Source organism: Calidris pugnax, unplaced genomic scaffold, assembly GCF_001431845.1.
Source record: "Calidris pugnax isolate Ruff unplaced genomic scaffold, ASM143184v1 scaffold171, whole genome shotgun sequence".
Classification (NCBI taxonomy): domain Eukaryota; kingdom Metazoa; phylum Chordata; class Aves; order Charadriiformes; family Scolopacidae; genus Calidris; species Calidris pugnax.
Window position 1 is genome coordinate 10449327 of NW_015091064.1, and position 208051 is coordinate 10657377.

The 208051-nt window shown below is 40.3% G+C and overlaps 3 protein-coding genes across 4 annotated transcripts in view; 2 read left to right on the forward strand and 1 right to left on the reverse strand.

Annotated features, from left to right (window-relative positions):
• The window catches only part of LOC106896634 (growth/differentiation factor 7-like), a 4883-nt gene extending 2130 nt beyond the window's left edge, over positions 1–2753 (forward strand). Inside the window, exon 2 of the mRNA XM_014956752.1 lies at positions 1831–2753. Within this exon, the coding sequence (XP_014812238.1) occupies positions 1831–2753 (923 nt within the window). The remainder of the gene's footprint in view (positions 1–1830) is intronic.
• Positions 2754–2969: 216 nt separating this feature from the next.
• Positions 2970–3459, forward strand: LOC106896635 (growth/differentiation factor 6-A-like). The gene is made up of 2 exons (XM_014956753.1): positions 2970–2986; positions 3070–3459. The coding sequence occupies exons 1-2, from the start codon at positions 2970–2972 to the stop codon at positions 3413–3415; spliced, it is 363 nt and encodes a 120-aa protein (XP_014812239.1). The 3' UTR covers positions 3416–3459.
• Positions 3460–16163: 12704 nt separating this feature from the next.
• LDAH (lipid droplet associated hydrolase) lies at positions 16164–135924 on the reverse strand. Of its 2 annotated transcripts, none has more exons than XM_014956900.1 (7): positions 135811–135924; positions 121493–121651; positions 102297–102431; positions 86192–86361; positions 57744–57984; positions 32112–32194; positions 16164–16626 (listed from the first exon to the last, which is right to left on the reverse strand). In XM_014956900.1, exons 2-7 carry the CDS (start codon positions 121644–121646, stop codon positions 16612–16614), a joined length of 798 nt encoding a protein of 265 aa, XP_014812386.1. In that variant the 5' UTR covers positions 121647–121651; positions 135811–135924; the 3' UTR covers positions 16164–16611. The 2 variants fall into 2 exon arrangements, with proteins under 2 accessions (XP_014812386.1, XP_014812384.1); XM_014956898.1 differs by having other exon boundaries at positions 16164–19420.
• Positions 135925–208051: the final 72127 nt, after the last annotated feature.

Sequence of the window (208051 nt, forward strand, 5' to 3'; positions counted from 1 at the left end):
CTCATGATAATAATCAAATAAACACGTATACGCACGTAACGATATATATTTTTTTTAATATATACATCTATATACATATTGCACCCGGCCGGGGAAGTTCGCTCAGCTGGGAGGAAAAGAAAAAGAAAATCTCGATCGAATAAAATGGATAGAAAAAAACTGAGAAGAAAAAGTGTCCCCGGCTGCTCCGGGGTGGGAGAACGGCGGGGGAGTCCCCCCCAAACTCCATCCTCGAACCCCGTCGCCATTCCCAAACCCAGCAGGGACCCTATCCTGCCGGCAGCTTTTGCAGGGAGAGTTTTTTTGCTGAAAGCTGGTGGGGAAACGGCGAGGGGGAGCTTGGTGGGACGCGGAGGAGGGGGGAAAGATGCTCCCCCATGGAAGGGAGGACAATGCCCGGCTCGGGGGGAAACGGGGGGAAAACGGCACACGGGTCCTGGGTGGTTTCAGCGCACAACGAAACCAGATGAACTCTTCAAAGGGATCTCCTTATCTGCTCCTCATAGGAATTTTAGATCAACTTTTATAATAATAATAATACCAGTAATAGTAATTATAATAATGGTGGTGATGATGACGGGGAGAAAAATCTTTCCCACTCGGAGGTTGCAGGCTGCAGCCCAGCGGCGCTGCCCAAGGGAGGGGGCTGCATGTCGGTTTAGATCAGATTTTAGGAAGAATTACTTTCCTGAGAGGGTGGTCAGGCACTGGAACAGCCTGCCCAGGGAGGTGGTGGAGTCACCATCCCTGGAGGTATTTAAGAAACGTGTAGACATGGCTCTTCAGGGCATGCTCTAGTGCCCGAGATTGTTGGTTTGTGTCTGTTTGTGGGTGTGTGTGCGGTGGTTTTTATGTTTGGGTGTTTGTTTTTTTTTTTTTGTGGTTGGACTCGATGATCTCAAAGGTCCCTTCCAACCATGAATATTCTGTGTATTCTGTGATTCTGCCATTCTGCCAGCAGCGGGTCGGGGGGCTTGGGCACAGCAGCGATGATGTTTGTGGTGTGCCCAGCTCCCGTTTCTTGTTAGAGAGGGAGAAAAGAAAAAAAAAAAACAACAACCCTCCCAGAACTCATTCATCCCTTCTCCCCAACCCCACCTCCTTTGTGTCTGTGTTGTGATTTTGGTTTTTTTTTTGTTAAATTCACATTTAATCAGTGCCAGAGACTGCACAATTCTGTGTTTGGATCCGCCAAAAATAGTGACAAATTGAAGCTGGGCTCACTTTCAGCTCCTGGGAGTGCCTCCCCAAGGGACAGCGTCTGCGTCCCTGACCTGTGTGCCTGCCTGGGAGGGAAAATGAGATTTTTCACAGCATTTTACTTGGCATGGCTGGGGCTGGGGGCGGGGGGGATGTTGGGTGTGACACTTAAGGCAAAAGAAATCAGTGACAACCTGCTGATTGGGGATGGGACTGTGCGGGACAGGTTCAGGTGGGGCTTCAGTGCCAAAATAGGATAGGGATGCAGCTGGGGGCACTGAAACACCCGGGGGGAGGCAGAGGAGCCACCTTGGGATGCGGGGAAGAGCTCTGAGGAGAAGCCACTTTTTTGAATTGATTCCTCCCTCTCTCTCCACCTCTTCCTCCCCGTTTTCTTTCGGTTCCTCCAGCCAGGGTGACACTCTGGGGCACAGGGCACCCAGGCTGGGTCCCTGCTGGGATGCTCAGCGAGCCTTGGTGCAAAGTGATGATCTCTCCCGTTAGCTCTGTGTCCCTTGCGCCTCCATAATGAGTGTTTGCCTCCAGCTTGCTGTTTTGTTTTTTTTTTTTTCTTTTTTTCCTTTTTTTTTTAAATTTTGTTTTGTTCTGGTTTGGTTTTATCTCTTCCAGATGCCTCCCCGTCCGCTCCCGAGCAGCGATACCTCTTTGACATCTCCAGCCTGCCGGAGGCGGAGGAGGTGACGGGCGCGGAGCTGCGGGTCCTGCGCGCCCTCCCCGAAAACCGGAGCTTGGCCCTGTCCCCCGAAGGCACCTTCCACCACCTCCTCCTCTCCACATGCCCAAGCCGGGATGGCGAGGAACCCCGGCTGCTGGACTCCAGGGCTGCAGACATTTTGGACGTGGGCTCCTCCAGATGGGAGGTGTTTGATGTCTGGGAAGCCCTGCGGGATCGGAGGGAGAGGTCTCTCTCGGGAAAGCTGCTGTGCTTCCTGCTGAGGATCGTCTCGGATCAGTCGGGGCGGCTCCTGCCCCCCCGGCAGCTGGGCTTCAGCAAACCGCGGCCACAGCCCCACGAGAGAGCCCTGCTCGTAGCCTTCTCCCGCACCCAGAGGAAGGAGAACCTCTTCAAGGAGATCCGGGATAAGATCAAGGCCCTGGGCAGCCCCCCCTTCCTGGAGCCTCCCGATCCCGGCCAGGAGGCGTACCCCAAGCGGAGGAAGAGACGGACCACCATCGCCGCCCGCTCCGGGGGCAGAGGCCACGGGAAGAAGGCGAAGACCCGCTGCAGCAGGAAGCCCCTGCACGTGAACTTCAAGGAGCTGGGCTGGGACGACTGGATAATCGCCCCCCTGGATTACGAGGCGTATCACTGCGAGGGGGTCTGCGACTTCCCCCTGCGCTCCCACCTGGAGCCCACCAACCACGCCATCATCCAGACCCTGATGAACTCCATGGACCCGGAGTCCACCCCCCCCAGCTGCTGCGTGCCCTCCAAGCTCAGCCCCATCAGCATCCTCTACATTGACTCCGGGAACAATGTGGTTTACAAACAGTACGAGGACATGGTCGTGGAGACGTGTGGCTGCAGGTAGCAATTTCTGCAGCTCTCCCCCTCCCCACCCTGCCCTACCCCCCCAGCAGTCCTGCTCCCTTTTATATATATAAATATAAATATATATATATAAAATATATATATATATATACACACGTGCACATTTTGGTGTGTGCCTTTCCAAAAGCCAAGCTCAGAGCAGGTGTCCCCTGCCTTCCCGGGGACAGCCTGGCCATGAGCTCGGGAGGGATGGGGGATGTCCCCCCTCAGTCAGTGAGGCTGTAAATTGTGCCCCCCCCTGCCCCGGGCTCTCTCAAAGAAAGAGCAAGCCCCACCACCCCCGCTGGGTTTCCCAGGGCTCAGCTGGAGGTCGGGAAGAAGGCGAAGACCCGCTGCAGCAGGAAGCCCCTGCACGTGAACTTCAAGGAGCTGGGCTGGGACGACTGGATAATCGCCCCCCTGGATTACGAGGCGTATCACTGCGAGGGGGTCTGCGACTTCCCCCTGCGCTCCCACCTGGAGCCCACCAACCACGCCATCATCCAGACCCTGATGAACTCCATGGACCCGGAGTCCACCCCCCCCAGCTGCTGCGTGCCCTCCAAGCTCAGCCCCATCAGCATCCTCTACATTGACTCCGGGAACAATGTGGTTTACAAACAGTACGAGGACATGGTCGTGGAGACGTGTGGCTGCAGGTAGCAATTTCTGCAGCTCTCCCCCTCCCCACCCTGCCCTACCCCCCCAGCAGCCCTGCTCCCTTTTATATATATAAATATAAATATATATATATAAAATATATATATATATATACACACATGCACATTTTGGTGTGTGCCTTTCCAAAAGCCAAGCTCAGAGCAGGTGTCCCCTGCCTTCCCGGGGACAGCCTGGCCATGAGCTCGGGAGGGATGGGGGATGTCCCCCCTCAGTCAGTGAGGCTGTAAATTGTGCCCCCCCCTGCCCCGGGCTCTCTCAAAGAAAGAGCAAGCCCCACCACCCCCGCTGGGTTTCCCAGGGCTCAGCTGGAGGTGACGAGCTGCGGTGGGGAGTCTGGGGTCCCTTCTCAGAGCTGCCCTCATCTTTGTGCCTTGCCTTTCCCCCCGCCCTGGAGAGGGGGGGCACACAGTCCGGCAGAGCCCCTGGGGGATGCCCACTCGGTCTCCAAGCTCTGCCTGATCCACTTGGTTTGCCCAAGCTGAGCTGACACCTTCTTTCCCAAAGGTTTTGGAAAATGTCTGGCCAAAATTGTCTCGGTGGGGGGGTGGCGGGGGGGGTTACAAAGTGGTGCCTGCAGCATGGAGGGGTCGGGCCAGCATCACCCTCCAGCTGTGATGGTGGGGCAGAGGGGAGGTGGGAAGGCTCTTTTCTTCAAGTTCAAGGAGTTTCTCTGGCTGCCTTCAAATTGCTGCCCTAGGTTTGTGGGGGGAAAGATAAGGGATCCCTGGGGAATCGCACGGGGTGGAGAACCCGTGGCCACGGGAGGTTGAAATCATTTAGCCCAGGCCTGTTTGCAGTGCAGGGACTGGTGAGTCTGCTGCTGGGGACGGTCCCCGTAACTGGAGCCTAAACTGAGAGTCAGGGTCTGGAGCAGAGCTCGTGCTCTCGATGGAGCTGGGAACAACCCGGCAAGGTGTTAGCTGGGGATGCCTTGGCTCTGCGTGGTCTGGAGCACTGGCACGGGCACTGCCACCCTTTGTCCTGCAGGAGCTACCAGCTGGTAGGTCCCCTTCCTTTCTGGCACAGAACCCCATTTCCGAGGCACACTGGGCACCCGGTATCGGGCCGGAGTCACACAGCCATCCCCAGCATGTCTGGAGAGAATCAACCGTCTCCAGTTCCCCAGGGAAGAGCCATTTCGCTCGGGCTCTTCTTTTTCCAGATAATCTGTATAAAAGCACTAAGCTCCACCCGACCTTCCTTTGGCACCAATTTCCCAGAGATTTCCATCCCCGGAGCTCTTGCCTCTCCCCGCTCCGGTAAGGGAGCCCGGATCCGCCGGGAACAGACATGTCCCATGCGAATGGGAATGCCATCCTCGGAGAATGCAGCATAAAACAGGGGGCTTTGGACCCTGCTGAAAGGGCTACCAGATTTTAGTGGCTCAGGAGCTCAGTATCAATTGTGCCTTGTAATCAGAGAAGCCTTCCATCCATGCCAAGGCGTGTTTTGGATGCTGGGAAGCATCTCTGCTGCACCTCACTGGCATTTGGTACCGGGCTTCAGCTTCATGGCTGGGTTGGCTTGGACCAGAGATGCATTTGCACAGATTTTGTTTTGATGGTTTGTTTTCTACTGGTGATCAAGGTGTTGGCATGAAAACCTCAATGCTCGTTAGCGATGGTCGTTTGCTTTTGGGGGAGAGAAATCCCTGCTGGAAAACGTGGGTTTTTTTTTACAGAATCACACAGTGATATGGAGTTGGAAGGGACCTCTGCAGATCATCTAGTCCAACCCCCTTGCCAAAGCAGGTCCACCTCGAGCAGGTTGCACAGGAACATGTCCAGGCAGGTTTTTAATATCTCCAGAGATGGAGGCTCCACCACCTCTCTGGGCAGCCTGTTCCAGTGTTCCATCACCCTCAAAGTGAAGAAGTTCCTCCTCATCTTTAGGTGGAACTTCTTACGTTCAAGTTTGTGCCTGTTATCTCTTGTCCTGTCACTGGGCACCACTGAAAAATGACTGGCCCCATCCTCTTGACACCCACCCTTTAAGTATTTATAGGCGTTGATCGTATATAAAGCCTGTTGTGTAAAGCCAGTTGTCCTCCATCGCAGGGGTGTTCTGCTAGGGAGGGCTAAGCCCAGCTAGGGTGGAGAGGGGTCTACCAAAAGCTCTACCAAGATCCAAATGATTTCAAAAAGCCTTGTTGAGGGTCCAACAGCCCTCTCCCCCCAAGAAAATAGTACACCAGCAGGGAGTAAGCCGTGCACATCAATAATGGTGATATATCCACTGGGTTAAACCCCTCCAGCCTTGCTCCATCCTCACCCCTCTGAGGTCTGCTCTGCTTCCTCAGGCTGTGGCCGGTGGCATCTCAGGGGAGTGAGTGTGGTACCCTTGTGTAACCCCCTTGACACCGGTGGAGCAAATCTGGCTTTATACCCACGTATCTGAGAGGAAAATCCAGCTCCCCAGCTCAGCGTGAATGTAAATATATATTTAGGCATGAGGTACCTGTAGCCAGGGGGACAGTCAGAGATGGAGGTCAGTGGGGGAGAGGAAGAATCAGGTCCATGGTGGGGTGTTTTCTCACTGTCAGCATTTCGGGGGCACCGAGGGGCAACAAGTGGGTGAGGAGGGGTGGCCAGGAGGGCTCATGGCTTTCCTCGGCCCTTTTCCTTTAGCGCAGGTGGTTTGGGGAAGGAGGTTGGCACCAGCAGCACCAGAGCAGCTTGCTCTGGAGACACCATCTTGTTTATAAAGTTACCAAGCTTTCCAAGTACCTAATTTCTCAATCGCCGTTGGTTGCTTGATAGTTTTTCTCACTGCTGAGACAATTTTTTTTTCATGTTTTCGTTTCTTTTACCACCTCCCCTTCCTCCAGATATTTGCAGTGGAGGTTTGTGGGCAGTTCAAATCCAGGCAAGATAATATATAACTCCTGGCAGTCACCTGCTGCCTTGGTGGCTCTTGTGAGCCTTGGCTGAATGCGTGGCTTGAGACCTGCTCCTGTGGGACCATGTCTGAGGGGGTGCCAGTGCCAGCGACCCCCGGTTCTTGTGGCTGTCATTCAGCCACAGCAGACAGACAGACAGACAGATGGACCTCACATCAGGTCTGGGGGTGGCCGATGGAGAGCAGGGTGACAGGCTGGGTCTCGCGATGCTGTCCTCCAGCCCCACTGCTGGTGCTCTTGCCCTCAACCCCGTGGTGGCTTCTCTGGCCTAGGACAAAGGGTAATGGCTTTAAACTAAAAGAGGGAAGATTTAGACTAGATATAACGAAGAAATTTTTTACAATGAGAGTGGTGAAACACTGGCCCAGGTTGCCCAGAGAGGTGGTAGATGGCCCATCCCTGCAAACATTCAAGGTCAGGTTGGATGGGGCTCTGAGCAACCTGATCTAGTTGAAGATGCCCCTGCCCATTGCAGGCAGGTTGGACTAGATGACCTTTGAAGGTCCTTCTAACCCAAACTATTCTATGATTCTGTGTTTGGTGGGAGATCAAACTTCAGCCCCCCCAGGGTGAGGCCAGCAGCAGTGTGGCCCTTTGCGTTCACAGCCATGGTGACACCACCCTGCCAGCCACTTTTTTAAGAGAGCATCTGTCCCTTTTCTGGGCAGACAACCCCCAGAGGACAACAGGAGGGTGATGGATGGCATTGGACCCTCTTTCTGCTTGCCTAAGGAGACAGGGGAGTGCAGCTCCCTGCTTGGGGCTGCTCCAGGGGGATGTGTATGAGCAGGGCAAGGGTTCTCGGTGGACAACTGTGCTGCTGCCACCCTGGGCAAGTGTGTTGGCCACAGGACTTGGCAGTCACATTGCTCACTGCTCCTGGGGGAGTATTTCCAGAGCAAAAGCCACCAGTCCTCCCTTGTGAGGGTGGACTCTCCTCCCCATGTGCAGACAGCAAGTGCTGCCTCTCTGTCCCCATGCAGACTCAGAGATTGCACCCAAAGAGTGGGATTAGGTTTGGGATTGAGTCATTAGAGCTTTTGCAAACGGAGGTGCTTGAGCCTCTCCTGGGGTGGGAAAGCCTTTCCTGGGCAGGGAGGTTCCCATGGCCGAGATGCTGCAGCCCTGCCATGTTGGGGATGAACATGGGGATGCATCTGCAAAGAGCATGGGGGAGGAAACCAGCTGCAGGACGGTGGTTGCCCAGCCCAACCCAGTGCCCCAGCCCTAGGGCTACTCCTCCGCAGAGCATCACCCCCTAACGCCACAGAAATGGTCCAGGAAAAATGTATATTTCTGACCAGTCGTCTCTTGCCTGAGCTGATTTTGGGGCACATATAAGAATTATAAATAGGAGACTAGAGGCTGAACGTGGACAAACGTGAATTCAGTAGGCTCAGAGTGATTTTAATGGATAATTATAGGTTCTCAATCTGCAGTATTTATACAACCTTTCCAGTTAAAAAAAAAAAAAAAAAGTTTCCTTGCAGAGTATATTCTCCTGGAGGATTTGTTTGACCTTCAGCACCATTTTTATCTGCAGGATATAATTACAGTGAAGCTAGAAATACTAAGCATTTGAAAAGGACTCCATATCTCTGCTTAACTGGCTCCCTCCCCAGGACATGGGAACGTAATCGAGCAGGAGGAGGGGAACTCGCAGAGTGATCCCATTGGACTTGGGGTCAGGGGGGCTGAGATTTGGGGAAGCACAGGCGATCGGGGCAGGACTGGTGTGTGTGTGTCTTGCCTTGGGCTCTTTCAGCTCTGTAAAACTAAAGCCTGTGCTTAAGCCACTGCCTGGAGTGTGTCCTGAACCCCGCTGCCCGGTGGAGTCCCATGACAGGGACAGTCAGAAGCAACATGGCTTTGTGCCCAGTTTAACTGCCTGATGACCAGGGGTACTTCTGGCCTGGAAATAATTCCCAGGAAACACAGATTTTTTTCCTTTTTTTTTTTTTTTTTTTTTTTACTTAATTATCTTAAAATAAGGTGGTTGTCTAAAATCTCCCTTAAAATAAGGTGATTGTCTAACATCTCCCCCTTTTGTTTTTTTCTTTAACCTTCTTTCTTTAACCCAACTTTCTTTAACCTCTTTAACCTTCTTTAACCTTCAAGTCCAATGGTAGAAGGGAAATGAGTGTCCTGTGGTAGGGAGAGGGATTTTCCTATGGAATAGGGATTGCAGCTTGGCCCTGGCATCGCTGCGTTGATCCCAGTGCCCTCACTGCTGCTCAGCACTGGCCGATGTCCTCTCTGGCTGTTTGCTGGTGTGGCAGGGAGAGGGATTTTCCTATGGAATAGGGATTGCAGCTTGGCCCTGGCATCGCTGCGTTGATCCCAGTGCCCTCACTGCTGCTCAGCACTGGCCGATGTCCTCTCTGGCTGTTTGCTGGTGCTTTGTGTACCCCTGAGGAAGAGACTGGAAAGGCACCGTGTCCCATCAAAAGCAAACCCCAAGCCCAGAGCCTTCTGCTCGAGTCCGGGTGCCACTTCTGTGTCTGTTTATTTGCATCATATGGATTTTAGCTCAGGGCTTGGCTGCACAGCTCTCGCTAATGGAGAAAAGTGGGTCGGTCTGCAGTGATTTGTTGGGCACACTCCCATTGCAGAACAAGCAGCTCCTTTTACTGTTGGCAGTTTTAGGTCGTTGTCCCACAAACCCTTAAGTGTGTGTTTAGGGAGAGTCACCTGTGCTGGCCCCCAGGTACCAGCAGATACACATATCGCTGTTGGCAGCACGGCCCCTCGCAGGGAGGAGGTGAGAGGGGCTGGGACATCCCTTAGGAGGCCCTGGGGATGCAGGTCCCACAGGGCTACAGCTGGGCAAACGGAGCAGAGCACCCTGGGGCACTGGTGGGACCTGTGGCTTTGCTCTCCAGCCTTAGCAGGAGTTTTGCTGTGAGCTTTGGATTGATGTGCTTCTCTGCAATAGCAGCATCTAGTTATTCACATCAAAAAACCACATGACATAATGTTGATGTGACAGATATGTCATAAATGCCAATCCCCCAACCAGCTCATACTCACATCGGAGTAAACCTGGTGGGAAATGTCATGGTTTTCTGCCGAGCAAGTAGTGAGTCTTGAAGTACGAGTGCCTTCTCTTTCCTGTGTTGGGGCAGCACAGCCACGTGCCAGGGAGAAAAAAACTGCCTGGGGTGACAACAGTGAGAATTTGAGTATTGCAAAGGAATTGGTACCCAACCCGGGGCTGTGCCACTGGATTTGAAAGGCAGTCAGACTGAAGGACTATCACGTGGACCTTGGTTGGGCAGTTCCACCAAAGCACTTGCTGTCTCCCCTGTCCTGGGTGAAGCCAGAGTTGTGGTGTGCATTTTTCATTCTTCACGTCACCCTCTGGTCTTCGAGAGTGGCGTGGTTCTTCTTTTTTTCACCATCACCAGCAGATGGGATAGGCTAGGTGTGTCTCACTGGCATCAGAGAAGCTTCCCTGGCATTGGGGAACCCTTTATGGTTATGTGGGGTCCAAATGGGGATGCTGGGTGGCAGGAGCAGAGTGCAGTGGTGTGCTCACCCCACAAAAGCACATCGGGGAGAGGAGTTAAGAGAGCAACTGTCCCATGGATGGGGTGTTGCTGATGGTCAGGAGCCTGTGAACTTGCGTGGTGGGGGAAGAGTTTTTCTGCCCCTCCTGTCTAAATTAATGGCTGATAAAACTGTTCCACCTGGCTGGTCGTTGTGACACTCTGAATTTTGTCATAAGGTGGTTTATGTCTTCCGTGGCAAAACCAGCTGCATTTCAGGCTTGGACTATCACATGGACCTTGGTTGGGCAGTTCCAGCAAAGCACTTGCTGTCTCCCCTGTCCTGGGTGAAGCCAGAGTTGTGGTGTGCATTTTTCATTCTTCATGTCACCCTCTGGGGAGGTGAGTGGGCAGGAAAACCCCCATGGGCAAAAATGAGCTCTGGTCTTTGAGAGTGGTGTGGTTCTTCTGTTTTTTCACCATCACCAGCAGATGGGATAGGCTAGGTGTGTCTCACAGGCATCAGAGAAGCTTCCCTGGCATTGGGGATCCCCTTATGTTTATGTGGGGTCCAAATGGGGATGCTGGGTGGCAGGAGCAGAGTGCAGTGGTGTGCTCACCCCACAAAAGCACATCGGGGAGAGGAGTTAAGAGAGCAACTGTCCCATGGATGGGGTGTTGCTGATGGTCAGGAGCCTGTGAACTTGCGTGGTGGGGGAAGAGTTTTTCTGCCCCTCCTGTCTAAATTAATGGCTGATAAAACTGTTCCACCTGGCTGGTCGTTGTGACACTCTGAATTTTGTCATAAGGTGGTTTATGTCTTCCGTGGCAAAACCAGCTGCATTTCAGGCTTTTTATTCCTAGTACAGCGTGTTGTGAGGTACATGGAGGTGCAGAGATGTCTCTGAAAATCAGTTATGCCCTATCAGCAAGTGTTCTCGATCTTCCGTGGCAAAACCAGCTGCATTCAGGCTCTTTATTCCTAGTACAGCGTGTTGTGAGGTACATAGAGGTGCAGAGATGTCTCTGAAAATCAGTTATGCCCTATCAGCAAGTGTTCTCCACCTTCAAAAAACGACCAAAATTTGGATCTCCTGCTAACCCACTGACCAAGGACCCCATCCTCCATCTCAAAGGATGTGTTCAGCGTTACACCTCAAGGCATGTGTAGCCCACGCGGTCACTTTTTCCTTTTACTGGTATTCGAGCAGCCCCCCTGAATTTACCATGTTGGGGAGGAACCCAGTTTACCTGGTGGTGGGAAGGAGCACACCAGAAGGCTGGCTGATGCCCCGTGATACCTGTGAGCAGACTAGGGTAGGGAGTGTTGGGCAGCAGAGCATTTCCATGGATAACTTTTGACTGAGTGGACTAGGGTAAGGAGTGTTGGGCAGCAGAGCATTTCCATGGAGATAGGTATTGAAAAATCTTAAACCGAAGCTTGATCCATTCCCAGACATGTCTGAGAACAAAACCCAGCCATTTTTCAGTGGTTTTTCGGCAGGTTTTGCTCTTCCTTTTTCTGTCATCACCACTTACTAGTTCATTCGTACGTTTTGTGAGCTCATTTCTCTGCTTTGATACTTGTGCTCCTACTGTGGTTTTTCAGGCCGTGGTGTTTGGTGGGTGGGGGGAGAGCGAGGAAGGAAAGGCTGAGTCTCAGCATCAGGAGGCTGGGACACAGTCTGTGCCCTGGAGCAGGGGACAGTGAGGGGAGGGGTCTGGCAGGGTTGATGCCGGTGGGAGGAGAGGACCCCCTCACGATGGGTCACATGCTCAAGTGCTTTTCTGATGGCAGGTGGGAGTGTTTGGGTCTCCCTTCCCCTCCACTTTGCCACGGTGTCAACCTGTGACGGTGCCACCCAGGTCTCCACCATCAGGGGAATGAGACCTAGAGGTTGGGTCAAGCCTGGCTTCCCCAGGAGCTTTGACATTGGCTTTGATTCCGGTTTTGGGGGAGATGGAGACCTAGAGGCTGGGTCAAGCCTGGCCTCCCCAGGAGCTTTGGCGTTGGCTTTGATTCCGGTTTTGGGGGAGATGGTAGGGTTCCCATTCGTTCACAGTGGTTCATTCATTTCCTCCATCCTGCCTTGGCAAAGAGAGAGGACGGGAGCAGGAGGGCAAGACAAGGAGAGGCAAAGTGTACTGCTCCCTTGTTCCCAAGCTGGTCACCCAGGGATGTGCCCACCAGCCAGGCACTGCCGAGCACCAAGGGGCTGGCAGGAGCTCAGCCATCAGCAGCAGAGTGTGAAATAACAACCAGAGGCCAGGAAAAGGGATGGTGGCACACGGAGAGGCTGGGCTTTAGTCCTTAGAAGAGGTGCCAGAGGAGTCAAGTGGTTGCATAGGTGGTGATCAGCTGGGGATGGGGCATTTTGTAGGGGCAGCTCCTCCCCTCCTTGGCCAGGGAGGGGTGTGACAGCTCCGGTTACATTCATCCCCCCACTCGGAGTAATTAACCTTTTAAATAGCACCAAAAAAGAAGGGTCTGAGTTTCCGAGGTGCTGAACATCCAGCGCTCCCAGACACTTCAACAGAAGCCACATTTGTGCAGTGCCTTTGCAAATCCAGCTCTTACAAACCCAGGAGCATTTCAGGGGCTTTTGCCCACCTGGAGGCACCGTCTCCGTCTTGCGCTGGAGCAGCTGGTGGAGATGCCTCTCACGAGACCTGAACGTGTGTCTCTGCAGGAGAGACCTGCTCCACTCCTGGTGCTCCCCTTTTTGGATTGTGGCAGGAGCACTGTCAGCCCTGCTTGTTGCTCCAGGTTGCCAGGTCACTACGTATCCCATCACCGCGTGCTCTGTTTCTGAAGTCCAATCAACACTATCTGGAGCTCCTTTGACAAAACGAGCCTCTCTGCTGGTCAGTCGTGGTTTTATTTATATGTTCTTTTCTTTGATTAGAAAGGAAAGTATCAAGAAATGAAAAAGGACTTGTGTTTCCAATAGCCGTATCTCTAGTAGTTATAATTTTTGAAGCAATACTCGTATCCCTGTGTGTGCCTCTCAACTATCCATGTATTTGTTCAGCTTTTTCAGGTCTGAGTGTGTGAAATATCTCTAAAGAAGATAGCTCTGTAAGTGATGGTGTAAATGCATTGTTTGTATGTATTCTAAAGTTTAAATAGATTGTACATATGGGATTGTAAATGAACTGTAAACAGCAATCTATATTTTCTTGAATATATTATATAGCAGTATATATTTGTTAAATAAGTATTCTTGTATACTCTTCAATAACCTTTTTAATATTTTGTACAGATAAGTTTATTAAATATTTTATTGATAAATAGATCTCAGCAAGATCTTTTTCTTTTGAAGACTTGTGTCTGTGTCCCACAACCAGATGGCTCACTTCACAGCAACCTTCGTAAGTCACCTTCAATTCCTGGGCTACCTAAGCTGTTAGAACCAAAAATGCCATTTGTTTTACACTGCCCTCCTTGGCAACCTCAGGTGCTTTCCAAGAGAAAAACAACGACAGAACAGTAATGATGGTTTGACTTGTGCACAGGACTTTGCCCTTGCAGGTGCCTGGCTCCCTGTGGTCTCCACGGAGGGACCCCAAAGCAACGGTCTTCTGGAGGAGTGAGGGAAGAACCCGACTTGATTAGGTCTGGTGAAAACGTCCCCTTTGGAAATGAGGAAGAAATGAGAAATTTAAATATTTGAGATATGAAAAAATTCCTGGAAAAATGTAGCAGAGAGTTATTTATTTCCCAAATCAAGTCTGGTAGTTTCATTCCCATTAGGTACCACTGGTGTATGTGATACATCGCCTAGAACTCGAGAGATGAGGTTTGTGTTCCGTGGAGGCAGGTTTTAAGTCCGTGGTACTAACCCAGCACTTCAGAGTACTCGTGATTGACAACAGACACCAGTAAATCCTCGTATACGCTCAGAAAACCAAGCACTGTCACGGTCGGTTTATATTTGGGAGAAATGAGAGGCAGAGCAAGGACAGGTGAGATGCCCAAGGAATGAAGAAAAAGCAGAGCATCGCTAAAACAGGACACAGTCTGACTTGGGCACCTGGTGACTTAACCCTAAAGCAAGTTCCTAAGTCCCTTATGTAGGTAAAACATAGTTGGTGCCTGCCAGGCCCTCCAGAGGGAGATCTGGTGTCCCTACATTTAGATACCTAAGTTAGACCAGAAAAGTAATTTAGACATCTGTTTTGGGAGCATTTCTTTATGAATTGGGTGCAAGTCGGGTGAGCCAGGTCTATTTTGCTGGGAGTGCCAGTTTTCCTCTTAGCACCTCATCCAAAGTCTAATAAAATTAGTTTTAACGTAGACATTAAGTTCAGCAGGTTTTGGCCCAGGCTGTAGCATCTGCTTGAGGTTCAAGCTGAAGCCTCTCAGGTACCATCCCCCGGAGTTCTCTGTCATGCAGACCCTTTCAGGAGACAGCTGGGGAGATCGCTGGGACGCCTGGTCGCCGTGAGGCAAAACTGCAGTCCCCAAGTATTCTGGCATGAGAATTTCATCTTCTTTGCAGTAACTGGTACTAGGTGGGCATGTTTTCATTGCTATGAAAACTTAAATCCTCCTTGTCACAAAGTGCTAATTCCACAGGAATCCTGCTACCTTGGACTGTCCTATTTTGGTACAAATTGGTAGGAATACAAGGATAAAAGGGAACTCCTGCCTTGCAGGCAGTACTTTGGTACTGAAGCTCTGTGTTCATCCTGTCACCTCTGTTGTCCTAGTCCCCATCAATCGATCGCTTGGGTCTCCCCCAGCCTGTGTACAACCCTTTTGACTTTATTGAGGCTGTACTGGGGCTGCAATTGGACTTACACACTCCTTTTCACTCCAGATGCTTAAAATCCTTTTTGTGGGTGAAAATACAGGTTCCTTCCTAATAAAAACTGATCAGCTGTACCCCCTGCATGATAAGAGTGTATGATGCTAACACTTCCAAACATTTATATTCTGTAAATGGTATTCCTGTTCCCAGCAAGTTAGATTGAACAGCTGGATCCTTATCAAATTTTAAGGGTTCCTGTTAGGGAAAAGCAGTCGTGGAGTCCTGATGCTGGGAAAGCCAGTTTTTCCCAATTCCATGCCATCTCATCTTCGTACCCAACACTTTCCCTTAGTCTATGAAGCACAGTGTATTTTAGAGCGTGGGGGGGCCTTAAGGTGAGTTTGCTGAAGATGCTCATAAACTGGCAGAGCGGGGGCGATTCTTCCATTGTGCATTGCTCCAAAGGGGATGGCAAAAATAATCTCCTGTGTGTGTGTGTGTGTGTGTGACTGGCAAACACCGCAGGCAGGGACGGGGCGAGTCGGATGGTTTAAACAACGCTCTGCATTTTATCTGCTGCTGCAAATTGCTCTCCACAACACAGCTATCTTCCTGCCAGCAGGTTCCTGGGGCAAACCCAGGCTGTTTACTATCAGCTTAAGCCCTGTTTTCAAGTGCTTAACCTGACAGTAAGTGGACTAGTTTTTTCCTAAAACAGCCTTTAACCAAACCCCTGCCTGCGCAGGCGGGTTACCCCGTTTGGTAACTTTGGCACGAGGCTGCCCAGAGCAGCGATGCTTCTGGCAGCTGCTCCATCTGCAGCTCAGACTCAAACCCCATCAGCTGTTCCAGAAATACATGTGCTGCTTTAATAGCTCCTGGTTGTCACTCACAAAAGCTCTCTGGGTTCTTATTTTGCAAATCTGCCAGGAAAGAGAACGTTTGCCTGCAAGTGAAGAGCCTCAGGAAGCCACTGGAGTCGGGAGTCCGAGTGTGACCTGTGACACGGAGTAAAACAAGTCTCTCGGGTCTCGTAAGTTTATCCAAACCCAGCAATGGTTTGAGCAACTTTATTAATGATAACATTGAACATCTTGTTTAAAGGCTTTGCTGGCAATTAGCTAGCCCTAAGAAAGGGATGGGAAGTGGATGCGCGTATAAACCCCTTTTCTGTAAAATAAATACATAAATGACCTCAGCTGCAGAGAAGAGATTATCTGTCTCCTGTGAGTCAAGAAACTGGTGTTTAGCTTGGAGTCCAACTCCAAATTCTTCACCATAAACACTGGACAAGCACTCATCAACCTTCCTGAAGGGGTGAGCTTCCCCAATCCACACACTCTATAGCTCATTCCGAGCAGCAAACACGGAGCTGGGGGGAGCAAGGGGAAACAAACATTGATTATTTTGGAGTGATCTGGATAAAAACGCTTGAGTCAGGTGCCTGCCACCCACTGATTTCCTCTGCACTTCACAGATGTCTACATAGCATGTGAAATATGGGGTCTGGCAAGTATTTTTGTAAATTTTGTACGCATGAAGTAATGAAGAAGGTGAACAAAGTCTAAACAAGTTATCAAAATAAAGAATCCAGTTACATTTTACCATAAATGTCTTTATTTTTGTTATTGGAGTTGTGTACTTACTCATAAAAGGTATCGATCTAGCAAAACACTTGAACATGAGTCAAAGTCATTGAAACTAGCAGGAGCACTCGCCTGGGGAGGAGCAAGCACAAGTGTGAACGACAGAGATTAGGTGCTACTGCAAACGGTCAATTCATTTGCGATAGGTTTCCCAAAAACTCTAAAATAGTCTAAAACAGGCATGACCACACCGCGTTTTCAGGGTAAGTTGGCACATTTGGACCACGAGCACTTTTGAGGCTCTTTGCCTGGGGTCCCGGGGAACGCTACGGGCTTCGGAGGAGCCGGGTGCTCACCGTGGGGGATCTGCTCCTCTTGGGGAATCCAGCTGTGAAAACTACACCCGGGCTTTTGTGCAACGAAGAGAGTGGCAGATTTTCAGATCTCAGCCTTACGGTAACAGCTTCTAGGAGGAAGGTAGCAATTGAATCAATACGGTTTTGATAACCTCAGAGAAAATGCATTTAAGAAAATCGTAAGGCATTATTATCCTGCAGTGGATACGGTCATGGCTGACCAGCTCTAATCTCAGTTTAGGTCTTAACGAAGTCAGTAGGATTTAGTCTAACAGATTAACGTTTGTATAAAAGGCATACACAAGTCAAGTACAAGTATTGCTAAATTAATTCCTCATACAAAGTATACGAATAATGCACTGTAAACAACTGCTTCTCGGAGGCGCTTCAGTTCCCAGGCTTTAGTAGTTGCTTGTCATCTTTGGTTAACGCAAGGTTTTTCCTGTCCTCAGGAGATCCACTACAACAGCTGAACTTCTACAAACCCTCAATGACCCCATTCCATTTACTGCTGAAGAACAAAAGCTTTGTTCAACCAGATCGACGTGTGAACCAAAACAATCAAGTGAACTGTAGTTTTTTATGTTGCTAACATACAGACGTGCATATGTACATATATACGTGTACATATATATAGCTCAAGGTATGTGAACACACACCCCTTCACTCTGCCCCAGGGAGCACCCAGGCCAACAGATGCCTTCAGCATCTGCCATAAGGGCCACCCAACAGGAACTCTTGGCAACATCTGGGTGCTGATTAAACACACACAGACACATACAACGATGGGTTTCTAAAGTGAGCACGAGAAGTGTTTTGATCACGACTGAATATGGCCCTGTTGATAGAAGTCCCACAGCTCTCTGATAAACAGAATCAGTTGCACAGGGACGGTCCCTTCACTTTGAACATACCTCGTTCCTTCACGTGCTTCTGCAACCCTGGTCTCAACACTTCTGCCTCGAGCACCCGCCGGCTGTTTCGCCCCGCGGCAGTGTAATCTGAAAATCCACTGGCTAGTCCCAAAAGCTAAACCAGTTTCTGATGCAAAGAAGGTCACTTAAATCCACTGTCTGTTCTGCAGGTTTGAAAGCTAGTCCAAAATATCCAGAAACTGAATTCGATTACAAATTGCTCTAAATATTAGTGAAAAATTCAGGGGGCGTTTAGAGAGAAGTGGAAGGGGAGTATATAACTGTGCAAGAAAAGTAAGGAATTAATCGGTCTTTCTGCATCACAGAGAACATTCCCCAGTGCCATTCTCACTAGCACCACATTAAATCTGTTAATAAATTATGTAAGTCAGATACCCAGTGCATCATCTAAATTCATCTGTTTGCAAGGGCAGGACTTCCCTTGACTATAGTCTTTAGTGTTTTGTTTATTTATAAATGTCTCTATGAACTCCACAGGGAGACCATTTCACAGGTTCATGGCTAGAAAGCTTTTCCTGATTCCATCTGGCTCTGTTCCCCTCACTTACATTATTTTCATTTCCAGCTATTGCCTGTAACTTCTGCTGTTATCACAAGTGGTAGGATGTTTTTTTTCTGGTTTTTCTTTTTTGCTATCTGTAAAGGAGAGGAATGAACAAACGTGAGGAACAGTGTCAGCAACATGCTATAGCAAGGATCTGTTCCTCAATAGTAACGTCCCATGCCATTTCATGGGTGCAACCGTGGCAGAGTAATAGCCATTTTCTCACAGAGAACTTATCTAATTTGTGGCTTGGCAGAAAATTTCATTCTGCAGTCCTTAGAGCAAAGAACTGAAATTTAGGTATGCACTGAAACTGGTTTAATTCTTTAAAGTTGCTGAGCAAGCACTGTTCCCATAGGCTTCATTAGGAGATCTAGGCCACCTATAAGTAGTTATAGACAGATTCTGCAACCCATTTTAACCTTTTAATAGCAGCACTTTTGACCAACATTCTTTACCTTCTCTACAGTCAATCGAAAAATTAAACACTTGGCCAAGCTTCAGACAAGAGCTCCGTGTGTATTCCCTCCCTGAGCAGCCACAGTTGCCTTATGGTATTTTTAATACCCTGTGGAGTCCTAATTCTGAGACTTGGAGAAACTGCACACCTCATCCACACATCTCCCCTGTACTCATCCCGAGCTCAGCCTGACCTCTGATTGACTACCAACCCCATCTGGCCTGGAGGAGACAACCTTAGGGTTGTCCTGGGGCCTTGGGCTCTTCTGGCTTCATGCTCCAGGGTTACACGGACGGATGGGACACGAGGAGAGGGTCAGGCCTTTCACAGTGTACCAGGATCCATCCACAGGGGGATTTTTATCCCTACAGAGTAGCCTGGTATTTCTGTCTAAATCGGGCCAGCTGGGCTGCCTCAAACCCACCCCTGACCGCTCTCCAGCAGGTAAGGGAGCTGGTAGTATCTCAGGTACACTTGTGGCCAGTGAATCTAGTATCAGTGTTGCCTAGAGTGGGAGCAGACAATAAATATTCCACCCTCTGCCAACTCCTGCAGAGTCCTGAAGACACAGGATGAAGGTACATCACCATTCGATCAATAAAACTATAATTTGGACCAGCCAGTCTCTCTTTAACTTTCTCTAAAACATCTCAATAGAAAACAAGCCATAATCTATAATAAACAGGAAAAAAAAATAGGACAGACTCTCTCACAAAAAATTACACGTTCACAAAATAATTACATCATTTTCTTGTTAATCACTGAATTTGTGTTTATAATTTGGTCAGATCATCCTGTAACCAGTCTGTGATCATGGCAGCCATCTCCTTGCTGGCATCCAGCACAAAGGCGTGGCGGAGCCCTTTCTCACAAAGTCGAATGTCCCCATCTGGAAAATCCAGTTTGATCTCATCGTAGTAGTGCTGTGGACACCAGCTGTCTCCCCTTCCGTAGTAAAAAATCAGCTAGAAATCAAAGCACAGCAAACCATTAATTTGAGAAGTTATTGATGAGGCATCCAGTTTCTAAACACAGAACACTGAATTATTTGGAAATAAGCGATGCGTCATTACCCAACATATACTGTGAGGAACAGCATATTGGTAGTTCCTGGTTGTTTCCAAGTCTGCAATTCTGATGAAACCAGTTAAATGCTTTTTGACTCAAGTTTCCTCATCTGTAAAATTGTGGAGAACAATATGGGCTCAACTCTGAAAAGAGAGGTCTGCTGATGAACATCTGGCTGTCTTAAGAAATTCGTTATTGTGGATCCAAACATCTAGCTGTTCATGGAGTCCACCCCCATCCAGGCAAGCTGCTGTGTCTTCTCTAGCTATTGGCTGTCTTCTATGTTAGCTTTCTAGCTCATTAGTCAAATAGCAAAATTACCAGTTAACTTGATGCTATGTCCCAGCTGATGGGACGGACTAACTGTTACAGTTTTCCTCTGGATATAAACTAAGAGAAATTGGAGGTTCTTCTACATTTTTGAGTAGCTCAGTCTTACTGGCATCTGTTTGGTGTGATCTCAAAGCACCTGCCTGGTTGGGGCCTTACGTGGAGGAGCACCTGTTCTTCTTCACCTTGGTGTCAGATGTAAACTAGAGGTGATTGACTCAGAATAACATCAGAATACTGACAATTACGGGCATTCCCAGAAGCAACACATGTTTTGTGAAGTGCTGCCCGTGTAGAGCACAGGCACCTCCCAGAGACTGATGAGTATTTTCTTTTGGGTTGTAATGTGGAAATAAAATTCTACCCAAGTCCATTTTGTTTTGATGTTGCCCTAATAACCTTGCTCAATGACATACATGAAGCAGGTGCTACAGGGCCCACCTGAACAGAAAAGTCACAAATGCCAGGCTAATGTCATACTCAATGAAGTGTCTTTTCTCCAGTAGAAACACCAAATGCCACTCTTTCTGAAGTCAGCATTTTCTCCCATTTTCATCTCAACTTTGCATGCTACAGCAATGCTTTTCAATTTCCAAAAAAAGCAATTTAAGGGAGAGTGGTTGTCTGGGAGAAAGTAAAAATCTACAGATTTAGAACTATCCAGGAACAAGACTAATGACGAGGACTCTATAATAAAATGTTTGAATGCAGGTACCAGAAGGATGTTCATTGCTCAACATATCACACACACAGCTTGGCCCAGCTCCATTACTCTCATTTGTTTCATATTTCGTTTCTGTACTTTGGTGAATAACTGAGCAACGCTAACATAAATTAGGGGACAAGAAGTTTTCCTTTCATCACAAAAATCTTCAATTCCATCATTTTTGTAGCCATGTGGAATATAAATAAATGCACCCACTGGGGCAGAGGTGGGCTAAGAGCCCAGACTGCATTTCACAAAATGTTACAAGCTTTTGTCTAACTCGCTTTTCTCTTCTTGAAGCGTACCCAAATCCTGGACGTTACTGACTATTGCCTGTATCCAAAATACAGTATCTCAGTTGCAAAGACAACAACCCAAGTTATACCTCTATGAATACGTAAAACATAGAACACAAACCATTCCGCATTAACAAACATCTTTTGTCACTCAGTTATTGCTGGAAACAAGGTACGTCGTTCGCTTTAGCAGCAAATTTCTTTTGATCTCGCCTTCGATTCATAAATCACAGGATGTCACACTAGCAAAAATTCTTCAAAAAAGCCAATGTAAAATGGCCAGCTGCATTCCGCCTTTATGAAAGCCAAACATCTGACCGAATTATGTTTAACCCCGGCCTCCGTTACCAACAGATACAAAAATAAAGATTATGAAACTGAGAAAAAAAAAGAAATGGAGCCACACCAGTTTAATGGAGTAGTCCCTGAAATCATTAGATATTTTGGTAGACTGGTCATAGGCTGATCATCACATGATCATTCAGAAAAAGATGAAAAGTCATTTACACTTAACAAAGGTGGATAAAATACTTGGCTCAGTCTGCATGAACTGCAAAATGGGCTGTCCTCCAGGTAGGGTTGTAAACTTGAGAACTCACAGATTTGGAAATGCCTAAACAAAAGATTTATGTGCATTCTTAGCTTGCCCCTGGTATATATGTGTTACAGTTTAATCTTTCATTGCGTGATCCAAAGGATCCCTGACTCATTCAATCCACTGACAGGATGACGTTCGGCTGATGAGCTGCTATTTGATAGTACTTTGCGTTTTTAATTCTGTGTGTGGTCTGAGGATTTATTTATTACATATTTCAAGGTTTACAGACAGAATTTATTTTCTTATGTGCATTCCTCTGGCATATACCACTATGGGATTCGCATGATCACATTTATTCATTTAGTTTTGCAACACCTTAGTGGTCATTTTTATCTCCATTTTGCAGATGGGGAGCACAGAAATTAATGTCAAACTACATCCATTAATTTGTTAAGTATGTAGTGTAGTCTGAAACAACTAGCTAGAGCTGGTTTTGCAGTGTGTGTAGCATTACTCAGTATTGACTGGGCTCAAAGGATAGCACTCTGGATTTCATTTGCAGGTGCTCTGAGACGCTCGCGATCTGTCTGTAAAACAGATTTCAAGGTCTTAAATCATAGAATTGTAGAATCGTTTTGGTTGGAAGAGACCTTTAAGATCATTGATTCCAACCATTACTCTAGCACTGCCAAGTTACCATTAAACCATGTCCCTCAGCACCACATTTACACGTCTTTTAAATACCTCCAGGGATGGCGACTCCACCACTTCCCTGGGCAGCCTGTTCCAATGCCTGACAACCCTTTTGGTGGAGCAATTTTTCCCAATATCCAATCTAAACCTCCCCTGGCATAACTTGAGGCCATTTCTTCTTGTTCTATCACCTGTTAAATGAGATACTCAGAAAAGCGAGGTCAAACTGTGATCATGTATGAAAAATATTAATGACTTCAGCAACAGCCCATTCTTGGATGTGAAGTTTAGATGCCTTCACCATGAAGCTATCCAGTTTTACTTCATATAATCCCGTTTCTTTCAACAAGCATTTTGCTGCTTCTGTCACAAACGAGGCGGGAGCTCTGCACCCAGCGACCTCCTTCGTTACACAGATCTCTTGCTTAATGAAAGAGAAAAAAGGAAAAGGGATGTTATAATGAAAGAGCAGCTCTTCATGCATACCTAAAAGGCATCTGAATTAAGACTGGTGCTACCTAATTTTGAAATGCCTGGTAAAGCAATATCAACTGGTTTTAGCAGAGTGTGCCAGACTGCAAGAAGGTAATCCAAAAACCAGGTATTTTACATGTGGCACCTCCATGTATTGGCAACAGTGGTCGCACCTCTAGGTCTGCTGCCCTAGGGTCCTGTCCCTTAAGGTAATGGTGCAATTGAGAGAAGTAGCACTGTCAGCTTCTGGCCCGAGGAACATGGGACAGCTTCCTGCTGGGTGTCACACTGGGGATGTTCAGCCCTGGAGAAGGCTCCAGGGAGACCTCATTGTAGCCTTCATGCACTTAAAGGGAGGCCTACAGGAAAGATGGGGACAAACTTCTTAGCAGGGCCTGCAGCGATAGGAAAAGGGGCAATGGTTTTAAACTAAAAGAGGATAGGTTTAGACTAGATATAAGGAAGAAATTTTTTACAATGGGGGTGGTGAAACACTGGCCCAGGTTTCCCAGAGAGGTGGTAGATGCCCCATCCCTGGAAACATTCAAGGTCAGGTTGGATGGGGCTCTGAGCAACCCGATGTAGCTGGAGATGTCCCTGCTCATTGCAGGGGGTTTGGACTAAATAGCCTTTAAATGTCCCTTCCAAACCAAACTATTCTATGATTCTATATGCAATTAAAGTTTGGGTACATTATAGCCAACTAAGAACTGTTTTATAACACGAACACGTGGGGAACTTTATTTGATGCTGCAGTTATTTCATCTACTTATTTTGTGTGCAGATGTTGGTGTCTGCATTGTGTGTGCTGATGTGCACATGTCTGCAAATCTTTAAGTTTCCTAAGTACAAACTGCCAACAGAATTCAGAATTGTTTTCAAATATTTCTCTATTAATGGATCGTGCAATAAGATCTAAAAGCAGGATTCCAATTAAGGTGTAAATTTTCAGTGATCCAGATGGTGGTACAGGGCTTATGAAACCTGACAGATACCTGACTGCCATTTGTGGCGTTGAGGGTCTCCCTTTGAATGACAAAAATGACTGTGCTTTTTGCCTGTCACACACAGCCACAAAATACACAGATGGATGTGTATGGGATGCTACCTGTTTTCCAAATACATTACGATGGATTCTTTTTAGACATATTTAAACAGAAGTTTCCAGAATCCAAATGTTCTCACCTTCATTTTAACACCAGGAGCTTTGCTATTGCAGCACACAGGCAGGCATAATTAACGAACCATGTGTAACCAGAACCACATGGGATCTTCATTAATGGTAGGAAACCCTGGCGTGCACTATACCATTTGCACGGATCTGTAAAGCACATATTTTCCGGTGGACTCCGCATGGCTGTAAAGACATCCTGAGTCAGCACAACCACCTCACCAGCCACGGAAACCTGCTGCCAACCTAAGCATTCAAAAATGGTGAGTCAGGCCCCCAAAATAATGAGACTCGCTTAAAAATAAACAGATTCACAAAACAGTAAATAGAAGGTTCTTTCTATTTTTCTTCCGGGCTTAAGCTTTTCAATATTTGCATTTTGCAACTTTTCTGCCATGAGGCTGAGTGGATTGTATTTTATCCTTTTGCAATACTGAATGCTGAGACTTCCAGGTATTCCTGACTCAGAAGGGAAATGGCAGCTACCACTGGACATGACAAGGACTTTATATGATCCCTGATGCAATACCTTGCTTGTCTGGAGTGCCTAAACCACGTCCTCTTTCAGGATGTGACAATGAGGACAGAGTAACGGGGATGTGGGTTCTCTTTCCTGGCCATTTAAATACTGTGTTTGAAATCGTTAAGCAATTTCTAAGTTTCAAATAGTTTTAAAATACCAGCAATGTTGTTGTAGCTGTTCTACCACTAAATTGCTCAGAAGTATTTTCAGTCTTAGCTTCTGTAAAATCTTCCGTAAAATCCGAACGGGGCTCTGTCAGCCCAGTACCCTGTAATACGGTATGTGTACGCAGACACTGCACAATGATGGCAGCTGCTAAGTAAACATCAGAAGAATCTGAGATTTGTATCAACAGGATGTTTACATTTTAAAGAGTTTCTAAGAAAATAATAAAGATTTCCTGCAGTTGACTCCATTGGCACTTGTTTTAGTATGTACGACAGTTCACAGAAGTATAAATTACAGAGATTTCTTTTATGCCTCTTCTGTAGCTGTCGTAGGTCAACATTGAAAAAAATCCAAAAAATTAAAAATTATTAATTGAGTTTTTTCATTCTCTCTGGAATTTGGTACATGTTATAACAACTGGATCTTATGACATGGGCAGGCAGCACTGCAGCTGATGGCAAAGAGGGAAGGACTGATCTCTGGATATAAACTGGTGGCACTGGTAGAATGGTGAGCAAGGCTGTACCCGTGTCCTCACTTCAGTCCTTCTCCCCGATACATTCACTGTTACCAGCATTACTCCCACAGGCATCTGCTGGATGAGACAGCAGCTTCTCTCTGGGCAACATCTCTCAACAGTAACCAGCGAACAGTTTCATTTGCTTTTGGAGAAAAACTAGTTTAAAAGGCATTAGCCCGGAATTAATTTTAGTTTCAATCAAGGTTTATAGAAAATGACTTAGCTTCTCTGGAATTATGAAAGTGTCTCCACCTTATCCTGCCAAAAGAATAGTATAAACGACATGGGAACAGACTGGTTTGGTACGTGCTTTTTTTTTTTTTTTTTTTTTTTTGGACTCGCTTCAGTTGTACTTTGGCTTTACTAATCAGCTTCTGGGAAGAATTCAAAGAGCTGGCGTTGCCCTAGGAAGCCCGAAACGCGTCGGGATCTGGTTCTCCAAGACACCATCTCTCTCCCCTCGTGATCCTGCCATGGTTGAGATCAGCCAGTTTGATGGCAAAGTCTTCGGAACTTACTTCTCAGCTTGTTTTACCAGAACTGGGATTTCTCAACTTTCCAAGGGCAGTGCGAAGCCAAACTTTTTCTACCGGACCGTTTTGAGAAGAGACAGTTGACAATGTGGGGTAGGCAATGCTATTTTTGAATACTAACCTGTAGGGGTTGTAGTAAGGGTGTAATGGGTAGTTCAAGTATTTGTGGCGATTTCATTTAACATAAGGAACGTGGCCAGTTTGTTAAACCAACATAAATAATAAACAAAACTACCTTCCCTGCCTGGAAAGGGAGTGGAGAAACATTTTGGTCTTGGAGAAATTAAGATGCAAACCCTGAGACACAGCCAGACATAGCAGCTACTTTGCATGTGATTCACTCGGTGCCAGGTACGGTGTTCCACCAAACAGGCAGGTGCAGGCTCCCTGGCTTCACGCCTTTGTCAGTATTAACTGGAAATTTGGTAAACTGAGGAAGGGGAAAGAGCTTCTTTTTAACTCTGCTGCAGTTTGTTAGCCACACTACTGCCAGCTCTGCACCTACACCCAAGAGATCACGCGAGGCCACTTCCATTTCCACTTTCTCCCAGATAAGGAAGGGTCAAACCCAATGCAAAGTAAAAACGGGCTTTTAAAAAGGATGCACAGGATTTATCAACAAACCAGGGTGATTAACTTATTTATACTATCTATGTTACTTTTAAAGACTTGAAAGCATTCTGAGGGTATATATTTAGATGTGTCAGGAACATGAATATTTCAGAAGTCAAGTCTGTGTAAATACCAAAATAAAAACAAACAGACCTGAAACCACTATTTAAGCAATACTATTACTGGGCCAGATTCTTCCAACCATATTGCCTGCAAACAGCTTTTCCCTCTGAATATCTGCCTGAATATCTCTACAGAATACCCTCTGAGTATCTCTACATTCAGTGGGACTTCATCTAAGGTTACTGCAAACAGCATTTCCCTCTGAGTATCTGCCTGACGCTCTCTACATTCAGTGGGACTTCATCTAAGGTGAATCAGTCAGATCTCTCCTGGAACAGCAGCATCAGCATCTGGCTGTAAATGGCAATTCTGTTCACTCCATGCCATGAGCTCGGTGGCAGAGGGAGGGAAGGTAAGTGAGTAAGGGGGAGTAAAGGCTGGGCAGTAACTTCTTTCGTAAGAACACTTCAGAAGGCTGGGGAAACGCTGCTGTCTTTGCTCCTTGTGTGCAGCACACACCTTATACCCGTCTCCAAAATCCTGGAAATTCATGTCATCGCTTCTTTATTAGAATACCACACAGCACGAACAACGGCAACAGGAGCTCAGTTACAGAAAAAGTGAAATATCACAGATATTGTGGTACACGGAACTTTATGAATGCTCACTGGGATCCTTTTCCACCCAGGGGAGAAACTGCTGATCCCTATTTCGGCATTTTGGGTGCTTCAAAGAGTTCTGGTAGTTAAATGACACAGGCACCAAATTCCCCAAGCACATGTGTAACTTCCCCAACTGCAACTCTGCACCTCCAGGGAGCGCAGGCCAAAAAGGATGTGAGACCAGCCAAAAAAGAGGTGTTCTTGGCTCCAGAGACCACTTTGCACCTATTCAGAAAGAGTGTTTGGAAGGTTTTTCACAAATGTAGACAAGCAACTCACTCGGGCTGTGGGTAGGCAAAGTATTTGTAGTATTCTTTTAACTACTTCTCTTCAGATCATGCTCCTCTCACTGGGAATAATTACTAAACCCCTGTGGATGTTGAACAAAAACACTGGGCAACATCAAACCAGCTGCTTCAGGGGTCAAAATAGTTCTTGGTTGCTTTGTTTTAAAAATTTTCTCTAGCAAAGATATTTTTTCAAAAGAAAAACCTAGAGATTTTCTCTTTAAAGGAAATACTTCATTTTTGCAATTTTTATTCTGAATCTCTGCATATTACTGTTTAGTTGATACTGTTGGAGAATACATTTTCTCTGACATTACTGGTGTGATATAAACTTGTATTACTTTAAATTCTAAATACGCCATTGAAATAAGCAGGAAGTAGTAAACATATACTTCATTCATTTAATTTTTTGAAAATTAACATCTTCCCCACCTAACTATATATGGGTGGTTATAAGCCACCCACGATACAGACTTCCTCAATCTGAGTGAAAATTTGGAAATGTGTCCAAAGCCTTCCAGTTTATACTTTTCCCCATTTGATTAAAAATAATTCTTCTCAGACAAGATTTTTTGTCATCTTTGTATCTCTGCTTCAGATGTTTCCTGTTCTTTTCCTTACACAATCAATGTATCTGCTACACCAGACCACTGGCAAAACTAAGCTGAAAGAGCATATAAACTTTTTTTGGTTTAACGTGCTAACCAAAAGAATCATGATTTTCAGTTGCTGGAGATGACTTTTGGTCTTAAGAAATTATCAACCACGACAGAAAGTTCACTGCCAAACTGATTCAAGACTTCCTGAAGACTGTGGGAGCTCTTCTATTGATTTAGATGGGCCTTGGAGCAGATCCTACACTTGTAAATAGGACTACTGTGTATGACACATGGAGTAATGAACAAAGTATATCTCAATAAATATAAAAAGAGTGATTTTTTTTTTTAACAGAACTTCCTCTGTAAGCATCCTAGTTTACCATCTAATGCAGTATCTTCATGTTTACAACAGGTTTATAAGCTTACGTGACAAAAAAAGAATCAATAAGGCTAAGTCTCAAAATAAAGCAATGAATGTGGCATGATGCAGAATTAAAAAGTTAAGAGCTTCTATGTGGAAATATCATTGTCCATCACGGGCATGTTAGTGAATGCCCAGCATAACCATTTTCCCTTTCCATTTCTAATTTTTATTCTATTTGTTAAAGCTCTGCAATGCTCAATGCTGACCCATCTTTTTAAGAATAGGGAATTACACCCATTTCCTTTAGTGCAACAATTACAATAAACTTCCTCTAGCGCAGTAGTATCTGTGCCTCCAGTTTCTGTAAGGAAAGGGAGTTGGTGTTATTACAGTGAGTGAGAGAGCACAGCTCAGCTGGCTTACACACACTCAGCTAATGATAATTAACCATCAAAGCTGAGCACATCTTATAGAGGTATGCCCTACCTGATTTGTCTGGATTTTGTGATTTATCACAACTCCCTGTGTCATTGCAATAAGAAGCCTACACTCATGTACTGCTTGATCCAGACGAAAAGCTTTAGAGCCAATATTTTAAATACTTTATCGTTTATTACTTCATTAGAAGACAGGTCTCCATCCTGCCCACACAGTTCCACTGCTATTTAATGTGCACAACTTCTGTCTTTAGAACACTATAAGTGAAATATCTCACTTAATTATCCAAACAATATTCCAGCTCCCATTCTTTCAACATAAATCTGAGCAATTAGCATTGTTATGACTAAGAATCTGGGGGCTGGAGATAAAATTTCTCCTAGTTCCTAACTAGTAATAATTACAGTGAAACCTGGGTATGGAAAGATTGGAATAATTTAGTGTCTCTTCTTCTTTCTTCTTCAGATCACAGAATGCAAATAAGATCCAGAAATAACTTTTCTATTCCACAGCAGCTGGCAAAGCCAGGTGTTAAGATTGGCTTTTAGCATATGATCACAGCGACTACTAAACAGTATAAATTTTTTGAAGTGACAGCTTGCCAGTTCTATAGCAACTTGGACTATAGTTCCTGTTTTTATAAACTTCCAACCTTTATAAGTTAAGCCCATTTTTATTGTCAATATACTTCAAATTTAACACAATGCCAACTTAAAATTTTTTCCTTAATTCTTATATTCCCAGAAATTACTAGAAGATGAAAAAGAGAAGCACTAAATTCATTTTTAGACCTGCTTTTTCTTCAGTTTCCCAACTGCTTATGAGTTTGCTTCAGCTTTTTGTTTTCTTGAGTATGTTTGCCACTTTGAAAGTATGAGGACATAGAAGAATCAATAAAAGAAAGTCAACACAGGTTTAAAAAAGCTCCTGCCTGCCAAAGCCATGCTTAGATTGACAGAGTCAACAAAAGCACAGATGAAGCAGACTAGGACACCTGCAAACTCTTACTGTTGGCTATGGGCCTTCATTCAGTACAAAAAATAAGTATTTTGTAATATGAAGCATCTGAAGTCACTGGAGCTGCAGCTGATTGTCACCACTATCATTCTCATCCAACGAAGCTTTTATGCTTAACGTCAAGCACGTGTGCTTGTGATTAAAATTTCCAAAAGCACCTGAAGTCCTGCTCCTGCAAACTCTCCACTTCTGTACCCTGACTAACACGGTAACCTGTAATCTTACCCCCAGTTTCAGGGCACCAACAGGCCTCACCAGCCCTGCCTGGGACCCCAACCCACCCTCCCTGCCCATGGGCCCAGGGTCTCCATCTCTGTCCTTTGCCTTTAGTCTCTGTCTCTATGATCACACTGTAGGAGTATCTGTCTCCAGCCCCAGTCCCTGTGTCATAGCCTGACACTGGACCCACACTGTACATAGCTTGTGGCCTGGATGGGTTCCACCTCGCAGTTTGCCTTCTGTCACATCACAGAATCACAGAATGATATGGGGTTGGAAGGGACCTTGGGAGATCATCTAGCAGGGTCACCCAGAGCAGCTGGACAGGAACACATCTAGGTGGATTTTTAATATCTCCAGAGAAGGAGACTCCACAAGCTCTCTGGGCAGCCTGTTCCAGTGCTCTGTCACACACAAAGAAGTTTTTCCTCATGTTCAGATAGAATTTACCATGTTCCACTTTGGGCCTGTTGCCCCTTCTCCTGTCACCAGGCACCACTGAAAAGAGTCTGGGCCCATCCTCTTGACACTCACCCTTTAGATATTTATAAGAATTGATGAGACCCCCTCTCAGTCTTTTCTTCTCCAGGATAAACAGACCCAGGTCTCTCAGCCTTTCGTCATAAGGAAGGTGTCTTTGGTCATGTCTCCTGGATGGACTTTGGACCCATGGTATAGCCTTGTCTCTAGTCCTGTCTCTGGCCCTGTCTCTTTTTGCTCCTGACTGGATTCTCTGGAGGGATGCTGGACATGGTTCATTGCTTTGCCTTGTCTGGGACAGTTGATGGACCCTGTTACCTTGGGTGCTGTGGGACTGGACCCTGCATGCTGAGGACACTGCCTGTGCCAGGGTTCATCCTCAGCTTACAGCTCCCTTTCCCTCAGGCAGCAGGCAGACCCTTCAGCTCGGAGAGGTGATTCAGTCAGTAAAATCAACCATTTCCCTTTAATTCATTGGGCTTTGGATCAACCCATAGATAGTTTTGTTTAAGACAATGAGAAAATTTGCAGTCTGCAAGATCAGCCCTTCAGTTTCCTCACTGAGATTCCCTCCAAAGCACGAGAGAACTTTGAGTGCTCTGCAACAAAAACGTGAATAACCAGGCATGCCTGGTGCAGTGCATGCAAGAACAGTGTTCCTTGTTCACGTGTGCTATTTCAACTCTTCTAAAAAAACTAGTAGTGAAACATCTGAACATACCTTTCAAAGTGCAGAGAAGGCAAATGGGATAAGTAAAAAATAAAACCATTTTCAGCCAAAAAAAGAAAGACTGATTTATGAAGTGAACTTTGTACCATATCTATTTACAAGGCACAAAGTAATCTTACAGAGATCTAGGACATCTGTCCTAGAAAATTCCATTCTCCAAGGAAAATCTCTGCCAGTGCCAAGTGCTGGAATCATTCTTCCAGCAAAAAGACAGGGATGATACAAAAAAATGGAGGGAAGGAAAGGGACACAGTAGAATAATATGTTACGCTGATTATCTCCTCACACAGAGGCTACACCAATAGTAGTTTATTAAACGTGACAGTTTTCTGGCTCATAAGCCATCTGGACTTGCCTGACCATGGCCACACTATTAATTTCTCTCAGTCTCCAAAACAGGGTGACCACATCAAAACTCCAATTAGGAACAGTTCCTGGCCCGTGTCAACCCCTGAACCCTGCCTGGGAATTGACTGGGAGACTGCTATCGGTCCAGATCAAAACTGTACCAGGATCTCGTTCAACAATAAATACGTACAGTCACGAAAGTTCAGTGCAGGAGAAAGGTCCATGAAACTACTTTATTTACTTTATAGCAGTAGCTCCAGTTCTGAGGAATGCACTTTCGGTATCTTTCTCTTACACTGCAGTTGAATGGCTGAAACTGTGGAGCAATAATAATTTTGCTGACTCCTCCTTGCCATCGAAAAATCAAGTCTGCAGAATCCCACGATATTAACTGACACCCCACAACACAGACGGTACCTGTTCTGCTTCTCCTGTCCAGCAGCGAAGTCAGAGGGTCTGGTGAAACAGCCTGCACTCGTGTCCTAGCTGCCCATGTGCCTGTCTGATCACAACCCAGGTAACTACTGGTCTTACTGGGAACATCTCTGGCTTAGCCAGAACACACACCCCTTCTCTTCCACCAAGGACAACATACCAGATGGGACACTACATCTGGCAGTGGTGAATGCTACATCTACAGAAGTGTGGATCCACAGCACTTTAATGGTTGGTGACCCCTTTAATGGCTTTTCCAATGTCAATGGAATGACACTAACCCAAAATCAGAATCAAGCCTGTGGAAATTCTGGTTTTGCACACATATAACTGGATTCAACATGTGGCCTTCCCATGAAAACTCTGAGGATTAAATAATTACCTTCTTTAAATTTTCCTTTATGGTTGTACTGTCTCTCTCCACAACCTTCAACATTTCTTGGCTTGCCATATACAGGATGTTGGCTGCAGAAAAAGAAACATGCAATAATGTAAGTACACAGCACGTCTTTTAGAAAAAAACAATATGGGTCCCAGCCTGCAAAGAGGTAAGGCACCAAGAGCAGTCGTCATCTTGACAATCCCACTGAAAGGAATCCTGTTGACAGAAAGGGTAGAATTTACCTCACCTGAATCGTTAAAAAGGCATATAGACTAATATAGTCACCCCCCATTAATTACTTCCATAATTAACGGAAAGGGAAAGACACCTTTGGAGTGTAACTCTACCCCTCTATCTTAACGACTTCTCAATTAGTCCATGGTGATGACTTTCTCCATACTGACCAGCGAAGGAACTTTGACGACCAGCTTTCACTACATGTTTTTAGAAAGACAAAGGTAAGCATGATAATCACCCATGAAGTGTTTGCAGAAGCAAGCTTTTAAATCCAAAGCATACACTAAAAGGCATTATTAATCAATAATTATGGTATTTCTGACATTTCAATATGCAAGTCATTAAAATATTCAACATAACAAGTAATAAAAATAATGGCAAACACAAGTATTATTGAAAATTGTAGACACTGATGGTACTTACCTGGACAGGATGGGACAGCAAATGTCTAAGCCTTACCCTTCTGGAATGTAAAGTATTAAAAATGGCTCAGTACGATTTGCTGTGAGTTGGTCTGCAGGATACTGTCTCAGACATACAAACGATTGAGTCTAACGTTTGAACACTTAATTAAAAGTAGTCTAATTTTGTTCTGGCAGGTCCCATGGATGTTAGTGGGAACTAAGCACTTCTGAAAAGTGGGGTGGTTTGCCTGTTTATTTTGCCTGTTAAATTTAAACATTTTGACACAGAAGGATTCCACCATGTCCACCTAGCCTGGCTTCTGTTACAACAGAATCTACAGAAGCTCGGCAAGAAATTTCAGCGAACGGTCCAAAACATGGCTTTGCACAAGCCCATACCTGTTAAATTATGAATTTTGTTGCTAGAATAAACCTCATATATTCAACTGCAGAATCAAGTGTTGCTACATGACCATCGATGTTGCTTTATGTCTGCAGAGAGCGAGAGGTCCTCCAAATGGTGTTCAGTTTTAGTAGGGACTACGCATTTGTGACATCGGTGCTGTACTGAAGAAATGTGCAGATATCACTATCCAAAAAATTAGCACTTCTTTTATCCTTTTTTTTTTCTGCCCAGTCAGCTTACTGTGCTAAGAAGATGGCCAAGCCTCTACTGTCCTCATAATCTGAAGCCTCTGTGCTGGTTGGATTACGGAGACATTCATAACCTATACATGGGAATGAAGGGGAATATTCTTCTTTCTTACCAGTTTGCAAAACTAATGGAAGACCACAAAAGGCTAAAATACCTTAATGCATTTCAATTTCTGGGTCCTAGAATGACTGAAAGTATTCCAGAAAACTAAATCCTCTCCTGAAAACCAGGAGAAAATGGAAAGACTCTGACAACCTTTTAAATCTTAACCAATTAAGTTTTGAGCACAAATAGTTAATGACAGTGTTGGATCTGATACTGCTCCGAGACAGGAGTAATACATTCTCACAACGTGTGATAAGGGAGGAAATGGCAATCACATAGGTCTTTGGTGGTGACCAAAACATGGGATTGGCTGAATTCCAGCAGTTCTCTAAGGAAACAGAACGCCACCAGAGAGATGAGTGATGGCTCCAGAGATCAAATGTTAAAAGACAAAGCCAGTGCTCTCACGTGAAAAAAAAAAAAAAAAAATCCTAGAAAGTAGCATCTACTTCTGAGTCATCCGAAGAAGATACAATTCAGTTCTATGCCTGCAGAGCTCTGGCCTTTTCAATCAAATGCTGAATGCGGTTAATGCAAGCTCTTCCTTTCCTAGACAAGATAAAAGGATCGCAGATGTGACATCATATAGACAATCCAGAAAATTTGCTGGTCCCATCCTATTCTTCTGGGCAAAGGGACCTCTGTGTGGTTTTGTGTCTAGCAACCTGGTCATCTAATCCTGTGCTGCAGCTGGCAAATGTCTATCTATCTACAGCATTGTTAAGATCATGTCCTAACATTGGTCGTCTTTTCCTCAATTCAGCTCCAAACACTGACATATTATACACTTTTGTTTTTAGAAGGACACATTATCTTAGAATACACCTTCAAAAATTATCTATCTAGGACAACCTTAGATGAGAGGTATGAAAGACAATAAGGAATTCCACAGGTATTTAGCTGATTTCAGATTGACAAAAATGACTTCAATGCTCAAAACTCCTACCTATATATGAAGCTAGCTGTCTGTCAAACCACTGCTCCATGTCAGAAGGAAAGGCAGAACACGGAGCACAGCCCTTGCTACCCTCGGTGCTGGTCCTTCAGGTGATGGATGTGGCTTAGTATGGATTTACAAGATTTCACAAAGCACTAAGTATAAGAGCCTGGATTTGGCAGGGTATCTGTGGTAACAGCACTCGTAATATGAGGATTTTAGTATGCCAGGCCTTCTATTTTCCACTCCAGAACAAGGTTCTTGTTAGTAGCACACTTCGGATAGCCTATCTGCAGTCAGAACTTTTGCCAGTACCTTGCAGCATCGGCAGGGCATGAAAATACTGGTGGCCATCCGTGCAGAACCTAACACATATCAGTTCATCCAATGTTACTGGGATGCTGTAGGCAGCTCCCCACCTCCAGTTCAGTCATACAGCAAGAGCTGGAACAGTAAGTACTCCCCTGGTCCCCTGTATTAAAAATGGCTCAGTACGATTTGCTGTGAGTTGGTCTGCAGGATACTGTCTCAGACATACAAACGATTGAGTCTAACGTTTGAACACTTAATTAAAAGTAGTCTAATTTTGTCCTGGCAGGTCCCATGGATGTTAGTGGGAACTAAGCACTTCTGAAAAGTGGGGCGGTTTGCCTGGATGCCTATATATTCACAAATTTAAACATTTTGACATAGAAGGATTCCACCATGTCCACCTAGCCTGGCTTCTGTTACAACAGAATCTACAGAAGCTCGGCAAGACATTTCAGCGGACGATCCAAAACATGGCTCTGCACAAGCCCATACCTGTTAAATTATGAATTTTGGCTTCTGTTACAACAGAATCTACAGAAGCTCGGCAAGACATTTCAGCGGACGATCCAAAACATGGCTCTGCACAAGCCCATACCTGTTAAATTATGAATTTTGTTGCTAGAATAAACCTCATGTATTCAACTGCAGAATCAAGTGTTGCTACATGACCATCGATGTTGCTTTATGTCTGCAGAGAGCGAGAGGTCCTCCAAATGGTGTTCAGTTTTAGTAGGGACTACGCATTTGTGACATCGGTGCTGTACTGAAGAAATGTGCAGATATCACTATCCAAAAAATTAGCACTTCTTTTATCCTTTTTTTTTTCTGCCCAGTCAGCTTACTGTGCTAAGAAGATGGCCAAGCCTCTACTGTCCTCATAATCTGAAGCCTCTGTGCTGGTTGGATTACGGAGACATTCATAACCTATACATGGGAATGAAGGGGAATATTCTTCTTTCTTACCAGTTTGCAAAACTAATGGAAGACCACAAAAGGCTAAAATACCTTAATGCATTTCAATTTCTGGGTCCTAGAATGACTGAAAGTATTCCAGAAAACTAAATCCTCTCCTGAAAACCAGGAGAAAATGGAAAGACTCTGACAACCTTTTAAGTCTTAACCAATTAAGTTTTGAGCACAAATAGTTAATGACAGTGTTGGATCTGATACTGCTCCGAGACAGGAGTAATACATTCTCACAACGTGTGATAAGGGAGGAAATGGCAATCACATAGGTCTTTGGTGGTGACCAAAACATGGGATTGGCTGAATTCCAGCAGTTCTCTAAGGAAACAGAACGCCACCAGAGAGATGAGTGATGGCTACAGAGATCAAATGTTAAAAGACAAAGCCAGTGCTCTCACGTGAAAAAAAAAAAAAAATAATCCTAGAAAGTAGCATCTACTTCTGAGTCATCCGAAGAAGATACAATTCAGTTCTATGCCTGCAGAGCTCTGGCCTTTTCAATCAAATGCTGAATGCGGTTAATGCAAGCTCTTCCTTTCCTAGACAAGATAAAAGGATCGCAGATGTGACATCATATAGACAATCCAGAAAATTTGCTGGTCCCATCCTATTCTTCTGGGCAAAGGGACCTCTGTGTGGTTTTGTGTCTAGCAACCCGGTCATCTAATCCTGTGCTGCAGCTGGCAAATGTCTATCTATCTACAGCATTGTTAAGATCATGTCCTAACATTGGTCGTCTTTTCCTCAATTCAGCTCCAAACACTGACATATTATACACTTTTGTTTTTAGAAGGACACATTATCTTAGAATACACCTTCAAAAATTATCTATCTAGGACAACCTTAGATGAGAGGTATGAAAGACAATAAGGAATTCCACAGGTATTTAGCTGATTTCAGATTGACAAAAATGACTTCAATGCTCAAAACTCCTACCTATATATGAAGCTAGCTGTCTGTCAAACCACTGCTCCATGTCAGAAGGAAAGGCAGAACACGGAGCACAGCCCTTGCTACCCTCGGTGCTGGTCCTTCAGGTGATGGATGTGGCTTAGTATGGATTTACAAGATTTCACAAAGCACTAAGTATAAGAGCCTGGATTTGGCAGGGTATCTGTGGTAACAGCACTCGTAATATGAGGATTTTAGTATGCCAGGCCTTCTATTTTCCACTCCAGAACAAGGTTCTTGTTAGTAGCACACTTCGGATAGCCTATCTGCAGTCAGAACTTTTGCCAGTACCTTGCAGCATCGGCAGGGCATGAAAATACTGGTGGCCATCCGTGCAGAACCTAACACATATCAGTTCATCCAATGTTACTGGGATGCTGTAGGCAGCTCCCCACCTCCAGTTCAGTCATACAGCAAGAGCTGGAACAGTAAGTACTCCCCTGGTCCCCTCTTACTGCTTTCTCCGTCCTACCTCTCATTCTTGATGGGTCCTGCTTGTATTTCTGAGCTGCTTGTGTGGTTTTTTGCAGTAAAAAATAAGAAATGAAATGGAATTCGCACACTTAGTAAACTTAGATCAGGCATAAAGATCCTAAAAGCAAAACCGTAAGCCGGCAAAGGCAGTAAGAACAGTACTTTAAAAGGAACTGTCTCTGAAGGCTTGTGTGTAAGAAAGGGAACCAGGAAGGCAGGATTAAGCTAAACCGGATGAATGGCAAGGTTCAAGAGTCTATTTCAACCAAACAGAAATCCTTCAAATTTTGGAAACATGATCCCAGGGAAGCCAATAAACAGGAACTTAAACTTCAGCAGGCGTTAAGTAAGAGGAAATTGCAAAGTGCAAAAGTAGGTTTCCAAGAACAAACATTAAAAGATTTAAAAATAAACAATAAAATATTCCTTAAGTATATCAGAAACAAGAGGCCTACAACAGAATTTGTACAGGCTAAGGGAGTGGCTAAAGAAGATAATTACACTGTTTGGAAGCTAAATGATTTTCCTTTTATTTTTGCATGCAACTTTCTTGTTCAAAACATTCAGGAGGTTTCTGCTCTCTATAAACTTTTTCTGGCAATAACAATGATTTCTCTTTGAGTAGTGAGGTACTGAGAAGCAGCAACAGTGGAGAATACAGAACATATTAGGGCCAGAAGGTACATTTAAGAGTTTTGAAGAATCTTAAATACAGAATTGCTGAGCTGATTACAGTCCTGCTAGGTAAGAATCATCCTGTCCAGTGGTTTGGGGAGCAGAAAATACCACCTAATTGCTACTGATTTTACAGAGGAAAGTAGCGTTTTACTGATCTATAATTTCTTGAGCATTTCAATAAACACAACCAGATGACAAAAATTACTAGTCTCTTCTAAAAGCTGTTACATTTCATACAATTAACTTTGGTTGAAACCAAACAGCTGTAAAATGAAAGGTTGTAATGTGCTAAGAAATTGTCTGGAAGCAAATAAATAATATCAGGATTAGATTAGATTAGATTAGATTAGATAGTTTTCATCACAGCAAGGAACAAGGTCTAGATTTATCACAATACATTTGAGTAAACAGTGATTATCACTAAAATCTGTAAATTATCACTGAACACACCTGGTGATTTGACCATTTTTGGGGTGGGTTAAGTCACCTCTCAAGGTGACTCTCTTTTCAGTTGTAAGGCCTTTAGACCTGTAGCATCCCAAACTGAATTAAGTGCCTATGCTGAGGTGAGAAGAATCCTGGCCCAAGATTATAGCCCAGCTTCATATTAAAGTCATGGGTAACTTATTTCTTAATGGTCTTGTCAATGGATAAGTAGATTATTGTTAGAATTTGTAAAGGACACAACACTATCAGTTTGCGAGGACCAGGCTGTGAGAAATGTGAAAGAGATCTAAAGAGGAAAGAAGAAAAAAATCAACACACTAACAAATGAGATTTAACTGAAGACATGGTAAGCAACATACATGTGAAACAATCCAAAATATTCTTCTTTTAAATCAATACAAGGAACAGAATCAGAAACCCTGAGACCCCTAAGATGACTGTTGTTCATTGTGCACATTTACTCAAAACTCAAGTAAAATCATAATTATGTTTCTTATATAATAAGAGGAGGATGGTAAGAGAATTCTGCAATGTCATTCTATAAATCATGTAACACAACCCCCCTGAAGAACTGTGTATACTGACAGTTACAGCCTCTGTGGGACATTGTAAAACTGAGAATGGTGGTGAAAACAGTCAAAGAAGTACATTTAATGTTAATGATACTTCATCATGCACTATTTTTCCCCCTCTTACAGCATAATATACTAAAATGCAAAACAATAAAAGGAAGTACTTTTTTAATGTCATATGCAATTAACTATGAACCTTACTGCCACAGGAAACTGATAAGCATACGTATTTGCTGCATTCACATCTAAGCCTATTGCCCTGAGTTCTTCTAATTGTAAGTACAGTTAATGCAATTAATCTTAGGCTAAACCTACAAAGGCTTGATAACTTACATGTCCAACAATCTCTCCTTTCAGGTACTGTTCTCTAGGTCCACTGTCATTCTTGCTTTGTTTCCTCTGGATACATCCCGTGGCCCATCTCTCTCTTGAGTTTTACTGACACGTTATTTCAGTTTATGCTGGAGAGTGTCTCTCTCTTCAAGAGTTGAGCTGTAGCTCTCTCAGCCCATGTACCTCTTCATATGTACCAAAATCACATCTGTCACTCTATAACACGACACGTCAACCCACATCAGCTTGTGACCCACGATATTCCCAGGATTTTTCCTGCAGAACTGTTGCTTAACCTGTGATTTACCATCCTTATACTTAATTTACACACAGAACAACTTGGCTCTTAAAGAAAGACAGCATTCTTCTCTCCCAGACCCCCAGCCTCTTCTCTTAGCTTGTGAAAGCCATTTTGACCCTGTCCCTTTCCAGCATATTTGCTGCATGTTCTACCATGGCACTATCTATAAACTCAGTAAACACACACTGTATTCCATCAGTCATTTTCCTAACAAAACTACTTAAGAGTAAAGAAATAAAGATAAGACTGCTATGAACACCTGCTAGCTGCATCTTTCCAGTTTCAAAAACCATCCTGAATCCTGTTTTCCCAACAGTCATATATTTGCCTAATAGTTGTTTCAGGTATGTCATATTTCCCCAACTTTTTTTATAAAAATATAACAGGAGACACTGTAAAAATATTTATTAAGGTCAAAATGTCCTAAATCTGGTGTTTCCCTGTAATCCAAATTACCTTTTAAGATGTTCAGTGTCTATCAAAAGCTATATTGAAAGAGATACTGTGATAGAGCAGCTTCTCTCTGACTGCTGTGGAACGTCAAACTGGGGTTCTTCAGAAAAGCTATTTTTCTCAAAAGCTAAGTCACAAGTTCAGGGAGAAATCTCTCTGCTATTTCCTAATGCTATACTCACTAACCTTGGCATTTTTTGAATATTTAGTTCTTTCCTTTTCAAAAAAAAAAAGGTTTTTCGGTTTCCTTATTTCATGAATCCTGAGCCGCTTTTTCAAAGGAAATAACTCAGAAGAATTCACTCACTTTTTGTATGTAATTAGAAAGCCATCTCAGAAGGCTCCCAGGGACTGTTAGTATGAGCATTTCAGCAGCTCTGAAAATCAGGCTGTGAACTGGGCACAACCAGAAGCTGAGAGATGCAAAATGAATGGCCTCTGAAATCTTTCTTTAGGCTACACAGGAGAAGGTTGTCCTGTGGGATCACCTTGTCAGTTCTTGCTACCTGGTGTTACAGCCTCTGGGAAGACTTCCAACAAGTGCTAATGCTTGCTTTAGTGGAAAATCTCTAAAGATTCCCAGGATCATTACCAAGGGTCCTGGAAAAATATTTGTTGGTTTTGACTGTCATGATTTCAAGCACAATATAAAATGCAACCTATAGCTTACTTCCTAAGTGATGAAGCTGTCTCACCGAAATCTGCAGAATGAGTCTCTGCACAAAATAAGGCCCATGTAGGAGTCTGCAGGACCCTGGCTCAAGATTCAGAAGTGGGGAATTCCCAGAATGGAAATGTGGAATGTGGAAGTTGTACTGGACTTGTGACCTCGGTGTCCATGCTGAAGTTAGGGTGAACATGTAGCTTCAATCTGCATTCACCACTATACCTCACTCTTCATTGAAGAGAGAAATATCTGGGACTTTAGTAAAGACAAAATCAGATTGAAATCAGTATTCTGAAAAATCATTACATGTGAAAGATAAGACCGAATGTAGGATGAAAGGTCAGGAGGCCTGGAATTTTTCTGAACTACCACTGACGTCCTCTGAGACCCCGTGCAAATTATAAAATCTGTATGTGTCAGTTTCTTCCTTTTAAAAACATGCTTCAGGCTGCTATGACAATGAAGTGGTTTTTGTAGACTGTCTTAAAAATACTTGCAGGGAAAAGCATTGTGTAAACATAATGACTATTAATTAGTTCTTGAAAAGTACATTTAACAGTAATGAAATTTACAGTGCCAAATTGATCATGTCCCTCTAGAATTGCCCACTACTACCTTGAACGTTCATTTTACAGAGAGCAGATAACAAAATCTTCAAAGCTATCTGATGAAGAATACATGAAAAACAGAGTTAGGGAGTAGACCGTAAGTGCCCAAAGTCAAGATGTGTCACTGTGAGAAAAATGGATTTGTTGAATCTTTCTCTAAACTGGCTTAGTGAAGCCAACAGGAAAGGCTTGGAGGACAGAATACTGCGCACACATACTCTTCTGCACAACATCTGCTGCCTTTTTGTTTTTAACAGGAATGCTTAAAGTGATAATGTTAACTACCTGAAGGATCAGAACTCTCCTGTAGTTTGAACTAGGTATGTCTTCTATCAATCCCTAACTGCTATTTGCTTCAAAAGAAATAAGCTGAATTATCATAAAATGAAGGTGTATGTGGTGTTTGCATGAGCTTTATGAGCAGTCATGCAGTTGACACAGTTTTGTACTGAAAGCAAGCCAGTTCCACCTGCTTGCTGAAGGAGGAACCTGAGAACATTCAGCATCTGAAGAACACACAGAAAACTGCTATTATGAGATGTGTGCATGAAATGAACACCAAATACATTGGTTCCTTTGGTAACTTGGATATTTGGACCCAGAAATGAGATGGGAGTTCTCATGGACGTGAATGTGAGCACTTCAGAACTCTGCTCAGAGACCCACACAACAACCTGAGAGCACTTCACTTGGCGTGGACAGTTTCCAATATCAAGGCTGGAGCTGAATCCTAAATCCTGGCTTGCAGAGATTCGACTCCAGAGGCCATCTCTATCCACTGAGGATACATAAACTGCACTCCTCTACTGAAAAGACTTTGGAATAAAGGAATAAAATTTATTCTTTTCTCATCCTTTTCTTGCATGGTAGAAGCCCAGTACCTCCGTGCTCTCAATTCCCATCTAGGAAACAGGTTCCTAAAGATTTGGTCCTGAATCAGCCTAGGATTGCTAGGAAAGGTATGTAAAGAAGCTCTTTAGCTTTTCCTGCCAATGTATTTTTGCTTATTCAATTTGTTTATCTGGTTTAACAGTCTAAGGAAAAATTCAGTGTTTTTTTTTTCTTCATTTTCACAGTCTAATCCCACTCCTTCAAATCTGTACTGATGCATGTGCTGGGCTGATACCTTATGAGTCAGCCTGAGTCAGTGGGATAATCCAAAGCACAGAAGGTGAAGCATAGAACATGAATCTTTGCAGTATCATGGCCTCTGTAAATACTCCTTCACGTCGGTTTTTCACATACCAACTAAGAAAGGAAAAGCATTTCTCAGAAAAAAAGAAGATGTGGTTGCGAACCTATAGGAACTGGCCAACGTGCCTGGCGAGAGCTGTAGAAACCCAAAGCATTTTTATTACATTCTACTCCATCTCAAATTGCTGATACTGTAATTCATAACCAGCTCACCAGAGTTTAATAATAAAAAAAAAAAATATTGTTAATTATATAATTATCATAACCAATAAGGTCTTAGAGCTTAAAAGTGAAATCAAAGTTTTAACAGACAAATACTGTGTTTATCACGCTTTTAACACAAAAATACCTTCTTAAAATATCCTAACTTTTGATACACGGATCTTTTATACACACAGATTACCTTGGAAGTGGAAGCCCTTAATTTATTCCCAAATCAGGCTTATGAAATTAACTGCCAACTTAGCTTCTCCCCATGATCCTGCCAATGACCTTTTTCCTGCCCTGGTAGGATCATTCCCTCTCCATGGATTAAAGGTGATTAAGGATCAGTGTCAGTTTAGTCTCATACATTTGCTAAGCAGGGACGACAAACTGTGCCAAAATGTGTTTGATTTATTTGTGGGGGTTTTGTGGTAGAGGAACCCTGATTGGGCTCAAATCAAGGATCCAGCAAAGAAAAGAGTGCTTTATATCATTGGTAGCTCTTTAACCCAAGGTGTCACAGCAAGGACTTAATATCCTTCAGCTAAATTATTAGTTTTCACAAACAGTAATGACTGAAATCAATCAAGCTTTTCAGTGCTTAAGGTTATTTAACCACCAATTCAATTAGCCAGTTGTCAGATGAATACCTGTATCTATTGAGCTGAACGTCAAACACATTGATATATCCACAATGCAGTTAAGTAAATAACGTATGAAATAGAAGATTTCCCGATTTTGAAGAAACACATGCCTAGCAGTGTTATTATTACTTTCTAAGGATTTTAGAGCTATGTTCTAAACCAGTATGTTGTCAGTTGACTCAACGGGTATCAACAGATCTATACTGGAACTTGGAAAGCGATGCTAATTCAGGGAAAAAACATGATTCTAACTTGGGACAGACAAACTTTCTCTTTATACTTGATTGTTGTGATTGAATCTTGAGATTTCCTGTGGTTGGACTGAAAAACGTGTTTTTCCTCGAATCTTTAAACTTCTTGCTTCATGATGGAATATCCAAAGATCATTTGCTTGCTTATTTGCAAGAAAAAGATTAGATGAGGGCTTGATTAATCATAAAATCACACTAGAAATGGAGAGGCGACATTATGTTGTCTGTGCAAATACGAGATGAGCTGGAACTATGTCTGTATGGAAAGAAATCTTTAAAAGAATAACTTATGCATGATGCACATATCCACAAAATATAAAAGAAGGTTAAGTATTTCCAACTTAACCCTGATAAACTGAGAGATTTACATGCCCTTGATTAATTTAAAAATCAACTCTGTGTTGTGGTGCCATGACTAGATCTCGTTCTGTGTGATCCTGCTCCATAGTCAGTATCTTAATTATGTAAAAACAATTTGTATTCTTTGCTGGGCTAAGGAGACGAATTTACTGTGACAGAAAGAACAGACATTTACTGTGACAGAAAGAGATGCCATACTAATGAAACAACATTGACAATAACAAAGAAAAAAAAAACAAAACCTTTTCAACTTCACTGGCTAATGAATTTCAGGAAATAATCAGAATAGTTCCTTTTCCAACAAAAATGAGTGGTTGTGAAGATAGCCCCGATCTGGACACTTTAATGGATGCACACACACATTCTTTAATAGCTTGTTCATCAGACTAAAATAAACAGAATACTACAAAGGGTTACCCGAGCTCACTTCATTTCCCTACTGCTGTTGGCTTCAGATTATGTTGACTCTATCAACAAGATTGTGGCTGTAGGTGTAAATTTATTAAGTCCCACACATCAAAATATTGCTCTATTTTGTAAGTTAGTAGGAGCTATGCTCTGGAATGGGTACAGGGAGAAACACGAAGCCAAATTTTTACTTCAAGGTCCGGACAGCACAATTTCAACAGCATTAACCTTGGAAGAACATACTGTATGATTTTCCAGAGTGGACAAACTCAGAGGAAAAGGAGACCGCAGCCCTACCTTCATCACGCTTCCCAAATGCAAATCTGGTGCCACTTCTCTTACCATATTTTGACCAACTGACCCCCTGAGCAGATGAATACAGAGAGTGGAGAGACTTCTTATGCTGTCTCACTAAGGCCACTGCATACCAAGGTATTGACTTTTTTCATCAAGAAATGAATAAACTTTCTTTAGCTAGAACTGGAGGAGTTTGGAAGAGACCAGTGATCCTCTCGTGACTGTAGGACAGGCAGTGGGTATTCTCTGTACTTCTATAGGGTATTCTGAGACCCTGCAGCACTCTGAATTTTTATCACCCTCCTGGCCTCCCTTGATTCTGTTCCCCACCTACAGAGAACCTATGCTTTAGATCCTTTTTCTTTTTTTTTTAATGATTCTATTAGTACCATTTTTCCAGGTTGAATGTCATTTTTCAGTCAAATAACACTTTCCAGCTGATCCCTGTCCTCCCCTGTGTTTGAGGCATTTAATAAAAGACAGCTCATTAGGATTAAAAAACACAAATGTGAAGTGCAACCAGGCCCAGAAGAGATCTGTTTAGCTCTTCAAAAATATTTTCCAACTCAAGGAATATGAAGAGGTAGAACTACCAGAACCTGTAAAAGGAAATCCATTTTACACTTTGTATGATACAGCACACGGGATACAGCCTGTAACAGTAAGAACCTCCCAGGGCCATGAAATTAGCATATTTTTTTCGTTGAGGGTCACAATTTCTTGATATCCGTCATGGGTTTCAGCAGATTAAATGTGGATATCTAAAGCTTAATTTTTCTTCCTTCGCAGTCAGTGGAAAGAACACAATTCATCTCATCCTACAGTGGTCACCTAGATAGATTAGACGAGTGTTATCTGTATCTCTCCACTGACTACGACAGGATTTTAAGGGGATTAGTGGAGGAACAGACCTCTATGTTGTAGACGTTAGGAATTTCTGTCCTAGCGCAAATGATACCCTTTTGTGAACATATTCAGCCTCTCACCTTTAAATTCTTTGTATGAAGCTGCTGTATATTCTCTGCCAATTGCTTTCTCTAGTTTTTATACATATATTTAAAAGGCAATGCACTATGAGAATTTGCTGAACAGTCTATATATTGACGGGTTCCTTCCTCTACAGGCATCAAGCACACCACGTACTGAACTTTGGATGGCTTGGAAGTTTCTCAGAAAAAGTCTCCTGAATCCATCTGTCATGGGTCGGTGAACATAATATTCAAGAGGGCTCCCTGTCTTTAAAATCTGGATGTAAAAGACAAATTAATCCATCGTCCTCCTTTCTCTCTGACCTTCTTTCCTGAGCAAGTTATGTCCCTTCATACTGATACTCTAGTTCTGTTGTTTACTCACCTGTGTCTGTTAAGCAAATTAACTAATAGTTTTGGTTTATAAAGTCTTGCAACACTATTTTCCATACTTTTAAAATTTACATTACTTTAGCTGCATGTCATCTAGCTCATCTGCCATCTTCCCGCCAGTATTCCTTTGATCTCTCATTAATTTCTTTGTCTACCATAATTTTAGATCCTTCACGAGCACACTTCTGCTCACAACGATATAGAAGATTTCTTTAGCTTTCCCCTTAAACTCACCATCGAGCTTTCTTTACTAAATGTTTAGTAAACTTTAATCACCTTTTCATGGTTAAGGAAGGCAAAGCTCCTATGACATTGGTCTGACCGAAAGTGCCTCCATTTCTGTACACCCAGTGGCAAATATCCTTTGGAGGAAGTACAGTGGTTTTAGTATCATGTCTTATACCCTGTGAAAAACAAGTAACTTCATTACACTGTCATTAGCCTCTCGCTGTCTACGGTTTCCATACATCTTTCTTTTCCACGTTGACACTGCAGTTTCCCAGGACAGTTCTGACGCTCTGCCTTACAAAACTATCATTTAAACTGTCAAATTTTTCACAGAGCACATCTGCTGTTTCACCATTTGCCATTTAATTGCTATTATTGCTATTTCTTTAGACTCTTGTTTGTGTTGGCTAAGGGCCACAACAGAGACCCGGGGGACACATTTTGTCAGGTACGCGCAGGACTGCGCATAGAAAAGCCTGAAATGATGCTTTCTTCTGTCACACAAGGTTCTCCCACACATTCTCCACAAATTCTTAGTCGCCTTCTCCCAGGAAGTTCACTGACGCCTCCCTTAGTAAGTCTGCCTGGCAGCAGGATAATTTCACAATAATATGGTATTATGAAATGCTTGAGAAATATTTTTAAATATGCCAAACATTGGAAGGTTTTAATTCCCATTCCTGGCCTCTGTACAGGTAAACTGGACAATACACAAGTAAATTTATAATTTCAATTAATAATAACAATAATTGTTATGATATAATAATAATTATATTAAATATGAGCTATAATAATTATTACCAACATTAATATTAATATAAATTCAGTAAATTGATAATTGATCACTGATAATTCACTACAATCCCTGATAAAGAGTCCCTCCCCATCTCTCCTGTAGGTGCCGTTTCGGTACTGGAAAGCTGTTAGAAGGTCTCCCTGTTAGAAGGCCTTCTCCAGGCTGAACAGCCCCAACTCTCTCAAACCTGTCTTCATAGGAGAGGTGTACCAGCCCTGTGGTCATCTTTGTGGCCCTCTGCTGGACTCATTTCAGCAAGTCCATGTCCTTCTTGTGCTAAGGACTTCCGAGCTGGACGCAATACTCCAGGTGGGGTCTCCTTTGCTAAGGACTCCCGAGCTGGACGCAGTATTCCAGGTGGGGTCTCAGGAGAGTGGAACAGAGGGGCAGAATCACGTCCCTCAACCTGCTGGTCACACTTCTTTTGATGCAACCCAGGCTATGGTTGGCTTTCTGGGCTGCCAGTGCACATTGCTGACTCACGTTGAGCTTCTCATCCACCAACACACCCAAAACACGTGCAACAGAGCTCATCTGGACTTTGACATGCTGTAATACCACTCTTTCAAAAGTCCTCTAAACTCTGAAGCAAAATAGCTTAAAATGCAAAGTGATTAATCAATTCTAGGTTGGATTCCCATGCTAAATCGAAATGCCTTGCAAAAAGTAGATTGAACTTTTGAAAATAAGTTTTCCCCAGGGAATGTACTACTATCTGGTCATGTTTTCTTCCCAGGTAAGTCACCCATCTTATTGTAAGGTTATTCAGAGGAGAGTAACACTATTTGCCTTTCCAGTTTATTCTTTGCTCTTGAGGAAGCAATCTCTGTCATTCCTCAGAAAGAGTCAGAAAACAGTGGTAAGAACTATCTGGATGCAAAGACAAATTCATCCATCGTCCTCCTTTCTCTCTGACCTTCTTTCCTGAGCAAGTTATGTCCCTTCATACTGATACTCTAGTTCTGTTGTTTACTCACCTGTGTCTGTTAAGCAAATTAACTAATAGTTTTGGTTTATAAAGTCTTGCAACACTATTTTCCATACTTTTAAAATTTACATTACTTTAGCTGCATGTCATCTAGCTCATCTGCCATCTTCCCGCCAGTATTCCTTTGATCTCTCATTAATTTCTTTGTCTACCATAATTTTAGATCCTTCACGAGCACACTTTTGCTCACAACGATATAGAAGATTTCTTTAGCTTTCCCCTTAAACTCACCATCGAGCTTTCTTTACTAAATGTTTAGTAAACTTTAATCACCTTTTCATGGTTAAGGAAGGCAAAGCTCCTATGACATTGGTCTGACCGAAAGTGCCTCCATTTCTGTACACCCAGTGGCAAATATCCTTTGGAGGAAGTACAGTGGTTTTAGTATCATGTCTTATACCCTGTGAAAAACAAGTAACTTCATTACACTGTCATTAGCCTCTCGCTGTCTACGGTTTCCATACATCTTTCTTTTCCACGTTGACACTGCAGTTTCCCAGGACAGTTCTGACGCTCTGCCTTACAAAACTATCATTTAAACTGTCAAATTTTTCACAGAGCACATCTGCTGTTTCACCATTTGCCATTTAATTGCTATTATTGCTATTTCTTTAGACTCTTGTTTGTGTTGGCTAAGGGCCACAACAGAGACCCGGGGGACACATTTTGTCAGGTACATGCAGGACTGCACATAGAAAAGCCTGAAATGATGCTTTCTTCTGTCACACAAGGTTCTCCCACACATTCTCCACAAATTCTTAGTCGCCTTCTCCCAGGAAGTTCACTGACGCCTCCCTTAGTAAGTCTGCCTGGCAGCAGGATAATTTCACAATAATATGGTATTATGAAATGCTTGAGAAATATTTTTAAATATGCCAAACATTGGAAGGTTTTAATTCCCATTCCTGGCCTCTGTACAGGTAAACTGGACAATACACAAGTAAATTTATAATTTCAATTAATAATAACAATAATTGTTATGATATAATAATAATTATATTAAATATGAGCTATAATAATTATTACCAACATTAATATTAATATAAATTCAGTAAATTGATAATTGATCACTGATAATTCACTACAATCCCTGATAAAGAGTCCCTCCCCATCTCTCCTGTAGGTGCCGTTTCGGTACTGGAAAGCTGTTAGAAGGTCTCCCTGTTAGAAGGCCTTCTCCAGGCTGAACAGCCCCAACTCTCTCAAACCTGTCTTCATAGGAGAGGTGTACCAGCCCTGTGGTCATCTTTGTGGCCCTCTGCTGGACTCATTTCAGCAAGTCCATGTCCTTCTTGTGCTAAGGACTTCCGAGCTGGACGCAATACTCCAGGTGGGGTCTCAGGAGAGCAGAACAGAGAGGCAGAATCACCTCCCTCAACCTGCTGGTCACACTTCTTTTGATGCAACCCAGGCTATGGTTGGCTTTCTGGGCTGCCAGTGCACAGGCTGCCAGTGCACATTGCTGACTCATGTTGAGCTTCTCATCCACCAACACACCCAAAACATGTGCAACAGAGCTCATCTGGACTTTGACATGCTGTAATACCACTCTTTCAAAAGTCTTCTAAACTCTGAAGCAAAGTAGCTTAAATTGCAAAGTGATTAATCAATTCTAGGTTGGATTCCCATGCTAAATCGAAATGCCTTGCAAAAAGTAGATTGAACTTTTGAAAATAAGTTTTCCCCAGGGAATGTACTACTATCTGGTCATGTTTTCTTCCCAGGTAAGTCACCCATCTTATTGTAAGGTTATTCAGAGGAGAGTAACACTATTTGCCTTTCCAGTTTATTCTTTGCTCTTGAGGAAGCAATCTCTGTCATTCCTCAGAAAGAGTCAGAAAACAGTGGTAAGAACTAATAATACCAAACAGCAGTGTAATTTCCTATGGGGAAAACATATTTTCTACCGGCAATTATTGCCAACAGCAATCTTGGAAACACCATATAACTTATTGTTTAAAACATCAAACAGAAGGAACTGGTTAGTATCAAGGATGACTAATGCAGGAACATGTGCCTCCACACATGCACACACACATTAGCTAAAATGTTGATGTTTACAGGTTTACCAGATGTAAACATTGACTTTGGGTTCTGCTTAAGTTTACATATCAATTTAGAATGAAAACACGCCAGTTAATATATAACCACGATTGACATAAATAGGCAGAAAAGGCTGCAACTGTTATGGGGCTTTGAGCAACCTGCTCTAGTGGGAAGTGTCCCTGCCCATGGCAGGGGGGTTGGAACTGGATGATCTTTAAGGCCCCTCCCAACCCAAACCATTCTATGATTCTATGATTCTATGACTATTCTCCAGTCTGCTTGGTATTGAAGTTGCAGGAAGATCAGGACCATACAAGAAAAGCAGTCAGCTGTGCTTGAGAAAGCATGGCAGAGGCTGAAGGCAAAAATAAAAGGCTATTTGACAATTATATCCAGGTGCTTTACAAACAATAGATGCTTTGTTGATAAGCAAGAAAAAGACTCATTTACTTTGTGTGATGAAGCATGTGTAGGTGAAGTGGGGTGTGTGATGGAAACTGAAATGTCTATGGACTTAATCATGCCTTAAGTTACTTTGGAACAAGTCTCACCATCTTCAAATGGCAGAACTATATGTTAACTGGAGAAATTCACCTCTAATTTAAGCTCCCAACACCCTTGCAGACGTTTGTGGTGCTGACATTTCTGATAGGGCCCAGATTTTTGCTCATGGAAAGTGCACTCTTATCCTGCAAGAAGACCACAGAAAGGTCTAGTGTAGGTGGTGCTCAGTGGCAAGGATGGACAGTGTCTGCAGCAATTTAGCATCTCCACACCATGGTTCCTGCCTGAGCTCTACTGGGAATTAATATGCTGTTCTAGACAAGGTTTTATGCATGTCAGTAGCTCTATGTAGGTCAGTTTAAGTGCTTTTCTGAATTGGAACCTGATGCTGACTCTTTCTTGAGGAACCCTGATGAATTTCAGCAACTGGACCACCCATCCTTTGAACAAGGTGAACTTCCTCTCAGGTGGAGTGGCTTTGATTGGTATGAAAAGTGAACTTTACAGCACCCTTCCTTAAACACAAATCACTGTTTATAAAGCTCATTTTAAATACACTTGACCCTTGCACTATACACTTGACCACTGCACTAACCAGTAAGCAATCTCCTGCACCACTGGGTTTGCTCAGGTTAAGCCAGCATTTCCTCCCCAGAGCCATGAAGATTGTGTAGGCATTTTCTCCTTGTCAATACAGTCACATTAAATAATTAGGCAAGGGAGACAGTGAGCACTGGTGGACATTTTCAGAACAAGAAGCAGCAGCAAAGCAGATCAATATTGTTTTAGATAGCTGTAGGAATTACATTCAGAGCAGTGTCCCCTTTAAGCCCGTGGGATGACAGGTATTGCATTAGTTAGCAGCTTTGTAAATGTCGTTTTCCAAAAAAACCTTATTCCAAGACACAGATACTTATAGTTTACCCATTGGTATAGATTTAGCGTGTATTTGAGTGCTTTGCTGGCACTGCATGATGAAAGAGTTTGATGAATCAAGCTAAATTCCCCACCAGTAAACACAAGTTATGACAGAGACACGAGCTCTACTTCAGATACTCCTTGGGGGAGTTTACACAGACACCTCTGAGACAAAAAGCATGAGCCCATCGAAAGGGAATCCTTCCCCTGAACTCAGGGGGCTTTGTATTGTGCCCAGGGAAAATAAAGTGCCAATTTGCAGGTGACTATCTAGCACTGGCTAACACAAAGCAACTGTAGCTGCTAGCACTTAACTGGCATACGCTTATTTTCAACATCCTTTCTGCTTTGTTGATGTTACCCCTTCCTTTTTCATGCCATTTGCAACACATCATTAGACGCGCTGCGAGTTTGTGGGAGTAAATCGTATCCCTGGGGATGAAACTCCACCAGGGGTGAATAAACAATCTCCCTTTCCCCAACCAAATCCCAACTGTGCCTCACATTTCATGGAAACGATCAGCAGTCCCACTATCAAAACAATCACGCCTCATGAGTAATATTTATGATGGGAGTTTTTTCGTTGGGTTTTCCCCCCAAGAAGAAAAAGAGGAATAATTAACAGAAATAAACCCAAAGAGAAATTTCCACATTATTACTATTATTTTCACAAGGCTTTCACAGGAATGTAAAAGCTTTTGCAAGTAATAAAAGTCCTTGTTAAACATCTTTCTTTCTTTTGGAAATGGGGTAAATTAGGAAGCAGATTGACTTTAAAAAATAAATAGGACTATAAATACATAAAAGTCGTTGCCTTCCTCCAGTAATTTAATACGAGCATCCTACTCTGAAATAAGGAAAAGTTTAGTTCACTCAAGAAAGAATAAAGCAGATGTGAGGTTTTTCCGTCAGCTTAAGTGCTGCCTTGGTAAGGTGAGTTGTCCGACTACATTAAACAAACATTTTAGTCAGGCATCACACAGGAAAATAAACAGTAGCAGAGGAAACATGAAAATATTAAAGACTGTTATTCTTTGGCCCCTTTTCCTGCGAAGCAGGTGATAAAATATTACTGTGTTTCCACAGGTAAGGAAACACGCTCTTAAACACTTTGCAGAAATACATATTACGATCATCACTTAAAATGTCAGAAGTGGATAGGACTCAGCTGTGACAGCGCACAGGAGCCTGCTGAGAAACTCTGCAGAAGCAGAGGATTTAGCACGCCGGGTGCGACTGCTGGGTCCCTAAAGCAGCCCTCTGACCCCCGGCAGTATCTGGCAGCAGAAATCCAGGTACAGGTAAAAAACATCGTGTAAGAGACGGCTGTAGAGTTACCTGATTTCAGGGAAGATGACTTCTCTTAAATCCTAATTAGATGCTAGTGAGAGGGAGGGAGATTATCTGGTGTATCATTCCAACCTCTTTCTGCCCCACTGAGTACCAAAGAATGCATGTAGGAAGAAGAGAGGAGACCTGCTGAGCTTCAGCCTTTTTTGCTCACCTGTGATATCCTACACAACACTGTCCAGGTTTAACATTATTTAGTTTATGTAGATGTAAGTTACCTACCATGTCAGCAATTTCTTCTCTCTGTGAAATTTTGCCTGGCAATATATCATGTCTGAAATTCTATATATATTTAATTACAAAAGCAGAAAAATATCCTTGAAATGATTTCTGCATTAGAGCCAGAAGTTATCTAAAACTTAGATTCATGAGAAGAAACAAAGCAAACACTTTTTACTGCCAGGGCTTTGATTTCAGTCAGTCTGGAAAATCAACTTGAAAATGTACTGGTCTAGGTTTGAAGATCTGCACAGTTGTCCAGTGGTGAGGGGGGAGGAAAGCTTCTAGTCTTCTGCCCACTATGACAAATGTAGGTGTGAGATTGCAAGGTGCTCCCTGAAATCCTTCGTGGTATCAGTTTCTGTCTCTGTTTTAAAATGCAGTGCATGCACATCAGCCTGTCTGGCCAATGTGGTTTGTGGATGCTGCTCATGACTAACATATGTACATATATTTATAAGGTTAAATTAATGGTTAAGCAGGTTCAGTAGATCAACCGTTGCCCTGGGCTGTAGGTCTATGTACAGTTCTGCTGCTGATCAGCTATGTGATGCTGGGCAATAGCTTGTCTTGAACATCAGGCTCTTTTTTAAACATGCTAATATAGTGTTTGAAATAAAACCTAAATGAGAATATAATGTGCAACTCCCTCTTGGCTTCACATGACTCCATGGAGAGCTTTAGTTCCATTCAACTACCAACTATTTGCACAGCATGATGTCCACAGTGGTCAGAGGAAGATCACCCATAATGCCGTATCGAAAATCTCTCTGATTAAGAAGAGAGAATTGGAATAGAAACGGATCGCAAGACATAACAACTCCCAGGGCTGGGATAATTCAAACTCAGAATGAAATTTTCCAGTTGGTTCCTTGGAGATAAAATTTTAAAGTAACTTAGCCAATGTAAAAGCTTATGTTCCATTTTTATAGCAACAGGAAGCAAGAGAGAGAAGCAGCTACTGCTGGGAGAGAAGCCTCAATACCTCAGTGAGGACACTCGCTTCCTACACAGTCCTGTGGGTGCAGGAGTGGAGTGCCTGAAACAGCCCTAAAACTTTTTTTCTCTGTAAAATGAGAGAAATGTAAACAGTCCACATGAAATCTGAATGTCTCCACACTTGGAACAAGAGAAAATTTGAATCCAAACTCCAAAGTTTAATTTCAGTTCCTTGTCTTACAACATCTCTTGGACACTTAAACTGGAACTCTACTGTCTCCAGCCTGCATTTGTGTGACAGCCTAAACCCATCTGAAACCCTCATTTTAGGTTTCTGAGCCCCCTCCTTCCCAACCTGGATTGCACAAAGCAGATCTGTCCCCACTCCAGATCGCTGTGCTCCCCTGCTCCCTGAACAGGTTAAACAAACAGGGAGATTCCTCCGGGGAAGTCACAGGTTCAAGATCACAAAGGACGCACCGCGTTTGGGCCAGTTGGAGGTTTTTCTTGCTATTGTGCTTATCTGTATCTTCACTGTCATCCAGACGTTCACCCCTGACCCCTGAGCCCGCCTCTCGAAAAAGCCTCGCGGTGTTTACCCATTAAGTAATGTCTGTGCTTTTGTGGAAATTTTACAGAAACAAATGGAGGAAGTTTGCCAGTCAAATGGCTGGACAATAAATCCTGTCCCGCGTAGATAGAATGGTTTACTGTCACTGTAAGTCTGCTACTGGCATCTGTCACCAAAGAAATGTTTACAAATTTCACCGGGCTGCAGTGCCAAAGTATTCCAGCACTGCAGGGCTGTACATGATTTGTAGAACAACCACCACTGTGCTAGATAGGGGTATCCTTGTTCTGCCAGCCTGAATAAACACAGCGACAATGTTTCAGATAACTCAAGGTCACCCACGTCCAATTTTTCTGTCCATTCATCTCCTAGGTTCATGAATACAAGTACCCAAATGCCAGTTTGGTCATTGTAGTGCCCTAAGATATCTTTGCTAGAAGTTTAATCCGGGTAGGCATGTGCCTTCAGACCCCTTTGCTTATTTCCAGTAGGTCCTTTATTATGTACACACCGTGTCTCCCCATCCTTCCTTACAATCCATTTTCTTTACAGTCCCTGCTGTCTCTCCTCTTCCTGCACGATTTCCCCTTTGGGACAAGACATTATATTTTGTTACCTTTCTGCACAGCATCATCATGATGCCTTCTGCTGTGTGGCTGAGGCTTCCAGTACCATCAACCATAAAGTCAGGACAATGGAAAGACAAGTTTGGATAAGAAGCAGGAGCAAACATAATTTGAAATGGTGGGATAGAGAGGTAATATAATTCTTCCTTCACTGACTCTTTCAACTGAGGGCCTGATTCTGCTGCCACCTTTTCCCTCTCCATGTCAAGGGGAGCGGCACTCAGTCTTAGAGTTCCGCTATAATTAAGTTTTCAAATCTCATTTCCTTTCAGAGGAGAGAAAACATTGTTGTGACTAAGCTTTGGATGTGGTAACAAATCCCTGGCAGGTTGGTTTGTTTTAACGGACGTATTAGTTTTAAGGAAACTTTTACCATCTTTTCTGCCCTTAATCACAGCTTTTATTACAATTACAGTAATGCAACAGATCTACATGCCAAAGGCAATATGTGTATTTTTAATGAGTTGACATGCAACCTTCCCGGAGAGGAGAAACAACTTCATTCGCTGAAGGTTTCTGAACCATATCTAGCAGTTTATTAAGGGACAAGGAATCAATCAGGAAAACATTTACCACAAATTCAGAGGCTTCAGTAACTCACAGATGAGCAGTCCCATAAGACAGACTCGGTTGTTGTGCTAGATTTAGCAAATTTTTGCTGAATGGTTACATTTTCTATTGTCCGCAAACAATACGAGACAAGGTTAAGAGGCAATATCCGGAAAGCCCTAAGATTATTAATCCACACATGTGGTCCTGAGTCACTGGGCTGTAAAACCTCATCAGTTTCCAAAGATGAAACCTAAGGGGAATTCTGCTCAAGAGAGATGATATCACAAGCCCAAAGGAACCAGTTGCATCAATAAGGCCTATTTATGCAAGTTTTACAAGACATGGGCTCACAGGGGGTTTCATTCTGGTACAATGAATTCAGTCAATAAATTGAACATAGGCAGGGATCCCACCCTATGAGCACAAGAGCCTTCAGCCTGGTTTCTTGCCTGAATTTACCTTACAGCTTGGACACAGATCAGACCCTGGTGCACACAGAAAATTACAAGGGGCTGACACGCAGGCATCAACCGGGCTCATTCCTCTGGGGACTAAAGAGCTCAGAGAGTCAGGCTCCAACAGCAGCACACAAAATCCGTTCTGGTAAATTATTCCTGCCCCTGCTGTGGTCTGGGCCAAACAGCCCGCACAAACAATGGCTGGCCATGCTTTTTTGGAGGTTACTGCAGGCCAAGGACCATTTCCAATACAACCCTGGATGTGGATAACCTGTTTTGAGAGGTAAAAGTTTATCTGTGGGGACCAGAGAAAGGTTCCTGGCTTGTGGAGATGTGACCCCACAGACCTTCACATACCTTTCTCCGAGACTAAATTATCAAAGGAAGAAGCCTGAAAGCCCAGTGTATGTACGACTGCCCGCTTGCTTTTTCCCTTGCTCATCAGAAAACTGCCATAAATTAATAGGAATTGAAGCAACAGACCATATGACTCCTACCAGAAGTTTACATTATCAACCGATAATGTAAAGGCCCAGGGTGCTGCAGAGGAGCCACTGTCTTTATGCCAGGTTTGTCTAACAGAAACAGGGCTTTGGCAGTAAGAACCCTCACTGCCCACCTCGCTTCCCACTTCATCCCACACAGTCCCACTGCCAGCCTCCAGTACAGACCAACACATCCACAGAGATCCGCCAAAGGCACAGGGCCTCGCCGCAATCACCGCTACTCTGGCACATCTGTTCAGAAGATTAGTAGGTAAAATTTAACTGATAGAAGACAGAGCACAACTGGAAATGTAGGAATGTGTTTTTACTACTATTAATGCAATCAAAACTTCCTTCTTGCTATTATTACTGTGTTAGCACGTCAATTCTATTCCAAATTGTTTTCAACTGCTAACTTACCAAAATACCTGGAGTATAGCACAATCCATGTTCTGGTTTTCATTCTGAACTTAACATAATTTATCTGAAATTATTCCCTTTCTTAAAGCTGTTTCTCCTGCTAGAATGTGCAAAATATACATACAATATGCACTGGAGGAACATTAATCTTCTTTCTTCATATGCCCCAAAAAGTGCCGAAACTATTCTGTGCATAAAGTAACTCCTGTATATCTTTGTAGGCTGAAGGCCCTTTTCTGAATTTACCAATACTCTTATTCAGATGACAAAATCTATAGAGCTGGTTAAATCATAGCTTTAACAAACAGATGCAAAGAACCCTTTGTGAAAATGACTACTGATTTATTTTCACCATCCAATATGAATTAAATGCAAAAAGAAGATATGATTAACATAAACTAGATTGTAAAACCATGTTTTAATCAAGAGATACTGTTAGTAGTATAGGTCAGTTTTCTTAAGAAATATATATTCTTTCGGAAAATATTTTATTTGTTATTTTCCTCTTATGATTTTTTTTTTTTTTTAAATTGACTCATTGGAGGTTTTCCTGTACCCATGGTCTTAATTTGAGAAAAGATTAGACCTGTCCTTCAAAACTTAATCATGCCTTAGTATGAACCTTTTGCCTAGAAAACTCCATTACCACTTACTAAATGAGAACAATACAAGAGCTGGTGTAACAAAAGAAAAAAACCCAAAAGGGTGCTCACCAATGCAGTCCACGCTGAAGAGATTGACGGAGGTCGTTATGGAAGATTCATCGCAGGTCTTCATTCCTCGCAGAGCAAACCGCACCAGGGAGGCTTTGACTCCCTCCGGCAGGAAGGAGAGCAGGTAGACGGGCATGTACAGAACGTAACGAAGTTTGCACAGCAGAGGGGTCATGAGCTTGCCTTGGGGGGACTGAGCCATGCGCTCTATCGTCGGGAACAGCAGCACAGAGCGAAGAACCTGCCAGGACACGAGAAAACGACTGTCAGCAAAGTCCTACAGCACCACATCCCAGTCCAGGAGACTTATAGAATCATAGAATTGCCCAGGCCGGAAGGGACTTCCAAGGGTCATCTAGTCCGACCTCCCCGCAGTCAGCAGGGACACCCCCAACTAGACCAGGTTGCCCAGGGCTTCGTCGAGCCTCTCCTTGAATATCTCCAGGGAAGGGGCCTCAACCACCTCCCTGGGCAGCCTGTTCCAGTGCTCCACTACCCTCACAGTGAAGAACCCCCTCCTAATCTCCGATCTAAATCTGTTCCCCTCCAGCTTGAAGCCATTGCCCCTCGTCCTGTCGCTGCAGGCCTTTCTAAACAGGTTCTCCCCAGCCTTCATGTAGGCTCCTTTCAGGTACTGGAAGGCTGCTATTAGGTCTCCCCGGAGCCTCCTCTTCTCCAGGCTGAACAACCCCAGCTCCCTCAGCCTGTCCTCGTAGCAGAGGTGCTCCATCCCCCTGATCATCCTTGTGGCCCTCCTCTGGACCCTCTCCATCAGGTCCATGTCCTTCTTATATTGAGGGCTCCAGACCTGCACACAATACTCCAGGTGAGGTCTCACCAGAGCAGAGTAAAGTGGCAGAATCATCTCTCTGGACCTGCTGGACTTCATTTATAAATGAGTCTTCACCTGACATGAAGCCGGGTTTCCAGGTGCGTTGGCCCTCAGACACATTGGCAGGGCTTGCGGTGTGCCCAGGCTAAATTTTTAAACTGATTCTATTTTGGCTGGGGTAGAGTTAATTTTCTTCATAGAAGCTATTATGGGGCTATATTTTGGATTTTTGCTGAAAACAGTGTTAGTAACACAAGGATGTCTGAGTTACTGCTGGGCAGTGCTCACACAGAGTCAGTGTCTTCTTTGCTGCTCACACCACCCCATCCACGAGTAGGATGGGGTGGCACAAGAAGTCGGGAAGGGAAACAGCAGGAACAGCTGATCCCCACTGGCCAAACTGGTATTCCATACCATATGACATCACGCTCAGTATATAAAGCTGGGGAAGAAGGAGGAAGGGGGGGACGTTTGGAGTGATGGCATTTTGTCTTCCCAAGTAACCGTTATGTGTGATGGAGCCCCGCTTTCCGGGAGGTGGCTGAACACCCATCTGCTGATGGGAAGCAGTAAATGAATTCCTTGTTTGGCTTTCCTTGAGCGTGGCTTTTGCTCTACCCATCAAACTGTCTTTCTCTCAACCCATGAGTTTTCTCGCTTTTACTCTCTCTCCCATCCCACGGAGGGGAGTGAACGCGCTTTCCGGGAGGTGGCTGAACACCCATCTGCTGATGGGAAGCAGTAAATGAATTCCTTGTTTGGCTTTCCTTGAGCGTGGCTTTTGCTCTACCCATCAAACTGTCTTTCTCTCAACCCATGAGTTTTCTCGCTTTTACTCTCTCTCCCATCCCACGGAGGGGAGTGAACGAGCAGCTGCGTGGTGCTTAATTGCTGGCTGGGATTAAACCATAACAAAGACGAAGCAAACAAGAACGTGGTTATGAAATGCTCAGGTCCATGGGTTTTGAAACAAGGGAGCACAGCCCCTTGCTCCAGGAGGAGGTGACCCCACCAGAGGGCAGCAGGCAGGAACCCTTTGAATGTCAGCAAAGGTACACTGCTTTTTATTGTATCTGGGAAAATGTTTTCTCTAAGTAAACCAACCAACCAAAGTAAAAGATGTCAGCCACTCTGACAATATCTTCACGCTTTGACAAGACACGGGGTTTTCAATCTGCAGTTGAGTATCGGGAAACCTGGTCAGAAGAAGAGGCTAAGCACAAGGCTCCTTCACAAAGACATGTACAGTGGTGCATGATACTGCGTTTTATATACTGAATTACACACATTCTAGAGTTGGTAATTATTCTATTATTTATAATAGAATACACTGTAGCCTTAAAATAGAATTATATTAATTAAAAACCTCACCTACGTTAACCAAAAGGGAATTGATAAACCTACTCTCAATCACATTTCAATGTTAAGATCAAACAAATATTCTAAAAGGATACCTGCCACTTTTCCCTGGGAAGTAGAAACATGTTACAAGAATTCCTACAGGAAAACCCCTCAAGGACACATGGCTACAGCACACAACAGAAGCACCAAGCAAGCAAGGTAAGAGAGATTCTGGATATTACCTTTGCAGATAATTAGGTATAAATTGCTGTGCTTAGCTGGTGACTCAACATAAACAAAACAGATGTAGTTACGTATGTCCAGTTACTGCACGTATCATTCTATGTATTGCACAAATTAGATTAATATTTTTGTAAGAAATATTTTAAAATAATTATCTTTGCTGTCAAATGAGACTCAGCCGAGGCATTGCCACTGCATCTGTGTGCAGCACCGTGGTCTCAGCAGTTACTCAGAGTAACTGCTTACAGAGTTGGCCATTGGAACACAGCAGGTTTGCTTACAGAGTTGGCCATTGGAACACAGCAAAGAGAAGAAATCCAGGAAATATCAATAACTCCCCATCCTCTACTTTCTACAGTATTTTAAAAGCAGACGCTGAAAGTGCTATTTATATCTAATACAGAACTATTTTAAGAAATCTTTCTTCTTTCCAGCTGATACTACTTTGTTTTTAGACAAAGAAAAAGACATTCTCAGGGAATCAATCCTGGGCCTCTTTTTATTAAAGGCAACCAGCAGCTGAAGTATAGGAATGCAAGACTTGTACTAAATTATATGGTAGTTTTGTGATATTTCAGCTAGGAGCTGAACTCAAACTGTTGTGATCTAAAGCAGATTTGACCTGTGTTCCCAGGCACACATTAATCCTTTGACATTACAGTTTATAGATAGAGGATTAGTGGCTTGGAGTGCTGTACTAACCACTGGGGGAAGTTGCTAAACCTTGGAAGAAAAAGGACAAACCAAGAAAGCTGTTACAATGACCCGTGCATTCCTGCATTTTTTAACGGCACACAAATTTAAAAGATGGTGGTGAGATGGAAGATAATTTTCTTGAATTTCTTTTTTTTTTAATATTTTGCAGATAATAATAGAGAAATGTAAAACTTTCATTTTTCTATCACTTATCAACTATTTCTTAGTTTATTGCTAGATTCCTGAGCCAGAATTCTGAAATGTGCATTTGCCTGCAGAATTGCTTGAAGATGTAGTTCAATTTCTTTGTGATACCACTGTGGATACAACAGATTTAACATATTTTATTATAATGACACACACTTTCATAAAAAAGCGTGTCATATTCGTGTCTTGAAATAAGTGAAGTTGAAATATGCAGGTAAAATGAAGGAAATAAAGTGCTCTTTAATTTTTTTTTTTTTTTTAACCTTTCAATTGTCAGGATCTTATCTATGTGTAGTTCATACTAGCTGAAATCAAGTAGATGGCACAGAATTATATTCAAGTTACAACTTTCAGAACTATTATAAGACCAGTCATACTGAAGATGGAGGACTCTGCCTGTCCTAACCACCAGATATCATCACACCTATGAATGCCACGGTATAACCCATTAAGTAAAGTGCAAAGCTTAATGCCTTTATTTATGGAAAATTAATGATAGAAGTTTCTTGTGATAACAATCACTGAACATACAAAAAATATTACACATATCTATAGAGAGAAATCCAGATTCACCTGGTTTAAAATTGCCCCCAATTCAAAGTCCAGTGATTTTTATGGGCCAAGCACATGGCAAGAGCCGGGCAACTACAGACACCAGTCACAGGGACTTGAGCAGATCTATGGACTTCTGAAAGTTGGCCAGTGAATCTACCGAAGGCAAACACACCCTGTGCTCACAAGTCACTGAGAGCTGTGGGTCACACCACATACCCTTGGTGTGCTTTGGTCAACCCCACAAAACCAGTACATGTATTCTTACATTGTACTGGAATTGTCACTGTTGATTGTTGTGACAATAAACAGCATTTGTAAAGCTGTTGTTCAGTTTATTTAACAGTTATTTATTCAACATGCTATTAAATCGCAAGATTTCAACACTCAGGATGACGCATACATTAAAGTTCAATGTGCAAGGCAGAGCTGTTCTTTGGGTTAGTCACCAGGCAGCTGCTTCTACTTTTATCATTAATTTTTAACTCTTTAAATTACACAGGGCTCAAGACCTGAATAGTTCAAGGGACTATAATACAATGCAGCGTCTCAGAAGTTTTAGATCTTGTTAACAACACAAGGCTAACACTTTCTGTGAGCTCTTCATACAATTCAATGTGGGTGCTGAGGCAGCTCCTGGTCCCTACTGAAGTGGTACATCTGTCACTGAAAGAACGAACAGGGCATGGCCTGAGGACATGTTCAGAGAAACACTAACTGAACCCCCAGAATGTTCTGCTCTTTATTCCTGCAACACACACACAATAGTAGGAAGGTGGGGGGACTTTTGGAGTTTCACTTTTGTCACTGTTTACATACTTCAGTGTCTAGAGCTACCAGATCAACTTCAGGTATGTTTGACTGCACAGTAAATTTACAACACAGAGGGAAGAGAAACTACTTATTTCATAGGAGAAGTGAGCCCTCAAGGGAGAGAATACTAAATGTCCATTCCCTGAAAGCAGGGCACTGACCAAGGAGCTTTGTTTAGGCAGGATCCTTAAATGAGTACAATTCACTTCATGTGATTGCTCTCTACAACTACCTGAAAGGAGGTTGCAAAGAGGTGGGTGACCTTCTCTTCTCCCAAGTAAGAGGCGCTAAGACAAGAGCAAATGGCCTCAAGTTTCACCAGGGAAGGTTTATATCGGATACTAGGAAAAAATTTCTTCACCAAAAACGTTATCAAGTATTAGAATAGGTTCCCCAGGGAAGGGGTGGTCACCATCCCTGGAGGTATTTAAAAGACTTGTAGATGTGATGCTGAGGGACATGGTTTAGTAGTAACTTGGCAGTGCTAGGATAACAGTTAGATTTGATGATCTTAACGGTCTCTTCCAACCAAAACAATTCTATGATTCTGTCCCTGTTTCATATGAATGTTAAGAATACAACAAAGGCTTCCCCCAAACTACCTGCATAAAGAACATACATGTTCCTGTACAACTGGGCTTTCTATCTAAAACAAAATGACAAGGTAACAACTGAGCTCCTTCTGGTCTTCACTGGATAACGGTTATGTCAACATGTTTTTGGATTTGCAGAAACAGTTGCATGGTTTCTTTGTTTTGATTAAAATGAGAACAGAGTACAAAAAGACAAACAATTAAATTTACAACAAATTGTTGTTCATCCCTGCACAATTTAATAGTCTCAACCACACCAGCAAAGGACTTCTGTAAAATATTAAAATGGTTTCTTTATAAAAACGCTAAAAGTATGCAAATCAGATCAAGCCAAAAAAACCCCACAGTAGTCTTTATCACTAATGCATTTACTGAAGGAGTTGAATATATTTGCCAGGTGCAATTTGAAGTTTGAGCAGGGAATGCTACTTGTGAGAGGGGCTGGTAAAGGACAGCACTGAGGATATGACACCATGATGCAAACTGGATGCCGCTTACAACCAGTATTCAAAAGTGACATGATTTTCAGGGCTGTTAACTCCTCTGATGCCAACGAGAGAAGCTCAACACTTTTGAAATCAGGTGGGTTTGATCACAGAATCACAGAATCACAGAATCTTCTAGGTTGGAAGGGATCTTAAAGATCATCTTGTCCAACCGTCAACCTAACTGACAAAAATAGACACCCAGACAACAAACAAGGAGCATCATCACTAAACCATACCTCCCAGCACTTCATCAACCCGTCTTTTGAACACCTCCAGGGATGGTGCCTCAACCACCTCCCTGGGCAGCCCATTCCAATGCCTGATAACCCTTTCAGTGAAAAAATGTTTCCTAATATCCAGCCTGAACCTCCCCTGGCGCAACTTGAGGCCATTTCCTCTTGTCCTGTCGCCTGTGACTTGTTTTGCTAAGAGAAACAAAATGGGGAGAAAAGCAGGTGGGATGCAAAAAGGCAGATGCTGACTGCCAGAAAGGAGCAGGAGTCATTTTAAAGATTTGTTTCACAAGAGACCCCAAGTCGATGAATTCATTAATTACAGCCAGGCTTTCGCAGTCCTGTACCTGGGCTCTCAAGGGACAGCCCGTCCCTGCCCACAACACCTCGTGGGCATGTTCAGATCTCTCAACCGATGTCATAAAACAACAAGACTCCGGCCCACTGAAGAAAATATCCATCCCACACCGGCAGAAAGTGAAACTTCTCAGAAATAACCCTTTGGTTCACTTTGCTTTAATGGCAGAAGCAGCAGTCATTAGAGGCTCACATTGACTTCTGAGCAGGGAAGGTTTTGGAAAGTATTTGCTCCTGCTGAATAATCTGTTAGTAATCACCGGGGGTGCAGGAATAGTTAATACAATAGCGACCAAGAAAAAGTACACAAGACCCAGATTCTGCACTGGCTACACAACTCGGAGCCCATGAGGAACTCCATGAGGATCAAACCAGCGGGCAGAAGCAAGGGAGCAGTCTATTACGTTTTATGACCGAGCCGTCGCCCTGACGGATGCTCGGTGGAGAACCACCCAAGGGCAGTTGTGTGGCCACACGCCCACAGACCCACAGCCACGTGTCCCTGCTCTGCAGCAACAGCATCGTCAAGTCATGGGGCAGGAAAGAAAATGAGCAAGGAAATTTTATGTAAAATTCCTTCAAAACCCTACAAAATGCTAACGCTCTCTTTCTCCATCCAAAGTAACACTTCTTTTGATGTATTTTAGTTCATCCCGTATATTAGTTTTTTTTCCTCTGTTGTGCTGGCAGAGAAAAAGCTATTATCTGTCAGGTGAAACCTAGTAAATTTTTCAAAGATAACATAATGATGCACTTAATGGTAATCTACAGTCTACCCTTGACACGGAGTGCCACATCAATCACAATTTCTTCTACTCAGTATGCAGAAACCTGCAGGCAAAACAAGTAGGGTCAGGGAAGCACCCCCTGCTTTATTACCAGCTGTGCAGAGCAGATTTCCAAGAAAATCCAAAGGACAAACCAGACACCGTTGGCTTGGGCTTTCCTCACACCAGAGCGGGACTTGCCCATTCACCTGGCTCAGTCATGAATTACACAAATGTTTGTGCATATTAAATGGGCAACAGAATCAATATCTCAAACACAGTTAATAGAAAATCTTATCACTGAAAATTCTGAAGTGTTTTCTAAGAATTAAGTCCCACAGAGGAGTCTTACTATACTTATTTTATGGTCTAGGTATTGCCTTGGGCTCATGCCAAGTCCAACACACACACGTACACCTACCACCCAGGTACACACTTCTAATTCTTTGCTGAATAAATATAGCAAAACCTAGAGATGCCCATCCAGTACACTGGTTACATGAATATTAATGATGTCCTACACTAAAAGAGCAAATTCATAATTAAACACACTAAAGTAGGTTCATATGCACAGAGCTGAGCTATGGCCAGAACAGGAATACAACAAACAGATTTCTTTATGGTATCAGTACAGAAATAATCTAAGCTTTATCTTATCAGAAGCACTGATTATTGACTATTCTAGATGATTTTTTTCCTTTATATTGTATGCCTTCTGTAAATAGAAAGAGGTGAAACTAGTAGAAAATTTTTTATCAGCTGTGCTTGTGGCTTGCTGTTTGCATTGTAGCTTCCACACTGGTCAGCTAAACTGGGCTGATTTTAGCCAAAACCAGTCAGGATGTTCCAAGACAACATCTGGGCACAGGTTAGAAAATAGCACAGACTGGGAAGCGTTCTTAATAGAAGACATGTGTGAAGCAACCATGTTTGGGGGTACAGGGAAAGGAGGAGGCTTCAGTGTTGGAATATAAGCTATATTTTGCCACTTGCTGTCAAGAACCACAAGAGCCTGGGCTCTGATTTGTTTTATATAGAATAATAATTTAAATGCTAGTTTTAGTGTATCTACCTCACTCAATTAGAAATACCTCTAGCTGTTCAGAGGGATTTAATAATTGATTTTCTCGAAGTCAGATTCTAAACACATTTTATGTCATCCTTGGCAATTATACACGGATCCTCCCTTCTGCCATCAAGAGATCATTCATCAGATGCTCAGCAAGGAAAGAACAACCAATCACTAAATCCAGATACCTTTACCTATACATTGGTCAATGTTTGCAGATCTGGTCTTCAAATTACAGATAGACAGTAGAGGAAGAGAAGCCAGAGGTATTTCATAATGACTATCACTACCTCTCTTTTGTAGCTAGATTACAGTTTGCAATGTGTTTCAATACAGGCCAAACCAGCTTTATGAGATCCAACCTGGGTATCTGCTTCAAAATACTCAGGACAATTTTTCCAAGCAGAAGTACAGAAAAAACCAAACAAAAAAAACCAACCCCAAAATGGAAAGAAGCAATATAATAAATAGGTTCTGTTTACCTAAATTTGGTATTTTAATTATTCAGCTCACAGAACCAACTCAGAAGCTATTACTATCGTTAAATATGCCCAGGAAAAAAATAATCTAAAGCATGAATGAGTAGGAAAAAACCTGGCAAGTAATACAGCTGAAAAGACACATGGGAGATGGTGAACAGCAAATGATATGCAAGTTTGCAATATGATATGGTGCAGAAAGCAAGCGAGAGAGAAGCTCTGCACATTAACGTTACTTACAGTGAGGAAACCCATCACAAATACCAGAGGAATCTCTGTCTCCCTGGGAGACAATGCATGTTGCATTCTGTGCTGTACATCTTAAATGGGAATATTACAGCCAAAAGCTGGCTGTAAATACAGCATAAAATTAATGAAGAGCTTGAATGATAAAAGTCCTGAAGAAAGTTACGTGTAGAGAGAGGAATATGAATAGCCTGGCAAAGTGGGAGCAAAAAGCCAATGGAGTGGAGAATTTTAACTCCACAAACTTTTACGGGCAACAAATGCAAAGGATGTGAAATAATCATAGAATCATAGAATGGTTAGAGTTGGAATATTTTGGGTGGGCCAAGTGACACAAGTAGATGCGACAGACAAGTAGATGTAGTGCTTAGCAATATGGTTTAGTGATGGTTTTTGTCAGTGTTACATTGATGGTTGGACTAGAAGATCTAAAAGGTCCCTTCCAACCTAGGCAATTCTATGATTCTGTGATTGTATGACAGTACTTAAGCTTTTCTGTCCTATAAGACGTATTATGCTGAACTAAAATAGGCATGAGTTCTCTCCATGGTGACATATGTCATTCACCTTCACAAGAGTGCTGATGGAGACCCTTACCCCTTTACTGTATACTTTGTCACTCCACACATTCAGCAAGAAAAGCAGGCTTTTCTTAAACTGCATCTGTGCAAATATGACTCATGAGATGTATAAGAAACAGTAAGTACAGAGAATATGAAGGTAACATTTTAAGTCCCTCTCCTTAAGCACACCCAGACTTTTAATTTTTACAACATGTGTACAGCAGGTGAGGCTGCCTCCTTAAAGTGCTCTGCTGACATGGTTGTCTTCTCAACCTCCTCACTCTTGTTCCTTGGCCAGATTGTCACTCAAAGGTCAAACTAGAGCACAGTCAGCAAGAGCTGAGGCAGGGGAGAAGGGGTAGCCAAGCTCCAATCAATGTCTCCTCTAGAGATCTGCAAAGCAAAGCAACTAGAAATTCATAACATACTTTTAACAAAACAATATTGCCTTAATATTGTGTTGCATCACTTCTTAAGCTCAGGTTGGCTGTGTGACAAGGGCTGTTTCCTGTTCGAGTGCTGTTTTCCGTTTATCTTTGTCTGATGTCAAGGATGTCTCTGCCTCTTGGCATCTGATATATTCTCCTTTGTTCATACTTAACTTCATGTTTTTATAGTTAAAATCACTGATAGCATAGTCTAATAGATCGGGATATTCAATTCAATTCAATTCAATTCAATCCACTCCGATCCAGTCCAATCCAATCCCTATTCTGGATTTGAACAAAACAGGTAAAATGAGAATTATTAAAATGTGTGAGAGATATTGCTCTTGTTTCTCTGTGACCTCAGGTACAACCCGTGCAGACCCCCTCTGACTCCATAAAGCTGCAAGACCATTACTGACCTTTAGGGAGCTGGTCAACTTAGACACGTCTCCATCGCTTTGAATAACAAAAGGGAGAAGTTTGGAGACTACAACAAGCTGGATTCGGGCTAACACAAATTCAAACAACCATACATCCGATGTTTTTTGCTATTTCTAAATTGGACATACAAAAGTATCACTTATATCAGCTCTTCAGGAAACAGTACACATACATATATATTTCCTTATATGTTCCACAGAAGGTTACTCTAAGAAACAACATATATATAAATCTTCCTGAAAAGCTCAGAAATACATTGTTTCTGAACATTTCAACAGCACTAACCAAAGACACAGGACACAAAGATGCTCATCTTGTGAAGTTGCACATAATCTTCACAACTTCACAGAATTCTACTGTGGTATTAACTTGCGAAATATAAGGTCACATTAAGATTTTATTTTTTTTAAAAGGGAAAACTAAATAGTTGTATGGACAATGCTGTCCTCGGTGACACTAGACAAAAGTCACTCTTTGTAAATGGCACATAAATATATGTGAGCCAAGCACAGTTAATGAAATTCAAGGGGAAACTTCCTTTTTGTGTGTACTGGTTCGTAACTTCCTAACCATGGGTTTTCTTGTACCTTCCTTTTGAACCAGTCCAATGTAATACAATGGATCACAACAAGCTGAATTTTTATCTTTCCCCACTCCACAGGCTCATTCACAACACCAAATCCTTTCCTTACTTTTCATGACTTAATCAGAGAAATATTATTAAAAATAACTTAAGGAGCATGTCCTGCTTTCATACTCTGCCCCTGGTATACCCTTTGCCTGAGGTACGTCACCACTTCTGGGACAAGTTAGTCAAAGGCATTCTTTTAGCTGTAGAACATACAGGAGCTACAAATAGCCATGCTATTCCTTACTAATGAAACACAGAAGCAAAATAATCATACCCAAACACCTCGCAGGCAGCTAACCTGTGCTGTACTTGTACAGACTGTCCTGGAGAAAGAAGACAGGAATAGTTTAAGACACAAGTAGATGTTAACTTTTAGCTGATGCTATTCAATGACAGGAAAACAGAAAAACTCAAACTTCTCAGATGATGGAAAATGCCAGGACTCCCTTGTGTACACCAACAGAACTATGACTGATTTTTGTCAGCAGCCAAGAGTCTCCTTAGCTCAGCTGTGTATCTAGCATGGCTTTGCTACTACTCTATGTGGTAAAAAGAGAATAATTTAGCTAGCAGAAAAAGAAATTAATAGGATGCCTTGAAAATAATAGTTAATGTACCTCTTCCATACCATGAATGAACACTTGGGTTTATTTTTTTACTATTTTCTTTCAGATTCTACCTGATGATATATATAGCAAGCAATATTCTCATCTGTTTAAAATGCTCTGCAGTGATCACAAGGTTTTTCCATGTCCTGCCACCCTCTTTATTTAACATACATTATGCAATTTTATTTGAAGTACATTTTTAACGCCACAAGCCTCCAGTGCTTCCTGGCTGTTCCACTTGGATGGAAACAAAATTTAAGGACCAGCATTTTTTAAAATGTATTTGTATTTTAAACTGTAGCTTTTAGTGTAACGAGCTGTAACATGTAATCGAATGAGTGTAACGATTTTAGTAATACAGAGCCAGGTACAATGATTACGTCCTTAGGTATGTAGTCCTGAGTCTCATTTGCACCAAGGTGAGGTGAGACTAAATTTACGTCTACTTTCAGGCCAGTTTCCACTGACTTAGCATAAATTTGATTCTGAGCATTACATGTTGGAATCCTGCATCCAAACTCATTGGGCCAACCATATGAAGTCCTTTTAAAAATGTGCATCACAATTAGGCTTCTACAGTACTAACTTCACGCAAAATTATTAGGAGTATAGTAAACCTTGCTCTGCAGAGTTTAAGTACAGAAGAACTAAAATGGGGTGAAAATAACTCAGTAATTATCTTCCAGTAGCAAGAATGTGAGAGCCATGGAAATCTAACTTCAGCTGCTAAGACTAAGACACTACCTTTGCCAACAGTGGTCAAGAGCAGAGTAACCAAAAAGGTAGAGCCCTGATCATAGATTCATAGAACAGTTTGGGTTGGAAGGGACCTCTAAAGGTCATCTAGTCCAACCCCCTTGCAATAAGCAGGGACATCTTCAACTAGATCAGGTTGCTCAGAGCCCCATCCAACCTGACCTTGAATGTTTCCAGGGATGGGGCACCGACCACCTCCCTGGGCACAGAGTGCCATCACTTTTCAAATATCATGGATTGCAGCTTGGTAACTACATCAGCCAAATCCCTCAGGACTTCATCAAGCCCCACAGACTTCTGCATGTTTAAGTTCCTCAGGTGGTCACAAAACTGATCTCTTACAGGTGAAGGAATTCTGCTCCCTCAGTCCCTGTCTTACAGTCCATCCACTCAAGAGGTGTGGGGAGAGAGACTGTCAGTGAAGACTGAGGTAAAAAAAGTTGTTGAAGACCTCAGCCTTCTCCTCATCCATCGTCACCAGTTTACCAGTCTTGCTCATCAGGCAGGGCACACTGTCTTTGACCTTCCTTTTTGGGCTGACATACCTGTAGAAGCCCTTCTTATTCTTTGCATTCCTTGCCAGCTTCAGCTCCAGCTGCACCTTGGCCTTCCTACCTGTCAGTGAAGACTGAGGTAAAAAAAGTTGTTGAAGACCTCAGCCTTCTCCTCATCCATCGTCACCAGTTTACCAGTCTTGCTCATCAGGCAGGGCACACTGTCTTTGACCTTCCTTTTTGGGCTGACATACCTGTAGAAGCCCTTCTTATTCTTTGCATTCCTTGCCAGCTTCAGCTCCAGCTGCACCTTGGCCTTCCTACCCCATCCCTACACAATCAGCAGCATCCCCATACTGCTCCTACTGCCTCTGCATCCCTTTCTTGCCCTTTAGTTTGACCAGCAGGTCTTGACTCAGCCATGCCAGTCTCTCGCCCTCTGTTCCTCATTTCTTCCACCTGGGGACCGAGAGCTCTTGTGCTCTAAGGAAAGGATCCTCAAAGATCTGCCAGCTCTGTTCTGCCTCCTTGTCCCTGAGGGCAGTTTCCCAGGGGTTCGCCCTCTGTTCCTCATTTCTTCCACCTGGGGACCGAGAGCTCTTGTGCTCTAAGGAAAGGATCCTCAAAGATCTGCCAGCTCTGTTCTGCCTCCTTGTCCCTGAGGGCAGTTTCCCAGGGGTTCTTATTGACTAACTCCTTGAAGAGCTGGAAGTTTGCTTTCCTAAAACTCATGGTTCTGACTTTACTCATTGCCTGACAGTGAACTCCACCAGTGCATAATCACTGCAGCCGGTTCTGACTTTACTCATTGCCTGACAGCGAACTCCACCAGTGCATGATCACTGCAGCCCAGGCTGCCTCTAATTTTCATGTCACTGATTAGCTCACTTGCGTTGGTGACCATCAGGGCCATCCCCTCTGGTAGGGCTGTCTATTACCTGGCTTAAGAAGTTATCCTCAGTGCACTCCAGGAGACTCCTGGATTGTGTATAGAGACTGCAGCGTGTCTGATACCCTACTGAATGCTTCTGGTCCTCTGTGGTTCCACCTACTGTATGGCTGGGTGCGTGATTTTGCTCCCGTAGAAACTAGTGGCAAAAATTCTGTCAATGTAATGGGCCCTAATTCTTCACCATGAATACATCCTGATAAAAGGATTTATTCTTCAGTTATTATATATGACAGTTTACAGCTATATGTCTCACCCAAACACAATATTCCCAGTTCTAGAGACCAAGATTCTCTTACTATTCTTGGACAGAGAGATGAAGACCACGGCTGCCGTGAAACATTTATCATGGTAGTTACAAAATAACCTCTTGGATTGAGAAGTAAATTGAGACCATTGACAATTCCCTTTGAAATCAATACGCTTTCAATCACACCTTTCAAAAGGTTGTCAGTATCTTCCATAATACCCGACCTCCAATGTTGAAGCCTGTTTAATGGTAACAGGAGAGGGATCATCCACACCTCACCTTACAAGTGGGTCACAGCACAGCAAAAAATTATCTCTTGTTTCATATTACTTGAAATATTTTCCAGTAAGAAGTACTCCTAGAATTTTTCCAGACGAAGGCCAGAATTCTGTTAAACATACAAAAGACTAGAACTCAGAACTGTTCTCTACAGACAGGGCAAACTATTTCTCAACAGGTCAGGTCTACATACTCAACTATTTGCGAATTATTAAAAATATAAAAAATATTAAACACACAGACTGTTCATTACATTTACAAGTCTCACAGGGCTGAAATGCAAATTACTCTGTACTACAAATATTTGGGTAACTGAAGACTTGCCCAAAATGTTTGAAAAAAAAAAAAGAAAAAGAAAAGCCTTTTTATGGGTTAAGGTAATAATGAGAAAACTGTTCTCTCAAAAATCTGTATCTTATTGTTGGACTGAAAATAGTTTAATAGAGAAAATATTCATTGACAGAGCAGTATTTTACATAGAGAATTAAGCCCCATCAAAGTGGGCAATATCATTCCATCTACAAGGGAAGTGCCAAAGGAGACAGCCAAAATTTGCAACAGTGTGATAATACCGGCAGGGATGGATTTGTTGCTATTATGATTAAAGCATATAAACAGAAGAAGATTAGGAGGGGTGAGAGTGAAAAGAGAGGAAGAATAGTTTATTGGTTGGAAGAAGGGCAGGGAGAAGCTTATGTTGGAATGCAGTGTCACAGTTACACACCATAAAGCTTTCAGTTGCTCCCATTACATGGATGTCAGAACGCAGCTGCCACTTTCCAGGAGAAATTCTTTCCGTTTTCATTTTGGAAGTACAGGGTGGAACTTTTTTTTTCAGAGTAGCACTCCCATGAGATCACCGCGTTGCATCTGCAGGTACCCTTATGGTACACGGACTGGTAAATGTGATCCCTGTAGACATGATCTAGGACACCTACCACTTACGGTGATCCGGTAATATGCCCTTAAAGTAGAGAGATGGCTCAACAAAAAAGAAAGTATTAAGAATCAGATTTTTTGCTGTCTTGAACCAACTCCTTTCAGAGTCACCAATGTACGGCCATACCTACCAATAAATCTCAATGACAATCCATTCAGCTTAAGGAAAAGTGGCTGAACAATGTGAATGAGAAACCACCCTTACAATTATAATCTCATTTTGCTGATGAAAAAGGAAGCCCATGATTTTCCATCAGTGCCTCTAGATCCTTGGACTTCTATTTTTAAATGCAACACTTAAAACATTTGGAAAGGGTATATTTCACAACTCACTGAAGTCAGCCCTCAAAAAGGTATCCAGTCAACCCAAGACTGGGCTTGAACAGTTAGCAGACAGATAAGGAAAGCTGAGCTGACCTTTGATGTTAGAAGGAGTTCAGTCCATTACCATTTTAACCATTTTAAGTGGCTTATTTAATGAGGTACTCTGGCAGAAGAAGAGCAGAAGAAGCCCTGACTTGTGATACCAGCGAAGACCAGAAGGATGAGTGAGCCAGGAAGTATCGAATGAGAAGAAACAGAACACAAAGCCTGTATAATGTGAAAGGAAGAAAAGAAACAAGGAATATTTGAGGTTCAAGATAGAATTTGTATCGCAAAGTCTTGTCAGGGCATCAGAAGAAGACAAAAAGAGAGAGAAGGGAGTTTGGAATTCTCTCAGTCAGCACGATTTTCCATCCTCGCATTGACTTTCCCATAGCTTTAGGAATTTTAAACAACAAGGGAAAAACAGAAAATTCCTTCCTTCACAATACTACAGACTGCTCCTAGCCTTAATTATTATGACAAATGGAATATTGGCAGGAATCTGCTAAAAAACCAAAATTATCATATTTAATTTATCATGGAAATAAAACTGGTCATCAAATAGGAAGGGGTTTAGTGCAACTAAGAACAAGAATTTGGAGAATACCTTTCAATTGCCAATGCCAGATAAAAAGTATGAACTGCTGCCATTAGAGGTCAAAATTCAAATTATATTTATTGAGATCTGGGGTTTCTACCTTTCATTTCAGTAAAATACACTTACAGTAGTCATACTGCTGTTTTAAAATAGAGCAGCAGAAATGTAATGTTTTCAAGAACAATTAGGACTCCGTGAATTCTACTCCTTATACAGAATTATGCTTCACTGTGGAATTTGAAGTGGAAAGTTCTTACAATTTTCCAGTGACTAGAAATGTTAAAAAGTTATTAGAAGCATATTTTCATTAACTTTAATTGAACTTTCTTATAGAACTCCAAAGGTAACAAGTTTATTAAATACATTTGTGGTTCCTGGACTTCCACTTAACGTATACTTAACACTGAATCCCACATGAAAGGACAAACTCCAATGACTTTTTTCCCATAATCTCACAGTTAAGTAGAATTGTATCCAAACAATAGAAATCAAGCATTTCAAATATTTATACATTGAAATAAATGGAAAAGGAAGCTGACTTCTATTACATTAAATTTTGAAGATAATCACAGTCATAAGAGCACAGGGGTTGATTCTTAAGAAGAAATCCAGGTCATGATTTAGTTCTCTAAACATAAGTGTACAGTCACTCAACACATCCTCGGCTTCTGAAAAGATACATCATGGCATTGGCAAAAATTCCCCTAAAATTATCAGTAGTCAAAGAAGTACTAAAAACACAGAAAAAAAGTATCTCCATTTATCTAAGTATATATAAAGTATATATACTATAAGTATATATAAAAGTGTATCTATTTATCTAAACTTAATTCAATGTTGTACCAGAAATTCCCTAAATGCAGTGAACATACCATCTAAGTGCAGAGATCTTCTAACTGTTCGGTATAAAGTTTGTATCTTTTTCCTATTCCTTTCCCTCCTGTGGCAAGTTTTCAAACAGGACACACCATTTTTGGTACAGAAGCTAATGGAGAGAAATACATTTTCCCCTTTAGCCTCTAAAGTAATGATCCCTTGACTTCACTGTAGACCGTGGGGAATGAACAAATTCACAGTATGGCAGAATAGGAAATATTTTTAATTACAAACCTGTCCATTCTAGGTAACCTCTTTGAATAAGAAGACCCAAGCCAGGCCCCTCCTCGCTGCTTGAATAACTTCATCACATGCAATGAAAAGCAAGAGCTGATGAAGCAGCCCAACTTCTTTGTTGAGGGCTCAGGATGGCCAGCGAAATTACATTTTAATATAGAGCTTCTCCAACAGATACTGGTTACTAGTCATAGCCACGCTCAAAGTTTAACTACGTTGTTTGCAAAGTCTATGTTCAAAAATTCTACAGCGTCCCTTCATGGTTCTCTCATGATGGATTCTTTAATGTCCTAATTGACTGCCTTCCTCTTTTTGTCTACTCAATTTTAAATTAGTGCAAAAACTGCTGATTTCTGGCTCCATTTTCCTCTATAAAGCATATTAATTGCAATAGAAAAACAAACCCAATTTAAGCGACGTGTAACATATCTTGATACTGAATTTTGACTGTTTGGTCCAACTCTAAAGAGCAGGTTTCTGACTTGCAAGTGTTAGGCACATGCATCTGCAGGCAGAATTTCAGATGTCACCACCAAGCATAAAAAGTTCTTTGGGAAATTTGGCTTTCAAAAGGGTGTTGAGCTCTTTTGAAAACATGTGCTATAAATCCTAATTGTTTTTGAAATTCACTTCTTGTTATATGTTTGTGATTCCCTCATTTTTATAGAATCATTTCACTTAGTTATTACAATATGAATCCAAATTTTTCAAGATTCAAAATAACAAGATTTTATGAACAAATCTGTAAAAATCCACAGTACTTAATAAATCCTGTTATTCTGCCATTTACCATTCTAGCCATCTTTTTATTTTTAGTCCTTCATTTCCTCTACATTCTCATGTTTTACTTTGGATTCTTGATGAATGATCACAGATTCCATTTTCCAGTTTATTTTCCTTCCTTTTCTGTTTGTACATTTGGCTACTTTAATGTCTTTTAACTTCCTAGAAAAAATAATTTTTACAGGTTTATTTGAATTCTGACTACATACATCTGAAAATAAATCAGATGTTTCATTAATAGCTAAATAAACACATCACTTGAAAAAAAAATCAAGTGTCTTGAAATCAAAATTATTGGTTTATATTTTCCTACTTTCAATGATCACAGACCAGACTTTTGACTTTCATATTGTTTCTATATTCATCTGAGCAGTAAACCCAGTACGTCAAAGAAGGTGACAGAAGTTGGAGGTTCAGTAAACACTATGAACAAAATATGATTTTCCTCAGAAAGTCTTGGGAATTCGTTTTTCCCTTTTTCCTCAGGCCTCTTTATCACAGGCTTATTAGCTAAATAAGCTAATCTTAAGGCAATGCTACTATTGACTCTGAATCCTCACTCTTAAAAATGTGATGATTTTTCCCTTTTTCCTCAGGCCTCCTTATCATAGGCTTATCTTAAGGCAATGCTACTATTAACTCTGAATCCTCACTCTTAAAAATGTGATGAATGTTAAAAAAAGAAGCTTACATTCATATGCTAGGTAATTACGTTCTGATGGATAAACCGCTGATGATTTTGTCAAGCCCATCTTATAATTGCACTAGACATCACTTTTAATTAAATTCACACTTGTGCTTTTAATTATCACTCTACTATTTGCTAGTCTCATCTGATCTTCAATTATCTGGATTGTAAGTTTTCCTGACTCAGAACAGTATTGATCTATATGTAGTTTAGTATTTCCTATGGAGTTCTAGGACTGAGCAGGTGATACCTACCTGCTTCACCCACTTCCAAACCCACACAAGGCATGCTAGGTATGCACAGGGCAGCACTGCTCAGAAATGCAGTATTTGTTTTCAAAATACATGTAAGGCAGTATTAAGAATGAATTATATATATATTTCAAAAGTCTTTTCTAGAAGGCAAAAATGAGCTTTAATACTTTCTGTACATTATCCCTCTGGTATCTCTATTTCTGTTTTTAGGAGAGACATTTAGGAATCAAATGATAAGACAAACTGACAGTGTATAGTCTTTGGTCTATATTTCTATATTTGGTAGATTAAAAAGAGTGGATTTAAAAATAAGTTTTGTTCAATTTAGCGTATATCCCTTTTTTTCCATTCTCAAGACTGTCATATTGCAATCTTTAAGCTTTTTGTTTTCTAAACTGAGTTTACACGGACACTATTTGGTCAGATATTGAACTCAGCCAGGCATATCCACAACTCAGATACCCCCTTTCAGGTGCTGACAACATGATGAACTGCAGGTTCCCCGTGGCTAACATGAGCTGAGCCACAGTGCACTAACACAACAGAACAGAAACATGTGAGCAGAATAAAACAAAGCAATTCCAGTCAAGGTTAATTTCAAAAAAGCTTTCTTTGGATGAGATAATCAGGCATGAGCTTTGGCCAAGTAGGCTGACAAGGATGACAAGCCTAAGCCAAACCTTCCATTCATGCTTCCTTGGTGCACTCTAGGTTTTGGGTTACAAGTTTTAAGATCTCAACCACAAAGATGACCTTGAAAAGGGGCATAGTTCAAGAGGTAATCCTTCCCAAAATGAAACTTCAAAAATTCTCCACCTTCCTGATCCTAAAACTTTGTGTTGCCAAAAAAATCCAGAATTTCATCATCATATGCTGGTAACTTGATTCACACCTTTCACTGTTTCGTGCTTGCTACTTTTACAGTTACAAGCAAGAGTAAATCTGGATTGCAGACAGAACAGATATATAACGTACAGCCCTCTGGAGATCTCTCATTATTATACCTCTCTTGCTCCTTTTGTGGAGGAAACAACTTTAAAATGTAAATCTTTTTATCTCATTTTAGAGGAAATTGGAGTGTTATCTACCAGGCAGTTATACACTGTTGACCACAACATATTTGGTCAACATACGAGTCAGAAGATGGCACCATGTGCAATAGACTACACAGCATATGACTTAAAGTTAATTTCTCTGCTTAAGACAAGGAAGTAGAAAACAGAAAACCAGAGAGACACAAAGCAATAATGGTCATGTATCTTCACAGCATGACTGAAGACTATTCTTAAGTCGTTGATCACATTTCAGTTCCTGATGGGTTATTTGCTGATAATTGATAGTTCTTCCCACTTTGGCTTCAAATCTCTTTTCTGTAACAAAAATTATATTCTTAATGTGGAGAAAGATGCACACCTCTCCCTGGTGAAAGCAAAAGACAGAAATTTGACTCTTTATTTGATTTGCCCTCAGGCATTTTTACATATGAAGATGCATCACCTTCAACAGCTTATTTCGCATTACATTTTAACCTTCCTAAAATTTTTTGTATCCTTGAGCTATTTCATGTTCTTTTGTCCTGTGTATTACAAGGTGGGTGGTTTGTCTGTGAAGGGAAGAGTAATGTCAGGCAGAGCTACACAGCCCATGGCAATCTAGACAGTGTCTGTTCCTATTCACAAAGGCAGCGGCCAGTGTGGGCTACACAAAAAAATCCTGTCTGCGTGTCGATCGCTTTTTCTTACAGTTTACATTTTATAAAGCTTTTTTTTTGGCGGGGAGAGGTAGAAAAGAATATGACTGGGACCACTAGGATTAGAGTCTGTCATCAAGCCAGTGAAAATACTGGTTGCTAGTGGTCTCTTGGGTGAGCCGACACTCTCAACCCCATTCCACAGTTATCAGCCTTTCACTGAAGTTCTGAAGTTCTGTTGAGTTTTAAATTCAGGCCGGTGGCTTTTTACGAGTGTCTTAGTCAGAAGTCAGTATCTCCCTAACAAATCTTTGTTTGCCATGAACTCACCCACTATTGCTCTTTGCTTTGCTGCCTCCCACCCCACAGAGAGAAGGTTTTATGTTTGTCTTAGGTTTTCATATGAAGGTTGTTTTCATTTTTCTTTTTATTTTTTATATCTCTCCCCAAATCTTTGTAGAAACTTCCTTGATGCTTCAAAGATACAGTACCTTATTTATTTAATTTGGTCAGGTTTAATAAATCAGCTGGGTTACTTCTTGCTTTTTCCAAATAAGAGAGCTGCATGATGTTTGCATATGCTCCAAGTTCGTATTGCTCCTTTGCTGGCTGTTCCAGTAGATGTACAGATACGGCCTGAGGCGTCACCGAGAAAACATACCCCTCAGAACTTTGTCATCTGTTGCAAGGTGGATTAGGCAGACTCTGTAATGTGTATAACGTCAACTATAGCAAATTTTAGTCTAATTACTGGCTCAGACCACCTGTGCTTCCTTGTATATGCTCTCAAAGGCTCGCTATCTATCAAGAACTGATAGAACTGTCAAAAAAATATTATTATAGAAAGAGTCCAATTTAGCGATCAACTCAAAACACTCATAAAGTTAAATCACTGAAGGCAGCTGAACTTAGACTCATGATCAAATCTGTGCAAAACTCTTTTAGAGTCTGTCTTTTTTTGCTCCCTCAACACTTAAAGGGGGATGAAGGTGGGTGTTTACCTGCCCAGTGCTGTTTGCTTGGTTTTTTAATATGTAGCTCATTTATCCGTAACGGATGGACTGGTGGGGAAGAAAAATACATCACACTCAGTTTAGTTTTATATCATGGTCTAGAAATCCACAGTTCCCTTCACAAGATACACATTTATTTCAAATGTGTACCAATTCCCTTGTGAGATCTGCTAAGTATAGCCATCTATTTTTTTCCTGCATAATAATTCTGCGAATGTTGTCATTGGGTTTGTGTTACCGTAAGTCTTTCACTCATTTTAATTTTTATGGGGCTTTTTTTGCACTTTATCATTTAAGCTTGCAAGTAACTTGAAATTCATATAAAAACAGTGTTTCTCCAGCTCATGATCCCTACTGCTAGACAAAACTACATATCCATATTCCACCCATCACTGCAATCCATTAAGGAACCAAGAGAAACAGTTCTCAGCAAGGACAAATCAAAACAAGGCTACACAGACCACGGACATTTCTTCACACCTCTGCTGTGCTGTGGGTTACACTGCACCCTGGCACACACACACACACACACACACAAGGATTAATCCTCTACATGAGAGAAGACATTGCCTCTCTTCAGAAATCTTCTGGCTATTTTGCTATTTTATACAGTCTCACTGTACTCTTCAAAAGACGTGGGACAAGCTTACTTTTGTAAGAGAGCATGCAAGATAGTAAAAAATATATTTCTTCACTAAGCATACTTTAAACATCATAATCGCCAGTGAAATCATCTGAAGTTAATTTACCCAGACAACAGCTTTTTAAAATCATTTTGCTAAAAGTATTATGACATAACTTAGGTAATCAACCTTTGAATTAGACGCTATTATATTAGGTAAAACCTTGAAAAATAGAAATAAGTTATATTCCTGTTTATTTTTCATTTTCTTTCTGTTTCCAAACTGCACTATATAAGGAGTCTGAACCTGCTAAATTAGTGTCCTTTCAGAAGATGTTTTCTGTAGTGATGACACCACCTGTCTTGGATTTCATATACAGGTTCCAATTAACAGCAAAACAGGAACTGAACAAATGTCATTGTCTTCATAGGGTCTTTCCCTCATTCATTTGTGCTGCTGAAAAGATTCCCCTGTTATCTCAAAGGTCAGACATGCTTAGCACTTCCTGTACCATTAAAAAAACTCCCTCTTTTAATCTTGTCCCTGTGGATTTCCAGTAATTCTATATTAAAGAATTTTGTTTTCTTGCAGAAATACCTGTATTTAAAAACATCTTTCCTAACATTATGGAAGTGCTTCTCAAATTCATGATCAAGCTTTCAAAACAACTGAAAGTAAATTATTACTGTGAAGGGTCACTGCATTGAATTCTGTAACACAAAAAATCACTTAGCAGGGGAAATATGACATGTTTCTCTCTCTTATGGCCTAATTCTACTTTCACTGAAGTTCGGGGGAGCTTTCCAAGTACTTCAACAGAAAGGAACTAAGTGTTAACCAGAGATAAAAGAATCAACTTGATTTGATGCAGAAAGGCAGCAGTGAGAGAAACTAGTATCTGTCCAAGTGAGAGATTTTAAGACATTACAAAACAATTTACACACCTCTTCCTCCTTCCCCATAAGTGACTATTCTCATCACACCTACTTGAAGCTTCTGTCTGCAGGAAACTGTATTTCAAAAAGAGGATTACCTCTGCCAGCAAACTTTGGAAAAGCTTTTATAACTTACAGAATTGATGATGACAACAGCCTTGATAAATTCAAGCCTGAATAAAGAATATCTAAACATAGAAATATTCCCGAGTAACTTCATGTGTGAACACTCTTGTCCAGAATGAATTTAGAATACATTCAAAACCATCATCTTAAGTTATTTTGAAAACAGATTAAGCTATATCAGAAAAAGACATCTGGGTTAGGATCAAAATGCTTTACATGACTTACCCAGGAATAGCTAGTTTGCTTTAAATTTCATATTCTGTCTCACTGCAAAATAGTATCTATGGATAGACATTCACACATTGTTATTCTTCTGTAAACAAATAATTATTTACTGCATTTTATGTTGCAAAGAGGCACTGCAACGCAAACTACCTATTGTCATTTTTACTGTTTTGGTAAAGCTTCTTTTAAAACAAACTACTTCTATACATACAGGTAACTTCTCACACACACTGAAAATAAACACCCCTCTGGCCAAGAGATTGCAAAGAAAAGAGCGTTTTTGAAATTTCAAATCCCAATCAATGTCTTTGTTGGAAGGGCCACGTGCAGAGACGTCTTGTCCCCCTAAGATGTGTTGCAAAGGGCTGCAGGTAATCAGGAAGAAGCAGTTTTCCAGACAATAGGGGAACAAAAAGCTAACAGAGTCATGACATCTGTCATTCTGTTGCGTACCTGCAGGCCATGCGTGTTTCCAAGCAAGCTGTTCACAGCAGATGGAGCATGGCCTTTTGGTTCAAGTATGAAACCACAAAATGAGGGCTACATATGTCACGCCAAAGGTGTGTGTGATCGAGGGGAACACCAAGGGTAATAAACCCCCTCATTACTAACACGGCAACAACAGAAACTTTGGAGTGGCCGAACGGAAGAATAATCTATTATCAGCTAAATTTAAAAAAGAATGATAAAATGGTTTATTTTGGCTTTTTCTAACATCAGAAGTAACAACAATATTGTGTGTAAGTGAAAGCTTTTCTGCTTTTTTAACTAAATATTTTTTAAAAATTCAAAAAAAGGAGAAAGAAATACAGCTATCATGCACATATATAGGAGCATCATCCAAAATAACTATATTCAAAAAGCTCCAACAAAATGCTTCCCATTGAGGTCATTCAATCCCTGTGACTAGTAACGGATGAGAGAAACATTTTTATATGGCTTAGAAATGGGCTAAACAGTCAGAAAACCATCAGCAGGGATATATAACCAATTTCAGTAACTCAAAAGGTTAAAAAAAATGCCTGGTACCTCCTGTTAGGCATGTTTAATTTATGTATAAAAGGGTATGAATAGCACCAACATTTTATAAACCATAAAATAATTTAGAATGGTCAGTAATGAAGAAATGTTTTCTTAACTCAATAGAGCTTGTTTAGGGGACAGCCTCCTGATGGGTCAAAGCCAGTACCAATTTCTGAAGAACAAGATACATTGCAGACACCTTCTAAGCTACATACAGTACCAGATCCTGAACAAGTTGTAGCTCCTCAAGTGAAAGACTGGAATGCAACTCATATACAGACAAAAGAAAAAATATGAAAATATGGTTATGCTACTGTATAAATATGTGGAATTATTAAATGCGAACTAGGTCATTTTGTTACGTTCATCACATTTCTGGAAAGAAATTTCAGACCAAAAGATTTCTGTTTAGAAGAGAGCACAGTGAAGGAAATATATGGCAGATGTACACCATCGTGTGCACAAGAATGATGTGATGGGATTTCCAAGCTATGAACTTGATTTTATACACAACTATTCCAACTTATGTTTTATTAGCTATTATTTATTAAATTGAGCAAGTTCTAGGAATATCCAATATTCTTTGGCACCACTGAGACATATCAGCAATGCATGGGTTTGAATTATAAATTACAGCAATTTTATTTGCTTAAACTGATACATACACAGAGGTTTTAAACTCTTCCTCCTCAATGAGTTTGACAGGAAGAGCAATACTCACATTGTATGACAATTTCGCTCATTAACAGGTGTTAATTTATTACCACAAAGGTGTTGGTATTTCAAAACCATCACTGCAAATGAAAGACTAATGCTGTAACAGATTGAATTTCATTAGCAAGGAAATGTGTCAATCTTTTGATAAAATTAATGATCAAAGGGAGTGTTTTAGGAAACACTCAGTAGCGCTGCCAGCAAAGCACAAGGAAATCCTCCAAGTCAGGATTTGTATTTTTAAAGAGAATGCCTGGAGGATGTAGCATATTTATGAGTTAGGCTCAAGCTCCAACAACTGAGAAAATCACTTTGTCACTCAGCTTCATTTTTCAGTTCTGCTGGCTGAACAAAGAGCGAAGAAGATTATGAGGTTAAGAGCAATTATCAAGTAAGCTGTACGTTATTGCATTTTTCCATCTCCACAGAATAAGGCTGATGAATATTTTTCCTTCCTAGCGTCTAATTTTTTAGCAGACTGGCAAACTCTGGATGCTTCACTTCCCACAAAGAGGTGAATCTTTTTAAGATCTGATGCCCACCACGACAACTGAGAAGTGTTCATGGTTACATGTGTGCCAGTCAACAGACCGGGCAGGATCTATTCCCTGGTCCTGCCATGGAACAGGATGGCATGGGATGGTCCGTGTCCGCACGGCGGAATTTCCCCTTGCCTAAAATCAGGATGTCTGCATCCAAACTAACTACTGGGAATGGTCCTGGGCCTCTGCCAAGTCCAGAACCATGCCAGGGTGTTGCCTGGGAGTTGTTGGCTGCTTTGGGTCAAAAAGTCTCCTAGGGACTAGTCCAAAAATGTCACTGCACAGCTGTCCCGGTACTCAAATCCATGCAGCAGCCCCAAGCGTGGAAGCAACCCCTGTGGCCCTTCTCTGCCAATTAGACTTAGTTAAAGGCATCAACCTGTGACTACGGCTGCGTTAAGAGGTCTCCCACAGAAATAGTTAACAGAAGCCTCCCTGAGAGTCAACAGGAAAATAGAGATGGGGTCCAAACCCGAATTTATCCTGGGGTAAACTGGCAATTCCTCTTGAATTTCTCTTTTAATGGAATAAGAAAGCATTATTTCACAGAAGTTTAAGAAAAAAGCCCCCCACAACAAAGTACCCTATTTACCCTATTAACCTGCAGAGCACAAGGGAACCAAGAAATTAGCAGCATTCAAAACCAACAGCTGAAGAGCACCCAAGAAGGAGAGACATGGAGATAGTACTTTCTCCTTCTCACCTATGACATCTCAAGTTCATCAGGTTCCCTCATCATTGTATGAGAGAGACAATTGAGTCTGTATTTGGTTAGATTTTGAAAGGGCTTTAAATTGGGTAATGAAAATCAAATCTGCTAAACACCCACTCCAAATATAAACATTTACTGAATTATTTGAACAATAAATACAATGCATTAACCTCTAGCTCGAAATAATAAACTGTAAGCAATCAAAGGCTCTTAAAGCAGAAAATTTAAGACCAAAACCAAAACTCATGTAATAAAAGAATATCATATAAGAATTACACAAAAATAAAATCAAATGATCTAGCTACTAAAATACACATATGTGCTCCAAATCTTGTGGGAATCAAATATTCCAGTAAAAATAAAGGGAGAGATGGAAACACAAGTTTCTTATTATCACACTTCATATGTTATAAAACCTAACAGTTTACTTATTTTTGGCAAAGGGACAAAGGTTGCACAACACTCTGGCTTACACAAATATTTTCTATTGTTAAAAGCATCTTAAATGTAGCTTGTCATATATTAACTTCATGCACACAGTGCACCATGCAGCCTGAGAGTGTCCCAGAGATACCTACGTTTCAAAACACTGATGCATAGCAAGCTGCCAGCATCCAGTGAGCCAGGTGGAAAAAAATTACTCAACAATTCATAGTTTAATTGAAGCCGGATAAAATCATTTGTGTGATAAAGACTGTACAGATGTTGACCAAAGAAACGTTGATATTTTTGGACAAATTACTGCATATGATATTTTCTAGAACACTCCCTCTTGAATAGATAAAACAGCAATAAAAGTTCTCTCAAAAAAAATGCCCTTGTTTACAATCACAAAGTAAAATATGCCTGTGGAATTATATCAGGTTAACCTCATGTTTCATGTTTTTAGTTGCTGTTTCCTTTAAAGGAAAAAAAAAATAGATGTGCAGTGGAAATGGTTATGAAGAAGTGGAAGAACCTACTCATACGTACATTAAACACAGACTTCACGCTAACACTGCACTTCCTTCCGCTGAAGATTTTATAATGTAAAGGAAGCAGCAATGATTTAGCGAGAGTGAAAATGTTTAAGAATAAAACTTCAATATTCTTCATTCATCATCCACTAGCAAAGTGAGTTATTACTGAGCACTAAGAGTTTGCCATTTCCAGACACATGGCAAGGACATGGTCCTGCCTCAGCTGCCTTATTGCTTCACAGCGACAAAGACAAATGTTCAGATAGACAAGAACATGCAGAAACACCTCCCATTCTGGAGTTACACAAACCAAGACTGAGTTGCAGAAGCAACGATACATGCATATTTATTAATTTTTAAACCAACGTCCTTCATAGTAGTACTCATTACAATTTATATTACTATTCTTTTCCATACATTTCTCCATGTATAGCCAGCAATCTGCTTGCCTTGAGATAAGAAACTGCTATTAAAATCATAGCCAGTCTTAATTTTTAGTGTAGTAACATAATGTAATTGCCAAATATCTAGTGATCTGTTCATAAATTATTTAAAGATTAGAAGACAACAAGAAAGTCCTAAATATATTCACCACCATTATTATTTATATTACAAGGGCATTTGAAGGGCCAAATTCAGATTTAGAACTTAATTTTACATCAAACTACTTCATTATATGTTATTAGGATTAGTCATTAATGTTTTTATTTCATTTTAATTTAAAGTTTGTGTATAGCAGAATAGGGCTTCCACAGGAAAGACATGGCATTACCCATAGGCTGAGCATGTGCACTGCTTTGCTAATATCCCATTCTACAAGGTTCATGTACCTGAAGTTCTGATGCTCGCTTCATCATCTCCAGTGTGATGTAGCAACCAATAGAATGAGCAATCAGTACCAGCTTTATATCTTTTGATACATTCTTTTTGAGGAAGTTCAGCTTATGCTCTACTTGTCCGTTAAGTCCAAAAACATCCTCTAGCTCCTTTATATCTGTGTCTGAAACATAAAAGAAAGAAAGTTCTTTGTTTTAATGATAGAAATTTCAAGTACCTCTTTTTTTTTTCTTTACCTCCACTTCTTTGGAAGACTCTGAAATAAATAAACTTGATAATTAAAAAACCCTCACCAAACTTAAAAAATTAATTTTCAATTACCACCACTGGTAAATATAGACCGAGGGGTCACATTTACAGGATGTGAAGCCTTATGTGTAGCTGGGGAACCAGGGAAGGATACAGAAACACACAGAGCTTCATGGCGTATCATCTGGTGCTGTTATCCCCTTCATTCAGAACAAGACCAAACTCAAGGCACTGGATCACCTTAAATCAATCCAACTTTATACTGAGAGGTCAAGATGTACAAAAGAGATACTGCCCAGGAATAAGAGTCCTATCACTCAAAACAAACTACCATATATGTTATCATATTCAGATATTCAAAATCTCCTGCCTTAAAACACAGATGTAGAAAAAAGTCCCATGGAATAAAGAAAAATATGAAATGCATTTGTGTCACCATGGAGCACTGGCACTTTAACATAAACTACCCCTATTTATGCAGCTTCTTATCATTGTCGATCCAATCACAAAGAGGAAGATCAAGTTAGAGCTTCGTGGTTCTAAGTTCTTGTGCAATTTCGTTCCTGTTTTGCCAGGGACCTCCTAAATGCACTTGGGCAATCACTTAGGACGAGGACTTCATTACTCGCTTCCTGGCCAGTCAACAAGAAAAGGATTATCTGCTGCCTGTAAGAATTTACAGCAATTTGGGCATCTTTAACTGGATGGGTGACATGGCTCTCAAGTTCCCCAATCTCAAGGGGTTCACATCTCTCTCATCTGCTACAAAAGTTTTCTACCCACTAAACTAAAAACTGTGTTGTTGTAAGCAATACTAAAAAAAAAAAAAAAGAAAGAAAAGAGGCAGAAAGCATGAAGGAACGTATGCCTATAGTTTATCTAAAAGAGATTTACTGGTACTAATATCACTTAATCTCTCAAATCCATGCCATTATCTCAGGGCTCAATTTCATATTCCAGTTTAAACCCATAATACTAGAAATATGATGGCCCACTGGACAGAGCCACAAGTGAAAGAGTATGCTATGTTGAATATATGTACATTACCATGTGTTGGGTTGAGCAGGTCAATTTTCCCTTTTAAATATTTGCTATCATTTCTATAACGTTTTACTCAGACACTACCATTTCCAGTGATTTATCAGCATGTCTTTTTAATGTTTGACATTCCATTCATAGCTTTAATTCTTGAAAATAAGTGATTTTACAAGACTTGCAGCTTATTTCCAGGTTAGAGCAGGGGAAAAGAGAGTGGATACATTTTCTAGAGAACTTCTTATGGCTCAAAAGACCCCAGAAACCAAGCACAAACCAAAATAAATTTTTATTTGTATTGTTCAATCTCATGAGGTTAGTGGCTGCTTTTCACTACATGAATTCACGACCTGCTACAAGAGATGCTGAACATCGCTGTAATGCAATTAATAAGCAATGCAGCAAAGACAATCTATTCCAGTCTCAACATTTTCCAAGTTAAGGTCAATAACTATGTTAGATAAAGTTAATTATTTCAGTTACTAAGACATTAGATATCTAATGTAATATTTAGTTACTAATGCATAGCTGCATAGCGATTCAGGGTAACATATTCATAGCTATTACTGAGTTCAGCAGAGATGTGCCTATTTAGAACCAGTTTTGTTGCCAAAGCAAGAACCCTGAGGAGGGCTACTGGGAGGGATTAAGAGTAGGGTGCAAATAAGGGCTTTTTCCCCCTCGCAATTTGCCCACACTTGAGTTTAGGACTTGAGCAAACTCATCTCAAGCCTGTGCACTAATGTTTCCTTAAGGGAGCAGGGGGGAGCAGAGCTTGCAGAAGTGATTTTGAATCAGATGGGTTACCTGTGACTGATGATGACCACAGAGAGTTGTTCTACTGCCCTGGGGCAAAGCATCCTCCGCGCAGCCCTGCTCAGCACCACTCAGAGCAAGGATGCTCAGACTCCCACATCTGCTGGTCGATGTTACATACACACACAACCTGTCTTCGACTGAGAGCGAGCCCTGACGGCCAATGCCGACCCCAGAGAATTGATTCAGCTGTTTAATACAACTTTTCCTTCTTTTCTGGAATACTGGTTTGCTGCCAAACCAAGTCAGGTTGGCACCACTCCTAGAGAAGCCACACTGGAGGATGAGCGTGCAGCGTGGAGTCTGGCCATCCACACGCAAATGTCTCCTCATCACTGACTGACCCTGAGCTCTCATCAGGTGAAACTCCAACGTCACGTAACCCTATACTGAAACATACATCTTATCTTACTTCTGGACAAATAGAAAATTGCTTATGCTTTCTGTCAGTTCATGTTTCCCCCACACAAATGCTACACTTCCAATAGTCCAAAATACGTGAGAGCCGGGCTGCGTCACAGGTTTGGAAGATTTATTTATTTATTTTACAGCATAAAATCACCCAGGGATTATCCAAAAGCAACATGAATTTCTTGGGTGGAGAAGCTTAAACGGGTTCTTTATAAAAGCAAACAGACTTGCACAAACACACTGGCAGGCAGCTCACCAATGGCTCTACATCAGAGAAGGGACCACAGTTACTTCACCTCAGGTGTGGGATGAACGGCGTGGCTGAAGCAGAGCTCATTTCAGCAGCTTTCAGATAGTAGAAATTATACGACTTGTACCTTATGCTGCAAACACCCCATCTGCGCCAAAGCATGTGAATTTAAGACTTTATTTAGCTGAAGTTTATTAAAAGAAATACTGTATTTCGTTATTTTCTTTGGCAAAGCATTAATCTTCTGATGTGCTTTTGGAAAACAAATGCACCATCACTTTAACGAACCTCTTTTTCTGACCTCTACTAAACCCACAGCCAGAAAACAATGATAGATTAAAATAAAGTGTTTGCTCTAAGATTAGTTGACAAGTTAATCTTGCTAGGAAAGAGGACTTTGCTTTTCAGGGAAATAACGGGGAATTGTGCTTGTTTGTTTTTCTGCTGTGTATGTAAGGGAAATTCTTAAAAAAAAAAAATCATATCAGTTATATGAGCAGACTGTAGACTGGAGAGTCATAAAATTTAGCCTTTTATTAAGAAGTCTCCAAAAATCAAAGACTCCATTTTCCTGGATGATTCAAAAAGATACTTGGAGGCCAGATTTTCCAACAGTACCCTCATATTTGTGCATATAATTTCTGCATGCCTTTGTACTTCCCTAATCTCACGAGGGAATGCTTGTGCATTCGAGCTTCCAACTACCCGGGTCACAACAGGTGACTGAACATTTGAGCTCAGTACATATGTTCACCTGACTTTAAAGTTTGTCCCAGGATCCCCTCATACACAAGGCTCCAAATTACTCATGGACACGTACAGAACTGTGTGAAAAGGTGACTTGTCATTATATACCATGAAGGAAAGGGAGGTAAAAACCAATGCCCTACCAGCACAGTATCTTCTTCTTCCCTGGGTCATTTACTCTTGGAGATAGTACCAGGATATTTAAGGAACTACCCATATAAACTGTTGTGGTCAAGAATTTTCAGACTGGACCTTTTAAAGGACAAGGACAAGTATCTGGAGACTGAACCAGGGGACTGGAAAAAGATTAGAATCATAGAATTGTCTAGGTTGGAAAGGAAGATAATGGAGTCAAACCATCATCCTAACAACGCCAAAACCACCACTAAAACATGTCCCTCAGCACCACATCTACCCATCTTTTAAATACCTCCAGGGATGGCAATTCCACCACTTCCCTGGGATTCAACTCTTCCTCTGAAGATGCTGCTCACTTCAGCTGCATGACACATCACTGCTTAATGTTAGTAGTGAGGAGAAATAACAAGTTTAAAGACACGAAAATGGAGTAACACCACAAGAAAGTATCAAAAGGAAGAAAAGCAAGGAGGGAGAAGGTACCGAAAGGTCAGCGATGATATCAAAGCATATGAAAAGGGGAGGCAGAACACATCAAGTACAGCCAAGTAAATAGTTCACGAGAGCTAGCTCAGGGTCACGTTAAGTCCACTGCATCTCTACCAAATACCAAAAGTGCAACCAACATATTAAGGCCGAGTGTTTTAGACTTTATGCCCCATCTCCTTTTTCCACTACAAATACATACCAACAGTGGTGGGAGAAACAGCAGTTGTGACAGCAATTTAATTACTTAGAAGGATTACCTGTTAAACTAGTGTGCACAGTCAGAAGTGCTATCATTTGATTGGTTTTGTTCTTCTAGGAAAACACAGTAATTTCTTACAATTGAATGATGCCATCTGAAAACGTTTCAGTACAACTATAAGCTTAATAACTGGGATTTGAGGTTTGTGGGTCTAGTACGGCCAAATGTGTTAGAAAACATATTCCCTAAAGACATATTGCTTAAAGTCGGAATGCTTCACCCAATCTTTGATTTGATTATTGAACCCTGGATAAATTGTATCAGCAAGCAATAAAATGCCAAAGAAATGGGATGAAAACCTGAAAGAATGTTCAATAAATACTGAAGAACTCCTCCTGACACCAGGAACCAGGTCTTAAAGCATTGTGTTTTAGATTAACCCTTAGACCTTAATCTGGCCCTAGTACCCTCAGGAACTGTTCACGCAACTTTTAAGATAAACACACTGCTCATTAGTGCTTATTGGAGCAATTACTTTTTGTAAAGGTATCCTCCACAAATAAATTACCATTTACCCAAGATACCAAAGTGGTCATATGTATTATTTTCTTTATAAGAAAAATAACAAGACTTAATTTCCAAATTGAACTACTGATTACCTTTGCTGTGTACCTACCTATTGCTGGGACACTTGTTTAACACCTAATCTGTTTTTCAAAGGAAGCTGTCTTATAATTAAATTAGTATAAGCACGGTCCGACAGAATGAACTAATAAACATGACAAATACTAAAACCAAAATTTTTATTAAAAGCATACAGGAGCACAGTGAACTTAGTAAATTAAGGTACCTGTGAGAGGCTTCTTTTTGTTTTGCATTCCCAGTCCTGCTTCCCCCGACTGACTAGAGTAACGATTAACAAGGTACGATGAGAAAACACTACAAACTGTGAAGGAGAATATTGTTGGTTATCTCCAATTTTTGGCCAGGCAAACGCCATTAAACAGGGATTTATTATGCAGTTCTACACCAATTTATGCCTCCAGAGTCACTTCAATGTGCATAAAGCAAATCTAATATGGGTGTTTTGCATAACATAGTTGGAAAAGCTTTCTGTATTTGAATGTCTGCATTTTACAGTCAATAAGCTCAGTAACTACAGAAAGTGCAATTTATCAGAATTTTCAATATCATATTATTTAAAAGAAACGACTTGGCAGGGTAGAGGTTAGAGAACCATAATTATATAAGAATGGATCTACATTTCTATTTTAAAGTGACCTCAAGGAGCAAAAGCAAAGAGGTCTGAGCCTATGGAAAGCTGATTGTTCACGTTACATTTCTTGTTTTCTGAACATGCTGAAGCTGAGTGAAAGGCTCTGAATTCCCTTCTTCACTTGCCTCCACAAACAAAACTGGAAGGGACTTCCTTGCTGAGGCTGACTGCTAGTTAAACGATATCTTCGTATAGGAACATGTATAAAACTCAATGTGGCTTTTTTAGGCTCATACTTTTTTTCACTTCTAGGCTGCACCTTTGATGGCAGCACGCTACTTGGACCACTTTTCAGCAGACCTAATAATTTTCAAGAAAAAGACCTGTAACACCACGCTCATGTAGCCGAGTTTGCTGTAAAACTCAAGTAAGGTCATTCCAACACACCAGGTACCCCACTGAGCACACCCTTTTACTTTGCAAAGTACCCTCTATGAGACAAGTAACTACAGAACAGAAGAAAACAATGGCATGCCTTTACTTTGCCAGAAGTTAGGTCTTTATTTAGGCTTTGCCCATCTTTTTTTGCCAGTTTCAAAGCTATTTCATGTCTAGGTGTGCATGTCTACATTTGCCACAAAAAAAAAGGTTAGGTTGCAAAAATCAGTCCAGGCCCCCCAAAACCCACTTTGACTCTCCAAGAAGTCTATTTTCCTTGCTTTGCCTGACTAGTGGGTGGTATTCCCGCAAAGGTCTACCTTGCCTGCTTCCCTTATTTCACGTATGACCTGAAATGGCATTACACAGTTTTGCAAGGACAAATGCCCTTCACTGGTACTTGAATTCTCTTGTACCATCAGCCCGAGGAATGTGACATGCAAGCCTCTCCAGGAATAATGCACACAGAATATAGTGTTTCTTAAGATAATTCTTTATGGAAAAGTTTATCAGTATCCAGACCTTTTTACGTTTGGCCAGTTCTTAACATCTTCCAATTAACATGGGGAAAATTCGGTCTTGAAACTGAGGCTGATAGAACTTTCTTACTGGATGAAGTGACTAAAAGCAGCTTCAGTAAATAGCATACATTAACAACAATGTGTTTATACAGTTTAACAGTGGAACAAAAACAAAATAATGATGTTTTATATATCACCAACACTGGGGAGATATCACATAAGAGGTAAAGAAAGGACAGTGGCAATTGTGTGAGTGTTGAAAGGAACAAAAAAGGATGAATACCACTTCCCAGGAATTGATTCAGTGGTGTATGATGAATGAGGTGCTGCGCTGCAGTGGGCGAGGCTGACAGTCACACCTATCGAAAACAGCACTTCAGAACTTTGGGAAATTTAAACAGATACAAACAGAGAAAGAGAGATTGAGAGCAAACAAGAGAGAGCCAAAGTTTGGAGCAAAGACAGAGCTAGCCAAGGAAGACAACCCATGTTATTTCACAGACAAGGAATAAAAAGTACTATTTTAAAAGCAGGAGAAAATGACAAGGAGCAAATCCCAATGTTAAGAGGGGGAAAGGGGAAAAAGCAAACAGCTGAGAGTATACCCGGAGGGGCAGGTATACAGTAGCACAAGTAACAAAACAGAATTTGTACTTCACAGCGACCGGACAGATCAAGGGGTGACATTTTCTGAAGTGCATCTTCTCACCTCCAGTGTTCTGTTACACTACTTAAAAATTAATTAGCAGATTTATTCCCTATTACCAAGATAGCAGTTTCCTTTTTAACCTTCCTGAGGAAAATGATGAAGGTTTCATTCCTAGTGGCTTAGCTGAACTGCCCAGCACGGCAAGAATGGCAACACGCCAAAGGCAATGGCTTTAATTTTCTTGGAGTTTTGCATGATAGCTGAAATAGAGACTAAAATGCCACTGCTACACAGCTGATCTGTCATTATAGAGAAATAAGGGATTTTTTTTGGTCTTCATTTTTACACAGGTGAGATGTGCTACATAGAAAGCAAACTGATTCACCTGTGAGCCACAAGCAGTGGGAGGGTTAACCTTGGGCAAAGGTTGATTTTCTCATTCATTTACATTAGCAGACATTGAAGCCGTAGCTCACTAAAGTCTTTGAAACTGCCTGTGGCTTTACAATATAATTTATATAAAAAGACAGCAACTGAATTTGACCTGCACCCTACACGTAAACAGATCCAGATACGATCATGTAGAGTTTATTATATACGAAAGTGCATTCAGAAGTACTGAAATTGGCCTCTTCATGATTAATTGCAGGATAAAACTTCTTCCTCCAAATCGTGTAAACACTAGTACAGAAGTCAGTGCAGCCTCTGACAGCAAAGACTCAGCAGTAATATGTTCAAAAGCACAGTTCTGTTCTGCAAAAAATGACACTACAGTGGCAATCCCAGAGAATTTTAGTGCTCTGCTATAACATTTAACCCATCAGGGATTAATTTGGCAACTCAGCAGTCACCTGACCACAGCAGTAATTTGATAGCTGCAGTAAATTAGATTATTTTAATAAATGTATTAATGCACAAAACATAAAATTCAATCTTTAGAAAGATAAGAATATGCATAACTTAATGAAAAATAGTCCCATGCAGTATCAAAACTTGGAAAAAAGAAAAACTTGTTCATCTAGCACGCAGCTACGACACCCCCTCAGTCAACCTGAGTGCACAGTACGGTATCATTTTGTCCTTTATCATCTCTTGGATCTTGCTGAGAGATTTCAGTAGATCCACTGGAGGTAAGAGTTATCTAAGAATGAGGCCATGTGCCATTACTTCTTCCTGCACAGCCTGCCTTACAGTGTCCTGCCTTTCCCTGAAACACCTACATTGCTCCCTAAAGAAAGGAAAACTCCTCAAACCAAAGCAAACAGAAAGACTCCATGTTCCAAACCTGATTATTTTTAGAATCTGGAATTAGGTTGTGCATTGCTGATGGTTCCTTAGTAGGTAGGTCACTGGGAATTAAAAATAAAACTGCCACTAAACACTAGATTGATCCCATCAAGATCTGCATCACTTGTTGGAAACTTTTTGGGTATCAAAATTAAATCAATGGTCTATATCATAAACCAGAAATTCTTATTAATAAATAAAAGTATCGATCAGCTTTCTTCCTTCAGCTATCCTATGTAGTGAATAAACTTTTTGACTCAACTATCAGAACAAATCCAGACCTGTTACACCTTCAGACAGAAGGGACTATTCTCTGTCATGGGGATAGTTTGTTTTTATTCTGTTAGCAGATGCAAATATATCTTTCGAACTGACTTGGATTAAAAGATTCCTAAGCATTCTCTCTTGGGAAAATAATCCAAATCATCTCAATATCTTGTTTATTGAATTATTTTATTTTTTTACTTTCCCTACAATAGAATGGTAAACATTTAAACAAGTTACTCTGAAATATCACAGCACTGCTCATCTCAGTGAACTGTGACATGACTTCTAAAGTCAAGACACCAAAAGATATAAATGTTACCTTTTCATAGGGTTCACATTCTTGAACACTTTTTTTCCCCCCACGAACAGCCATCTGCATCTAATTAGAAGTGATGGTATCAGCTGGAGAACATACCTATGTCATGGGGTGAAAGGCGGAAAATGATCCATAAACAATCTCAAAACCTACATCCAAAGTTTCCTGGAATGCAGCAAAGACATTATACTCTACAATGGATGAATGTCAATTCTTTTTTCAAATAAGCATATTTTTTGGGGTGGGGGAGGGGAATAAGGATCCAGGAGACTGTATCAGGTTTCAAAAGTTGTTACTTTACAACACATCTTTAAAAACAGAATTATATTCCCCTTATTTGTTGACAGGGATGAAAAAATCTGGTTCTTTTAACAGGGGAATTAGTTGAATAAAGTACCAGAATGGATTAGAAAGCTATTCATGGCCATTTTTAAATAATATGCCTACAGGTATTATGTTGACAGACTCAGTGGAAAACCTTGAAAGAAACAGAGAATATAGAGAACCTATTTTTCATACAGCTATAAGAAATGTGAAGACAAAGTCCTCTTCTCAGCAACATCAACAAAAATTGGTCACTATTCCATCAAAGTCAATGGAATATAGAGAGATGCATTAAGTGGTACCAGAATCAGCTTAATAGTGTGTCATTGCAAATAAATACAGGGCTGTTAAGGTATGATGCTCTGAGCAGTTAAAATTGTTATCATTTTGGTTGGCCAGAAAAGAAAACAATAGAGCAACTTAGAAATACTTCACAGATGGCAAAATTTTATTTTCTTAGTTTTGATTTCGAATGGAACAAGATTTTTACACACATGCTTAAAATCAAGCAGAACTGATAAAGTCAACGCCAAATGCCAAGATTTCACTCAAAGGATCTATTTGCATAATTATGGGCACGATTATGGGACCTTTATGAATAATTAACGGAATGTGGCTCAAAGGAAAGAAGTAAAGGGAGTACGGCAGCATCCCTAGGGCTGCTTACTTTTCACACATTTAGATTTAAAACATTCCAGTGGGTTCCCAACATGAAATGATCATTTGTTTCCTCAAAATAGACACCTAGCACTAAAACCGTACAGTAAAATGCAGATCTTACCAGGCAAAGACAAAAACCTCATGATTTAAATGCTTCATAATAACGTTTACATACACACGCACACTTCCTTCCTTAAGCTGCCTTTTCCAAAGAGAAGGAAGGAATGAGGTTTCTGGGTGGCAGCAGTTGCTGTAGCAGGAGGGGCAGCAGGACTGCACTGAACCAAGCTGAGGGCTCCTGGCCCCTCCTGTGAAAACATCCAGTTCCTCCGTTCACACCCGGCTGTGGGATCCCTCGCTGCTGACAAACACCACGTGAAGAGCTCAATGGGATTAATAGGTGCCAAGGCCAGCTTCGTAAACAGGAAACTTGTCCTCTCTATACATTAAAAAACCTCAACATTTTGATATGAAACTAGCTTAGTTCTACCTGGATGGCACACTTACAACTTGGTTCTTTTTAACGTATCTAATTAATCTCCCATTGGACTGGGAGACATAACATTCTGCATTAAAATTAAGAAATGCTCTGTTTTCTGGGATGCAAATATGAGTACAGAGTTCTCCAGGTCAATAATATTTTAACATAACTAACTAAACCGGTAAAGAAATTATATTAAAGATAACCTATCTTTCAGTGACTCTCAGATATTTTAACCTATGTGCCTAGGAAGCAGAAAATATTCTTGAAATATAAATTAATGTGAATTAAATGTGTGTAATGAGAATTAAATGTCCGTATGTGTAAGCCTAAAATATGCATGTGAGATGCCAGCTCAGCTGCCTTTCTTCTGCTTTTCTCCCTATACTTGTATCATACAAAGCCGAAAATATGCATGTGAGATGCCAGCTCAGCTGCTTTTCTTCTGCTTTTCTCCCTATACTTGTATCATACAAGATGTAAATGGCTTTTAAACCCTGCTCCCACTGTGTACCTGAACGTGGCCAGATACCTGCCGTTCCTACTGCTGTCTGACATCTAACCAAACAGTGACGAAGCCCAGATAAGGATTCGCTGGTCAAAAACCTTCTAAGCACTACAGAGACTAATTCTGAGGTGGTTTTGTACTGACCAAAGAGGTTGCCAGGAGCTCTGATCCACCTGGTTCAGCAGCGTAGGCACTCTCCAACATCAGCAACGATTAAAAACATCCGGACTACTTAAAATAAATGAGAGTCACAAGATAGCTAAAATTACCAAATGCATACTGGCTCCCTGGGCCTCTGCAACTTCTCTCCTTTGAGGCTATACACAAGAACAAAGGCTGTTAGCTAAGGATGAGTCCCTATTTTTAGAGCCCATTTCTTGGAACACCTAACTTCCATGGTCTCCTCCTCTCCTGTTTGCAGCAGTGCAGACCACAATCCCGCTCCCCGCCATCACCACACATCCATGGTGGCCCAACACCTCTAAGGCCATCGCAGCAAATGCTTACACAAAAAAAGTGTTATTGGAAAAGTATTCTTAGCTACCATTAATTCTGCTCAGCAAGTGGAAACAGGTGAGAGAGCCAACTCTATCTGATCACCCAGCTCTTCTCGGACCACAAGCAAGTGTTCTGGGAACCACCAGTGGCCCACAGACCACAGCTTGGGAATCACTGTCCTAAATAACTCACAACCCTCTTATTATAGCACACCATGCTCCTTGTCTTTCTCAGGCTACTATTTTAGGGTTTTTTTCCTACCAGCACAGCATAACATGATGGAAGAAACTTACGGCTCGTATCTGCTTATCATGCCCACGCTTCTATCTGTCATTTGGGGACAACTATCTAGCAATCAACAAGATGATTAACTTGCTGAAAGTTTTACCCAAATGATTTCAGATTTGGTTTGGGGTTGGTTTTTTTTTGTTGGGTTTTTTTTTTGGTTTGGGTTTTTTTGTGGATTTATATCACTTCAGCTAGAGGGGGAATCTCACTCAGTCAATTCTGCAGTTCCATTAGAAGTCAAAGGGCTGGAAAGGTAAACTCCCTTCAGATGAACTGTAACTACAGCTAAGCATATCTCAAATTTAAGCTGCAGACGGCTTCCAAACTTTCCTGTAAAACTAGAATTGTATTTTTTTTTATACAAAACTTTATTTCACTTCAAAACTTCATACTAATGGTACATTAACATTTTGGGATCATATAATCAATGTCTTCATGGATAATTTATTATCCTTGCACCACTTCTGTGCTTTTTTCCATATTGCTCCTTGGGATTATAATTCAGTTTTGAAAGGTCTGAAGGCCCTACTCTCCTTGCATAAAGAAAAAGCAATGGAACGCTTTTGTTGAACTATAAATCAATCCTGACCTACCTCTTTTTATCATGGAAAATGAACTAAGGATAGTTTAACAGATTTTAAGGACACACTATTATCTTCTACAGTCCATGGGACATAAAGGATCCAACTAGAATTTTATCTTGTAACTTGGCTATTGAGAACATCACTCAAACTTCCCTGTCATTGAGCAGCTACCTAGTATTGACTGAGAAACAAAACAACAGCAAATTCACTAGACAATCTGTTCCAAAGGATAAACACACCTTGCTAAAACAATAAAAAGTATTTGGATTGTGATTGTGCACAGCTCAATAATAATCTGTACAGTTCAGAAAGTTATAGAGATTTATCTTTAATAGAATTTATCATGAAACCAAATATTGTATCATTAAGACATGACTGATGACCAGCCATTTGTTAGGCATATAATATTTTAATGCATCAATCAAGATATGAATCACACTGTTTCATATAGCACTTGGCATACACAGAGTATTACTAAAAAATCAATAAATATTTAATTCTGATTTCTTTTTTTCTTTTCTTCCCAATCTTACTTTGCTACAAAGAAAAGTATCTTAGTGGTCCTGAGGAGAAAACAAAACCAAACCCGTGTTCTACTATTCTTATTTCTGTCTGAGATGATGTATTTCTTACTTCTTATCAAACCACAACAGATGTCCACAGAATTAGACCATTTTAAGGCATGGCTATGTTGTACAACTGCTGTCTATACAGCTTTTACTGGCAAAAGCCAACCAGGGTGCTAAAAAAGGGAGCTGAGGGATGTGTTAAAAGGACTGAGGATAAAGGGTTTCCTATCTAATCTCCCCAGTACTAGTGTTTGGGAAGAAGCTTCCATTTCGAGAACAAGGGCATTGAGACATAACGTACTTCTAACACATTCAAATAGGAAACAATAAATTCCACTTTAAATAAACCCTCACAACATCATAATAAGTTATTTGGTTACATGTAGGAAACTATCTATCAGATCAGAAATCTCAAAAGAAGTGTAATTCTTCAATGGAGTAACAGTTTAAAAGAACCTCCAGAACTTAAAAGAATAAATCAACTATGGGTATACCTGCCTATTATTTTTACTTTTAAAGAAAAAATTGCCATATCTTAATTACGTATTGTTTGTATAGATTTTTCCTTTCTTATGAACGTGTCTTTATAAGGTAGAAATTAACCAAATGATGTGCGAATATGTGCATCTTAAAAGACTTACAATACAACTGTAATATATTCAGCACGGTAAACTGTCAGAGTAAGTAAGTAGGCAGGGGTTTGGTATTATAAAAGAACCTGTTTGTAGGCAGCATCAGTTCAAGATGCATGAACACCTTAATCATTAGGAGAACTACGAGTCAAAGTCTCAGTATCAGGCACTGAAAAGAAAAAAGCCAACACTTATAAGATTATATGAATATTTTAAAAGCATAGATATATTATGGCACTTTTAAACAAAATAACCAAGAGCTAGAAATCTACTCTCCTTTTTGTAATTTTGCATACTCCTGAGGACTGATGTTGGACTGTCTCACAGTCACAACAGTGTTGAAAACAACTGCTGTTGTAAAAGCTGAGGAGAAGGATAATGAAGTTGAAATTGAAGCATAACTTTTTTATCGCATTCACTGAGTAAAAATAAGTTTTGAATCTTTTTGCACAGTGGATTGATTGCTAGGGAGAGAATTACAGCAATGAAATGTTCAATGAGATGTTGTGTGTCTCTGCAGAGCACAGTTTTCTAGAGCTCTCTCAATAGAAGGATATCAAACAGAAGTAAAAACAAAGGGTGTAGCTTTGTTGGGTTCTCAGATCAGTATATGACTTGCCTCCAGTAAATTAGGAAGCATTCTGTGATTGATGGCTGCTGTTGGAAAACTTGTTTTAGTCTTTCTGAGAGTTTCAAAATCTATTTGATCTAAACATAACCAGGAATAGTATTCCAACGCAGTTTCTTTCATTTTAAACCCTCTAGCACTTTACAGGCAGCATCATTTATATGTTAAGTGTCCTATTTACATACTTGCACTCTCTAAATCAGTGGTCTCCGAATTGAGGTGCACGCACACTGGGGTCCAGGAAGAAAATACTAGAAATTCAGTAACACATGTATACAATTTATATTAATAATAAAAAAGATATATTGGGGGTGCATGCTGATACTTTTTTTACTGATAGGAATTTTTGGATAGGAGTGTTTGATCAAAAAAGCTTGTAGCCCACTGTTCTAAATTAATCAGTAAGAATTATTTATTGATAGGAGTGTTTGATCAAAAAAACTTGTAGCCCACTGTTCTAAATTAATCAGTATGAATTTGTCTTTTACAGTGGCTTCCCCGCCTTCCTTTTTTCATTTGCTGGACTCCAACCAGAAAAACATCAAGAATCAATGATGTCAAAGACTTAACTGTTGTCTTCGGCAATTTATGCACTCACCATTCTTATTGAGAAATACTGAACTCAGAGGATTTGCAGCAGGCAATTTCAAATGAAGAATTATGAAATGCTCATCAGAAGCACAAAAGAATGCATGGAGTTTTAACAATAACAGTTCCATGTCTAGTTCTTTGCGAAAATATTCCTGGTTTCTAGTTTTGTGTGGCATATTAATAACTGACATGGTTTTCATAATGCCATGTAGTGGTCCTTGACACAGAACTTTGCCGTAGAAATCCAGAACCTAGAAGGCAACGAAGAGGTGCAGAGAACAGAATTATCTGTCCCTATGCATATGCTTCTGTTGGTCCTCGGAGTTCTGGGGTTTTTTTGCTATAATGCCACAAAATATCAACTAAAAACTCCTATGGGATGCATGCTTCGGAGTTCTGGTTTTTTTTTGCTATAATGCCACAAAATATCAACTAAAAACTCCTATGGGATGCAAGAGCAAGAGCAGAACATCAGCAATGAGCCCATGACTCCCTAATTCCTTTCAGTCAGTCACTGAATTGACACTTGAACACAATTAGTGGAAAAAATTTTACTAAGTTGAGATTAAATAAACCAATCAAACTGCTTAAAAGCTTGGGTGCAAAGGATAGTGAGGGAAAGTTATGCTAAACAGCTAAAACAGTTTCTTCTTCAAAATTTTCACATTGCTGAACCTTTTGATCCTATGGAATTGTACTGATTTACTGATACATCACTGCAGCTTGACCAAGTCCAGAAGTCTTCTGACACTAAGGACCTTTCAGGACAGGATTCACTGTTGGCTCCCCGACTTTGAGTCGACTGCCATGTCTTGCTGGTGAACTGTGTGTCAAAAAAATTTTGACAGATAAACAAGTACCTCGACCCTGCAAATGCCCCATACCCCTTTTCTCAGAAACATTTACTTGCTTCCTGGAAATTCATTAATTTAGTACAACTATTTTTAAATTTAGAAATAATTAAGTCTCTCAAGTACTCAATCTCTGAATTGGACATTTCATTAAACTACGTTGTTTTCTAATCTACTCTTCGCAACATGAACACATTCTAGACCTTCTTCTCTGTAACTTGTCTCTGAAGACTGCAATCAGCAAACTCTCCAATTCTCTTAATAGCGCCTATTTGACTGGCAAATCTAATTTACCTAAAAATACTCTTTTCCTCAGTAAGTTCTCATACAACTTTTCTGTGGAAATATAATGGAGACATTTAAAAACCATGTCATGCTGTTTCTAATAAGCACAAGTTCTGCTAGTAACATCAGTAGGGATACAAATATTTGTATGTACAAGTTATAGTTTTGTACCTTCTATCATTTCCATACCACTAGGAGGCTTACAATGTCCAGCATGGCTCACAACCCAAACGGGATACTGCTGATTGAGTCCACGATACAAGGCCTGTATAAAGGTCCTGTAATAACCTGCCAGTCCAGGGTTACCTGCCAAAAAACAAAACATACAACCACAGTCAATATTAACCCTTCAACAGCAAGCAATCTGATTCAAAGCAAACTAAACAGCATTACACAGAAAACTGTTCATTTATTTTCTCTAGTAGCTTTCCAATTTTTAGTTTCCCAATTTCAGGGGCTATGCTCTTGAACTGGCTTAATTCCATTGATCAATGGCACCCATTTCACAGAATTACTTTGAAATTGCAGAAGCTGAAATTGAAGCCCAACACAAGAGAAAAATTTCCTTTCCCTTAAAGGTTAAACAGGTTCCTAATCTATTCCATCAAGTTACAGGTACATGAAAACTGGGCAACTACAAAGAAACCCCAGATCTTATAAAAATATCACGAAGACTACAGTGTGTATCACTCAATCTATATGTCCTGCAGAATATGTCAGTGTTACCACTTCAAAATAGGTAATTGGTATCCTGACAATACAAAGGTCTTTACTGATCCTAAAAGAGAGAAGAATTTTATTTTAAACTCGTCAGACTAAATTATTTTTTTCTGCTTGCAACTTCATATTCTCTCTGCCCTCTTCCCCGCTTGAGAGGGCAGAGAAGTCAGAGCTGTAATCAAATTAATACTTGTAGAAACGGTGTGTGGAGCTAAAAAGTAGGTTTATTCCACTTCTGCCTTTTCTGTAGTGGGTATTTTCACGTTATTATCTTTTACTTCAACCCTTTTGCTCTTTAACACACAGAAAAGTTCACTGCTCTCCCAAGAAGCATTCCCTCTGTCCCATGCTTCCAAACACAGCCTCCTCGCTGCAGTGCAGCAGGCACCCACAGCTACACCAGTAGGAGCTGATGGCTTCTCACACCAGTGATGACACCTGGGCAGAGACCAGGAGCCTCTAGGTAACATATTGCATGTATTTCATTCCCCACTTACATGTAAAAAGTGCCTCCACTAAGTTTTAAACCTTAATAAAATTCCTGATCTTAAAACAATATTACTTTTTACTGAAGTACAGAGATTTGGAAAAGAAGAAGAAGAAAAAAAAAGAGAACAGCATTAGTTATTTCATGTTTCTAAGCATCTCTTTATAAGCTTGAGATTAAAGGTTGTTTTTTTTTTTAAATAAAAAGTTGTTGTATATACAGACTCAAGAATGCATCATCAAATTTTTGCAAACTGATTTTCAGAAAAAAAATTTGAAATTCACAGGGGTCACACATCCATACAACTGCACCCCAGCTGCATGTTTCAACCCCTCAGACACCCCTGATCTCATTTTCATACATCAAAAATATATCATATAGAGGGCCCCAGAGACAATAAAATAAAATACAGCCATCATCTGTCAAGCTCCTTGGATTGATTTTGCATAGAGGAAACCTGTCTTTCAGCAAGGTTGAAGATGAAAGTAGCAGCAATCCAAAATAAAGTGTATCATTTGTAGTACAAATGGTCATTCTGAGATCAAGGAGTCACTAAGTTAATCTCAAACCCAGGCTTTTTTCTTTATGTTTTTCTGAATATCAGTTTCAATTAATTTTCTTCTTTAAAGCGCAAAACGAGGAAAGGGGGGGAATGGCAACAGCTGCCTCCCACATTTTGGTGCTCCTTCCCCTCACCAGCCAGGTGAACCAGGATTTGGCCATCAGCTGAAGAGCAGAAAGAACTGCTTATGAACGGTGAGGCTTTGTATCAAATACTACACAAAGCCTGAGGCACTCTAATACATTTTTGAGGGAAAGATTATTTTTATCACGTGTATTTTAGGCAGGTAGAAGAGAAGATTCATAAATGAAAAGGAACCCCCCTTTCCCCACTCTTCATAGGCACCTGCTCAAGGTAGAAGCCAATCTGAGGGGTCAGCTGTTAGAACTGCTACTGCTACTTTAAAAGGCCTTGAAGGGGCATGAATGAGAACCACTGGCACAAATCAAGGAAAATCAAGAAAGATTTTAACAGCAAATATTTCTATAGAGAAATCACCATGTGTAAAGCAGCTATAAATTTATTCTTTATTGATCTTTCAATTTTAACGGAGCTATTCCAGATTTGCACTGACTTAAGTAAATGCCGGTTAATATTAGTCCCTGTTCTTGAAAGCTCACATCTACAATATTCATAAGCAGAGAATGTTTATCTCCTAATGTAGCTCAAACTCACATCTCCGCAAATTCAGCCATTTTATATGTTTTTTCTTTAGTCACTATCTGTCAAAATACTTCGAGGGGAGCAAACAAAAAACCTCAACAGAAAAAGATTGTTTTCACACAACTGTTACAGTAACAGCTAATGGAAATAATAGGGGCTTAATATGCACAGCAGCCTGTGATCAACAATACTTTGAACTCATCTATTTTTGTTGAAATATTGTTCAATTAAACTATTTTATTTTACAGAAAAAAACCTGCCAGGTCCATCCCAAAGGCAGGCAGGCAATGCAGTGCTCATTTGTGTATTTTAAAGAATTTCCCAGTCCGTCAAACCAAAGCTGCCTCTGTTCTTTCACTCAGCAGCGAAGCGTCAAAACATGGAAACCATAAGCAAACGCGATGTTAACCTCCATGATTTGAAGGTTACTCCACTTTTTGGAATACCACATCAATCCTCAGACACCTCCGGGCACCTGACTCACTCATGGGTGCCAGCACATCTCAACCAAGCAGCACATCTTGAGCAGTTCTCTCAACTGCGCTTAATTTCCAGCAGTGTTTATGTTGTTGCAGAAAACTCTTAAACAATAGCTGTAAATGGTGACCAGAAAAGAAAAAGACACAAAACTATACAATATGCTGCATATTAGCTTCATTTGCAAAAGATTTCTAAGCATTTCATGGGAAGAATATGTGGACAATTTGCAGAGTGAATCAGAACACAATGGGCCCACTTTTTGGGGGATCCCAGTAAGTCTCAGTAACCAAAGGACTCCTATCACCTTCTCTGTTCCTCTCCATAACGCACAGCATTTCACCCAGTTATTCTACATTCAGCCCAAAGTCTTTCCATTTTTAATTTGAAGACGGGAATCCACCACCTTGTTTTCCGATCTGTTTCACCCACAGCTAAAGCAAAACAGTAGAGAACAACTGAATGTGCAGAGGTGGGACTTTGAGCTATATTAGGAGGTAAATATTCTCCACATATATATACTATAGATACAGGCATTCAAGAGCAGGCACTACTATTCGTTAATCACCCACATATTTAAAAACGTGTAACTTATTTATAAATGTGCATTCGCCTGCCTTTCACTTTCAAGCACTTTCTTGTTAATGTTTTTTCCATCAAATTAAAACTTTAAATACCAACCACTTCCATCTTACGATGAGAGCTAGCAGTGGAAAGAGAAGAATTTGTACAAACTACGTATCTGCCCCAGGATATCACTGAAAAAGAGTAAGTTTTATCCTGAAATACAAAGTCAAACTTGGCCTGTCTTAAAATGAAATACATATTTGAGATGCTACACTTCCTATTTTATTTTACAGAAAAAAACCTGCCAGGTCCATCCCAAAGGCAGGCAGGCAATGCAGTGCTCATTTGTGTATTTTAAAGAATTTCCCAGTCCGTCAAACCAAAGCTGCCCCTGTTCTTTCACTCAGCAGCGAAGCGTCAAAACATGGAAACCATAAGCAAACGCGATGTTAACCTCCATGATTTGAAGGTTACTCCACTTTTTGGAATACCACATCAATCCTCAGACACCTCCGGGCACCTGACTCACTCATGGGTGCCAGCACATCTCAACCAAGCAGCACATCTTGAGCAGTTCTCTCAACTGCGCTTAATTTCCAGCAGTGTTTATGTTGTTGCAGAAAACTCTTAAACAATAGCTGTAAATGGTGACCAGAAAAGAAAAAGACACAAAACTATACAATATGCTGCATATTAGCTTCATTTGCAAAAGATTTCTAAGCATTTCATGGGAAGAATATGTGGACAATTTGCAGAGTGAATCAGAACACAATGGGCCCACTTTTTGGGGGATCCCAGTAAGTCTCAGTAACCAAAGGACTCCTATCACCTTCTCTGTTCCTCTCCATAACGCACAGCATTTCACCCAGTTATTCTACATTCAGCCCAAAGTCTTTCCATTTTTAATTTGAAGACGGGAATCCACCACCTTGTTTTCCGATCTGTTTCACCCACAGCTAAAGCAAAACAGTAGAGAACAACTGAATGTGCAGAGGTGGGACTTTGAGCTATATTAGGAGGTAAATATTCTCCACATATATATACTATAGATACAGGCATTCAAGAGCAGGCACTACTATTCGTTAATCACCCACATATTTAAAAACGTGTAACTTATTTATAAATGTGCATTCGCCTGCCTTTCACTTTCAAGCACTTTCTTGTTAATGTTTTTTCCATCAAATTAAAACTTTAAATACCAACCACTTCCATCTTACGATGAGAGCTAGCAGTGGAAAGAGAAGAATTTGTACAAACTACGTATCTGCCCCAGGATATCACTGAAAAAGAGTAAGTTTTATCCTGAAATACAAAGTCAAACTTGGCCTGTCTTAAAATGAAATACATATTTGAGATGCTACACTTCCAAAAAAGAAGTTACCCAGACCCAGAAAGTTTAAACTCAGATAAAATATGCCATCAATGCAATTCAATCAAATTGCTTAATTATGAATGCAAAACAACAAACATACAAAGCTCATTAAAAAGCCACAGCCCATAGCTACTCCCCACGAGCAATGACAGCTTTTGTGGCTTACAAATTGTCAAGCATTTTGAATTCTTCTGCCACAGAAAATATTAATGGAAACCGTAATTAGAGAGCACTAGCATTAGATAACCCTGTGCAAAAATAATTCCCAGACTTACTGAGGAGTGTACAATGTAAACCACAACAGAACAATGTTTTAGGTTAGAAACAAAGATATACACCAGAACATATAGGAAAAGCCTTCTGGCCAGAAAGGGGTAGGTCAAAAATATAAACAGCTTATTCAAACGAAATTGAGACTAAAACATAAAATGAAAATAATTCTTAGCAGTTCTGGAAGGGATATCTTAAACTGAAAAGGATTTATTTAAGCACTCCATAGTAAATGCCAGGAGTGGTGGGGAGTGAAGAAGAAATTTATGTGCAGCTAAATCATCCCAAACAGCGATGAGGTTTCTTGCACCTTGTTTTGAAACAAGCTTTTGGGTTCTGTGCACTGTCCTGTGAGACCTTCCCCGGCGTTTCCAGTCGTGTCTCCAGAAGTTTGACCATCTGCGGGAGCAGGAGCTGGCATTCAGCTTCATGCACTTCTCTAGCAGTTGCTTTCTGTCTGCTCTGGGACCTCAGCAGGACCATAAAGAATAAAGGCAGCTACATGAATAGAAGAAGGGAAATACACAGCCAACAGCGGGTTTACAGAGAACTTTGAGGAACTGGAAAATATGCCAGCAATTACCATGAGTTTAATTTTAGAAATAATCCACAGTTTCAGAATTAAGGATGTATGCCACAGTATTTACATGATAATATCCTGCAACAAAACCAAATGCAGACTGTTGCTTTTTTCTTAAAAAAAAAAAAAGAGCAGCCATAAATCAAATTTGAAATCCAGGGGCGCACAGCAGGACCACACAAAAATCATTTTTGTGGCAATGATTCTCACTGCCTCTTCACAGAGCTGCCAAAGGTCCCAGCTCCAGCTCGAGGAGCCTAAATGACAAGTTCCTCGCTCAGGGAAACTTAATCTGCCTTTGGCGCCTGACCAGCCACCATGGAAGAAGATGCAACTCCCCTATGTTAATGAATGGAAAGCAGCCCACGCAGATGTCATAAGGATTTAAATGGAGCATGTAAAAAAACACAATGATGTTCTCACACTTGGGAGAAAACTGCAGAATGATCAGGCCTTAAAAGGAAACACACAGGTTTCTCTGACACGCGGGGTCAAGGGATTTCAAACAAAACATGTCACATCATATTTGAACTATCATCATAAAGCCACGTCAATTAAGCTTTCACCTGTTTGCACGTCCAGGGGACTGGCATTCTTCGTGCTGTATTGCATTTATAGGCCGTGCACCAGGGGAGCAGCATCAGCCAAAGAGCAAACAATTACAAGGACGTTATGCAGAAACACATGTGAAAACTCTGTTTGATCCTCTCTGACTCTGGAATCATGAATTTGGCTGGAAAGCACCTTAATATATTTGCTTGGGTTGTGAAAATAGGGAATCTCAGAAGGATTCAGCCAGGTGCCTGTAACACAGCTTATTAGAGAGGTTTTTCAAGAACATTTCACATTTTTTCCTGATATATATACATACACACACACACAGTTTTTAGCTTGATACAGCTATAAATGTACATAATCCTTATACGTAGGATTTTATACTACACATTCCTTATATGCATTTTGCAGAGCAAATAAGCTTGCCTGCTGCTCTCTAACTGCCCCACCTTTAGGACAAATGTGGATTCATTTACCTCTGAAGAAATCCCATGGACAGCCTGATAAACCTGAATTAACCTAACGCAGATGCTTTTTTGCCCAAGTGACAATTGTGCCTGAAGCTTGTGAATAAAAATTCCCAGCTAGAAATTATGCCAGTACATGCCTGTTTTCTCATATGAATGATTAACTGCATTTATCCGGGAACATAAGATACAAAGTCTGAAATTCTGATTTTGCTCACTGCAAACCTACTGGACTTTGTGATTAAGTGATATTGCAAGGGTTATAAAGTCCACAGATGGATTTCAATAGTTACCTCTAACGTCTGAGCCAGGTAAAATAGGTAAATAAATACAAAAAAGCCTTGACTTCATTATTTTTTTTAGTATGCCTCTGAAATAATGGTTCTTGGAAGGGAGTTAAGATCGAGATACAGAACTGAAAAAATGGAGTTCAAAATGGAATAGTGACTTTTTCACTACATTTTTTACATGTAGAAACTAGAATTTTCTAGTGCTTACAGTTAAATAATTTTTGTTCCATTTTCTCTACAGCAAATGAAAAATTAACACATCTAATTGGGTTTCCTGGTACACATGTACACATACAGACCCTCCCAAGCATCTGCTTATGCAGATGAAGACAGATTTAACTACTTTTAACACCCCAGATGCAGTTAGTCTCTCTGATCCAATCTGTACTACAACCGATGCTGGCAGAGAGGCTGCAGTGAGTTCTGCGCTGGGTCGAGAATTCCCAGCAGGAATTTTTCAGGCAGCTTCAAGGACTGAAGCAAAATTGGAGCAGCAGAAAACAAACCTCCTTCTAAAAGAACAGGGGAGAACAAAAGGAAGTGTGCAGAAGAGGAACATGAGACTTGGTGTCAAATGGGTTCACAAGAAAGCCTATGAAACACATCTGAATAACAACAACCCTGATGAGACGACACCAGCAGGAAAAAGACAAAGACAAGAAAAATAAACAATTCAAATCCAAGATAACCACAAATTATTTGTTTCGTGCAGATAAACAGCTTGGCAGATTTGATCACTTTTTAATAATATGCAAGGAAGAAGCAAACAATACATTCAAAAGGCATCAGAAAGTACATTTTCAAATCTGTATTACAGATCTCTCTATGCTCTACCATTGGTCAGAGCTATGGAAAAGAAAAGCCTAGGTTTGGGGCTTTGGGGTTATTAGGTTTTGGGGTTTGTTTTTGGTTTTTAAGATAGTTTTTAGAATAAAATGACAGGAAAAATAGCAACAGGGATCGTGAAGACAGCTAATTTCAGAAAAAAGACTGAATGTGTGTTTCTGCAATTTTTAGGTATCAAGACTGTCATGGGAATGCAATATTTGAAACAGAGTCTAAGATGATTTTGCAAATGAATTTTGCATTTGCATTTGTTATCAGTCTTCAGAAATGCAAGACAAAACAACAAACTGCTCTGCATATGAATAAACCAAGATTTACCAATCCACAACCTTAAGAAAAAATTCTTTGCAGTGACACGACTGTATCTCCAGTCGAGGCAAAATTCCTCGTCGTCACGATATTAGTCCTGGTCCTGAGTAGCTGCCCCATGAAGACTTCAACCCAAACACTTCATTCTGGCAAACGCTTTCCTCATTCATAAACACAAATCACTTCAGAAACAGAAATGTTTAGCCATTTAAGACCTATTGTAAAGAGGCTCGGCCTCTTAAGGCGGTGATAGCAGCCTTATAAAAGATGTAGGACTTAAAGTTGGAAGGCAGTACATAAGTATGTATTACTACATAACTGTTTATTCTTATGGGAGTTTTTAAATCCATCAAGAATAACCAAGGATTGTTGTAAAAAATGGAAATCAGGACAATGATCAAAATCTTCCATCATGCCTGTAACAGAAAAACAAGAGCAAGAGCTATGACTTAGTGAATTTTTGGCTCTACTGTTTTCCATACCTATGCAACGTAATGGGTCAAACTTATTTCTAATAATCTTCAATCATCCATAGGAGTTACTATCAGGATAGAAATGAGGCGATGTGTTAAGTAGATTCTGAAAGGAGATATTTATTTTTTATTATTTTCAGAGATAACTACATCAAAATATTTAACATCAAGGCAAATGTACATCAGCTCAGGTACTTCTGGCAGCGGCTGCCGAAAATAAGTACATTATACATCAGTGCTGTAGCTTTAAACATTTTAATTGCATTATTTGGACACGATGCACATGAAACCACAGATCCTTCATAGGTAGGTCCTTCAATAGGTAATTTCTTCTTCCTTTCCCCCTCAGACATCATACGAAAAGAAACAGATCCTTTTTTAAGTGGTCAAACCGAGCAAAATACCCTAGAACACAACTTTTCCATAACTCTGGCCAACTCAAGCCTTTGCGTGCTGCAGGAGAGGGACCACTTCCTCTCCCGATTGCGCTGCAGGCAGCCGGGCAGGAAGGATCCGTGCTGAAAACAACCCCTCATTAGCGGGGAGAGGACACCAAGAGGAGGCTGTGGATTGAGAAATTTCAGTAAGTCACTTCAGTAAGTCACATCTGCCACCCAGATTTAGCGGAGGGAAATGCTGTCAAGCACAGTTGGATGTTCAACCATCCTGTCATTGCTTTGCCTCCTCAAACTTAACAAGCTCGTATGTGCCAAGCCCCCATCAGAGGTACTTCTGGAGCACTGGGAAATTCAACAAAAGTGGCATATTTCAAGCCTAGATCTGACATACAGGCTGCTCTTTGCATGAGGAAGTTTTTATTTTTAATGATTTATTTTTTTTCTTTTCTAAAGACAATGGAAGCTGGTGGGCTGACCCAGTAAACAAAGCACAACAACTGTCAGCATATTTTAAAATATTAGTCACAAACAAGTAGTCCATTAGCAGCAAAAATAATGGAGTGCAGTGTCCTAAGAACTGAGTTTTCTAATATCTAATAGGGGATAGAACACACTCACACCTTTCCTTCAGGAGGTGCTCTACCAGCATGTGTCTTCTATCCAGACTTTTTTTTTTTCCCAAACAATTTTAAGTCCACTACATCTCAGAAAGATGTGGGGAAAATTAACTGATGTATTCAAAATTTTATTGGGGTTAAAAGTAGAAATCAGATAGGTAGGTACAAAGCAGTGTTATCCCCCAAGAATAACTATCTCAAGTGGTCAAACCATTTAGCTCAGTGACATAAAGGGGAGAGCCCTCAAAGAACGGTGATATGAGTCAACCACGAGCACACCCCATTGACAAGTCCTCAAGCACTTGACTTCGATTTCACTATTCCCATTTAATGAGAAATAATAAACACACCAAATAATCTATGCATGAAAATTAACTGTAAGATGGAGACTGGGAGAGAAAAGTCCTTTCCACTGTAAAAGAAGATCAGGTTTGTGACCACCTGAGGAACCTGAACATAGAGAATTCTATGGGACCTGACAAGATGCACCCCACAGTCCTGAGGAAATTACTGGCTGATGTAGTTGCCAAACCACTCTCTATGATATTTGAAAAGTTACAGCAGTCAGGTGAAGTCCCCAGTGACTGGAAAAAGGGAAACAGAGCACACATTTCATAGAAGTGTAGAAAGGAGGATCCCAGGATCTACTGACCTGTCAGCCTCACTTCTGTGCCTGGGAAGATCATGGAACAGGTCCTCCTAGAAGCTGTGCTAAGGCACATGGAGTACAGGGAAGTGATTCGAGACAACCAGCATAGCTTTGCCAAGGGCAAGTCCTGCCTGACTAACCTAGTGGCCTTCTATGAACTATGGATGTCATCTACCTAGACTTCTGTAAGGCCTTAGACATGGTCCCTCACGATATCCTTCTCTCTAAATTGGAGAGAGAGAGATTTGATGGGTTGATTGTTCATTGGATGAGGGAGGAATTGGTTGGATGGACACACCCAGAGGGTAGCGGTCAATTTTTTTATTCAGAAAAAAGAATAAGTTTCAAAGCAATCTAAAATACAAATTTTCTGTGTCAAAATCTGAGAACTTAGGGTCAAATGCCTTAGACATGGTCCCCCACGATATCCTTCTCTCTAAATTGGAGAGAGAGATTTGATGGGTTGATTGTTCATTGGATGAGGGAGGAATTGGTTGGATGGACACACCGAGAGGGCAGTGGTCAATTTTTTTCTTCAGAAAAAAGAATAAATTTCAAAGCAATCTAAAATACAAATTTTCCGTGTCAAAATCTGAGAACTTAGGGTCAAATGCATTGGATGAGGGAGGAATTGGTTGGATGGACACACCGAGAGGGCAGTGGTCAATTTTTTTCTTCAGAAAAAAGAATAAATTTCAAAGCAATCTAAAATACAAATTTTCCGTGTCAAAATCTGAGAACTTAGGGTCAAATGCAAAGAGTTGGCAGCTTCATCTGGAGCTGCACTGTAAACAAAAGAAGAAGCCACTAGAGAGAGGCATTCTCAGTGAATCACTACCACCTGGTGTGACTGGTGGGGTACCATCTCCTTCCAGAGTAGTCTCAAGACCGAGCGTGTGAACCCACATATATGTGCTACATGTTGTGGACTGACACCATAATTTAACAACAGAAAGTTCTGCAGCAAGCCCAGCTGAAGGAACTCCCACCTTCTCCCCTGACTTGTCATTCCCACCCCCCTACCGTGGCTCACCAGCCCCTGAATTACACTGGCACAACTCTATGGGGCCATGCTGTGAACCCAAACAGGGAACCGTTCCAACTTTAAAAAGACCCTAGAAATAAATGTATGTATTTATTTAATTCACAGCATGATCTCTCAAACTATTGTTCTGGCATAACCGAGGGGTGGAGTGGCACAGTGTGGTGGGAACAGGAATACCTTATGCCAGTATTGTTGACAAACATTTTGGATTGTGAAATAATGGCCTTAGGAAATTTTCTAAGTGCTCCAATCACTAAGAGTTCAGCGCCTGGTGGGTCTTAATATACACTCTACAAACCATTTCTAACTTCCACACTACCTTAGATCCAGCAACATCTGTTTTATACCTCACTTGATTGTTTTAAAAGCTACCTGAAGGCAGGAGCTCTATGAACATCCCGGTCCTGTCCACCACCAGTCTCCTTACAGGCTGACCAAATCCAAACTGAGGTTCAATGAGGGTCTTACCTGCTAATAAAGCAGGGAATGGCAGAGACTTTCCAGGAAGACTCTGATTACGTGATGTTGATCACGTAAAGTCATAATATAGACAGATGGGATACAGGGAAAGAGGCTCCTGAAAATTTTAGGAACATCAGCTAGCTTTCCCAGAGCAAGTCTGAAGAGCAGCCCAGAAGGCAAGTAACACATTCAAAGCATCAAGTGGTTGCCTCAAGCCCTCTGCTGCAGTAGTGCAGAAGGCATGACAGAAAAGCACAGCGTTTCTCTTCCTCTCTCTGTGAAAGGGCTGCAGCTTCACTGCCATTCTCTCCCAGCTATCTTGCAATCAGGCATGATGTTCTACACTCAATACTCTGCTCAAGTATGTCATCTTCAGGACTAATTTTAATTTCATGCACTGCAAATACCACAGAAAAGATGAAGGCGCTGCTAAGCTAATATGTAAAAGAGGAACTTTTCTTAAATAAATAGTGAGTGAGCATCTCTGTACACACAGAGAGGGGATCCTGCTCAGCTGTTTGGATGTAAACATGTACCTCAGGACAGAATTTCAGATGCAGAGTTAAGACTTCTTTTGGTTCCTGCCTTGTCAAGACAGTCAAGAGTCCAATCAAACAAGATTCTTAAGTTGATTCCCTGGACTAAGTGTGTTAAATAACAACATCTTCATTTTTTAACACCTAAACTTCCCTTCTTCTCTGGTCTGTTGCTTCAGCCAAGGATGGATGATAGCAACACCGCCCTACTTGGAAGGTACACTCAAAATAAGCAAAGGTAATAGAACCTTACCTCTACACCAGTAGACCTAAGTGAAGACAAATACATAAAGCACAGTGTTAATATGATGGAAAATATACATCCACACAGGAAACAGCTTTTCAGCCTGACCATTAGGCCACCAAAACTATGTGCTACAGGATTAAGAAAAATAAAATGCAAGTTAGCGTGTAAACAGGAGTCTATGTAGCTTATTTCAACATTAGCACCAGCGCAGTTACACTCTGTGACTTCCACCTAAAAATTCTCATTGCATCTAAAAGAACTACTTAATTCAAATGACCAAAATCCAAAGTTAAATAAATGATTCCTTTAATAAAAACTTGAAGTGCTTAAACACGATATTTTCCTTAATGTCCTTTAAATATTTACTGTTGTACATCAGAAGATGGTATATGTCCTGGCACAAGAAATTCACACAATTGGTAGAAGCGGAGCTGCCCATGGAGTTGGTCAATGATTTAAACATTCCAGGAGAGGAAGTATTTGTTGTCTCACTCTATCAGCTGTGCTTTCCATTGTTCATTTATTTACTCAGCGTTAGCGGATTGTAACTGAATGCTACTTTAGAGACTTGGGTGATGGATTATATAAATTTTGCAAATGTGTAGGAAGAAGATTTGTTTGGTGGTTTAGTACACAATTTGTGAGGATGACTGGCCATCTACTGAAAAGCAACCCAGAGGAAAGGCTGGAAACAGAAGCCATAGCACTCCCATCCTTATATTCTCTGCTCTAACTGGACTTCCTTTATTTTACTCCTCCTAACGCAAGTAAAAATATTTTTATGAACCTCAGCAGCCAACACAACTGATTAATGACTGTCACTTCAATGGTCTTATAAAACTTCTAGGTTTTTTGTCATACACATACAGCAGAGAAACAGTCAGTGCTTACCTGTGCATTCATAGCCTGCTAGTATGAGGTACAGGTGGCTATTCCAGCAATAAGCTTTCCAAAAACCACTATATTTTTTTCTAATCTTTAAAACAGCTCCCTCTTCTGGCATACTCTTTCTATACTATATTTAAGTACCATACTTCATTCTCTACCAGTTTTTACATCTGTTTGGTTCCTAACACTGAACAAACCCAATTTCATTGTTAAAGCACTTACTACACAGCATAGCTGTGATGCAAAGAGAGGGCACCTTAAATTAGAACTCTTGAATGAGTGGCTAATTCTAACCAAGTCTTTATCTAAGATTATCCATACACTTATCTTTACTACCTTTTGAAAGTATCCCAGAGTCAATCCAAACCAGGATCCACGCCTGAAAAAGGAGCCTGGATGCCCAGTCCCTGGGTCACATTTGCAGGATCACTGAAGTTGGATGAGATCACCTGAGATCTCCTAGCCCAGCTCCTGTTCATGCAGGGTCAGCTACAGTAGGTTGCCCAGGTCTGCACCCAGTCAAGTGTTGATTATCTCCACAGCTGGAGACTCAGGGCAACCCAGCCACTCAGTAGGCAGAAATGCTCATGGCAGTACCCTCCTCTAGCTACTGATTACAAAGTACCTGGGAATTTATGTTCCTTACTTTAGCATCTTAATTAGGTGTTTAATATTAGGCTGGATGAAACTGGGCCTTAGAGCCCCTTCCTGAACTAGATGACACAGACCCAGCAAAAAACACACACCCCCCCACCCAAAAACCCAACCACAAACAAACAAAAAACCAAACCACAGGAGAGCTCTCATAACCAGACTGACAGTGACAAAACCGCTGGGGTAAAGGATGAGGTGAGGCTGGACAGACATTTTTTCCTACTGCTGATGCTCTAGCACTATTTTGTCAAAAAAACAACCAAACCACAAAACCAGAAAAGAGCAGCTTTTGCTGTCTAATGCAATCAGGTAGAAGAGGTTCTCGACTTACTTCATAGAATTGTTGCTGGAGCTCATTCAGTGACTGTGAACACAGAGCATGACCCAAAACCCAGAAGTCCCCTTGCCCAGGAGGTAAAAAGTCATCTTTCCTCTTCACCCATCTCTCCACTGCCAACAGCATTCCACTTTCCTCCAGTTGGATTTCAAAGGCAAACAGTGAATGTCACTGTGCCCTGGGGGAGGAGACACCAGGTGCTGACTTAAAAAGTAGTGTCTCAGAAGATGGAAGCATCTTCCTTGATTAACTCTGTGATCTCTACTCCAAAATCAGATTTTGCTTCACATAAACAGTTCTGATCTATCTTCTTTTTATTGATTTGACCACACATTAAGTACCAAGATTCACAAACAGGATTCTGGATTACATTCTGGCCAAGGCTGCCAGAAGCTACATACTGCAACCTAATCTGCTGATACTAGATCCAGTGCAGTTCCTGTAGATGAATGGTTGTAACACAGATTATATACCAACAAGCACATTTAATCACATATATTTTGTATCAAAGCACATTCTAAAACCAAATTGAAGGGAACTGGAGTAAATATTTTACAGAGTTTGTAAGGTGAGGTAGTAGGTTCTTTCATTATTAAGCAAACCCCTTGGTCTCAGGGGTGACAGTAGACCTCTGAAGAACTATTCACTGCAGTGACTGCTAAGCAGAGGGAATGCTTAACAAATTAAAAAAAAAAAAAAGCTGATTTAATGAGAGCCAAAAAACCAAAATACAAAGGAAGTAAGCTTCAGGGCTATACAATTAGTTTTAATGTAAAGTATTATTATATAGTGACTTTTCTTATGCAAATGTTGAGGGTGATGACTGTTTAATATCAAAACAGCAGGTGAAGACAAAGCCAGATAATTTATTGAAAGCTTTTCAGAGTCCCTACGTTACAATCAAAAATAGAACTTCAAAGACTTTAAAGCTAACGGGAAGTCTCACTTCAAGGGAGAACACATTAAAGGCTTGTCATAATCCAGGCAAATCGTTTGCACTATTTTCACTGCTGAAAAATAGTTAACTAGTCTTCAGGTGACAACAGTCCTGTTGCTGTAAGTACATGTAACTACTCCTAGGAGAAGATCAGAATCCAAGCCCTCACTTTCTGTTGTGCAAAAAACCATACGCAACTCTTGACTCAGAGGATTAGCTCAAGAGATTAAATTTTTATACTTTACAAAAAGCATTTGGGTAAGTCCTCATAGGCCTTAAACACCACCAAGTCACTGCATGAGTTGGTAAAGCAATAAGATGATCCAGTAACCCAGCAGTGATCCAACTGCAAGGAGGCAGATGAAGAAACTTGGCAAGCATCGGGAGTACTCCGCATGCACGACAGAGAACTGAATTCTGAAATTACTTCTGTATATTAATGACTGAAACTTGTGTTGCATGCTTTACCACAAAAAATATTATTTACATTACACATTATCAAGCATGAACTAAACTTCCCAAGTACAAGATCGCAAGTAACAAAATTGCCCAGTTTACAGTAATGGTAACAAAAATTAGGAAGCCTGGAGTTAAGGTATTGCAACGCACTCCTGCAAAGAAATGCAAGAAAAACTTGATGAACAGCAAAACTTCATGAGCTAAAGAGCACAGTAGTTTTAAACTTTGTACTGTATTTATTTACAAAGTTAAATGTTGCATAAATACGCAGACACAAATAGACAGATACTCTTAAAACAGTAAAAAAAATAAAAACATTCCATTACACTTTGTGGATCCTGGTTTTCAATGAACCCAAGCAATGTTAAATATTGCTGTAGTAGATTTTATACTTCACTGCTAATTTTACACTAAACAAACACTGCAAAAAAGCAAAATAGACCTTTATGACACAAGAGGAGAAATACCCAATTCCTGTCCTTTCCATAAGGCCGACATTTCCAGAAAACCATGGACCTGATCCTTTCAGAGTACACATTTAATTTTACTCTCATGAGTAAATCTCATCAATTTTAATAGAAAAGAATTGCTATTAAGAAAGGCATATGCATATGTATCTGCATTTATTCTGGACTAAGGAAAAATGGGACCATTTACACAGTAATTACTTCAGTAAACACATTATTACTCCTATAAAGAAGTTTTGCTTACCCAAGGAACAAATGTTACAGAAGAAAAAAGTGTACTGCCATTAATAAACGTATTAGCTTGTTGCAGTTAAGTGAGACTGAACTCTGCTGCACATTCTGTATCCCAACTGCTTCAAGCACAGTGAGCTATCAGTCCTCAGGAGGCAGGATCCTGCCTCATTTAAAGTCAATGGGAATTTTGCCATTGGTTGCAGAGTAGAAGAATGTTTTGGACTCAGCTTCCTCACACTTCCCCCCCCCCTTTTTTTTTTTTAAAAAAAAAAAGTCAGACCAGAGAGAAATCCTCCCCATTATGAAGAAATTTAATTTTAAAATACCCCAAAAGAATGTAAGTATATAGGATTTATTCTCAAATCTCTTAAAACAATTAGATTCCAGCAGAAGCTAAGAATTTTATCGGCTTTCTCTCCTGTATGCACCCCCAACCCCATTTTGTTTGATTACGTATAAACAAAAGCATATGCATGAATTTCACTAAGACTGGAAAAGTATGTAGTGGGGCAGTTTAATGCACAGAACAATGGATCATGTGCAGAAGGGACTAATCACGTTCAGTTTCCATCACTGAACACTTGGCTCTGCATCCTGTCCTCTTCCACTGAGAGTTGCCCTTGTCTGGGTATTTCTCTCCTTGACCTGTCCCAAACCTGTATCCTTTTCCCCTTCTGTTTCATTCCATAAAGAATCTCAGCTAGGGATACATGCCTTTCAAGTGTGAAAATTGCTGGACTCCAGAAGGGCTCTGTGTTTCATACTCGGGAAGTTACCAAAGCATGAGGGGAATGCTATCTAATCCTAATTGTTTAGGTAAACGAACGTGTTGCCAGATGACCCAAACGTCCGGATCTCTCCCAAGGCTGTGTTTTTTGTGTTGGCAGATAGAATTTCCCTTGAAGGCTAAAAATGAGGCATATACCAGTAGGAAAAAAACCATTTGATTTATGAGAAGCAAAACTGCATTATGTTATGCCAGGTCCTAGTCAGCTCCCTGCCAGCTACAGCACTGGATTCACTACTGCATTTGGGTATCTAAAATGAAAATAGCATTATTGTGGTGGTTGTGATTTTTAATTGTTTTCTCAGTGAGAGAACTTCCTGTTTGTTACCAAGGTAATTCTGAAATAAGAGCAAAACCATAAATCAGCTGCTTGCAAAAGCTTGCAGACCATGACAGAAACATTCTGAATATTTCACTGATGTCTATTTTTGGATACCTATCTAGCTAATGTAAGATGTTATTAAGGAGTCTTCACAGAACTGTGCTGCAGGAAATAAGCTCCATGTAGCCCCGCCACTGCATTTTCTTGCATGAAAAGTTTCCTGTGATGAATACAGAGTCCAGAAAGTCTATGCAACTCGGTATATTTTGAGCAGAATAATGTACCTGTCTTGCAGAATTACCTTGTCTTAGATGTCAATGTTTGACTTCCATGCTCTTCCCCTCCAAATCTTTCTACTGATATGTTAGCTTTACAGATTTACTCTACTTGCAGGCTCTACTACCAACCCAAACACAAGGGTGTCACACAACCCCAAGACAGGTGAAAGCTTCAGCACTTGGGTGAAAAAGAAACCCATTGCTGTTTATTTAAGCCTTCCATAGAAATGCCTGAACTGGAAGAAAGCAGCAATTGAAAAGCATCAAATCAGGCTCATATCTCCAGAAAACTGTCTTACAATTTTAGTAAAACACTGTCTGTATGGATCCAAGAGATACATTATACAGTATCTGGCTTTAAAACTGTTCCCACGAAAGAGTAGCAAGATGTAATCATAGGAGGCTTATTTCTTCTTTTCAGTTAAGGGAAGAATTTAAACCTCACTGTCACTGGGTTAGAAGTTAAACTATTATTCAACTCCAGGAGGCAAGGGCATAAAATCATTGTGCCCAAACAAAGTAACATAAAATATTCCATGGGGGTTCTAAAACTGTGCTGTCTTTCACCACTAAGGAGGGACCAGCCCATACAGTGGCACATAAACAGCGACAGACTACACTCTAACAGAAACAGCAAATCAAAGATGTAGATAATCAGAAGAGACATTATTTGCATCACTAATTTTGAGGAAGTAACAAAGTACTCAAAACATTCAAATAAACTATAGGAAGTATTAGAAACCTGCAAACTCTAAGGCAGTATCTGTGCTTGAACGGGCTCAAGTTCTGCTTTTGCTAATGGCAGAACTCCTACAGTTCATTGGCAGACGTCAAAGAATTCAGAACTTCATTAATTTTAACATATTCTAAATGAAAGTTTAAAGCTTTCATTTTAAGATGACTAGATTTAAATATAACTCAGAACTATACGATTCTCGTTGAGTTGAAGAGGCTTATCATAAAAATTCATGTGCAAAAATCTAAGTTAAAGAACATTTACTATTAAAAAAAAAACTTTAAAAAACTCCTTTATCCAGAATTTTCCCTTGAATATCGTAACTCTCATCTTTCAGTTGGCACACAGCTGACATTGCAGTACCACTTGAATGTGCAAGAAATAAATGGAAAGAGAGCAATGGGAAAAAAGCCCCAAACTGCAATGCTTTCAGCAAACCACCACCACCAAGTAAATGGACAAGACATCCTAATTTCTCAGTTTTACCTTATTGCACCAATACGAATACAGATAACAGTAGTAACGAAATATAACAAAGAAATTTCACCATTGCAGTACTACTGACATGCACAGGCCAAATTCTACCACTTATCTGGCAAGATTTTTGAAACTGAAATTCAACATACCCTTCCCAATCGTTGCACTTCTAGACTTACAGGAAAAAAAAGACTCTTACCAGGAATAATCATGAATAAAAGCCTGGGTAGATTTTTACTTTCATCTTTTGAGAGGTCTTTCCAGGGCCCACACTTCAAGACATGGGTAGCAGCTCCGCAACAGTAGATAAATTCTTCGTGTAATGGGATTGCCTCCTCTGACGCTGACTTCATGTTTGCTGTTAGACACAATAAGATCCTGTTATAACAGATGAGCCCATATTTACATAGCTGGCTTCCCATAGAATAATTGGGAAAAAAAAAACAAACTCCCAAACCAGTTGTCATCTCCAGTAAACAGAGGCCCAATTCAGCATTTGATGTTTGAATACACCATAGAAGTCAATACATGTTATTACTACTATATGACAGAAAGTATCCATCAGTTTTTGTCACAGAAATACGATGGTGAATTGGAAAATCAGGTCTATTCTACCTTAAAGGCAAATAATTTTAAATTTCTTATTCACACTGTCCACTTAAAAGATTCAGCTGAAATCTATTTGAAGGCAAACAAAAGAAAATAATACCAAACAAACAGAACTACTGCATGAATGTTTTTGCAAGATCTGTGTGCTTCAACTATGGGAGCACAGCATCACTTAAAAACAACCAACCCAACCAGAATAAAACCCAAAAGAAAATATCAGACACCAAAAGGAACATGCTAAGTACTAGATTGCCTTCCAGCAGTAGATAGGCTCCTTATTTTAAGTGCAGCTTGACTTACTTCTCTAGAAATTTTCAAAGGATTAAAGGAGGAGTCTTTGCTTTTCTTAATCAGTTAGAGATAATTAAGATTTGATCAGTTCAGGCAAATATTTATGCTCACCTTTGTAACTTTCCTTATATTATTTCGCTATTTGAGTGCAGTAATGAGAAATAAAACAGTATGCTGCCAAACAAACATGGCATGTTCATCAGTTCATGTATTTATCAGGTATGAAATCATTACGTCCTAATAGACTATAATTTTGGAACTGCCTGATTGACCAAACTCCCATATCTTTCCTACAGTAAAAAAGCCACTTCATCAAGTGAATTAAAATGTCATCAAGGTGAACCAAGACATACACAAGCATCTGCCAAAATAACCATCTACCATCTGCAACTACAGGTACAAAACCTATCTATCAAATGCAGAGTAAGAAGCCTGCCCTTCTTGGAGCACCATCACACACGTGCATCACTCGGAAGAGGGACCGGTGCTTGGGAAGTCCACAAAGCTGTTTGTATCAACTTCAAGGGTATTTGAGCTCTACAAAATATTTCCAATCTTGTAAGAACCACATTTCAGGCTTCTGAAGCAAGAGATCTGGCTTAAAGAAGGTTGAGAAATTTGGTTAAATTATTACAGGAATGACTATGCATTCCTTATCCAATACATGACACTCTATAATGGCAAACAGTTAGGTTGGGCAGCCTTTTCCATTTAATTAAATTGTAATTCAAATCACACACAAGGGGAAAAAAAAAGATTAAGCCTAACGACTAATCTAAAAGATTAGTCTTTAGTGTCTTTACCTAGTACACCCTGTAAATTGACTGAAATATGTTATGCAAAGAAAAAAGCATAATGAGACAAGTGAGCAAAAAATCCTGATATTATAGGCCAGCAATTTGCAAAAGCAACTCTCAAGGACTTCACATGCAGCCACCACAGGAAAACATTTAAGGTAAACCTCAGCTTGAAATTAACAGACAAAAGGGGAACCACCTTCAATGTTATTTAAGAAGATGGTCTCCCCCAGGTTCAAAAGCCACTACTTTGTGTATAACTTATATAGCACCGATATATCAGCATGTGGAATTAGGATAAATATTTAGAATAAAATTAGAATATGATCACAAAAAAACCAACATTACAGTAAAACTGTGTATTGTTGCATACTACCTTGATTTTTAAAACATCAAAGGCATGTAGTTAAGGATAACTAATAAGGATAGACCTTTCAAATACTTTGCTTACTGAAAAAGGACCATTCACTTCTAAGTACAAAGATCCAAATTCTATTTCCTAATCAGTTTGTGAAGTTTTAAGCATGTAAACTAAGGCCTAAGATCTACAAAGTCTGCAGGACCATGAGGTGGGGGCACTACCTTCACAAATAGTCACTGGAAAATTCTCAGTGCTACACAACTTGAAAGGAACAGACCTGAATGAAGCTGTTGCATGAAGCTAAAACACCAGGCAATGCAGAAGGGACAGATAACACTTTATTTTGGACTAACAATAAACATCTTGAAAAAAATCTAGTACAAGGCAAACAGAAAATGCTTCTGGAGGGTAACCACTTTCAATTACAGCACAATTCTCTGGATGAAGCTGGGGTTTTTCCCCCCCCGCCCCCCAACCTCCCTACTTCACCCCCTGAAAAAGTTCATTTAATGGCAAAGGAGAGATATTTACTTCTTTATTAGCCATGTTATCATCTTTAACTTACAGTGAGTGGAACATAAATAATTGAAGTGAACACTGTCATAATATAATAAGGTATATTTTGCAATGCATTATTACTACTTTCATTTCTTCATTATTCCAAGCTGAACGAAATAAATCAAGAGCAGCTCTGACAGCGAGACCTAGTTACATCAACAATTAAGCTTGTCATCCCCTTTCTGAGGTGTTTGCAATCCAAAAAGCAAGAGTTGCAAGTCCTTACCCAGGAAAAGTATGTTTTGTACAACACTTCTGATCATGAACCAATAACATCAGTTGCAAAGTTTCATTTTGAATTGATTTCACTGAACAATTCCAAATGGAAATCCCATTGACAGCTCTCCATTCAAGCAGCACTTGAAACATAAGGTTATAAATTAAGCAATGAGAAAAGGAAACTCAGCAACACATTCTGAAGTAGTAGGCTTTTCAGGTTCACACAGATTCTTATAGTAATTTTTGTTCAGTTTTTAACTTATCTTAACTTCTAATTTCTAACATGCAGCGTTGCAGTACCCGAAAGCAAGACTGCATGCTAGAAAATAAAAGGTTTTCTGAAAGGTTTCCGCCCATCTGAGACAATCCTAAAAGGTTTCCTAGCACTAACACTACATAACAGCTGAGGGATTTTTATTTATTTATTGTGGGGTTTTTAATTTGTAACTTTATGGCATTTAATAATAGAAATGGGCTGAAGAGAAAAACAGAAAAGACCGTGGATATACTCCAAGGATACTACTCAGACCCATTTTAAAATTAAATCAGTAATACCCCAAAATACCTCTGGATCTCATTCCCTCTTCATAAATGAAGATTTGAAGAACAGTAATTTCATTATAGCATCTATCTTTGGCATGAATCGCCTGCGTTTCACCTAGAAATATCTTAAAATGACCTATCAATTTCCAAATACATTTAATGGGCAGAGGTCTCAAGAGAGGAGACTCCTACCAGCTGGCTCAGCTTGCAGAGAGGGCACAGTTTGCGCTGCAGCTCTGAGAGCGCTATGGAGAGGACAGAACCACAAACTTGACCAGTGGGAATTTCATATGAGTCATCACAGTAGAAAGTAATACTTGCATTTCTTTCTCTGGCTCTATGTAGGCAATCAGCCCTTATTACATCCAATGCAATATTTCCCTCCTCCTCTCCAACCTCTACCCCTTACCTCCACACATATGTCAAAAAACATTACAAGAAAGGCAGCTTCTGTCAACAGTACTTAATCTGGTAGCAAACCTTCTGCTAGAATGCATAAACATGGGCTTTGACTTGCAAGGTAGGGCTTTAGCACTACATTAACACACCCTTAAAGTACGTGTCTACTTGAATGCAAACTCCTATTACAGGACACAAAGATCTAGGTGACAGTAGATGGACTGAGTAGCAAATAACCATGGCACCAGCCACAAGGTTTCTACCTCAGGATGCGACAAATCATGCCCAAGCTAGCAAAGCCCATAATGAGCAGTCAGACATACACTTGCGCTTACAAATGAACACATATATCTTACTACTGATCTGGATTCCACCTACTGTCATTGCTTCAGAGAAGAATATTTGGAAACAGAGTTCCCCACAAGTAGCAGATTACTACTGCCCCATGGCTAAGTCTCTTCATATTCATCCTTGGTTCAACCGACTCCAAAGTAAAATGCTGCTAATAAAATCAAGTCTCCTTCGCACACATTGTCCTTAATTAATTATGCAACTGTCTTAATAGCATATCAACTCCTCCATCCTACACTATTACTTGGAGTCGGCATTTTATTTGAAAGATAACTTGGGAATAGAAAATTTTGAGATCTGCATCCAAAATAGTGTTTGATGAAAGAATTGTCACAAACTCAGCCTAGCACCGTGTAACATAACCAGAGTAAGTCGACTGAGATTTGGTCTACAAACTCCCCAACCACAAGACAGGACAAACAGGTTGGTGCACGGGATGTGAAGAACGATGCTGAAGCGAGAGATGCAATGGTAATCACAAGAGCAAAGGCAAGTTGCATAAAACAGTGGTGGAAACGTGAATGATGAGGCAAGGAATGCTAAATCATCTGGGATGGTAGTTACAGCCAGAGCAGAGCTTTACTTCAGAGAGTTGTTTCCTTGAGAAATCTAAGGACTGGGCCAACAAATCCCTTACGATGCTCAGCAGTGAAATGCACAAAGATCTGCGTCTGGAGTAGGACACTGTGCTTCAAAAGCAGCTCAGAAGTAACTGGCTGGACTAAATTATCTCCAGAGTTTTCTATAAATCAACAGTTTACAATTCCTAAGACCCTAAAACATCAGAAAAAAAAAAAAAAAAGGGTGAGGTGTAATAAGGGTCTCAGCCAATTTTTTTAGTACCTTAGCAAAGGCAGAAGGCTTCATGAATACAGTAGGTGACAATAAGTATATAGGTCAGAGAAAAGGAATCTAAACTAGATCAGCCTCTCAAAACCAGAAGAAATTGAAGTTCATGGATTATCTGTACCAGTCTAAATAAATAAAAGAAACACTGACCTAACTGGTGAGCTTATGTGATTGAATTCAGTATCACAGTGCAAAAGAATAACTGGAAAAATAGAAAGCAAGATTCCTTTAGCTGCCTGCTACGCTAAGGCTCTAACAATTTCTGCAACATTATCCTCAGAAGAGATTCATCCAGACCTGACGTAAGCTCCTTGATTTGCAGACTGGAACTAATATGCTCATAGCTAAAAACTAGAAGCAGAAGGGACAGACTGACCGACCTGGTAGGAAACCTGCAAAGATGAAGAAGGGGAAAAGGGCAGAGAACACAAGATGCCTAGATCTCATCAAGGATTTTTTTTGACAAACTACAGACAAATAGTAGATGCCAGATTTTTTGCAGAAAAACAGCAAACGTAGGCCAAAGACTTTGCAAGCTGTTGTGACATCAGTCACAAATCTTGAACCAGTTCAATATAAGAAAAGCAGCAGCAGCAGCCAGTAGCACATAAAACTGAGATATTTCTTCATTGTACTTTACAGTACAATTCTCTGTCAAAGTCATACAATGGCAAGGACTAGCTCTGAATTAGTAAATAAAAATTGTTAAGTACAGACACTTCAAATGAAGAAACATAGTTACAGGAAATAACCCGATAAAGCCCAAACATCTATACCTAAGGCACTTCAGAGCAGCAGGCTGTTTTTGTCTAAAACAAAACAAGGCAGCCGTATTTTCAGGGATCGCTCAGTGACCAAGCAATCCGATGCCTTCAATTTGTTTTGTTCCTGTGTCATTCCCCCCATGTCCCTCCCTCAAGCAGTAAAACAGGAGAATTTCACTGATGACTGTGCAAAAATATCTGTGAAATGCATGTGTAAGCTTACTCATGCTTAGAGCTGTAACAATAAAAAGCTGAAGTGCAGAATAAAAACCTGAATCAGTTTTTATTTCTGAACCTTGTACAGAAACACCATACAGTGGACTGTGCACAGACTTAAGTAGGAAGAAACGTATTAAGAACTGGACCTACAATATCATCACAAAATCTGGATTTTACTACCTCTAATAACCTTGTAGCAATCACCCAGAAAGTGTGTACTGTCCTGGTGGAAGGCAAGCAGGGAAAAAAACTTCTCAGTATCAATTTTGTACTGGACAAGTGGTCCCTTGTCAGTGCCAAACATTATAAAACTAGTTATTTAGACAACTTTTCAGCAAAGCAGAGTAGGACTCACAAACCAAAAAAAGCATTAGCTTAGAAAGGTCCAGATTTTGTGGATTCAAACCAGGAATAGGTGGATCCCCCACCAATCTTGTTCCAACAAGGTACTTTGCTCAGGTATGAACAACTTGAAAGAGTTTCGGGGGTATACGTATTATGAAACACATTTCAGCAGACTGGAAGAGGTCCTACATACCATGTCCTGTCAGTCTATTTACTCATACCTCGGTGGTAACTTCCACTTCTTCAAAGGAGCTAAAACCTCACAAACTGTTTAAGTGTGTACTGTCCTGGTGGAAAGCAAGCAGGGAAAAAAACTTCTCGGTATCAATTTTGTACTGGACAAGTGGTCCCTTGTCAGTGCCAAACATTATAAAACTAGTTATTTAGACAACTTTTCAGCAAAGCAGAGTAGGATTCACAAACCAAAAAAAGCATTAGCTTAGAAAGGTCCAGATTTTGTGGATTCAAACCAGGAATAGGTGGATCCCCCACCAATCTTGTTCCAACAAGGTACTTTGCTCAGGTATGAACAACTTGAGAGAGTTTCAGGGGTATACGTATTATGAAAACGCATTTCAGCAGACTGGAAGAGGTCCTACATATCATGTCCTATTTACTCATACCTAGGTGGTAACTTCCACTTTTTCAAAGGAGCTAAAACCTCACAAACTGTTTGTGAACAGTTCAGAGCTACCAACATGAAACTGACCCCAAAAGACCATGAGTTTTACTTTGCTCTTGTCAGTGCCAAACATTATAAAACTAGTTATTTAGACAACTTTTCAGCAAAGCAGAGTAGGACTCACAAACCAAAAAAAGCATTAGCTTAGAAAGGTCCAGATTTTGTGGATTCAAACCAGGAATAGGTGGATCCCCCACCAATCTTGTTCCAACAAGGTACTTTGCTCAGGTATGAACAACTTGAAAGAGTTTCGGGGGTATACGTATTATGAAACACATTTCAGCAGACTGGAAGAGGTCCTACATACCATGTCCTGTCAGTCTATTTACTCATACCTCGGTGGTAACTTCCACTTCTTCAAAGGAGCTAAAACCTCACAAACTGTTTGTGAACAGTTCAGAGCTACCAACATGAAACTGACCCCAAAAGACCATGAGTTTTACTTTGTTTTTTCTTAAATTAACTTCATAAACATCATTAAGGTGGGGAATCCCACAGATTATTTAAAGTGGTAGATATACTTATAGCAACTGCCCCATTTCCTAGTTAATACGCAAGCCTGATGACAAAGCTAATAATGTTGACTTTTTTCTTAAAGTAACTTCATAAACATCATTAAGGTGAGGAATCCCACAGATTACGTTAAAGTGGTAGATATACTTATAGCAACAGCCCCATTTCCTAGTTAATATGCAAGCCTGATGACAAAGCTAATAATGTTGATACCTTAAAAAGAAATGAGCAAGAAATTCATTGCTTAAAGAAACAAGTGCAGTCAAGGAAACGATGATGGTTTCATTTGCATGAAAACAAATAGATTGGTTTAATTTGGTGTAATATGGGGTGTTCTCCAGAACAGAAACTGAGATTTTAAGAAACTTTTTAGTCCTGAGAGTTTCAGGGGTATACGTATTATGAAAACGCATTTCAGCAGACTGGAAGAGGTCCTACATATCATGTCCTATTTACTCATACCTAGGTGGTAACTTCCACTTTTTCAAAGGAGCTAAAACCTCACAAACTGTTTGTGAACAGTTCAGAGCTACCAACATGAAACTGACCCCAAAAGACCATGAGTTTTACTTTGCTTTTTTCTTAAAGTAACTTCATAAACATCATTAAGGTGAGGAATCCCACAGATTACGTTAAAGTGGTAGATATACTTATAGCAACAGCCCCATTTCCTAGTTAATATGCAAGCCTGATGACAAAGCTAATAATGTTGATACCTTAAAAAGAAATGAGCAAGAAATTCATTGCTTAAAGAAACAAGTGCAGTCAAGGAAACGATGATGGTTTCATTTGCATGAAAACAAATAGATTGGTTTAATTTGGTGTAATATGGGGTGTTCTCCAGAACAGAAACTGAGATTTTAAGAAACTTTTTAGTCCTAAAGCACAAGAGTTTCGGGGGTATACGTATTATGAAACACATTTCAGCAGACTGGAAGAGGTCCTACATATCATGTCCTATTTACTCATACCTAGGTGGTAACTTCCACTTTTTCAAAGGAGCTAAAACCTCACAAACTGTTTGTGAACAGTTCAGAGCTACCAACATGAAACTGACCCCAAAAGACCATGAGTTTTACTTTGCTTTTTTCTTAAAGTAACTTCATAAACATCATTAAGGTGAGGAATCCCACAGATTACGTTAAAGTGGTAGATATACTTATAGCAACAGCCCCATTTCCTAGTTAATATGCAAGCCTGATGACAAAGCTAATAATGTTGATACCTTAAAAAGAAATGAGCAAGAAATTCATTGCTTAAAGAAACAAGTGCAGTCAAGGAAACGATGATGGTTTCATTTGCATGAAAACAAATAGATTGGTTTAATTTGGTGTAATATGGGGTGTTCTCCAGAACAGAAACTGAGATTTTAAGAAACTTTTTAGTCCTAAAGCACAAAAAAGTTGTTCATTAGCACACAGCACTGAGATCTACTGGACAAATTAAGTAAATTTCAAAGACACTTTCCCTCCAAATACTGCATTGAAGTATTGGGGCAAGAGGAAAATCTCCGGGCGTTTAAATCTGAAATCTCACAGAGGAATAAACAGAAGGTAGTGGGCAAGAATAACAGGTGGGTCTAATAAATATCCTTTAAATCTATGTTCTGAAATTAGATTGCAATGTTAGTAAAAACCTCAGTCAAGTAAAGATAGAATTTCTATGTGAGAGAACATAAAAAGCTGCTGTTGCAGTACATCTTCACAGTAAAGAAGGTTCCAGAGAGAAAACTATGCCAGGTCTCTTCTGACCAGCAAATTTCACAGAAACAGCAGACTCATGTCAAGAGAATCTTGTAAATGAACTTTCCCAGCTGCCTGCAGGGAATCCAAGCAAAAGGCAAAATTTCAAAAATCAAAGGGAAATAAATCACAGTTTGGAATGGATAGCATAAGAAAATTGTCACAAATACATTAAAGTTTGCAAAATATGCAATTTGTTTATTTTTTTCATTTGAATATGGATTATGTTGAACATCGGTATTTTGGGATCCACTGGGTAAAATTGAAATGTAACACCACGACTACAGACTGCATCAAAATCTTGCTGAAGTTAGAGGTGGGAATGCTATACTATATGAAAAAGAACTCATCACGTTTATGTTTGGGTACATAGAAAAGAAACATTAGTGGCCTTAAACTTCAGCATATGCCACCACCCAAAACAGAGCACATTCAAAATTTAATTACGCGCAAGAAGACTTAACACGGCCTCTCATAGGGTATTGCTTCAATAGGAGAGTGAGAAATAGCAGAAATACTGCAAAAAAGTCAAAGAACAGATAATCAAGGACACACCAGAAGAAATTGCAAATGGTATTGAGAGAGAAAAAACACGCACATGCAAAATGTTTTGCTTGTGGTCAAAGGGTTTTGAAAAAATACTTGCTCACTAAACAAAGATGATGCTTCTTTGCCATCTGATTCCTACTGTCTCTAGGGAAAACGAGAACTTTGCACCTTCTCAAAAGAAAAAAAAGTCAAAGAACTATTTGGCTCTGCAACTGTATGTTCTATGCTCTTATTTTTTCTCCTACATCAAAAAAACTACAAGCCCCACATTTCTGTTGGACAGCTGTGTAAGTCATACAGGTAAACTGGACAACATTCAACAAAACACTAAAATAGAAGAATTTAAAGTAACAGTACCCTATATACGCATTCAAACCACCACACCCAAAAGTCAGCATTTGCAGAAACTTCCATCTTTCAGCAGCAGTAAAAAGCAATTGCTACTTCATCTGATATTAAATAACTCCTTTTCCGCCTCCTATCAGAATAAGATTCGCTACTCAATCAAGAGCACTATTCTTTGTTCTTGTTAAATAAGGCAAAGCTCAAAGAGCATAATGAATACTAGCAAGAAGCAGATATCAAAGCAAAAAAAAAATACACCAATCCAATTAGCATCATGCTGTCCTTGATTTGGCTTGCCTCATCCTTCACTGTGCTGTTCAGCAGGAATCTCCCTATGGAACTATCCCTTATTTCTATGTGTTTCTTCCATATTTCCACGTTAGTTGTTCTCCCTTAGTCTAACATATGCTCTGAATTCAAAACACTTTGGTTTTTTTCCCCGCTTTTCAACTTGTATGTGTTCTTACATCAACCGTTTATCTCACCTTCAACTTAGCTCTAGCTTTTTGAATAAAGACATAAAGGGATTAGTCCAAACACTTGTTTATTTACAGTAGACCAGTGTACTAATTACAACAGCATTCTCCAGTAATCTCTTAGCCTGTGTTTGTTGCTTACAACCGCCTCCTTATGTTTACTGCAGCAGCTGTACATTCCGATACTCATTTACTAACCTAAACAGGGTAGGAAGGCATTGCAAACAGAGATGTGAAAACAAATAGACTCTGTGCAGCTCCATGTAAAGGACAAGGGAAATCAAACAGGAGAATCAATGAACAGGAGACGTAAACAAGAGACTACAAACAATAATACCAAATAGCATTAGATCCCTTTCTGAGTCACTACAGTAATGTAATTGTTTATACTGTTAATATGAGGCCTGGAGTCCAAGTCCGTCTCAGTAAGCAGCAATGGTGATGTTCATCATTCTGCTGGTCAGGTGGATGGGACAGGGAGCTGAACTGTCAGGCTGCAGAAAGCAGTGCAGCAGCCAAACAGTTTCTCCCAGCACCAGGGCTGCAGGAAGGTCTGCACACACCAGCACTCCAACAGACAGACCTACAGCTCTAGTGACAAGAGGAGCCAAGTCAATTCACCGTGCTGGAAACACTACTAGCTCATTCCTCAGAAGGAGAGTAACCCTTTAAGTATTATTATTTTGCACAGTGACCCAGCTCCTCCCATCAAAATAATCCTGCCAAACCCTGACAACACATGACTACGTACAAGTATATACGTAAACATAGCCCATGTTCATCCTAGGTGCAAATAATCTAGTTATCATCTGATACTAATTTTATTTCCAATTAGTGCTACATTTTCTATGGAGAGGCAAAATTTGCGGGGGGGTTGGATTTCCGCAAAAAGTTTGCATCAGTAAAGGTTTTGGTTTTTTAAATGAGAAATTTGAGTAAACAATCTGTCTAAACAAAGGATAACAGGAACAGGATCTAAACAGAAGCAGGAGATGGAAAAAGGACAGAACCAAAAGAACGGCACAGCTACTGGCAGCAGCAGGAGGAAGCAAGGATACTGAGAAAAGAAATGAGGATACTGAGGAAAGAAATCCTGCCATACTTGGAGTTGTAACATCTCTAGTTAGACATGGCACATCTAGTCTGGCACATCAGGATTACCTAAGACATGATAACAGGGCACTCAGCACACAATGCACAGCTGCATTAGGTGGTTGGGCAATCCTAGCCAGGTAAATAAACCTAGTTCTCTCATTCATTTCACGCCTCCACTATGTACTCAGGCTAGTATATCTGTGTGAAAACTTTAATTTGTTTCAAGCTTAAACCTCTGTTAAGTTCACACCTTTCATATTACACATTTTTTTTCCTATTATGGATATTCTTTTATCACAATGGCTTAATTCCCCAGTGTAACCTCTTTACAAACCTTACTGGATATCTAAATGTTATGATTCAAAGTGTAAGCCGGAATCAAATTTAGTCAAGCATTTTACTGAAAATTCACAGTATTATACAGTGGTTTATCAAAAGGAGAAAAAACATAGATATATCGCCATTAGGAACATGCCTGATCTAAATAAGCAAGAATTACCTGTCCTTCATATCCTGCATGCATGTTTTCTGTACCAATGTACATTGCTAAAGCTTAAACCTTGAAATTCTGATCCTAATACTTGGTAAATATAACCTACACATTATCCAAAATGGGGACTACCCCTTTTTCCAGACAAGATGCCTTCATTATAATAATGGCAAAAATGTAATTAGAAAGCAGTCAAAGCTATCCAAAGAACCCCCCCAAAAAACAAAACCCCAAATAATAAGACCTGTAAGAGCTATGAGGAAGCTATAGAGTGGATCTTGTCAAATTTACTGGTAAATTTTTTGGCTTGGCAGTCATATTGGAAATTACGTTTTACCATTACCCATACACAATTTATTGCAACTGCCTCTGTGAACCACATCAAGCAGATAAATAGGTAATAACCCATCAGTGTCTCTTCTAATTTAAGAAGTAGGAAATACCAAGTAGAAGTAGCATAAAACGTGTTCAAAACCAATGGGGGTGCCTCCCAGTTAGTGCATATTTGACCCACAGAACTACTTGAAGGCGTTGCGAACACTAGAGTTCCACACAGATGGAGGCAAGGCAAGGATGAGTTGATGGAGAAGAAATCCACCGTGGAACTTTAAGTCTTCAGTAGCTCTGTTCCAGAAAGCTCCTGGGCTGCACTTTTTTGCAGGCTGAGTAGATACTTATACAGCAGGACTAGGTAAAGAAGAATCATATGTGCTTGCCTCTCTCACAAGCATCTGCTTAGGGTAGTGTCAAAGATTCTTGAAAGATCACTGACTTCAACTGCTTTTACACAATCCTTCTAGTAATTTTCCATGATGGAAAATATTAAATGTTAGTGCTGTCACCCAGTTCTGTAAATGTGTGGCCACTTCTCTGACTGACAACATAAGCAAGTGCCACAAGAAAACAGCCAACTGCAATAATCCTAATTAATAATTGAAGGCATCTAGTCTCCGAGACACACAGAATACAAATTCATATCCAGATTCTGCAACAGGTCCATGCAGATGCACTCACAGACCTTAACTGGATACCATGAAGTCCCAGAGGGCTAGGAGCACACTGCACGTTAAAAATACGGGTCTGCATTATTCAAGCCATTCCAGTCTTCTGATGATAAAGCTTTAATATTACACCTAATTTGCAAGAAAAGGTGCTGTTTCATCATTTTTGCAAACACAATAACAGCTACCAGTAAGAAAGCCCTTGACAACTGTCACACCTCAATGGTGCTTCATTGCTATCATGATTTCATTTACTCTGTCACTGTTTACATCACTTCCTGAACCTGCTGCCCACCTCCTGTCTGGCACAGGCATTCTTCCCTCTTTCATAGCAGCTATCTTCCAGCCTGCACTTACTGACAGCGGAGATGCTCAGGGACCAGCACCGAGAGGAAACCTGTCAGACAGACAGAGGGTTCCTGAAGGAGGGCTGTGTACGCCTGCCAGGCTCTCTGCTTTTCCAAACCAATTAGCTCCTCTATTGAAACACGCTTCTTTCCACTTACAAATCTCACCTCACTTCCAGCATTTAAGAATCCATAACCTTATATTCTTAATTTAGAGACCCTTCAGGTAATGGATTTTTTCTTCCTACCTGCTTTATAACTTGCTGCTTAGATAACAAGCATGTCAGCTCCAAGCGATGTTTCACAGGAACAAGTACTGACACACAGAAAAAACACTACAAGTAGCATCACCGCAGCTGTTTTCTGGAAAAGGAGATGGTGCTTAAGGTCTTGTTTCCTCAGGCCTCCTCCCAAGCCAAGGAAAAACAAGTCAGGGGAGCGGGTAGGAAGCACTGCTTACTGGGTGGGATGGGTTACTCCATCCTTAACCTTACGCCTAGAAATCGCCGTGGAACACAGAACACGAGTGTATGGTGTATAAACCTGATTTCTCCACGGCCGTTGCACGAGGCCTGGGGCACAGACAGACAGACAGACAGACACACACACACACACACACACACACACCCCTCACGGCCCAGCGAGGAGACCCCCCAGCCCCGCCACCGGGTGAGCGGCTGCCGCCCCTCAGGGAGCGCCGAGGCCCGAGGACCGACACCGCCCGGCGGGCACGGCGAGAGAACGGAGGGAAGGAAAAGGAGGGCAGGGAAGGGAGGGAAAGGAGGGGAGGGCCGGCCCAGCATCCCGCAAGGGGCCCGTCCAGCCCCGCCACCCGCCCTCAGCGGGGACTCAACCCGCTCCGCGCTGCCCCCGCCCCACACGGCGCCCCGAGGCGGCAGGGCGGGCGGCAGGGCGGGCGGCAGGGCGACCACCACCCACGACCACCGCCGCCACCACGGCTGAGGCCCCCACCTTCCCCCTCCGCAGGCTCCCCGACACCCAGCGTAGCGGCGGCGTCTGACCGAAACCGGGCGGAAGCAGCCGGCGAGGCCGCTCCTTCCGCCGGGGCCGCGCGCGGGGTGGGCTGAGGGCAGCCCCGCCTCCCGCCGCCGCCGCCGCCGCCGCCCCGTTCCGTGAGGGAGGTGGCCGCGGAATGGCCGCCCCCTTCCCTCAGGGGAGGGTCGGCCGACCGCCGCCCCGGGCAGCGCCTTCCCCGCCGCCCGGCGACGCCCCTGGGCCACAGGGCGGCCGTTCCTGGCGGAGCGGTGCCCGTCACCCGTTGCCCGCTGCCCGCTAGGGAAGGGCGGGAGCAAGAGCTAAGTTCCCCCGAGACGCCCGTTTTTGGGGGTTTCCTTGCATTTCTCTCATTCACGCTCGCCCAAACCTCACGTTTGCTTTGGGAATTCTGGCCAAGAAAGGCGGGGGGGAAAAAAAAAAAAGATTAAAAAAAAGCATATTCGCAAGAGCAAAATGAGCTGAGGTGCTTAAAAAAAGGCAGAGAAAGGGGTAGCAGAAGCACAGGCAGCGGGTTTGGAGTTGGATCTGAAGGAGGAAACTGGACCTGGGCAGCTGGAGTGTAACGCCAGGGTAGAGCATGGCCAACCCCACCACCACCACCACCCTCCCCAAAAAAAAGGGAAAGATTTTGAGGACCAACTTGCAAAAGACCTAAAAAGTAGCAATAAATGTTGTTCTTAAAGCACCAGGATCCTGCCATGGAGTCTGAATGTCCGCTCCAATATGGGGTGAAAGGAGCTCTGGGAAGATAAGGCTGTAACGAAAAACCCTCTGTTTGTCAAAGGGGGCCTTAGGGAGGTTTGGAGAAAAGTGTTGGAGGGGCTGTTTCCAGTTGAAGTCATGGAAGAAGGTAAAAAGCAAATGAGTAATAGGAAATTGGCAAGATTAGATGTTGTTTATCCAGGAGTCACAGAGGAATTTGGGCTGCTGAGCGTGCCATGTAACCACCTGCTACAGATGGCATTGGTGGTCCTTGGGGGTGCCACCTGTAGCCAAAACCTGAACGGCTCCAAGAGGACTCTTGGAGGTCTACACTCTAAGGTCCATGTGTATGTGGATGGAATCCATGAGAAGAATAACAAAGACAAGAGCGAGTGGAACAGGAAAAAATACGATGCACCAGAGAACCATTGGCACCATTTTTTATGGAGGGACATCATGCCTCAGAAATCTGTGGCAGTCTTTGGAAGAGCCAAATGGCCACACCTGGTCAAGGCAAGCTGGGTTGATGAATCTGGATTTCCAAAAGGCGTTTGGGCAAGAGCTTTCATCAAAGGGTCTTAGAACACTCAGCAGTCATGAGAGAAAGGTTACAACCTTCAGATGGATGGATGCCCATTGAAAAGATAAGAAAGAAAAGGTAGGAATCAATTACCGTCTTCTTCAATGTATTGGCATAACAGGTAGGGTTGTACAGGAATTTGTGTGAAGGTCAGTACTGTTAAACATAGTCAGAAATAGTCTGGAAAAGGGGGCAGATAGCAGAGTAGTAGAATCTGTTGTTCGTACTGAATTATTCAGGTTAGTAAAAATAATTGTCAGGTTGCAGAACAGCCTTTGAATTCCTACAGAGAGCAGTAAAATGATGGATACGTGTTGATGCATGAGATAAAACTGTGTGTTTAGATGGGATAAAAGGCTCTCAACAAATGACTGCCGTTTGTGAGCAAGACCTTGGAGTCGCAACAGATGCTCAGTGAAATCTCAGTGCTTTGTGCTTCCAGTGGTCAAAATCCCATAAGATTTAGTAACCATTTGGAAATGTCTGCCGTGATTCTCACTCTTGCTGCTTGGATGGGGTCTGCAGGTCTAGCAGTGACCACCTCTCAGAAAAGGTACAGTAAAGCTACAAAAGATATAGAAAGTTTTTCACAGGTCTGAGATTCTGCCACATAGAAAGCAGTAAATAAAGCGGAAGTGGGAAGACAAGCTGATGGGAGAAGGAGGTTGGGGAAATAATGACAAAAGCCTATATATCAGTTTGCAAAACTGAGTTGAATGGACAGATTCCTCAGTGTAATTTCTAATGCAAAACCTGTGGAAAGCAAATTAACCTAATAGGCAGCAGTTTCAAAACAAAAAAAGTATTTTAATGTAGTCTTAAACTTAGTTGGAAATGTCACAGATTCCTAAAAGTTTACAGGGGTTTGCAAAAAGATAAGGCAGATTTATGGAGCGGAAATCCATCAGGGGCTATAAAATATGAATGTGCTGCTTAAAGGCTCAGGAAGCACCGAGAGCCGTCAGTCTTCTGGAAGTTGTACCAGAGAAATAGTCCAATGTGCTTCCCCTTTCCTTGGCACCTGCTGTTGGATGCTATCAAAGACAGAATGGACTGTTGGCCTGACCTGATATAGCTTTCATGTTCCTATTTGCAACTGACGTTGCTTTTTTTTTTGAAATTCATGTCAACTCCTGCAGGTTATTTCTTATTCCAGAACTCGGTTTGTGTAATGTGCGTTTAAAATATCAAAGGGTGCATGAGATACTGTTGATCAGACTACACCACTTTATTAAACTGCTTATATAACTTGGTCATCATCAGCAGATAAGCTTATGGGTGAATATTAAAAGAACGACTGCATGTATTACACTTGCTATGAAGTGGAGTTGGTAAATTCTTGCAGTGAAATCACAAAAAGTACTTTCACTTTGCAGAAGAGTGAGGCAGTTTGCCCTGGTCTGTTCTGAGTGGATGCTTAATATTGACGTAAGAATCAGAATTCCTCAGCTCTGTCCTGGATTTCACACATGAATTTCTGTTCTTGAAAAAATCATGTCAATGTTTTTGACATTCAGGTTCCCCACTTAAAAATGTAAATAACAACAGCCTAAATCAGTGGTTAGATGCAAATTCCAAGGTTGCCGGCATCACCTCCTTCCCTGCAAGAGAATCAACATTAGGCTTTTGCTCAGCAATTTGTGATCTGATTGCTAGTTGTGATGAGGGCAGAGGACAGAAAATGGGAGGATTGGGGCTGAATGGTCAAGCCTGTATGCTTATGCCAATATACTCTTGATCAGTGGCTGTGTTGTAACCAGGCTGGGCTTATTTTCTTAAATTTAATTTGAACAGTTGAGAAAATTGCTAGCTGTTGTCCTCACAGGAGAAGTATAAGCCAGAGTTTTATGTGTGATTGGTTGTATGTTTTTCAGAGGGCAGGTTCTCAGTGACTTTTAATTTCTCGAGTGAGACCATAAAATTGCTGATCAGCATGAATTTTCACAGTGGTTTCCCTTGAAACCTTGAGGAAGGAACTGCATGAACAGCTCTGTCCTGGGCATGAACCACAGAAGGGTGGCTTAAAAATCTCACATGCGTTTTGTTCAAACAGGGTTCTGTGAAGCATTTAATTGCTTAAGCCATTGCTCATATGCACCAGTATTGTTGTAGTAGTAGTAGCAATAATAATTATTGTTATTATAGCTCAGAATAAACTAGATATTTGTTGATCCATTTTCTGTCTTGATGTTTTTAATGCGCTTTTTTTTGGTAAATATTCTTTGTGAATTAACAACTAACTATTGGATTACAGACCTGTAGCTGATCTGGGTGTTTTAATGTAGTAAATGCATAATAGAGATTAGTCAAACCAGTGTCTACACTAAAGAATCAATAATACAGTGGCAGAACGTAAGTCAATAAAGCAGGTGAAGCGGGTGTTTTGAGGGCAACATGTTTTGTTTGATAGCCCACCATCTCAGCTCATCACGTGTGTAGCCACTGTGTACTCAGCTGTGACATTAGGCAGTCATTCCTTTCATCTCCATAATTGATTTTTAGATATGTGTTTTCATCACTTATATCCTCACATGAGAGGAAAAAATCTCCTTAACCCCTTAATATCGTCAGTTCTCCAATTTCTGAATGTATTTCTTAAGCTGGATTTCTATGTATGATGTAGGAATCAAAATTTTGGAATCTTTGCAGTGTTCAAAGATTTCTTCCAAGATTCATTGTCATTCAATCTGGAGAATGTAAAATTGTCAATCAAAAATTGTTCCCAATTTCTGTTTGTATAATTTATAAGTTTAGTAGTAAAGTGGAACAGCATATATGAATACATACATATGTATCAATGACAAACATGATTATTTATTTGCAGTCGATTATCTGTAAATATGAAAAACAATCATCTTTAATATTCACCAAATTATGTAAATGCCTTTGCTCTCCAGCTCTTTGTTTCTTCTGTTCTCTGGTGCTTTGAACGCAATGGAAAGGCGTTTCTGGTCTATGCGACTCCTCTTCACATAGAAAAAAAAGGAATAAATTAAAGGTGATCGAGAGAAAGGGGATGCCGTAAAAGTAGCCAATAGTCAAGATAAAAGAATTCAGAGATTATTTTACAGGTAAAACATTACTCTTCATGTTCCTAAAGCATAATATTTTTGAAGACAGTTTACTAGAGTTACAATAACAGTAAGTAAGATCTGTCACAGGGAACCGATATAATTCTCTTTGAAGAAATCCATATATTTGCAGTGTTGCTAATATTTTAAATTATCTTTTTAATCAGTGGGAGAAAAAAAGGGTTTCTTTGCATCTTTATGTCCAGCTGCCTTTTTTTTTTTCTTTTAATTATCTGTCCTATTCTGTGAACACACACTGCACTAATAGAGATGTTTGCACTGGGAAGGCAAACAATAGATTGCAACATTTGGATCCTGAATAGATTTTCAGTACAACTATTCACTCCCTCAGAATTAAATATCTCAAACCTCTATATAACCAAGATCTTAAAATTAAGAATTTAAAAATATGCATGGTTTATATAAATATTTAGATTGCTCATGGAAGTACTGAACAGTGAACAGTTCAGCTATTGTGTGCATACCCATTTTGTCTGAAGAGAATATTCAGAATTATGTAAAATGAATTCTTTGTGGTTTTCAAATTCCTTTTTTTTTTTATTTATTAAAGAGCAATTGGAAATTCATGTATTTTAAAATTATGAGTTAGAAGTGATGTCCTGGCGACAGTAAAATGTTTCAAAAAGTAGTTGCATCCTCAGTTCCCAAAACAGCTGAAACAGAGATTGCAAATAAGTGAAGTTTTTCCAAGGACTAAGCTGGCTTTACAGGTAGTTAATGTAAGAAAGGGAAACTTTAAGTAGGAAAAAGTTATTATTCCACATCTCTATGTAAAAAAAATGGACTTGACAGTGTGGTGCATTGTGCCCCTATGTGTGGGCACATGTGAACCTTGTGGTATGCATTTGAGTATGTTTGTGTCACAAATGGCAGTAATAATATTTTAGTACTTATTCCTGTATTATAAAATAGCTAACTGAAGGCATTTTGAAATGGAAGTTGATTGGAGGTTGTATATTTTTATATATCATATATATAGTATTGCTCTCATGTGATTCTGTTTTTAAGTATATAAAATTGGAGTACAGCGAACACAGAACTTTGGGCACGTGAATGGTTTCACATAAAACAGTGGTCCCAGAGCTTCTGAGCATGTGTAGCTTTTGCTTGTACAAACAGCCCCCTTGAAAACAGTGAGCTTAAAGCGGCTCACATGCATAAAAATTTTGATAGATCAAGGTGGAACAGAATAAGTACATTTAAGGGCCAGTTTAACTCAGGGATACAAAAAAAAAAAAGAATTTATGTCATGAATGCTTAGGGTAGTGCTTTATAAGGTCAGATCTTACTGAGTATTTTGGACTGAGTATTTTGGACGAGTGAGTGTCCTTCAGTGGTGGACCACTGATTGTTCAGACTGGTTAAGTGTTAACCTGCTTTGGGACCACGAACACTCTTGTGAGCAATCCTGGGTGCAGTTCAGGATACAGGCTTGCACCAGAAGCCATGCTCAGTAGGCAGGATGGACAAGACTGCACCAAATGTGGTGTTCTCCACCTCGCATGGTCTTCCAAAGCTGTCCTAGCTGGCTTTGCGCTCTCAACCATCACACACTCCCACGCTGCATACAACCTAGGTTTCATGAAATGGAGAAATCACAGCGGAGGGCTGCAGTGCAGTTTTTGGATTTTTCAGGCACTTATAAATGAAAAAACCCCATCCTACACAATATAACAATTATTCCTAATGGCCACAGTGGTGCCACCCAGGTCCAAAAGAAGTCTTGAGCCAAGTGCTAAGAAGTGTAGATGTGGCCAGACTGTGGCCCCTTCTCTAGTTAAGGGTCCCCGGTGCTATTTCATTTAACTGCAGGGGCACGGCCTCTGAAAAGGCCCAAGTACGAACATTTTATATAGCCAGCTACCAGGAAGGCCTTGAGAAACATTGGTGTTGAAACAAACAAGACTGGAATATTTTTGCTGGCAACAAATGAGAGGCACAATGGCATTCACACGGGTTTGAGAAGTTAGTTGGTAGTATCTCCAAGCACCAAATAAATCTGTGGGAGATAGGTTCTTCTGGCCAGGACCCTGGAGGCCATCTGCTGCGTACTTGTTTAGTAATGTAAATAACACAATAATTGCTATGACCTATATGTTTAAGGCTATTTTCATCGTTCGTTTAAAATACTTAATCCAAAAAAAGCACAATTAATGTCCAATCAAAATATAAAATACCCTTTACATGTCAACAGTTACATGATAGCAAATCCTGTCAAGGAACAGATGGTGGTGTCTTTGTTAATCTTGCCCCACAGATGAGTGGAAATTAGTTTTCAGGCAGCAGAGACAGAAAAAAAAGTGCATGTATGTGGAAAGTAACATACTTGACGCTGGACCTGCGTAAATACATGAAAAAAAGTTGCTGGTAAAACTTCCTGAAGAGACATTTGGTTTTTGAAAGTACCCACCAGTGTAAAATGTATTTGTAGTTAGCTGTTAATGCAGCTGTGTGTACTGGAACAACTCACACAGCAACTGCCTCATATTTAATAGCTGCAAACTGTAATATGAAATAAAACATTGAATTTCATGAAAATAAATTCCATTTATAAGTACAATTGAGAACTAGTCAAATAATTTGTTGGTTTTTTTCCCTTGCCTTCCCCTGTTGCTATCTAAAACTGACCATGAGAACTGTAAGTTGTAAATCACAGCAGGGTTTAGCCAAGAGTCTTCATCAGAGATTTTCTGGTGTTTCAGAGGGTGCAGGTTTCAGCTCAGGTATTGAATTTAGTCTGTTGCAAAAGTCCACTCTAGCCCTAACCCTTGCCTAAGGCCCATGAATCACTTTCCTGCTTAGCCTTTGCAGAACAGTGAATTTTATTCTGAACTGTTATTTATGATTACCTGTACGTGGTCTCCCACAAAGCAATCATAGACCCATATGCAGAGTTAGAGGGAGACAGTGAAATCTAAACCGCTAGAAAGTGGTGAGCTTTCCAAACACTTTTCTACACTTTTTCATTCTTGTTATTGATGTGACCAACTGCTTCTCCCTTGAGGTCAATATGCAGCAAAGACCTGCTGTGGTAATGTTTTGGTTTTAGTCCCTCAGCAGATAGTAAATTAAAATTCTTTCTGCTTCAGCCATTTTAAATATATGAAAGTGTTCTCTTTTACAACAGCTTTTGCTAAAGTTTAGCTACATTAAATCCCCTAAAAAGCCATGCATTTGGTGTCTGCATCTTTGATAATAATACAATATTCTTCATATTCTCAAACTGTATTCTGTTGGTGATAAACAATCTAATACTTTGACCACTGCCTTTTAATTTAGTGGTATCTCATAATCCTCATTCTCCCTTCCCTGCCACTATTATATCGGTGCAGAATTCATAGGGCAGAGTAGCTGACTTTGATTTTCTATTTCCTTGTGTAATTTTGGAAAGAGATGTAGTTCCAAAATAAACATGAAGTTGAGACATTAAAACAAAGAGAGGTCAACCTGTCTGCTCCTGATTCTTGCACAAGTGGTGAAAAGAGTACATCAACAAGTGTAGGTAGATATAATTTTACTCTCAAAGTAAAGTGTGGGGCAGACAAAACAAAATGTTTATTTTTCATCTTTTTCATCTGCAGTTTTAAACTACACTTACAGATTCGCAGGATGGATGATGTTGGAAGGGACCTTCCTTCTAGATAGTCTAGACCAAGCCCCTGCTCAAAGCAGGGTCAGCTGTAGCAGGTTCCTCAGGGCTTTGTGACCAGTTGGGTTTTGAATCTCTCCAAGAATGGAGACTCCACGAGGTTTCTGGGCAACCTCTTCCAGCTTTTGACCAGTCTCATAGTAAAAAAGTTGGTTTGGTTTTTTCTAATTGAATTTCCTGTATTTCTGTTTGTGCTCATTTCCTCTTGTAATGTCACTGGGTGCCACTGGGAAGAATCTGGCTCCATCTTCCTCCGTCCCCACATCAGATAGTTACACCTGTTGATCCGTTGATAAGATCCCACTGAGATTTCTCTTCTCTGGGCTGAACAGTCCCAGTTCTCTCAGCCTTCCCTTGTAGGTCAGATGCTTCTATCTCTCAGCCCTTTGCTAGACTTGCACAAATAAGTCCATTCTCTCTTGCACTGGGGAGCCCATCACTGGACACGGCCTTCCAAATGTGGCCTCACCACTGCTGGGTAGAAGAGTAGGATCACCGCTCTCAACCTGCTGGTGATGCTTTTCCTAACATAGCCCAGGATACTGTTGGCCTTCCTTGCTGCAAGGGCTCATTGCTGGCTTACAATCAACTTGTTGTCCACCAAAAGTCCTTCTGTGCAAAGCTGCTTTCCAACTGCTTGGTCCCCAGCCTCTACAAGTGTGTGGAGGTTATTCTCTTTCCTGGTGCAGGACTTTCTGCTTGCCTTTGTGGAACTGCATGAGGTTCCTTTATGTCCATTTCTGCACCCATCAAGGTTCCTCTGAATGGGAGCACCTTCACCTCCATTCCTCCCGGTTTTGCTGAGGGTACAGTCTGCCCTGTCATCCAGGTCATGAATGCAGAGGTTAAACTGTACTAGTCCCAGTATTGACCCCTGGGTGCACTATTAGTACCTGGCCTTCAACTGGACTTCGTGCCAGTGATCATAGCCCTTTGAACCCATCCATTCAGCCAACTTTCAGTCCACTTCACTGCCTATTTATCTAGCCTGTGCTTCTTCAATTTGTCTATGAGGATGTTATAGGAGACGGTGTCAAAAGCTTTACAGAAGTCCTCCCGACAAGGGAGTCTGTGGCAGATTCCTGCTATGATGTCTCCTGTGTTGATCTCCTGTCTGCTCCCTGTCTGCAATCTCTCATCTGACTCTGTCCCTTCTAAAGCAAAGCTCCTGGCATTTGAGCCTCTTTTTGCAGAGATCATGAAGTTGTCCTCCTTAAATTCCCAGCCTTTTCTTCAGAATGAAGCTTGTCTTTTGACTAGTTCTGGCTCTTGGTGGTTGTGGTGGGTTGAACCTGGCTGGATTCTAGATGGCCACCAAAGCCACTCTGTCACTCCCTCTCCCCAGCAGGACAAGGGAGAGAAAAAGTATAAAAAGGCTCATGGGTCAACATACAGACAGGGAGGTCGTTCACCAATGATGATCATGGGCAAAACAGACTCGACTTGGAGAAATTAGTTTAAATTATTACCAATCAAATCAGAGTAGGATAATGAGAAATAAAACCAAATCTTAAAACATGTTCCCCTCAGATCCCTCTCCTTCTTCCGGGGCTCAACTTCACTCCTGATTTTTTCTACCTCTTCCCCAGCAGCACAGTGGGATGGGAAATGGGGGTTGTGGTCAGTTCATCACATGTTGTCTCTGGCTGAAAGAGGGCAGAGGACACATATAAGGTTCCCCTCAGATCCCTCCCCTTCTTCTGGGGCTCAGCTTCACTCCTGATTTTTTCTACCTCTTCCCCAGCAGCACAGTGGGATGGGAAATGGGGGTTGTGGTCAGTTCATCACAAGTTGTCTCTGGCTGAAAGAGGGCAGAAGACACATATATGCATACCTCCTCTGACACCTGTACATACAGAATGTGATTGCTGAAAGAGGGCAGAGGACACATATAAGCATACCTCCTCTGACACCTGTACATACAGAATGTGATTGCATATGCATTGGCTAGGGATTTTTGGGAAGATTATAAAAAGATCTTTAATAAAATTATGTAAGACATGGGACAGAAATAAAAAAGATTGCGTATTTAATTAAGAATACGATTCCATTTACAAGCAGGGAAGGACATGCACTAGATTGGGCTTTACACAAGAAGCGTCTTTTTCTTGCATTTGATGTATTTTAGAAGTTCTTAATAGCCTGTGTTACAAAAGTGACATTATTACTCTGAGTTTGAAAGTGTTAACTAGCCTTAGCATAAATGTGAATTAAAGCTGCCCTTGTTACGCCTGAAGTGGAGCTGGGGGCATTGTACTAATGTAAGTGCCGAACTTTCTCTGCTAATTCCTGGGCAGGAGCCCTGTAATCCTCTGGGAAGCTGTTTTGACAGTCCGTTTCATTGCTGAAAGCTGTGCTGAAAGGAATTTCCTGCCTTAGGTTTCAGAGGTCTATTGGAATCGCTCGCCTTACTGGGTAGACTGGCTCTTCAGCAGGCAGAAGGGAGGTGGCTGTGCTGGGGCAAGGTTTGCTCCATAAAACTTGGCCTCGCTGCGGCTTCCAAGAAAAAGAATGGAAATTGGTCACTTCTTTCTTCAGACTCAAAAGTCAGCAGCTTGAGATCCCATGGCCTCGTTCCGCATTTTTCAACCTTCTCCCCTTCCCTTGTATTTCTCTTGTGCCGTCTGTATGATTTAAATAAAACAAGCGCGTTCAAGAATTTGCTATCAGCTTTTTCTAGGTCATATTTCTGAAGACCTCACAAGCATCACGCTGCCATTTGCCAAAAAATTACCATAAGATAAAATGAAATTCCAGTATATGGCTGGAAGAAGTCCAAGTGAGTGCAATGTGTAAATAATCAGACTTTCAGCTTCTGCCCTTTACTAAAGGTGTTTCCGTTGTAACAACCAGCTCTTTATTATTTGAATATCTCATGCCATTCTTTTGATCACCAAATTCTCCACTCCCTCCAACTTCTTCCTTTTTAAAATAAAATGTGAAAAAGTTGATGTTTTCCTGAAATTTGGTTCAATATTAGATTTTTTTCATACTTCTTCATAATAATTAAGCTCGCAGTATCTCTTGTATATTTTAAATCTTACATTGCTGAAATATGGCAAACAAAATTATAAGGAATACAAATTAACACTGCTGAAATTCAAATTCAATTAAATATAAATATTTGAGATTTTTTTTTCTCCTTGAAACCCAGTTCATGAGTAGACAACCAAATCTTTCACAGCTTCAACTCACTAATCTAGATACAGTTTTATTTTAAGCAAGTAACCCTATTACTGATGAATCTTTTATATGTTTATCTTCACAATATCCCTGTGAATGTGGGAATTGCTGTTGTCTCTACTTAAAAAACAAGCACATTGGTTGCATTAGGTATTGAAACAACCTTAAAATCTAGCCTGACTAAAAAGTCTAGATCTGTATATGCAGCTAGCTTCCTGCATGAGTTTTCAAAGACGTATTTGAAATGTTTGTGAAAATCAAAATTCTGTAATATTTCCAGATTAGAAAAAAGTCTCCGAATTCACGTTATCAGAATTTCTCAGAATAAAGGTTTGCCTGGTTTAGGGGGACACAGTGAACCTCAGAAGGAAAGCCTCTCTTCCCAAGCTATCATGTTCTCTGGGTACTCATGCTGAGTCTTGCTTGGCTACAACTGATCTCTGATTTCTTTTCCTATTTGTACTTGTCTGGCAGATGATGAGCCCTAGCAAACTGGCCAGCTGCAATCTCTTATTTTTTCGGTTAACCCCTGTACTGCCAGGTACCAGCCACAGGAGCAAATGGGTATGAATATAGAGTTTTCTTATAGTTTGCAGATACTGAGTATTAGCAAGTTTTGAATCATCACCACAAGCCTCCGATTCCTTTTCCTAAAATCCTCACTTTGGATGGTAAAAACAGAAATTAGCAAAATAGAAAGTTTCAGATGGTTCGGGGGAGTCTTCTCTTTCAGAGGTTGCCTTTTCTTTCGCTTCCTTTTAGAAAAAAATAATTAAGGTTTAATATTCTGGATACATTTTTTTAAAGTGTAGTCTATGTTTATTATTTGTCCAATAGTATTTGCATGAAGTGGCCACCACCTGCATTTAATTTGTCTTGTGACATGTCTTTCCTGCCTTGATGTAAAATTCTTCAGAACACAGAAGAAATTACTATTTTCTGCTTGGACTTTCCTGGCTAGCTCCAGTTTGATTGTTATGGGCCTCTTAGAGCCTAAACAGATAGTGTACACTCAGCACACGGGTTTTTAACTAATTACTAATGTTCCTAGAGCACTTTGAAGAGAAAAATTGCAGTACATGTGTTAATTATTATTAAGAACCTAGCTTTGAACATCATGTTCTTATATGAAAAATGTTTAGTGAGTCCTCACCAAATTGTAGCATTATAAATGTATTTCATTAAGAGATCATTAAGACATTAAAAGACATCATTATTAATCTATACATGATCTAAGCTTGGCAAACCTCTGTAATCCAGACTCATTATATTAGCGTGAGTGCCTTTCCGGCCAAAAAAGTGCTGAGATTTTGCATGGTAGCGTTTCCATTTATCAACGATATTACAGATGAAATAAAACCTCTGATTTTTGGAAAATCTCCCTTTCTAGTCCCATTACTTTTTCCTGGGCTTGATATAGTGCAGTTGTTGTTTCTGGCATTAATGCCTTTTAGGTTCGGCATTGCACACATTATTTGAGTTGAGTAGTCTTATACATGAAGTGCAAAAGATCTTCAGCAGGCTCTATCCAGGGGTTTCTTGGATGTGCATCAGTGGATTTTGTGGGAGAAAAAATCCTTCTGGTAAATAAGAGTTATATATGTTCTTTGATAATGTGTTCTAGAGAAACTGTTAATTTTTCTAAATTACTAATTGTGTAGCACAATAAATAGGCTGTTGAAAATCGTGGTGATTTTGTTTAAAGTATGTACAATGAAAAAAAGATTAAATGATGAACTTCCAAAAATGAAAAATCCTCAAAGAAAACTGCTAAGAAAAATAAAAAAAAAAAACCCAGTAGGCTGCCTTTTCAGTTTTCCTGCTAGCTTTTCTCTGTCAGAGGTGCACAGTTGTTTCTTAGAGCTTTTCTGCTTTGAAAACTACAACTGTGGCCAGCCACTGACATGTGAAGAAGAATCCCAATTTTCTTCTTATTGTGATTAATTACTCTAAAACACAATCAGTAAAATGAAGTCTTTTTAAAATGTGAAAGCAATTTTGCAAATTAAATTTGATGCTTCCAAATGTGACCATGTGTTTTCTGGAATAATTTGGTGTAGTATAAGAAAGCGTTATCAAAATTTTAAAAACATGTTAAATTAGTCTAAGAGAAAATGTGCCAATTTAATATAATGACCAAGATGCACAGACCCCCTTTTGCATGTAATTGCACATATTGTAATGGTACTGTGCAATCATCATGTCAATAGTCTTGCTTATAAATTCTGAAGTATTTCGCCGAAATCATCTCCTCCTGCCAATGTATTTACTTTACTGCAAAATTCATTTTATTCAAAAGAATGCAGAAGATTTTTTGGAGTCCTATGCTTGCAGACTCTCACATATTAGGACATTTGATGTCAGCACTTAGTTTACAGAAGGACCAAAGTGTATAGGTGTGTGTCACTGGATTTTGCAAAGCTTGTAAATGTCAAGTTCTAGGTATATACTAAAAATGTAGGGTCTTCCTGTAAGCTTTTTGGAATAGAGTTCTGGTTAACATGCTAGCTTGGAAAATAGTTTCTTTCCAGTTTTGGAAATTTATGCTTAATATTAGATGTCAAGTCAAAACTCCTGTTGGAATTTTTACTGGAGTATTTAGATTCAGATGCAGGTGCAAGCATCTAAATTGAGATGTCTACAATATAGTTATCTATTTATGACCTAGGTAAGTAAACAAAATATATGGACTTGAATCAATTGTCCTCACTTAAGTGTCTACTGCCACTGGAGAAGCCCTTGGGCATTTGAGACAACTGCTTCTTACTGGCAGATACGATGCTCCAAGGGAGCTCCTTGGCCTTCTGGGGAGGTGGCTGGAGCCAGGTGGAATACCCTGGACATCCTAAATGGAGCCTGTACATAAGGAACTGGCCTAAGTATCTACTGTAAGGTGAGATTACTCCAGGCTGCAGTGACTGTATTGAGAAGATCTCCACTGGCTGCAATAGGAGCTTAAACATCTAGCTCACTTGTAGATACTTGATATGGTAGATGTCTAAATTCAGATGTCTGTATCTGAATCCCATTGCTTGGGCTTCAAGTTGCCTACAGATGTGTACATTGCTATTTGAGATGCTTTACAATATCTGAGATATCTACATTAGGCTGGCAGGTGAGACATGGGGTGTAAGGAAAAAAGGTGCTTTAATCAAGTAGCATCTGCATGCTCGACAGTAAATCCTGCTTCATCTAAAAGGACATGAGCAGCTTATTGTGCAGCTGAATCTGGCTTCTTATATTTATAATAAAAGTGCATGTTTTTGTCATCAAAGCACTTCCAGTTTCCAGACAAAGGCATAGAGTCTTCCCTCAAAACCTAAGCATAGTGTGAGAGGTTACTTCTAAGTAAGTGGTTAAGTCTTGCATACAGAGAAAAATATTTGAGGTCCTCAGGAGAGCATGTCATGATGATGCTATTTAGACTGAGACAGTTATATTGGAACCTGTGAAATTTCACTGATTCTCCAGCAGAATAACAGTCCTATCAACCACAGAATTTGATATCTGTACTATAATTTTGCAATGTAAAAAAAAAACCACTAGAGGCTCTAGTGGTACCAGCCAAGTGAGTTTAGTCCTATTTTCAAAGGTGACATAGCACTTTTAGGTTAAGTTTTTTGTCGTTGTTATACACTGCCCTATTAGAGATTCTTGAGTTTTTTCCAAATAAACTGGCAGGCCTGTACAGCACAACTTTTGAAAACTGATACCCTTAGTCTTGTGACTTTAGCCAGACACATTTTGACAAATATGCTTGAGTAAGGAAAAGTTAACAACTGAAAAAGATAAATATTTTTTGTAAAATGTTACGCTACAAGAAGATTAGTGATACCTACAAAATAGAAATTGGTAAATTAATTATTCTTTTTCTTTTACTTTCCTGTTTGTAAAGAAAATTAAGTGTACGATGCAATTATGTACAAATATCAAAACCACCCTTATTATTATTAAGAACTATCTTATGATGCAATGTTAACATTTGCTACTAGATATGAGGAGCTTCGTACAGAAGAAGACCTGATCAGAGTAAATAAGTTGAATATATAAGACCAGTTATGGCTGCACTTTTTGGTTTTCACAAACTGACTGATTTGTTCCAATCAGATCAGTTGAGTCGTAGCTCAGTGTTACAGAACACACTCTCAGGTTGAGTATCAGATAGCAGAATAATATACTGCAGATTACATTAATCTTACTTGTTTTCTTTTCCTTTCTGCCCATTCTTTTCCATTTTTTTGGTGGTTTTGATTCTGTATTTGTTTTCACTGTTCCATAACAAAGATTATCTTCACAGGACACGAACTGTAATTATATATACACATATTTCCTATATCATTTACTTATGACTGTTGTTTGAACTCTTAGTTTCTTTGCTGTATTATATACATTCAGTAAAAAATAATTTAAAAACCCCTTAACTGATTTATAAGCTTTTATGCTTATCACTCAGAACAAACCTCAAGAGCACTTGGCTATGAAATTAAACATCTAGTCATGGTCAAATTAAGACTTCCTTAGTCAGCACTCACTTAGATTTTCCCTATGCATCAACCAATGGAGCAGCAGCAATATCCTTTGTATAGAAGTTTCACAGTTTCCCATTTGTTAGTTATTTACCTAACAAATAGGATTGAAGGGACTGGTAAGTTATCTTGGAGTCAAAGAAACTATGCTAACCACCAAGTTGTCTGGCAGCCAAAGAGAGAAGGAAGAAGATGGTTCATACCTTACCTCTGTTGGTGAAGCTAACACATTGTACACCTGTGAACGAGGAAGTTACGGTGGCTGGAAAGAGAAGCAGCATGAGGAACCCTGGCTTTGCAGTTTACTCATTTACTGCTAAGGAATACAGAAACTACAGTCACTTGTGCCTAACAGAAACATATAAACAATCCTCAGGTCAACATCTACCTTCCCAGCAGAATGCTCTTTTCTCTTTGCTGTTGGGTTTCCTATCAATCTTTATTATTCGAGTGGCTTCAACTTGTAAGATGACCAAATGTTCTACTGCTGTAGTTTTTGGAAGACAGTTGTCCGCATCCTAGTTGGGTGGACCTCAACATTAGCAATGAAGAGCCAGGTTCCATAGAGTCACCAACTCACAGTGAGGACGAGCTTGTCAGAGATCTCTGGAGATTGCTTAGTCCACCCCACCTGCTCAAAGTAGAGTCAGTTAGATCCACTTGCACAGAGCTTTGCATCCAGTTGAATTTTGAACATCTCTAAGGATGGAGACTCCGCAAGTTTTCTGGACAACCTGTTCCAGTGTTTGATCAATTCTGTAGTTAAAAAAAAACTTTTTTCATTTTTTGAAATGGAATTTATGTTTCAATGCTTCTCATCCTGTCACTGGCTGACACTGAGAAGATAGTTAGTAAGATATTAGATACTAAGCTTATTAAAAATTCTTGTAATTCTGCTCAAATACAACCAACCATCTTTTCAGAAAGGCACAGCCAAAAGCTTAAGAAAAATCTTGAGCAAAGTCTTATGAAAAGTCGTACCTTGTCCCAAAAGTGAGTAAAAAACAATGAAGAATCCTAGAACATAAAATATCACTGAGGCTACCATACTATTGATAGACTTTAGTGTTTTAACCTGTATACTCTAACGTCGACCCATGCGAGTAACCTGGACTGTTACAATGGTTTATAAAGAGAGGTAATATCTAACAGTTTTATATGACCAAAGTCACATTGCGTTTTGTATCCAGAAGCTACTACCTTCAGTTTCTTCCAGAGACAAAAATAACCTCCAGGATTCAGAAAATAAATGATTGAATGAATTTTCCTTTGACTAAACAGACTCTCCAAGGCAAAAAATATTCATGAGTACAGAAAAAATATGTGGACATTTCCAATAAAATCCACTGACACAAAGCTGAGAAGTATCCCCAAGAGAGGGAGAATCAGAATGTCATACAAGAAAGAAAATGTTAGACTTCCTTGAAACACTATGCAGTTTGAGTCATAGGTACTTAAGGAAAACCAGCACAGCCTGGTACACAGTCATGGTAATAAGATGAGAAGATGATAAATTACAGGAGCCTCTAAATAGATTGTTTGGAAAAGGGCATAATTGTTATCTCTGGCTGTATCAAGAGAGTGACTGCCAGAGAGAGAAAAGAGCTAATTAAACTAAAGAATAGCATAAGGAGAAAAGGCTATAAAGAAGCCGTGACTAACTTAGGTTGGGCATTGGAAAGAGACCCATGGCCTTTGCGAGAGTCAAGAATAGAGAGCAGTCTGCAAGGTTTCAGGAAGTCGGGGCAAATAAATTTGCCCCTTCTGCTATGGATTTTAAAAAGTTTGTGGAAGGGATTTATGATATTCAACCTCTGTCAACAGGTGACTGGATGGGGTTACTCAGGGTGTTCTTCTGGTCCTGAAGCCTCAAAAGGTGTGAGATGACTTCATGACATGGAACTTGAACTTGAAAGTGGTCTTCTGGTAAGAAACAGCAATTTAATTTCTAGATGAGAAATTAGGAGTAAACATGAGTAATCCTGAATTCAGAGAAATAGTCAGAAAAGACTTGCAAAATGCAGAAAGACTTTACTGCTGTGATCTCTTGTATCAGTCAGGACCCTATAGACTTTGATCCTGAGAGAGAATAAGGATGTAGAGGTAATTGTTTTGCTGCAAGAAATTATAGTCATTGACAATTAGATCTGGGTAAGATTTTTCAGATTAATAGATTTGTGCTAAATACAGTGCTGAGCTCTTTGAAAATGTTAAATAATAGGTCTTTCATGTTGAAAGATCATTATGGTCCCCAATTTAATTACATTTAATTTAAAACTAAAGGCAGAAAAATCCCTTTAAAAGCGCAAATAAATCTATTATTATGCAGCAAATATAAAGCCTAAGTTTTTTTTATGACATGACATTGTTAATTCTCCTCTCCTGGTGTCATCTAAAAGCGTAATAGTTGTGTTCTGTCTCCTATTATCTAGGTCATTAATGAAAGTATACAATGTGGTGTGCTACTCATGTGCTTAAAATTAATTTGGCGCATAAATGTTTGCAAGACAGATTCCTTTGCAGTGCATCAGTCGCAGAGGTTTTGGCAATTTTATACTTTTTAAAGCAGCTGAAGCTTTTTGGGTTTTGGTTTTTTTGTTTGTTTTGTTTTTTTTTTTTTTTTAATAAAGCCTAATATTGCAAAACAGGCTTTTTAAACATTTCTGATATTCTCTTGTTCTGACCCATTTGAAAGACTATATAAATCTTATCTGCAAAGTTTGGAATTTCCCATTAATAATAATGAAGAAAGAGAAAAGAACAATAAATTGTTCAAGAAGAGCCTGGAATTTTTCACTGCGAGTTATCCAGTAGAGTAGAGAACTGAACAAAGATATAAACATCAAACAAATGAAATTTTGATTGTCATTTATGAGGAGAAAACATCTGTAGTGGATATAACAAGCAATCTTGAATCTTAATATTCAGACTTTAATGAGTAAACAGATATTTCACCATCTTGTAAAACAATAGTATTATGAGCTCAATCTGGTTAGAACTACTCTGGTGCTTAAAGACAGGCTTAAGTGTTTTTCTGGATCAGGCCAGAATGGTCAGCACCCTGCCAGATTAATTCTTGGAAGAGTTTACAAAAAATAGTGAGAAAACTTCTTGTGCATAGCAAGAAATCCAAAACAGTGACCAAACTTAATCTGCATTGACAACAGGGTAAGCCAAGTTCTTGAAGAGAATGATCTGAGGTACAGAGCACAGCGTCAAAAAAAAGATGATTTTTTATCTTTTTTTTTTTTTTTTAATGGCAAACGTTTTGTCCCCTGCGACACTTGAATGGATTCCAGGCCAAAGGAGGGTTCCAAAACATTTTTGCGTAAAACACCAGGCTTGAAAACCCACTTCCATTTGCACAAGTGGGCGAGTGAGCTCACTTGTGGTTGAGTCTGTGGGAAATGCTAATGTAAAGAAAATTGCCACTTTCTCTCATAAAACAGTGTGAAAAGCAGAGAGTGTGCCTAGATCTATGGAAACTGCTCAAAACTGAAAGAACTTTTAAATAACTTGCCTGACTTGCTGGCTTGATAATTCCTTTTCATCAGAAGGAAGAATTTGCATGTACTATTCATATTGCAGTGTTTTCAAGAAAACGTTAGAGTTGTTCTAATTACCCTTCTTGCATTACATCCCCCTTCTTTCCTCCCCACAGAATGGGTGTAATTGCCAGTTCTATATTATTCCTTCACCTTCATGCAACACTTCATCTTCTTCTCCTCTCCCTTCTTGTGGGGTCACTGAAGCTCTTGCAGCATGTGGTTTGTTGGACAATGGGATCCTCAATTAAATCCCTATTTACTGGTAGTTGGTGACTGTTCTAGATCCTTCTTCCTTCCACAATTCATCAACCCACTTATACTTGAATTAGTCTTTATTATGTATTTACTATCCAGCCACTCAGACAGATACTAATTTCTCTTTGGTTTGGCTGCAGTGGGTCTGCTTGGGATGGAGTTAATTTTCATCACAGCAGCCTGTGTGGTGATGTGCTTTGGATTTGTGGCTGAAAGAGTGTTGGTAACACACCAGTTGTTTGTCACTTGCTGAACGGTGCTTGTACAGCATCAAGGCTTTCCCCACACCTCCCTTGTCCCTGCCCCCAGTGAGCAGGCTGGGAGAGGGCAAGAGGTTGGCAGGGGGGACACATCTGGGACAACTGACTGCCTCTCACCAGAGGGATACCCTATCCCATATGACATTGTGCTCAGCAATAAAAGCTGGGGAGAAGAAGGAGGAAGGGAGGATGTTCAAAGTTACTGTATTTATTTTTCCAATTAACCATTGCGTGTGCAGACCATGCCTCTGGGGCAAGGCTGGACATCTGCTGGCCAATGGAAAGTAGTGAAGTAATTCCATATTTTGGCTTGCTTGCATGTGCAACTTTTGCTTTCCCTGTTAAATTGTCATTATCTCAGTCCACAAGTCTTCTCACCTTCCTTCTACTTTTTCCCCATCCCGTGGGAGAGGGGAGCAAGGGAGTGGGTGGGTGAGTGTTTGGCTGCTGGCCAGGGCTAACCCACCATATTGGCTAATTAAGTACTCGAATTAAGTAGGAACCCTTTCTATATAATCTTAGAAATTTATCGGTTGGATTGATCCTAAATATATAATTCACCATAAAGTGCTTAAAATCATAATTTTTTTGTTTGTTTGTTTTCTCCTAGCTTTGTTCTATAATGTTTAAATTTCTTGTGCGTTTCCAAGTCTGTAGGAGAATGTTATGTTGGCAAAACCGCAGCAATTTTACAGGCTCCAGCCTCAGTCACGTATTTCATGTTTTTGGAGTTCTTTCACTACCTACAGTACATCTGAAGACCTTGTCAGATTGTATCCAATTTTACACGTGTTTTTGCACTCTCTGGGTAGACGTTGGCCTACTTTACAAGAGGAGTTAAATGATTCTTGCCTTTGAAGTCTGGAAGCACTGCTGCAGAGATCAGCTATTAAAGGAAAGGAGGCACAGTGCCTGCTGTAACGGGATTTCAGTCCTTATTGATCGCTTTAACGTTGCCAGAGAGCAAATAATCCCAATAACGTGACTGATCAGTTCAGCCTTCAAAGCCGACCCACACTGACCAAAGCAGAGAGGGAAACTCAGTGAATTACACTTATCCTGTACTGCCCCGCATTTACTCGGCTCTGAATATTACAGTCCTTACCTGTCAGGTTAATGAATACTGAGGCACTTAGATAATCCTCTATCACTTAATTAGCATGCCTCTTATGAACTTGAAGTAAATGCCCATTGAGAAGCCAAAAATAATAAAATTATCTATAATTCTTTGACTTCCTTGAAACCAGTGGTTACCAGAAAAGCCAAATATTAGTAATTTGTTGCACGGTATCGTATAAGGCACTGGAACTGTTAACTTGTTTAAATGCAGAAATAGCTACTCTGCCTGTGATGCTACAGTTGTTGCAGACAACCATCAATAATCAAGGAAACACCAATAATAAATCCTCATGAACAACGACATAATTCTGACCCTAGTAAAGTCAGTAATTTATTCATTTAAATAATTGAAACAATTTAAATATGGCAAGACTTTAGTTTAAGGGCGTAACATAAGCAAATCTTCCTTTTGGCTACCAGCTCTGGATCAAAGGCAACTGTTACTATTAATTCTTTGAACAGGCATTGCGTGGTGCAGCTAAACATAACAGAGTGCCTCGCCATATTATGGTCTGCCAACTTACTCATCATATTTTGACATACGTATGGAGCTTGTTAGATGAATGGTCTGAAAATTCTGGAAGTTCTATCTTACTTTTTCTGAACTGTTTTATTTTTGCGGTATGTCTCACTGAAACTTCCATGAGAGTTCACTTCCATCATTCTGTAATACAAATAATGTACCTTTTAATGATTGTTGACATTCTAGGTCTGTATAACCAGAGAGTTAGTGGAGGCTACCAGCTATAAAGGGGCTGCAAACCCTAAGGATCAGCAGCACTTAACTTGAAAAATACCTGCAGTACCACAACTATTGACAATAATTTAGGGACCACAATAAGAACACAACCTTTGATACAATCTGTTCACTATTTTGACTATTTTAACACATGTGAGACCCAGAGGACGTAAATATTCCTCCTTATTATAGCCTACTTTTTATTCAGTTTTGTGATGCCTGGCAACTATGTTTGTCTTTCCCCACTGTGTTTTCTCAGGGAGTGTAAATCTGACAGAGGCCAATGCACTGAAGGAGAAACAGAAGTGTTCTAGTTGTCCTTTTATTCAGTAAATGAAAGTGGGTCCAGAGGAGGGCCATGAAGATGATCAGAGTGCTGGAGCACCTCTCCTGTGAAGACAGGCTGAGAGAGTGGGGTTGTTCAGCCTGGAGAAGGCTCTGGGGAGACCTTATAGCAGCCTTCCAGTACCTAAAGGAGGCCTACAGGAAAGATGGGGAGGGACTTTTTACAAGGGCATGTACTGATAGGACAAGGGATAACAGCTTCAAACTGGAAGAGTGTATATTTAGATAAGATATTAGGAAGAAATTCTTTACTATGAGGGTGGTGAGGCACTGAAACAGGTTGCCCAGAGAAGCTGTGGATGCTCCATCCCTGGAAGTGCTCAAGGCCAGGCTGGATGGGGCTTTGAGCAACCTGGTCTAGTGGGAGGTGTCCCTGCCCATGGGAGGGTGTTGGAACTTGATGATCTTCAAGGTCCCTTCCAACCCAAACCATTCTATGATTCTGTGAAATGCATCATAAACTTCAATAGACACTGGCTTATTACTGTGCCTCATCTCTGATCTTGAAGAGCCACTCCAAGCAGTGAACTAATCATGCTTGAGGTTCAGTTCATTTGCCCCGACATGCTACTTGAGATGCCCATGTGACCTCAGGCGGACACCTCAGAAAGGCGTGGATATCCTCTCACTCCTAAGTGTGCATCTGCCACTGCCACATGGGTGACTTAGTGAAGATGTAGGCAAGTATTCAGTTCACTACATAAAGGTGCCTGATGCCTGTGGTCTGCAGCACCTGAGAGGGCCACCTGGAGCAGCATGTGCAATAGACCCATCTGGAGGCCAGACAAGATATTATAAGAGTTATGAAATGACATGGGACTCCTTTGCATTGACAACTGCCATCAAGCCATAGAGCTAGGCGAGACAAATCACACCTTTAGTTCCTATGGAAAGAACATTTATCACAAAAGGAGTTGTTATGGTCTGCAGTCCTAAAGACTTGGCTAAGACTACCTTTCTATTTTTCACAAGCTATAGAAAAAAAGTCAAATGGTAATAATCAGCAGCCAAAAATTACTTAGTTTATATTCTCAGCTCTCCTCAGCACTGGTGAAATGATCCTGGGTTTGGGGTTTTTTTTTGGTTGGTTGGTTTTGTGTTTTTTTTTAAAGAATGTGGTATTTAATTATATATCAGCATTTTACAATAACTTCTCCCATTACTGTTACATTCGTACAGGATTTGGTTTCTTCAGCAGAAATACATCTTTTCAGCAGCAAGTGGGTGAGTTGCCTTAGATTACCTTTTGAAGGCTGACTCAATCTATTTGCTGTTTCTCATTCTGTGCTTGATAATCACCATAACAGACATAAATATAGTAGGTCTGTATTCTCAGGAACTTACAATATACAAGACTAAGGTTATGGAAACTATATTGTGTGGCTGCTTACTTTAGTTAGCACAGCTCCAGGCAGGTCATCTACAGAAATCCAACAAGATGTGTACACTGGAAAATATGGCATACTGCTTATTATTCAAAAGATTTACTACTTTTTTAAAGAAAAAACAGTAGTGTGATTTTAAAAAACTAATTGTAAAGTTAAATAACAGCTACATTCTCTGACTCCATCAATCTTAATACTTTCTCTTAGCTTCTGCTCATCACATAATCTGGAAGTATCGACAAGTGTCTTAAAACCCAAGTTCTATTAAAGTGTGCATCTTTGCAGAGGAACATAATCTTGTTAGGTTTAAATCAGTAGTATCCTAAAACCTTGTTTTTTCCTTTTCCACAACCATGGAAAGAGATTAGAAACTTGGGTACAGAGACAGAACAGTTTTGTGCTGTTTCTAACATCTCTAGAAGCAGCCAAGTGCATAAACAAACTTTTCTGAGTAGGAGCAAGTAGCAATGACTCTTTACTACAGGTTCTGCTTTTTACTTTGTAGATATCTATAACGTATTACTTCTTACCTTGTTAAACTATATTTTGTAAAGATTCTGTTCTGAATCACTGACATTGACTTACCCTAATATATTTAATAACCTTCTGATATTCTGCAGCTTCCTTGAGGGTGGCAGAATGCTTACCTGCTTTAGAAAAAAGTTATCAAGATTTTCATGACTACTATGGGTTTAGTAAAATATCAATGCTTGACATAAATGTTATAAAGTTGTCTGACATAGCAAAATACAAAAAAATATTTCAAGAAGCCATATATCTTTCCAGCTGAATGCTAGGGCATCCTGACCGCAGATTTGGAACTACAAGAAACAAGTCATAAACCTCTGAACCTTGGAATTAAGAAATCTGGCACAAAAAGGCAAAACCTATCTGTTCATCCATAGTTAATAGTTGTGCCTTTTTCAAAATTGTATATGCAGAAGCAAAACACACGTTTTGTTGAATAAAACACTGCTTAGCTCAAGCAAAAACAACTGATGCTATTGGAAAAGTGTGAAGGGCATTGAGGAATAAAACGATTGTCATGCTGGAGAGAAATGCAGATAATAAATGTGTAAGAGACAAGCAGATCCCCAGTGCTTTGAACAGTAGGCTTAATTTCATTTGTTGCCTCATTCCACGCTTTTTAATGCTAATGTGTGTGTACAATAGAGTTTGAGGTACCACGAAAAAAAAAAGACAGAGAAGGAAATGGAAAATAAAAGAAAATAGACACAAATTGAAGGAAACATGAAGGAAAATAAAACTGAATAAAAGTGCTAACAGGAAAGGAAGAAAAGTAGGAACAGGAGGGAGAAAATTCACATTGACTTGTTCATAAGGGTAAGGAAGATGGTGGAAAGTGGAATTAGCAAAAAGAAAAGAGTAAAGCAGATAATGAGAAAATGGGCAGTATTTCATTTTCTAGGGTGTAAGGGAGAAAAATCCCCAACATGTAAAGCAAAAATTAGGTAGAGTACCATTAAAAAGGAAATGGAATATCAATTAAAAAAAGGTAGAGAATAATTGAGCAAAAGCACTAGAACTAGAACCTGCTTGAGGACCTGCAAGTAGATGGAAATTGAACAGACAAGTGCATCAAATGGCCAAAATACCCGAAGGGCACCACATGTGCTAAGTGTTAGTCCTTTCTGATGGTGCAGTCATCCTTGCTCCTACATGAGAAGTTTCAGATGTACTACCTTGCAGTTCTTCCTCCTCGTTACCAGAGGCTTTATACAGATAATTTGCCCATGTTTTGTCCTGCCAGTGAGACAGTCAGGTTTCAGCCAGCTTGCCAGGGGGTCGTCTTCTCGAATTCTCTCTGCCTAATACACAGAGGTGCTGCATTGGAGAAGGCTAATAAAAAGGAGAAAATATATACCAGTGCTAAATTCACTGCATATACTTCCCACCTCACCTCCTAGGAGGCTGGCTTAGATCTGAACTACGATGTTGGGGCCTAGTTGGTGTTTTATGCCAAAAAAAAAAAAAGAGTAATAATTAAAATCAGGCTGCACCAGCCAAGTGGTAAAACAGATCAGTAGGTAGAAAGAGCAAAAATCAATTGTAGTGTGGAAAGCAATTAATTCCTCTTAACAGGAAATTCTGTGGAGGGAAGTATCATTGTTCATAAATTGTTTCTCTTTCTTAGCTAATTAAAAAACATTTTTTGTAGAGCGGTTAGGCCTTAGCTGGCTGGGATACAAAATCCAGTCATGTGAGGCTTGATAAATTAAAGTCACAGTTTTTCTTGTCTATTTGGCTTGCAAAATTTCCCCCATGTTTCTCTTATTAAAAAAAAAAAAAAAAGCACTTGCTTTTTGCAATATTTTGTTTTACATTGATTGCAATGAAATGTTTTGGTGAGTCTCTATGCTGTCTTTTATCACCGATTCCAGCCAATAAACTATGTATGACTTCAACAGATGTTTTTTCTACTGAGGACAATAAGATGTTTTGAAGTCCGCAGAAGCATATTAAAATAAGGAGTAGTTTAGAGAATGGTATGGAAATAAGAGACATTTTTCCATGAAGACTTCTAAAAAATAACCTTTGATCTCCTATTTAGGCGTAATAATAAAAAGCAGAAAGATATTGAGGTAAAGACATAACTGTGCGTAGGAAGGAAGCACCTACAACATTCACAATTAGTGGCAGTTAATGTTATATCTGGAGTTTAGATGGACCATGCCAGATTTTCCTTTGGTGTGGCTGTAGCTCCTTTGACTTTGATAAAGCTGGGCTGACTGTTTTCTATCAGGTGAGGATCTGCCCCTCTGTGTCATGTTGAGATCAAGAAGAAAAGAAGGGACAAAACTTGAAGAAGGATTAAAAGATGTCTGGTTTTTATCTCATTTAAATTCTGATTGGGTTTCTAAAGCATTATGAAAGCTTTTGTATTTTGTGGTGTCTCATGCTGTATGCAGTATTAAAAGTACCTGTAATGTAATTCTCCTTTAAGTAGAAATTATGGTGTTTCAGATGTTAGATACATATTGAGCTATACAAGAAATGTGTCGTAATACTTCCTTCTGTTTTCCTAGCTGGACTTAGCCAAAAGATTTGCCATCTTTACCTATTTCTGTAACATTTTAGGCTTGGAATTGTGCTTAATCATCTTACCCAAAGAATGTTGTAGCCTCAGAAAAGTAGGGGGACACACACACGCTCAAATGCCAGGCTCAGTGTTTACAGGATACATAGGTGAAACTAATGTCAACTTGAGCATTAAAGAGCGTGGAAGGAGGCAACAAATGAAATTAAGCCTACTGTTCAAAGCACTGGGGATCTGCTTGTCTCTTACACATTTATTATCTGCATTTCTCTCCAGCATGACAATCGTTTTATTCCTCAATGCCCTTCACACTTTTCCAATAGCATCAGTTGTTTTTGCTTGAGCTAAGCAGTGTTTTATTCAACAAAACGTGTGTTTTGCTTTTGCATATACAATGCTCAAGTTGACATCAGTAGCAATGGAACTGAACATAGTGGGATGGAGGTTGAATGTTTTTGTCCTTCTTTTTTACTTTTTCAGAAAAAGCTTTTTCTTTCTGCAAACGTAGAATTTAAGTGACTGAAACTTCTTGAAAGTGTATATGCAAAGTGTATTTTTTCTGAATTGTAGAAACAAGTTTAAAGCAGAAACAGTTAGCACTCTTTTTATCATGTCTTCCAAAGAAAGTATTACTATTATTACTACTAGTAGTAGTACTATAGTAGTATTATTATTTATTATTATTATAATTATTATATAAACTCAGTATTTTTTGTGCTGCAAAAAGCAGCAATCAAAATTGTGAAAGGAAATGAAGCCTAGTTCTTTAGGCTGATTGAATCATTTTTCTTCAACCATAAGGAAATTTCAACTTTTTGAATACAGTGAAATGTTCTAAAGAAATATATATAAAGTTAATTGGAATTTTTTTGGTTTGTCCATTGAACTAAATTAATTATGTACCCTCAGAGCACCAGCACAGATCCCTGGCACTTTATGAGAATCAGTCTGATATTTGTTTTTTAAATGTCTTTATCTGTTGGTGGATAAATGTATCTGACTTAGTATATAAACATATAGCTTATAAGTTTTCAGAATTTTTTGCAGATCCAAATCAAACAGAAGTAGTTAATTTTCAATCGCAGCAAAATGTTGCTAAACTAAGATGCAGGTGTACTGTCTGGAAAGAGGCCAGAAAAAACACTTGAAAAGTTGCACAGTGAAATCATAAGAATTTGCAAATGGTGATGTGTCGTGCTTTTAATTATACAAAGAGGTATGCATAAAAGCAGGCAAAAAGGGGTTTAATCATGGCTGAGTGAGTTTGAGTATAAGCCGTCTTGTTTTAAATGTTTTGTAGATCACAAATCTTCTCAATCTTTTTCCCCTTTTTTTTTTTTTTTAATAACTCAGATTATTACTGACATCCTTTTAACAAATAACAGTTGCTGTTTTTAAGGTAGAGCTTTTCCTGAAGCAGGAAAAGTACTGTCTTGAGGACTGAACAGGTATAGGACTCTGAAGAAGTCTGAAAGTTTACTGAATGTATTTGAATAACTTTGTCTCATAAATTTGGCTCATATAGAAAGACATATGGGTTTAATCCTCCACTTCAGTACAACAGTTTTACACTGGTGTAACTTCGTTAGAGTTGCAACGGTGTACAGTTGGAATAACAAAGTGGCGAATCAGACCCACATGTGTTTCATATCCCCCGAGAGTTGTCTATCACGTGCTTCTCAGATCTGGTGTGTATGGAGTGGCATGTAATATCTGTGGGACAGGTACTATATCATGTTAGTTCATGTGAGCCAATATATTATCACATGTATTATATTGGGTAAAATATGCACTCTGCAGGTTCAGCCTCTGAAAGGGGAGGTAAAGTGCTATAAAGTTATGCAAAACCTGCTATAGGAAGAAGCAGTAAGTGCCTCCAGCTCTGCATGTGGTCGGGTATTTGAGATAAGGAGTCATGGCACTGGTCCAGTGGTTAGGGATGGTTCACCTCTACAAGCACAGCGTGACTGAACCCAGTAGTGATTTTCAATGAGTACAGAGAAGGGAAGAACTTTGCTTATGGAAGGCCATCACCACTCCTAAAAACCACCTGAATGGGGTTTTGAGGTTTGTTTTGTTTTGTTAAAATCCCAACCAAGCTATGACCCAGCCCAAGCCTGTTTGTGTTACAAGATCTGATGGGTCTGTAGCACAAGGCAACAAGACTTGATGAACAGCTGTAGAAAAACACTGCAGAGTCCTGATCTGTGCGCAAGATTCACAGCATATGTTAAATAGTTATTGTGTACAATGGAATGAATTTAATTGTATTTAGCCATGCTGTAATTTGCGAACCAATTGTTAAAACATGCTGCAGGATGTCAAACTCATATTTTTAATAAGCTGGGCAAACTATCAAGTGGTCAATGTTCTTGTGCTTCAGCCTTTTTTGATTAGTTGCCTTGCAGGCGGATTTGGACAGTTATATGGAAACAATACAGGGATGAACAAAGAAGGAACTGGAGTGATAATTTGAGAGAGTAACTGGGAAATTGGTCAAAGGAGAAAAAAGCATGATGTAGATGGTTCACGGCATGTTGCTTTTTATCCTGTTCACTTAAAAACAATGTGCTGTAATTTATGAGTAGACAGACCTAGTTAATCCTTGCTTGGTTTATGTAGATGCTTGGGTGTCCAAAAGCCCTAAATCAGTTTTATAGTATGCATTACATGTACTGTTGACTGGCTGACCTGAATAAAATGAAGTTTACAAACTGGTTTTGATTAACCATGTCTGAATGTAGACATTTAGCCTATTATTAAATTTAGAAGCCATTGGTTTATATTTTGTTTTATTGCTAATCATCTTTTACATTACTGTCAGAGTTTCCATAATGTCCAATTAAAAACCAAACATTGTGCACAGATAAATAAAACTTCTCCGAGCTTGTGAGAAGAGTGTAGACTGTGTTTGGAAAGCACCCATACAACTGCATTGTATTACCATGGAAGAATTACTGCCAGGGACAAAAGATACCTCAGTATCTTTTCTCTACAGCAGACTGGATGGATGGTCTGTTAGTTTGACCAATACAGCTCCGCTGGGTTTACTTATGACAACAGAAACTACTGGAAGCACAGCTGCCCTGGCCTTTCATTCTGATAAATGAGGATTTTCCTAGACATTTCTTATGTGTTCGTTGCAGTTTGGAGGCTTAGAGGATAAGGCACCCAAAAGCAGCACTGAAGGTAGCCCAAGCTGGGCTCTGATGGCTACTGAACGCTTTGACATTAAATGATTAGAGCTAGATACGTTGGCTCCGTCTCTACTAATAAAATAACCATCGCTGGTGTGGGTCCAGGCATTGCCGCGTGATCGTCCGTATTGTTTGTCAGCACACAGTCTCGGGTGTGCTTTTCACTGGTGCCAAGAAGCTGTCTTCCAGGTGATACTTGAACATAGACTGAAGGGTGGCATGTACCAGAGGTGCTTACCAGAAAACAGTTCAGAGGTACCACCTGGTTTGGGGAGTAAGATGGTTGTGTGGAAGAAAGCTCTGCCATGTCAGTTGGGCAGAGAATAGGTTGTGGTTCATTTTCATTACTGCTGGAAACGGGGCCATTAAGGGGCTTTCCATTCCTGAGGTTCATACTGCCTTGGAGGAAGGCCCTAAGCAATGCATTTGCATGTGTCCCTCTCTGAAAGGGAAAACACACTTTGAATAGCCTCTTGTGCTTCAGGACACTTACAAGAGTCTTAGCTTCCATCTGAAATCTATTTTTCCCAATTCTGTGCTATGAGTATGGCAACTTATTAAGATATTAAGTGTCTTAATGTGTGTTACCAGCAAAAGTACAAACTGTAGATTAAAATCTGTTTTGCATTGTACCTGTGGGACTGAAGTGTCCCACTCCAACTCCAGCATTTACTTTGACTTGGTGAAGGGCTGGGAGGGATCATCTACTAACAGAGGCTCACCTCACCATGTCTTGAGTTGATTTCCAGCTTCTATTCCAAGGGAAATGCCTGAATATTTTCTCAATAAAAATAGCCAAAAGAGAAGCAAAACAAAAAGTGATGTGCTAATAATTAAGGAAACATCCAGCTAGAACTGAGAGGGGAAGATAACGACACATCACATACACCTTTCAAGCAGCGTGACTTGACCAAGTCTTAATGCACCTTCACAGCCACTGGTCTGGCTTGATTTCAAGTCTGTAGTTGTGGAACAGGACATACTTACATTTGGAGGAAGGTGGTAAAAAACCACATTGTCTGGGCCCTGATCTTCTGCTCATTGAAATGTATCAGACCTTTGTGAGTATTGTTTGCAGCTCCCTTGAGAAATACATAAGAATGCAGCCCTTATTGCCTCCAGCCTTCGCTCCTCCTCAGCTGAGATTCAACTTGGTATCTTAGAGTAAGTCTCTGTTAAACCATCCTCTCCAGCTTCTTGACATCCACAAAAAAAATGCCGCATTTCACAAAAGAAAACAAAGCTCCTGGGAGGAGCAATTGCAATGAGTCCCTCACTGCAGCCTGGGGTCTGCAGAGCTTAAAATGTGATGAAAGTTGGGAACATGCTGCTTCACTGATAGGTCAGGAGGAGATTGCTATTTCCATACAACCACACCTGTTGAGTACAAACAGGGCCTATTTCTGCAAACATGAGAAACATGAGTGCTGCAAGAGTAAGAGAAGTCCTGTTTTCCATCCAACCATCCCATAAAGTAGACCTACCTTTACCATCCATCTACATCCTATCCATCAACCCACGACCTGACTGGAGGCCGTAGGGAAAGCTGAGGTTTCCCATTCCTGCTTCTCTGAGGAACAGTCAAGAGAAACATGCTGGATAGAAAATGGGCAGATAGATAAATCTGATTGGGGAAAAAACCACAACATATTCAACAGATTTAGAAAGTTTAGGGCAAAAAGAGGGAAAGTTTTATTTTTATAGAAGGTCAAAATGTGGAACTGATGAATGCTTTTACTCTCATAGAAGCAACTTTTCTCCTGAGAATGCTTCATGTACCTCTGCCCAGCTGGAATATTTTTTTTACCTTAACATCTTGGCAGAACATCATTGGACTGTGCCAAGAAGTTCAAGTTTTCTGTGTAGAATTTTTTTCCCCAAAAATTTGAAGATCAAGATTTATTGAATCAGAATGACATGTGAATTTCAAAATAAATGCATTGTTGTTATCATAGACTGCAATAACTACATCCTAAAAAGTTCACGGAGTTCATGACCAGAATAATGTCATATTATTCAATATAATTTTATTATACAGTATATATGTGCTAAATTTCAAACAATTACTCCTTCTTGCATGTGATACCTTGCGGTTGGTTAACCTGTAGTTGCAGGAAGAGTCTTGATCTGAAGATAGTAAGAGAAAAAAAAGATATCATATTGCCATGGAATTTGTTCCAGTGAATACTTATGAAAATGAGTACTTTTTCCTACTTTGAATTTTCTGCCTTAGGCTTGTACTTCTCTGTAGGTAGGTAGGTATGTTGTCATATAAGAGCTGGCCTATTAAAAGTTTCAAGTGTTCCTTTTTGACTTTGGGACTTGGCAATTTTTGAAATACTAAATTTTGAGGCATTAACAATGATATCTAATAAAATAAAATTTATAAAACTCATAAAAATACAGTGGAATCATTCGCATAAGTTCAGCTGTATCTCAGTTATAGAAAATTATTATCTGCCCAAATTAAAATTCACTTAGTAATTCTCAAATAGAGCAAATCCCTTTTCCATTTATGAGAGTACAGGCAGCAGCGGGAAAAAGAGCATCATCTGACAGACTTGATTATCCTGCAGTGGGCCTGAAAGTCATAACTGTGTGTTCCAAAGAGGTGTATGTGACGGGGTGATGTCAAAACACCTGGGTGAAGCTCTGTCAGCTCCTTGTCTTCTGTTTGTGCGATTCCTGCGTGGCTGTCAGAGAGGCTGTACAGCGTGTCGGCTTTAATAAAAGCAATGAGGGAAGGGAATGAAGCGATTGCAGAGCCATTCAGTTGAAAGCGGGTCCTTCACAAATGATTGGGTAATTAAAAATATGAATGTAGCTAATCCATGTTGACATTTTTATAGCCTTTACATGAAACAACCTTTAAGGGTATGGTGGAGAAGGGAGATAAGATTCTACGGGAGGACCACTGGCAGTTGATCACAGAAAAAGAAGGTATCGTATGAAGAAAACGCTGGTTTAAATGGAGCATAAGCAAATAAACTGGATGCCTAAAAATAAACATCAATGGGAATCTCCTACATGAAAAATCACCACTAAAGTAGTTGTATATGTGATGATGAATCTGTAGCAACAAGCAGTAAGCTATCCCAGGGACAGCTGAAGTGCAGAGGTGCACACCCTTAGGTGACATGGAGACTGGCAAATAGTGGGCAGAAGTGAGGACAGCATTCTGTCTTTCTATCACTCATGTAACTTCTACACTTAATACAGCCACTTCTGGCACACTCTGTCCGTTCCTCATGTCCATTTTTTATAAAACTAAAAGATGCAAGAAGAAGCAAAAGCATGGTTCACAACTTGGAACCAAGGAGTTCAGTGATATATAAACCAAACTAACAGATTTTTTTAAAACACATCTGTATGTACAGAGAACAAAATATTTAAATTCCAGCATTCTTCAGTGTAACAAAGAAAATGAATGGAAGAATATAATAACACAGAATTTGAGGACCAGGAAAAAAATAGATGCATGCAGCTTGATTTACACAATGATGCAATTCACAGTGAGTGTTGTGCAGTGAGGACTGTAAGGGGTTTGACATCATATGAAATAAATAAATAATGGAACACTTTCCAACAGATAAAATCTAGCAGACAGTTGGTAAACTCTGTGGCTTGGTAAACAAGTTCCAGTGCTCCATAGTGCTTGGTATGAGGTATTTGGCCTGTGCTACTCAACAGATGAAATCTTAATACTGTGCTTTGGAAGATGATGGACTCTTTGTCTTCTGGTATTGTTCATGCTTGCAGGACATGAAGATATTTGAAATCAATCAGGCAAAGTCCAAAAGAGTATGTACACACAGGTTGTTTCTAATGAGTATTATGGCATAAGAGCTCATAATGGTTGGGGACCACTGGGTTGGAACAGCTTAAAATCTTTAGTGGTAACATCTAGAACTCTGAAAATATAAGTGACAGGGGAAGGACTTTCAAATTTAGGACATTTTATTTGTCTTTGCTTTACGCCAACCATATGTTAAACTACTCCTTGGGAATAATTCAATATATTAAGAGGTCTCCTTAGCTGTCCATGACCTGTTGTCTTTGTTCACGGTACCTGGAGTGCCTGCTGCTGTGCTTACATCCTCTCCCTTTTACCCCTTCCTGCAAATTGGGTCAGGCTCTCCTTCCACCCAGGGAATTTGTTGTCACTACAATATTGAAAGCAAAACAGGCCACAGCCTTTCTGGGTTGAATTGGGTCTGGTAATTCATAACATTAGCCAGTGAGAATTTGGCATGAGTCACCTATACAGAATCTAAACTGTCACAGGGCATAATAATGAAGAAAAGGGAAAACCAACCAGAAAAAGATATTCTTAATAAAAGAGGTTAATGAAATTCTGAAATGTGCCACCCCAGGATGTTGTGGAGGCAGTGTCAGCAGGTTCAAAAGATGATTAGTCAAATTGAAGGACTAGAGTCCATTAACAGACATACAAGGACAGGTAAGAGTTCTCTGATATCCCTTATGTGATGGCTATTGGGATATGGGAGTTTATGAAGGGAATGTACTACAAAAAGTAGCCAAGATCATGTGCTGTCATGTGTGTCTCCTTTTGCCACTGCTGGAACAGCAGGTTTGAATGGTCTGAGGACAAGTTCTCTGCTCCAGAAAGAAAGTAGTAAAGGAAAAAAGGGAATACTCGTATTGAACAAAATTCTTTCAGTATTAATCCACAGAAAGACTGTGAACATGAGCGGAGGTGAGTTAATTTTACATTTGCAAATAGCTGTGGAATATAAACTAGCACACTGACATTTCAAAGAATATATAAAAAATGTGGTACAAAATATCCCGATGTAGAAAAACCTTTGAGGAAACCTTGGTTGTATTCTTTTAGGAGGAGTGACTTCTGTATGTGTAATATTCTCCTTGTTTATTCATGATAAGAAAAATAAATAATAGGCTATTTCTCATCTGTGTAAATTGACAGAGGTCACTTGAATTCAGTGTAAATATTTTGCTATGCGCATGCTGAGCAGCTGACTTAAAAATTGTAAGTCCTCAACTCTACGTATTGCCGCTCAGAGGTATTAATCAACTACTGAGCTAACCCTGAAACCATGGAAACTTTGACAGAGGGTGGATCCCAAGAAATTTAAGTGAATTAGCCTCATTTCATGTGGAAAATTGGAGAGAAATATGCATACATTAAGGAAATATGCAAGCTAATGTTCTAGATGTTTATTGTTTCCATGTGTTTATTTCTAAACAGAGTAATTTAAGAAACTCACTTTGGGCATATGGAAAAAATATAGAAAAAAATCTGACTTAAATATATGGAAGCAAAACTGAAATGAAAAGCCTTTTGAGCTTTTTCTTCGGTTCTTTCTATCTACAGGAGTGATTTTTAATAGCAAGTTCCCGAGGCCACTGATGTTACCGATCAGTGTGCTTCCTGATCATCTCTGTCTCTCTGCTTTCTGCATTTCCCTTCCCTTCCCTTCCCTTCCCTTCCCTTCCCTTCCCTTCCCTTCCCTTGTTCTGCCTCCAGGCTCTCTGGGTAGCACCACAGAGCCTTCTTGGCCATCTCCCTCTCTTTGACCCACTTTGGGGTTTTTACACATGCAGTGAAACATTTCGTCCTTAGAGCGGAATCAACCAAAGCATAACCACTCGCTTTCCTTCCCACCTGTCAGCACCTGCAATAGCACCTGCTCACCGATGTCTATATTCACATGATGGATGTTATTTTTCTTATTTTTTTTCAGTTCTCTTCGGATTATTATCATTACTTTCTCCATTGTGACTTCAAAAACCATTCCTACCTCTTCATCCAGTTGCCAAAATATTACATCATCCCCGCTTTCTTCTCCTTTTCCTTCACAGCAGCCACTCCAAATACGTTTTCCAATAATCTTTTGGTCTAGTGACAGTGAGAGAGTGGGAGTGGCACGGTTATATTGCACAAATGCTATCTATGCCTTTTGTTCCTCCTCTGCTGTAACCTAGGACTTTTCTGGATTCTCTGTTCTCAAGGATCAGCCACTTCATGTCTTGGAATTGAGATATCTTCTCTGTGATAGAAGAGAAGGGATCATTTAGCTTCTCTTGTGACTATTCCATATAGAAATTAGTGGATGCTTTCCTGTTGGTTTAGGTGGTGTGATCTGACACTTCTTGTACTGAAGAGGGTCTTAGGAATGACTTTGAGTTGATTTACTATGAGTGGGTATTCTTAATTAAGTACATTACAAAACCTCATGTACAAACATACCTAGAGAGGCAGAGGGTGCTAATAATGCCCATCTCGCTCAGCTTTGTGCAGCAGACAAAGAACTTAGCTGGAGAAAACTGTACTGCTGGACTGACCACACAGTCAACCCAACGCTAGTCATATGAACTGTCTGAACAATATTGAAAGGAGGTGGAAAAGATGGACTGTAAAGATAATTCTTTTCTTTCCCCATCTTTACAGATATGCAACTAAAACACGCTGGACTGAGCACCAAAGATTTCATTATTGGTTGCAGTTTTACTGCAACATTTGAGATCCTTGGGATCCTGTTGTGCTAGGTGCTGTAAAAACAAAGACAAAGATATCTGGAGGAATTTACAGTATAGTTATAAGACAAGAGACAACAGATAGCTTAAGGGGAATGGGAAGCACAAGGAAACTGTAAAATAATTTTGGTCATCGTGACAAACAGTGATCTCAGCACTGTAGCATTCTTGCTAGCACTAAGTGTTTTGTAGACATCATGGAAAATATTGGGTGGAAACAAAACTCCTGTTTGTTATTATAAACAGAGCATTCAGAAATCTTTTTGTGGTCTGTTACAATTGCACAGCAATCCATTTAAAATTGACTGATACCAAGTTTCTTCATTGTGTAGCAACGGGACGAGTAACTTAATACAGATAAGTAGAGCACTGGGGTTGAGCTTTGTCTTGCAAATAAAATTCCAAGTGAGACACAGCAGAATAAGACTTACCAGGCAAAATGTAGCTTTGCTGATACATAAGCTTGAGCCAGGACAAGGACTGAAGTTAGAACCATGCCATGTTAGAGGCATGCTGTTATAAAAAGAAATGTATTTCACAATATGAAATAGTCACTCTAGATAATTTTATAGAAGCTCAACTGCGTGTGTTAATTAAAATGCCTGGGACCGTGGACTTTGGCTGCAGGCTCCAGGTCCACACAGAGGGGAAAGGAACATGGTTGAGCCAGAAACCTGGAAAAAACCTTGTTTCTACCGCCAGTATTACAAGTATTGGAGGGGCCAAACTGGCAACTTGCCAGATCAACAGAGATGTTATGACCAGTTTTTGCTCAGCATACTCAGTTCCCCTGGGTTTTTGCGCTTCCCCTGAGATGAGTCTTCAAGTGATAAAACTCCATGACTAAGATCCTAATGCAACTGAATAGCACTTTTCTGACAATACACCATTTCACCATTCATTTGGGTAGGAAACTGTTTGCAGGTTCTCTGTTTCACTTTTGTGTTGAAAAAGCAGCAGATTTTAGCATAAAATTGCTTTTCAAGCTACGTATAGCACTTGGAAAAATATTCTAGATGATCAAAAGACAAGTGAAATATTTCAATGTGCCCAATTATTCTATCAGTGTTTAAATTCCTGAACAGGAACACATACATCCTAAGTGGCACAGTAATCAAACTGCTGGACTCAGTTCAGACATCTCTCTGCTCAACTCAGTAGAAAACCTAAAGCACCAAGGTTCTGCAGGAGTTAACAGCAGGACCTAAAGGTCTCTTAAGTTGTGGATGTCTAAGATGAGAGAGAATAACATGAAGTTGCCTGGAACACAACTGACGTGAATCATCTAAATCCAAGAATAATAACCAGGATTGTTACAGGGTCCTAAATATGCTGGTAAAAGCTTTAAGTGTCTACAGTTTGGCTGCAGTATGTGTTTTAGGCACCTTTTGCTGCATCTGGGTGTCTTGAAAGCATGTCCTCAGAAGGTCGTAGAGGTGTAGCTTTTACAGAAGGAAAGAACAGGCGGTGCCTGAGCTGCCTGATGGATGGGCAGTATTAATCCAATATGGAGTATAACAGCCACGGATATGCTTAAAATACAAAGTCGAGGGAGAAGACGGGGAATTCAGACCAGCAGCTTCTGCTTCTACTTCCCAGGACTGTGGGTCGCCCAGCAGATTACACAATCGCACTTGGTTAAGTGTCTGTCTGGCCCCATGAATGGTGAATTCTTGGCTGCAGCACAGAAGAGATTTCAACACCTTCCCCTTTTCCTCTCCACGCGTCGGTGCTCGCAAAAGCGCAGGGTGCTTAGGGCAGAGCACTCGGGAATGGGAGCCGAGGGCTCAGGCTCTCTGTAGCTGTCAGGGGAACCAAGCTATGGGGATGTTCCTCCTGCTTCTGTCCTCTCCGTACAAGGCTACGGTGTTGTGACAATCAGCTCTTCTCCAAGGTTTCAAAATGAGTGAGGCGGCCACGCTTCTACGCGTGTTATCAGGAAAGGGTGAATCTGTATTTGAAGGAAAAATTAGAGTGACGCCACGTCTGAATTAATAGTTTCAAAATAAATCGTCTAGAAAAGAAAGCTCACGTCGAATAGCCCGTGTGTCCCGTGGAGCTTGCCACGCACATCTGAGCAGTGTGGTGCAACATATGAATGCAGTTACCGACTGATAGAGTTCTGATTAGTGCAGTTGACATCAACCTATGGCTGAACTGGTTCTTCAAACATTGTTAAAGTAGCCTTGGTCTGGGTTGTCAAGTGCTTCTCCGAGATCCAACAAAAGCAGGAACAAAGCACCAATAATTGTTACCATGTTTATTTGATGAGTCTTAGTTTCATAAGATAATTATGTTCCAATAAAAAAATACATGCATAAAATACGTGAATTCAGCATTAAGATAGGAGTGTCATCCGTGCAATTCTCACAAGGTAAGACAGATACCCAATGCAGACAGATACCAAATGCAAATCCTAGGCAGATGGCAGCTGTTTTTTCTGTTTGGTCCCTGCTTATCTTTCTGCCCTCAGTTCCCCATCTTCCTCTCTCCCTTCTCGTTCCTCTGGTTAGGATCCCGGATCATCTTGGATACGGTTTTGAAAATGGCTGGAAAGGGGCAAATGCTGGACCAAACGAGATGGCTAATTTATTCTAATCAAATTCAAAACACTTAATTAATGAAAAGTTCAGGTTACAGAAGTCAGCCAAGTCTCTGTTTCTGTTGGAACCTCAGCACGTAGATTTCTTTACTGTTTATGATTTTTAACCATACAAGCCCATCAGAAAAATATTCTTCCTCTCTGTCTTTTTTTTTCCCCCCAGATAAAAAGATTAGGGCTTTGGGGGCAGGTGAGGGGCTCGGGGCTTGCAAAAATGAGGAGAAAAGTTTAAGCAGGAAAGTTCATTGCCTTTTTTCTAAGAAGCTAGAAATTGAATAGCCATTGCTGACTGTTAGTGTCACCTTCCGTGGGGAGTTTGTTGTGCCATCCATACACATTCACCCAGAAGAAGTTCTTATAGTAGACAGAGGCACTCTAAAGTCAAGCTATCTATGTTTACATTTTATTTACTACTACAAATAGCAATTCACCAATACCAGATACCACTTCTAGTGTACGGTGTTAGTTCGGGTTCAGATTCCAGCATCCGTTTGTGCAAAGCTATTCCCAAAGAAATAAAGTCCAACGGGCGTGATGTGTCGCAGCAGTGCAGCTCAGTGGGGGTGAGCTGCTGAGCAAGGCTTCCCTGGGGTGGGCAGGAGGGCATGGTCAGGGACTTGGTGGTGAGGAAAGCCCATAAACCTGCTTGAACATGCCCACAAGCGGAATCTTGGCCTGTGACTTCATGATTTATCACTGAAACTTTCTATCTACCATGGGCAAAAACTGGGTTGTGACTGTTCCACCCTGGATGTGGTGCTAGGATTACATTCCCTCTCATTCTTGCAATGGCACAGGAGAAAAGGTGGGAGAAGGAAGAGTGTGAAGAAGACCATTGCCTGGTACAGCACAGCTTGATCTTTCACTTCTGTTTGTTCTCTGCAGTCCAAGGGAGAAGCAGCAGCCCAGAGGAATGGGAATGTGTTTCAGCTGTTGCATAGGTCTCACTGCAAACCTGGACTGTGAAATTCACTCAAAAGATGACAACATAAAATATATCAGCTTTTAATTGAGTTCTGTCTGTCCAAAGTCCTTAAGCTTTTTGAAAATCACAACCTTATTTTCAGCATAGAGCTCCAACGTAACACTCGGAGCTGAACCAAAGGGCTAAGATGGGTGAGCCTGATTTCCTTAAAGGAAAAATAATCTACTTCATTTAAAAAAAAACAACCCAAGAGCAATAACAGAGCACCTCCCTGCTTTATAGCTGCAGACTCCTTCTCTGACTGATCTCTCCTTTGAGAAAGGCTTGCAGGCTGTTCCTGTCCACCACTCCTGGCTAACTGCTGGAGCTGACTCCCTCCAGATGGCTTCCAAGGATCACCGGGCAATTAGCCTTTGTCTCTTGAGCTAATATCAACACAACCCACCTGGATCTTTTTGACAGGCCTACACGCTATTGGGGCAGCAGAGGAATGAGAGGACTGCAACTGCACCAGCAACTCAGAGAAGGTTGGAAGGGACCTTTATGATCATTGAGTTGAACCATTAACCCAACACTGCCAAAACCACCACTAAACTGTGTCCCTCAACATCACATCTACCCGTCTTTTAAATACCTCCAGGGATGGTGACTCCATCACTTCCCTGCGCAGCCTGTTCCAATGCCCAATGTTTCTTTGGGAGAAAGGAGAGATCAGTCAGAGCAAGAGGAAGAAATTAAAGGCAAAGCAATCCTTCACGTTCTCTTGTGATATATTTGATCGCCCTTTCATGCCATGTATAATATTTCACTCACAGAAGGCTGCACTGGAGCAGTCAGCAGCATAGAGTCCTGCCTGAGCACAATGAAATATAACAAGTACAAATTGTTTGGGTTTTTTTCATAATAAAAATAATGGTGTATGAATAATCAAGTTCTTTTGTTTCATGCAGCACATTACATTTTTAAAAACCTAAATCGCCTTCGATATGCTGTTGAGAAAGCAGCAGTGAGCTCAGAGGTTTGCAGAAGACTGCAGTGATTCAGTTAGGTAGCATCAGTTTTACTTAAGGCTTTTACAGAAGCCCAGAACACAAAAGAATGTCTGGGAGAGGCTTAATAAGCAGAGGGACAGAACTGTGTTCTGTGATAAATTGCATACATAATGAGTAATGACAACGCTTTTTGCTTTTTCTTTTCATTTTGGGTCACAAATAAGCACAATAATTAACCAAGTCCTCTCAAAAGGGAATTATTTTTTTTTCTCGCTGAGCATCAGTGAGGACTGTATTTTTTCAGCTGCGCTGATTCAGAGTATTTTGTATCACCTTTTACAAAGCCAAACAAAGCTTAATGGTATTTCCATTAAATTTCAATTGAAATACTTCCAAAACAGTTCTTCCATAAAGATAGGCTATTTGTCCTGATACAGCTCTCTGATAAGACCTTATCTGGAATAGCGTGTACTGTTCTGGTAAGCATTTTCAAGAAAGCAGAAAAATCCAGCACAATAAGGGGAATTAAGTTCTTATCAGATGAGATGGAAGTACCAAGCTAATTCACTGCAGGAAATACAGGCAAGGGCTACACACTTGCCATCGAGTAGTGGATCGGAAAGGGTTGAATACACACAGGGAATGGCTGTTGGACAGTGTTGGCCCAGGAACAAATTGAGATGAAATGGTTATGAAGTCTGACACGGAGAATTGAAAGGGTTTTAAGCATCACGTGCTTGGATGACATTCTGGTGGATGTAAAGGGCTTTATTTAGTTTTAGGGCAGAACTTGCTCGCTTCGCAAAAGAAATTGCATAATATGATTCCCTCTGATGAAAATGGATGTTCCTCTCAGTCACATGTCCTCAATGGTAGCGAGTCCTAATGAATGTGTTCTTTAACATCTCCAATCTTTTTAAACCAGAAATAATGATTTTTAAAGTGAAGCCAGCCAAACTGGGCAGGGTGAATATTGACTCTCTCTGAAGAGAACACATTATTAAAAACACAAGCGAATCTGTCTCTCTCACCATGCAACCATTCCATGGTAAACCAAAAAGCATCAGGTTGCATCAAGGAAAAAGGAGGAAACTCTGATTTGATGGCTCTGTTTCTCTTCCCCTTGGTGTTAATAAGTAATGACTGTGAAATAAATAGAATTATATCAATGAGACTAGAATAAAATCCAGCCTTTGTATGAGAACAAAATAGGGAAAGAAAACCTTTTTTGTGTGTGTGTTTGGTACATTTAACTAAATAGTTACTGAAACTGGTAAAATACTTCTGTCAATTGGGTGTAAAATTATAGCAGAAAATGTTTACACTATAAAATATTGAAAAAAGTTGCAGTTATTTTTTTGGTGTGGCATAAAAGGTTACCAAGTTTGATGATGTCTGGATAAAAGTTTGTCTTTTCAAAATAGGCATTTTGGTGAGAAGAGTTCCATTGATTTTCAACTAACGCAATTAACGTGCAGAACTTCAAAATGGCATACATATTGCTGGAGCAATTTTATAAAACCTTGTAAAACTGTCAGTTCTTGCAGGTGGACTTTGTGATAGACTAGCAGCAGCTTTAAAAAAGGAATTAACCCTCCTTAACTTAATTTCTGAAACCAGTGGTCCTCATAGGCACTTTCCACAGCTTTTCCTTTTTCACATGAGCTTTATTATAATGTATTAAGTAGGAAAATACTGTTTTCTACCTTAAGTGATAAGTGAGATTATTTCTCAGGTGGTGTTGGCTGTTAGTATAATAACTGAAGTAGGTTTCTTATAAGGGAAAGACAGATTTTAGGGGGCAGTTGTTACAAGGAAAATTGTCATCAAGAGAACAGATTTAGCAAGACAGTATTTGCTATTTTAGAAAGACGGGGAATGTTATTCAGTCCCTCTGGATCAACAGGGGGGTTTATGCTGGCTTTGCGAAACTCATGACTTTCATGAGCTGTGAACTGATACTCCCCTCAAAGGGTTTTAATGTAGTACTTGAGCAACAAAGAAGTCTGCAGAGTATTGTATTTAAGCAATGTATTTAAGTAGCATTGTGAGCTAAGAGACTGCATTAATATCTATAATTGTATAATAGTAAAGAATGGCTAATATAAACCATAGGTATCATATCCTTTGCCATCACTGCTGACAACTACTAAAGCAAGTATCCCACCTATGGAATCCATAATTTTCTTTAGTCCTTTAAGTTTGCCTCTTTTTCTTTCCTCTGCTTTCTGCCTGGGATGACTCTCCAGCCTGCCCAAGGAGAAGCATGTCATTTTTGACAGCAAAATTGAGGCAGTTTCATGATGTCACTCCCTAGCTGTGGGTCAGAAAAGTGCTGCATAGGTGGATGGGTGGGTGTCTTCCACATGTAAGCTTTGGACAGCTTTATTTGGGATCTCCTGTCACGTCATCTAACTGGCCTAAGGTCCTGCGAGACCAACCAGAGAGACTGGCCTGGAGCAAATGTCCAAAATCTGCTCTACAGGAAACATCCAAAGAGCGTTGTACAAGACAGTGGGATCAGAGTTAATGCAGCACCACGTTCACATGAAGTGACGTGCATCTCTAACATGCTTTCACTTTAGAAAATGTCCCTTTTGCTCCTAAATCAGGAAGGTGATTTCAAAATTGTCATCCATTACTTGGGAAGATAATAAATCTTTCTAAACCATGCTTTTCCTTTAAATGCTCTACCACAAGAGTGATGGATCTCTGCAGCCCTTATAAAAGCAAAATTGAATTTCATTTAAGAAATAGATCTTAGGTCTCCTCATTCCATCCCTGTTCTTTATCCATAAGAGTCTTCTCCTTCCGCCCGCCAATGGCAGAGAAATTGCAAGGTCACTGCAGAGTACATCTTAGTATCTTTTATAGTATCAGACATTGACCAAAAGTTTAAATATGGAAAGTATTACAGTATTATGCTATGTTACATGATTAGAAGCACATTTTGCTGGAGATACGATCTGTGTTACCAACAAAATAAGTATGTATAGGATCTGGTTTAACTTAGTTATCCTTTTGTCCTTTTTTTCTGCTTATTGTTATGTAACAGTTGTGATGGTGAAATGCATAATGACTATTCCGGACAGTATGATAGAGCATCATATGGCATTTATATTGGAGGGTAAAGCATATAAACATATGAAAGTCATTTAAAGATACAATTAAACTTCTAAACAAAGAACTTCATAAATATTTCATTTGAAAACTCAGCATCAACCAACTACCTGCGGGCTAAGGGGACTTTTTTTAATACAACATAATAAAGATTTAATAAAAATGCTGTTGTTAGAGGTGCAAGTGTGTTAACTCTCTCTGACAGAGGGCTATTAAAATGTATCCTTCAGTCAGTTCCTTCTTGCATTTTATTTAAACCAGCAAAGTCCTGTGAGTTTACTGCCTAGGATTATGGTAAACAATAGAAGCAATATTTACAAGTTATATTGTATTTTATCTCTCCATATAACCCTTTAATTTAGATAATTTTTTTCATCCTGGGGATTTTGTGCTAGTTGATTGAATTCTGAACTATCTGCATAGTCTGTGATCAGTTTTATTCAAGTCAGTCCTTTGCTTGCACTCAGTACAGCAGACTTTGTGGGTTTCCTTTCAGTGTAGGGCTAGTGCTGGATCATCTATTTTTCATGACTAAATCCGCCATTCCAAAGATGTGATATATTTGCCACTACATGAAGATTTTAAATCCAGAGTGAATATGATTCTGAATCATGTTCAGCAGCAAATAAAAAAATTATGTGAATAATGCAGAAAATATTGTGGGAGATTTATAGTATGTTATGCAAGACGGAGTCGTAAAACCCTCTTTGTCTTTAAATGGTAGGAAGTATTGAATAAATGTGATTTTTAACTATCTTAAGCACTCCAAACTGATATTCTTTGAATATCACTACTGTATTTCATTCCAGGACAGTGTTTTGTAATAAAATTATTAAAAAGTCAGTAAAAGACATTTTCATGTCTTGAAGTAAGTCCTGGCCCATGAGACTGGAATCTATGGCAGTCAGATGTTCTTCAAATTTTGGCTATTGACAGAATGGGAAAATGAGGGAGTGATATGAAAAAAGAGGCTTCACCAGATTGTAATACACAGGGAAAATTAAAATGCATTATCTGGAGATTCGTTATGCTACATTTAAGCAGCCAGAAGAATGTCAGAGGTTAGGCCTGAGACTAGCCATGCTTTGGTTCAGGGAAGCAAGGAAGCTCAAGGACTCTAACTTAATATTTGCTTTTCTTTTTTTCCTGGCAGATTAAAGTTATGTTTTGTGTTCCTCTGTTTTTGCACTGAGGTGAAGAAAGCTCAAGACACTTGCTGTGTTAAGGTGGAGAAATATATGTGTCTTTATTTTTCAGGGTCAGGATGTGATATTTCATATTTTTGCATGTTTGTTTTTTCTCCTTTTCATTGCACTAGGACACTTTTTAATAGGATTTTTCTTGATATTTGTTTGCACACATAATATTTTGTTATGTTTAAAGCTTTTATAGGTGATAGAACTGCCTATTATTAAAATTACCTAATGCTTCCTATTATGAAACCTTGATTTTGTCTACTTATAATAGTGCCAAACTGTAACTGTTTTGACTGAAGTTTTCCATGCCAAGAAGCTGTCCCAGGCTGTACTTTTCTGGAAAGCTCCAGCCAAAATACTTCTGCCATTTCTAGGAATGATGCAAGGAAAAAATATGTATTTTTGCCCATGTCACTGAAGTTCTTGAAATCCGTGCTTTGAAATGTGCCGGTGCTCCTAAACCTGGGGAAAGAAATATAAAATATTCAGGGGGTTGGTTTGGCAAGAAAAGGTACACCTTTGGTGATTTTTTTGCTATTGCAGTAAAGAAGCAGATAAAAACCCTAGAGTTTTTTGGATTAAAAACTCCAAAGCATCCTCAGGTGTGTCAACAACCCTAGACTTTCTCCATTCGGTAGGCACCAACTCTCACCCACAGACTGAGTGTGCCCTAGCTCACAGCAATAGAGACGAAGATGGACTTTCTGGCTTATGTGGACACTAAAATGAGGGCAGGGAACTGGTCTCGCATTTATGCTCTTTATGGCAATTATCTGCTTTCAGCTACAACCCTTCTTTTATCACAGAAAGGAGTCGGGTGCTCAGATGCAATAGAAACAAAAGCTGAACTTGAGAAAGAAAAGGGCTGGACTGAAATAACATATCTAGAGAAACAAGGACTCAGGGATGCAGGGGAGAGCTAAAGGAAAACAAAGAGGAAAGTAGAGAGAGGAAATTGAGATTACCTGGGCAAAGAGTCAATAACAGGGGAAGCTGGAAGTGGGAAGTAAAACATTATTTGGATTGAAAATTCAGGGCCTCAAAGAGTAGGAAATTCTACTTTCAAGGTTTGCCTGTGTGTCGTGATACAACTTTTAGTTAGGGATCCGTATGTTTTTACTTCTAGGATCTCTGTCCCAATGGGAGGCTGGAGATTATCTCTGTGGAGTTTGTATGGCAGATAAGGTTGTCTTCATCCCCAGTTAGTTGCAAAAGTGGGAAGGAATCTAAAGCTGAAGGAAGAGGTTGCAGTAAGAGAGAGAGTGAGCCTCATAATGAAGATGTGGATACTGGTCTAGACAACTGAATTCTCTCACCATCTCAGCTCCAGACATGTGATACTGGGAAAGTAACTTAAAAAAAACTTTGCATAGATTACTGCTAACAGAATGTGCTTCATTTCTTGGTACCCAGCCTCAGATTGTGGAAACAAATTTGGAGGAATGCTGAAGACTCCCAGCTGCGTCTTAGGTCAATGGGAGCGGTAAATCAAACCCAAGGTATTTCAAACTGGATACTCAAAATTCATGGATATTATTAGCTGTAATCTCCCTGCTTCAGTTGCGCATTTGTAGGATGCTTACATGGATATTGTGGATATAATTAATATTTGTAAAGCTTTCAAAACTACACTGATGAGTATCATAAAAGAAAACTCATGGGGAAGTTAATAAATGTCTTCAGAGAAGGGTTTGAATAGTGTGCAACAAAGATGGCATGAGGCCATCCATTGAACAATGGGACCATGTATTGAACAATGAAGTAAATATTGAACAGCTGTTCATTAAGTAAACACCATCTAATCTGAGCACTGAAATGGCTGGGGTGTTATGGAAAAATGTTTGTGATCATATAATTAAAGCCTGTATCAAAAAGCATATGCCCAAGATAAAACAGCTGAGGTTGCATGGGCAAGCTTATTTTTGGCACACTCTCACTTTTGCATATGATTTTAAAATTATTTTTAATGTTATATTTTTTACATGCATGTTCAATAAAAATATACGCTCACCTGTTAATGAATACAATAGGAAATAGAATTAAAAAGATGGGAAAAATATGCTTAGTTCAGCTTATCCTGAAAAAGAGGATCTATGAATGGAGAAGAAGAATGAAGTGGATGCAGAGAAGGGAAGAATATGGAAGGTTGTCCTTGTCAGCCCCTGGGAGGTCTGTAGAAGAACATGGAAAGACTTTCATTCTCCATTACATAAATGCTTCATATTTCCAGTTGAAAAGTGCACTTAAAGTAATGGTTTTCAAATCCACTTCTGAAAATGAGACATGGAATTCCCATTGATTTCATTGACTGTTGAACCTTTCAGGCAATGTTCAAAAAATCCCAGCTTTAGAGTTTTCCACATTCATTACAGACCAGCATGCGCTTCATTGACGTCCAGCTGACTTCCTAAACAGTATTGCTTTTCCAGGAGCTTAGCAAAAATTTGACTTTAAATTCACAGTTATTCACTTATCCGTTTGCTTCCATCACATTCAGCATCTTCTATCAAGTTTGAATGACACTTTCCTGTTACAAGTGTCTTAGATTTTGTAGTATATATTGCAAATATTTTTCCCTTGTCTTTTACTGTGAAACAAGTGAAGCTAAAATAATATCTATGAAAAAAATCTGAAAATACTCTGCGGAAGAGTTGACACTGGAACACAGTAAAATTGTGTAGAATGTATTACAGTGAGCTGTCAATGAGTTGTCCTTTGTAGTCAGAGAACTGTATTCATTTGTGTTCTCTTCAAAGACACATTTGAACCCCCTTTTTTTTTTGTGTCACATGCCTTTTTGCAGATGAGTTATGAATGGTCACTGAGCAGTTGCTGTCCATAATCCTCTCACTGTTATTTTATGTTTTCTGTCTTTTGGGCTCATTAACTTATCACCCCCTGTTTAAGACTTTGGTGCACTTGTTGTAGTTTTTACAAGATTTCATAATATTCAGTTTGACAAAGCTGGACCTTCTGGCTGCTCTAGTAACAATATATAAAAAGATTAATCCAGAGTGAATTTGTTTCAATAATTTTTAGACTAAACTAAACTAAATATTGCCCCAAAATTGTTCTTAAAAGTAGCGAACCGGAAGTACATGGAAGAGTAAATTGAAGCGAGAGACAGGCTGGGTGCAGTTGCTAGTCATAAATACTGATATTCTGTATACATATCCTCATGATAATGCTATGATTTGATCTTTTAAGAGTGTATTCTAAGTAAGAGTTATGCTGAAGATATTGAAATATGTTTCTTGACCTAACCATTTAATTTTAACAGAGGTAGGGATGATCATAATGATTTTGAGGGTCTCTATGTCAGAACTGGAAGTTCTTTAATAAAAGCTTTTTACTTCACATAGCTTGACCTTTATACTGGGGTTTTATTATTTCTATAACATATCCTTTCCTTATAATTACTTGTGCTTCTATAAAATGCTAGCCATGACTGCTTGGAATGTTGAATTGTAACAATGATTTTTTATGGTACTGTTAGAAAAAAAAGGAAGAAAAAGCTTTTAAAATAAACTAGTATTGCACTCTGCAGCACAGAGCACTGTATTAAATACATCAAATTTCCCTTAAATACACATGATACAACTTCATTGTTAACCTCTGTTTGAAGTTTGCTTAACTTAACTTATATTATCTCAGTGGGCAATCATTCCCTGGAACATTTTGAAACAAATGGTAATTTCAGTTCTAAGCAGCACACAGTCTTTCAGAAAACACTCTTCGCCAATCATCATGCCATGTTCTGGCCTATAATTTTAATAACCTTATCAAGATAGAGAAGAGAAATGCACAAATGATGAGAATACAATATACTCTGATTATGTAAATGAGCACTAGCAATATTATTTTCGTAATATAAAGCCCAGAAAATAAGAGAAATTACACAATCAAATAAAAGAAGACTAATAGACACGTGTGCAATGGGCAAATATTAGAGTAAGTGCAGTATAAAACACCAATACTGCTTCAGGAATTTTAATTAGGCAATTATCTATAACATGGTTATTATGAATTTATTTAATTTTTACTTGCTTTGCAACTTAAGAAATATGGAACTCTTATGAATTCAAAGCAGAGTTTAAAGTTAAATAAAAGCAATATGAAGTAAAATAAAGATGATTTTTTTCAAGTTTATATCAGATCTCTTAGTAAATCAAATTACTTAAAACAATAGGGCTCAATGGTGTATTTATTCTGATTCTATAGAGTTCTAAAGTAACAATTTTTATATTAAAATAAAACTTGAAATCTGGCCTCTTCCATCCAGATTTTTTTCAGATTGTGAGCGAGGTTTTTATGTACTTAGAATTTATGAGACTAACAATGATCCCATAAATAGTTCAGTCAAAGGGAAGATTCATAATTGAACATTAGAAATTTAAACTACTTAAATCAGTTCAAATATACATTCTTCCATAGTAAGAATACACAACCATGACTTTTTCTGGTTGACACAAAATCCCACAGTTAATTTCATGTCTAATTATTGGCATATATAGCATACCTAATTGGTGTTAAGTATTCTTTTGCAGCTGCTTACTGAAAACTTAGTTAAAGCCCTCTGGTCAAAATTATTCTAGAGCAAAGGAACCTTAGAGATTACATAAGAATAAAATCACCATATTGCTAAAAACTGCCTAGGTAGAGATATTGTTGAGTGGTTGTAGTAGAATATGCCTTCATTTCCCCAGTTGAACAAAACCACATTTTCACTTTGTGATTAAAAATTCTAAATTTGGCTTTTTTGATTTTGTTTTGCTTTGGTTTAACTCACTGGTAGGTTTAACTGCCAGGAATTTACCCGCATCTTAGTTTGGTATAATTCTTCTTTTATTTGGCAAAATTTTAAAACAACAGAGAAAGCATTAGTTTATAATTCATACCCTTCTTAATTCAAGATTCTTTTTCCTTTGAGAAGTAGATAGTTTCGGATGACTCTGCAAGTGTGTCACCACGGGCTGTCATGATGGAGTAGGATTATGGGAGTATTGGTGATATTCATACTCAGTGGTGGGAAAGAGCAGCTGGTGACTAGTCAGAAATGAAGACGTGGGAAGAACAATCAACAAGTCATAGTGCAGGAACTTGGACCATTCCACTTCAAGTCTAATGAATATCTGAAGTTAAAAGCATTCCACAAGATGTTCACGACCCTTTATGAAGAGACATGAGTGCTTACTCTCCTCACTGTAGCAAGAGGAGAGATACATAGAACTATGCATTGCAAATCCATGCTCCCGCAAGTCCTTCTCTAGACTCCACTGAAGAATTCAGGTCAGAAACCTTACTTAGATGCTTTTAATCATTATTTGTGGTAGCGTCTCTTTCCTTCTGTTGACACCCTAAGAAATCTGTACATTAGGTGGTGAAAATACCGGTCACTTTGAAACTTTTTGTATCTATAATTGTCTGTTCGGGGAAATTGCAATCTTGTGTACAAAATATTAATGGATTAAATTATCCTAATCTAATCTGCAACTACTCTATGTGTCTTTTTTTGGGTTTTCTTGCTTTGCTTTCCCTCTCTGCAAGTGCTTTGTGGAGCTTCCACTAGGTCTTTCTTTTCAGAGTAGTGTAATTTTCTTAATATCCCCATGGGCATTCTGAGGCTAACATTTTATTTTTTTTTTTTGTCAGTAACTTTTATTTCTTCTTAAAAAAAAAACAAAACAAAACATTTTGAAGCTCTGTGGAATTTAGGGAGAGTCGTTCCATGCTCTTTTTGGTTGTATTTAATTGTTTTCCTCATAAATCACATACTTTGTTTTGATGCAAAACACAGCGACAGAAGAGAATCTGACATTTTATGTAACTGGCATGTCATTTATAAGATCTCCATTAGACAAAACATTTGTTTAGATACTCTGTTATTCATTTATTTTTATGTCAACACCAAAACCAACTGCAGAAATGAACAGAGATGAATAATAAGACAAACTGTTTTAGTATCAATGTCCTCTGCCTAAGGCAATATACTGTGCAACTGGTGAAGAATGCTTATTTCCTTCCCAAAACCTCTGCTGAGAACCAGCTCTTATAAACAATCTCTTACTCCTTTGTCTTAAGGGACTGTTTTGAACTATCTCCAAGACAAAATTTCAGTTCATATTTCGCTTAAAAGATTTTTATGGTAAATTGGTAAATAATGCCTATCAATCATGGTTATCTTCTCTACTGTTGCATTATCTTTGTTGTGTCTGCTTTTTGCCAATTGCTTTTCTCGGTGTAGTAAATAAAAAAGACAGCATACAGGAAATAAACAACAATGGTCTCATTAGCAAACGGATTTGACAAGATATGGCTTCTGAGAGACATACTTAAATCTGATAGATAAAACAAGCAAAAATAACTATGTCAACTGATCTACTGCAGCAACCGCAATGGTCCTCTCATTAAAGCTGGGAGGATGAGGTCTTTCTTGAAGAAAGACGGTGGCTAGGAAGTAGTTGATGTTGCCCTCAAAGCATGTGTACCCCCAAGTTGCCTTGGAAAGAAAAAAGCAATCAGGAGTAATCTGTCCAACTGTTAATAATAGAATCAGCCCATTCTCAGACGTCTATCTTTGACAGCCAACTAAGAACTCGCAGAGACTTCTGGGTGGACTTCTGGTAAGTAATGTATGTGCAGTAAGTGTGCTGGTTCCAAGACCAGCATGAATCCAGGATTCAGGTATGTGGAAGTAATGCACGTGCAGTTCAGATGATTCACAGATGTGCATTACCTTTGCTGCTTTCTGGGAGCTCTGCACCTCTACACATATAAAAATTGAACAAGTGAAGCAAGTCTTTTATGGTAAGGCATATGTGTCTCCAAATGCTGATGAAAGATAATGTGACTTACCCAGCCAGAATGGTTAAAATCAGTGATCTAATGTATTCACTTGCAAAAATAAAGTTTTTCTCAGAAGAATAACTTTGAATAGATTAGGCTGCCCCATTTAAAAACTCAGATCCTGTACTTTCTTTTGTGAACTATTCTGTGGTTAAAGAGGTCTCAGTTAATTTTGCCTGAATTTTCACTTTCCTGCTGCCATCCTACTCCTCCACGTAAACTATGAATACCATCCCAAATAATTCTGTTACATCTTCAGTGTTTAGGACTTTAAAATATACCTATGTTGTTATTATGTTCTCTCTTTGCTTAGCACTTAACCTTCTGAAGTTCACGCATTCGTTTTGAATCAACTGCTGTAAAACCTTGGACAATTTATGTACTTTCCTGTGAGTTCCCTCCAATTTGTCAATAACTTCCAGGGACCAAGGTGGGTAGGACCACAAAAAACTCCATGAGCTAAAAGAAAAAAGAACATTTCTTTTCTTATATATGTAGTTCAGAGCTATTTTTGCCTCTGCTACAGCCATATAAATTTGTAAATGTGCATTGAATTTGCATTTGTCTCTTAAACCAAAGTTTTTTCCAGCATTTCTACTTGCTAGGTATCTTCTTCAGTGTAAACTAAGTGTCTCTGCTCTGAGTTATTTAAGAGGTTTTTTTTATGTTAATGCTTTTTTATCTGTTGGCATGATTTTTATTTTCCACAGCCTTGTGTTAATTATGTGCATTCAGAGGGTCTTGAAAAACTTATTATTTAATATAATGATTAGAAAGTTTCAGGAATATATTGCTTGCCAAAGGCCTCAGGTGGCAGTTGAAAACAGGTATGTAAAGAATGGAAATCTGGTGAAGCATATGTTGGGGCACAGGGAAGTTAAATTCTCTGTGACAAAGAAATAATTAGGAGCATCAATCTTAAAAGAAGAAAACAGAAAAATGCAAAAGCCAATGGATGCAATAGTTTGGTGATAAACAGTTCACTTAGAGTCTTAGCTTGTGTTTTCTGTCTGCTCAAGACTTCATGACCACTAGACACCAAAATGAAGAATGTCTCACAGATACTCATGGTAGGCCCCTTATAAAGGGCAAAGGAAAATGCTTACAAATAGAAAAACAGGTTTGATTCTTCAGACTCTTAGTTGCATTCTTGGGTGGGAATAATGTGTCTGAGTTTGGGACTAGGAGTTACACCTTGATGTTATTCCTCTGCCTGTAGATGTTGTAGTTACTACTTCTGTGGAACACCGATAAACACACTGCTATTTCCTTTTGTTGTTTTATTGTCTTAAAAATTAATTAAATTAACAAATTCTCCCCATGAGAAATCTTCTGCAGCCATCTGGTGTCCTAATGAGTAAAAGAAAGAAAACTCTTGCTGCCAATTTTTCATATGAGCAGGATAACCACCCACACTTGGGAAGTGTAGCTGTCCTCTCTTTGAGTTTCCTTACGATGGCAAAATGTTAAGAAATCTCTTTAGTAAGGACAGAGAATTTAAATTCCAGGTTTGGGTCAGGTAAGAAATAGTCCAAGAGTAGCTCACTGAGTCTTACCAGTTTAGCCTGAAATGTTGTGTTGGTTTATGTGGGTTGGTTTGCAAATCAGGGTGGAGACTGAGGAGGAGAAATTACCAAAGTATTCCAACTTTCGCAAGTTTATGGAAGAGTGTGTTCCTGCTTTGTCATAAAATAATTGCTAAATTTTCATACATGTTCCAGGCCTGAACAAGATGATCAAAACTGAAGCTGACTGCTGAGAGACCTGCAGTGAAGGACATTTCCCAAAAGAATTCAATGACTTCAGTAATTAACTTAAAGCATCCTCAGTATTTCTGACACGACTTTGCTCTGATACATGCCCTGTCCATATTCAGTTTTTGGGTTGCTACTTAATGCAGATTTCTTTTTCTCTGTGTTTACTGTTGAGGAGTTTGTAAGAATTGTGACTGTTAAATCCCTGTTTGTGGTTGACAAGGGTGGGTTTCTACATTGGTGGGGATTCCTCCTGAAATCATTTGAGGCCAATGGGATGCAGGAATCGTTCCACCAACTTGAGATGGAGTTCTTCCTTTTGATTTATTGATTAGAAATGATAAAATGGAGGGAACATTCCCTGAATAATTTCTTTGCATTCAATCCTGAATCTGTGTTGATCATCCCAGCTAAACAATAAATATGATATTTTCAAATAATAAAGGTAAGAAGTACATGACACTCAGGAAAAATGCCTTCTCTGGTTAAATAAACTGCTCTTTGTGGGTTTTTACATGTGTACATATGCCCATATTTTATTGTGTATAATACAGAAAAGTCAATAAAGAGTGCAGGCTTTGCAAAGTGGAGGAATTTGTCTACTCTTTTTTTAAATAGATGTGCAATTGACAGGAACTTGCTAGATTTCCAGATGCTTCTGGTAGATCAGGTGGTAGCTCTGTATTTCTGTCACATGTAATTATTTTTTTTCTTATCTTTGAAGAATGGTTCATAAGTGTTCTTAATGGAATCCAGTATTCAGAATACAATTCTACATTAATTGTGCTTAAAATTAAGGTAGAAAAAGCTTCAATATCCGTAAGTGATATTTGTAATAACTCGTATTATGATGTGATAACTTCTTTTCATAGTTGTAAGTCCTTCAGTCAAGACTGAGTGACTTTCTAAGGATGATAAGTTCAAGACAAACAGTAGTTAAGAATATAAGGTACTAGCTTTTGGTCAAGCCCTTTGGCCTGTTTGTTGTGAGAGTTCAGACCAGTGGCTTTTCTTCACTTTCTAGATCTAGACAAACTGTTAGTATAGGACAAAAATGGTGGATTTTTCAACAAGAAATTACTTAACATTTTATGTGTGATATTGAATAACTAGCTAGGGAGTAAAAATCATAAATGCAGTGGCAGTAATGAAATCTCTTTTAAGAAAATTAGTTTTCTAAATACTGTCTTTAAGTTAGAAGTGGTAAATTTTCCCATGCCTACTGCCATCTTTGGACACAATCCCCTATGACAGAGTTGCTGCTCTCTTTCACTCACCACAGAACTTCTATTTATGGATCTTCCTCTTTACCCGTTTCCTTTTTCCTCGTATCAGCTGTTTTCCATGTACCCATGAAGAGGGTTGACATTGCCTCTGCTGTAATTTTGGCATGATGGTAACATGCTGTGGTTGCACCTGTATGAAGCATTGGCTTTGTTGAAGGTTGTTCCCCCTTTGCCAATAAAATGCCAAATTATTTCCTCTCTCTTGATTTGTTTTACAAAAAAAAAAAAAAAGACCCTAACAATCTAAGTGAGCCACATTTCTTCAATCTGAGTGAATTCCTTTTTCCTCGTATCAGCTGTTTTCCATGTACCCATGAAGAGGGTTGACATTGCCTCTGCTGTAATTTTGGCATGATGGTAACATGCTGTGGTTGCACCTGTATGAAGCATTGGCTTTGTTGAAGGTTGTTCCCCCTTTGCCAATAAAATGCCAAATTATTTCCTCTCTCTTGATTTGTTTTACAAAAAAAAAAAAAAAGGGTTAATGTGTGGTTACATTTGCTTTCCAGAATGTGACCGCTTTTTTCTAGTGTGCTGGCTCTACTGCTGATATGTTCTTTCATGGTCTGAACCTACTCCCATCGAAATCAATGGAGAAGTTTCCATTTATTTATTGAGAGTAGCATTGTAGTCTCACCTCTCACTTATTAATATGGTGAGTTTTACCTGTTTATTACAGTCCCGGTGCCAAACCTCTGTATTGGACTTGTAGCTCCACTGAAGTCACCAGAGGCATGTGGATTCAATACCAGCTGAGGAGCTCTGTGCCTTGCAGTCATGTCTTACTTTTCTTCACTGCGCTCTCCCAAATATTGTTTTCTTTGAGAATATGGTTTCCAGCACTCAGCTCTGTCTTTAACTGGCTATTCACCCTGTACAAATAGAAGGAAGGAATTTTTTTAATGACTGTACTTAGTGTTTGATATGGTGTCAGACTGATACTGGGAAGAAGTCTACAGTTTAGCTCACCTGCTGTCCCAGCTGGGCTTGCTGTCTGTCTGCCAGATTTTTTTTCTTTTTCTATTTTTTTTTTTTAATAAAAGGAGACCAAGAAAATGGAAATAAAAATCACCGTTATCAGAACAGTAAGAAACAAAAATTCAGTGCATGCATATATTAAATCCATTTGTACCTAAAGGTTAACTTTCCTCGTGCAAAAAAAGCAAAGCGATAAAAGACTGAACTTGACCCAACAGATTGTATACACCTTATCTGGCAATATTAACATGCACTTGAAAGTTATTAGTGCCCCAAACCTTTCAGTACCAAAGTGTGCCCTAAATGTTATTTGATACTAGATGTTACATAAATCTGTATTTTCATTACTAAGCAACTTTAGGATATGTAGTGTGTATTTGAAAAAAGGCATGGTAATAACTCACTAATAATGGGTGCCATGTGGGGGGAAAAAGGCAATATTACCTACCTAAGAAATATAAAACATGGTTTATATTTTCAACAGTTTGAGAATGAAATGAAAACAGAATATTTGGTGCACCTGTAAAAACATATTTGATCATAATGGCAAGTACAGCATTCTTAGTGTGGGATTCATATTTCATAACTCATGTTCAAACAAGAAAAATGATTATAATGTTAAGTATTTCCTGAGTTTATTTTGATGGATGGCAGAATAAGTATCTTTTACTCATTAAAATACAGATTGGTATAATTTAATAAATGAATTTAATACACAGATGTTCAAGACTGTTTGAGCAGAGTGCATATTAATCAACTTCTCTATAACTGATCCTCTTTTATATTTTTTAAAAGAAATTTGCAGGAGCCAAAAGTTTATTAGATCTGTATGATCTCGGTCTGGTATCAGATATCAAGTATGTTGTTTGAATCACATCAGGTGATCAAAGTGTTTCTCTTTGATTGATGAACCTGTAAACACCAAACTATTTGAGTGGTCATTGCTTTTGCATCTGTTTGAGACATTGACACATCCTTTGAAAAAATGGCCAAGATTTTTAAGAGTGACTTGCAATACTGGGAACTTCACTTTTGGGTGCCCTACAGGAGACTGATCTTTAGACAGTATTAAGTACTCCGGTTCAAAAAGCTGTTTCAAGTTAGATACTTCCAAAATAGGGCCTCAGAATAATTTGTCACATGCAAGAATCGTGACCAAGAAATTCAGAGCCTGATTTTTCCTATTGTTTATGTACACTTCTGCTTCACTGGTTTCAGTGGAGTTGTGCAGGATTTACATGCACATAAATGAGAAAAGAAATAGGACTATCATTTTTTAAAGCATGGATTATGGAAATATGTGGAGCTGCAAAGTATCCAAGTGAGCTTATAGGAAGTATTTGCAGAAAAGACTGGATCTCAGATAAGCCTTGCCCTAAGATCTGCAGAAGAACGTCACTATCCTGCTACCCTTAATGCACATGAAGGAGATTGGCCTCTTCCACGGGCTCCACAGCCTTAAGAAAATGCCTGAGCACCCGGTGGAGTGATGCTCAGGAGTGAGGACACCTGTATGCAGGGCTCTGAGCTGATTTGCTTCCCAAATGCTGAATACCTGCGTGTTTCTGAAATCAGTAACACAAATCCCTTCCTTCAGGATCTGCAGTTTGGTTGTCTTTGTTGAAACAGCTCTCTGTCTTTTTTTTTTTGGTGGTAAGTTAGAAGGGTTTGGTTTTTTGCTCTTGAAGCAGGATGTGTCTATGGTGCCCTCCTTCTTGCAGCGGATTGGGACGCTGCAGTGTGGGAGATGTGTGAGGACTCGAATCCATTCTCTTCCCCTGAGAAGTGACTTTAACAAATCAGGTGCTGGGCAATTCTACAATGGGGTTGATTGTATTAATGCCACTTCACATACAGGACCTGACACTTTCTTGTGCTAGGGGGGACCATAAGTGAGCATGATTCCCCACAATCAGGTATGGGTGAGTGAGGATACCCATCCTCCAAGAACTATTTCCCCTGCCCTGATTTAGAGCTTCTGCCCATTGAGCAATTGAGTAAAACCAAAGGAGTTCTTCCTCTTTGTATCTTTCAGGAAAGTGTTTGACCTTCAGCATTTGTTCTGGGTTCCTGCCTTGTGGGTGAGGTCTGACCTTACACCTCAGCTTGTAAATATAGCAGCATTGGAGCTGCCACAGCCTGGCCATGTCCTCCTTTTGAATAGGATGGTCAGATGGAAATGGCCTGTTGGGAATTTTTCTGGCTTTTGCTGACTTCCTGACTGCGCCCAGAAATTTAGGAGAGTGCTCTTTGGCCTGGACTATAGGAATGCCAGGGGGTACCCTACTAAATAGCTTATTGAATGCCATTACATACACTGGTGTGCTGGTGCTGCTTGAGGTACAGGTATAGATACAGCCACATGGTTCCTCCTGGATTAAATACTGCAGGTGAATCTAACTGGGAGGTATCTAGTTTATGAAACCCATCTGAGCAGAGATAAGAGAGGTCAGGTATATCCTTGTCCCTCAGGGCAAGAAGCTGTATGCTTGGCAAACTGGAAAGGAGCCCCACTGAGTGTTGCCCAGGGTTGAAGAGCAGCTAAGAAGGCTCCAGTGTTCACAGCAGGTGTTGTAGGCATGTATGTGTATTGGTGATGTTTGGTCACAAAGGAAAACTATCCTTTTACTCCAGGCTTTAAGGGGGAATACCAGATTAAAGGTAGTATGGAAGTGAAAACAGAGAGGCATGTAGTTTTCAAATTTAATTAGAATTCATTGTTCCACCTAGTGACAGCATCCTCCTAGGTGCATTCCCTGTGGTCGGGTAAAGCATTTGGGAAGAGGACACTAAGCAAAAGTTTTAGGTGATCACATAAGTTTCCTTTCAAGTGTGGATAAGCCCCTCAGTGCTCAAAAGAAAGACCTTCTCACCTTCATAGCAGCTGTTCCAGTCACCCTGACATCAAAATTGGTACTCAGGTGAGCCACTGAGAATTAACTCCCTTCTGTGTGTGTCCCTGACTCTGCTCCTGCCTATTTACCAGAACATCTGGAGGGAGACACTGCTGCAGTGACTCTGGCAGAGTTCATCTGGGGGCTGCCGGTGAGCAGGATGGCTTGACTATTTGTGCGTCGATCCCCAAGTCTTTCTGAACTGCAGGTTCTTGCTCCTTCACTGCCCAGCACCTTGCAACCATTTGCACCTGTACAGAGTGAGTGTAGAAAACTGCCAGTCCAGATGGCAACAATTCTCACCTACTTTGCCCAGGTTTTAAAGCCTACACAAGCTGCAGAGCAGCATGAAATCATACTGAGGGACTTTTCCTGCTATGAGTCATTCCAAGGTACGTGGTCCTTCTTCCCCAAAAGGGGAGGGAAGTGCAGAGTAGTAAGTGGAAGGATTCTTTGTGGCAACCTTTTCATCTTTAATAGTCAACAGGAAAAGTACAGCTTTACTTTGTTTTTCAGATAACTTAGCTATGATATCATAATGATAAGAAGTTTGCCTTAATGTCCACTTCTGTAATGTATCAGCCAGATAATCAGTTTCTGCTCCAAGAATTTTAACGAGAGGTTTGTGGTCTGCAATCAGAACAGCTTCTTCCAATGTAAAGACTCATGGAATGTCCTCATACCAAAATACAACAGTCAGAGGGTGAGCCTGGTTTCATATGTTTCATCAAAGTAGAAGCACTTAGCCTCTTTGTCCCGTTATTATTTTAGGTGAGAAGCATCTATACCTACAGCTGAAGCATTGTCAACTGAGAGGAAAGAAGGGGAAAGGTAAGGTTTTTTTCATATCTTCCTAAGTTCTTGATTTCATTAAATAAGTTCTTAAAGTTTTCAGTCCCAACCTGTTCAGGTGACATCTTTGTTATTGGATTTATTCAAGTAGATAAGTCAGAGAGAAACTCGCTATAATAATTAACTGTATGCAAATAGGATATGTAACAATGTATTCTTTGGCACAGTGCTGGTTTTTTGTCATAAGCTGACTTTCTCTGGAAGTAGTTTAAAGCCTTACACATCACTTTCATAACCCAGTCAGCTGCCTGTGAATGGAAAAAGCCATATTTGTCCTTTTTCTTACCTTTTCCAAATTGCGTTAGACATTACAGCACAGATTCCAGGCTTCTCAAGTTTTCTCCCTTGCATTTGAATAGAAATTTCTCTCCACTTATATCTTGCGTACTTGTTCTGTTATAAGTTGAGATGTGACTAGTGCACCAGCTATGGGCTGCTATTGCAGAAATAACCTTATTCATGTTAATGACGATGCATATCAAGACCCTGGTTCCAACTCCATCTGCTGGTAAGCCTGAGACAAACCCACCTTTGTAAACTGTTCCCCGTTTAGTAATGGAAACATTCTTTGGCAACTTTTGCATAGGACCTCGGAATAATAGTTACATACGCCACAAATCACATCTGAGGCTTTTCCTTGACTACAGAATGTGACCTTCTCTGCTTCAGAGAGAGGCATTAATTGGGATAATCTTAAGAGATCCGACCTCTGGTTTTAAGGACAGGGTTTTTTATAACACCAACCTTTTACCCTTTTCTCCAAACTTGATGTTCTATATTAACTGAAGAATACATGACCAATTACAACACTATGATTCATATATAAAATACTTCACTAAGGTGCATTTATTGAAAAGTACAACACATAGACTCAAAGACAAAAATTCTTTCTTTACATCTGGATTAATTATTGCCAAGTCTCAGATTGTATAGTTAATGTTTCCGTTGTAAAGATAAAATAGCAATTACCTTGTTTCTGAACATCACATTGCCTTCCCTTTCCTCCTCCTTTTAGTGTTAATATAACTTAAGCTATCCACATGCTTGACAGAATTGACCTACCTATAATATTTACATAAATGCATGTTCACTTCTGATGCTTAAAGAGACACAGGCTTTAATGGAGGGTTTTGAATAAGAATCTTTTCAGGGTCCTGCTGGCATTACTGAGTTATGAACCAGCACCATGGTGATGTCTTCCATTGTAGAACAGCGTTGTGCTGTTGCAGCCAGGTTAGTATCAAGTTTTGGAGACCTTCTGCAGTTTTGATTCTTGTGAAGTGGGACTCAGAAACCTGGGCACTCTTGACAACTTATAAAATCTCAACTAATAAGCAACCCACTGAGAAATCTCATTGTGCATACTGTTTTTTTGGTGAAATAACTCAAAGAATTTTTTTCAATAATAATAAAACCCTAGGTAAGTTGTATGGTGAGCCCCAAGGATTAGGGTGGTTTTTTTATAACTTCCCCATCTTTTGTGCCTTTGGCACTCCATCTCTTGCAACAACAGATATCAGGTACCTCACTTAAGAACTGCTTATTAAAGCAATAATCACTGATCTTCACAGTGGGAACTGCAGTACTGAGCCAAAGTCACAGGTGCCAACTCCACCATATTTGGCAGCAAACCTTTATACATCATCTACTGTCCTGCTGCTTTTTTGGCCGTTAGTCTAGGAATTCCAGGCAATTGGCAGGCCCTTTGGAGAAGCTCAATAGCCTCAGTGAAGCTGCCGTGCGCTCAGATGTCCTGAGCAAATGGCCACTGCAGATGTTCAAATTGGCCTCACGTTCGTCTCATGGGTTAGATGGGTGGGACCAGTTGCATCAGTGCTGCAAGGCTGCAGCAAGTGGAATTCCATGGCTGTGTCTATGACAGTACATCAGCCAGTGCTGAGGGACATTTCTGAGCGCTGGGCCCTGGTTGTGTACCACCAAAGTGTTTGAAGGCCCCTGCCATGGTTTTGCCTTGGGCTGTCTGGAAGGAGACTTGTCACGACACTCTGGTGCTAGAGCTGAGCCAAGGTACGATATGGAGAGGAAGACCTTACTAGCTTGACCAGGGAGCAGCACTGAAACAGCCAAACTGCTTTTGAGAATGGGCTCGTAGGCCCAACATGAAGCATTTTGTGTTGTCGTTAACTGCTGTGTCTCTGCAGTAGACAACACAGAGAAAAAGGGTGCTCTTTTAAGATCAGGAGCAAAGCCTACAGGAAGAGGAAGCTTGGACACAAGAGCTGAAGTTGTGTCTTACATGGAACATGTACAGGGGCATTGGAACAATGTCCAGAGACACCTAAACTAGCACCAACACACAGCCCCGTGAGAAGTGAGGTCAGTCGCGTTAGAGCTGTGTGTGTCTCTGCCACTGAGAAGCAGGATTTATCTTCTTGTCCGTTGCCCTGCCTTGTAACTGCTACACTGGTGCCGATTCTGGATTTAACAGGCTCTAGGAGATTTCTGCCTTGCAGTCCACTGCCCCGGGAAGACATGTCGTGAGGTTAGTGGGGATCCCAAAGTCAGTGCTAAGCAGATCCTAAAACCTCGGCCGTTACGTGAACCATTTATCACCAAGGTTCTTACCATTAGGCTGTCCGTGTGTGCACCATACGTGTTCTGCCACTTACTTCAGAATGGAAATTGATCAGACACACAAGTGGAAAGATGCAGTTCCGCTATGAAAAGTTCATCATAGTTTTGCCAAGTTAAAGCAAGCCATTTTAGGCGGGAGATTTAACCATCGCTAAACTTGTAAATATCTTCTACATCCAGTGAAGAAAAAGAAAAGATAATTTAAGTTATTAAAAATTACCTTTTGTTTTTTATCTACCCTGATTATTACAAGGTTTATTGCAGTTAGAGCAGTATTATTGGAGTGACGAGTGAGTAATGACCTCATTACAAGAGAGAGGGAGCAGGGCTAAGTATGGCTCCCCAGGTGTCTGGAAATTTGCCCTTTGCTGGTGCTACGGCAAAACTTTATAGCAAAAGTTGAAACTAGAGTGTAATTAAAATACATACGTGTATATCTGATGCTTTTTATCATACTGTGATTTCATTTAAATTCTGATCAAACCATAGAAAGCTTGTACGTCCTCTCTTTTTTAGCATTGCTATTGATAACTCTAGCAAGCTCTTTTGAGAAAAAAGCTCTTTTCCAAGTTATGGTTCCCCAAATTAATGTAGATTATCTATAACAGATTATTGGTTAACTTCTACCTCATTTCTCTTTTTCCGTGTACCAATTGAGTTTGAATTTCCACCTGCTTTTCCTGACTGACATCCAACAGAAAGCTAGATAGATTTATGCATATTTTAGTACATTGCAATGAAAATAATAAATTTTGTTTTAGCTTGGCAGTTCAGAAAACATGGAAAGGGAATAACTGTCAGTCAAGGCAGTTTAAATTATTTTGCTTTTTATTCAGACAGAAAAAAACCTTAAAATATTTTGAGTCAAAAAATGCTTTGTGTCTCTTGAAATGAATTATTTTGATTCCTATGGCATATTACTTTTTGACATTTGAAAAAATATGTTTGAAATACATTTCAAAGCTAAAATTCACTTCAAATGGGAAACCAGAAATCTTTCAACTTCTAGGGTGTTTTCTAGTTCTTTTCTGTTAAAGAACAATTTGTTGGAGTTGATTAGAAGTCATAAAATGTCCGATTTCTCTGGACCCACAGTATCCACAGAAGAAAAGAAAATGTCATGAGCTATTAATTTATCTACCCAGAAGAAAAAAAAAAAAAAAAAAATAAAGAAAACCAAAACCCAAACCAAAGTGGAGGCCATGTAAGCAGCTCTTGTGGACTTTCTTGCCCTTGGTTTCACTATTTTCTTCCCCTGCTGGCAGACCCCTCTCAACCACTAATTGTATAGAGAGGGAAGGAAGTGGTATACGTTCCTTTCCAAATTGGCCGTCAACTAGCTGGTTGCATATTTGCTCCTTGGTTAGATTTTGCAGAGAACTCATAATTTTTTATTTATTTATTTTTAACTGTATGTTTCAGCTCCAGAATTTCTGACATGTTTTGTGTTCTGCTGTATTTTGTTACATCTTGTCAGAGATAAGAAATAACACAGCGTGACTACTGGTAGCCAGTCATAACTTGAAAAGTTGTGCCACTGGGTAGAGGTCACAGAATCACAGAATTGTTTCAGATATAGCAAAATATAAAGTTAGTGTGACACAAAAATACAAATCCAGTAATCTTATTACACAATGACTTTAAGTGATATTTTCTCACTATGTCTCTACAGAAATGTACAATATATACTATATCAAAACAGAGTAAATGAAAGATCTGTTCACTTTTTTTTTTAGAGTGAGAAATTGGACTGTTTAGCTGAGCTCATCCGAATTCAATCAAAAAAATCAGTTTTATGTTTATAAAGTAGTAAGTTTCAGAATTACACAGATGATCCAGATAGTTATTGTCATTTTTATTGACATCTTTAACTAAACATTGGCATCCTTCAATGCAGAAACATGGCAATTTATTAATGTGTTTCCCAAATTGTATCCTACACCTCATATTTTTTCATTAAAAGAAGTTAGATTCATAAACTAAATAAATAATTTTTAAGAGATGATTGCTAATGTTTTGGGGTGTTTTTCCCTGTAAGCTTGGGGAAAGTCTGAGTAAAGAGGCTATGTCATCTGACACTGGAGCCACTGTGAATTAGCAATGCGTGTGCAATCTGCTCATTTAAATCAGTTACAGCATCTGGTTTTGAGATCCCGGCCATGTCTTTACTGCAGCTTGGAGGTGAGATGCCACCTCACAAGGACATGCCTGACCACTGGAGGGGGGACACTGGGCACCCACAGGGGCTCTGCCTGCCCTGGCTTCTTGCACTCCACCGGTGGGAATGCACCCACATCAGCATGGGGACCTTGCTAAAATAAGTTTAATGCTTAATAATGTTAAAATAAGCTTAAGCAGGTCTCTGGGGGCCAACCACACCTTCTGGTTGCCATATCAATATAGGCAGCTAGACTTACCTCCTTCCTGACATAATGATGGAACGACAACTGAGCCATCCTTGTATCACATCTGGCTGCCTTTGTCTGAGGTAGCCACAAGTGGATTCAGCTCAGAGCTCCCCAATTTACACTCCCCAAAGCAGGAATGTTCAGATTGGAAATCTGACAAGCAATTGCTTTTCTGGCATATTGTTTGTGTGAAAAAATGCATCGCGTCACGGTTTTTCTATACTGAAGTATTGGTATTATGCATGTTTTTAAGACCAAACTCTGAAGTTGCATATTTCATTACTTACTAGCTAACATTTCAATACTTACTGGTTAGCATTTCAATACTTCCTGGTTAATTAGGCATTTCATAGAATAACACAATGTGCTTATAGAATGTATATGATTTCAATATAGAACACACACACACCTACACATGAATTATATCTGCAAAGCTCTGTCTTTGTGAGCAGATAAACACACACATGATAAATAGATCACTCTGCGTACAAAGGCATATGAATTTCTCAAGTCAGGACAACATTTCTTATGCACCTACGCAGATTTCATAGAATAAAGCTCTGCTGGAATTTGCTTGAAAATAACAGGGGGCAAATTAAATTTTCAAGTGGAATTCAGAACAATAGTAATATTTCCTGAAAGGCTACTAATTCTAGCGAAGCTATTTCAAAGGCCACATTCTTTGCAGGTCGCTATGGAGGGCTAGCTCATGTTATAAAATGATAGCACCCTTTTGTGGTCTGAGCTCTCTGTTACACCTGCTGTGTCCACTGTTTTCCCCCTCTCGTTTTCAGTTCTGCTTGGTCTAGCACGGGCTGGTGCTGAATGAATAGAAAGCAGCAATATAAAGAAATCTGCCCCATATCTGAGGGATTTTTTTTTCTTCCTTTTTTACTGTCTAAGATGCAATTAACTTCTCATAAGACATGAAATAACAACATCCAAAGCCAAAATTACTAACTGTTATTATTCCATGTGTTAAATTACCAGAACACTGAAGCTGAAGATGGGAAACACCCTATAAAATAACTCATTATGAACAATGCTGGTTTTCTCTTCTTGTTATTTTGGGTTTGCACATCCCTTTGATAAATTTAGTTAAGAGGGACAATGCACCCACTCTAGTGCTGAGGACTACAAGAAAAAAGCCTGTTCCAATCATAAAATATTTTCAGATGAACCAGTAGGGAGTAGGCTTTAGAGCTATTTTATATTTATTTGGGTTTCTCTGAAGATGCCAATATGTGTCAATCACACTTTTAAATAAGCTCATTCAGACCCTGGAAAGCGTGTATCCTGTGGCTGTGTGAAGCTCAGCCTGCTTTGCAAAATCTGATTATAACCTGTGCATACTCGGGGGTGAATTGAAGCTAATGTCCCTCTTCTGTGGCTAAACTGGTGTCAGAAGAGTTTTAGTTACGGCAATGCACCTGCTCATTTTTAATAGCTTTCTCCAGTATTTTTCCACAGAAACTTCCTTGCTCTCGGTAAATCAAAACCTTGTTGCTTTTTTTTCCTCCAGTGAGACTTGTCTGGTCTCTCAAGTCCTACTTCACCTGTTAAAAGACTGCCATATCCTGACTGATGTATCTTTGTGACTCATAATCTGCGCGAGTGTATTCCTGCAGATACAGAAGGGGAGAAGGGAAATAATTGAGGAGGAACACAGCTCAGAAGTGAGAGTCTTCTCATATTAGACAAAATCAAAGGAACAATAAAAGCAGAAACTTATGTTTTCAGGGCACCTGAGATACAGTCTTGAATACCAGGGATGTAAAATCCAACAAAATGACATGGGGAAAATAAAATAGAAAGTGCCCAAGGCAGATAAGGATACCTGAGAAACAGCACTGCTGAAAGATAAAAAAAATTAGTTTTGGACTCAAAGAAAAAAGTAGCAAGTCTTCTTTGTACAGCTCTGTGCTTTCTCCTGTGTGCTGCTCAGTTCTGAAAATAGCATTGTCAGGAAAACGCTGACAACCTGCAGAAAAATAGTGCAAGTCATTCTGGGAAGAACTAATAGAGAATTCAAGTTTCCTACAGATGAGTTGTGTGTCTCATCTTCTCATCACCCGTCCACTGCAATTATCTCAGATTCTTCTTTCATTTTGTCTATGATTGCCTCCCCGCTCAGTGTCTTTGAAGCATCTCCAGTTCCCTACCTCACATCTGCTGGACTCTTTTCCAAGCTAGCAGGCAAAAATCATGTCAGTTCCCATGCTGAAGACTTTCCCACAGTGGGCAGAGTAGCTACAACTGTCTCCTCTAGTCAGCCCCTGGTTTCTCCAAAACTCCCAAACAGTGCAGAGTAACATCTGTAAATACGGAATTTGGTCAATGGGTTCAAATCTTTGTAAGGGAGGACTGAGAGATAAACAGACAAATCCTGCAATCATGTAACTTTCATTTGGGTAGGAAACCAGGCTGGAAAATAGTTGGAAGCCTCAAACGATTGATTTATGAAGAAAGATGATCACTGTGGTATTTGTTATTATGAGGTAGATCTTTCTCCTTCTCTCCCTGTGGTTTTGACCAAAAATTCTATTCTGGACCCAAGAAAATTTTCCCAACACAAGTTTGTTAAAACTTGTATGTTCCCATGAAACAAGTCAGTTTCTAGGATTGGCGTTTTTCCGATGAAAAAATATTTTCTTGAAACACTTGACCAGCTCTACTGACCACATGAGCTATAATAATTTGTATTTACAGACTAGGCAGACTGGAAGAGCAGAAAATGTTAAACCAAACAGCATCCACCCAAGCTAGAATAACTGAGAGGGATTCTCAGTCTTTATGTCACAGGATACTGCTTTCTATCAGCTGGGAGTAGGAAAGTTTTCATCCACTAAAAGAACTGTATAGTTTCAGTTTCCTATCTGATAAATGAACTTATTTTGTACTACTTCAGGATAGAAAGACCTGAAAAGTCCACATTTACTTTGAGGAAAAGTCTAACAGTGATGGGATTTTTCCCCTTTTCTTGGATGAAACCTCTTTAAACTGTGAGATGCCTGTTTTCTTCGGTAGCACCTCATTGCCTGTAAGAACTGTGGTTTTCAGCGTAAGTGATGGCATCAGAATCTGTCCCTAAATGGCAAGTTCAGTCACTCTTGTCAGTGAGTCCACTGCCAGGAATGTTCACTGGGGAGAAGAGGTCAGTTTTTGCTTGTGCAAGGTGATGGGCTATAATTTAACAAAGGAAACCCTTTCCACTTGTGTGCTGCTTCCTTGTTTGTTTGTTTGTTCTAGATAAAATTGTTAAGAGTTTAGCTAAAACCCTGTGCTTAGCTTGTCCAGATTGTTTGCTTTACTAAAAGGTTGCAGTCCAACCCCTGCAAAGCAATAATTAGAGAGCTTTGCTTTTTATTGTTGCATGTAAGTGTTCCTGGAGCAGTGGCTGCTCTGCCGGAGGAGAGAGAGCAGATGATATATGTTTTGCTTCTTTTTAATCTGTCGTCCAGCGTCACTGCTATTCCAACGCTTTGGGCCTCCAAACGTTGTTCATTGTTTTTAAATTAACCAAAAAAAAAAAAAATTGCTTTTGAAAGGTGAAAGCATGAGGAATTGCAAGCAGCCCGATCAGCTTTGCTACATCCTTTAACGTACTCGGTAGTGGCCCTAAATCACGAGCTGGGAGAGACTTGCCACTTCGGAGTGCTTGTGCGTTCTGCACTGCCTATACTAAGAGAACCTGGAGGGTTTTCTTTCCTTTGTCTCTTTCCATTTGGCTCCTTTGCAAGCGGAGCCTCTACTGACATCCACTGGTAGCCACCGGAGAGCTGCGGTCCTGCAAACTGCTTGTAACCCACCCCTGCTAATCCCGGCTCCTGCGCCAAGGCATTGATTTAGCACCGTGCTAGATGTCAGCTCAAATGTAAGGTCAAAATAATGTAATCCTTCCAGTTTCTCCCTCCTTCCCAGAGGAATGTCCCCCTTCCCCTTCCATGGCGGTAAATAAATTCAAGAGATGAAAACCTGCTAGCAATTGCTTTGGCTGCGCTCACCAATTAGCGATGCAGAAAATCAAACCACAGTTTCCTAGGTGTAGTGGGAATTTATAGGGAATGAGAGCTACCAGGAACATGAGTTTGTATGTTACTCGTTATACGTTTTTTTGTTTAAACTGCATTAAATTAAGACTTAATGATCAAGGCTGCAGGAATGAGGATTAGAGACCAGATGGGAAGAGCTGAGGGCTCTTTGCTGTACACGCTGTGCCAGTGATGCTTTCTGGTTGTTAATCCCAGAGCCTGTCCTGTTCATAAGTACTGTGAGTACTTCAGTACGAGGTAAGCATGAAGATAATTAAGAGTACTCCTATCAGCTTTAGCTTCTTCTGCCTCAGTGTGACTCTCTCCACATCATGTCTGCAATACAGTAAAGTTCCTGGAGGTGGGGTCCCTCTGAATTTGCACAGCTTTGCACGATGGAAATGGAGAAGAAACTGTGCTGTAGAAGTTGTGTGACTCGGTGATTCCTGGAGGTGGGGGACTTTGGGTTGGGTCCCTCTGAATTCACACGGCTTTGCACGATGGAAATGGAGAAGAAACTGTGTGACTCTCTCCACATCATGTCTGCAATACAGTAAAGTTCCTGGAGGTGGGGTCCCTCTGAATTTGCACAGCTTTGCACGATGGAAATGGAGAAGAAACTGTGCTGTAGAAGTTGTGTGACTCGGTGGGTAAATCAGGAGCCAGAAGAGGGTGCTCATTAAAGTTTGGCCAAGTGCATTATTTTCTATATACTTATAGCCAGTTCTTTGCACACAGACTTAGTTATCTCTTAATTAACTTTTTTGCTAGTTATATTGAGTGACAAAATATCAATTTTTATACTTAAACATAATCTCCGTTCATTTCTTGTATGTATTTTGGTGGGTTTTTTAACCATTTTAGGGTTACCTTAGTCACAGGGTATTGTTTCTCATTCGTGATTGATAAATGTAATTAGTAAGGAGGGGTGGTAAAGAACAGGAGGCCGCAGATCAAGCCATTCACTTTTTACTTTCACAGAAGGAGCAGTAGCCATTTTAGGAATTAGAAAAGTGCAGTAGATATCATGAAGTCTTTCCTTTTTTTTTTATCATGGCATCTGTGTCAACCTGCGTCACCGTAACTGGAATTGAATATGCTCGTGGAGGCTCAGCAAAAAATTTTGTTGATCCCAAATTTAAGGCTCTGTCATGACATCCCACCAAAACCAAGGACCAAAGACTCAGCATGCTTGTCCCTCACACCCCATTCAAATTTCTCAGATGGCATTGACTGGTATTTTCTGGAGAAAAGCACCAGCTTTGTTGTCACTAGAGGTGTTGCTTCTAAGCCACAGTATTTCTAGAACCACATTAAATTTTCGCCAGTGGTAGCTGAGAAACAGCCGAGTTGCTGGAAGCAGCAGCAAATTTGATGAGCTGAGCACATGTAGATCTCAGGTCCTGTGTACCCCCACATAACAACATCGCAGTCACACAGTCAGGGTTGATGAGGAGCCTTGCAAGGTGCTGAGGAGAGGCAGAATTGTGACTGCTGTGGTGACACCGGGCACCTACCTACCTGTGGCTATTGCTGGGAAGATGTTTGTAAGGAAGTATTCATCGTGAGCACCAACCTCAAGCTCCCCAGTCTTTGTCCCACAGCCCAGCTGGCTCCCAGCCTGCATAGGGGAGAGTCACTCCAGCCCTTCATCCTCCTGTTTCATCCAAGCCTGTTTTGCTAAAGAGCCTCAAATGAGTCCTGCAGCAAATGGACAGTAGTTTTTGTCCGCTGAGGTGTGGAAAAGCCTTCTGTTCCTCAATTTCTGTAGATATTTAAGATTTATGTATTTTTAAAACCACAAATGATTAATCTGCAAGAAAGTGAAGCTGAACAGATGAGTGGTGGGGTTCCCAGGGAAGTGAAAGGAGTTATCCAAGCAGGCTGTTAGTGGAACCTAACTTTATTTGGCTGGGTCTTTGAGCTCTTCTGTTCCCCCAAGCTATTTGATGCTATTTTCCACTGTGCATATGCATCTGTTCATGTAATTTAGAAATTAATAGTTTAAAAACACGCCAGAAAATTACTTGGTGTGTTTCAGCTACTTTTAAAATAAAACCTATAAATTCTCTATGAATGAAACGTTGGGGGGAAACGGAGCATACCAACTTCATTACCCAGCCTTGGGTGCGTGGACTGGGCCGTGCACATCCTCTTTACTAGGGCATCCACAGCCTAACATCATAGGGACAAGCCTTAGCATTTTCTCCTGGAGCCCGAACAGTATTTAAATTAGAAGTTGGAATGTCAAAGCCGAGAGATCTGAGTGTGCCTTTTCCTTATGGAAAGTTCAATGCTTGGGAGTTCTTAATCAAGATTGTCAGACGTTTCCTGCTCATTTTCAGCCACCAACGGCAGGCATAGGTGACTCCCTCCTTGCTGTCGAGGGGCGGACAGAGCAGTACTGTGTGATCTGTTGCCCACTGAGCCACCTGCAAGTCGTTTCGCTCCAGCTGTGGTAGACCTCATGCAGAAACACAGCCTCGAAAGAGCTGGCCCCTGGCCAACAACACTGTTAGGGGTTTTTAGCTTAATTCTTTCACTGACCTCCTCCTGAGGAGCATAATTCATTAAGTACAGTATCATAAAGGCCATGGCGATTAGAAACAGAAAACACTGCCACCAGTGTAGCCCATAAAGGAGACATCAACAATACAGTGTGTATATATACATATATATATATACACATAATGTCCGTGTTAGTTTATTCTGATATTAGGAGCTGAGAAGGAAATGTCTCCCGCTCTGCTTGTTTGGGATCTCTAGGTATGAGTTGAAATGGATAATATTTAGTCTGTGCTACTGTAAATCCCAGTGTGGGGCTCAGCAGGCTGTCCAAAGTGATCATGCTCCTGAGCAAGGATGTGTGGCAAGATTAAGGGTCACAAGTCAGAGCACTCCACGGAGTCCTCTGCTGTGAATGGAAACGCAAGATCTCACATCACCTCACAGCAACTCTACTTAAAGGGGAAAATAAAAGAAGAGAGGGTAGAATACCCAGGGTTAAGCATGCTTAAAGTCCATTTTGTACACTTTCCCATGCTGATCCAGAAAAACAGTTATGTTTAAGCACAAATACCATTCTGCTATCCTGCCAGTAATGTTTTGGGTCACTTAGGGTTATGACTACCAGGCAGAGTCTTGTAGATGGAGATAGTTTCGAGACATTCTGAAGGTATAAAACACCGGATAACCCTTTTTGATCAACCAATCTCATTTTAAGTGAGACTATCATTAAGATGTCTTTAGGATATACCCATATCTGGTTTTAGATTGCAACCAAGAGAAGAAATTTTGCTCATCTTTAGTTTGATGACTCGTATAAGGATTATTAACAATAGCAGACTTAGAGGGCTTGCCATGTAAAAGCTAAAGGAATTTGAAGTTTTAGTTATCTACTTGTTGATTTTCTTTGCCTGATGATTTAAAAAAAAAAAAAAAAAAAGAAAAGGATGAGGGTCATACCCATTGTAGGGCTATTATATGTTTTATCTCAACCATCCTGCTTCCTCTTCTTCAGTTTTCGGTTTCTCTGTTCATTTTTGGGTTTGTTTTTTTTT

What these genes read in the sequence shown, in the direction of transcription:
- LDAH (XM_014956898.1), bottom strand. Translation starts at nt 121,646, where the DNA reads ATGAAGTCAGCGTCAGAGGAGGCAATCCCATTACACGAAGAATTTATC. An exon ending in AGCGAGCATCAGAACTTCAG is followed by an intron (nt 57,985 to 86,191) that starts GTACATGAACCT and finishes GTGTCCTGGCAG; the next exon opens with GTTCTTCGCTCTGTGCTGCT. An exon ending in TAAAGGAAAATTTAAAGAAG is followed by an intron (nt 19,421 to 32,111) that starts GTAATTATTTAA and finishes TTTGATTTCTAG; the next exon opens with CTGATTTTTTACTACGGAAG.